Source organism: Saccopteryx leptura, chromosome 1 (genome assembly GCF_036850995.1).
Source record: "Saccopteryx leptura isolate mSacLep1 chromosome 1, mSacLep1_pri_phased_curated, whole genome shotgun sequence".
Classification (NCBI taxonomy): Eukaryota; Metazoa; Chordata; class Mammalia; order Chiroptera; family Emballonuridae; genus Saccopteryx; species Saccopteryx leptura.
In genome coordinates this window covers 31336521-31624878 of record NC_089503.1, presented here as the reverse complement: position 1 = coordinate 31624878, position 288358 = coordinate 31336521, and the positions used below count along the sequence as shown (strand labels likewise).

General features: G+C 42.7%; 2 protein-coding genes and 1 long non-coding RNA gene across 10 annotated transcripts; 2 read left to right on the top strand and 1 right to left on the bottom strand.

Moving 5' to 3' along the window:
• Window positions 1–30326: 30326 nt before the first annotated feature.
• Window positions 30327–45535, top strand: ARL14EP (ADP ribosylation factor like GTPase 14 effector protein). Of its 2 annotated transcripts, none has more exons than XM_066364028.1 (4): window positions 30327–30421; window positions 37185–37682; window positions 39542–39669; window positions 42563–45535. In XM_066364028.1, the coding sequence occupies exons 2-4, from the start codon at window positions 37257–37259 to the stop codon at window positions 42789–42791; spliced, it is 783 nt and encodes a 260-aa protein (XP_066220125.1). In that variant the 5' UTR covers window positions 30327–30421; window positions 37185–37256; the 3' UTR covers window positions 42792–45535. The 2 variants fall into 2 exon arrangements, with proteins under 2 accessions (XP_066220125.1, XP_066220129.1); XM_066364032.1 differs by having other exon boundaries at window positions 30371–30470.
• A 65992-nt stretch (window positions 45536–111527) lies between these two features.
• On the bottom strand, window positions 111528–280056 carry MPPED2 (metallophosphoesterase domain containing 2). 6 transcript variants are annotated; one of them, XM_066363988.1, is made up of 7 exons: window positions 279951–280056; window positions 273471–273719; window positions 231766–231947; window positions 189724–189949; window positions 118137–118252; window positions 114614–114727; window positions 111528–112002 (listed from the first exon to the last, which is right to left on the bottom strand). In XM_066363988.1, exons 2-7 carry the CDS (start codon window positions 273596–273598, stop codon window positions 111884–111886), a joined length of 885 nt encoding a protein of 294 aa, XP_066220085.1. In that variant the 5' UTR covers window positions 273599–273719; window positions 279951–280056; the 3' UTR covers window positions 111528–111883. The 6 variants fall into 6 exon arrangements, with proteins under 6 accessions (XP_066220085.1, XP_066220075.1, XP_066220095.1 ...); XM_066363978.1 differs by lacking the exon at window positions 279951–280056 and adding an exon at window positions 279243–279712; XM_066363998.1 differs by lacking the exon at window positions 279951–280056 and adding an exon at window positions 279128–279180.
• On the top strand, window positions 121064–132897 carry LOC136392001 (uncharacterized). 2 transcript variants are annotated; one of them, XR_010748911.1, is made up of 3 exons: window positions 121064–124662; window positions 127860–128001; window positions 129899–132897. It is a non-coding gene; the product is annotated as an uncharacterized lncRNA (long non-coding RNA). The 2 variants fall into 2 exon arrangements; XR_010748910.1 differs by having other exon boundaries at window positions 121064–124761.
• Window positions 280057–288358: the final 8302 nt, after the last annotated feature.

Genomic DNA, 288358 nt, shown 5'->3' with positions numbered 1-288358 from the left:
CAGACAACTCTCGGAACACCTGAGACATTCAACAGAAACCCCAGAAAGGCCACATGCTTCGGTCTATTTTCTTTAGCATCCTTTAATAGCCTTCCAACTTAATCACTGCAGGATATGTCTTGGTTTTTCCTACCAGAGAACTAAGCAGTATTCTTTAATATCAAAAATATTTTATTGCCTGACCAGGCGGTGGTGCAGTGGATAGAGCGTCGGACTGGGATGCTGAGGACCCAGGTTCGAGACCCCGAGGTCGCCAGCTTGCGCACAGGCTCATCTGGTTTGAGCAAAAAGCTCACCGGCTTGGACCCAAGGTCTCTGGCTCAAGCGAGGGGTTACTTGGTCTGCTGAAGGCCTGTGGTCAAGGCACATATGAGAAAGCAATCAATGAACAACTAAGATGTCGCAATGCACAACAAAAAACTAATGATTGATGCTTCTCATTTCTCTGCTCCTGTCTATCTGTCCCTGTCTATCCCTCTCTCTCTGTCTCTTTAAAAAAAATAAAAATAAAAAAATAAAAATAATTAAAAAAAATTTTTATCCACGTTTAGATTAAAAAAAATGAATAAATTCTTTGTCACAAATTCCAAAACCAACACAGAAAGAAAAAGCAATCTGCATAGACTGATATCTATTAAGGAAATTTAAGTTGTAATTAGAAACCTTCTTACAAAGAAAGTGGTGATCTCATTTCCTGTTTCACCCAGACGAAAAATTCTGTTAAACATTTAAGGATTATAAAACACCAATCTTATACAAACTGTCCGAGAAAACAGAAAACACTTCCCAAGTCATTTTATGGGGCTTATATAACCCTGACATCCAAACCTGCTTATACACATCACAAGAGGAGAAAAGTACAGGCCAATGACCCCAATGAATATGGATGCAAAGGTTAATGAAACATTAATAAATGTGGAAAAAGAATATCATAGCTAAACTGAGATTTATCCCAGGAATGCAAAAGTGGTTTAAGATTTTAAATCAATGAATACAATTCACCATGTTATCATAATAAAAGAGAAAAATCATATAATTATCTCAATTAATATGTTAAATATTGAACAGAAACTAACACCCATGCCTAGTAATGATTCCCAGAAAACTAGATCTAGAATGAAATAGAACCTGATATAGAACATTTACCCAAAATCCTTACTGCTGCTGAACACTCAATGGAGAATAAATAAGAATGCCGCCACTAAGAACAGGAAAAAACAAAGTCATTTTCTATGCAAGTTATAATAAATAATTGTCCTACAGTACAAGTGGGCAAGAAAACGACTGTAAAGAGAGAAGTATACCGTCCTTAGTTACAGATTACACTATCACATAAACAGGAAATTTCGTCTTTTTACTTATCCATTCTTCTAGTGACGACTACCAAGGTTGCCTCTGAATCCCAGCAGCAATAAATATGCCCGTAGATGCACATGCAGGAAAATGTCTGCATAATATACACACAGAAATGTGATTGCTGGCTCATACAGTAGAGTCATACTTATGCTATTTGTTTAATTTCCAGAAATATTGAACCAGTTTCCATTCCAACCAGTAGTGAATCGTGTATTTTGATCTTAAACGTATTTTACATGTATTCTGCTATTTAAAGTGCCAGAATAATCTACTGAAATAATAATTTTGTTTTGTTTTTGGATACTCTTACATCTCGTACGCATAAGGAAGAAAGGAAGGAAGTGTGGTCAGGCCTTGATTTCCAAGGCCTGGACTCTGCTAAGGACGATGGAAGAATAAACAACCATATTGGGTTTCAGAGCCAGAATGAGCAGTTGCCAAGCAGAAGTCCACAGCCACGAAGATGAGAGATCTTTTTGTTCCAAAGGTCTAGGTCCATTTAGAGAGTTAAAGAAGCTCTGAGAAGGGGAGAATAGACACTTTAAGGAGTGTGAGCAGGCAGGTTGATGGATGGTGATCCTCCAGGATTGCAAACGTGCCCTGGCCCTCAGGGCTGATCCTCCCTGCGGCGCCTGCAGCGGAAGGGCGACAGAGGGCTGTAATTAGCTAATCCTGGAGGTCTGAGTGAGAGTCTCTGGTTAAACTCCTTGTGCACTGGAAATGAACCACACGCTAGAGTGATTAACCTTGAATAGACTGTTGTGTTGGCCTTTAAGGGCCTTGTAAATCCCCAGGGTTCTTGGAAAAACTAAACAATGGGAAAGAGTCTGTAAACTAAAATGCATGGTAATGAACTTTCAAGCACTCTCAGCAGGTGGAAGCAGATTTAGAATGCCCCCCACCACACACACACACATACACACACACACACACTCACACACACACTCACACACACACACACACACACAATAAGTGAACCCCTCAGCGAGTAATCCAAAAAATCTCTTTTCTTATCTCAGCAAACTCTTTCCCTTGCTGACTTCTAGATATCAACAGCTGTAAATGCATCTCTATGCTGATGACTTCCATGTTTATATATTCTTATATTATCAGTGCAGGTACACAGTCACGCTGCACATATTCCCTGTAGCCAAATCCTATGATTTTTCTTCATTGGATTTATCACTGTTTGAACGTGTTTGCTCTCTGTCTTCCCAACTAGACTGTATATTAACCAAGGCAGAAACCATCTTTTATTTACCAAATACATACCTATTTGTCTTCAACCTAGGGCCTGATACAGGGTGCATGATTAATAAACACAAATGAACCAGTTGTACCTCTAGAGTTACAGAGCACTTCATATTTGTTACATAAAAGAAACACTTCTTCAAATCTCCCATTAGTCATGCCATCCTCCTCTCTTTATTAACAATCCTAGAGCATAAGGACCTCTTTCCCTTTTCCCCCATCACGTTCTACTCTTATCTCTAATGCAGACAACCTTCTCCCATAAAAATGCAACAAGCTGATGCCCTACTACTGACCTGAGTCTAAAAAAAAAATGCATTTGCCAAAGATTCCCCTTTGCCATCTAAGGATGGAGTGAAAGAGGTTTCCCGAGGGCAGCAGAATTTACAAGAACTCTGTAGGGTATAGGGGAGAAGAGGAAACAGAGGCAATAAAGGAACAGAGGGTGAGAGACTGAAAAAAAAAAGATATTTCTTGGTACCCATCTGTTCTGTTTGGACTGCAAGGCAACAGAAAAGATGTTTTACAACATTCTCTGAAGTATGAGCATGCTTGTAATAAGCCATTCATAACACTAGATCCTTTCTTTTAATATCTGGACTCAACTATTTCCAAACGTTTCTAGACAGAGTAACAGTCTAAAACAAACCTCTGGTTCTTAATGAATGAATTACAATCATTCCTCAACTGTCGCTGTGCTAGCATCTGACTTGGGAACTGCATGATATCCACAGTCATCATTTAATTGCCCACCCAGAGGCAGATTTAATGGCGGGCACACCGGGTGCGCTCCCTGGGCCCCGACTTCTGGAGGGTCCCACAAAACCCCAACTTTACACTTTTTTCTAATGACACGAAGTTTGATTTCATATGTGCACTCTTAACATTAATAGTACCTAATATTTTTTATTTACTTAAAAATAAGGTTAACATGTATATTTAGTTTCTCTGTCTCTCTCTCTTTTTTTAAGGGGCTCAATATTTTATTCTGTACCCGGGGCCCCAACCGACTTTATTCTGCCTCTCTTCCCACCTTTCTACTTCAGATTGAAATAAACACCACAAAGAATAGGACTAATATAGAGAGCGCTGCTGGAGTCTCGGGAGTCAGAAGACAAGCAATGGGTAGTTCAAAACCTGTACTTAGGCAGGAAGCTGGGGAAAGAGCTTTCAAGTCCTATCTGCTTTTCAGAGCTGGGGTCATGGAACCTTCTTCCCAGACAGCAGGTCAAACAATAGATAACACCCAGCATCTTCTACTTGGCTCTGCTACTATAGATAATGAATAAAAGGCTATGGCATTGCTAACTTATCTAAATGAAAGAATCCTTGCTGGTCAAATAAGTTTGTAAATATGATATATAGGTTTACTCGCTTATAGTTTGCATTGGGTGTGGGGGACAGGGTGTAAGCAGGCAGGGTCATTATACCCTAAGGCAGGGGTCAGGAACCTATGGCTTGCGAGCCAGATGTGGCTCATTTGATGGCTGCATCTGGCTCGCAGACAAATCTTTAATTAAAAAAATAATAACATTAAAAATATAAAACATTTTCATGTATTACAATCCATTTATTTCCTACCATTCATGTTCATGGTTGCAGATGGCTAGAGCCAATCACAGCTGTCCTCTGGGACAACACCAACTTTTTATTGGATAATGAGTAACATACACGGGTCGTTGTATGGCTCTCACAGAATTACATTTTAAAATATGTGGCATTCATGGCTCTATCAGCCAAAAAGGTTCCTGACCCCTGCCCTAAGGCTTAGTTTTAAGACTAAGCTTTTCCCCACACCTTTGACCACTGCATGATGTCAGATAGTGCACTCTCATGAGGAATCCCATTATGCCTCAGATAAGTGACTTTGTATCAGAAACTTCCTTGTTTGTATATTGGATTAAAGGTTTTTTATTGCTACACTATAAAATGGGGTGGAGGAGCCCATGCAGGAGGAGAGCAGAGAAAGGCCACATGGAGGAGAGGAGAAGCAGCCAAGATGGCGGAGTGCTGAAGGAGAAGCCAATTTGTGCAGAGTTTGTGCAGAGAGAAGGAGATGGGGAACAGAGGTGAATAAGGCTGGTGAGGTAGAAACCTTTGATTCTAGGAAACTCGGATAAGTCAGTGGCTTTGGGAGCCCTGAATGGAAAGGGAAGTGTTTTCCCATTTGTGTGTATTTCTTGCCCGCTGGGTACAAGCTAGGATTAAAGCTAATGATCCACCAGTTCTTGGCTCTGTTGTTTCATTACTGTCTATCAGTTTCAAATTCAAACCTGCACAGGCCAGGCAGCTGTGATAGTGGCCGCAGCTACTGGCTTTACAATCCTCATCTGTGATTTTCCTATGTATGCTCAGCCAGCTAACCTGCCTGAAGCAGAGAACATGCTGGTAGTTAGCTCATTAATAAGATTTTGGAGCCTGTTAGTACAGTAAATATGGCCTGCTTGTCACTATTTCCATTTTTCTTTTTTGGGGATCTCACCGAGAAGGGCTGAATTGGGTTATAGCAAATGACTGCAGCTAAGTGTGAAGAAATGGGAAGAACAGTCTTCCTAAACTTCTGCTACATTCTCAAGAATAGTGGGATATAACCCTGAGGATTTTGAACTTAGTCAGACCAGAATTGCCAAGGGAAGCAATGTTTACCATGCTGGGTCTCTTAGCAGTAACACTGGAACAAAAATATACCTGTTGCAGAATTATTGTTAATATCAGAAGCAATATATATCTAAAACACAAGGTATTTCATAGTTGGTTAATATACAGTACTTGTTAATAAAGTTCTGAGAAGTTTGCCAAAACAAAAAATTCTCGTTAAATTATATGAATTTTTCCAATATTTTATTAAATAAAGGTTTACAGATACAAGCACAGTAGCAATCATGGGAATATCAAGAAAGAGATATATAACTATACTGACATAATGCTTACACTAGTGACTCTCCTGTCAATATTGGTAAAAGTTTGCACCAGAATGAACCATGAATACAAGCAAAGTGGAAGAGATTCTGTTTTCATCATCATAGCATAACTTGTAGCAAACCAATGAACACTCGCACCAAGAAAAACTAGATAAAGATTGTAAAGCCAGTAACCACAGTCACCATCATAGCCGCTTGGCCAGTGCAGGTTCGCATTAGATTCAGACAGACAGTGATGAAACAACGGAGCCAAAAACTGTTGGACCATTACCTTTAATCCTAGCTTGCACCTGGCAGGCAAGTAAAAACACACACTGGGCTCCAAAACCCACTCATTCTGTGCTCACAAAGCTACTGACTTATCCAAGTTTCCTAGAATCAAAGGTTTCTAGCTGTTGGGCAGATAAAATATATTAAGCTCACTTTGTTAAAGATGACGTTGCCCACGTGAGGCCGTCACCCAGGTGATATTAATGTGTGTTGGGGATCGTTATAGCCTGGGGCTTGGTTTTGGGATTAAGCCTTTCCCACCCTTTTTGATGTGGGGTGGTACAATCCAATCATGCCTCAGAGAAGTGACTCTACTAGAGACATCCCTATTTTGTATATTGGATTAGAGGTTGTGAAGCTACAATATAAAATGGGGGCAGAACAGAGTTTGTGCTCTTGGTTCCTGAGATTATCATTAGAAGAGAGGGCAGAGGAGAGCAGAGAAAGGCCATGTGGAGGAGGCCAGGAGAAGCAGCCAAGATGGCGGAGTGCTGAGTGAGATGCCAGTTTGTGTAGAGTTTGTATCTGGGATAAGGAAGGAGATGGGGAACAGAGGTGAATAAGTCTGGTGAGCTAGAAACCTTTGATTCTAGGAAACTCGGATAAGTCAGTAGCTTTGTGAGCACTGAATGTGACTGGGTTTTGGAGCCCAGTGTGTATTTTTACTTGCCCGCCAGGTGCAAGCTAGAATTAAAGACTATGGCCCATCAGTTTTTGGCTCCGTTGTTTCTTTACCGACTGTCCGAATCCAATAGGAACCTGCATGTGAATGGCCACGATGGCGGCTCCTGGCCTTACACTAGCTCACTAGCCTTATTCACTTCTGTTCCCCAACTCCTTCTTTCTGCACAAACTGGCATCTCCTTCAACACTCCACCATCTTGACTGCTTCTCCTGGCCTCCTCCACATGGCCTCTCTCTGCTCTCCTATCTGCTCTCTCCTCTAATGCTAATCTCAGAAACTGAGAGAGAGCAAGCTCCCAGTCTGCCCCACTTTATAGTGTAGAAATCAAAACCTTTAATTCAATATACAATCAAGGAAGTCTCTGATACAAAGTCACTTATCTGAGGCATAATGGGATTCCTCATGAGAGTGCACCACCCTATATCCAAAAGGGTGGGAAAGGCTTAGTCCTAAAACCAAGCCTCAGGCTATAAGGATCCTGCCTGCCCACAGCCCACCCCCAACACACATTAATATAATCATGCCCATCCCAAGCAAGAAGGGCAACTAATATCATCACCTGGGTGACAGGCTTCCATGTGGGCAGCACCATCTTTAACAAAGTGAGCATAATATATTTTATCTGCCCAACACCGAGTTTCCTAGAATCAAAGTTTTCTACCTCACCAGCCTTATTCACCTCTGTTCCCCATCTCCTTCTCTCTGCACAAACTTTGCACAAATTGGCTTCTCCTTCAGCACTCCACCATCTTGGCTGCTTCTCCTGGCCTCCTCCACATGGCCGTTCTCTGCTCTCCTCTCTAATGCTGATCTCAGGAACCGAGAGAGCAAGCTCCTGGTCAGCCCCACTACAGTGTAGAAATTAAAACCTTTAATCCAATATACAAATAAGAAAGTCTCTGATACAAAGTCAGTTATCTGAGGCATAATGGGATTCCTCAGGAGAGTGCACCCCCCCCCCATCATGCAATCAGTCAAGTGTGTGGGGAAAAGCTTTGTCTTAAAACTAAGCCTTAGGCTATAACCACCCTGCCTGCTTATAGCCTATCCCCACACCCAATGCAAACTATAAGCGAGCAAACTTATATATCATATTTACAAACTTATTTGACCAACAAAGATTTTCTTTAAATCTCTGTTTGAAAGCGTTGAGAGCTATTGAGGCAACGAGGACATAAACGGGCCAAGATCCTAAAGAGAAGTAAAGCAGAGAGAGGTGAGTAGAGCAGTTTCCCCTTGGGGAATTGCCTACTTCTTAGTTCAGGCTAAAAGGCTAAGAACCTGTCTAGTTCCTAAGAGGCAAATAGCTGAAACAGTTCCTGGTAACCGTACAAGACAGAAAACACAAGTAGCATCCAGAGTCAGCAAGACGTGAAGGACAGGGGGAGAGCAGAGGCCGATTAAGGTCAGTTGAGGCCAGGGGTGCAGAAGAAAATATTGGACCCCTTAAAAAAAAGAGAGAGAGAGACAGGGAAACTAAAAATACATGTTAACCATATATTTAAATAAATAAAAAATATTATATAATATTAATTGTGGGAGATGGGCTGTAGGCTAGCGGGGTTGTTGTAGCCTAAGGCTTGGTTTGGGACTGAGCCTTTCCCACTCTCTTAATTATACTAGGATCTTTTTTTTTTTTTTTTTCCCTTCATTTTTCTGAAGCTGGAAACGGGGAGGCAGACAGACAGACTCCCGCATGCGCCCGACCGGGATCCACCTGGCATGCCCACCAGGGGGTGATGTTCTGCCCCTCTGGGGCGTCGCTCTGTTGCATCCAGAGCCACTCTAGCGCCTGAGGCAGAGGCCATAGAGCCATCCCCAGCGCTCGGTCCATCTTTGCTCCAATGGAGCCTCAGCTGCGGGAGGGGAAGGGAGAGACAGAGAGGAAGGAGAGGGGGAGGGATGGAGAAACAGATGGGCGCCTCTCTTGTGTGCCCTGGCCAGGAATCGAACCCAGGACTCCTGCACACCAGACCGATGCTCTACCACTGAGCCAACCGGCCAGGGCCTATACTAGGATCTTTTAATAGTAAGATATTTTCAACACTAAGCTTTTCTCCACTCCCTCGATTGTTGCATGATGTAGGGTGGTGCACTCTGATAAGGAATCCAATTTATGCCTCAGATGAGTGGCTTTGTATCAGAGGCTTCTCTATTTGTATATTGGATTAAAGGCTTTAATTGTCTATGCCAGTGGTAGTCAACCTGGTCCCTACTGCCCACTAGTGGGCATTCCAGTTTTCATGGTGGGCAGTAGCGGAGCAACCAAAGTATAAATAAAAAGATAGATTTAACTATAATAAGTTGTTTTATAAAGATTTATTCTGCCAAACAGCGAAAATCCAGCAGAAATTACTTGGTAAGTAATTATTATTATATGTTTAATTTGCTATAACTCTGCTTTATAAATTTTATAAAGTTACTTCCCTACTTTATAAATCAACATTACTGTGGAACCAGTGGGCAGTTAGAAAATTTTACTACTAACAGAGATACAAAAATGAGCGGTAGGTATAAAAAGGTTGACTACCCCTGGTCTATGCTATCTAATAAAGCAAAGACCGGGGACTCTCTCTCTCTCTCTCTGATATTGCCATCAGCATTGAAGAGGCCTCCCGATCCCATTCTCTCTTCTTGGTGAGTCTATTTTCTTAATTCCGCATCATTCTCCCTCAGGACCTGGAATTACTAGCTGCACAGGTCCGCAGCAATTAATGTTAAAATTGCACATATGAAACCAAACTTGGTGTCATTAGAAAAAAATGTAAAGTTGGGGTTTTGCCGGGCCCTTGAGAATTTGGGGCCCAGGGTGCGCGCCCGGTGTGCCTGCCATTAAATCCACTTCTGGTGGAGAGACAGTCAGATTTTTAAGCTACACAAAGCCAGAGGCTAAGAATTGAGGCAGATTGCCACTTTCCCATGTTCTGATAGTGCCAAAGAGATAAATATAGGAGCATAGAACCCAGCAAAAAGAAACGGTCCTAGTAGACACCCCGCCTCTCAGACCCTTGGAGAGTTAGAGAGGGGGCAAAGCCATTTTATATTTTTCTTACTAAAATTACAACAAAGATGATTTATGGCAACTTGGATGCTGATCAAATTAAGGTGATCTGACCCCCACCCCAGCTTCTGAACAGAGAACAGAACGAGCCTTTTCTCAAGGAAGATAAAAGCATTTGGAACCTAAGCAATTTTCTCATATACAATATCCATCATTGAATTAAAGATGACAATGTATACCAAGAAATAAGACAAAAGGAAAACCCGTCCTAGGTGATATAAACGGACTTTCAGATTATCAAACTTGGTGCTAGCCAAAAGAACTTTCTGCAGTGATGGAAATATTTTATTAATGTGCTATCCAATCAGGTAGGGACTATCTACATATAGCTACTACATACCTGACATGAAAGACTGAATTTTTTATTTTATTTCAAACAATATACAAATTTGTATTTGAATTTGAATAGCTACATGAACCTAATAATTAATGTTTTGAGTAGCACAGCTTTAACCACTAATAGAACTCATACTTCTCATGCTGACAAATGGAAAAGATAATTAATAAAAAGTATATAATTAATCCAACAAAGAAGGGAAAAAGGCAATAGGATGATTGAGACAAATAAATATGTCAATATATACTCAAATATATTACTTATCATGTTAATTACAAAAATAATATATACTCCAATAGAAAAACAAAGATTGTTGGACAGACAGAAGAAACAAAACTTAACCACATGCTGTTTGCAATCATCACACATTCAGTTACTGAAATTTCTTTAAATACTGCCCCTCCTCCACTTTCACTCTCTTCACTTCTAGAACTTTCATTATATGAGTGTTTACCACACTTGGTCTATCCTCTGTGCCTTAACCATTTTTCTTATTTTTCATTTCTTTATTTTTGCTGCATGTTAGTTAATTTTCTCACTCTTCCTTCCAGTTCAATAATTCTAGTTTTTGCTATGACCTGTCATTTCACCTTTCCACTGAATTCTTAATTTCAATGATTTCATTTCTATGAGTTCTTTCCAATCTCTTTTTCAAATTTACATATTCTAATATCATAATATCCTATTCCTTTCTTTTGGTTTTTATTTTATCACTTTAATAATGTTAAGGATAGTTACTCTGTAGTATCTTTCAGATTGTTGTATTTTCTCGAGTTATTAAAGAATATCTCTGATATTCTTTTAATCATGTCTCAGTATTATCTCCCATGGTGAATTTTCTTCTACAATTTATAAATTTTAATCACTAACTCTTCCGGGGAGTGCCTTATTGCTCTGGACTGTTGGAAGTACCCTAGAATTCCACTGGCGTGAAAGATTAGTATTCGTATAAAAAATCCTAGGACTAATGTCAGAGACTTCACATCTGCATATAGCAAAAGCTTGGAGCTTTGATTTCTCAGGGCAATTTTCTTTACTTTTTGGTTTTAATGTTTAGTTTTTCTTATCCCCTGTTCACTGAGAGACAGCAATTCCAAGGTTCTGCCTTTAATGGAGGGACCCCAGTTCGAACTTTCTGCCTTACACAACTCAAAGCCTTGTCTTCTGTCCCCAGCAGAGCTTTGAAACTACAGCCTCCAGCTTCCTGGGTTACAACAGATCCAGTCAATAGCATTCTTGACTCATGTCTACAACTATACGTCACTACAACTGACCCCATAAACTCCACAATTTTCATCAATGTGATGACATGATTTATATGACTTTATTCCTCAGTCAACTAGAAAGCAGAGCACTGAGAAGAAAACCTCAAACTCATACTAACTGTAACTCTTACCACATAGGATCTCTCGCCTTGGCTGAGTTCTCATTCGAAGCTTCAATCCTTTACTTGGTCTGCTCTCCCAGACCACATAATGACCATTCTACACTTTCTTCCAAAGCTCCTGCTCAAAACAGATAACGTGGCTGCCAGCTACACCAAGAGAATCAGGCCCATCAAGCATGCTGTCTTTCAAAAAACGTCTCTCAAATTCTGCTCCCGTTCGAACATTCACATACATCCCCACCTACTTTCCTTTAAGCTCTGAAGTTCTTTGTCCCAACTCCTATTGATGGGGAACTCCTCCATCTCAGAGCTTTCTCTTATTCCTTTACTTCTTCATGAGGTCTTTTCTCCTACATATTTTTAGATGTTTTTATTTATTTATTTTAAAGGTGGGAGGAGGAGCAGGAAGCATCAACTCCCATATGTGCCTTGACCAGGCAAGCCCAGGGATTCAAACCGGTGAACTCAGCGTTCCAGGTTGATGCTTTATCCACTGTGCCACCACAGGTCAGGCTTCCCATGTCTTTAATCTCTCAGTTGGCTTCTTTCTTACAGCTTGCAAACATACTCAATTGTTTCTCTCTTCCAAAACAAAACAAAAACATGACTATTTTCCCCCTTAAATCCTCATATAACTAATGTCTGACTTCTTTCTTCTCCTTCTCAACGAAAACATTTAAGAGTATTATTTAGTCTTCTTGGCTGTACTTCCCAATCATTTTTCAACCACCTATAGTCTAGCTTCTACCCAACCATTTTTCCAACATTCATCTGATTTAGGTCAAGAATAAACTCCTGGTTTTTAAATCCAATGGGCAATTGTTAGCACACACTTTATACAGGAGTGATCCTGCAGGTCATTCCCTCCTCCCTATTTCCCCCTTCTTAAACTCCCTATTTCCTTTTTCTCCCAGGGCACTACACTCTCTGGGTTCTCATCTCTATCAACCACTTCTGTGTCTCCTATGCACTATTTGCCAAGGTGCTCTCTTCCACTCAGCACGCATCTTATGAACAGCAAACTTTCCTTAATAGATCTCATTTAAAATATTTCACTGACAACTTAGTGACCAATGAAGCCAATTCTTTAGCAAAGGCTAGATATTCTTTTTTCAAACCCATGCCTATTAACTTGCAGCTGGCCATTATCCTGTGGTCATCTCCTAGGCCTCATTTTCTATATGTCCCAAATCAAATTCATTATCTCCATTGCAGATGTACTCCTGCTCTGTATCCTCTACTTCAGTTGAAGATGCTGTCATTCACCTGTGATTGAAAGATGAGAATCATTCTTGACTCCCTCCCCCTCCCTCACACTTCACTTCTATGTGCAATAGGATAGTATAGTGATACAGAGATTAGCACTAAACAGGTTCCTGCTCCTGATCCATTAACTATATTGGTCAAGTTATTGGATGTAAATTTCATACAGGTCCACCTAGTACTTAGTCTTTTTAAGCTTCTTTTTCTTCCCTCATCTATATAATGGGAAAAGGTATGCTACATATTATACAGAGAATTATTGTAAAGATTAAATATGGTAGTGTATACAAAGCACTCAGCATCCTGCTTGATATATAATATATGCTCAATAAATGTATATGGATTTTATCAAACTCATCAAGTCCTGACTATTTCCAAAATATATCTTGAATTTATTCACACTACCTCATCAATGTTTACTCCTTCACTCATTTATTTATTAAGCAAGTTTTTATTGAATAACCTATGTATTCCAGGTGCTATAAGAGGCCTTGGGAATTCACAGTGAACAAAGTAGGCATAACCCCTGCTCAGTGTACTTTTAGAATAGAAGGGAAGACAGACTGTGATACCAAAATTAAACAGAAGTCATAAATAGTGACCATTGGGGTTTCCTCTGGTTACTGAGGGAATATGTTTTCCACGTCCCATCCCCTTCCCCTAGGGCACTGCATGAGAAAACCACAGATCATAAGGCCAGAGATGACAGCAGTATAAAAGAAAGTCCTTCCAGAGTCATCTATCTAAACCACAAATCTGACTATGTCATCCACTGGGTAAACCATTCTATGACTCTTCATTGCCTTCAGGGTGAGTTAAACTTCTCAAAGTGACAGATCTCCCACCTCATCTTTTAACACTCTTTCTCTTATTTTATGTTTCAACAATACTGAACTATTTATATTTCTCTTCATCTGCCATTTTTAAAATTTTTAATTTATTCTATTGACACGGTTTCAAGTGTTCCACTCAATACAACATAACTCCTTCTGTTCAAAACATCATGTGCCCCATGCCCCATGCAAAGTCTCTTTCCATTCTCACTTCTGCTCTTTTACTCCCCTACCTCCACTCTTTGGCTATGGCTACCCTGGTGTGTGTGTGTGTGTATGTGTGTGTGTGTGCCTATATATAGATAGATATATATAGATATATCTATCTATATATATATATGCCATTTTTTTAATGTTTCTATGTCTTTGCTCCTCCTGACTCTGAAACACCCTTCATCCTCTCTCTGCCTCAGTAACTCTATATCTGCTGGGATTCTTGTGGTTACAAAGGAAAGAAAGCCAACTTAAACTAGCTTGAGAAAGAAGAGCAATTTATAAGGGGAACAGGCTGTCTCATGAAACAGAAGGGCAAGGAAGTTGCTGAACATCTATTATAGGTAACATTAGAACCAGAAACTTGAATGCTGGAGGCTGGGATGATGGGTTCTCTCCATAGCTTGTCTCTGCTCCTTCTTGTATTCAATGTAATTTAAGACTGTAATTATTACTGTTTTTCCCCCACTAAACAGAAGAAAACAAAGAAGTTGATAGTTCTAAAGCTTCCTTGTTGAAAAGGAAGTTTCACTGGGTTCCATGTTGAAAAAAACCTAGGGAGGACACAGCCAGATTGAAAAAGAAAAACAAAGTTGTAGGTATCATGATACTTGATATCAAACTATACTACAAGGCCATCATAATTCAAACAGCATGGTACTGGCATAAAAACAGACATAGGTCAATAGAACATAATAGAGAGTCCAGAAATAAACCCATACCTTTATGGTCAATTAACATTTGACAAAGGAGATAAGAACAGACAATAGTCTATTCAATAAATTGTGTTGGGAAAATCAAATAGATATGTGCAAAAAATTAAACTAGACCACCTTCTTACACCATACACAAGAATAAACTCAAAATGGGTTAAAGACTTAAATGCTTGAATCCATAAACACTAAAAAAAAAAAAACATAGGCAGTAAAATCTCAGACATTTCTTGCAGCACTATTTTATTCTGATACTTTGCCTCAGGAAATGGAAACAAAATAAACAATAAACAAATAAAACTGCATCAAACTAAAAAGGTTTTGCACAACAAAGAAAACAATCATTAAAACAAAAGACAATTTACCTGTTAGTAGAAAATATTGACCAATGAATGATCTATCCAATAAGAGGTTATATCCAAAATTCATAAAGAATTCATAATACCAAAAGAACAAACAATCCAATTTTTTAAAAGGTAGAACCTATGAATAGATACTTCTCAAAGGAAGACATACAGATGACTAATAGACACGTGAAAAAATATTCAACATCACTAATCATCAGAGAAATGCAAATTAAAACCACCATGAGTTATCACTTCACACTTGTCAGACAACAAGTGTTAGTGAGAATGTAGAAAAAAGGAACCTCCTGCATTGTTGCTGAGACTACAAATTGGTGTGACCACCACAGAAAACAGTATGGAGGTTTCTTAAAAAATTAAAAATAGAACTGCCATATGAACCAGCAATTTCCACTTCTGGGTGTTTATCTGAAGAAATCCAAAACACTTATTTAAAAATATATATATGTACCATTGTGTTGCTTGTAGCATTATTTACAATGGTCAAGATAGGCAAGCAACCTAAGTATCTATCAGTAAACAATTGGATAAAGACGACGTGATACATATATGGATATACACTGCTCACAAAAATTAGGGGATATCTCAAAATGAATATGAAGCTATAAAATATCCCCTAACTTTTGTGAGCAGTTTGTATGTATATATACAATAGAATATTACATGTCCATAAAAGAGCATAAAATCTGAGCACTTCTGACAGCATGGATGGACCTAGAGAATATTATGCTAAGTGAAATAAGTCAGACAAAGAAAAATAAATACCATACGATTTCACTTATATGTGGAATGTAAAGAATAAAACATACAAATAAAACAGAAAAAGACTCCGGAGAACAAACTGATGATTGCCAGATGGGAGTGGGTTTGGAGGACTGACTGAAAAAGGTGACAGGATTAAGAATTACGAATTGGTAATTATAAAATAGTCACAGAAATGTAAAGTACAGCACAGAGAATATAGTCAATAATGTTATAAATAGAATGTATGGCACCAGGTGGGTACTAGAATTATTGGGAAGATCATTTCATAAATTATATAAATGTCTAACCACTACACTGCATACCTGAAACTAAAATAAAATAATAATATTAAATGCCAACTGTAATTGGAAAAAAAAACAATTTAGACCCTAACAACAAAAACAAAAAAATAATAAACAAACAAACAAAAACAGCTAGGGAAGCACACTAATTGCCCCAGCATGTTTCAGTAATCTACTCATGGGCAAAAATTTGTGGCTTTTGCCATAATCACATGCATAGAAGCACCTAAAAAAGCTGAGGCAATAGATCAGGGCAGATTAAGAGATACATTGAGTAGACTACATTCCTATTTAGTCTTGATGATTTAGGTCAGGTGGCCCTTCTCCAGAAATCACTCCAAATTCCCCTTCTTGGGTTGAATGCCTGTGTTCTATGCATTACTGCCCCATGGGTATGTATGTCTAGTTGTCTAAGGCTGCCAATACAATTGTAAATGATGTTTCTGTGTCAGTCTCTTGTAAACTCTTTGAAGACAAAAGTGTAGTATATTTAGTTTTATACCCCAAACGCTGAAGGATACAAATACAAAGCCTTAATAAGAAATATGTAAATTTATCAAAGCTTTATAGACAAATGTGGAAATGATTACTTCAACTAACTCACATGGATTTTATTTCTAAATCTCTAGCTATATAAAGTTATCATTTCAAACTTTATTTAGATTCAGAATATACTGCTCACAAAAATTAGGGAATATTTCAATGGGAATATTTAATCACTTCATATTAATTTTTAAATATCCTTTAATTATTGTGAGCAGTATATTTATCCTCTTTCACAGCAAAAGCAAGTGACTGAAATAATTCCAAACCTTATTATTACTTCTCTGAAGTAATTATTAGAAGTTAAAGGACCTATCTAATTTGATTACATATTTAAAGTCACTGAATTAACCCAATATCATAGAGAAAAGCACGTGAAAGCCACATAAATTCCTACTATACTTCAGAACTTTCCAAATCCAGCTCATTTGATGGCCTATTGACCAATCATTGATAAAAGCATTCTCTGCCCTCCCCATAAGTGCAGGAAAGGGTAGCATTTTATTCACCGCTGTACTGCTGTCAAGGCAAGCATCAAATATTGGGGCGGGGTGGAAAGAAGATGAACAAAAGGTAAAACAGAGTTAAAGAGAAACTTGGTAAAAATGAGCAAAACAATGTTCTGCTCGCCCTCTGCTGGCTTCTTGGCAGTATTGCTCTTCAAAACTCTGCCTAATGGCCCAGCTTATTAGCTGGGTTCTCTCATGGAATCCAAATAATATTTAGAATAGTTCATAATGTCCTTATAAATAAGCCCCCTGCCCTCATCAAAGCATCCCCATCAAAGACATCAGTATTTTCTCTTCCTATCGTTAATAATGGCTGTGGGGTGGTCAGCAATGGGGGACAGTCGCGTGGGGAACCCAGACCCAGGAACTTTGGCTGGGGCTGCCCACATCCAGGCGTGCCAAAAGAAACTTCCCAGGAACCCTTTGAAAAAAAGCAACCATCTGTCAGCCAGTGAGATTTCACCACGTCATATTAGCTCAACCACCCTAGATGGGACCTTTTAAATATCTCTCATGTGGGTCACTCCATGAGACTTTCCTAGCCTCCATGTCCCCAGGACCAGGGAACATCGCTGGGTGGGATACATTCTGTACTCAATAAAGCCTTTTATTATTCCACACTTCATGACTCTGGTCCCTTCCTTCTTTCTCGCAGGGGAAAAATACCTTACATTTTGGTGCTAAAACCCAGGAGGAGTTGAAGTTGGCAAGGACCGCTCCTCTTCTCTTCCCCTCCGAGAAAGAACCAGGACCTCCACCTTCCACCCACTTCAGTGCACTGTGCGGTAAGTCCCCTGCCTCCAGCCTTGCCCTCAGTTCTTTCCGCCGAGGCTCCCTGTCCCGAAACTGTAGCTGCCTCAGGGACCTCTTTCCATTCCGAGTGCGTGTGTGCCCGTGGGGAGGTCCTGAGCACATCCACTTTACCATATCTGTCCATGGCCAGGGCTTGAGTTTTGGGACGCCAATGCTCATCTCTGACCACTCTGAGGACTGAGGGCAGCCATGGAGGCACAGCAATATCCAAAAATACTCCTGGAGTGCCTTATCCAAAATCTCTCCCTCCCTAAAGAAAAAGAAACTGTTCTTCTTCTCCGCTTTGGCCAGGCCACAGAACCCACTGGATAATCGAACCAGGAGACCTGAAGGGACTTTCGGTTTTAACACCCTCACCAATTTAACTATCTCCAAAAAAGCTGGGAACTGGTTGAAGATCCCTTACATTCAGGGCTTCTAGTTATTCGTGCTCCCGTCCTAATCTCTGTGCCACCCTTTTCCAGCCAGAGAAACCTCACCTAAACCCTCTGCTCTAAATCCTTCCTCCTTCGCCCAACTCCCAACTCTCTCCCCCTCCTGCCTGACCCCTGGGGTGCCCCTCTCTCAGAACTCCTCGCTGGTTCCTCTGTGGACCTCTTTTGCTTGGGTCTCTCCCCTCCAAGAGCCCCCTCCCTTCGCAGGATCCTGTTTCTCATTCACCTGCAAATACCAGTCTCTCTCCTCCCCTGCTGGCCAGGGGCCCCTCCCTTCTCCACTGTGTCCTTAAGCCTCTCCTCCATCAGGCCATTCTCCGCCTACTATTGGCTCTTACACAGGTTTGCAGGACCCCAAGGCCCAACCCCAATTTTCTTGCAGGAAGTTCTGTCCCTGTCCTGACTCTGGCTCTGGCGTTTCCTACTGGATCTGGGTGCCGGGCTTGCCACGAGCCCCCCTCCTCTTATTCTCAACCCCTAAACCCCTATCTGGGACCTGTGAACATGGCACTTAAAGTTTTTAATGATCCTAACTAGTAGAAACAGGCTGAGACTGTTCACCAGGCCCGCATGCAACAGAAGGTAACGCTCCAAACCCAGGCTCTTGTGGCAACCCTGAGGCCAGCAGAGCAACAGGGGCAAGGCACAGGAAGTGCCGACCCAAGTCCAAGCCACAAATAGGAATCCCACCAGCAGCTTGCTTTAAGTGTGGCAAGCAGGATCACTGGTCCCAGCAGTGGCCCTGCCTGAGGCCACCCACTAAACCCTGCCCTAATTGCAAGCAGCCTGGTCACTGGTGGAGCGATTGCCCCTTTGGGCATCAGGCTTTTCCTCAGCGCCTCTACATGGAGGACAAGCCGCCCGAATGGGAAGGCCAAGCTAGCCAGACAGGCCCATCATTTGAACTCCTAGACCTCATGGACGGGTGACATGGCCTGGACTCGGAGACCCCCCATCATCCTCACCAAACCCAGGGTAATGCTGCAAGACTGGGTAAGTCCATCTCATTTCTTGTGGACACGGGGGCTACCTTCTCTGTTTTGCCATCACACTCTGGACCTCTAGTTCCCTCACAGGTCTCGGTTATGGGAGTGAATGGGACCCTTTCTTTTCCCCTTCACACACCACCTCTGACATGCAGTTTTTCCTCTTCATACACCACTCCTAACATGCAGTTTTGCCTCAGGCTTACCCTATACAGGATGGCTAACAGTTTGGAACCACTGACTCCACCCATCTCCAGCTCACCAAAAGACTAGACCCTGCAAATCCCCCTATTACTCCTCTTTTTTTTTTAAATCCTTACAGGACCACATCCGCGAAGTTTCTCCAGTCACAGCCACACAGATGTTCCTCCTGACACCCCTCAAAGCCACCACCGTCCAGTCTCCCCCTTCCCACGATGCCCCTAATCAGCAGGAAGTAGCCAGACGAATACGCAGTGCCCCTAATTAACACAAAAAGATTGGAATGTGGGGTGTTCAGAAATGGGGGACAGTGATGTGGGGAACCCAGACCCGGGAACTTTGGCTAGGGCCACCCACATCCAGGCGCACCAAAAGAAACTTCCCAGGAACCCTTTGGAAAAAAGCGACCATCTGTCAGCCAGTGAGATTTCACCACGTCATATTAGCTCAACCACCCTAGACGGGACCCTTTAAATATCTGTCACGCGGGTCACTCCATGTGACTCCCCTTGCCTCCATGTCCCCAGGACCAGGGACATCACCAGGCAGGATGCGCTCTGTATTCAATAAAGCCTTTTATTATTCCACATTTCGTGACTCTGGCCCCTTCCTTCTTCCTCTGCGAAGAAAAATACCTTGCAGTGGCTACTATGGAAAAGACAAAAACTATAGATACTAATGGCTTGACACCTAATTTTCCAAAAGAGTGATTCAAAAGAAGAAAGATATGTAGTATTTTATTATTTTTGGTTTTCTAAGAATATGATCCTTACTTATAGATCGAGATGCAGCTGAATGGAGTGGAGAAACCACTGCATTTTGAATTAGAAGACTGGGTATGAATCTTGGCTTTCCTTCTTACTTACTGGTTGTGTAACCTTTACAGTTACTTTTATATTGGTTGTGTGACATTACCATTTCTGGAACTGGCTTTCACCAGCCTGTGAAGTTACGCAACAGAATTGTTGGATACTTTTCTAATTCTAATATTTTATTATTGCTGTTTTTTTTGTTTGTTTTTTGTTGTTTTTTTAATTTTTTTAATTCAGTTTTAGAGAGGAGAGAGAGAGGGAGAGAGAGAGAGAGGGAAAGAGAGGAGAGAGACAGAGAGAGAAGGGGGGAGGAGCTGGAAGCATCAACTCCCATATGTGCCTTGACCAGGCAAGCCCAGGGTTTCAAACCGGCGACCTCAGCATTTCCAGGTCGACGCTTTATCCACTGCGCCACCACAGGTCAGGCCTATTATTGCTGTTGAATCACAAAAATTTAATGATTTATTCTTCTTTTTCTTTATACCATTTGGGTCATTTTCAGACATGAGCAAAATGGTTAAAACCATTCTTATTATCATCACCTTCCTTCCTTGATATAGCACCAAATACACTGTGGACACCCAAATGAATCTTTTTTTTTTTTTTCCAGTGACAGAGAGAGTCAGAGAGAGGGATAGACAGGGACAGACAGGAATGGAGAGATGAGAAGCATCAATCATCAGTTTTTCGTTGCAACACCTTAGTTGTTCATTGATTGCTTTCTCATATGTGCCTTCACCATGGGGCTATAGCAGACCGAGTAACCCCTTGCTCGAGCCAGCAACCTTGGGTCTAAGCTGTTGAGCTTTGCTCAAACCAGATGAGCCTGCGCTCAAGCTGGCAATCTCAGGATCTGGGTCCTCCATGTCCCAGTCTGATTCTCTATCCACTGCACCACCACCCAGTCAGGCCTCAAATGAATCTTAATTGATACAGTACTGTTTATGATAGCAATTAAAAGCTCTGGGGTTTTCATTTGAGCCAAACTCTCTCCTGGTAATATGGCTAGTTCTTTGAGTAGCAGCTGTGACTAGATCTGCATTTCCTTCCCCACGCCACCCCCACAACAGTCTGAAATCTTTGTTTCAAATGAGAAAAATCAAAAGCTAAAAATGCAGTTTCAATCTGTCCTACCGTCCAGTCATTAGTTAAATTCTCTACATCACATTTCTTTAAATCATTTGACTCTTAAATGTTGTCGCAAGAAATGAGGATACAAAGTGGTGGGAGATACAGGTCAGAAGATACAGGTTCCAGTATCAACTCCACTTCTCAGTTTAATATCTACATCTTTCAAGATTAAAATATAGCATGTCATGAATGAGAGAGCATGTGAGCACTGAATACTCTTTGTTCCCAGATGTAACTGGAAGTCCATAAATAGTAGCGAGAATAATTATACATACATATGTGTGTATGTGTGTGTGTGTGTGTGTGTGTGTGTGTGTGCGCGTATTAAGGAGATATATACATATAGATGGAAGGGTATTGTGATCTACAATAAAAAATTTACCATTGGTTCTGGTTCCTTTTCCTTACAGGGAGCTCCTAAAACCTTAGAATTTCCTAAGAGATAACAGTGATAAAGATGTCATTGTTATTTATAATACAATCACCTTGACAACAATACTAGAGTTTATGCTAATAAGGAGACTATTAGAAAACCCCAAAGGAATGAGGACTGGTTGCCAGGGAAACCAATCACGTGATCAGAAGGTTGGAACTTGAGGACCCATCTGAGAGGGAAAAGGGGCTAGAGATTGAATTCAATCTTCAATGGCTTATGATTTAATCAACCATGCCTACTTAATGGAGCCTCCATAAAAACCCAAAGGAATAGGGGTGGGGTTCAGAGAGCCACCCAGGTAGTGAGCATGTGTAAGATTGGGGAGAGTGCTGTGCCCCAGAGAGGCATGGAAAGCCCCGCCCCTCTTCCCACATACCCTGTTCTACACATCCATTAGGCCAGCTGCTCCTGGGTTATGTCCTGTTCTTATAAACTAGTAATCTAGTAAATAAAACATTTTCTTGAGTTCTGTGAGCTGCTTTAGCAAATTAATAGGGGAGGGTTGGAGGAGAGATTCATGGAAACTGATGATTTATAGCTGTGGGTCAGGAGTATAAGTAACAACCTAGATTTATGATTGGAGTCTGAAGTGGGAAGGGGGCCTTCCTGTAGGACTAAAACTTTAGTCTTTGAAATCTGACACTATCTCCAGATAGTATCAGAATTGAGTTATAATAAATTGTAGGACACCCAGTTGGTGTCAAAGAACTGCTTGGTGTGTGGAAAACTCAACATATCTAGTGTCAAAAGTAAAGTATTATATAGTGTAAAGGAAAACACAGAAAGAGGTGTTTTCTTTCATATATTATATATAAATATCATAGAAATGTGTGTGTGTATATATATATACACATATACTATATATATATAAATTTTAGCATAGTGCCTGGCATATAGCTAAGCTCTCAGTAATTGGTAGCTAATATCTATAGATTGATATAGATATAGATGATATAGATATAGATCTAAATCTAGATGTAGATAGATATAGATATAGATGATAGCTATAGATATATATCTATACAGAACAAAATTCAACTGAATATATTTTAAAGCTCCTTTTGGCTTTATTCAGTAATTCCTGAATCACGCAGTGTCCCATCTAGGAGATAGATAGGAGAGCTGTTTAAAATGAAAGGCTTTTACCAACAGAAGAACAAGGAAAACATAGTAGACATTTACTGACTGGTTAAAGCAGGGATATTTTACTCTTAAGTGCTGGAATCCATGGGAATCCGAAAAGACCAGAGTTACAGGCTTTATTGAAAGGAAGAAAGGAACCCTGCCGGGCACTTCTCTGGGGAGAAGAGCACCAGTACAAGCTAGGGGGATGAATTTATAGGGTAAAAGGAGAGTCTCAAGCAAGTGGGTGTCGAATCAAAAGTCCTGGTATGTCCAGAATGCTCCTCCTTGGGGGGCTTGCCAGCTTCTTGGAATTCCTCTGCCTCAGGGGCGACAGTCCAGTAAGGGTGAGGTCTGACAGATAAGCGGAACATCAAGAGGGCAATTTGGAATTCACGTATCTATCAATAAGGAGTGAAAGAAAGTTTTGAAGCCTAGTTAGGTAACTTTTGCTGAGCAGGCAAACACTGATTGGTTCTGGGCCTTTTCTGGGAGAGCAGAACTTAGAACTTAGTTCCATTTTGGTTTCCTAACATGGGGCTTAGCACAAACAATTCTGTCTTGGGCCTAAGTTGGATACTATAACTTACTATGTATTGTACACACACACACACACACACACACACACACACACATATATTGTATATGAATATATATGTTTGTTATACACACAGAGACATGGTCATCTATTTCCTACAACAACACTATAAGGCAGATGATATTATCCCTATTTTATAGCAGAGATATGAAGTTTAGAGTATTAAAGTAACTGTTATATGTTATCCCACTAAGAAGTGGCCAAGCCAAGATTTGAACCAGGTATCTAATTCCAAAGCTCACTGAATCAGAGTTCTGTTTTGTGCCCAAGTAGAGGACATTGAAGCCACTTAGCTTTAGAAAACAATTGCTTATGTACCCTCCTGAATAACAAAAATTAAACCCTCAATAACAACTGATAACCCCAAGTCCTGGTGATCACATTCAGTGTAAGTTGGTGTTATAAGGAGTGTAAACTGAAGCAATTCCCTAGGAAAACTCTTTGGCAGTATCTACTCAAACTACTTACACACTACCTACGATTCCAACAATTCTACTCTCTGTCATAAACCCAAATAACAGTAAATATACGTGCACCAAATTATTCACAGCAGTATTATTTTTGAAAGCCATAAATGAAATCAACCCAATGTCCATCAACAGTGAAATCGATAAAATAAATATTGTCACCTCCATGTGACAGAAATACAATTCGACAATGATAACGACCTACTGCTATGCACAAAATGGGTGGATTTCACAGACACAATGTTGAGCACAAGAAGCCAAACACAACAGTATATATGAAACAATTCCAAATCTCAAAAATAGGCAAAGCTAATTTATGGCGAAAGAAGTTAGAATGGTGGTTACTTTCGGTGACAAGTGACAATAATTGAGGGGGAAAGTATAAATAAGGCTGCTGAGATGCTGGAAATTTCTTGACCTGGGTAGTGATTAGATACATATAAAAATTCAACAAGCTATAGACCTAAGATTTGTATACTTTTCCGTGATATGTTAGAATTCAAGATGAACGCTTACAAAAAAGAAGAAAAAACACCCCGACTCCTAAGCACCCATCCTTCTCCATTTCCCACATCCTTTTTCAGAGCACCGCACCTTCTCATCCCAAACTTGGGACCCATTCATGCTAATGTCCCATGCTTTTCCTAATTCTCAGTTTCTTTGGCCATCACCAAGTGCCTTTTATGTGAAGCCAAGATTCAGCCTCACAGGGGACTGAACCACCAGCTATCTTAAACCTCAGTTTGACTCTCTGCCCCTCTCTATTCTTCCAATTTGATCATTGCTTTCACCTTCCTATCTTTTTTTTTTTTTTTTTTTTTTTGTATTTTTCTGAAGCTGAAAACAGGGAGAGACAGTCAGACAGACTCCCACATGCGCCCGACCGGGATCCACCCGGCACGCCCACCAGGGGCGATGCTCTGCCCACCAGGGGGCGATGCTCTGCCCCTCCGGGGCGTCGCTCTGCTGAGACCAGAGCCACTCTAACGCCTGGGGCAGAGGCCAAGGAGCCATCCCCAGCGCCCGGGCCATCTTTGCTCCAATGGAGCCTTGGCTGCGGGAGGGGAAGAGAGAGACAGAGAGGAAGGGGGGGTGGAGAAGCAAATGGGCGCTTCTCCTATGTGCTCTGGCCGGGAATCGAAACCCGGGTCCCCCGCATGCCAGGCCGACGCTCTACCGCTGAGCCAACCGGCCAGGGCACCTTCCTACCTTCCATTTTGACTTTGGGAGCTCAGGTTCTCTTCACATTCTCATAGCCAATCAGCTTTCCCTGATTTGTTTCCAAAGATTTATAATGTTAACCATTCCATGTAGCCACTTAGCTTTAGAAAATGTTAACCATTCAACTAACAGCCATAGGCTGTGGGAATATTATAGTAAACCGAACCAATGTGTTGTCTTCTTTCATAACTCTTACCATTGCCAGAAACTTCCTTGACAAAATTCTAAACTCCGTTGTTTCTTGTCCTTCTGATGGACCTGTCAGACAATTCCTCTACCTTGAATTAATCCAGTTGTCTGACTTCACTGGTCCTGCACAAGGACACCTATGTACTAGAAGAGAAACTGAAATTCTCACTTCATAGATTTTTGTCTCTACATATTCATGCTCTCTAACTTCATATAGACCCTAACTGTTGCTCTTCTATGCCCCTATAGTTTTCTTTTGATTTCCCCTATCTCTAATTGACATCGAACATCTCATTCACATACAAATGCAGGCAACAAATTATTAGCAGTAGCTATTGGTACTGCTACAATATTAACAACTGTCTACAGTATCTATAACCTCACCACCAACAGAAATCACAGATATTTTGTATTAAATTACAGCTGTTACAGATATCTCAAAATATCATTTACATTCCTCACTATTTCAAAATTATGGAAGTTACTAAATTTAATACCAGACTGTGCCATTTTATGCATTTTTAAAACATCTTGGCATATTTTTTTAATACTTCTCCCCTCAAGAGGTAGAAGCGGCCTTGGCCAGTTGGCTCAGCGGTAGAGCGTCGGCCTGGCGTGTGGGGGACCCGGGTTCGATTCCCGGCCAGGGCACACAGGAGAAGCACCCATTTGCTTCTCCACCCCCCCCCTTCCTCTCTGTCTCTCTCTTCCCCTCCCGCAGCCAAGGCTCCATTGGAGCAAAGATGGCCCGGGCGCTGGGGATGGCTCCTTGGCCACTGCCCCAGGTGCTTGAGTGGTTCTGGTCGAGGCAGAGCTAGGCCCCGGAGGGGCAGAGCATCGCCCCCGATGGGCAGAGCGTGGCCCCTGGTGGACGTGCCGGGTGGATCCCGGTCAGGCGCATGCGGGAGTCTGTCTGACTGTCTCTCCCCGTTTCCAGCTTCAGAAAAATACAAAAAAAAAAGAGGTAGAAGCTACATTCCCTCTCCTCGAATCTGGGCCAGGCGCAGTGACTCACTAAGCAACAGCAGGTGGAAGCGGCCATACATGACTCCAGGGAAGAGGTCATAAAAGGCGAAGCAGCTTTCACCTTGCTTGCTGGAACACCAGCACTGGAAGCCCTGAAGCACCATGGAATAAATGTAGCTACCGTACAACTAGCATGGGGTCAGGATGACTAATTTAGTCTCAGCAGAGAAACCACATGGGAAGGCTTGAAGGACAGGAAGGAAGGAAGAATGAAAGAAAGAGGGGGTAGGGGGAGCATGTACTGGCCAGGCTCCAGTTGTCTTTTTTTTGATTGGTAGAGACAAGGGCTTATTACGAGTTCTCTCTGTCCTGGCTGATGGGAGCACAGACTATCAGCCAGAAATTGTTTGGCCTACTACGTTCTGGTGGGTCTTTCCCCAACTTCCTGGTGTTTCACCCTTCCACAGCACAGGTCAATACTCAGCCAAAGGTCCAAGGGGAAAGACTGACTCTCTGAAACCAGCAGGTCTGCTTTCCTGCACTTCCATCTCGCTCTCCTTCATTCAGTGAAAGCACCTGTCTCTGTTTAGGTTCCCCTGCCTGCTCCAAGCCCTGAACACTGGCTCCAGGCACTGAGCTGGGGTCCCTACAGGACTTACCCTGTTTCTGTTCTCTCAGGGATTACAATTCTGTATTGCCTGGTGTCCATTTGAAAACTGCTGTTTTCAGTAGAAGAGCAATCTGCAGAAGCAGAAGTCCAGATGTTATTGTTAAAACCTACAGAAAAAAAACCCTGAATTGTGTTGTCTGATCTTAAATTCATACTCAACAGTAGAGGGAAAAAAGCCTCTCATGCCATAGTAATAATAGTAAGCTTCTTGAAAATGTTCTCTATGGTAGCTACCTCTAATTTCTCACTCTTTAACTGGGTAAAATCCAGCTTCTACCCTCCACGCCACTAAAAGATCTCTTATCACACTATTTACACCCATCTTATTACTGTAGCTAAAGAATACATTGTAGTTCTTTTCCTACTTGACCTTATACAGTTATACTAACCAATACAGTAGCCACAGCCACATGTAGCTACTGAGTACCTGAAATGTGACTAGTCCAAATTGAGAGGTACTGGGGGTATAAAATACACACCAGACTTCTAAGACTTAGTATGAAAAAAGGGATACAACATACTTGATTAATAATTTTATATTAATTATATGATAAAATGATAATGTTTTAGAGATATTGGTTAAACAAAGTATATTTACAAAATCAATTTCACCTATTTCTTTTTTACCTTCTAAATTGCTACTAGAACATTTACAGTTAACAATGACATATGTGAGTCTCATTATATGTCTACTGGCCAGAACCTCTTGTACTCGTCCAGCAACCCTTTGTACTGACAGGGTCCCGCTCTCAACTCGCCCCTTCCTTGGCATGTGGGACTGTGCTCTTCCTTAGTTTGCTGACTACCTCACAGTCTGCTCCTTCTCAGACTTCTCCTCTGAGAACTGTATCTATTGTTCTCAGGTTTTAGAGTGCTGTAGAATCACCTAGTTACTTGCCAAAAATGCAGATTCTTGAAGCTCATCAGTAGAGATTCTGATCTTGTACTAACATTTACCCAAACCGATCTTCAGCTCAAATTCCTCTCATCGCCTGCCTCTTCTTTCCAACGGCATACTGTGCACCTGCACTTGGGTGTCTTAGGTTAAACATTTAACATTTAATTCCTTGTCTCTATTCCCCTTTTGGCCTCCCAATTAACCAAGCTAGAATCCTAAAATCTTTATCTCCTTCCTCACGTCTCTGTTAAATCAGTTACTAAATGTATTTGCTTAACTTCTATCCACCCTGTTTTCTTAAGTCCCTTAATTTGAGGTATTTCAATGTTGGTACTATTGAAATTTTGAAACAGACAGTTCTTTGATGAGGGGTTGTCTTGAACATTGTAGGATCGTTAGCAGTTCTCCTGTCCTCACCCCACTAGCTATCAGTAGGACCCCTTAGTTGAAAAAACAAAACCAAAAAAATGCCTCCATACATTACAACCTGTCCGCTCACCCCAGAGAGCCATTGAGTCGATGGAGGCCATCATTAATCACCTGCATCAAGGAAAGAGATCCCACCTGGCATTCCTGCCCAGTACTGCACCTCTTCCCTGTCCTCCACACTCCTTTCGGTTTTACAGTTAACTTCAGAATAAAATTTAGCACCTCTACCAGGGCATTAAAAGGGCATTATCTGTCTTCTACTCATCTCTCAGTTTTCCAGTCCAGCTACACTGAATTCCATGCAGTTTCCTTAAGGGTGAATGAAACTCATAAAAAAAGGTTAAGTACACTAGTAGCTTATGAGATAAATGCAAAATTCCTACAGACAACTTGAGTGAGCATGTGCTTTTGAAACATAGGCAGAATTGTGTTAAATATATATATATTAAGTAAACTATCAGGCATACCAAAGTTAAAATAAATTGAAAATATCATGGAACCCAGAGTTGTTTATAGTAAAAAAAAAAAAAGGGGGGGGTTGAAAAACTAAGCTATGAATAATTATGCTATCTCTGAGCTGACAGTATGTCACCACTAAATCAACCATCCAGTAGGTGACACATATTTTAGTCTCATAGTCTATCCAAAAAGAAAAATATATATATATACCAATAATCCATGTCTGTTCAGGCTAGTTAGTAAGCTCTGCTTTTGTCCAGGCAGGTTTCCCTGTACCTATCCAACAAAGTGTGTGCTTTTGGCCCAAAGCACTTTTTACCTATGCTCCTCCTTGTCGTGACCTAAACTCTAACATATCATCAATGAAAAAGGCTGATTTGGCAGATAGAACATATGAACATTGCTTAACTCTTGATTCAGGTGATGTCCTCCACTAAATGTGTCAACGTGCTCCAACTCTTTTCCCTTGCTTTTCTCTGCATATTAAAATCAATTCCGTAAACCATGTTATTCAAGCATCTTAATTTGGTCTGTGAGTCTTCTTTCATTAGCTCTGGGATAGTTGGTCTAGGAGTTTGCAATGGAGGCCAGCATTGCATCGGGTTAGTTTTCCATGTGACAGCTGAATTCAAGCAACAATCTCCTCTCAGAATGCCCCTCCACCTTAGTGACTCTCACTTTAAACTGTTGATAACCTGTGTTTCCATTATAGCATTTATCACATCACGCTGTGATGAACTCTTCATTCCTTTGTTTCTCTCTCTAGTCTATGAGCTCTTTGAAAGGAGGGATAAGTGTTATTCTTTTGTCAGTGGCAACCACGACATAACTACGGAAAGAATTACTGCATGGAACCTCCTGAATAAACAGTTGAGCAGATTATCCATTGTTTTTGTCTTTCATTCCCCAGTGCTAAGACTGGAGTAACTCGCTGAGCAGCAAAACCCTGCCTAGTTGCATGGCAGCATGGAGGTAGTAGGAAGAACCATAGGCTCATTGCAGAGAACAACGTACCTTAAGTGTGTGTAGCATTACTAGCAAGCATGGGCCATGGTGGCCCGTATTTTTCTGTCTTACATTTTCTCACTTGGCTGTTATAAAAAAAAAAGTTGGAGGTGGTGGTGTCAGGTTCCCTCTTAGTCCCACCTGAAAACTGAAAACAGTTGAAGCCAGAGACCCTTTACTCTAAGGGATCTTGAGCTCTCACAGATTCTAAATAAATAAAATCTATTTCAAGAACTAATGAGTGCCTAAACTGTGGCAAACAATAAGGATACAAGAAATATAGTTATTTCTTCACTCAACATTTACAAGCATCTTCCTGGACCCCAGATTTTACTCGAGGTAATAAAAATAGCTTTTTTTTTTTTTTTAGTTTAAAAGAGATACATTTGGGCTTGAATAAATAAAATGTGAGATCTTAAATAAAGGGTCTGTTCTTGAGGTCCTTTTAACTCATTCATTCACTTCTTCAGGGATAAGAAAGGCTGAGGTCCAAAAATTTGACTTCCGGATCAAGTCTAGAAATTTGCAAATAGACTCCAAGCTAGCCAAACCTGTATCTTGGAAGAGCTGGCCCCTGGGACCAAACAATTCCCTAAGCTTCGACAACAGACAAAAATCCAGTAGGCATCAGAAACCAAGGATGCCTCACCTTGATTCATTCACCAAGAATTCTCCCCGCCCTTTCCGCCCCGAGGCAGCCCAGCTCCGTGCCGCTCTAGGCTTCTCCCGGACGTCTCTTTATGGTAGTGCCGAGCCTCTCTAGCTCTCGCTCCCCTTCCTCTCAGTGGTTGTGCGAGGACGCGCGCGCAGGACCCGACCGCCGAGTTCGTGGTGCGTGGTTACGGGTTGTTTTCGAACCGGGTGGAGCAGCTCGCGCAAGGTGGAGAGAGCCGTGGGGGAGCCTGGGAGGGAAGGACAGGGGTCGTGGAGACGGGTCCCTGGCTGGGAGGAGGACCGGGCCGGGTCGCAGAGGCCAGGGACACGTGCGAGAGGAGGCCCGGAAGCGTGAGGGACAATTCCAACTGTCGGGTGGGCCTCCCGCCCCGCGGAGCCCCCACCCCCACCGCAGGTCGTCTGCGGCCCTTCGTGTCCGGGCCGGCGCGCTTTCTGCCACTTCTTTTCCCGAGACCTGGAGCCCTCAAAGCTGTGGTTTAGAAATGTACTAGTTCAGATGCGGGCTATTGTGGCCCTGAACCCCGTACATAATATCTCCCTCTTTTTTTTTTTTCTTTTTTAACCTGCACTTTCCCAACGCTAGATGTTTGGTTGCAGGCTGAAGCCTAGAAGTTTGGTTGAACACAGTAGGAGATGATTGTATGTATCTGGTATTTTGAGACATTTTGATGAAGCGTGTTGATGCATGGGACGGTGACAGGGCCGGGGTGGGGATAATTGCAGGCTCCTGGGGATTTACATTGTTTGGGGGAGATGCAGTCTTCTTGGTGTGAGATTCCGACAGTTCCTGATCGTGTATTTATTCATTTAAAAGACGTTGTGAAGTGTCTACTAAATGTCAGTTTGTGCTAGAGAAGCTTTGACTTAACCTCACAGGGCTGAACACGAAATGGAAAAAACAGGTAACCAGCCTGTGATGAGTGCTGTGTAAAAAAGGGAAGCCCCTGAAGTTACTACTCTTTTGCTTTGGGTGATACGGAAACTAACATTGTATCGCTCCTGTCTTCCAGCAGCTGAGAAATAGTAAGAGCTTTTCAATTCACAGTGAAAGTGTTGTACAAACAGAGGAAGGATACCCATAACAATAGTATTTGGGGAAGGCTGGGGGATAAGGGAAGACACTGGCTCAGTCTTGAAGGAGAAGTTAGCATTACCTGACAGTGTTGTATCAGAACAGCGAGAAACAGACCTTTTGCCACACAGTTAAGTAGCCAAACATAGGAGTGTTTATTTTAAAGCCGGTGACGGCTCGGAGACCTAAGTCAGTCAAATCATGCGGCCCCGAACACAGCTTTTAAAGACAGAATTACACACTGATTGGGGTATGGGGAGGAGGGGAGACCTAGCAGTTTAAACAAAGTAGTAAAACAATGCTTATCTATAGTAAGGTGACCAATCATCCTCCTTTAGGGGGGACAGTCCTTTTATAAGTTCTGTCCTCCCTCGAAAAGTGTCCTCCTACATGTCCTTTTTGATATTGGAAGATGAATCTGTAAATGTCCGCATTTGATCCATGCAGAGTCGATCCATTGCGTGTGATGTGACATATTTGTATCTAAATGAGTACTTTTTTGTTACAATTATTAAAAATTAATAGGCATGCAAGCATAATTACAATATAAAATATTACAAATGTTTTATTATGCATTTATCATTGTTGTTGCAATGAATAAAATGTTTCTTTTGTTTACAATACTGCTTTCTTCAATTTATTTTTGTCCTCCTTTTTATTGTAAAAAAGTTGGTCACCTTATCTATAGGATTAATTCAGGGAGAAACATTCTGGAGATACCCACAACCTTCAGAACTAGCCCAGGGCCACAGCCTGCATAACCAGCCTCAAAGCTAGGGTTAGGGACTCTTTTAGAAAAAGTAAGTTCTGCTGAAAGTCTCTTGTTTTAGAGAAAGTGAATTCTGCTGCTTCATTTTAAGAGGGCTTTCTAAGCAGAGAAAAAGAAAAAGGCATACAGTGTGAAAGCTGGCTAGCTGGTTGGTTAGAACATCGTGCGGAAGCACAGAGATTGTTGGTTCTTTCCCAGTCAGGGCACATACAGGAACTGATCTATGTTCCTGTCTGTCTCTTCCTTTTTCTCTGAAATCAGTTTTTTAAAAAGAGAACTTTGTAGGTAATTGTTGGTCAAATAAGTTTGTAAATATGATATATATGTTTGCTCGCTTGTGACTTATATTGGGTGTGGGGGACAGGCTATAAGCAGGCCAGGTCGTTGTAGCCTAAGGTTTGGTTTTAGGACTAAGCTTTTCCCCACACCCTTGACTGATTGTATGATCTGGTTGGTACACTCTCATGAGGAATCCAATTATGCCTTGGATAAGTGACTTTGTATCGGAGACTTCCTTGTTTGTATATTGGATTAAGGGATTTTGGTTTTCTACACTATAAAGTGGGACAGACCAGGAGCTGGCTCACTCAGTTCCTGCTATCACGATTGCAGGGGCTTCCCTGATCCCTTGCCCTTCATGGGAAAAGCTGGTTTTCTGCTTTTCCCTTGTCTTCTTTTGTGGTTTGCCTGTCTTGGTGAGACACCAATAAATAGGATGGCCCCCCATCCTCTGACTCCGCCATTTCTTTATCGTCTGCCCGAATCCAATGGGAACCTGCATGTGAATGGCCACAATGGCGGCTCCTGGCCATACAGTAATGTAGTTTGACCTGGGGTATTGCAGCATTTAGACCAAGTAATGGCATTATTCCACGCTTTATTTTATACAAAGAGGTCAAAGTGCTTTCAACAATGTTACAGTTCAATTTCACTATCACTTAACACCCATCTTGTGAAGGAGTTATCCTTTGACAATTTGGGCACGGGCAGGAAAAGATAGAAGTAGAATTTTGCTCATTCCTCTTGGTCTGGAAACAATTTTTCTCAGTTACTGAAAACCCTCTTGTTAGTTCTCTCTGGCCTTTAAGGACCAGAGGAATGGTGACAAACTGCAAATGTGGTTTGGAAGCTGGAAGAATTTGCTACATTGTTCCAAAAAATATCTAAAAAATACACTGGACAGAGCATTAGAAACTCTGAGGGGAGTACACTGAATGAGCCTAGAGTAAATCATTAGGACCTAAATAACAGGGATTCTTTGTATACAGTAAAACTAGGTTTAGGTGTTTTGTTTGTTTGTGTTTGAATTCATTAAGCAAATACTTAAATTAAATATTTGTCTCTGCTATATCAGCCATTGTGCTAGCCTTGGTAACTAGAGCTCTCTAAACTTTAGTTTCTTCATCTATAAATGTACCTCAAAGTTGTAAAGATTAATGAGATGATGTTTGTGCTATCACTGTACCTAATCCTTACTATAAATCTTTTAAATAATATGAACTTATATTTTTGTTTTAAATTCTTTTTACCTTTTTTATTGGGCCTAGGCCTTTTTGAGGATAGAAATGAGCTCATCTTGGTCTTTTAATCCTTCTGTTAGTACTCATTCATATGTATTATAGATAGTTAATAATTGAAGATAATAGGCACAAAAAATTGACAGTTGAAGGACACATGGCATTTGTATGTGTGCCCACAAGTAAAGCTGCTGATTTGCATAGTGGGGGGTACATGAAAATATTTTCCTTTCATTAAATAAGAGATAACTTAGAAAATGCTTTATAAATTATAAGACCCTGTACTTTACCCTTCTCCCCAAAGGACATTTTTCATCAAAGGGGAGAATTCTGGAAGTAACCTAAAAATTCTATAAATTTTTCATTTGGTTAAATTTTTTTTTAATTCTACTTTTTTCACTAATTAGGAGACTGGTAACAAAAAGCTGTATTAATGAGAAACCAATATATTGGAACACAGTGTTACCACATCTCCTAAAAATTTTGGGATAAAAAAAATTATTTCCCTTTTTGTCACTTCCGTCTGCTATTGTTTTAGGACAGTTTCATTGTTAACTGGGCAAGACCCATAATTTGTTCATAGCGAGTTCAGATTTAACAAGGTAAGAGGTGGAACATAATTTGAAGCTAGCACCAAAGAAAGATTTCTGCTTACTGGAAGATGAAAAAAAATTGCATAGTAAATGAGGTTGCCAGAATTAGCAAATAAAAATACAGGATACTTAGTTAAATTTGAATTTCAGACAAACAGCAGCTTACTTGTTAGCAATATTTGGGATGTAATTAAAGTGAAAATGTTTGTGTATTATCTAAAATTTAAATTTAACTGAGCACTCTGTATTGTATCTGGTGACTCCAGTAGTAAATAATATATTTTTTTTTCCAGTAGTAAATAATTCTAACACCACAATGACTTCTACGGGATAGATCCTTAGAAAACAGTATAATTGTGCAGACATTTTAATTCTGTCATGTGTTCTTCCAGAAATTATAGGACAGAACTCAGAAGTCTGATAAGAGCTCCAAATGTTTGTAAGCCACTCTTTACCAGAAGGGGACAATTTCAAGACTGATAGGGTTATGGCCAAATTGAAGAAAAAAAAAACAATTTTAACTCTACATTTTACAACTAAGAGTGCAGGTTCATTGTAATTCAAAAATAAAGAATTTATTTAATTGTGGAAGATGTCCAAGATCACTTAGAAATAAGTGTTCAACTTCACTGGCACATTTTACACAGTCTGCTAGTAAATTTTTGTGAACTGTGTAGTAATTTAACCAAGATTAAAGGGAAACAAAGGAACAGAAGCCCCCAGTAGCCAAGGAAAAGAATTTCCAAATGGGTAAAAAGTACTATGGACAGGTAGAATTTCTAAAATAAATTTTCTAAGTCACAAGTATATGGAATATTATATTTGATATTGTCTGTCAAATATGGTCAGAGTAGCCCAAGTCTTTGAATAGTGAGAACTAGTCTTGTGTCCCAAAAATTCTATTATAGATTAGTCGTTACAAGTTGATGATAGTTCCCTACAAACACTCCTTAATTTATCTTAACCCACTTTTCTCTTTAAAAAATCTGTTTGTATGGTGCGAGCCATTTTATCGGGATTCCTTGTATGTAATGTGCTAATATGGGGCACACTGCCCTGGCACAGATACTTGGAACTGAAGGTACAAGGTCCTGGAAAATGCACTTTTTCATTTTGCCAAAAAAATTGACAAAAACATTGTAAAGCACTTGTAGCAGTTTACATTCCTACCAAAGTATAAGAAGCATGTAAAAGTTGGGTACATTTTAGCCAGCATTAACTCAGTTATCAGATATTTAAATTTTGCCCAGCAATTGAGAAATGGTATTTGCATTTTCCTGATATTGAGGAGGTTGACTATCTTTGCATACTTTTATTGTCTCTTTTGTTCTCTTCCTCCCTGAATTGTACTTTCATATGTGTTTACTTTTCTAATGGATTCTTTGTTATTTTCTGATTGACTTGTGGAAGTCAGAATTTTTTTTTAGATATTTGGGATAATTTAATAACAGCTTGCAACTTTGTCCTTTTTTCTTTTTTAGAGTTATACAGAAATGTTTCATTTTGACTTAAGTCAAATAAATATATCCATCTTTTGGTTTGATAACTGCATTCTTGTTTGAGAAATTCTTCTCTGCCCCAGTGATACAAAGTCAGTCTTCTGTTTTTTTGTAAATATTTTTACAGTTTTTCTTTTTATGTTTAATTCTTGAATGCATCTGGAATTGATTTTTGTTTATGAGAAAGAACTCTTATTCTGCCTTTTTTCCACATGGTTAGGCAGTTTTCCAAGCATCTCTCCTTAAATCCTTTTCCCATTAATGTGTAATATCCATTGATTTAAAATGCCATATGTCATACACCTTTCTATGTTCATGGGTCTATTTGTCTATATTCTGCTGATACCAGAGTTTTAAGTATAATAGCTTTATAGTACATACATATCTTTGTTTGCCTTCAGGAGTCTCTTGGCTTACTTGGACCTTTACTCTTCCATATAAAACAGTTTGCTAAATTCCAAGAGGGAGCAGACAGAATACCTGATGGAAATTTTGATTGGAATAGTATTGAATTTATAGATACATTCCTGAGAAATTGACATATTTACTATAGACTTTCCAGAACATAAGTGTCCTTTTGTCTTTCTGTTTGATAATTTTTGCCTTAAAAGTCTTGCATATCCTTTGTAAGATTTATATATCTTTATTTATTTATTTGTTTATTTATTTATTTTTTGTATTTTTCTGAAGCTGGAAACGGGGAGAGACAGTCAGACAGACTCCCGCATGCGCCCGACTGGGATCCACCTGGCACGCCCACCAGGGGCAACGCTCTGCCCAGCAGGGGGCGATGCTCTGCCCCTCCGGGACGTCGCTCTGCCGCTACCAGAGCCACTCTAGCGCCTGGGGCAGAGGCCAAGGAGCCATCCCCAGCGCCTGGGCCATCTTTGCTCCAATGGAGCCCTGGCTGTGGGAGGGGAAGAGAGAGACAGAGAGGAAGGAGGGGGGGATGGAGAAGCAAATGGGCGCCTCTCCCATGTGCCCTGGCTGGGAATCGAACCCGGGTCCCCCGCATGCCAGGCCAACGCTCTACCGCCGAGCCAACCGGCCAGGGCCAGATTTATATATCTTGAAAGGTATCTTAAAGTGTTTTTGGTTTTCAGTATCCTTGTTGAATTATCTTGGTAATTCTAATAAATTGTCTGCTAAAATCTCATATTTTCCATGTAGTTATTTATATCATCTTTGAGTAATATTTCTTCTTTTTTTTTTTTCTTTTTTACTTATACCTTTTAATATGGTGTTAAATGGAAGCTGTGATGGCAGGTATTATGTAGTTCTAACTTTACAGGGAAATGCTTCTATTTTATGATTAAATATAATAATGTTTATTATACAGTTTTTTTTATTCATCATTTGCAAGAATTTTTTTTCTTTCAAATAGGTATTGAATTTTATCAAATGCCTTTTCAGTTTCTCAAATAAAAAGTCTGCAGCACAAATCTGACTCTCTTTAATGTTTTCTTTAGGGTGATTAGCTCATGACTTATTAGAAAAAGAGTGCTCCACAGAGTCAAACAGGAAATTTGCTAGAATCAAGAATGATGGACCCATGTTCAGTTGGAGTCCAGCTTCGTACCACAAATGAGTGCCATAAAACCTACTATACTCGCCACACAGGTTTCAAGACTTTACAAGAATTGTCGTCAAATGATATGCTTTTACTTCAACTTAGAACTGGAATGACACTTTCTGGGAACAATACAATTTGCTTTCATCATGCAAAAATTTACATTGACAGATTTGAGGATTTGCAAAAGTCATGTTGTGACCCATTTAACATACACAAAAAACTAGCCAAAAAAAATTTGCATGTAATTGACTTAGATGATGCCACTTTTCTGAGTGCAAAATTTGGCAGACAGCTTGTACCTGGATGGAAGCTTTGTCCAAAATGTACACAGATAATCAATGGAAGTGTGGATGTTGATTCGGAAGACCGGCAGAAAAGAAAACCTGACTCAGATGTATGTATAGTAGTTTTTTCTGCTATGTCATTTCTATAGCATGGGCTTTTGTTTAACTATAAGGAAATCATTTACGTTATTTATTATACTAATTAACATGCAATGAATATAAAGTTGGAGAAGTGAAAATAATGGTGCTTCTAACTATTTCCTTACACCTAGATTGAATGATAAAGAAAATCGGCTTGGGAAAGTCATTGCATAATAGGCGAGGACTCTCAAGCTGTAACTCCCCCGCGCCAAGCCAGTAGGAGTGAGTGGCTTTCAGAACTTCTGGCAAAGCCAGGGTTTAACTATCTTAGTTTCTTTTCTGATACCATAGTAACTTAGTGGGGCATGCCGGGTCCATGTATAGCAAGATGAATTCCCCTTTTTATTAAGGACTTGAAAATTAACTGCTGTAAAAGGCACATGGAGGAGTGAGTGGCCTGTTTCTGATGTCAGCTCTTCTTCCTCCTGTGGCGCTACCCCGTCCTCGTGTGGCGCTACCCCGTCCTCCTGTGGGTGGCGCTACCCCGTCCTCGTGTGGCGCTGCCCCGTCCTCCTGTGGCGCTGCCCCGTCCTCGTGGGGGTGTTTGAGGTGCTTGCGAGTTCGCTTTGTTCCTAGCTCTTACTGGTGTTGTTAAAGCTTATTTTAGGAATGCCTGTGTTCAGAAAGCACTCATTTGTACATTGTAACTAATAAATATAACTCTCTTCCTTATTCATAGAGCTCTATTCAGATTCGTTAAATACATCAGAACAACTTGAGAGTTCATAAACCTCTCTTTGGTGTAGAACAGGGGTCCCCAAACTACAGCCCGTGGGCCGCATGCGGCCCCTGAGGCCATTTATCTGCCCCCACCGCACTTCCGGAAGGGGCACCTCTTTCATTGGTGGTCAGTGAGAGGAGCCTAGTTCCCACTGAAATACTGGTCAGTTTGTTGATTTAAATTTACTTGTTCTTTATTTTAAATATTGCATTTGTTCCCGTTTTGTTTTTTTACTTTAAAATAAGATATGTGCAGTGTGCATAGGGATTTGTTCATCGTCTTTTTTATAGTCTGGCCCTCCAACAGTCTGAGGGACAGTGAACTGGCCCCCTGTGTAAAAAGTTAAGGGACTCCTGGTGTAGAACAAGGACAAGCATGTTAAAGGACCACTTCTCAAAATTTCTATTTATAACCAGTTTACCAGTGCTGCTGGAATATTTTTCTCAATTTTATCCTTCATTATATTAATAATCCAAATATAAAAATAATTAAAAATTTAAATCATATGCTGTGCTTTCCTTTTGTGCTCCCCTCAGGCATATCTCCCGGGCCCAGTGTTATCCTGCAGGTCCTTTCACTGCTTGTGCTGTCACTTAGGGTGTCCTCTCCACTGGACCCACTGCTCTTGTGTGGATAAAGCCCTGTGCCCCAAGTAACACACTTAAACTCTTAACCACCAACATTTTGTAATACATTTCAAGACTTGAACCCATATTCTTTGCCTTTGAAAACATGTAATAATAATGGAACCTTTCTTAAGGACAGGATCATTCCTAGGAACCTCGGTTACGTGCCACTGGGCCATAGAGCAGTCTCTGCTGGCAGCAGCGCTGCAGTTTCACCGTGCCTGCCCGCCTCTCCTCCTCATGTGCCAGAAGCTAAGATGAGAGAATGAAAATATTGTTTGTAAATTAGCCAATAAATTTTGAATATGGTCCAGGGTTGAATAAATTTAGTTGTATTGGGGCTCTAAAACCATTTCTCTTCTATGTGAGTTCCAGACTGTCTCTGGAACAGGTTAAGGAACAATCTGAATGAACATTAAGTGAAATAATATAGTGATCTAATGTCAGGATTTAAGTTGATAATCTGTTTACTGTTACTCAGGGAAGAACTGCTAAGGCTTTGAAGTCATTACAATTTGCAAACCCAGGAAAGCAAACTGAATTTGCTCCAGAGACTGGTAAAAGAGAAAAAAGAAGGCTTACAAAAAATGCATCCTCTGGTTCAGACAGGTAGGCTGTGTGTTACTTAAGTCACATGTTGACCTTCTGCTTCGCATCTGTACTCCCTACTATTGGTCAAATAAGTTTGTAAATATGATGTATATGTTTGCTCGCTTGTTTGCATTGGGGGCTGGGCAAGGCCAGATACAGTGGTCTGTGAGGTTGCAGGTCACCTTCCTGATTGGGAGGGGCCATTGTCTTGCTGCTGTTTACTGGAAGGGAGGTTCTGCCCCCACCACTGAGAGGAGCAGGAGGATTTCTTCTTCCTCCCCTCCCTGCTCCCTTGCCCTCCATGGCTTTTCTTGTGGCTTGCCTGTCTTGGTGAGACACCAATAAACAGAATGGCCCACCATCCTCCGACTCCGCCATTTCTTTACTGTCCGCCTGAATTTAATGAGAACCTGCATGTGAATGGCTACAATGGCAGTGGCTGCCCCTGGCCTTACACCTACCATTCTCTTAAGTTTTGAATTTTCTGGATAAATATTTTAAATTGGATAATCTGGAATTGGTAGGAACGTCTGAGGGTCTCAAAAAAAAAATTAAGATGGTTTTTTTCAACTGTAAATATTTGTTTCTAAGAAAGTATCAGTGAAAAAAAAGAGCCTGACCAGGCACTGGCTCAGTGGATGGAGTATCAGACTAGGACACAGAGGACCCGGGTTCAAGACCCCGAGGTCTCCAGCTTGAGCACGGGCTTATCTGATTTGAGCAAGGCTCACCAGCCTGAACCCAAGGTTGCTGGCTCAAGCAAGGGGTCACTCACTCTGCTGAAGCCCCAGGGTCAAGGCACATATGAGAGCAATCAATGAACAACTAAGGTGCTGCAACAAAGAATTGGTGCTTCTCATCTCTCTCCCTTCCTGTTCGTCTGTCCCTCTCTGTCCCTTTCTGACTCTCTCTGTGGAAAAAAAAAAAAAAGAGAAAGTATCAGTGAAGTGAACAAGATATTTTTTGGCATGAGAAATAAAATAATTTAAATAAATTATACTATGAATTAACATAACGGATTTTTTTGAAAAGCATTGATATTATGTTATTGGTATATCTGCTATATCAGTGACAGTTAAAAAGTATTTTTTTTTTCTTTAAGCAAGAGAGAGAGACAAGACAGGAAGGGAGAGAGATGAGACGCATTAATTCATAGTTGCAGCACATTAGTTGTTCATTGGTTGCTTTCTCATATATGCCTTGACCCGGGGACTCCAGCTGAGCCAGTGACCCCTTGCTCAAGCCAGTGACCTCGGGGTCATGTCTATGATTCCATGCTCAAGGCAATGACCCTGTGCTCAAGCCAGGTGAACCCACAGTGAAGCCGGTGACCTTGGGGTTTCAAACCTGGGTCCTCTGTCCCAGTTCCATGCTTTATCACTGTGCCACCACCTGGTCAGGAAAAAAAGTAAATTTTATGGCCTGACCAGGCAGTGGCACAGTGGATAAAGCGTTGGACTGAGATGCCGAGGACCCGGGTTCGAGACCCCGAGGTCGCCAGCTTGAGCGTGGGCTCATCTGGTTTGAGCGGAGCTCACCAGCTTGGACCTAAGGTCACTGGCACAAGCAAGGGGTTACTTGGTCTGCTGAAGGCCCACGGTCAGGGCACATGTGGGAAAGCAATCAATGAACAACTAAGGTGTCGCAATGCGCAACAAAAAACTAATGATTGATGCTTCTCATCTCTCCGTTCCTGTCTGTCTGTCCCTGTCTATCCCTCTCTCTGACTCTCTCTCTGTCTCTGTAAAAAGAAAATCAATAAATAAATAAAAAGTAAATTTTATGAGAAATTTTGTAGGTATAAAATGGAAATAGTTACAGTACAGTCAACAGAATGAATGAGGAAACTAAATTGTTTATGGCTTTTTAAACTGAGCATTTCTAACATACAAATTGACAAAAAATGTTAGTATAATTATTCAGAATTTTTTATAGATGCCATTTATTCCATCTGTTAAGGTTTTCTGTTGAGTCATTTAGGTATTTTTAAGCCAGATTTGAAAGAGTCCATTAAATAACAAGAAATAGAGTAGTTGCATTATAAAAATCAATAGGGTAGTAGAGTATAATAAAAATAAAACTGTTCACAAAGCAGTAAAGCAATCGGTAGCCAAAAACAAACAAAAAAAACACCATTAACTAGCCATTATTTTTCCTTTTTTAATTTTTTTTATTTTTAATTATTTTTTATTTTTGGGGGGGTATTTTTCTGAAGTTAGAAGTGGGGAGGCAGTCAGACACCTCCCGCATGCACCCGACCAGGCTCCGCCCGGCATACCCACCAGGGGGCGATGCTCTGCCCATCAGGGGTGTTGCTCCATTGTGGCCGGAGCCATTCTAGCGCCTGAAACAGGCCATGGAGCCATCCTCAGCACCTGGGCCAACTTTGCTCCAATGGAACCTTGGCTGCGGGAGAGGAAGAGAGAGATAGAGAAGAAGGATGGGTGGAAGGGTGGAGAAGCAGATGGGCGCTTCTCCTGTGTGCCCTGGTTGGGAATCAAACCTGGGACTTCCACATGCTGGGCCAATGCTCTACTATTGAGCCAACCAGCCAGGGCTCTTTTCCTTTTTTTAAAGGTAAGGGAAAGTTTTCACAGAAATAAACTTATTTTTTGGACAGAGTTCTTGCTCATTGCTTTGCTGAGTTGATTTTAAATGGACTATGAGAGTCATGTTCAAGTTTTTTGTACTTGTCTCAACACTTTAGAGTGAGGTCCCTTCTAACATGGAGTTTATACACTACTAGCTTAGAGTAGCCTTGAGTCTGGTACATTATATACGAGCTTGGTAGGACTTCATCCCTAATTCAGAATATGTTATGTCCTTAAATTTTTTAGTTGCCTTATTTTCAATTAAATATTCAAAAATCATATGTGTCTGAGGTGTAATTCACCATGTGTTTATTTTACAGACAAGTGATCCCGGCGAAGAGTAAGGTCTACGATAGCCAGGGCCTCCTGATCTTCAGCGGCATGGACCTCTGCGACTGCCTGGACGAGGACTGCTTGGGGTGTTTCTATGCTTGTCCTGCCTGCGGCTCTACCAAGTGTGGGGCCGAGTGCCGCTGTGACCGCAAGTGGCTCTATGAGCAAATCGAAATCGAAGGAGGAGAAATAATTCATAATAAACATGCTGGATAATTTGTGGTATCAGACTGGGATCTTTAAAGTACACTCTCTGTTCCTAAAATTCTGTCATTCTGAGATACATTTTAAAGTTGATGGCCAAATGACAAAAGTTTTAAAACCACCTCAACATGCACTCAGTGTGCGCTAGTTTTATAAATTTAAATGGGCTATTTCAGCAGTCAGTTTTAAGCCTATCTGGGTCAAGTAAACAGGTAAGGTTTAGGCAGTCCTGAATTTGCACAATTTGCATATGCGCAAACGACGACAGTGATTTAGTTTATTAACACCAATTCTCTAACAGCACAGTTCAAATTTCAGTTACCACGTGGATTAACTGTGAGTCATTACAATGAAGTACAAATTTTCCTGCCAGCTCTTCAATCTGTAAGTCACTGTGAGTAACACATATATTTCATCATCAATGACCAATCACATCACTTACATCAAATTCTGCTAGTGATTTGATCACTGCACAGCTGTTAATCATTTCACTCACGGACAGCAAAGCATACAGGTGTATTGTTTCCTTGTCCCGCATGTGACATATATAAAAGTAGATAATGAAAAGAATGGGCGAAGAAATGAAAACTAACGCTGGAAGTGAGATTTGAGTTGAGCATTCACGGAATTGTAGACGGATCGCTGGTCCTGGGCATGTGGACACTGCTGCCCCTCTAGAGCCTCTAGCTCCGCAGCCAGGGGAGCCTAGTGGAGGCAAACCCAGAACGGAAATGAGGCAAGTGCTTGTGATGAAAGGATGACTGTGTCCGAGAAAGTGATGCTAAAAATACCTCGCATTAAAGGAGATTGCCGAACTATTTTGCAACATTGAAAGTACAAATGATGCAATGGTGGAAACTAATCCAGAGATAGAGGAGAATGGCAGTTTGCACGGTATAAGTCAGTGGTTTTCAATCAGCGGATCACTGGTTGAAAAACATTGGTGCAGTTATTTGACAAAAAAAAGGCAAGCACTGTTCAAACTACTCGATTAGTTTTTTACGATAAAATAATATTCTTAATTCTCAATCTTTCTAGTCTTTTAAATTACAGTATACTAAGTACTTTTTAATTTAAATTTTAATTGAACAGAACAATGAATTTTTTCCATTATTTTAAAAGATTGCTTTGAATGGCCATTTAATATGGCCCTATTCTGTCATGCAAGGAAAGGGCTGTCTATAGATGATAGCAGTGTCTGCTTCAGGAAAAATTAATTTTATTATATACTAAGAGGTTGAGTGCTAAACATATTTTGATAATAATCTACCATATCTATACTATGCTATTTCTTCTCCCCACTTAAACTTTTCAAAAAATATCTTTTAATACTATAAACCTTTCATTGTTTATACTGTATTCTTGGTGAAAATATTACTCTCTGTAAACCATGAATATGCATAAATATATATACAGATTTTGATTAGGATTAAAAAGACTAAAAAAGACTCCTTAAAGAAGTAATAATTTTGGAGGGCAGGAGTAATAATAACTTTTAAAAAGGTGTGGAAACACTGGTTGACAGTATAAATTAATTTGGAAACTGAAACTTGATGCTGGAATTGGGATGTTTGGAGTGGGGGGTGAAAATGTCTGCTCTTCTTAAAACAGCTACCTGTTATTCTGTCTAAAATCTTTCCTCACCTAGGACACTTGCCACTAAACTAGGTTTTTATTTTGTTTTCTCCGCTCTATAGTACTTTAGCTTAATCAAATTAGCTTTAAACAATTTGAAATATTTTATTAGCCATCAATACTATAAATTTATACTGCCACTTTTATTGACCATTAGAGGTTTATTTTTATTTCTGTATACTTTTAGTATCTCTTTAAAAGACTGATTTACTTTGGTAAGATGCTGTTTTCATCCTTGAAATTAAATGTTCACTGACCTAGTTCTCAGAAGTATAGCCAATCAAAACTCCTTGATTTGTATGTTCCAGGAGAGCACGGGTGAGAAGAGTATTTTAGCTTTACATACTTACCTCACATGCTGGATTTATTTCTGAATTAAGGAAATATTTTCTTATAAAGGACTTAAACATATACTCCTGTTTTATCGGAAATTCCAAGATCATTAAGGTCTAATTGCATTATTACCATCATTTTTGTTACTTCTAAGTATGATTTAGGATATTACTTAGACTCTTCATAGGGACAAATTAAAGTCTTAGAGATATTTTTGTTTAAAATAGGAATATCTTTCCAATGGAATTAATGACTTTAAAATTCAAATTATATTTCAGCATTACATGGTAGAACATTTTTGCATCATTTCTCAGTGATGGTAATTAAATCTTTTAAGGGAAAATTTCTTGGAGAACAACTATGCTGTATTATTTGTTTTATTATGCCTATTTAGGAGGCCAAATTTTTAATGAGCATGCAAAATGTTTACAGAGAAAGATATCTGATTTAGAGTAGCCTGTAATAAAAGCTGTGTTTTGGAAAACACAAGTTCACTTACTGTTTTTTAATACAAAATTTTAGAGATACAGGAAGTATGTAATTAAAATGTCAAGACCCTTTACATTTTGTATATAATTCAAGGTGGCTAAATTATTTTAGAATGCTCTTACTGTAAAAAGCAAAATAAAAGTTATATAAACATATAACTTCTGCTTTACGTGGCTCCCGGTGGAGAAGTTCATGTAAGGCCAAAAACAATGATCTTATGTAATGTTGGTTCCAAACATTAAAGTAAAAATGCATGTATTTGAATAAAAGAAATGGCGTCCCGTGTGATCTTTTCCCTATTTGTAAGATTCTTCTGTGTTTAAAATATTACATCTAGTTCTATATAACAGCCTATTTCAAAACTGCTTGCCTGGCATGGGTTCAACTAAGTAATTTTTAGCAGATGGATTTTGAAACATACATATGTAGAGTGATTTATTAATACAGAGAATATAATTTTAGTAAGTTCTAGCATGGTTCTTAACTTTTTGGAGGTCAGAGACCCCTTTGAGAACCTGATGAAAGCTATGAACTATCTCCATTATTTTAAAAGAATACTTTTATGAATATAAAAATATATTCATGTACTCACTAATACTGCATGTTCAGAATCCCTGAACATGTTTTAGAGTTGCTGAGTAATATGAAATATTCTCTAAAACAGTTGATTTTTTTAAACTAAAGATGGCTGTCTGAATTCTGAAGTGTAGTTTGATTTGTAATAAAATGTTGAAGATGGTTTTTGTTAAACAGAATCGGAGCAGTTCAGACCTTTGAGAGAGCTGTTATGAAGAATCAGGCTACTGTGGCCTCTCATTCTCACCCTGCCACTTCCAAATAGTGTAGAAAACAGGTGTCTAGAATGGAAAAGGTTTAGGTAATTAGAGATGTTCTATTTCACTATGGTTACTCTGCTAGAAATAGCTTAACATCCTTGTACTGATTCGTAGGACACTGCCTTAGTTTTTGCTGACATCTGCTGGTATCTTCGTGAAAATAGACTCTGCGGCTACTCCTGTACACTTAATCCCATCTAGATTAAACTATAAACACTGGTAATTACATTGAAGTGGGAAGTTTTTTTTACAAATTTCTCAAAGTAGAAAGACTTCTGAGGGCTTGCCCAGCGGAAAGCAACCATGTTCGGTTTTATTTTTCAAGAATATGAGTGGGGATACGAAAGTAAGCATAGGCACTTTGGGGTTTCTGGTCATTTATTTTTATAAAGTGGAGAGACTTGGGAAAATAATGTTTTACCTATGCATTTAAAAAAATTGTCAAACACTTCATTTTGAACACTCAGTTTGAAAGGTGTAATCCACTTCTGCAGAATATGGATCCCAACTTGGAGATTTTTTTTGTGATGGCACAGTTCAGAGATAGTTTACCAAGATAACTTCTAGAAGATGAAGGAAATTTACCAGATAAAGCAGTTGGGTTAGTAATGTTATATCTTTAAATGCAATTTGAAAGTATTTAACTACAGCCCTATGAATTGGCACAACTGAACTGTATTGTTTTCCCCCTTGATTGAAACTGTGTGGTAATTTCTTTTGTTAGGTACTTAATAATTAGAAACTCCAATATTCTCATTTGCTATCACTGCAAGCAAACAAATGTGTTCATTAAAAAGTTGCCATAGTCTTTCCAGGTTATGCTTTTTAGATAGATGGACTTACTAAAAATAAAATATTTGCAAATGTTGCTAAAACTGCCAAAACTTAAAACTCCCAACTTCAACAGCGAATACCTGAAAACGAAAGTTTTAGGCTCATGATTTTCACTGTAAACATGCTAGATGATACTGTGTGTGTATGTGTATTTATTGTTTGTTTTTTTAGATGAGAGAGGGAGGGAAGGAAGAAGGAGGGAGGGAGGGAGGGAAAGAGGGAGGGAGGGAGGAAGCATCCATCTCATAGTTAATGCCAGTGACCCCTTGTTCAAGCCAGAGACATGTGGGCTCAAGCCCCTGACCCCACGCTCAAATTGGATGAGCCTGCACTCATGCCACTGTCCTCCGGGTTTGGAACCTGGCACCTCAGAACCCCAGCTCAGTGTGCCACCCAGTGTGCCACCACTGGTCAGGCTGGATGATCATTTTTATACCGTTTTTTATACCCAATTCTTTTCAGAGTCACATTTTGAGGTGAGGGCATATTGTACTTTAATGAAGTAAAATAAAAGCCAGACCTTGTCTCAGGTTTCAGGATCTTTGTCTTATCAAGAGAAAATATCAAAAATTAAGTTTGAAAACAAATTAGGCTTTAATTGAAGACCTAAAACAATTCAAGATATAAATACTAGCTCTGTAAATATCTCTGTTATCAACAAACAGAACAATTTGATAAATCTAAATTAAATTAGTTTAAATTTTTTAACTAGTTTCAATTGTCTTCTATTCTGGTAGCTGAAATTTATGATTTGGACTGCAAGGTAGTCTTTACTTGTATATATTAATAGTTATTGGTGGCATAAGATAAAGTGATAGCAATACTAGTGCCCTGTAGAAGGATTATACAAGATTCTGGGTAAAGTACAAAATCAATTTTGGCACAAAATAGGTAAAATGGTTCAGGGTGGTCAGTGAATTGTGGCATGGTTAAGGTTTTTAATCTCATGCAATCCCCCAAACGTTAGTTCGCCTCTTGATTTGGATTGGATTTTACTGTTTTCAGTTTAGTGTAATAAGTGAAGTCAGATCACTTACAAACAGCTTAGACTGCCAATCTGAAAAGACTGGAGAGAGTGTGATTGTTTGTTTCTTTGTTTGTTTGTTTTCTGTTTGGTAAAATGAGACTTTAAAAAATGCCAACAAGCTTCTAGTCACTATGGTTTAGTGAATGAGATTATGCAAAGAGAATTTCTGCATGAAATACAAACCCTACTATTTGGGCATGCAAATCAGATTATTTTCACTCCAAAATTGGCCCATCGCATTCCGAAATTGGGCCACGAGAGGACTTCTTTATTGGAAATGTTGAAATGAAAAAGAAATATTTCTAAAATTTTTCTATAAAAGTTTACAACTCATCCCAGAAGGTATAGTTGAACAAATGCATATTTTTTCCTTGATGTCTTTTTGTATCAGAGAACTAGACATGGATTTAAGGGTCAGAGAGCAGCTCAAGATCCGTGCGACCAAGCCTCGCACTGTGTGGCCCCCACCGCTCTCGTTGGGAGGCTCCCAGACCTTTTAAAGAATCGGACATAGGAGGTCCTTAACACTCTGAATTTCATGTTCCCCTGGTCCCAGCTGACTGGGTTTGGTGGGGGAGCTGACCAAGGACAGCTAATCTTTATCAGGGCCAGAAGCTTCTAGGTTGGGCAAATGTTAAAGGAAAAACTGTCCAAGTGACGAAGGCGATTAACTATGTCAATCTAGTTCAGGAATTTAAACAAGGTAAGGGAGAAAGAACGTGATTTGTATAAAGAAAGAGGAGATGACAGAATAGCTGAGGCACTCTAATGAAACCCTAGGGTTCTAAAACACTTTGGAAGCAACTGCTGGAGCTGCCACTGAGTCACCAGAACTGCTATGCGATTTGTCCATCTGTTGTGTCTTAGTCTCAATGAAGCCTGACCATGCTCTTATTTTTGTATGTGTGCTTCCAACAAACACTTTGTTACTAAAGAAAATCTTAACAAGGAGTTAGTTTGTTCACCTAAAGAGCTTTACTAAGAATACCCTGCCCGTCTTAGTTCAAAGAGACTGGAGGCATAATGTTATGCTGCTGCATTTTCGTAGGTCTGGGTTAGGGGCAGATAATTGGCATTTTTATCAAGTTTGCAGGTGAGGTTCAAGTGACCCATCTGGAAGCCACACTTGAAAAACCACTGCTCCACAAGGGTGGCTCTCAACATTGTATGCACATTGGAATAACCCATGGAACATCCAAAAACAACTTTACTTGGGTCTCACCTCCAGATATTTTATTTGATCCGCCTGGGGTTGGGCTGAGAATTGAGAGGCCACCTCTGGCTCAGTGTAGGGACTATTCAGAATTCAAGTAGATAACAGTGGTGGTTCATTTTGTGTGTCAACCTGGCTGGGCCATGGTATCGAGTGTTTGGTTATATGTGACTCTCGATGTTTCCGTGAAGGTATTTCTTAGATGTGATGACCATTTAAATCAGCAGACTTTGAATTAAGCAGCTCGCCTGCCATCATGTGAAATGGCCTCATCCAATTAGTTGAAGGCTTCAAAAATACACCAATGACCCCAAGGAAGGAGGCATTCGCCTCCAGACTGCCTTCAGACTCGTGCTGCCTGCCACAGCTGCTCTTCCCTTGGAGCTCAGACTGCAGATTTGGGGCTCACCAGCCCCCACAATTTTGTGAGCCAACTCCTTACAATAAAACTTTCTGTCCATATCTACATCTTCTGACGTTCATTCCCCCTGGAGAACCCTGGCTTATACAAAAACCTGATTAGTCTCCATTCCAAATTGGCTCTCAGAAAGACCCTGGCTCTCAATCAGAGTATAAACACTTCACTAGATTTTTTTTTTTTTTTTTTTTTTTACTATTTGTATCCTTAGGTGAGTCAATGGATATATACCGGTAGCTTAGTCATTTTTGACTTCTGTATCCTGTTGGTATTACTTGCTTTTAAAGCTCATAGTGTTTGGAAACTGACTACTTGAAGGAGTCTCTCTGTGAGTCTATGGTTCACAGCTAGAATTCAGTTGTAGGTGAAATGATCAGAGATTTTTAACAGCTCAGTCTGAATTAATTAACTTGTCGGGCTAAAGGTATATAATTGCCTCAAAGTTGTGATTTATGATACATTGCCAGGAAAGTTACATTTCAGCAGTAAGAGCTGTGTGGTTCTTGTTCCCTGTGCCCTTCTTACGAGATGTAATTCCGTGTGACTGAAGGGGGAGTGTGACGCCGGGGTTCCCACCAGACGGAGGGGACCTGGCACCGTTCAAGTGCCCTGTGTGCCACTTTCCAGGGGCAGGAGGGCCAAGAAAGAAGTCAACTGACTTCCTGAGACTTGATAGTATTTTACAGAGCTAGAATTCTTACTTATGATAAAGGTATTTAAATGCTTTCAATTTTTTGACCTATTATATTGGTGGATTTTTAAGCCCTTTTTCCATTTTAAAATTAGAAAAAGTATAGGTTATTCATGCCATGAGTTTCACATATTTTTGAGATTTCTGCTGAAAAACATTGAATGTGGATAGCATTGGTTTCCTTGAAAAAGTAGACACTCTAAAATGTAGATAATTTAAAGAACTATTTGCTTTGCTAAACCTTTGCCGTTAGTCAGAACTCCTGTAAAAATAAGGACACTTCAGAGGAAGAAATTATTTTTATATTTCTACATTGTTGACTTTTGTGCTTCCCTACTGGCTGGCTCTATAAAATTAATAATTGGCAAAGACCTAATAATGAAATATCAGTCTACACGTATTGAGTTTAATAGCAATGCGTTACCATCGTTAGGTATTCTCTCATTTCACTTTCACTGGTGGGAAAATCTATTAGATCTTCCCACCTAATTGCTACTTAGCTGGGACTTTTCTTCCGGTTTTACAATACAGTGCTATCAAGTATAACCATCATGTTTTACATTAGCTCTTCAGAACTTACTCATCTTACAGCTGAAAGTTTATACCCCTTTACCAACCTCTATTTCCCCTACCCCCTGGCCTCTGAAAAAAACAGTTTTCCACTCATTATTTCTAAGAGTTTGACTTTTTTTTTTTTTTAAGTTCCACATCTAAGTGATGCTGTGCAGTACTTGTCTTTCCCAGTCTGGCTTATTTCACTTAAGCTGCTACTTTTATAGTTATGATTTAACAGATATAGAAACAGGCTCAAAGAGTCTAATAAGTTGCCTAGGGTCACACAGCTTATAAATGGAAGAAAAGGAAATCAAATGAGGTCTATTGACTCCAAAGTGCAAATGCTGACCTATTGTATAATGTATTCACTATATTCTTTCTCCATTTATCTTATACACAGGATGTTATTCCTATTCAGGATTCACTGGAGCTATTTGATTCTGATGGTTTAGGTATGATTATAGTTTATTACTAGAGTATTATTATAGTTATGTATTGTTATAGATCAGTTAAAGCATGTCCTGTAGTTAAAGCTTTTATCTACCTCCTTCCCCAACTCTGCCACCTCCATAAAAATGGGTGGAAAATTATTGCTCTGCCAGTTCTGAAATGTTTTGGCTCTTTTTTTTTTTTTTTTTTGCTTCCATTATGAGGAGTCACTATGAAGAGTAAATTATATCCCTGATAAATGACAACAGCTTTCGGTGCCATTGGGCACATAATTGAATTTTACTTGAGTTCTAACTTGAAAAAATTCTTTGTATCCATCTCCATTAGATGATGCTTATATGTCCAGAAGAGGGCGATGTTTCACTATAAACTTTCAGTAAAACTTTCTCTAGCCTGCTTTAGAACCAATAACCATTTAGAAACCAAATTACTTGAGGTAGAGTTAAAGTGCTATTTGCTTAAGTGCTTTAGAAGAAAAATGTTTCTTCTAAATGTTCTGTGGAGAAGAGAAGAATTTTCTTTCTCAACCATCTCATTTTTATATAAGTTGTTCTTTCAGCAGGAAATCAAATATTCTATCAAAGAACAAGCTTGTAGTGGAAGAGTCCAGAATTAGTCCATACTTCAGTTGTAAGTATTCATAACCCAGACAAAACAACGTGGGCTCTGGTGTCAGATACACCTCAGTTTGAATGCTGTCTCTCTTACTTCCTACACTGTGTGATTCAGACCAACGACTTGGTTTCTAGAGGCCTCAATTTCCTTGCATGCAAAATGGGAATAATGGTAGCTCTATAGTGGAGATACTGTGAGGATTAAATTTGCCAGGTTAAGAGCCTAAAACAGACAGATGCTCACTAAATGGCAATATTCTAAATTTCCAAATAAGCAGCCAATCTGAGCAAAGTTATATGAAATTTGCCTTTAAGATAAGCCTTGGTCAGTTCTATTGTGTTGCATCACAGTACTTGGCACATATCACGTATTCACTAAGTTTTGTTTGATAAAATATAAAAAGAAATTGTAAAGCCAGAGATAAAATCGGTATTGGAGTCTAGTAGGTATGTTTCTACTTTCTTTCCTTTCTTTTCTCTGCTAAAAAAAAAAAAAAGTCAGTTTCTTCCTTTCTTATTTGAGAGGAGAAAGTGAGTCTGACCCAGAAAGAATAAGGTTTTGGGGAGGAAGGCTGGGAAAAGGGATTAAAAGGCAGTGATTTGTTCACGGTCCTCTTTTTTCTCGCTGATGGGTAGGAAGTCAGCTGCAAAAGGAAGGCGAAGGCCTGGGGCGGCCGGAAATGCCGTGTCCAGAGTGGGGGCCCCACCAGGCCACAGCCGGGGATGTCAGGGCAGATGCCAAGGAGAGTCGCACAGTTGTCCGCGGCAGCCAGCACCGAGCGCTCAGAGGTGCAGGACGGAAGCCCCCCCCCGCCCCCTCGCCGCCAATCCTCATGGCTCTCTCCACTGTGCTCATCCCCGTGTCCTTCGGGAAACCCTCCAGGCTGAGCCCAGAGCAGCATCGCACACAGGAGGCAGTAACTGCTCATCACTCTGCCTATCGGTGGCCTTTGGTCTGGGCACTCACACCCCAGGTCCTGCTGTGTCAGCTCCCACCTGGGATGTAATGGCTCCATCAACCCATGGAGGTCGTGGTGACTAAGCAACCGGAACATGTAAATGATGACTCTGCTCTTCAGAGGGAGATCACCCCCAGATGACAACACCACAGCCAGTGACATTTACAAATAGAAATTTTGTGTAAGGATGTTGTCACATAAAAGCAAAATTTGTGAGCTAATTTTCCAACAAGAGGAAAACAGCTAAACAACTAAATGGTATAAAATTTAACTATCAATGTAATGTAACCAAATAAGGTTTTTGGAGAATTTTTAATGACCTGGGGAAGTACACTAACATAATGTTAAAATTAAAAAAAAAAAAATTCTTTTAAGGAAAATACAAAACAAGATAAATAGGATAATTTCAAATTTGTGAATAAAGCAAAGTAAAACAGAGAAACAGAGTGAGAGAGGTACCCCATGTTAAGAAAACTAATCTTTGATATAATGTCATTTTTCATTTCTTCTATCATTTTCTCTACAATTTTCAAATTTCCTATATTGAACAGTATTGTTTCTATAACCATGACAATAGCATGACAAAAGGTTGCACGAGTTGTTATGTAATGATTGGTAACCCTTCCTTGTCACATAGAACATATAACATACAGCTCAATGGATTGTGGCCCACCGTTGGAGGACTTTGGGCAGGTCTGTTGACAACTCTTACCTTCAGTTTTTGCTTCCTTAACATGAGAATAATTTAATGGGGGAGAGGGGACTTCATGCAATTGCTGTAATGATTGAGATGATGTTTACAAAACTTTGCTCAGCCCAGTGTTTGGTATAGAAGAAGCCCTCAATCAACTCTAACAGTTATTATTAAAGAGCAGAATAAATGACTAGTTACCTAATTCCAGCCTGACTTTGCTTACTGTTTCAACTCAGAAATTTGGAGTGAGGAAATAGACATCAGATCCTACTGTGAAATGGATTCCCAGTGAAAAAAAAAAGACACAGGAAGGAAAGCGTGATTCTTTGGGAGTGGGAGAAAAGGACAGCCTCCCCCCCACCCCGGCTATCAGTGACTGTGTGCCTGTGTCTGTGTTCCAAGGAGGAATGGACCAGCACAGGCTGGGGTTCTTGTACATCTCAGAGGCCCAGGGAGAGCCCAGGTACCCACATCTGGGCAGGGGTGAGGTTCTCTTGGCTGGGCCATCCAACTCTACCCCCACCCCTCAGACCTGGAGGTCAAGAGGATCCAAAATGAATCTGAAACTCCACATCGGAGTGTTAGTTAAATGCTTCCCTTCAAAGGTTTTCACAGTGTTCCAGGTAGACAGAAACTTCAGAGGGAAAATAGTATCAGCAGAATCCCCTCTGAACAAAACTGGAAATGAAGAGCCCCTGTGAGCAGCTACGCAAAGGCCGCCGGAGCAGACGCTGACCACGGTTGGATTAACCAGGTCTCCTTCGCCTTCCTGGCGCCCTACCTCATGCGCAGTTCCTGTCTGCATGGCCCGGAGCACCGGGAACTATGTTTCAGACCCGTGGGCCCCATCAGGGCATGGCCCTCCAGAACTTTCTGGATAATAGAACTTAAAGAGGGTCTAAATATAAACCAACAAACTTCAGGGGTCTTTGTTTGTTTGTTTTGTTTTTTTAATCTAGCACCAAGGAAAAAAATTGCTTCACTATTTTTTCATAGTAGAAGTCAGAGCCAGGTCCCAGGCTCAGCGGTTTTCCTCAAACAGCCTTATGAGCCGAGTGCTTCAACTATTTCCATTTCGCAGACAATTAGAATTTCCACGTGACAGCTTTGTTTTGTTCACTCCTTCGTCTCAGGACCTACAACACTGGCTGGCTCAGGAAATATAAGTTGAGCCAATGAATGGAGAAGTTAAGCAATATGCCTAAGCCACACGACCGGTTAGTGGTGGAGCTGGGGTCGCTCCTAGGCTGGCCTGGCTCCAGAGGCTGAAATCTCAACCAGTGCCTCTGTTTCCCTCTTTCCCCTGACTGCTCAAGTCTGGGAAAGAAGACAGGACCTGTTGGCAGAGGCACCTCCCTGCACGACACTTGGAGTTGGCATGTCCTTGCAAATGACTGCCCGTCCAGAGATTTCTCTAGGGTCACTGTTTAGACATTACTAAGGATCCAGGGCTCCTCTGCTCTTGGGATGTATTTACATAACAGCTGTGAAAGCTGAACGCTTCTGTATAATACAATTCTCTAGGCTTTTACTTTGTAGGCTACTAGCCCTGAATCTCTAGTACAGGAAAATATATTTCTAGGATCATTTAGCAATTGCTTGAGGGTTTTGACAGACTTTTGAAGAGAGGCAGTTGAAGAAGTTGTCCCCTAAAAAATTATCAAGATTAGGCTTTGGAAGTTAAATGCAATTCCTGTATAGTTACTATACCTTTTAGGCTCTATCTATTCAAAGTTGAACAGATCAACTTTGCATTTCTCTTTGTGATTAACATCGAGCACCCTGTGTTGGTTGAAAAGATGCATTATCTGGAGAAGAACTCAAAAAGCAGGATGATAACTTCAATGCAGATAATTGTTGTATGTAATGGAGGGCTCTTCAAATAGGTCAGCAGGGGGCAGGGGAGGGGCAAGGAGAAGCACCACCCACTAGACCCTTGAGAGGCTCTTTGAACCCACCAGCAGCCAATACCTAAGTGGAGGAAGCCTAACATATGCAATCAGAAAGCCCGAGCTTTAGCTCAGGCTCCATTATTAGATGAGTATCCTTAGGCTAAATCACTCAGGGTCTTTGAGGTCAGTTTTGTCATCTGTGAAAGTGGCAATGACCATGACTAAATTTCAGGTTGTAAGCATGCAGTGAGGTGGCTAAGGATGCCTTGTAAGTGCTCTGTACACAAGGTTTGGAATCACCACCACCACCATCATCATCATTATCATCATCATCGTTACTACACAAGGTTACTAAGAGGATTCAAAGATGAACAAGACATTGATTTCCACCCAGTCTTATAGAACCTGAAGTTAGTCCAATATTGAGGGCCTCTGAAAGAAAAAGAATACAAAATTATAAATTACAAGTGCACAACATTTGAAAGGGCTTTGTTGGGATCATAGCAAATGCATGTCTGCCTCTGTGAAAAATGATATAATAGTTATCAGGAACATAGACTCAGGGAGGCATGCTACCTGAGTTCAAATCCTTGCTTAGCTGTGTGACCTTCGGCAAGTTACTAAACCTCTCCGTGCCTCAGTTTTTCATCTGTAAAAAAACGTTGTTAAGGCCTTGGGAAGATGGTTCAGTGAATAGAGAAATAAAGCATCAACACAGCACACCAAAGGTCACAGGTTTGACTCCAGTCAGGGTACATATGAGAAGTAATCAATGAGTATACAACTTAAATGAAACAAGTTTAGAGCATTGCCCGGAAGCCCAGAGGTTGCCAGTTCAATCCTCTGTTAGGGCACATACAGGAACAGATCTATGTTTCTGTCTCTCTCTTTCTCCCTCTTTCTCTCTCTCTAAAATCTATCAATTGATAACAAAGAATAATATATTTAAAAAATCTCACTCAAAAAATAAAGAAATGGAATAACTAAGTGAAATGAGTCAATGCTTCTCTCTCTCCCCCCTCTCTCTTTTTCTCCTTTCCTCTCTCCCTCTCTTGAATCAACAAAAACATTTTTTAAGGGTTGTTATGAGGATTAAATAACATTTGGCAGTGTTGGCACATAGTATGAAATGTACATGCTTACGACCACCATTTGTTCTTAATCCTTCAAGGCTCTCTCACCTGGAATAATGCAAAGTAACAAGTGCAAATGTTATGTAAGGTGATGAAGACAGTGCGGTGAGTGTCCCGAGGGACATGAGTTCTGGGGCAGGGGAGGAAACGTTACATCCACTTGGACAAACCAAGAGAGGCTTCATAAAAGACAAACAGGGAAGGTTTCTAGAGGCAGCTCAATCCAGACAGAAGGAAGAGCCCATGCACAGGCTGGGAGGTGAGACGCGGTTGACATATTTGGGAACAAAGGTCTACACGTACAGACTAGAGAGAAAGTGAGAGATGACTGAGGCCGTTGTGTGGGGCCCTTGGGTGCCCAGCTGAGGAGCTGCAGGCAGTGGAGAGAGGATTAGGGCATGCAGGCTCGAGGACAATGAACCCAGCAGCACGAGGCATGACATGGGGTCGGCGCCACTTAATCATCCTGGCAGCAGACAACAAAGGGGACTGGAGTCCTTTGACATTAGCAACCCAGACAGTTTCAAATATGCCACCCACAACATTGGGAAGGATGATCATTCCTTTAAACCCTGTTGAGGTAACTTCCAGTTTGCAGTTTTCCCATTTTTCGCCATTCATATTAGTGCCTTTTCCCATTCAAAATTAGAATTGAGGTTCTCGTTCCACTTTCATTCATTTGAAAGGTGGAAGGCTTTTTGCCTGTGAGGGAATGGAATTGTCACTCACCCCAGCCTAGGTTCTTCACACGTAGGCTCTGCCCAAAGCGCTGAGGAGGACTTCTCTGGCAGAGGCCTGGTCCTCCTCCTCGTGGAAACCTGTCCCATCCCCTCATTAGGACGAACATTTGCAGGATTTCTTTTGCTGCCACCATGTAGGGTGCATTTTCTTGAGGAATGAAGCTGCCTGGTATTTGGTTTTCTCCCAGGTAGGTGAGGCAATTGTATACAGCACACTGCCCAGCCTACACAGCAGCCGGTGACAGCCCAGCCGCTGGTCGGGGACTTACTACGGAGGGCATCTGGGGGCTGCTCCTTGGTGTTTCCGCCCCTCTGAAAAAGGCAGTTGCTAGGCATGCATCTGGGATTCTGCCTCCCTGGTCTCGGTGGGTCTAGAAGTAGACATCTGACCTCAGCCAAGCCAATCAGCATCCTCCCCTGGAATGTTTAGAATGGAAATTAAGGAGAGGATCAGCCTCCTCTGGGTGGTGGGAGCGATAGAATTTGAATATTGGACACACCCACCAGCCAGCTCCCCGGTATAAAGAAGAAGCTGGCTACATAGCAGAGGACACTCGCTCCGGAGAAGAGCGAACCACTGGTGAGTTTGAGTGCTTTCCCCCAGTTTCCCTGCAGACTAACTTCACGCTTGTTCTACTCCAGGTTCAGTGTGATGCCCTTTCATAAAGATTCTTCATTTTTTCCCTAAACTATTTTGAGTTGAATATTTTTCACTTTCAATCATAGAAAAATGCCCTCCCCTGTGCTCATCCATTAGAGCATACTCAACCTGTCTCCCTTCCTGTCAGTGTACTAAATGTTAAACAGACAACCTCCTCACTGCTAACACAGAGAGGAAAATGTGTTAAACCTTAATCTTCACCATGAGGGCTTCCATACTGCTTTCCGAATTTTTTTCACCCACCTGCCACACTCATGTCCTTAAGAGTTGATGCTTAGCTGAAAGAAAATCACACCCTGCTGGAAACCTAGGTAAAAGCTAAACAAATACTAAAAATAAGTGTTTGTAAATCTAAAAAGTAGATCCCAGAGATCATCTATTTCAACTTAGACTTCTGTCACTTTTGGCCAAAGCGTCCCAAATACTGTAACCATACACTCTGGCTGCCCTCAGAGATCAAAACATATTTACTCTATCTCCCTCCCTTTCAGTATCCAAAAGGTTTCTCAGGTCAGCAGATTGAAACCAATAAGCTTATGTGGCTTTCTCAGGGTCATACAGCCAGTTAGTAAAAAAAGTCTGGATTGGAACCCGGGTCTACTGATGCATAGAGCTCATTCCACTCTAGCGTGAGTCCTGCCCTAAGTATTAGCCTGAGAGAGCTGTCCAAGCTACAAAAAAAATGTTAACTCTAGTCATTTCATATATGTGCGGTACTTTGTAGTTTTCTGAGTGCTTTTGCATTTCATTTGCAGCTCATGAACATTTTTAGAGCAAGGTATATCTAAGATTAAAAAAAAAATTGAGGCACAGAAAGATGATATGGCTTATCTGAGGAAATGCATCGAGGTAATGGCATAGATGCTGTTTTCCTCCATACTATTCATGTTTTTCCCAGCCAGACTACGTGCATGACAAGCCAAACATCATCCAAAATTATTTATTTCTTTAATAACCACTCTCTCCAGCCCTGTATCGATTGCCACATAACAAATTACTTTGAAACTTAGAAACTTAAAATAACAAACTTGCGTTAACTCACCGTTTCTGTGGGTCAGGAGTTCAGGTGCCATTCACCTGCGTGCCTCAGACTTAAGACTTAAGAGGTTGCAATCAGGTGTCAGCTGGGCTGCAGGCTCATCTGAAAGCTCAACTGAGGGTTGATTTGCCTCCAAACTGTTGCTAGGATTCGGTTCCTCACGGGCTGCTGGTTGAGAGTCCTGGTCGGTTGCTTTCTGGCTGTTGGCCAGAGACCTTCCTCCATTACCACATGGCCTCTCCACAGGGCAGGTCACAACACGGCAGCTGGCTCTCCTCAGAGTGAGCACATGAGAGAGCAAGACCAGGAAGCCCCCGATACTTTGCGTAACCTAATCTTGGAAGTGACATTCCATTACTTTTGCCATGTTCTCATCATTAGATGCAAGTCAAAAGGTCTAGTCCACACTCAAACTAAAGAGATTGCAAAAGGGTGTGACAATCAGGAGAGTCTCATTTCTGAGTCTGCTTAACACATACTGTGTGCCCCCAAATTAAACTTTCCCCTTCAAGACACCTAAGGTGAAATAACTCTGATGTTAAGCTCATGACCCTTCAGTTTTTTAAGGAAAAAATAGATGGTTGTTTTTTTAATTGGAAAGCAAAGAGGATTATTCATCCAAAAATTATAGCTGGCAGCTTGTTTAATATTTTGAACCCCTTGTGCAAAGTGGACACGTATCCCAGAGGGAGGGCTGTGATTCTGCCATCCATCTCTCCCTCTCTGCAGAGTGTGCTAATTTTATACTTGGATGTTTTTCTCTATCTGAACTGAGTCTTGCCTTCCAGACAGCGCGAGTGAATGACACAGCCTACATGTCAGAAATTGCTACTGACATTTCAATTTTGCTTAATTTTTTTTTCTTTCTTTGATAGTATTATGGAGAAAATTTACATTTGAATAAAAAGCAAATAGTGCATGTCAGAGTAAGCATCAGGGAATGTCAAATTGTTTTTTTCCAATTACAACTCTATTTCAAATAGGGTAATGCAATTAAAGGATAATTACTAGAAGCACAAAGCCAAGGTTACGATCAGAAATGGTTACCCTTTCACTTTAAGTCCTGTCTTGCTAAATAAAATATTCCTGAGGGGCAAGTTACCGTTTGAAAATAGAATACGCTCATCCAGGAACAACCAAGCACTTGGCAGTGTTGACCAACACACGTATTTGTGCATAAATACAAGTGTTTAAAAGAGATGAAAAGACAGACACTAAGGTGAGCCACATTTTTCCTTGGCTTTATCGCTCTGATTAATAATGTGATAAATAGCTATAGGACACAATATTAATTAACAGTATATTAGTTGCATTTTATTGCCAATAACATAACAAGCTCTGAAATAGTAGTTGGACTAAACTGCTGACATGGGCTTTTCTGCAAACTGAGCTGTAGTTTGATTTCTCATTTGTCCAAGCGAAGCATCAGCAACTGAGTAAAACCAATTACCTCAAAACCCACCAAGCCCTCGGCGGCAACTTAGTGCATCTGAGCTTTGCCCAAACATTATTACTTTCACATTACAGCCTGGTCTGAGATGGGGCACCAAAGAATTCCTACTGCTGAAAATAATTCAATATGGCAGTCTAGTTGTGCAACACGCTGCAGAGCCAAAGGGAAAGCAAAGCCTCCCTCCAACTTGGAGACACTTTGAATCCATGGCTGTCCACTTCAGGAAGGCAAGCCTGGAGGTATGAATGTCAATTGTGAAAACAGGGGCATTTTCCTAACTCCTTCAAGTAAAAAATGTTGTAGGAAAATTTCCAGGTTGTAGTGTTCACTTTTGAGGTGACGTCTTGGGTTTGGGTGGGCAACACTTTAAGAAAAAAGGATGCAAGGCTCAGGATGAAAAAGAATAAGGAGTCACAGATAATGCACATTATCTTACCTTAGTGCGCAGTGAGAAACTCTAGACCACAAAAATTCGTCACGTAAAGAGAGAAGTCATTGAGCCAACATGTGGGCTGAGGAATTAAAACAAGCATGGCAGGGCGCATCACACATTCCTAGAGAAATGTTGGTTTGTTTATTTTCTTGTCTCTGCAACATCCCTTCACTTCTTAGCCTCTCTCTGTCTCTGTCTCCCTCTCGCCCTCTCTCCCTCTCTCCCTCTCACACACATGTAGTCATTTTCTCTCCCCCCCATCTTGCTCAGTTTTTCTCATAGCACTTATCACTGTCATAAGTTACATTTCAGATAGTTTATTTATTCATTTAGTTGTTTATTGCTTGTATCCCCACCAAACTGTAAATCCCATGAGGTCAGAGGATGTATCTGTTCATACATTACTGAAGAATGGACTGAAGAAGGCCTGGCAGGTCGTAGGCACAGAAATAGTTTAATCAAATAATGAACCTGTTCACCGAACTTACATTTATCAAATATCCAGTGTCTATGTACAGAAGATTCAAAGGTGATGATGATCATAACTACCACTCCTTGGAGTTGACTAAGGGCCCTCAATGAGCTAAAAGCTTTAATACAGTCTCTTATTTGATCTCACAACAATTCTGCAAAGCACATGTTTCTATTATCCTTTATTTTTCCAGATAAGGGCATAGAGACTCAAAGAGCCTGGTTTACTTAATGCCACGTGGCTAGAAAGAGGTAAATCTATTCATTAAATGGCGTTTTCCACTCTGACTCCAGGCATTGTTGTCTTCAACAATGAATACAATTCAAGCATCCTCCCTGAGAGCCCCACAGTCTCATACTTGGGGTTTGAAGCCATGCATGGCCAGCGAAATTTCCCAGCCACAAATCCCAAAGCACTGGAGATGGACATTTGCCATTCTGGTATCTTCGGGAATGTTCTCTCTCCCAGCAGGGTCTGGGATTCCGTGCTGTTTTGCCTGGGTGAGGTTGGATGCTACTAGAGGTTTGAGAGAGCAGTATATAGTCTCACATCCCTGGTTCCAGGTCTGCATGTGAGCCCAGCAGCTGTCAGGGATCCTATTTACTTTTAATAAATCTAACAAGTGAATGATAAATAAGTGATGAGTCTTTGGCCTTCAAGAATCCAGCAGGAGCAGGACCCAGCCAGGTACCTGGGAAGCCGAACTCTTCTCCAGCATTGATAACCGCATTCGAAACAGCTGACACCAGGCTCCACAGTCCATTCAGAGCACAGAGTGTCCATGTATTTTATAGGTCACAACACCATTCCTCTCTCTGGTCCTCTGGAATGAAGAGAGTCCTTCAGCCTATTCATTCTATGAATTAAAAAAAAAAAAAGGCTTAAAAAGGTCTCCCTCGGTTACAATGTTGTTCATGTCCTTTGACCAGTAAGACTTAGAGAAAAACTTCGGGATTGATCTGAGGGACACAGAGCCCAGGTTCCATTAAAGTATATTAATGCCAAGGTCTGTGCAATTAGTGAAAAGTCAATTCCCATTACTAGTTAACACTATTGAATATCTGCTTTCTTTAATAAAAAGCCATGTCCAGTACAAAGAGAATAAATCAATAGGTTGGCTGCATTTAGATCTATCCTGCCTTCCTCTAAAATGCACAGAGAAACTCCATGTCAGAGCTCCGCTGTCTGTCTGCCAAGCTCGGCCGGGAGCTGGCAGCCGGCCCTGATGTCGTTGCCTGGAATCTTTCATGAGTACAATCTCACCTCAGCTCTCATTTCTCTGATCAGAAAGTTTGAGTTTTAACCTGTGCTTAAAAATCCTCTATTTGAGCTTCACCACCATCTATCTCCGATTTGGTCCCATTCAGAAAACAAGCTATCAGCAGCTAAGGATACACTTCTAGACCTCAGTACTGGCCCCAACTGCGGCGAGGGGGCTGGGGGGTGAATACAACCTCTTCCCAGAGGCCAAAGAATTCTTAGGGTCTGAAAGAGTTGGTCCCTTCAGGGACACCCTGTCCGTTCTTTTACAGCTGGTTCACCCTATCTGCTGCCATATTGGGAGGCCACTGGGATGTTCTATATCTTTAACTGTGAAGAGCAAAAAAGATATACTTGAGCCTTGAAGTTTCTAAGTCCGCTGGTTTCCCAAGACCACGTGCAGAGGAAGGACATGTTCACCTGGTGCCGGGCAGGCTACCGGTCCTCTGGAGCTAAGTCTGGCTCTTCATCTTCTTCAGTGTGGCCCACTAGAAGGAGAAAGTGGGTTAGACACTACTGTCATTATCATACTTAGTTTATTACAGATGAGAAGGACCATTTGGCCCCCACTGTCTCTCATGTACCTGCTGATTCTATGTAAGTTACCCTTAAGTTGGACTACTGTGTTTCCATTAAAGTAAATTACATTTCCCCCAAATCATATTATTTTACCAGATTGCTCAGTCTTGGATTGAAAAAAGGATTGATATCATTTTCTTTAGGTCAAGTTTACTATGAAGAATTATATGATATTCTTGTTTTATCATTTGGTCCTTATTTTATTGGTTGGTCTGTATTCACTGGGTCAATACTTTTACGCCCTGGCTCCCTTTCCAGGGTGTGTGACTGGAGGGGTTCGTGGGCTTGGTGGTGATACTAGTTTGCATCATGGTTTCAGTGAAAGAAAATATTTGAATCCCATTCCTTTCAGGATTCAGCAAATCAGTATACAATGTTCTGGGTTTTCCAATTGCTTTGAGTCTATTGTTTCTCTATGCAAGAAGGTAGACATGTCTAAAGAAGTGAGAGCTGGCTGGACCTATAGCAGCTTATTCCTGCAGCAGGGATCCTTAATGCCTCTTCCTATGACCCCGATCCTCATCCTCAAGTCTGGTCCATGAGGTCAGGTGATCAGGCCCCACACCGTGGAAGCAAACAATGATGGCACTACAATTGTGAATGCTTCCAGAAGCCACTGATGTCATCCACTGTGGTTAGAGAATTAAGGGAGGAAATTTCTTTTGCCCTTTCATGGAACAGCTTGTGGGGTGAAAATAACTAAGCAAACAGTGGCAATTGATACCACCTTAATATAAGGCAGGGGGCGTGTTTGAATGTGAGGAGGTGATTATAGCTACACAAATAGCCAGTTTTTCTTCACATGCAAAGTTATAGATCTTGAAAAGGCAGGTTTATTACGTGACAAGAAAAGATTTAAAAGTCATCAGACAGGCTGGGAGAGTGCTCCCAATAGCTCAGATGCCACTGCTGAAGGGATACTGACCAAGGAACAGGTGACTAGATTAAGGGACCACTGAACTTTGTCATTCCAAGTAGATAAAGGCTGTCTACTTGGACAGAAACAGAGACTGAATTCCCACTTTGGGATGGAGTTCACAAAGCGAAAGCAGGCATTGTGAAGAAATTAATACAGGATGAAGTATGGTAATGAACGTTGGGAAATGAACAAACACAGTCCCGAGCAATCTGCCATGTGAGTTTATATAGGAAAACTGCCTTTTAAGGGTCTGGCAGTTGTCTTTGGTCCTTTAGCAAACCCTGCTGTGATAACCCTGAGAGGAATAGCAGGGAGCAGAATTGGATTAAACAGTTTCTGTTTTACAAAATACAAAAAGATGTTTTAAAAGTTCAAAATTCACAGAATTGCCTCAAATGCTGCAAACCTTATGAAACATCAAGGGGTCATTTTTTCTTGCCTTCAAGACGGGGTGGGGGTGGGGGTACAAACGCTGTCAGAGATGGTCCCTGCTCTATAGATGCTCTGGAGGACCATCTTTCTCAGGAAGCGAAGGTTACCAAGCCAAAGCTGGCAGAAGAGTGGCTCCATCAAATGAGCCCAGAACGGAATGCACTCTCACCTTTGAGTTCAAGGGCATGTTGAGATTTTTATCTGAAATGAATTCTGATTGATATCAACTTGGACTAAAGGAGAGAAGCATTCAAGCACGGGTTTCTACTTGTTGACATGCTAAAGGATACACCTTAACTCTGAGTCATAACACTGGAAGAAAAGACTATTGAGAAACGCATACCACTGATACAGTCTTAACCAAGAAAGTCAACATTTCAATGACTTGGCCAATCCCTCTGCAGCCCTAAGAGCAAGCTATGATTGGGGGTCCACAACCATCCTTGAAACACTTCAATCTTTTTAGTTGTTGACTCAATTTCTCACTCCAATACTGCACTTTCTGATTATTTTAGAAATGGACATCCTTCCATAGATGTTTCTAGCCTTGTTGCTAATATAGAAAGAGAAGAGAAGGTTGAATTCCATGTTTTGAAGAGTGTTGCATCTGTGACTGGTCCTCTGTTGATGATACCAGATTCTACAATCTGCTGTTTTTACTAAACGTGAGTCTTTGCCTTCAGCTACATTAGGACTCTCATTGAAGAGAAGATAGAATTCTTTAACTGGCAAGCTTTGGAGCTTGGATGGATAAGCCAAGAACAAATGGGTTTTTCTGCTTCTCGACTCTTAGCTTATGGTCCTCATCCCCTGGATAGACAATCTCACTGCATCTATTTCTCCTTTCATGATTTCTTACCAGCCATTATTTGAAAGGTTACAAAACAATGGCTTCCCACCTCACTCAGAGTAAAAGCAAAGTCTCTACATGGCCCTCATTATCAAGTCACCAGCCCTGGCTCACCACCATCTTCATTCCTTTTCTAACTTCCAGGCGCCCTAGCCTTCTTGTTAATCCTTGAACGCTGTAGGCATGTTTCTGCTTCAGGACCTTTGCATTTGCTCTTCCCTTTGTCTGGGTTGCTCTCACTGCAATGTGAAGTCAGATCTAATTGTCACTTTCTCAACAGAGACATCCTAAACTATCTTACCTAAAAATTTTACATCCCTCACCTCCAGAGCAATTCCTATACTTATTCCTAACACACCATATAATTCACTTTTATAATCTCATTTCAGTTGGCTTCCCAGTGAAATGGAAGCTCCATGAGGACAGTGTTTTATTCACTTCTATGTCCTCGGTGCCTAGAACAAAGCCTGGTGCATAGAACAGGCTCAAAAAATACTTATTAAATAGTGAATGAATGAATAAATGACTTTCAATAATTTACCATGGGAGACTTCCATCTCTCCTTCATTCACACATGAAGGCTAGGTCCTTTCACTGGGCACCAGAGGCATCAACACCGTGATCTTCACTGAAAATGGCTATTAGCTCTTCCCATGTGCCAAATCTGATGCGAAACATCACACACGTGTTACATTATCTGATCTTCACAGCCAGCCCTGATCTGAGTATGCTCCTCCCTGGTTTAAAACGAACAAATGATGAGCCAAGGAGACCAAGTAACCTGCCAATGTTGACGTGTTAGGATAAGGTGGAGCTCAAATACAAGTTGAAGTTTGTCTAACACAGTGGGTCTCAATCAGAGGGGGTAATTTTTCACCCCCTCTGGTAATTTGATAATGTCTGGATTCATTTTTTATTGTCACAACTGGGGAGTTGCTACTGGCATCTAGTGGGCAGATATTAGAGATGCTGCTGCTAAACATCCCACAATGCACCGGCCGTCCCTCTCACAACGAGGAATTACCCAGCCCCGAAGGTCAAGTGTGCTGAGGCTAGAAACCCTGGTCTAACTCCATAAACTGTCTTTAGTCACTCTGCAGTTTTGCTTGATTAGTTGCCAGGGGGTGGTGAAAACGGCATCAACCCTTTTGTAAAACAATATGACAGTGCTACTTCAGAGTGTCAAATGTTTTCATGTCTTTTGACCTGCAATCCTATTTCTTCTATAAATCTGGCCTCAGGAAATCATATGAAATGTGGAAAATGTCCACAAATATTTATCATGACATTATTTGTACTAGCAAAAAATCAGAAACCACCTAATGTCTGGTAATCAAGGAATCGTTAAGTAAACTCTAGAATATCTACTTGCTGGAACATTAAACAGCCATTAAAATGATATTTTTAAGAGTTTATAAAGAGATGGTAAATTTACACAGAAATGGTAAATTTTAAAAATTAGGTTTCAAAATTACATGTGCAAAAATTATACATACAAAAGAAGTGAAGCAGAAGAAATGCACTAAAATATTAATAGTGTGGTAGGACAACGGCCGATTAATTTCTTTCTTTCATCTTTCAGTACTTCCAAAATGTTCTAGAATAGTAATATAGTCATTTTATAATGGGGAAATATACCATTTAAAAAGCTTTTTTTTTTTCTTTTAGTAAGAGGAAAGAAAGGTAAAGAGAGCTGCTGTTTGTATAGTGAACTTCAGACCTGTCATGGTGTACTTGTCTCTTATATGGATTTATTAACTGTTCTATTACTGTTTATTATTATCTACTATTCCTTTTGGGTAATAAAACAGAGGTGTGTTAGTTATATAGTGGTAGCTGGAACCAGCTTCATCTTTGCCAATTTATAGCTACCAAACACATTTTTTTCACTCATCTTAAATTTGTTGTTTAATGTTTTAAAAAGATTTGATTCCACCCCGGTCAGGCAGCATGGTGGTTAGAGCACCATCCGGAAGCACAAAGGTTACTGTTCAGGGCACATACAGAAACAGATTAATGTTTCTCTCTCTCCCTCTCTCTTCAATAAATAAATTAAAAAAAAAATTTTAAAGAATGGTTTAAAAAAACACATTGATTCCATCCATTAAATCAAAAAATCCCCTGTTAGAATCAAGACTGCTCTCAGGGCAGTTGGTGCCCTGAGGGCCACACAGAAGGTAGGGTGTTTATGGTTAACCTCCTTTGTGTCGACATCCAAATCCAGAGCCATGAGTCAGTGACTCAGAGTGTGAGCCTGGGACTCTGACAGGCCTTGATTCAAATCCCAGCTCCGCACTCACTAGAGTGTTCCTGAGCGAGTTCTTATCCCTTCTGTGCTCTCTCTGGAACCTGAGTCAATGTTTTCCTCAACAAAATTCTGTTCACACCTGACAGACTCCATGGTCTTTGGGTACTAGGGCTATGGGGCCATTCACTCGAAAGATGTCCCACAACCAGCCTAGTTCTCCATCCTCATCCTTCACCCCACTTTCCAGAGATGTCTTTAATCTCCAGAAAATGTGAGGCTTAGCCTACAAGAGGTATGACACCACCTATGAAAGCTTCATCCAAGATGCTTTACCTTTGGACTTCGTTTTAAATTAAACCCGCCTTCCCCCTGCGGACCGATGGAGGTAAGGTTTGGCTTTCTGGTCAAGTTTAGGCTGCAGCCTAGAATGAGTAAGGAACACAGACAAAGCAGCCACACTCAGCATCCTCACTCAGACACTGTTTTGGACATGAAAAAAACAGAGACCTCAGTGATGTAACTAACGCTCAGCATCTCTGGAATGTAAACATGTTATTTGTAAAGCTCCAAGACCTCTCTTGTTTCCAAGCAGCAGGACTTGATTTCTGCCTCTCTATTCTTGCTGCTCTTGACCACCCCCCAGCACCTCCTCTGTCTTGCATTGTTAGATGGCTTGTTTGCACAAAGAGGGACAGAATCTTTTTGCCCCCCCCCCAGATTATTTAGGCATTAGAAATTTTTTCCCTTGTCAATTTCCCATTGACTGGCTCTCTCTTCCCTAATGGCCCTGGATTGGTGTATACCACAGATGCTAGCCCAGAAAAAAAAAAGAAAAAGAGAGAGAGAAAGATAGAGATACACACAGCCAACCTCCCTGGCTATTCCCAGTGTGTCCCCCTGACAGTGCTGTGTGGAAGGGAAATTGTTCTATCAGCAACTGGGTGAGATTCATGACCCCACCACAACCTTGAATTGGCCTTTAGTTGTCGCTGATGGGAACTGAAGAACAGCGCCTGTCGACATGATTGCTACTCTCCAATGAATCAGAACATCCAGGGTGAGGAGCAGCACATTAAACCAGCTACAGAAATATATCACTGTACTTTTATATAGATGTATTGCTTTTGCCCAGGCATATAAATGATTGGGCCAGCCACTTATTTTATTTTTTTCAAGGACTATAAATTTAAAATAAGCTAAGGGTTTTTAAATGATGTTCTTTTTAAAAAAAAAAAAAAATCAAGGTAGCTATTTTAAGGCAACTGTCAAATATTTAAAGATCATCTTATATGGATATTTCAGCCATTGTCATTGGGAGGAAAATCAAGCCTTGCCACTGGCCCTCCAGTTACTTAACACATGGTCACCGACTCATCAGGTGGTGTCATTTGCTAATTGATCCTTTTGAAAAGTAAAGGTTTCCCATATGTACTTCCCTGCAGGCTTCCTGGAGAAAGTATAGCTCGCAAATTTAAGCGGTGATTTATTTTTTATTTTTTTGAATTGGTATATTTTATTTTTAAATTAAATTTAATGGGACGATATCGATCAATAAGAGTACATAGCTTTTAGCATTTGAACTGTTGATTGCATTGTGTGCCCATCGCTCGAAGACAAATCATTTTCCATCACCGTGTATTTGTCCCTCTTTTCTCTCCTCCCCTTCGCCCTCCCTCAGGTAACCATTTCACTTTTATCTATGTCTGTGAGTCTCAGTTTTATAAGCAGTGATTTAAACTGACAGCAAGACTATTTGGCAGCCTAGAACAAGGTGCTGTAAGAGTCAAAGTGTTTGGAGAAAGCTAAGAACAAGGAACCAATGATTCTTAACCTTGGAGGGCAGAGGGTCCCACTGAGACTGAAGCCAATGGATCCTCTTCCCCAAGCACACGTATATGCCTTCACTTATAAGCAAAATTTGTTGTTTTACTTCAAGGACTCACAAACTTTCTGAAGCCCCTCCCTAGAGCCCAGGTTGAGATCCTCTCCCTTTGAGGTTATCTTAGAAAGCTATAACGTCGTGACGTACCATGACGAGGTGATCACCTATATATGTCTCAAGTGGTTGGTAAGTAATAACAGGGAAAGTATAGATGTTGCAAAATAAGTACTTTTTAGAAGTGTGTATGGTTGAGAACATTCAAAGGTTTCCTATAACAGAATTAGTGTCACTTGTCACCATAGGTAACAAGGTAACAAGACCTACATGCTCTAACTCCTGCCTACATCCCTTGCATCACCTCTTAACAGTTCTCATCACCCAAAAAGCTCCAGCCATATGACCTCCTTTCTGATTTCTAGCTCACTAAGTTCCTTCCTGCCTTGGATTATTTTTAATGCTGGGCAAGCCTTTTTTACTGTTTTAGATACAGTTTGAACAAGGCCACAATATCTGCTTCTTATGGCTCTTATATTCTGTGGAGGGAGAATGACAATAGAGGCAGGAATAAATCTATATGGTTAATCATTTCAAATGCAAGGAAGCAATTAAAATAGGATGAAGATGGAATAGAGAGTGACTGATGGATGGCTACTTAATGCCTTTTTGAAGAGATGTTAGCTGAGAGTTTAGCCAAAATGGGAGAAATGAGAAACAGCTGCAGGTTAAAGAAAGCACTTTGCAGTAGCAAGTGCAAATGCCCCAAGGCTGGAGAGAAAGAAGTTGGTGGTTTGGAAGGTCAGAAAGGAGGCCATGTGGCATCCGATGCTCTCCCAGGGAGAAATTTAAAGGGCCATCCTGTGGACCAACTCATTGATATGCCATAAACAGTTGTGGTCATTACAAATCAAGTACTTTATTTCCCTGCAATAATATTGTGTTTTTGTCAAAATCTGGAAAGACTAACTGAGGTAATTCAAGACAGATTTTGAGAGGGAGTAACAGGAGACCCAGAGCAGTTAAGTAATTTGCCCAAGGTCACACAGTCAGTGAGTTAGCTCAGTAGAGGAGATCAAAGGAAAGCCCCGGCTTCTGCATTTGCGGGGTAACGAGCTTGCACCACACCACCCTGCCTCACGATCATCTTTATATAATTTACCAAAGGTTGCTTTTTCTTGAACACTAGCCTGGAGCCCCGTTCCATCCTCAGCTATGGCCCAGAGACACACCGTCATTATACAATTTTTAGCTTTTGTGAACTTTTGTTAAAAATCTATCTCAGGGTTCCTGATTTTTTGGCTTCACCTGCAGCCCAAGGTAAGCTAAAAATCCCTCACCCCTAAAGGAAATCAACCAATGCTCTCCTTCGGGGCCAGGCCTTGAGATCAATGAGGCTATTACAGATCCTGAGTTCTCATCTGCTGCTGGTTGGTCTCCCAGGATTGGATGTCCATGTCAAGGTGGATAACCACGTCCTCACCCTCCTTTGTCCCTCTGACCTCCAAACAGCCACTGAATTGACCACGATCTTGATTCCTAATCAGTGAGGGAATTCTCTGATCCAAGGAATCAATTGATTTTAAACCATTAACAAATGGAGATGGGTGAGTGAAATATTTGGGGTAGCTATAAACTGGCAAAAACTGAGGGAATTCCAGCCACTACTATGTAACTGACCATTGTTGTGCCAGTACTGAGCTCTCATAAAAAAAAGCTAAGAATCTAGTTCAGTCCAATATTGAAATGCCTTTTTGAACAAAGATGTTCAGAAAAATAAACCCTTTTCTAGGACCTCTGGTAAGATTCAGGTTCACAGTCCTCTTCCCTCAGCATCTGAAATCTATTTTCTCCTCTTCCAGTTTCTTGCTCCTTTTAGACACTGCTGGTGGGGAATATATATGAGTCATTCTTTCATGAGCCCAATTTGGCTATTGGGTATCAGGAAAGTCTTAAAAAACTATGTAGAGTTTGACCCAATAATTGTACAGAAAAAAAATATTATTTCTCATCATTCTTTTACCAACTACTGTTAGTATCCATCCTTGCTGCTTGTCTGTAAAAGTTATCACTGTTGGGTTTTCTTAATGCTGATTTTTTCTATTTCTGTTATTTTAGTTCCATTAGTTCTATTATTATATATATAAATATATTTAGATTTCATTTATTCACATATATATATATATATATAAAGAGAGAGAGAGAGAGAGAAAGAGGGAAAGAGGGAGAGAGAGGGAAAGAGGGAGTAGCAGGAAGCATCAACTCCCATATGTGCCTTGAACAGGCAAGCCCAAGGTTTTGAACCACGATCTCAGCATTCCAGGTCAACACTTTATCCCCTGCGCCACCACAGGTCAGGCAGTTCTGTTATTCTATTATTTTCTATTTCTATCATTTGCATTATTCCATATTTATTCATTAAAAATCAACTGTAAAGAAGCGCTGTCCCTTCAACTCCATTTATTTATTCAATTATTTTTAGGTAAGTATGAATTAATGGTTGTTTCTTTTATCCATGGATTATTATTACTATGATTTTTTTCTCAAGCAATTCAGATTTAGATTAACCCCTTCAAGTTTTCACTCCAATGTTCTTTTCATGTGTCACCATCCTTTTTTGAGCCTGGTTACATCCATTTTACATCCTGGTTATAAGATATTCCAGAATTATTTTGTACTTTCCTTTTCTAGCCCTGGAATCAAACATCCCTCTAAGGAGAAACTGGGATCTGGACACACGGTGTGCCCGATGCTACCTGGGTATCATGGCTTCTAGGCCCTTTCAGTGGACAGAGCTTGGATATATACAAAGTGAACCCATACATGTATGCAAAAATATCTTTATGTTCAAGTCTTCTATCTATCTATCTATCTATCTATCTATCTATCTATCTATCTATCTATCTATCTATCTATCATCTATCTATCTATCTATCTACCTGGGTATCATTGCTTCTAGGCCCTTTCAGTGGACAGAGCTTAGATATATACAAAGTGAACCCACACATGTGTGCAAAAATATCTTTATGTTCAAGTCTTCTATCTATCTATCTATCTATCTATCTATCTATCTATCATCTATCTATCTATCATCTATCTATCTATATTTATCATCATGGCTTCAGGCTGATACCTAACTCCAATCAAACTCTAAAACATTCATTCTAGTCTTTCTCCTTTTCTTATTTATAGTCCTTTTTCTCCAACAGTGATAGACCTGGCTCTCATTAACCACAATGCATTTATTTATTTGTTCAATCCTAGAGCATACATTCAGAGTTTTAGAATTACCAGCCCTTGTGCAAAAGTTTAATTTACCAACTGGAGTACAATATTTGCATAGAATTCTTTCGGTCTTTGGTTGAATAACAACTAAGTACTGCTTATTCTCTTTTTCTCTCTTTTTCAGTGTAGTTCCATTATTAATTTGTCATACAGTGAGGTTCATTTTTATTATTTGTATTCCATTGGGGATCTACTCGCATCTTGGTTGATTATAACCTTTTACATTTATTTGGGGGATACGGTAAATATAGCAGAGCTGTTTATTTAAATATATACTCAGAGAGGTGTCACCCCCCTTTCCATCCCTCATTCTTTCCACTCTCATCTTACTCACCACCTTCCGGTAACTGATTCAATTAGTTTCTAATGTTTCCTTTCTGTATTCCCTTTATACAAACGAGCAGATCCTTATATACTTTTTCTTATATCCCCTTCTTTCTTACATGAAGGGTAATGTAGCTATATATATACCCTTTATAACTTGCTTTTTTAAAGTTAACAGCATATTCCAAAAGTTAATCCAATTTTTATTTTTTCCATGGTTCTATAGCACTCCCCTGAGTGAGTGTGCCTCTGTATTCAACCCCTCCCTATGTATGGGCATTTAAGTTCTTTCTAATATTTTGCAATTACAATTAATGTTGAAATGAAGGGCCTTATGCATATGCATTTACATATTACTGGACATATATATTCAGTATAGTACAATTGCTGGGTCAAAAAGTAAGTACATAGGTAGTTTTTTTAGGCATTGCCAAATTCTCCTCTAGGATGGTTGTATAAATTGTATGCCCATCAGCAATTTATATGAGTGCTTGCTTCTCCGTGTTCTTGACAGCAGAATGTGTTGTCTGCAGGTTTCACCAATCTAATAGCTGAAAAAGGTATGTAAGTTGAGTGTTGGCTTGATTTGCTTTTCTCTAATAATGGATAATAGGTATCCTTTTTATGTTTAAGGGCTACTCTCATCTTTCTTTTATTTATGGTTGCATGATGCTTTTGTTTCTTTTATCCCTTAATTTTTAAGAGTTCTTTATGTTTTTGTGGATTGGCATATTGTGGTATATGTTGCAAATACTTTTTCCCAGTGTGTGAGTTAATTTTAACTTTTTTAAAAGGTGTTTTTTTCCCCTGAGAATTTTAAATTTAATTTTACATAGTCAAATTTATCAAACTTTTTTTGTTTGCCTCTAAATTTTATTATATACTACTTTAGGAAAGTAAGAGCTTACCCTAAGCTATTTTGCACCAAATAGAGAATAGGGAAGTGGAATATTCAAGGGCTTTGTAATGAGGAGCATTCAATTCCTATCTAGTTTATTTTCATCTTTTCAGCTGCAAGACCATTGGCAATATATTTAATTTTTTTGTAGTCTAGTTTTTCTCATCTGAAAAATGGGATGGTAAAACACACCTTGTGCTGCTATAAGGATTTGAAATGCTTATTTTAATGCTTAGCAGTAAGGAGACTATTATTATTATTATTATCATTTTCATAATACATCTAATTCTGATAATTTGATGAAAATCTCAAGAGAGGTATCCAAGCTTTTGTTCTCAACATTATCTCATCAAGACTTCCCCCCTGCAGAACCTGAGAGCTTTTCACCCATTCACTTGCATGTTCATCAAAATTGTTCTTTGCTTCCTGAAATACTTTATCTTTTGAAATGCTCTCATGTCTTACTCTATAATGAATTTAGAGAAAGTTATGAGGATGAAGGAGTTAACATCCATAAGACACACTGAGCTTGGAGATAATAGCATCAAATAAATTCCATAAAGGATTCTAATTAACCCAATTTATTATCACCTTATCTCTCCAAAGCCATTTCTTGCCCCTCAGCACCAAGTTCAAAGTTTTGTGGTCATTCCAAAAAGGACATATATTCCATAAAGCCTGGCATCGCTAGCTGACCCTGGTTATTGTCAGACCCACAAAGGTACTCGTCAGGATTCCAATGGCCAAATGTACTCTTCCTTAACAGGCAATTCCTTTTCGATTCCCCCAGTGACACAAAACAGATACCCATTGGGAAGTCTGATGACACCTTTGTTTTCAATACCACTCAAAGCAAACACAACCAAGACTATCCCGCTAATCCTTTGGCAGCTGCTTTTAAATTATTTGAACATGATGAAGTTCCCCTCTACCAATAAGTTAATTAGGTAGAGGTGCTTCCTTATGGAGTACAGATGTCTTGCAAGGGGAATAAAAAAAGCCTAAGGGCCCCATGGTCGGGAATGGATTTCCTTCTAGTCAACTGATGTTTGTTTTTCTCGTTGTCTTATTCCCAATGGGGTAATTGGACATAGTTGTCCTACTCTTTTGAAAATCCTCAGTGCATGCAACTGATGGAGGAACAAAAGAGTGGAAGTGATAAACGAACAACAACTAACTTTGTATGTCTGCTGTAATCTGGGCATTGCCCTTACAGATATATTATTTCAGTGGTTCTTATTCAAGGGGATACCACACTAAGTGGCATCTAGAAAATTTGCGGAACCACTTTTTGTCGTCATAATGTAATTGAAGAGTACTACTGACTGTTATGGGATGGTATAATAAAAAGTAAATATTTGTTTTTGTCCCAGTTTTCTGGCACAGAGATCCTAAAATCCTTGGAATCTCCTGTATAAGGAGTGTCCTTTGTATTCTAATGAGATGAATTTTAGGGAAGAGAGTGGGGAATAAGATGGAGGTATGGGGTCCCTAGATAACTTTAGGATGGAAGGTAGTCACTAGAAAGACAATCCCTGATTAGCGGGTTGGAACTTTTAGGTTCACGCTACACCTCAGCCCTACCCCCACCTCTGGGGAAAGGAGAGGAGCTTGAGATTAAGGTCAATCATTCATGGCCAATGGTTAAATTATTCATGCCTACTTAATGAAACCCCTAAACAATGGGGTTTGGAGAACATCTGAGTTGGTGAACACATTTCCATCCAAAAGGTGGCATGTCCAGAAAGGGCGTGGAAGCTCTGCACCTCCTGTCCCCATACTTAGCCACATTCATCTCTTCTATTTGGCTGTTCCTACATTGCAGGCTTTGTAATAAATCTGTAACTGTAAATGTAGCACTTTCCTGAGTTCTGTGAATCATTCTATCAAATTATTGAACTTGGAGTGAGGCGATGGTAGTGACTCCCAAACTTTGACAATACAGGAAGAATGAGTTAGCTTTCATTCTTTCTTTAGAAAATAATACAAAATCATTTTTAAGAGTTATTCAGAATATTGATTCAAAAAACTGTAAGAATAAAACATATTAGAGAGGTAAAGGTTGTAAGCACCCAATTCCAATGTGTGGCAGTGGGCTTTCTGCCACAAAGCAGTTCTCACTCACCAGCTGGGTGTCCTAGCAACTCTGTTCTGACACCAGGTGCCTGGAGATAGCATCAGATCCCAGACTAAGGCCCACAAGACTGTCCCCTCTCCCGTTCAGAGGCTGCAAGTTCAGATTATCCACTAGGCTTCTCACAGTCCAGCTACAGATTGGAGAGTCCCAGGACCCCTTCCATGGGTTCTAATAACTTGCTAGAGAGAATCACAGAACTCAAACATTTTAATGAAAAGCTATGACTCGGGAAGAGCCAGATGGAAGAGATGCATAGGGCAAGGTATGTGGAACGGACAAGGAGCTTCCATGACCTCTCCCCAAAATTTGCACGTTTGCCAACCCAATGTTTTGTTTGTTACAGAGACATCATTACATAGGCATGATTGATTAAATCACTGGCAATTGGCATTGATTCAACTTCAAGTCACTGTCCCCGCCCCAAAGGTGTGTGTTAGGGGGTGGCAGGGGGGTTGAGGACTATGGGCTGAGAGTTCCAAACCTCTAGTAACGTGGTTGGATCTCCTGGCAACCAGCCCCCATCCTTAGGTGCAGCCCAAGTCACCTCATTAACATTAAAGAAGCCATCTTTATTATTATCATCACTTAGGAAATTTCGAGAGATTTGGGAGCCTTATGCCAGAAAGGGGAGGGAGATCAAATGTATATTTAACATCCCTCACAATTTCCCAGAGGTACGTTGGACAATTAATTAATAAAACTATTATGTTCTTTTTTTCTAGATTTTGTGATGTTTTGGATTAGTGTCAGCTTTTTATAATGTGTGATTTGCTGTGATTTCTTTCCTTATTAAAAATAAATATTAATTTCTGTACCTGACTTCGTATTAGTAATTTTAGATCTTTTTTCTTACAGAGAGCCTCTCAAACTATATATGCTTCAGGTCCCACAAACTTCGGATTCCTCCCTGCCCGTGAGGCCTGCGTTAGCTATTTCCTAAGTGCTATTAGGCAAAGATGGTTCATTTCATAGGGTACCGGAGGGCTCAACTTCAAAGAATGGTGAAAGCTACAGGAGGACAGATTTCAGGTCAATTTAAGAAAAAAATACTTTAATATTCAAAGCCTTCCAAAGATGAAGAGGGAAGCTATCAGCGGGTAGTGAGTTCCATGACAGTGGAGCTATTTAAATACAAGTCTCATAATCATGTGATGTGGCCATTGTCATGTGGGCACGAAGTTGGAAGCCTGGTCCGATGTCATGAGCTTTCAGATATACTGTGATGCAGTCTGTGCTCCCTCCTGTGTGTGTCCCCTCGGACCCCTCCTCATGTACCCCGCGTCACCCTCCCAGTGGACTCTCAGGGAGTGGTGAGACGGGCCGGAGTAATGAGGGAACACAACAAGGAGCACAGCAAACACAACAATCCTTTTATGAAGAGGAGCTGAAGGCTCAGAAGTGAGATTAATGGCAGGGCAGATTCAGCCACTGAGAGCAAACCCGCAGCTGACAGTTTCTAGAAACACCTTCTACAAGCTACCCAAAGACCTAATGACATCCTAAGGGAAAGGGCCAGTTTCTCACTAACGGTGGAGGCGGTTGCTTTGCCATTAACCTTTTCCAAGGGGTCACTTCCATGCCATGAGCTCCACACGCCACCCAGAAAATGTAAGTGAACATCAGTTTTGTTTTCCCTCTTGCTTAACTGTTTTAAATGTCCTTGAACTGCATTTCTCCACCAGGCTTAATTTTATGGATTGTGGATTACATTTACAGCTCAGCACTTCTTGCTCAACCCTGGACAATTGCAGACCTACTGAGTTGTTAACTCACATGGTCAGCATTAATGTCCGAGACTAGTTATACCAAACGACTGTAGCGTAGCACAATTAACACCTGGCCTGAGAACGTCCCAATGAAATCAGCACTTTGGTCCTTCTTTTTCACCCAGCAACACCCTAAGAGGAATGTACGAGTAACGACGGGAGTTAATTGTGCTTATCTTATCCAGAGAGTTCAAATTTCTACCCCAGTCTTACTAGTTGTCTTATCTTGGAAAAAATTGTGCTTGAAAGCTGTAGGGTGGCCACTTTCCCCATCTTATGAGCTAGTTATAGAATTCCAGAGAACAATGTGACTTCTTCCATAGCCCACAGAAATTCAGTAGGTTATCCTGCTTCGTATTTTCCCCCACTAGCTCACGTGCCTTGGTTAGGAGAATTTGAAAGTTGTGATGGAAGCTACAAAAAGCTTTCGAATGATGGAAATGAAGTTGAAAGGAACTTTAAAAGTCATTTATTATTTGCATCACTAGGTCTGAAACATCTTCCAAAATAAAAGTGACTAGGACCTGCTGCATGGATGACCTACAGCCTAAGCTATCATATCCACCAATCAGAATGAATGCTCTACTCCTGTCAGATGAATACGCCCAGGCGAGTGGAGTGCAGTGAGTATAACTCATCTCTGAAGGCACTTGAAATGGTTACTACAGGGTTCCCGGTTCAAGGCTAATAACTTCGTCAACTTTTCCAGGTCGTTTTCTCATATTGTCAGCCCCACGCAGTGTAGACCGTTGTGTAGACTGTGAAAGTCTCACGTGTCGGGATGCTCAGGTTAAGAATGTCTGGGGTTCTGTTTAGGAGGATGAGAATCTGCAGCTGCTGAGAGTGGGGGGCACTCTGAAATGACCCTTGAGGTTCACTCAAGCATCCCTGCCACTGCTTTCGTGAAGGGGAGGCTGACAAATTTCCAATATCAAAACCAGCTGTCAGAACAACATAGGGTGATCGCTGTCCTTGTCAAATGCACCAATTAATTTACCTGACTGTCAATGCTAGGGTAATTGATAGACTCCACAAACTGGCTGAGTAATGAAAGTTGAAGGCATTCCTAAGTCCATTTTACCTCTTAACAGGTCTTGTAGTGGAACTGGGCTGTCAGAACTGGAGCAATAAACCTCTGCAAAAATTAAAGCTTGACATTTAAAAGTTTGTGTGCAGGCAAAGGGAGGAAGCCCCGCGAGCCACTGTATCTGTCACTATGTGACCAGTTTCCAAAAGCGTTACCAGAAAATGCTCAAAGGAAAACATGGCAAATAACACTGGGGAACAAAATTTTTGTTGCATCCACAAAAACACTTGTTCTTACCTAATTTGAGTGTGTTGATCGCAAATCTGACATTACTTTTTCTCTGTAAGCTACAGCTTTTTTGCAATTCAAGATTTTAGGTTTTCATCTTATGGTAAAATTTTCAACATTTAGTTTAACATAATGAAGTAGAATGTCTTGTTGGGCATCATCTTTGTGAAAATATAATAATTTATATAAAGCAGTAAATATACTAATACACTAAAAGATATGATTGCATCAGAATTTGTCTACAATTTTGAAATAGAACATACTAAAACACTTATTTTAATCATAAAATTTGCACAAAACTTATTTAAATTCTATTCAGGCAAAAATTTGAATTTTAGCTCATGCGTTTGTGTACTTGTTGAGGACAATCTCGTTTGATGCTCCAGCAGTAGTCTGCTCATCACTAACAGCTCCAAGATTTTCAGGAAACTTATCAAGGTGACTGTTCAGGAAGTGAATCTTAATGCTCATGTTACATTCAATGTTGCGGAAAGCCAACAGCATCCTTTGAATCAGAAGTTCATAGTTTTCTGCATTTTTGTTGCCAAGGAAGTTCTTTGTAACTGCCACAAAAGACTGCCATACTGCTTTCTCCTCCTTATTCATCTTCCTGGCAAATTTTTTGTCACGTATGAGGGTTCGAATTTGAGGTCCATCGAATATACCAGCTTTTATCTTCTCAAAAGACAAGGCAGGAAAAGCAGAAATAATATGTTGAAAGCATTCACTTTCTCTATTCAAAGCCTGAACAAACTGCTTCATTAAGCCAAGTTTGATGTGAAGTGGGGGGAAAATGATTCTATCTCGATTAACTACAGGTTCATTCACAATATTTTGCATCCCTACCCAGAACTTCACATTTCGGCCACTTCTTCTGTGTCCAGTGTTTCTCCTGAACTTGGCTGTCCCACAAACACGGAAAGCAAGGATACTTTGTGAAACCTCTCTGTTGTTCCAGCAGGAAATTTACCATTTTAAGATCCACACAAATGATCCAGTTATGCTCCTCATACTTCAGAAAGTCGAGGACAATTTTTATGTCATTATAATCTTCTCACAGATGAGTTGAATAAGCAATTGGAACCACTGCATAAACATTACCGTTGTGTAGGAGAACACATTTCAGACTCCATTTAGAGCTAATAGCCAACATTCTGTTGGACTGTAAGCGGTAACACCTAGCTGACTGAGAAGACTACTGATATCATGACAATGAACAAAGTGTTTGTCTTCGGGAAAAAAGTCCACAAAAATTTGTTCACGCTTCCTGAAATGGGATACTTTAGCTGACCGGTAGTACATTTTTTTCCTGAAGGCTGGAGGCTAATAACTCAGCTGCTTTCTTTGATAGGCCCAAACCTCTTACTAAGTCATTCAATTTGGGTTGGCTAAACTGCTGAGGGGTTAATGACTGCTTGGCATCAGAAGAAGACCCTTCAGATTCTACAACCATTTCCTCATGCATCTTATCAAAATACACTTGATCACCATGTTCACTTTCTTCATCCTTAGAAGAAATAAAACCATTGAAAACTGGAACCGGGAGTGTCTCAGAGTGTGGGATAGGTCGTATTGCTGAAGGAATATTTATTAGATATGCGATCATATGCCATTTTTTCAGATATATTTTTTATCAGATAATTTTTTACATTTAAAAACAACCACAATTATGTAAAAGTGATGTTTGTAAAACATTAATTGCCTTGTGGTTATGTTCAATCCAAGAGTCGTTGCCCTTTAACTCCAATTTAAAAACCAATGCATGCCATTAACTGTAACAAAAAGAAATTTAAATTGCATAAAAACTAGAACATGCACCAAAAAACAGATTTCAGATTGGAATCAGTGATGCAGAAATATATAGAAACAGTTCTAAAACCTCATGCAACAGAAAATGAAAAAAAAAATTTTCCCCAGTGTAAGTTAACATTCTCCTGGTTTATTCTAAAGTTTGTGCATATAGACACATCAATGACTACCATGCAGCGAGGACACTCACATGGCTATAGATTTTTGCTGAACATATGATGATATAATATAAAAGATTGTGGAATTCCAAGGTGAGAGTCTCAATTAGAGAGTCTGGCAGAGAGGATAAAAGCTATCTAATCTGGTAGATTCCCTAGTTCTGATAGAGGACCTAAGAAAGCTAAGGGTCACTTCCAAGGTGGTTGACTAAGAAACGGCAAGTAGGTACAATAGGTCTAAGCAGGCCAGATGTTGAATGTAAGGTTCTTAAGATCTATACCTGTGAACAAGTTTGAACTCTGGTCTATGCATTCTAACTCTGCTACATGTTTCTGTTATTAATTTATACTGTTTCCTGACTATGGACCATGCTCAACCCAAAGTCAGCAGTAATAACAATAACGTAATTTATTGAGCACTTAATATGTTCAGGTGCTTTGCTTAGATTTTGTACACATTATCTCATTTAATTCTCACAATAACCTTGCTTAGATTTTGTACACATTATCTCATTTAATTCTCACAAAAATGATGTAAGTAAACAAACATTTTTAATGTGCACAGCCCTCTAGCTTAACAAAAAGATACCTATAATCTCCTTTGCAATTTTCTCCCTATTCCTCCCTCCTAAAGAGGAAGTATTTTTTCTTGTCAGCAGATGGGCTAAACACTAATCTAATACATAAAATACTTATAGGGAGAGGAAGAGAAAGATGAAAAATGCCTTGTTGATGGTTATAGATTTGGGGGGGGGGTTAATTTTTTTTCTTCTTTTCCAAGAGAGAGGAGGGGAGACAGAGAGATAGGCTCCTGCATACACCTTGACCGGGATCCACCCACCAACCCACAGCAACCCCTGGCTGGGGCCAATGCTCTGCCCACCTGGTGCCATGCTCACAACCAAGCTAATTTTAGCACCTGAGGTGGAGGCTCCACAGAGCCAGCATCAGCACCCAGGGCTGATGTGCTCATACCAATCGAGCCATGGCTGCAGGAGTGGAAGGGGGTGGTGAAGAAGCATATGGTCGCTTTTCCTGTGTGCCCTGACCAGCAATTGAACCTGGATATCCACACACCAGGCCGACACTCTACCACTAAGCGAACTGGCAAGGGACATAGGGGCTTAATTTTTTAGGATTATCTGGATAGAGAGGCTTGGAGCAGCTTAGGGAGTAAATTAAGATGGAAGGAGAGTGTAAGGATTAAATAGATATTGCCATACACCAAGTATTTAAATCCTCTATACTGTGCTTTGAAGGATGTCAGCAAAAACTATCTTGGGGCTGGTGAAATCAGGCCTTATTATGTTTGACATTACTTGGAGATAGAACTACATGATCTCTAAGTTCATTAAAATTAGGGCATAAATATTACCTAATGAAAGACAAGGATATTGGCACTCAAGGAAATAACATAACTCACCCGAAGCTTTCAGTACGTTTGTAAGACTGTGATTTAGCAGCACAGATGAAACCACGCTCTGTCCCATTCCTTCGCCTGCTCCTCTGGAACAGTCAGTCCCACAGCCACGGATTTTACTTGGCCGGTTACATCTATTTCCCTCAGAGCCTCAATGTGGAATTTTACTGCTTTTCTCTCAGTAATAAGGATACTTTTACACTTTGGGTATTTACTATGTGACAGGCTATGCCAAATGCTTGACTTGCATTTTCTCTTATAGCCCTCTGCAGTGTGTATCGTCTCCAAAAGACAGAAGAGGAAACTGAGACTTCAGGAGATTAAGTCGCTTGCTCAAGGCTGAACAGCTCACATACAGCCCAGATCTGCCTACTTGCAAGCGTCTGTTTCCTCTTCTGTGTTAGGGTCCTTGTGATGCGCCAGGTAAACGCAGGCTGTTCCTCTTGGGCATGGGAGGATCTTTTTTTTTTTTTTTAATTATTTTTATTTATTTATTCATTTTAGAGAAGAGATAAAGAGAGAGAGAGAGAGAGAGAGAGAGAGAAGAGGGGAGGAGCAGGAAGCATCAACTCCCATATGTGCCTTGACCGGGCAAGCTCAGGGTTTTGAACCGGCGACCTAAGTGTTCCAGGTCGACACTTGATCCACTGGGCCACCACAGGTCAGGTGGGAGGATCTTGACTCTTGCCCAGAAATGCTCCAGGCATCCTTCTTCCTTCTCATCTTGGCCTGTTTTCTTAATGATTGTTTGATTTGCCTGTTGGCTTAAACAGGTCTGAATGGCCACATCATCTGAGTAACCTGTGTACACAGAGGAGGGCCATGTCCGGCAGGGGCTCTGGCACTTGGGATCAGTGTCTGTGGAGGGCCCTGATTGATAAGTAGGGATTTATGTAGGCAGGTGGTCTTCAATTTGGATTTGCCAGGATCAGAAAGACTTGCTTTTTGTTTTGGGTTTTTTTTTTTTCCTGCAGTAATGTGAGGCTTAGAGTGAATTCAATGTAATATTCATTCACCTTGACTATGATCTTTAAAGTCATGATCGTGTTTCTCAAGCCATCCACCTAAGATAACAAGGCATAGATTTGTGTAGTGTTCCAATGGAAATACTCTCTTGAAAAGTAAAACATTTTTCTTCCTTTCTACACTTCATGTTGAATGAAATGATCTGATGAGTGAGAGAGAAAAAAAGATGCAAAGAAAGAAAGAAAAAGGTAGGAAGAAAAAAAAAAAAGGTCCTGTCTTGATTTCTGTCCAAAGGACCATGACTCTGAGTTCTCCTAATCGGACCAAGGTCCTCATACCCGTGAAAAGGAGATATTTGGTGTCCAATAAAGTTGTCCTTCCTCTTCTCACTCACTACTCCAATTCAGGAGGCTTTCATTTCATTTTATTTCATTTTTACATTGGCCAACTGAAGCTGTCATGTTTGGGAGCTAAATGTGTTGTCCTGCGTGGGCATCTCATCCATCAATTAATGTTTCTGCCTTCTGTGCTACAGGAATTATCTCCAAGTTCATCTTGATGAATTTTTCTCTCTACCTCATTACCCAAGCTAGATACAGCAGAGACTTGTCATGTTTAATGGCGACTGTTCTACACACATTCTGATTCTTTTGAATGCACACATGCCTGTTTATAAAGGCCCATGAACATCTTATTGACGGTTCTTGCGTTAAAATGCTTAAATTACAACTGCCATATGAGTCCCTTGTAAAATCAAATCGAACATGATAGAAGTGTTTTTTTAAAAAGTGAAAGCCCTTGAATAAAATTTCTTTGTCATGCATAATCGAGAATCAAATCTCACTGTATTTATACTATTGTGCTTTGATTCTTTAACTTCCTTTTTTTCAAATCTGAATACACAGTAGTAAGATGGATATTAATAACTGTTAGGCTCTTAACACTTTTAGAGTGCATTCACACTCAATTCTTAATTGCCCCTGAGAGGGACCTATGAGATTTTATTAGAGGAGACCCTCAGACACTAAGATGCCTAAGGTAAATCCCTTATATACTTCTCTGTGCTTATTTGCTTATTTTCTGGTTCTCTCCTAGATTGCCAACTCCATGAAGGCAAGGGGCCCTGTCTGTTTCACTGTTTCACCTGCTCTATAGTAAGGAGTCCATAAATATTTCTGTATAAGAAAACAATAAGTAATTTATTCTAGATGACTTAATTTTTCTGGGTAATTAAGTTTGAATCTTAAACATCTAAATGACTTTATTGCTGAGATGGATAAAAGGCTTTCTTGCCTTTTAAAATAGAGCATATTGTTCATAATTGAGCTGTTTCTTGGAGTACAAATCACTGTTGAATCATTACCAATGGCTCTGTGTTATATTTTACCACCATGATTTTAGGGTTTAAGACAAATCAAGCTCTTTGCCTCTACCCTAACTGACCCAGACATTTATTTAATTTTTTTGAATCCTTGAGTTTTCTGACTTTAAAAAATCAGTGCCGTTTGATTGCATCTATTTTATTTCAGTAACATATAGAGTGAGTGCTTGTTATTTGCTGGATGGCATAATGATTACAAAACAAACAAACAAACAAAAGCAAAGATACAGTCCCAATGCCCAGGGCCACAGAACTGTGTATCCTTGATGTCAGTGTACAGGAATTCTTCTCATTTGAATCTGCTTCAACTTAGTAATGAATGTTATGCTGTGAGTTTGCGAATCAATAACCAAGTATGCTCACGTTGTGCGTAAAGTATGAGAAAGCAGGTATAGGAATAAGGTGCCTCCTATTTGAACTGTTAAGAGAGTTTGTGTGTGGATTGCATATATATAATATCTAGCCTGGTGTTTATGGAGGACGCTATTTGCTCAATTGCATCTGATTCTCAACCATGTTTAAGAGACCCATGTTCTCTTTAGAGGAGGCCTATGATAGAAATGAAACCAAGATCTGGAAGAATAAATATCTTGTCTAAATTTTCACTGCTACTTAGAGCCATAACTGACCTTTACTTTTCTTGATTGCTAATTCTATATATTTCCTACCAGATCACAGAAATCACAAGAATTTGTTCATACAAGTAAGCCTTGTCTGCATCTCTGTGTAATACTCCCAGTAGCTTTCCAAAATAGGAGAGCTATCTAATGTGAATCTGTTAATATCATTGCATGAAGACAAAGAGTCGAGGCAGAGTTTTGCAATGTTTACGTAAGGGACAGACGCTTAGAAAAAACAGCAACAGACATGGTAGCATTTCAAAGAATAATCAGGTATAATCTCATGCTAGTCTCAGATCTTAAGCTTTAACAGTTGCCCTAGGTATTAGTTTAGGTGGAGCAAAAGCCTCAAGCCCAGAGAGAATGTGATGTTAAGATAGCTTCATTTCGTGTGAACTTGTCCTCAACACAGGCTTTTCCTGGGCTCCTTGCTTATTTCTGTTTCTAGAGGTGGGACTCTTGTGACTGAGGTGTCTTCTTGTCCCGGCTTTCTGAATTTCCATGATGAGTGTTGGCATTTGTGTTGCCTGATGTTGTGCTGCCTCTTCAGGCAAGGGCACTGTTACTGGATCCAGTAGCCAGAAGGACCTTCCTAACATGTCAATCAAATCATGCCATTGGGCTACTTAAAACCTTCCACTGTCTTCCTATGGGAATTAGAATGAAATCCTAAACTGAAATTTGCTAAGAGAATAGAACTTACATGTTCTCACCAAAATATAAAGATATGAGGTGATGGATGTGTTCATGAATCAGCTGGGAGGAGTTATTTTTATCCTATAAACATATCAAATCATCATGATGTAAACTTTAAATATCTTACAATTTTATGTGTCAATTATACCTCAATAAAGGTTAAAAAAAGAAGAACAAAACCCTACATCTTACCCATGCCGATTGGATTGGCTCTTGTTTCCTTCCCCTCCCTCTCTACCACCCTCCTCACTGTGGCCACACTGACCTCATTTTCTGCCTTTCCATTCCAGGAAGCTCTGTGCTCGTTGACCCCTCCGCCTGAGCACGTTCCTCCTAGACCTTCACGTGGCCGCCTTATTCTCATCGCTCGTTTCCTCATCAGAGCGTTTTCTTTGGCTCCTCTCCATAATATCACTCCTCCCTCCCACCCACCCAGTCCTGCCATCTACTTCCAGCTCATTACTTGGGTATTTTCTTCCCAGAATTTATCACAAGTTTAAATTTACATTTTCTGGCCCTGGCAGGTTGGCTCAGTTGTACAGTGTTGGCCCTGTGTGTGGAGGTCCCAGGTTCGATTCCAGGCCAGGGCAAACAGGAGAAGTACCATCTGCTTCTCCACTCCTCCCTCTTCCCTTTCTCTCTCTCTCTCTCTCTCTCTCTCTCTCTTCCACTCCTGCAGCCAAGGCTCCATTGGAGAAAAGTTGGCCTGGGTGCTAAGGATGGGTCCATGGCCTCCACCTCAGAATGGCTCTAGTTGCAATACATCAATGTCCCAGATGGGCAGAGCATCGCCCCCTAGTGAGCTTGCTGATTGGATCATGATGGGGCACATGCTGGAGTCTGTCTCTATTCCCTGCTTCTCACTTCAGAAAAATACAAAAAACAAAAATAATGAATAAATAAATAAATTTTCATCTTCTTTTCTTTCTTCTCTCAAGGAATATGAGTTCCACAGGGGCAAGGGATGTTTAAATTCTTGCTTGCTGCTGTTTTCCAAAAGCCTAGAAGAGTGCCTAGCCCATGGGTGGGGCTCAACATCTGGCTGTTGAATACATGAACCGAACACACTTTAGATGGACTTCACGGGCTTCAGTAACTCTCACCACTGCCCGTGCCTCGTCCTGCACTCACACTCAGTCCCAGCAGTCCAGCCCTTCTCATGTACTGTTTCAAATCTGCAGTCGCTAGTTCCTGCTCACACTCACACCCACAGGATCAGTATAAAAGACATACTAACCAATGTGTTTACAGGTCACATGTAACACAGGAAAAACAATCATCACCATCATCATCGAAACTTACTGAGCACGTGCTAAGTGCTGGACTGCGCCTGTCTCCCATTTATTTCTAACTGTCTCCACAGTCCTGCAAAGTCAGTGATGGAGTCCACGTCCTGTGGCCACGTACACATTGCATCTCAAATATATTTGCAGGCTCCCATATCCCTCCCAGCACGCTCATCATTGCTTATCAATCAACTCCTCCTCGGAGCTGGTATTCCGCCAGGGACTGAGGACAAACGAGGTGCTCCCTGGAGGGGTCGGGAATGAGGGCCGCCTCAGGGCTGCTGACCACAGGGAACGAGAGAGGCACTGTCCCCATGCTCTGCTCCAACCGGAAAAAGGGGCGGAGCAATGGGCTGGGGGAGGGGGAGGGGCTGACCTCCATTGCAACCATAATTAATTTCCTGTTTGGGGAGCTTGCTAAGCATGCTAGTTTCTTCAGGATTCTGTGGCTCGTCATCTTGTCCCTTCCTTGTTTCAGCAGAGGCACGTCCACAACAGAAAGCTCTATGGTGCCCCCACTCCTATACAGCCCTCCTCCACTCCACTGCACTCCACCCTGTGACAGCAAATGCCCAGACCTGGACCTTTCAGAGTTCAGAGGTGGGGCCCGCTGGGGAGGGGTGGCCATGTCATGTCCTTGGCAGGTGCCCGACACTGATGTGGGGGAGGGCTTTGTGGGAGGTAGGCGGGAGCTGGGGTGTGCCCAGCTGGAAGCCGGCTGTAATTTAACACTCGCAGATGGAGACTGAGGGTGATGCGATACCCCCAGCTGTCTGCCACTGCCGCCTTCAAGGCCCCCCTCGGCTGCCTGGGACTTGGGATGCTTTGGGAAGGCCCTGGTGAGGGTGGGGGCGGTCTCATAAAGCAGCTGGTCTATTAGAAGATAAGCTTTGTGGAGAATCACACAATCATTCCGAATCCCCCTAATCCCAAACTTTATTGCCCTAGATAATAAGCTTTGGTGGCGACGCTCCATTGAAATATGGAATTGTCTGCAGGCTGGAGGCACCTGCTGTGTCACTCAGCTTTGGGCCGGCAACTGCCATGCACAATTCAGGGGCAGGTGCACCTCGCCTGCCTCAGCTCCCAGAGGGACGGGGAACAGTCAAGGGGGCTGGCCATGCTCCCACGGAGGGCTCCAAATACTTTGTGCCGAGGAGGCCCAACTAGGGCCTGAGAATGCTCTTTACGACTTGTGTATTAATTTGTTTTGAGAACTTGGGAGAGAACGAGCAAAAGGGAGCATTTGCCATTGGGGACACTGAAGCTTAGGGACCAGTCCGGTTTGCAGACCTCCGTGGTCAGAGACTGATGGGTTTCTCTCTTGCTCTAACTCCTTCTTGCCTAAGGCCACCTTGGCACTGCTGTGTTCTCTTCCTGCAGGGTCCTCCCTGTCCCTTTCCTTGCCTGTCTACCTGGGGAGCTTCCCTGTCTCCTTGTCGGTGAGGCCCGTGTGTCCCCACCAAGCAGATCGATGTGTCTGCTTCTATGTGCCTCTCTGGTTCTTGACTCACATCAGGATTGTAGCCCACATGACATTAATTAATCAAATCATCAATCAGTTTTTTATGTGCCTGTCTCTTCCACTATACTAGGAAGTCTTTGAGAGCAAAGACCATATCTGATACATTATTTTGTCCACAATATCTTGAGATGCTCAAGATTAAAAAAAAAAAAAGACTACAAGCAACCTAAATGTTAAAAAAAAAAGGGAATCCTATGTGGCCATCGAAAATAATGAGGCAAATCCACACACAGTCACAAGGAATGAGGTCCAAAGCATATTGTTAAGTAAAAATAATGCAAAGTGCCAAACACTGTAAGAATGTTATCGTGTGTTAAAACAATAATGGTAGCCCTGGCCAGACAGCTCAGTTGGTTAGAGCAGTGGTCCCCAACCTTTTTTGGGCCACGGACCGGTTTAATATCACAAAATATTTCCACAAACCGGCCTTTAGGATGAGACAGATAAATGTATCACGTGACCGAGACAAGCATCAAGAGTGAGTCTTAGATGGATGTAACGGAATTTGGTCATTTTTAAAAAATAAAACATCATTCAGACTTAAATATAAATAAAATAGAAATAATGTAAGTTATTTATTCTTTCTCTGCGGACTGGTACCAAATAGCCCACGGACCGGTACCAGTCCGCGGCCTGGGGGTTGGGGACTACTGGGTTAGAGCATTGTCCTGAAGCACAGAGGTTGCTGGTTCGACCCTTGGTCAGCCCACATACAGGAGCAGATAGATGTTCTTGTCTCTCTCTCGCTCTCTCCTTTCCACTCTCTAAAATCAACAAAGGAAACATAAAAACAAACAAAAAATAATGGTAGTAACTGTTGCCTCTGGGAAGGGTACTTGGAAAAGGGTTATGATGGGTGGAAGGGAAAATTTCTTTTATACTTTTATTCCTATTTGTAAAAACTGAAATTTTTAGCATGTGTGAGGATTACCTTCTAAAAAGGTGGAAAGAAATGCACCTGCACATCTAGAAAAGTATTTGATGAATGGAGGCGTAAACACAGGTTACGGTCAGGTTGGTTGGTCTTACTGCTCTTGAGCATTGTCCAAACATGATCTAGAACAATGACACATGTCTGCCCAAGGACATTTGCAACAGATAAAGGGAATGTATGACGTGAGTTCTTTCAATGCAGAGGAATATTTTGGGCTGGAACAGGAAATTGTCAGCTACCATCCATCATCCGAGAAGCAATGGGTGAGAAGTTTGAAAGGCACGATGCAAGCTGCCTGCGATGCTATGGGAAGTCCCCGGCGCTCCCTGCCCCTGAATGGACAGCGCTGAGGTGGAAGAGACCGAAGGGGCACTTAATGAAACTCAGTTTGGAGAATAATAAATCTGGCAAGAAACATCTGTAAACTGTCAGCTTTTCCTAATTGTTCTGATTAGGATAAAAATGTTTAAATCCCCCCAAATAACATATTCTTTCTCACTCTCTTCCCTCTCCCTCCCTCAACTACAGTTAGAGATGCCTTTTCTAGAAGGTCTGTCCTCCCTCACATGAGCAGGACCTAAATTATTTGGCTCCCTCTCTGATGGAGTATTGATTACTTCCCCATCCCCATAAACAACCCCTCAGCACCTCTCCAGGGGACCGACTGCACTAGGTTAAATTAAGAGCAATCTTGGCTTTTAACAGAACTCCTCCACCAAGCAGTTGCTTAGCGGGAGCAATTCATGAGTTTAATTTATGATCATAACAGCCTCTAGTAAGGCTGACCCCGTTCCTCTAACATCGCACTTCAGTCACATGGACTACGTTTGGGAACCCTTGATTAAGGTGAGGTGTATTTCCTAATTCAAGAGATAGAATCTGAGAACAAGCATAGTGTGTGCGGTCCCCTGCAGAACCACATTGAGAACCCCATTCAGGCAGAAGTGGCTAGTCCTCAGCCCAGCAAACGGCATCCTGGGCACTGCCTGTCCTCTGGGGGTTAACGTGCCAGTGAGTTCTTTCTGGCCTCCCTGCTAACCTGCTGTGTGAATGTTTGCTTCTATTTTTTAAAATTTATTTATTGATTTTAGAAATAGAAACACTGATTTTTTTTTTTGTTCTACCCATTTCTGCATTCATTGGTTGATTATTGTAAGTGCCCTGACTGGGGATTGAACCTGCAAACTTGGCATATCGGGATAATGCTCTTGAGCTACCCGGCCAGGGCTATGTTTTCATACAATGTGTGGTTGTGGCCGTGATTCTGATGGGCAGAAATTCAGAAACCGCCTGCTTCCTTTCCTTAGGTGCTATTTTGGTTTAAAATAATTCTCAATTAGCTAATGAAGAATTTAATATTGTTTAATGGCTTCACTTATGTATCCCGTCAGGCACTGTGACTCCACAATCCTCTATTTCTCTAGAAAGTTCCCTACTGCACTGTGATGAAAGAAATTCACAGTCACTGAACAGCATACCACATCCATACCGCAGATGGGCTGCAGGTCAAGGAGTGAGATAGAAGGAAGTGTCCAGAGCTCTCTAAGAAGTTGGAGCATTGGGTCTGGGCTTCCCCCACACACACACACACCTTCTCCTTTATAAAGCAGCTTGTCTACTGAGGGTAGCTTAGCATTTTGGCCGAGCAGCTTGAGAGATAAAGACCAAAGAGGCACTGGTCCCCCATATGGTTATTTTGTCCTTGCTCTTGTATTTCTCATCCACTCTGTAGGGAGGCTTTCCATCACCAAAGAAATGTGGGACAGGTTCTTGCTTTATCAGTCATGGAGGAAAAGAAAACTATGGTCCCTAGATGATCTGGTAGGTAAAATTAGGCTCTCAAATCTGGGCTTGAAACTTCCATGTTGGCTGTAATATATGAACAGAAGATGTAAAATATTTTAATCCTCAGCTTCCTCCTCTGTAAAATGGGATGATTGTTGTATCTTTAAAAATTGTTTTAATCATGCATTTGTTTCCTGTGGATTCAATGAGAAAATGTCATTTTGCTTCAATACCATTTTGTTAGGCATTTGTTAAGTCTTAAATATTATTAATTCTTGTTATTTTCCAAAGACACAGAAGCCAAACCAAAAAGGCTTGCATGAAGTGCATATCTTAACACATATTTATAGAATACCAGTACAAAAAGAACGAAGAAAAATTCAAGTTACTCTGATATTTAAAGCCCTGGTGATATGCTTTTGTGTGTGTGTGTGTGTGTGTGTGTGTGTGTGTGTGTGTGTGAGAGAGAGAGAGAGAGAGATATGCTTTAACGGGGGTTGGGGAAGAGTGTGAAAACGATCTGCATTTTGTGGTTAAACCAATCTGGGTTCTAATCCTGGCTGTGCCACTTATGAACTGTGTAATTTTAAGCAAAATACCTAAGTCTCAGTTTTCTCATCTGCAAAATACACATAATGATATCACATACAATTACAACAAGGGATGGATGTGAAAATTAAGGTAACTTATGTGAAGCACCTGGCACACAGTAGGTATACAAAATATACTAGTATTTTTTCCCCCTCACTTTTTGAATTTCTAATTTCACACCTGAGTTCAAATGACAAATTCAACAATATTTTTGAGCACTGGCCTGCAGAAGATGGTGGTTGACCGGACTCTCACAGTTTTCTTTGTCTGTTTGACTTGGGGTCTTTGCCAGGAACCACAAAAATAAGCCTCCCCTCTCTTAAAACATCAAATATGTTTTTGTCCTTATTGCCATTCTCACCGTTCTGTCTCTTTAAGGAAAAGACCCTGAACAGGCTGCCTACCTCATTAATACTAAAGGCTGTGAGTTTTTCAGTTCTACTGAACTCTGCATGACCCTCCCAGACAATAATTGCTTTAACATAGGGTTAGGCAACAGCAACAAACTTGTCTAAATATAAGCCAGGGCTAAAATACAACTTAACCTGGGAGATTTAAGTAGGGAAAGAAGATGGCTTCTCTCCGGAATTGCTTCTTGATTAATCACCCCATCTGAGGCTGTTGGAAATATGACAGTTTTCAAACGGCTTTAAATGTCTCCCGTTCTCCCTTCCCACACTGGCAGAAAGCCAGTCCCTAAACCATTGGTTCTTAAAGGGGACAGGTTCCCTTGGATCTTCTGAGTTGCACGGCTCAGGAGGAGAGCGGCACAGTAAGGGGCTGAGTGATAGGAGGGAGTTCTCATGCTTCTCACTTAAGGTTTGTCCGTCTTCAAGATAAACTCAAGGAGCAGCCATGGAGTCTAGAGAAGAAGCAGTATCTGGGGAAGAGGTGCGTCTTTCCAGCTGCACTCAGGGCTTAAGGAAAGCAGGCTTCACTGTGCTCACTAGTTAACTTCCAGTCACATCATCCAACATCTTACCATATACACGTGAGTCCAGGCATTTCACTGACTTAGCCTTAGTCTGCCCTCTGTCCTTCCTACTGGCCTCTGTCAATCCTAGGGTTTTTCCCAGCCACCACTTCTCTGAACATCCATGCCTTGAGTTTGGAAACCTTCAATTTGCAGTCAATCTGGAGATCATCTCCCATCTATAGTTGTTTCTTTCTCAAAGCTGGGCCAGAGCCTTACCTCTCCTCCATACCTGCTGGGCACACACAGCATCACTGAACGATACCAGTGGCCCATCTCCTCCCCTCGGTCCTTGCTAAAAGACAAACGATTCCTCCTCTTACAAAACCCTGGATATCGTCTCTGTGGTCCTTCGGTGACTTTGGCTTCATCATCTAAGACTAAAGCACGCCTCCAACTGATGGGAATTTTAGACAAGAGTTCCATTTTGTTCTTGGGTAAGAGATTTTTCTTAGCCAGGAAAGATTTCCTCTTGACCTTAAACCAAGTAAGCTTTGCACAGGGACAGGTTAGCTAAGAGGTTGGCACATTGTGTTCCTCATCCACACCCTAGGGTTCTGCAAAAGCTTCTCCAGTGATCTCCCAATTGGTTTCAACAAGAGTGGCTCTTCTCTGACCAGGCTTGTGTACAATCTGGAGTTCCATCTAAGATTGCCATTTTTGTTCACAACATTCATCCCAAGATATTTGCATAACTTGCTCCTTCTCTTCTTTTGTGTCTACGGTTCAGCTCTTTTATACAACCACCTTATATAAAATGGCAACACAGCTTCCCCCCATCTCCTATTCCTCTTACCACAGTATCTGTACCATCTGACGTACCATATAGTCATTATTTATGGTGATTCAAGCCCTCGCGAGTATTTTTTTATGTTTACTACTTCATCCCCTGCACCTAAAACAATGTGGAAACATAGGTAGTACTCGAGAATAAACATTTGTCCAATAAATTAAAAAATTATACTTACAGAGAGAGTCCTAGAATTCTAAAGTATTATGTCTTGTTTATCATAAATCAGAATAACTTCTTGATGGGATCATTTTTTCTTTCTTTTTAATTTATTCTATTTAAAAATTAACATAGAGTCAATTTGAGGGTTTTTTTGTTTGTTCTGACATGTGGCTCTATGAGTTTTAATACGTGTATAGATTTGTATAATCGCCACCACCACAGTCAGGGTACAATGCAGTTCCATCATACCAAAAAAATTCCCCCATGCTGCCCCTTTGGAGTCAAATACCCTCCCTAATCCCTTGCAACCACTGATCACTATAGGTTTATCTTTTTGAGAGTATCATATAAATGGAATCATGCAGAATGAAATCTTCTGAGTCTTCTTTCACTGTCTTTCTTGCCTTTAAGTTCCGTCTATGTTGTTGTGTATATGAATGGTTTGTTCCTTTTTATTGCCAAGTAGTATTCCATTGTATGGACATACCATAGTTTGTTTATTTGTTTACCCGCTGAAGAACATGTGAGTTGTTTGCAGGTTTTGGTGGGTATTAGAAATGATGCTATAAATATTTGTGCACAAGTTGTTGTGAAAATTTAAGTTATCAGTGTCTAGGATAAATACCCAGGTCTGGGATTGCTCTACCATATGGTAAATGTATGATTTAATGTATGTTTGATTTAATAAAAAAAAAACAACTACTAAAATGCTTTCCAGGTAGCTTTACAATTTTGCATTCCTTTCAGTAATGCATGACAGTTCTAGTTGCTCTAAATCCTCATCAACACTTGCCATTATCAGATTATCATTTGTTGTACATTTTTAGCCATTCTCATAAGCATAGAGTGGTATCTGCGTTTTAATTTTCAAATAGTGGTATCTCATTTCCCTAGTGGCTAATTATGTTAAACATTTTTCTCTTGTGCTTATTTGCTATCCATAGATCCGCTTTGATAAAGTATATATTCAAGTCTTTTACCCACTTTTAATTTGACTGGACTTGAGTTTTTATTTATTTTATTTATTTTTATTTGTTTATTTATTTATTTTTTTTGTATTTTTCTGAAGCTGGAAACGGGGAGGCAGTCAGACAGACTCCCGCATGCACTCGACCGGGATCCACCCAGCACGCCCACCAGGGGCGATGCTCTGCCCATCCGGGGCATCGCTCTGTAGCGACCAGAGCCACTCTAGCGCCTGGGGCAGAGGCGAAGGAGCTATCCCCAGCACCCGGGCCATCTTTTGCTCCAATGGAGCCTCGGCTGCGGGAGGGGAAGAGAGAGACAGAGAGGAAGGAGAGGGGGAGGGTTGGAAAAGCAGATGGGCGCTTCTCCTGTGTGCCCTGGCTGGGAATCGAACCTGGGACTTCCGCACGCCAGGCCGACGCTCTACTGCTGAGCCAACCGGCCAGGGCCGACTTAAGAGTTTTAAAAAATACATTCTAGCTATAAGACATAATGTGCTGTGCAAATATTTTTCCCAAAATGACAAAATAAAAAGTTTGTCTCTTCATTTTTAAAGTAATGTGTTTGACAGAGCAATAGTTTTTAATTTTAATAAAGTTCAACTTACCAATTTTTTATGGATTGTGCTTCTGGTGTCACACCTAAGATCTCTCTGCCTAATTCCAGGTTATATATATTTTCTCCTATGTTTTATTCTGAAAGTTTAATACATTTATTGTTTTATAATTAAATCAATGCTCCATTTTGAGTTAATTTTTCTATAGGGTATGAGGTTTCAGTCTAAGTTTACTTATTTTTGCATAAGAAGCCCAATTGTTCTAACACCATTTGTTGCAAAGACTTGCCTCTCTTCATTGAACTGTTTTTGCACCTTTTTAAAACTTTGACTTGGTCCTACTTGTGTGGGTCTGTTTTGAACTTATTTTATTTCATTGAAGTATGTTTCTAACCATATACCAAAACCACACTGTCCTGGTTAACGTATCTTGATAAAATCAGATAGAGTCAACTTTGTTATTAATTTCCTAAGCACTATCATCCTGGGATATAAGAGGAGAAAGTAAAGAATAAAAACTTTTATTGAGTACTGTGTATGTGATAGGCAGTGGGCCACGGGAACTTGTAGTATTTAATTTTTGAAACAGAGCATTGCAGGTTGGTGTTATAGCCCCAGTTTTGAAAATAAGAGAATTGAACCTCAGAGAATTTTAACAACACTCCCAAAGCCATATATTTACTGTAAGGCAGAGCCAGTTCTAAGTCACAGGGCAGAGTGACCCTTAAGCTCACGCCCTTTCTGCTGCACACTAGTTCAGGCCAACCCTTCTGAGTCTGGAGGTATGAAATATGCCTGAGAATACCTTGGATGCTCTGCTGAATTTCAATTTTTAAAAATAATTTATATTAGAAAAAAACCTCTGCGGTTTCCCAAAGTTATGTTGTTCCCATGGTTGAGATTCAAACATATTCTTATTTACACAGTCTGAACAGAAGGTTTAATTTGGTCTCTTGGAAAGACTGTGCTGGCTTAATCATCTAAGAGTAGATTGTCACACTGGCTACAGGAAGATAAATAATCAAGGATTATAAGTCTTTAATTTAATATAACTTATTCTCATTAATTAAATGCCAATTACCTGCTTGTCTTTCCTGGGAACTGGCCTTTGCAATCAATCTTTTCAGAAACGTTGTATATACACGCTCACAGAGGTATTAATATCACTCAAGATTTACTGGCACTGGACTCTTTGGCTTAAACCATCCTCAAACACTCTGCACTGTAACCGCAGATAATCGTCATAAATTTCCTGATCTTTGACCTAACTGGTTCTTAAATTTCCATTCCCTAACGGGCTTGAGGGGTTCGTATTTATCATACTGAGGCACTTACTTCTAAGGCTCAATGTGTACCAGCGAGGCTCTGGATTTCAGATCTCTGACCCATCCTCCTAGTTGGGGTTTTTGCTAGTTGCAACAGATGGGAATCCTTGGCTCTCAGAGAGTACTGTATCCTGATTCCGCTGTGGAAATCACTCATTCACAGACAACATAACCTTGCCAAGTACCCGGAGCAACTTGACCCCTCTGAAGCCTTTCAAATGCCCCATCTACATGGATTTAAGCTTTTAATGGCAGCACACATCCACTGCTGAAAATGTTTCTATGCCAGCCTTTAGCAGTTGGCTGTGTATATCTACAATTTTTAATAAATTTCTTATCCTCTAGATTGCTTATTCCTTATGCCTGTATAGGACTATACATTTTATGGGTGCTATAAATTTAAGTCTTACAAGTGGCTGGTGGTTTGCTTTGCAGAGCTGGTCTGGACTACGTGTCTTCTAATTCTGTAGTAAAGTCAAAACAAGGAGACAAAGGAGAAAACCAAATTTATTGAAGGCAATCCCAGGTTTGCTTGCACGCTCAGAGTCACAGCTTCCTACGTCTGATCAGCTTCCACTCTTTCTTTGGTTAACATTTCAACTTGAGTGCCCAGAAGAGAATGACCTCCATTATCAACCATGTTTTCAATGTTCTTTTGGTGTGGGTTTATTTTTAAAATTAAAATAATTATGTGTGCACATGCAAAGTAGAATGTAGAGTGTAGAAAAGCACAGGGGAGGTATGTCATAAAGCCACCATGATGTGCACGCGTAAATTACTTGAAAATGTGAGCCCACGTGTACAGGTACCATGCTCTTTGCCTTCACTTTCTCATTGACTTCTTTCAATCCTACTGTTATCACTTGTATTTTAATGATGGGGGAACTGAAGTTCAAAGAGTTTAAATAATTTGATCAAAACCTTCCAGCTAGCGAGTGGTAGAATATTATCCTGAACCAAATCTGCCTGACTCCAAATCCCATGTTCCTAATGTGATACTAAAAACATGAGTTATTCACCACCATTATTACCCCAGATTCATCTTTTCAACCACATACCCTGTGACCTAGCTTATCCGTATAACTAAAAATCAGTCAATGATGGGGCTTTAATGTGGACAAGTTAAATATCTCCTAAGAAACACTTCATAGCTTAGCTTGACTGATTCATTCCTGAGTTTGACCAATTCATTTCTCCAATTTTTTAGGAAACAAAGGAAATGGGCTGAATTTCTTTTTTTTTTTTTTTGTATTTCTTCTGAAGCTGGAAACTGGGAGAGACAGTCAGACAGACTCCCGCATGCGCCCGACCGGGATCCACCCGGCACACCCACCAGGGGCGATGCTCTGCCCACCAGGGGTGATGCTCTGCCCACCAGGGGGCGATGCTCTGCCCCTCCGGGGCATCACTCTGCCGCGACCAGAGCCACTCCAGCGCCTGGGGCAGAGGCCAAGGAGCCATCCCCAGCGCCCGGGCCATCTTTGTTCCAATGGAGCCTCGGCTGCGGGAGGGGAAGAGAGAGACAGAGAGGAAGGAGGGGGGGTGGAGAAGCAAATGGGCACTTCTCCTATGTGCCCTGGCCGGGAATCGAACCCGGATCCCCCGCACGCCAGGCCGACGCTCTACCGCTGAGCCAACCGGCCAGGGCCACGGGCTGGATTTCTTAATAAGTCAATATTCTTGCAAATAAGCACGATACTATTGATACCTATCAGTACTTCAAAAGCTATGAATTACTGCAACTTTCCCCCCCTTCAGCAAAAGAGATAGATTTGTATCAATTTACTTATATTCTTTCAACCAATCTCCACTCTCCATGATCATGCTGATGGGCTCTCAGTAAGGTGATAGGACTGAAATTGTTGTCCTCATTAACACACTGCTCTGACCTAAACTCAGCCTCCACTCATTCTCAAAAGGAGGTAGCTGTATATGTTACACGAACCTGGTTTTATTGATTAGATTAGGGTGAACACATGACCTGGTTACCCATTCATTGACTTGGAAGAAGCCGATCAGATGATTTTTTTACTGAGCACCAGAGACAGAACAGTATTTTTCAACTGCTGGTCTGCCAGAAATTTCATACTGGTCCTCGAAAAAGTTAACCACCCTGATGTTGTCTGACAATTAATGACCCCATTGGACCAGCACCAGTCCGTGGACTGGTGGTTGAAAACCACTGAGATGGAAGATCCATGAACAACTGCTACTGAGGTACATGGAGATTCCTGGGTTCTTAGATCCTAGACTTGCCTGCTCTTCCTCTTTATTTTTTCTGTATCCTATGTAAAAACCTTATCATTTTGAGTCAATTCTGATTCCTTGCAATCAACTATCACCCAGAAAAGAGAGATGTTTTAAACTTTCTTTAATATCAGAAAGAACTCTTAAAAAAATTATTTATTAATTTGAGAAAGAGAGAAGAAAGGGGGGTGGAGAGAGAGAAGTGGAAACATCACTCTGTTTCTGATCTGCCCTGACTGGGACTGAACCCCTAACCTCTGCATATAGGGATGATGCTCTAACCAACTAAGCTATCCGGTCAGGACAGAAAGAACACTTTGAAAGTACAAATGGGTCAAGGTTCAATTGCTATAGAATATAAAATGGTACCTATCATACATGAAAGAGTTAATGTCACCACACACAAAAAAAACCAAAGGTTGACTTTCTTCTCTTCAGTTGGACCCAGATTAATTTTGGTTGGTTGTAAACGGTGTTTTTATTCAGTAGGCATGGAATATGGGACTATCATATGTCTTATAAAGAGCTAATTGTTTGTGAAAGACACTCTCCCAGTGATGCACACAAGTCTGATGTACACTGGCTGCTGTTTTTTCTATAACAATTTCATTAGACCATCAACCCTCCCACCAGAAGGTAATGTGACAAAGCAGAGATTGTCTTCTTTGACCTTGGCAGGATCTGGAGACATTAAAGAAAGATCAACTACTCTTTTTTTTTTTTTTAAATAAACAACTTTATGAAGACCTAATCACCCTGCATACTAAATTCAAGCACAGGACTTAGAAGGCGACCATTTTCTCATTAACACTGTTGTTAATTTTTCATGCTGTATCCAATTTTCTCCATGTCTCAGACTAACCACTTACTCTAATTTATTAGCCCAGGAATTGCCGAATTACAAAGGTGAGAAAAAATTACGTTTCCTCCAGAATTAAGACTCCCACCCCAGAAAACTGGAATTTTTCACTCAAGAAATCATTTTTTTCCATTCTTTAAATTGGGATTTTATCAAATCTCTGGCCTCTGGAATGTTGGAAGGCACTACTCAACGTCGACTGGAAGGTACTGTTTTGTGTCTTTTGTTAAAGTCATTTTGCATTTATCTTCAGAATTATTTTACCATTTTATGAACAATGTAACACATTTACTTATGTGTAAATGGATGGTAGGTGAAGACTGGGAGGCTTCATTTGCAGGAAAGACCTCACTAGAGTTTCAAACAAAAGTTTACCAGCTAAAGATTTTAAATTGTGGCCTGCCCAGGCAATGGCACAGTGGATAGAGTGTTGGACTGGGATGCAAAAGACCCAGGCTCAAAACCCCAGTGTTGCCGGCTTGAGTGCGGGGTCACCATCTTGAGCATGGGGTCACAGGCTTGAGCATGAAACCATAGGCATGGCCCTACGGTCACTGGCTTGAACCCAAAGGTCACTGGCTTGAACCCAAGGTCGCTGGCTTGAGCAAGGGGTCACTTGCTCTGCTTTAGTGCCCCCCTCCCCATCAAGGCACATATGAAAAAGCAATCAATGAACAACTAAGGTGCCTCAACGAAGAACTGATGTTTCTCATCTCTCTTCTTTTCTGTCTGTCCCTCTCTTTGTCTCTGTCACAGATAAAAAAAAAAAAATTAAATTATGGATATCAAATTATGGACATAAATCTGTAACCTTTAAGATACTGCTTTTAAAAAGGACAGAAAAATCTCTTTAAAAATAAATATATATTTATATACACACACACAAACAAGTTTATCTATGTATTAAACAGATACAATGATATTTGTTCTATGTTTATATATATTAATATATATTCCTGATCTATCTATCTACATATATATATCACCCTAACAAAGAGTCCTGAAAGTCAGCACTGTACTAGAGAAATATAAAAGACTTGAATTTGTAGCTAATTCTTTAACTGTAATTAGAGAGACATATTTGTATCAAGAAGTTTTTGATTGACTCGGAATAGAAGGGAGATATCCTTAAACTGTAGGAAAGTTCAGGAATTTCCCTGAAGCTTTAACATAGTCAAGGCCCTGGCCCATGGGAGATAAATTCCATTCTTTATTATTGAAGTGGCCATTTCAACATTACTTTGCAGATGTGAACATTAATATCAGGCAGAGAAGTTCTAAAGAATAGATCTTAAAGAATAGATTGTGCACTCATTAGCTTGTTTTCAGATGTATCATCCAAACAATGAAATTTTAAAAGGCCTAAAACATTAATTCCTGAGATTTAACATTAGCCAGACCGCTCTGGTTTACAGATGTGCACTCCTAACTACATGGTCCAAAAATCAATGACTTCATATTTATAATATTTCTTTTTCCAATAAAAGATATTTATTATCAAACATTCTGAAATGAATCTTCTGATACCTTTTTCTGTTTATACACATCATAGCCAAAAAATAAGAATTATGAAATATAAACCATGGTCTGCAAAAATCCCCACAGAGGATTGAGACTGTGTTTCACAGGACAGCAGGTGGAGCAAACAGTGGAGCAGTGCCTTTGGAGGAAAACAGGCTCATTGCTCAGATCCAATTAGACTGCTGTGATTGAGGCTTTGGCTGGAGCCCTCTCTCTGGCCCAACTCTGGACTGAATTTTATGCCAGGTAGAGTGCTTGACACAGAGTGACTACATGATAAATATTAGTTACCTAGTGCATGGTTGCAGAGTTACAGATTTGCATCCCTGACCTCAGCCTAATATTCCCCAGGTGCATGATACTGGCCACGAAAAGCCCCTAAAATGATACTCTACCAGGTGGGCCATTCCACTTCCAGACCTCATTCCCAAAATGAATATTAAAAGAGAATCTCTTTGACTTTAAGTTAGTAGAAACATTTCCCAAGAAACTAAGAGAGCTGCACATAGATTCAACTAAAGAATGACAATGATAATTTTATAAAACTTTCATGTGAAAAAGAACTACAGAAGGGAAGAAAAAATGGCCAACATACATCTCCGTCTAAAATGCCTCTAGGTCAGCAATCAGCAGTAATTATTTGGGGGTTTGTGAAAGGAAAATGCCTGTATTGAATTGCTTTTAACATTGGTCCAAAGTGGTGGTGATGAAGGGGTTCTTTAAATAGCTTTGAGAATGCTGAGCTTTAAAAACAATAGGTGATGTCCTCAGCATCCTATCTAAGCTACTCACTGCAAATCCTACCAACAACCACAGAACTCCTGGCATGGATATAAATATTCATATCAATAACTAGGATATTGCTGACTCCACAAGTATAGCTGAAATAGCTTGCATATTGTCACTTCACTGGAGATACATAATTTATTTCTTGGGAGAAGTCTTCTTTGAGAGGAACATCCTCATAAAACAGTCCCCTATGTGCCACTGTGTTGATTTTGCTGGAAAAAACCCATCACATATAGGTTGTGATGAGGGGTCTAGCTCTTCTAGTCTCTTACAAAAGTCAACAGTCCTCATATTAGTGAAACAATCAGGCTATTCACTTGCCCTCTTTGTTCAAGGTTGTCCTGACATGTGAGAAGGGAAATAACATCAATTCTTAGTTTAGAGAAAGTAAGTGATCAAAAGACATACAGAAGTCACACCTATTGACCTGGGAAATCATTCAGTTTAAGACCTAGATCTTCTGCTTTCTCTCCTTCTCCCCATTCCTGGACCCCACCTCATCTTTATATTGAGTAAATTTCTCTTCATAATTTCTGAATTCAAATATATTTTATGGCTACTCCTGGATACTGTACTCACAGGCCTCATAGACCTCACCCTTCTTGGGAAGGGGATCTATAAAATATAAAGGCAAGAGAAATGCAGTGTCCATCTACCATAGCTTTTGAATCTTCTCAGAACACAGATTCCATTCATAAGGTATGAAACATAAAGCATCGACCTGGAAAAGCTGAAGTCGCCAGTTCAAAACCCTGGGCTTGCCTGGTCAAGGCACATATGGGAGTTGATGCTTCCAGCTCCTCCCCCCTTTTCTCTCTCTGTCTCTCCTCTCTCTCTCTCTCTCTCTCTCTCTCTCTCTCTCTCTGTCTCTCCCTCTCCTCTCTAAAATGAATAAATAAAAAAAAAGACTAAAAAAAAAAGGTATGAAACCAACATATTGCTCTCAAAGCAACCACTGGTGTTATGACTAGCTCCACATTTCTTATTGTGGCTATTCAACCCTTTAGGAAACAATGTAAAGAAAATTCTTATGCTTCTGTTCACATTATTTTAATCCCATTGCTACCCAGAAATATAGCTAGTCAAGGAAAAGGTTAATTTGTTGTATGTTGGACATGGTATTATTGAAGTAGATACTCATTCATTCATTCATGCATTGTTTCTCTCTCACCAGAAGTACTTTAATGCCAAAGCAAAGTTAAGAGGTGTGATGAGCAGTATTAATTTTTTTATTTCTATAAAATTGATTTTAACAAATTTTCTCAGGTAAAACCCTGTAAGTTATATATAAACATTTCAACTTTTAAATATAAGAATTAAGAAGGTAAACGTAGTATTTCAAATCTTGCAATAATTTTTTAATGTTATAGATAGGAGAACTGTACTATGTTTAACCTTTTAGGGTCTTTGTACTCTTTATGCTTCAAACCTTTTTATCTCCTTTATTGCCATCCAACTTTGTGGAGTGGCTCCTTCTGGGGTTTGAATCAGTACAAGATCTTATTTAGGGAATGCCATACTCTCTCAAGGAACCTCTGAAGATAAGAATTATCTTGATGTTCCTATTTATCTTCCATTTCTGATCTACTGATTTATGTAAAACTGGGAGGGGGGGTAGATATCTCTAGCATGAGAGATGAAGTTCAAGGAAGTGCACAAATGGAAAGAAAGAAGGGAACTGCACTATGCATGCAATACCCTTGTGTTCCTGTTGGGTGTGAGTTCAAGAGAGCTCATGCGGAATCTCATTGCTTCTTCAAATGCCCACACACAGCATCAAAAGCTAAAACCCTGGTTTCTATACCTCATAATCCAGTCTTAATGGTCACATCCACAGTGATACAAGCTCTGGTATCTGAGAGTTACAGACCACAACGGACAATGGGACCAGCTCGCCAGGAAACACTGGTCAGGAGGATATCAGTGCAGCCCAGGCCAAAGTCACCCTTCAATCCAAGTTCAGAACAGCATAAAAAAAACACATGCTCAGGGCAGTAGTTCTCCAGGGAACTATTTTAGATTCCACATAAGAGTAACTAGTGGCCTTGGATAAATCATTCCTCTCATTTATGTGCTGAATGGGAGAAAACAAGTCAACAACTGATGCATGCAAAAGCATTTGGAGGTGATGGATGGAGACATTACGGTGCATTTCGTCAATGGCATGCCATTAGAGAAAACCATTTCATAGAGTAAATTAAGAAAACAAACCAGCTACGTGACACACTTGAAATTGCCACTGGCCAGACCGGTTTTCCTCCTGCAGGAACGAAGCTGCACGGATTGACATTATCATTATCACTCACACTCCCTTCCCTAGGTTAGCTGCCTGTGCTTGTCTGCGACATACACCCAGCCCGCACTTCCCCATAATGACAGCTACTCACATAACCGGAGCAACCTGTGCACCACAGACCCTGACTTTCTTTTAGTGCTGTCTTGAACTATTATTTAAATTTCTGATTGCTACTTAACTTCATGTGTCAGTATCTTATGTTCTTCACCAAGTTATACAAAACCTTTCTTGGCAAAAATGCAGCTTGCTAGTACAGCACCAGGTTCATATTGTTCAGCAAATATTTGTTGATTTCATCTGTGATTAACTTCTGCTCTTTTTTTTTTTTCACATACCTGGCTATTGTCCGCCAAACACTGATTAACCCATTATGAAATCATTTCTTCAGTTCTAGATGCTGGGAATGTAGAGGCCCAAGACTTGGTTGCTGACCTCAGGGAGTTCAGGCACCTGGTAAAGGCAGAAGTATAGGGAGCACCAGAGGGTGCAGTTCTGGGTATGGGCAGGGGACTTCAGGGAAAGTTCCTGGGAAATGGGAGTCCCTTGAAGGTTAAGTCGTTGTTAACTAAGCATTATTGCTGATGTGTGAAAGGGCATGTTACTGAGCCCAAGCATGGAGCACCGGGTTCCGAGCCATTTGCTATTTCAGGAGCTTCTACTACAAGGCTCAACCCATTCCCAAGGTCATCCACTCAGGGCAGGGCAGAAAGGGGCTATGAAATCGCACGCCCTTTCCCTTGGTAAGCGGGCTCTGAGAGCCTTCGGATGCACCTCATGGTAACTGTGGCTTCATAAAAATCACAGCTGATTGATGGGAGCAGGCTCTCTGCCTCCGTGTGTTTAGTCTACCCGTGCTTTTAGTACCACTGTGGCTGTGCTTCCTAATGGAAATGCATTTCTCACTCTCACCATTACCCAGATATAGATGCTCTCGGATATAAAAGGCCATTTACCTCAAGATCTTTGTCTTGTAAGGCATCCCTAATTCAGGAAGGAAACGAGAAGGAGTCGAGAAGAACCCACCACAAATGTTTTGTCAGGTAGTTTGGGGAAAGAGAGAGAGAGAGGAATTTAAAGAGCTCAATTTATGTTTGGCTTGACTTCGCAGCTCTATTACCTTGTCGGTCCAGTTCACAGAATTCACTTTTGCTTGTAAAGCACTCTAACATAGAAAAAGAAGCTAAACATTTCTTTCTGCCATTTTTTTTTTCTTTTAAGAAATGATGATTGACAACATAATAAAATCTTCCATTTACTTAATAGCTCACTGGGCCCAGGACTGGGCCCATATGACTGATCTTGTCATATGAACTCTGACAAATCCATTGCGAGGTGGGAATTATTCCCATTAGACAAGTGTGGAGTCAGAGCCGTGAACATGTCCGAGGTACCCGGATGGCATAACCGGGATTTGAAATAAAGCACGTCTGATTCCAACACTGGGGGATCTTATAACACACAACGTCTTCCAGACAGGACATGCGTGTGAAAATGCCTGACAAAGAGCCATCCCAAGTTCAGAGGTAGACAAGGCAGAAACCGTGCCTCTACCTCTCCTTCAGGAGAAGGAGCTGGGCGCCCATCAGAGCTGCTGTAGACTGACTGGTGGAAGGGAAGGAAAGCAAACCCTCACGAAACACTCAGAGGTCAGACTGAGGTTTCTTTAAATAATTTGGTTTAATAATAACAATAATAAGAAGTTACAGATAAGTGACTCAACCTTTGCTGTAAAATCACGTGTCTGGCCAAACGGATCTTTCCTTCGATGATTCCCGAGTAACAAGCCGAAAAAGCAGTTCTTCACGCTCAAAGCTGCCAATGTGGGACTATCTCTTTGATTTGCTGTGTGGCTGTGGTGGTGCCGCTGACTCTCTCTGAGCTTCTCCTGAGCTGCAGAGACTGACATCATACGGGCACCAGGAAAGAGAGAGGCTTCTCAGAGAGGCTTGTGAGTCAGTGTGGTTTTCTCTTCCGTAGGATAGAAGCACAGAGGTAAAGGTGACATCTTCAAAAGAGAAAGGAGCTTTAAACTTCTGGAAGAGCCATGCTAGATAGCAGACACGCTAATCCTGCTGCTTCATTAAAGGAGGAAATGCATTTTTGCATCCAGACTTGGACATGCAGAAACGGGCCCGAAGCCTCGGTGAAACCACCCATTAAGACTCAGGGAAGTAAAGATGGTCCAGTCTCAAAACCCTCAACACATAGGTCTCCTGCCTCATGCTAAGCAGAGTTCACAAATACCTCAGTTCATAGTTAGATTTTCAAAACAAAGTACACCTTAATATACTTTGGTTTAATAATTAAACAGAAAGCACCTAAAACTTTGAGGAAAGCAAGAAAGACGAGGGCATAAAAAGATGGTTGGGAAACCAAAATACTTTACACATACTGTTAACTCCGTCGAAGCAGCACTTCCTTGCTGGATAAGGGTTGGGGGGAGGGGGATTATTCAGGGCACAGCAAGAGTTTTATCTGCAACTGCCAAATCCCAAATCCCCCAAGCTTCTGTTTCTCCCTGCTTAAGACCTGGGTCACAGTATTTATTTACTTAAGTGATGGAGATGAAGCAGGCTGCAGGCTGGCCACCTGTCAGAGTAGCAGGAGCCTGCCTCTGAAAGGGATTTTGGCGACCCCCAGCACCCCACAGCTTTATAAAACTCACTAACCGAGCTGGTAGGAGATGGTGAGATGGAAAGTAAGGACTCCACGGGGAGAGAGAGAGGCTGAGATCCAGGTGCCGTTTAAAGCAACATGGAAGAGGGCAGGGCCCTTCCTATTCTGAGATTAGAAGGGATTTTGCAAAATGTGATACCCAGACTGAGAAGTCAGGTTCTTATCTGCCTCTTGCACATGCCCTTGGGGCTCTTCATATTCTTATGAAGAGAGGTTTGTCACAGTTTCCAAGGAACGCAAACAAACACAGTTTTTCAGAAATAAGGACATCTGTGCTCTTGAAGGTGAGTGAACAGACAGGCCCTGCCCGGAGAACCTCGAGGCAGCACAGCGACCTCATTTAACAGACACACATGCACCACCTACTGAATGCCAGGCAGGGATCTCCAAACACCAACTCATGCAACAACATACAACAACGTCATCATCCATCTTCATCTGCATTTTGCAGAGACGGTTCTTACCGGTCAGCGGCGGCGCAGTGCGCATCGGAGGGGGAGCCAGTACCAGCAAGCACGCTGGCCCTGGGCTCTGTGCTCCCGCCCGCTGTGCCCTGCTGCAAGCACAGAGGAGGTGACCCGCTGTGGCATCAGAAAGCTGTGTTGCTCCTACATGAGAGATAGGAAATGCCCCAGGCCCACATCTGTTGCATATCAGCTCTAATTTTGCTCCGCAGGCAGGGTGGATGAAAAGGGCATGAGTTGGGAGTCAGACACACCTGGTTTTGAACCTTCCATTTTCCTAGGGAAAGTGATTCAACTTTTGGAGCCTTTGTTTCCCATCAGTTAAGTGAGGCTTAAATAAACTCTCTCGTGGTTTTGTGAGGATTAGAAACAAAATATGAGACCTAAGCTTTGGCCAGGTAGGTCAATTGGTTAAAGCAGGGGTCTCCAAACTTTTTACATAGGGGGCCAGTTCACTGTCCCTCAGACTGTTGGAGGGCCGCCACATACAGTGCTCCTCTCATTGACCACCAATGAAAGAGGTGCCCCTTCCGGAAGTGCGGCGGGGGTCAGATAAATGGCCTCAGGGGGCCGCATGCGGCCAGCAGGCCCTAGTTTGGGGACGCCTGGAGAGCATCATCCCTGATAAACTGAAGTTGCAGGTTCCATCCCTGGTCAGGGCACATACAATAATCAACCAATGAATGTGTAGGGAAAACAGCTGTGGTTAGGCTTACCTGCTTGTGCATGATTAGTGCGTGAGCACATGGCAGAAAGCCACGTGTGTGCATGTGAGTGTGTGTGTGTGTGTGTGTGTGTGTGTGTAGCCTATATAAGGCTATGGGTACTTTCCCTCAGCGCAGATAGCTTGCCCGCCACGGTGAGGGGCGGCTTGCCTGTTTGCTTGCCTGCTGCGGTGAGAAGTGGTTTTCCCTGCCTGTTTGCTCATACGCTGTTGCAAGACTTTACTAAACTGAATGGCCCAAAGCATTCTGGCTTCACAGTTCCTTTACCATCAGCCCGAATCCGATGTGAACCTGCCCGGCCTTGGCCACCAGTGTTACCAGAATGCATGAATAGGTGGAACAACAAATTGATGTTTCTTTCTCTGTCGCTCTCTCCCTTTCTCTTGATAATCAATCAATCAATTAAAAAAATTTTTTTAAACCCACAAAATATGAGACCTGCCCAGCAGAGTGCCTGGTAATGAAAAGAGAGTGCCCAGTCTGTAAAAGCTATTCCAGATGTTTCCTTGTGATCAGGCCCGCTGTGAAGAGTGGCAGGCTTTTGGACAGTCATTCTGGCCCCTCTGGAGACAGTCCGTGCACATGAAGCCGTGAACCCAGAGCTGCTGAAGGAAACTGTCCATGAGCCAGCCTACCCTGTGGATTCTGCAGACTGGGCTGCTTCCTGCTCCCACACAATGAAAAGCAATTTTCGTAAATGCAGAGCTTAATGAGTTTGTGTCCAGATGTGCTTTCAAGGGCTGTGCACACACACTTGTCGTCATGATTAGCCACCTGTCTCTGGAAAAGCCTGCTTTTCCAGAAGGTCAGCCTAGCTCCTTGGGACAGTAACTAGATGAAATTCTCATTCAGTCCACCTCTGTCTCCGGCTCCCTAGAAATGGCCTGCAGTCAACACCCTCTTCCACTGATGCAGCTGGTCAGAGGAGGGTTAACTGCTCACAGTACATCTCAGCTACTTAAGATGGTTATGGACCACCTCTGGTTGGGAAGTTGGAGCACCTGCTCTCTGAGCTCAGATGAAGCGTCCTCTGTGGCAGACTTTGGGTGGCATCTGACACAACTACAATGTCTCGAGATGACTGCGTGTGAGTCTGAGTTGGAATTCTGGCCTACAACATCCTTTCTGTTCTGCTGGTATTGGAATCAAGAATTTTTTTTTCTGGAATTCCCTCAAAGGAAGGAAGGAAAGAAGATGTGGATGAATACAGTCCTACGGGCAGCACAGGGGAGAAGTTGGGGATATAGCACAGATTAAAGATCTGCTTTTCTTCAAAGGCTCTTCCAGAGAAAATAAAAGACGTAACATAGTTTTCCATACCCCACCGTCTGCTGCCTCCCGGTTGCCACAGCATGTGAGTGGCACATATCATTAAAAAGACTGCTCCTGGGGACAAATGAGAATGTGTAGTGGTTACTCTATTACCCAGTGGTTCGCTGTCTCACGACCCCACACATGCCCAATAGAGCCTCCAGCCTCCACTGCACAGTCACTCTGTTCTGATAGCAATGGCAATGGCCACACAGAAATCTTCAGCCTCTGAAATCTATGGCAAGATAGATGATGGTGTGATGGAAGGAAAGAGGACCCTGAGTGCCTTATCGATCCACCTGCCAGCCCGTGAATGGTGGGTAATAAAAATTTATTGAAAATTAGGGGGGAAAAAGTCACTTATTCTAATTCTTTTGAAAGGGAGTACTGATATTGCATATGAATAAATCTGTGCCCCCCCCCTGGCCCCGCCCTTCCCCAGGGCTCAGTCACCATCCTCCCACCAGTCAACCCTCCAAACAACCGGGATTTAAAAATCTTGCAATTTTATTTGCATATAAAGGCCGCTAGATATAGAATATCACAATAAATTTAAAGAAACAGCTGCTTTCCTAAATGTCAATAACAAGGTAACATAAAATAGAATAAAGCTCAACAGCATTTACAGTGGGAAAAACAGGAATGACTATTAGCGACAATAATTTGTGCTAGCGAAGATTGCATCGACACACAGTGCAAAACGGGGGTGGGGGGTGGGGAGGGACAGGAAGTAAGAAGACAATTCAGGGTATTTAAATATAAAGGACAACTAAGCTTCATTTTCTTTAGCTTCCATTGCATCCCCTTAAGTCTATACAGGCCTGTAACTGTACCTAGATTTAGCTCAAGCTCTTTAAGACCTTGAGTGCTGAGAGAATGTGTGAGCTCCTTCGGACTTCTGATGCCCTGCTATACAGCGCCCCTTTGCAGCTCTACCATCCTTGGCAATATTAAACTCCTAACTTAATCATCATACACACAAAAAAAATACTTATATATATAAACCCATATTAAACAGGAGTCAGCACACTCATTTTTTTTTCTTTACTGCATGAAACACCTCCTCTTAACAGATTCCATTTCCATATTTTTAAAGCTAAAATAATTTAAAAGAAACAAACAAACAATGAGAACTTGTCTAACCACAGCGTGGATCTCACTAGCTAAGCCATCCTTTAAACGAGGGCTGTCTTCTCCCCTCGACACAACTTTCTTTCTAGCGAGAGAGTGGAGGGAAGTCGTTTTCCACGCCGACTCTTGTTGAAAATATGACTATAAATCCAGGCCCCCATCTGCAAAAAAAGAAGCACTACCAAGAAAACAACAACAACAAAACATCAAAAAAAAAAAATAACATCGTTCAAACAATACTCTTCAACAGTTGTGCAAATCCGGTTGGTTTTTAAAACACTGCCTGCCTGTTTCTCTCTCTCTTTTTTTTTTTTCCTTTTTCTTCCAGCTTAAAGCATATTAAAATAAGACTTTTATCACCTTTTAAAAAGAAAGCTTGGCTGTCCTTTGGCGAACACTAACAATTTACAACGGCGTGGCCTTTGAGGAAACAGAAGTCATTTTACAAATTCACAATGCTCCTCTGATTTCAAATGGATAACCCCATTTAAAAAATAATAATAATACTAAAGAAGCACAACCTCTAGCATCATTTTCTTTTTTTTTTTTTTTCTGTTGTCCCAGCAATTTACAAAAAGAACTCACAGGATTTGGAAAGAAGTAAGAGAGTGTAAATTGATAATTAGAAAAAAGATGGCAGTTTATAAACCTTCCCTCACATTCCAGGTGGGCCTTCGCAGCTTCAGGAACCCTGTGGGTTTGGAAGGTCAAATATGATTGGAGGGTTGGTCGGTTGAAAGCTGACAGTACACGTTGAGGCATTGATGTACGTTGTGTAACCGTCGGTCATAATGCCGTAACCTGTGGGGAGAGAGTGTCACACTCACCAAAACATATACAAATAAAGAGTGACTCCATGCAGGGCCCTCAGGTGAGGAAAACCAAACCGAACAAAAATCTTGGCCAGCGGGTAAGTGAGATGAAATTCAGGAAAGCTTCCCCAGATATAACAGCGTTCAGAATCAGCCTCTTGGTTTTATTCTACTTTCTTTAAAGTGAGAAGCCTCTACTTCAAAGAAAAAAGTGATTCTTTTTTTCCTTATTTAAATACTAGATCTGTCAGGGAAATGTAAAATGTCTTTTACTAGTGAGAATATAAAAAAAAAATTTTTTTTCCTGTCTCTTTAAAATATGATTTTCATTTCAAAGCCTGGTGTTCAGTATTGAGTTCTAGGGGGGACAGAATGAGTAACATAAAGTCAGGGACATACACATTCAGACCCCAAATAGACTTCCAGATGAATGAAGAAGAAAGGAGTGTTGCATCGAGAGGTGGAAGAGGAGGATGCTTGACTTCCTTCTGAATAAAATAATATCTAACCTGCCTCAATGAAAGATAATAAGTGACCTTATTGTACTTGAATTGTGTGGTCTTGATGATGAATTCCATTTCATTCAAAAGTGTCAAGTAATCAAATGTCCAAGTGATCTGGAGAAACATCGACATCGGACACTGCTTCCTAAGCTTACCGGGACCCTGGATCAAGTAAAACCACTTCCATACTCGGAATAAATCCCTTGTGACCTATTGAAGGAAAGCTAAGGGTGTATGATGTGGGTCTCTGGTGTGTATGATCCTTTTATAATTTCTAATATGTTGAAATCTTCACCACATTTGCAAACGTACACATTTCCTTATTTGCCTTTTAGCCTCTGCAATTAAGTTTGTAATTCTATGTGGGTATCCAGGCCCACTGGCACAGAAAAATATGCTCGTGTAAAAATAAAATTATCAGGACTTACAGAAATAACAGATAAGGTCCTCCCACCCCCTTCCAAATTGCTAAAATTTCTCCAAGTAAGCCTGTGGAGAACTTAATGAGGGTCAATGGAAAAATCTCTTAAGAAAAGAAAAGAAGCATTTAAAATGTGCACTGTTTGGTTCTGGGGTCATGAAGTCTTGTTATCTCTCTCCATCAGGAGGCTGGTATTTGCCCTCTCTCTGCCCTCTTCAGCTGTCTTAAGCGAATAAAATCGAGACAAGTTTATTTGAATATGATCTCTTCCCTTTTAAGCAAGTTTATTATTTTGGGACTTCAGTGGAATTCCCCAATTGTCTGGCTAGTTTAAAGCTAATTAATGATTTAAAAAAAAAAAAAAGATGAAATGCAAACCCATAGGCATGCTGCAGGAATGCAAACCAGATAGCTGCCCCGGAAAGGCTGTTTAGATGTGAGCGCCAACCCTTCCTGCCCACGTCACGCAGCATGCCTTAGGGAAGCGCCCTCCTTCTCAGGGCAGGGCGACATCCACGCTCCGGCGGGCACCCGCCTTCCATCCACTCGGCGGGTGCCTGCATTTGGCGCTCACTTATTTTTTCTGGACTCAGCAGGATGACTTTCAATATACTCTTTATTACCTGCATACACGAGGAAGCCACTGGATTTGTGGGATCTGAAAAGCAAGCTTGTTTGTTTGTTTGTTTTTTCTTCTTCATCGGGTACATAGACCTAAATACCTCAAATGCAGATTCAAAAATAACTTTAGAGAATCACCATAAACAGGGGGTGGAGAGAATATGGACGCTGCCTACATACGCACATCCACTGCACACACGTGTGCAATGGGAGAGCCCGGCAGGGCCAGAAAACGGAAGACCCGCCGAGAGAGGGCTCTGGGTCTGTCCGGAGGCCCGGCTCCCCCTGGTTTGCCAAAGGGAGGACAGACAAAACCTAGAACCCCAAAGTTTCCTTTTAGGTTCTGTGAAGGGAGGCTTTTAGGTTCTGTGAACTTGATTCCAGCTTGCTCTGAAAGGCAGAAAACGGCAACTGGACCAGTTCCCACTTACGGGAGGATTTAATTATTCTGTTTAACCTCAGCCGGAGCTAAGAGCCCCGATGATTTCTGAGAAGTCTGAAACGGTTTTCTGACGTTTAGTAAGAACAGGTCGACCCGCAAACGGGCAGGCTCCTGGCACCTCTGCTCTACAGCTTTGACTGCGTGCCCAGGGCTAGTTTCTGAAGCTCGTCTTGTCTTCCTGGGTCTCTGTGTCCATTCTCTATGAAACACAATGCTTAGAGGCTACAGGAGTTATTTAGTCTAATACCCAGGCCATTTCTTCTAACACTCTTGAAGAGAAAATTTGTCCTTTATTAATTCATGCCTGTTCTACAGCAGAAATGATCAAACATTCCTCACCAGAGCCCTGAAATTCCAGAAGTTGCCAGGGGGTGGGCCAAGTTTTCTATAAGGTCTGCCAGACCTAGTTCCTACTCTCTACTCTATTTAAAATAGAGCAGCTCCAAATAAAATATTTATCGGCTTTATGTGCAGGTGTTTCTCCTAACATTTCATCTGATGAAAGGTTTGCACCGGTAGGATGAGTGTGAAAACTACTGCTCCAGTTACTCACAGTGTAACTTAGGTGCCCAATGAGACCAACATGGCATGAGCTCTTTTCTTCTGGTCTTACCTTCATGAATTCCACCAAACACGTGGAGCTTGGGTCGGACTCGTCTCTGGACCGTGTTTAAAAGCTCCACGCAGCCCACTCTTTGAAGCTCCTTTGGAACCCAGTCTCGAAACCCTACGGGGCAAAACGCAATCAATACTCTTAATTTTCTTTCTTCAGGTAAGGTTTCATTTAGACTTTCAGGAAGCCATAACTCACAGAAGGTTTATTACGTTATCTGTAATCCTAGCCTCTCCATTAATGCTCACAATGGCTTTTAAAGAACTTTTCACTCATCACTTTGTCTTCTTTAGGTTCTTGAAAATAATTTTTTTTTTGGTTTCCTTTTTTTTTCTTCCTGTTAATTAACTTTTTTTTTTTCCTTTCTGTAGGGGGTTTGATTTATTCAGCCACAGGTTTCAAATCTTCTTCATGGGCCCAATGACATTTATTCCCGGCAGTCGCCTAATATCTCTTTCTCTCCCAACTCAGTTACTTTCCATTTTTATTACATGGACAGGGTTGACTACCAAGATAATTCGGAGAAGACAAGCTGAGAGGAGCTGCCTGCAAACTGGCCGCAAGCACCCTGCTCTCTAAATACGTCAACTTTTAACCCTTGGAAGTTCCTGAAGACCGAAGCTTGGGGACGCCAGGTTCCTCCTCCAGTCTCTTCCCTAGCGATAGGCAACAACGGTGACCTCGTGGTGGCAGGCAGAAAGCTGGGGCTAATTGACTACCTTTGTGTAAAAGCCACTTAGTTCTACACTTAATGCAGAAAATCCATAAAAACTGACATCAATTATAGCAAAAGTCAGTTATCTGAATGATTACGGTCCAAGTGCCTCTGCGGGATGGGGTGTAAAGAAGGCAGGTGGGACGAAAGGCTAAGCCATCATCATTGGGAATCCATTCCACAGTTCCATTAGGGGATTGCTACTATTTAGAAACGATCAGACTGAAAGGGACAGACAAGTTTATTCTATGTGTTGGAGAGACCGGAGGAAGGAAGATTGGACATCTCTGTGAAGGCGTGTTAGCTGGAGAGTGGGGAATGGCCGGAGAGTCTGGCAAGAACATCAGATGAAAGTGGGCAACCTGTAAAAATCCAACCAGGGATTTCAAAACTTTGTAAATTAGAGGGAAAAATCCTTAGTCCCCAGTAATTGGCATATTCCCTATTCCCTCTGGATGTGTTTTTCTTGAAGGGGGGAAATATCTCATTTCACAGGCAATGCCTAGAGAAAGCATCCTGCTCACAGCACAATAGCGAAGTGGGATGGCTCCCCCTCTCGGCAGGAGAAACTTCAAAGTCAATCCCCACCCTGACTCCCACCCTCCAATCCAATATTTGCGTAAGAATCTCATTCAATCACTGTCCCGAGGTTTAGCTTTACCTTATGCAAACTCTGCCTGAGCTTTTACTTTGGAACCCCAGATCTTACACTGCTCTATGCCCACCACTCTCTGGACACATCATCTTTACCACATGGAGAGAGGGTAGCCTCCCTCGTGAGGATGTCTGAATTCTTCCAAGGCTAGAATTCAGACTTATCATCATGACCACTTACTTTTCTACCAAAAAATAATAATGACTTGATGAAGTCTGTGGATCAATCGATCTGCTCAAAGTTATATTCCAAATAATACTTCAGGCATGTAGATGCTTTATGCCGAGGCTGTCCAAGTCCCTTACAGTACACACCCTGTAAGGAATCATGCCTGCACCCACCAGACTGGGCAGAAAAGCACCCCGTTGGCTGGGATGCTCTCTCCCCGAGGCTCTCACTGGCTAGCTGTGCTGATCAGAGCATTCCACTAGCAACTTAATGACTTAGTTCGTCTCTAATGATTGCAAAATAAGGAAATGAATTGTGACTTCATAAAGACTGTGGATAAGTACAGTCTTTTAAAGTACGGGATGGGGTGTTATGGGGCAGGGGGGAAAGCACGGGGGTGGTGATTCCGAAGCACTGAACACACCAGGAGTGCTGATCTTGTGCAAACCCACAGTCTCTCTGTCTACAACAGACCTGGCTCCCCTTCCCTTGGTCGCCCCGAGCTTTAAAATGTGCCACCAGAGCTCATGCTCATGCTCTGGTCATCTGTTGTTTCTTTGTGACCCAGAGAGCATCTATCTCCCTGTGAGGGCAGGAAGGCAGCACCGAATGGCACGGAGGGGAAGCAGCTGCAAGGATGAAATTCACACGAGGACATGCACCTTAGGTTTTTTTATTTTTCAGGCTCAAGGAGAAAGAAAGTGTCACGATCAACCCTAATCACAGGGGGAAAAAAAAGTATAAAAATCATCTATTTTTGTATTGTTTTGTCCCTTTCTCAAAATCAAGGTGATCGAGAAAACTTTTCTAGTCCACTTAAAAATTTGTTAAGAGGGTAGATTTCAAGGTATGTGTTTTTTACCACAACTTATAGAGGGGGTGGGGTGGGGTGGGGCAGAATGACATCTCCTACTAGAAGGGAGACATCTGAATGTCCTGAGCACACCTTAGTCTGACAAGGGGGACGGGGGGGTCCTGGCAGAGCTATCATGGGGGATCACGATGGTCGTGATGTTTGGAAAGTGCTTTGTGGCTAAGCCAAACAGCTAACAGATTCGTGAATAATCAGGAGATTATTATGTAAGTCAAATAATCGTTTTACCCATATTCTGGGTAACTACAGGTAGCCTGGAAGCATACTGGCAATCCACACCTGGATGCAGGCTCAGCATCTCTACAGGATGAGTCTGGTTAAGTAACATTCAACCTACCGTATTTCCCCATGAATAAGATGCATCTTCTTTCGAAAAATTTGGGGGTTAAAAACTGCATCTGATACAGTGGTTGTGGCATTTCAAATGCCATAGGTGGAACTGAGGACGAGGCCATATCTGAAGACAGGGATTCGTCATCAGACACAGATGAGGACAAGCTAATGAATGGGAGTTTTGACAGTGATGAGGAATTGTATGAATTTTATGATGAATAAAACTTGACTTCATTAACTTTATGTATCTTATACATGGGAAAATACAGGTAAGTCCTTATTTAACACCTTAGCTAAAACAAAACAAAAAAGGATTCTTTTCTCATATAATCAGCACAACTACTAAACTTTAAAGATCTCCTGGGTTAGACTGTGATATGGAAAATAATGAACAACTCTGAACAAAAGTTTCCGTTTTCGCTGCCATGCAAAAGCCCTGTGATTCGGAGGTCCTTGTCTTCGCTCCACTCCTCACCCCCTTACTTCTAAGTGAACGCAGTTCTTAAAATAAATGACCAAACTCAAAAGACAGCGGTATTCCACACGCATTTGATTTTCCCTGACTTAACGAAATCAAAAAATTTAATTTCAAGAACACCTGTAAGCCCAGCAGAACTGCTGAGTTTAATTATCATACTGGGTTTCTTTTAAAGACATTGACAAAAAAAAATTTTTTTTTTAAAGGAAAATGATTATGTCTCCAAAACATTTCTTCATTACGCTTGGGGAAAAAAAAAGGTGTCTCATATCACAGACAGACAACCTTTGCTTCACTTACCTAGAGGAGGTCCGTGCGTCATGAGAATGTCGATGCCCTCGGGGATGAGGTTCCATTTGTCCAGCAGAGACTGACCTCTGGGGAGGTTAAAGCCCCATCCGTTAAACCACGGGGTCCTTTGGGGAGATAATGCACAGGGTATCAGGCCAGCGGAGCCTCGTTTCTGCCCTGCAATACTTCTCTCTCGTACATTCCCCCGCGGTTTGCATTGCTCTCTTTTCTCTTTTTGATGGTTGGCCCTGTCAGCGGGGTGCTTTTCTGTTGACTGCTTCAAAACCAATCCATCTGAAAGCAAGTGTGGAGCCTGCGAATTGTCGGACTAGAAAGGGGCACAAGAGCCTTTGCAGGGGAGACTTTCCCAGCAGACTTCTAACAAAAGCTGAACAATGCTTTGTCTTCCACCAAATCTCAGTGCTTCCTAAGATGCCCAGCCCAGCTCCGAAGCATTCCCACCCTTCCTGTCGTGCCTCGGGGCACTCAGAAATTCCATCAGTACCCCTCCCGCCTCCCCACTGCTGTGGAACTACATCCCCAGAAAGATTCTCACTAAAACCCTTGGAGAAAAGGACACGTGCTCTGAAGGCAGAACCTCTGTCCACAGAGAACACCTCGGGCTGAGAATGCAGAAAAGAATGGTCTGGGCTCTGAAAGGTGAGAGGGGACACAACAAACAAAAGGCCAATGTGGGATTTTCCTCCCGTCGCCAAGGGGAAGATTTCTGGGGACATCCCTGATCACTAAGGAATGCACTCTCCTGCTATTGAGTGGGAGCATCCCACCCTCTCAGGAATTTCTGCTTTAGAAATGAGGTTTTGAGATCAATGCTATAGGGGCTTTTTCCAAACAGAGTGCATTTTTAACTGGACCTGAAAATGTCTGTACCATTTATAATAACAGGAAAATGAACAATTTTTTTTTTCTCTACAAATACCACAGGCTAAATCACATCAGAACAAAGCAGTTCCTAATGCTGGCTTATTCCCAAAGATCTAGCCATAACCATTATTTCTTGAAACTGATTCTCCTGTTCTGTAGGAAGATTCCAATCTGCTACAGCGTACATGTAAAAGACAAGCTGGTCAGTTTTCCTGTTTAGTCCTTTCTCCTTCAACTGCTGCTCCCTCCATGCCTACCGAAAGAGGTAACCCTGTTTACAAGGTCATGGGGTCAGTCACAGCTAATTAAACAGGTGCATTCTTAATTAAAGCCAATCATGCCTGGGCTAATCAGATTCTCTTAAGACTCTGGACTCAGAAACACTGACCAGCATTCATTTGGTGGTGGACATGTGGAGTCAAGGCCAGAGGTCAAAGAATGGCAACTGAAAGCCATTTGCGAACCTCAGCTCCCCAATGAGGTGACAGAAAGCTCCGGAGAGAAGAGACTATGTAACCCCAGTTAGAGAAAAGAAACTGAGTAAGTACCTGACTTGGTTCCTAACTGCTTTCCAAGTCCTGAAACCATCCTCAGGAAGTTTACTTGTGGTAACAATAGTAATATAACAACAATGATAAGAATAATTATTAAAACTATTACTCACTGGATATTTATGTCAAGGTACTGTTCTAAGTACTTTATTTATAGTAACACACTTAAACCTCACAATATTAATGTCATTTTACAGATGAGAAAACTGAGGCGCAGAGAGGTCAAGTAAACGGAACCAATAAACTGGATATAAACCCAAGCAGGCTGGTTCCAAAACCCACACTCTTAACCACTATGCAAGTCCCCTTCTTATATACTACCTGAATTAACTTACAACTTTCTTGCCTTGGGTGAGTCCCTTCTGTACTCTTTCAAGTCTGAGTGTTTTGTTGCTTGAAGCCAATGAGCTCTTAAATGAAATAATATACCTATGGCATGGTTCCGAAATCCAGCAATAAAACAGTGGAACGGACAGAAATAACACGGTGAAACGGACATCAGTGGTTTTTGCCTGCTCAGCTCTTTTCCCTTTCTTTTGGTAACAGCAATCGAATTTCCCCCAGGGAACCTTTGCCTCTCCAATTCAGTACCTGTGTTCTGGAAGGCTGACCCAACCCTGCTCTAGAATGAAGCATAGATTGCTTTTCCCTGGACAGTGATTGGTTCAGGGATGTATGTAGGTATGACCCCAGAGGGGCTAATGAGAGTCATCCTCAGGATTTCGCTGGTGCCAGCCACCTAATAAGAAGTCACGGTTTCCTCTCTGGGATCCTGAGTTTTGAGAACTACATAAGCCTGGAATTGCCTGGGAGCTATGTTAGCCACTGTGGCTGGCCTTGAAGATCAAACCAGCACGAAGAAAGCAAAGAAACAGTGTATCTTGATAACCCTGTTGGATGTGGGGATCCAGCTGTGCCTGAAGCCAATCACATTTTTCCTTCAAAGGACAAACGCCCATAAAACCCTTTTCTTTTTATTAGCTTGAATGAGATCCTGCCTCTCGCAACTGAAAGAGTCCTAATGCTGTATACACAATTACAGGCAGCCTCCAGGTTTCCAACGATAGGTTCTATAGGTTTGTTCTTAAGTTGAATTTGTAGGTAAGTTGGAACCGGCACATTTACTTCTTAAAAGCAACTTAGATGTCTTACTTTGTCTTAACTAACACAGTATTTATTTTTATTTCCCCCTTCTGTGCCTATAAATACATAGACATTTTCAAATCTTCAGAATGTATCTCATTTGTGACCTGGGAACTAACTGCGTGTATTGCATTTAGGGTAGAAGTGACCTACATACCTACAGTAGGCAAAATCTCTCCCTCCACCCCCAAGATGTTTATGTTCTAATTCTTGGAATCTGTAAACATGTTACCTTACATGGTAAAGGAGGATTAAGGTTGCCATGGGGTTCAAGAGCTAATCAGATGACCCTAAATTAGGGAGATTACCCTGGATTACGTAGGTAAAACCCAATGTAATCGCTGGGTCCACGGAGAGTGAGGGAGGGAGACAGAGAGGAGACCGGAGTGATGCAGGGTAAGGAGGACTCAGCTTGCTGTTGTTGCTGACTTTGAAGCCGGAGGAAGAGAAACGCAAGCTAAGGCACGTGGGCAGCCCCCAGGAGCTGGGAAAGCGAAGGGAAGAGAGGGAATTCTCCTGCTGAGTCTCCCGGAAGGAACGTCACCCTGCTGGCGCTCAGACTCGCGCCGAGTGAGACGCCCCGCAGACTTCTGACCAACAGACTGTAAGGGAATGACTATGTGTCATCTGAAGCCACTAAGTTTGTGATTTGTTACAGAAACAACAGAAAACTGATGCAGTAACGGACATATCTGAACTGGCTACAGAATCCAGGGACCGCGATGGCCCTGGCCCCACAGGGTAGATGGCTTATGTGTAAGGGACACAGCCCTTTATAGCCACCTGGCCTTGCTGAGTCAGACACAAGGCTTCGGTTTCCCGAGGAAAGGGCAGTGCCCGCTCTCTTATCCCAGTCTGCTGGGGAGGCCCTGGGCATCGCGGGCATGGGGGTAGTGCCCGGGGGACCTCTCCGGAGCGTGGTGAGTCCGTGTCCCTCGCTTTTGGCCTCTCAGCCTTCCTGCCTTCTGACGCGGAAACGTTTTCACTAGAGCTCCCCAGGGTGAGATGCCCATCCATCCTTCCTCCTCATTGTACAATGATCCTTTTCCAGGATTTATTTTAAAAGTAAAAAAGAAAAAAAAAAAATGGCAAGCTCAAAACCCAAAGAAAACTCAGTGAGCATCTCTTGGCAGGCAAGAGAGAAAAAATAAGCAAAAACATCTGTTTTCGTCGATTTTGCAAACAAGCTTCTGGGCCTAAGGTTCCTGTCTGACTGGCACATAAAGAAGAGTCTGAAAGAGTCCCAGGCACACCCATGTGGTCGGCACAATGAGCGGCTCTGATTCCGCTGCCGGAGTCCGAGGGCGCTCGGCCTCAGGGCCCCCGGGAAACCCCAGGGGCTTCCAGAACGGAAGAAACAGGACTCAACTTTTTTCAGTCTTAAATTTTCCCCTCAAAGAATTTTCTCTTAGAAGCTCACTGCCTTATTCCAGCGGACTGAGGAAATGTTTAGTTTTATAACTGCACTGGGAAAAAATTAAGATAGGCTCGTCTGTAGACACCCCAAACTTCCTCTGGTGAATGCTCAGCGTGTGGCAAAATTCAGAAGCTTCCAAGTTAAGGATAAACTTTTAAAATGCCTGGCTTTTTTTTGTTTGTTTATATTTTTTTTATTTTTAGGGAGAGGAGGGTAGGCAGAGACAGACTCCCACATGTGCCCCGACTGAGACCGACCCGGCAAGCCCACTAGGGGGCAGTGCTCTGCCCATCTGGGGCCCTTGATCCATTGCAACCCTCAGATTGCTAAAAGGGTTCACCATTTTAGTGTCTGAGGTGGAGGCCAAGGAGCCATCCTCAGCACCTGGGGCCAACTTGCTCTAATTGAGCCTTGGCTGCAGGAGGGGAGAAGGAGGATGAGGATGATGATGATGACAATGATGATGATAATGATGATGAGGAGAGAGAGAGAGAGAGAGAGGTGGAGAAGCAGATGGGCACTTCTCCTGTGTGCCCTGACTGGGAATGGAACCCGGGGCATTCACACTTCAGGCCAGTGCTCTACTACAAAGCCAACCAGACAGGGAAAAAATGCCTGGTTTTTACCTGGACTCAAGCCTGTATGTGTAAGAGAGCAACAGAGAGGTTAGGTTAGAGGAAAGGGAACATTTCTTGAGTTCCTGATATGCTTTAGACAGGGGTTTTGCATAGGCTATTAAGTAATTTCTCACAACTCTTGAGCTAGGTATATCAGTTTAGATTAAAAAAAAACAAAACACCTGACAATAGGTAATATCAATAACTTGTTACTCTCAGATTTGAACCCAGATCTGCTTGCCCCAAAGCCTGTGTTTTTTCCTTACACAATGTTGAACTAAAACCTTCTATGCCCAGTTTCAGTTTTGCTCTCAGTTGCATAAAGTAAAAGCAGGGCTGCTCCCTACAGCGTCTTAGGCTGTGCACTGCACAACCCCAGAAGGGGCCACGGTTTCGTGTGAGCGGCGCGGCCCTTAGTAGAAGCGAAGTGTGACTTCAACAATGCTGCTATGGGTGTCCTGGCATGTTTTCTGTTCCTCTGGATCCTCTAGATAAGGCCATTTCCACAAGACAGGGGCCAGGCAATGAGAAGCAGCCCAGCAAGGGGCTCCAGGATTGCCCCAGCCTGGCATCATCAACAGGACATACAGAAGTTGGGGGACCCATGTGCTGATTCTCAGTCTGGCATCAACTCACTAACTCATGTGGACCTCACATAAAGAGAGAGACCTTCGATGGGCCAGTTTCCTCTTCTGAGAGATGAATGAGTGGGTGGACTTGAGTACTGGATTTCAGGATTGTTTTTACGTTGCAGAGATCATATGCAGAAGCCTGCACCCAAAGTGGGGACTCTGGACCGCTGGCTGGCTCACCTAGCCCCATCTTCCTTTCTGACCTACCCATCTGAGCACAACTGGCAAAACCTGACCCTTGATCATCTTTCTATGATCCAGAAACCCTAACATTCTAGAATTCTGTGCAGACTCTCAATGTTCTGAGTAAATGCTGTGAGTTGCTTTCAATGAATGACCCAAATTGCCTAGAAGAGACTTGAGTCCAGTGTGGGAGAAATAACTACAGAGTAGAGACGGACTGTGTCAGCATCAATGAAGGATGTTTTTCCAGTTGAGTTTCAACGTGAAACACAAAACCCCAGCAGTGAGCCCATCAGGGAATCCCTGGACAATAGTGCCCCAGTCAACCTCCAAAGCCCCACAAGAGGGGAACTAGGAAGAGAGAGAATTCTAAGGGAACAATGTCTCTTGCCTCAGCCAAGGATTTAGTAATTAGCTGTGACTAACAAATACCACATGGGAACTAACTTATAAGACAGTGTTCCACAAAGCACCCTATTGCCAGTGGGCCAGGCGTAGCCTGTAACCCATCCCTTCCCAGGGAGGGATTAGAAAATCCTGGAAGGAAGGGAAACACTTCAGCTGCCTGAAGCAACCGGACGGAGGAGTCCGACGGGTGGAAGCCGGGAGGCCTTCGAGGTGCCCTCCCTCTTGCTCTCGGAATAAGAGGCACTTGGCCTCTGCGGGCCGGAAGTCCAGGAGCAGGCACTAAGGGAGTTCACGCGGGCAGAACTTGTTCCCAACAATGTCAATACAAAACAGGTTTTCTGTGTGGAAGCAGGTGGAGATGAAATCACACAAAGGTCATCCGTGTTTGCAGTACACAGTGCTGTGGGCAGCAGGGAGGTGCCGGACCATAAATCCTGGGCTTGGACAGGTGAATGGCTGTTGACTCCCCCACCAGCTTCAGTGGGGCTGGGCACGCCCCAAGAAAGCAGGATTTGTGAGCAGCAGGTTGGAACTCGTTCAGCTCAGAGGTGCTGTTCAGATTCACAGCCCTGCGGTTGGTCAGTGCCAACAAATTCTCCACGGACAGAGGGGTCCTGGGCATGCTAGATTGCAACGACTGGGGACTCTAAGACAGTCTCCTAGGTGCCTCCTGCAGAGACGAGGGCTTGGAAGCCCCAGGTAGGGTCCCATGGAAACCTGCCTGGAAGCCGGGAAGGGGGGATGCACAGGCTCCCACACCGGACCTAAGAGCTGGCGTTTTGGGCACGCCACTTTGAGGTATGAGAACCCGGGGTTTCTGTCAAGTTAGCCATTCTCGTTTGGGAGACAGTGGCTATGAGCATGGTCATCATGGAGTGAAAAGACCTAGATTCAAGTCCCAGGTCTGCTGCTACTTACTGGCTTCTCTGAGCCTCACTGGCCTCCTCTTTCAAATAGAAACAGAATATCTGCTTATGTGGATCAAGTGAGAGAATTTATGTAAAACTTTTAGCAGAATACTGCCACAAAGTGTTAATGTGCAGCTTTTATTTTGGTATCTATTAGCAATATAAGTGTAAGTACACACACACACACACACACACACACACACACACAGCTACTCATGTTACTTTATCTCTCTAGAATTTCCCAAGCTATGGCTCATCAAATCATGGACATTCCAGCTCCAGACTTTTGAAAAGTCCCCAATGAATAGGCACGCATTACTAGATGGCTAGATAGAGCCTGGTTTCCTCCGGCTGATTACTTATTAAAAGGCACTTCCTCAGCTCCCTTCGAGTGGAAGGTTTTCAGAAAGGCACTCACTCACGGGCTGCCTGGCCCGGTCTCGCCCAGACAGTCCCGTGGAACGTGAGAGCACAGGGCAAAGCGGTTAGTCAAGGCTGCTTAGCTGGCTAGTACAGTTGGTTAGGTTTTGACAGGATCCTAAATTGGGGAAGTTCAAGGAAGAAGGTTACTTCCGATCCTTGGAATATTTATAATTGTGGGGTCGGAGACGTTCACTGGAGGAACTGACAGTCCACTGACCACTGCCACCTGGCATCTCCATTAAGCAAAACTCAGCATCTGGGAGCCGGTTGGTTCCCACGTACGCTTTTCTTTTCCAAATGATGGTGTTTCAGAATCGCAACCTTCTCCAGGCCCGGCACGCCCGGCCGCATCGGCCCATCTCTGCCTGCACATCACACCAGGTCCACGAGAAGCTAATTTAACCACCGCTGGTTAAAATCACACCGCACTTTCACAGCGCCTTTCACATGCCATGAAGCTGTCATGATAATTCTTGATCTCCAGCTCACCTGACAGCTCAGCCCTCCCTAGACTGCAAAGCTTCCCATCAGTTAGAAATAGCGGCTTCCCTGGCACCAGATGTCATCCTGCACATCCAGATGAAAGGCAGACACCTGGCCCGCTCCCTCCTCTGCCTCCTCTTCCCCTCCTAGCTCCGCAGTTTGTGTAAGGAGCCAGCCTTCTCTCCCCCAAGTCCCCCCGCCCCAGCTTGGCGGCCCACAAGTTACTTCCCCATGCAATTAAAAAGACGTCTTCCATTAGCCGAGGGAGGGACTTCGCACCTTGTGCGGCAGCAGAGAGACACACACGCACCGACTGGCTGGGAGAGGGAAGGACAACTGAACGTCAGGGCAGGATTCACACCCCTGTGCCACTGCCTGTGAAGGCTGCCTAGCCCGGACCATGGGGGGCTCAGCGGCCACCAATGGGCAGCGCCGGCTTCTCTTGCACCAGCTGTCTGGTCCCGTCCCTTCACTGGGACTTTGTAACTTGGTCTTCCGTTAGGAGGGCCTTGGGATGACAAGAGATACTGTTTTGATAAAAGGCAAGCCTAGATGAATAATGTGGTCTGTACACCATGCACAGGACAGGAGCAGATCATCCATGAGACAGTCACCTGAGGCCCAGGGGCTGTGAACAGGGGCTCCAGACACCAAGGCTGCACACCCTCCGGTCTTGACAAACACACCCACAGCGCAGCGTCCCCTGCTTTGTAACTATTAAGAAAAGCGTGTCAGAATGAAGCCTCTGCTGCCCATTCTCCGTTCCTCTGCTGGAAAGGAGATGATGTCAGCAGAGTTTGCTTTAGGAACCGAGGGGGAAAGAAATCACTCACTATGACCTGTTTTTGAACTTGGTGTGCTCTGAATTATTAAAAATAACAGTGTTTGCCTAGCCTTCTCAAGCATACCTGTCTTTAATCTTACACACAAGTTCAGAGCAGGAAGAGGAAGGTTTTCAATCCATTTCCTTCCCACAGGGATGTGAGGGAGAGCTTGCCCATCCGTTATGCACAGAGCCAGGCAGGGCAGAGCTGGATGCCCACATCTGGGCAGGCGGGTGAAACAGAGCTGGGACGTGCCTTGGTGCTTCCAGAAGTGCCTCTCTGTCTTGCCGCTGAGGAAATCAGAGGCGCAATACCAGGGCAGCTGCTCAGAGGGTGCCCCTGACTCAGCAGCTCCCAATGGGATTGGCACTCCCCACCAGGACAGGCCAGAAGTCCTCAAACAGGGACATCTCAGCACCCACCACGCAGGCTCGACAGAAAAAGGCAGGCTCAATAGACGGCGAGAAGTAGAAAGAGAAAAGCAGCATTCAACTTTTCCCCTTTGTTTTTGCAATCACTTTTTCTTAAGGTAAAAAATATATATAACAGAAAATTTAATATTCTAACCATTTGTAAATGTGTAATTCAGTGGCATTAAGTATACTCACAATGATGTGCAACCATCACCACTATCCCTCTCCATCCCATTTTCATCTTCCCAAACAGAAACTCTGTAACCATTACACAACAGCTTCTCAGCACCTCTGTCCACAGCCCCAGTAACCACCATTCTACTTGCTGTCTCTATCACTATGACTGTGCTAGGTACCTCCCTCATGGAGGCGGCATCACACGCTGTCTGTTCTTTCGTGTCTGGCTCATTTTGCCTAGCATAGTGAGTTCAAGGTTCATCTATGCTGTAGTATGGGCATATCAGATATTCATTCCTTTTCGGGAATGAATAATATTTCACTGCACGGGCACACAGCATCTTTTTTTCATCTAAGGTTTCTGGAAGTCCAGGGTGTGCCAGGCTTGGCTTTTCATCTAAGGTTTCTGGAAGTCCAGGGTGTGCCAGGCTTGGCCAGAGGGAGCCATGGATGGTAAGTCTGAGTCCCTTTCTCCATGCAGTGTGCGGTTACTGGGTTGAGAGCCCAATGAGGATGCGCTCAGTATGGAATTTCTGGGGCACTGACTCATTCAACAGACATAACCATAACCTGGATGCCTGTTGTGAGCCAGGTTCTGTCCAGTAGATACCACAAATATAAAATGGAACTCAGGTTCCAGGATAAACTCACGGCACACCATTTCATAGGTAAAGTTGCCCTGGACAGAAGTCTTTCAACTTTGGCCTTTATTTCTAAGTCACCTAATTTCAGAGGAACTTGGGAAACATCGGAATGATCTGAGAATTAAGCCAGCGATGCTGAGCACAGCTTGTCCTCCAGCTCAGGGGGGTAAGTGACCAACGGCACATTTGGCAGGACTTTTGGGGGAGATCTCCTCTCATTTCCTCATGCATACCCCTTAATAAGGCTCTTCAGCTGAAACCAGGACCACAAAACACAAAGCCATCATCTTAGTAAGAGACCGAGCCTGAGAGGGCAGCGTGTATCACAGACCCGGCTGGTTCCAAAGCACAGGACAAACAGGACAGGTGGGAAGACTTCCAAGTACTCAGGCAGCTCGGCAGAGAGGACGGGCACCTCCCTCGCCTCCCTTCCCCACCCTGAAGACACGTCACAGAAACCTAGCAGGTAGACAGTGTTCCTCTAACTCAGACTTCCCAAAAGAGTACAAAAAGAGAAAAAGCGGTTCAGGATTAGGTAGATGTCTCGTTACACAGCGAACTCTTAGAAACTGACGAATGATGAAGTCTCTGCCCACCCCCCACCCAGGGAGGATAATGCAACATGTTATTACGTTTAATTCAGTGCAGAATGTTGAGTGCGCGCGCTGTCACACATGTGCGTAGTTAATGCTGGTTTCTTTTTTTACTATTTCACATTCTAGGGCCCCAGACAGATATAGCTGGGGAGGGTTATGCTGTTAAGAAAGCCTGCCACCCCAAAAATATATCCAAAGAAAACTAAGTGCTAAGTGGACGATTAAATACTAGGTAGCCATTCATTAAACATAACAAGGGAGTTTGGAGGCTCAGTGACTTCTGTCTGGCTCACCACAGGGTCCCTGGCACCTGGCACGGAGCAGGCACCTAAGTATTTGTCGGCTGAATTAAGAATGAGTGTTCCTGAAGAGTTTGTAACTTCATGAGGAAATGTGTGTTCCTTGACGGTCAATGGCAAAGCGCAGTGTTAATGTGCATTTCAGTATAAATTCAAGTATGCAAAAATGCTTAGAAAAAAGACACAGACCACCATGCTGAGTGAATGTTCATCCTGGGAGTGGGAGAAGGTTTAAGAATGATTTTTATCCCTTCTGTCTGCTTGTCTACTATTTTCTACCTTTTCTGCACTGACTTTATGTCATTTAGAAAAAAAAAAAATTAGTCAGTGTAAAATCAGCCAAATGCAAGTTGGGCATGGAGGGAGATAAATGGAGAATTCATTATCTACCCAGACTCTCCTCTTTGATTGCAAAGTAGCTTCCTCCAGGGGGTGAAGAAATTGGTGGATTTGGGGCACTTCTGCTCAGAAAAATGATGTAAGGATTGCCTTTTCTCTCTCCCCTCCTCATAGCCGTTTGTGGAAACAGAAAGGCTTCCCCAGTAGCAGAGGTCTTATATTCATTCAAGTAATTCAATACACACTCACTGAGCAGCTGTGTGCATCTCTCATTTTACTGAGGGATGTCAGTTTAAACGTAGATAACATGACACAACTGCATAGCACTTAGCACAAATCATTCTCACATTTATTAGTTCACAATAACTGCGAGTGGTGGGCAAGGTATTAACGGTAGAGAAAGTGGTACACAAAAACAGGAATTTTAGTAACTTGCCCAAGATCAATCGCACTTGAGATGGAAGGAACATAAATTTTGTCATCCAGTGATTCTATATGCAAGGTTAAAAGTTAGGTCTGGGTTCAAATTCCGACCGTTTTCTGCTTAGTGGTGTGACCTTGGGCAAGTGTTTCCATCTGACCTTAAACTCCTCATCTATAAAGTAGAGGTAATAATACCAGTCACCAAGATTTGTCAGGAGAATTGAATGTGATCATATATGTAATGAATTTAGCAGAGTGTTTGCCCTACATTGAGTCAGATATCTGCTTATTGTCACCATTATGAACACTAATATTATAAATATTAACATTGCCAACTCTTTCATTTTTGTTTCCTAATTTATCTTCTTTGTGTTCCCCCAAAATGTACCTTCTGTTCATTCCTCAGATTTAGAATGCAGATACCAAAGAACTGGGTGAATCTGTCTCAAAGCAACAAGCAGTGGTGTTCAGATACAGGCGGACCAGCTTTGGTCATGGGACAGCACAACTTCCGTCAGAAGACATGGGCTCTAGCCGTGGCTCTTTCAACGGACTTGCTACATAACCTTGAGCAAGTAACTTCTCTAATCTCCTATTTCCTTACTGCAATGGGGCAACAATTCCCATGAAGCTTGCAAGGTCATCAAATAAATGCCCGCATGTCAGCGCGTGGCAACCAAAGGCAAAGTGCCTTCTGACAAAGTGTCTTCTAATTCCCCTATCATTGGCTGTCCATGTTGTCCGTTTGTGCCATTTGAAAAGCTCAGAAGAACTGGAATAAGTGACAAGTAGGTCAGATGTGAGTGAAACTGCTGGCCCCATTTATCTACCATTTTGGCTGTAAACGACTCGTTGCAGTCCAGACCGATTTAGTAAAGTGAGAAAACTGAGAGGGCGAACCGGCACGCAATCAGGAATGAGTGAAAGGCCGGAGCTGCCCCTTCGACGCAGAGGTTAAAGCGAGCAGACAGACCCTGGTGTCTCCCGCACTGTGTGCCAGCCAACCATATATTATTAATTGGGCTCAGCAAACATTACGGAGCACCTTCCACTGCAAGACTCTGGCCAGGCCTCCAGGGAGATCTAAATGCAACGAGAGACCATCCCAACCTGCCATCTGGTTTGGATAACGAGATAGTCACAGGCAAAACTGTTCTCCCCTCTCTCTCTCTCTCTGCCCATTAAAATTCTACTGAGCCCTCAAGGCTCAACTCATATTGTCCCCAAGAAGCTTCCCTGATGCCCTCAGCACTTTGTTTAATTGTCATTTATGAAATTTATCACGCTCTGCATTATTACTGGCCTGTGTGTGCAGGTGCGCGTGTGTATTTTGACTTATTTCCCACCTCATGCCAACAAACATTTGCGGTGGGAGTTGTGTTATGAATACGTCTGTCTTCCCCAACAGATTGTGAGCCATGTCCTATTTCATACTGGGCTCTCCAAGGTCTAACACAGTGCCTGATACGTAACAGATGTCAAGGAAATATTGATAATCATGAAAAGAGCAAGAAAGTTTAGTCAGTGCCCAAGGGAGTGATCCAGATAATATATGGGATTGGAGGTTGGGATGGGCAAGACAAACTAAAGTTTGGTTTGGGAACAGTAGAAACCATTTAAAAAATACTTCATTATCATGCAGGCCTTTACTGCCGAATATGGTCGCCATGGGGCGGCTTCTGAGCACTCAGAATGTGGTCAGTATGAATTGGAATATACTGTACATGTGAAACACACACATTATTTTGTATACTTCAGGAAAAAAAAGAATGTAAAAATACCTTAATTTTTACATTTATTACACATTCCAATGATAATATTTGGAGACAGTGGGTTAAATAAAATACATTAGTAAAATGAATTTTACTTTTTCTTCCTTCACTTTTTAATGAGACTACCGGAAAAATTTAAATTCCATATGTGGTTCCTGTTATATTTATATTGGACAATGCTATCACCGACTGCACAAATGTCTGTAGGATGACTCAGTAATCCCTGTGTAGAGATTATATCCTAATAAAGTAATCCAAATGCAAGGGGAAATGCTATGCATAAAGTTATTTACCACAGTGTTATTTTTTAAAGAGCAAGTTAGAAACAAGTAGATCCTAAATTCTGTATAAAAATAAGAGTGGTTAAGAAATACTATGATTGGAATATCCAAAAATATGTATCTTATGCAAGCACTAATTTATAAAGACAAGGTAGTAACACAGACATTCTTAAACCATAATATTGCTTGGAAAAGTCAGCCCACTGTACAGTGTTTGAACCTACATGTAATCTGCCTGCAGTCATAGTCATTCCATCACTGATTATATGACTACTCCACACCAGCTTCTGTATTAAGGGAAGGTCAGAAATGAAAGGTGGATGCAAAGACAGCCAGGTGTACAAATGGAAACACATGCCAGGTGAGACGGCCATCTGAAGGAGGTCACACCTGGGGAAAAGGTGAGGAAGAACAAGGTAGCTATTCTTTCTGTCAGGCGTGGTATGGTGTTTTCCTCCAAAGCCCAAGCTGTCTTGGATTTTTATCAAGAGAAGGAGAGAGTGGAAACCAGAGTCTGAGCCAGGTGAGCGTCTGGCATGGAGCAGGTATGCGCTGCGGGCTCCGAGGAACTGAATGGTTCCTCACAGTGAGGCTCTGGACTCAGACCTGTGTCTGCACTGGTGCTCACATCTGTTGTACCTCTCCAGGTCTCAGTCTGCCCATCTGTAAAGGGGAAATAATTCTAGTACCTACTTCATCCATGCACTGTTGAGAAAATTAAATGAAATCATCCATGTGAAGGTCTTAGCAAGGTGCTTGACACATAATCAGCACTAAATAAATGTTTTTATTATTATTATTACTGCAAAGATTCGAGGACTAGCAACATACACCTGACCAGGATGACCGAGTAGAAGGGTGGAACCTGCCTGCTCCTGACACCTCTTTTTACCCAATCACTTCTTTTCACTCTAGAATCTTTTATAGCCACGGAACTTAAGTCAAAGTTTCTTCTTTATTTCTTTTTTTTTTTTATGCCTTGAAGGATGATGAAATGATACATATTCTATATGACGTGATAGTGAAATAATTGAAGCGGAGAATTATTTAGGTCTGCTGTCTCTCACTCGGCAGCATGACTCTTACAAAAGCCAGAGTGTACTCTCATTTCAAATTCCACTCCCTCCCCCACCAGCATGTTACGCATTCGGCTCCAATCCACGCAGAATATTAAGCACAAGTTATCAACCTCCAGGTGACCTCCCCATTCGTCGAAAACAAAACCAGGTCAATCGTTTTGTTGTGTGTGTGTGTGGTTTTTTTAAAGAGCTGTTGATGAATTCAAGAAATCTGGAAAAAGAAACATTTCATTTTTCTGATACCCAGTCCTGCTCTTTCTCCAATAAAAGACTAAACACATTTACAGGAAAACAGACTCTTCATTTTATAAATAGAACATTGTTCAAGGTTTTCTAGAGGTGTCTGCTAAAAATAAAGAGGGTTACAGTTTACGTCTTTATAGCTTTCAAAACAAAACCGAAAAGCTGGAGCTTGGCTGGACGTGTTATATTTCTATCTTGAAAGGTATCTTTATGTGAGCCAGGCCTGATTTCTTGAAATGAAATTCCCCAGAAATTAGATTTCCTATGTTTATACAAGGTGTGCCTAAGTAAAGTAGTGACACTTCATGACTTTTATTTTTTGACACCATGGGGTTCTGTTCTGTTTTTTTTTCTTTTTTAAAACATACGCCCCAGAACAAATACAACTGCATATTAATAGTTCTAGTCTATGAAGTACTCACAGAATTCCTCTTTGACAACTGGTTTGTTTGAGGAGTATGATATCCATTTCACTGACTAAGTTCTAGGTTATCTGCTCACAAATTAACATTACTGTGAAGCCAAAACCCACTGGTCCCCGAATTGTGAACTGCATGACCCACGCTGTTTCTGGGTTGCCCGCTTAGAACTTAAGCATCATGTTGTGGAAACAATGCCGCGTTCCTAGGCAAGTCCCCAGAGGCCAAGCTCACTCACGTGACTCACCTACAACAACAACAACAACAGCGCTAAGAACTCTACCACTGCCTAGACTGTGAGAGCAAAGAAAGGACTGATTTTCAGCTCTAAATGCTAAGGACACGTCTCCCCTCACCTTGAGGAGTGGGGTTGCTAATCCCCAGTTCTGTCATGGCTCTGGGGCCAGGAACACAGAGGACAAGTTAGGCAAAAGTGAACTAAGGTCTCTTGGTGTAACTGTCCAGGGCAGTAGCTCCCCTACCAGGTCTAACAGATTTGGTCTGCTGAGATTTTTCTGGGTCACAAAGGGTTTTCTGGTTAAAGAAGTTTGAGAAATCTTGCTGCATTGCCTCCCTCTCCACTTTGGGGATATAAAGTGAGCATTGCCCCCAGTGGAGACCCTGAGAATCCCTGCTGTAGGGAAGTATGTCCACCTTGATATAAATGAACACGTTCCAAACCTATCAGACTCCCATGCATCCTGTCCCGATTTCTTCTCTAATCCCTGGTAACAACAGCTAACATTTATGAAGGCTTATGATGAGACAACAACTGTTCTAAGTACTTTACATACATGAAATCATTCACTGCCAAGTAAAGGGTAGGCTGAACCTTATTATGAATGTGGACACTGAGGCAAAGAGGGGTGAGAGAGTCCCAAAGTCACACAGAGACCCCTGTTTAATCACCCTGCCAAAATATACCTGTGAAAGCAATCGCTTTGAAAGTCACTCTAGGAAACAGTGTCCAGTAGGTAGGTCCCAGCTTGCTGCCGATGGCCCTGCCAGCCCCTTCTCTTCCTTCACGTCCACGTCCTAGCCGGTGAATCTTTAGAAGCTGGATTTGGAAACCGTCTAAGGGTTACAAGTTTCCCTTTTTTGCAACAGAGAAGACAAAGTCTCTAACAATGAGTCTTTATTCATAAAAGACTGAAGAAAGATTCATACACCCTTCAGAGGATTTCCGGTTTATTTCTGTCCTGGTGCATTAGTGTTCTTGTGTTGCTGTAACAGGTAACTGTATAAACCATGGCTTAAAACACAAATTTATTATCTTACAAGTCTGGGAGTTCAGAAGTCCCAAACAGTCTCATTGGGCTAAAATCAAGGTATCAGCAAGGCCGGTTTCTTCCAGAAGCTCTAGCGGAAAGCCATTTCTCTGCCTTCTCCACCTTCTAGAGGCCACCTGCATGCCCCATGCCGCCAGGCCCGGCAGACCTCCACTTCTGTGGTCACATGGTCCCTCATTCTGACCTTCCTGCCTCCCTCTTTGAGGGACCCCTTGTGATGACATTGGGCCTACCCAGATGATCCAGGATAATCTCCCTGTTGCAAAATCCTAAGTATAATCATATTTGCAAAATCAATTTGCTATGTCAGGTTTACAGATTTGGGGGATTATTATATATAGTCATCTTTGCGGGGGGCATCTTTTCTGCCTACCGCATTGGCATTGCACTGCTGCTGAGTTGAAGGGGAAAACAGACAGGGACCTGAAATTGGCAGGCGTGGGAGGCAGGAGGGGAGGAGACAAAGATGCCTCTGGGGTCCCCAGCTCCCACTGCATGGGACGGGGAATGAGACAAGGTCATGGGCCCTCTCCTGCCCCCACGCGGCCCTCCCCCATCAGCAGTGCAGGCATGAGGATGGTCCCTGAACAGCAGAGGTGAGGTAAGGAAGGCACTTCTCCAACAGGTGTGCATTTACCCGGGAGGCATGGTTCTCCACCGGGAACATTCGAACACTTATACCATCCTGACTTAGCACTCTAGAGCAAGACCTTCCCTTAAAGATCCTGAAATTTTAAAAATTGAAATCACAATTTCCCTCATATTACAAGCACAGGTATATTTCTGGTTCTGCTTACAACCTTTTTTTTTTTTTTTTAATCTTCCTGGTTTGCAGCATAGGAAGTAACACAATGTTTCTCCAATGGTAAGAGAGATGTTTAAATAATGTAATAACTGCCAAGTGCTTAGATCTGTGCTGGGCACAGAGGACACTCTCAGTAAGCGTTACAATTCAATTTGATTGTTGTTGCTACACCACTACCAAAACAGTCAAACAGTCAAGTGCTTTCAAAACATTCACTTTTTTTAGCCTCACAACCCGAAGGGGCCAGACTGTCATTTTCTCCGTTTTATAGATGATCAAATCAGGCCGGTCTACGGTGTTTAAATCACTTGATTAGGGTTACACAACCGACTGGCAAAGCTGGCATCCCAACGCTGCCTCCGGCGCCCACAGTTTCATCATGTTCATTTCTCCTTCAAATCTGCAGCCCGGGTCCCCCCCGGGGGGGCCAGCAGAGCTCGTCACAACCACCACCAGTTAGAGCAGAGTCAGCTCAGCTTTTGAGTGTGAAGTCCTAAGGGGCTTTTGTGGGCAGACTTTTTGAGTTATTTATTCTTCAAAGAACACGTTTCTGCTGACTTCCTTGTTGGTGCTGGTCATTTGGAAGGTGAGGGAGCCACAATTTATGCCCCTCATTCGTCCCTAGTCCCTTTTGCTCTCTGATGACCCACCATCTCCTGTGTGAAACAGCCACAGCCTCTCGCTAGTCAAATGCCTTCTTCCCAGAACCTTTTAACGAACAGTATCAACAACTGGAAAATTCTAAGAGTCACAAGTTTTGCTGGCTGTCCCTATAACATAAAACTCTGAACAAAGGGTGGCAGTGACAGCCGATCATGGTGCCTCTGCATTGGGAAGGATACCGAACCACAAACGTCACCTGGCTTCTGAGGATGCCGGCTCAGCACATCGCAGGGAGAAAACCCCATTTCCCCAAACCTTGGCAAAGGTGAAGACCAGGAAGCTTTGCGAGTCCTTCTTGGTTTTCTGAGCCGGAAGTAGCCGGGGGTTTGAATTTCCAGCTCCGCCTCTACCAACAACTGTCAGACTCCCCACGTTAATCCACATGGGATCAATCCATAAGGGCAGAGAAGGGATTTGGTCTCAGGTCAGCCTGTCTATATATTTCACGTGGGTATTTTTTTTTTCCCCCTGGCTGACAAGATACAGGATGAAGGAGCTCAGGAGAGCCATGTTCAGCAGACCACAGTAGAAAGACACCTGGGTTTTAAACCAGCTTCTGAATTAAAAGCAACTGTGTCACCTGCAGTAATTTACTGAACTCCTTCCTGCAGCTGCCCGTCAGTAGGTAGAATGCCGATGGTCAGTACGTATTTTTTACTAACTGTCGACATAACCTACCAGCCTGAGAGGACAGAGTCTGGGATACAAATTGTATATTTCCCTTTTGTTTCTCTCTCTAAACCAGGCGTCCCCAAACTACAGCCCGAGCGCCGCATGTGGCCCCCTGAGGCCATTTATCCGGCTCCCACCGCACTTCCAGAAGGGGCACCTCTTTCATTGGTGGTCAGTGAGAGGAGCACTGTATGTGGCGGCCCTCCAACGGTCTGAGGGACAGTGAACTGGTCCCCCGTGTAAAAAGTTTGGGGACCCCTGCAAACGGTAAGCTCCATGAGGGTTTCTCTGCTGTTTCTCCAGCACTGCCTGCCCCTTATTCGATCCCCGATAAATAGGTTAGGAAATGCAAGAACAAACTCCAAAGAGGCGGCATGGTGCAGTGCAGGGCTCGTGAAACTTTAGAGTGCATCGGTGTACCTGAAAGGCCCCCTCCAAGGTTCAAGGAGGTCCAGGGTAGGGTGTGGCAACGTGCATTTTCCACAGGGGCCCAGGAACTGCTGGTGACGCGGCCCTGGGCCCAGAGTTTGAGAAGCACTGCTCCGTGGCAGACTCCCTTAGTTCACATCCCAGTCGGCAGCTGAAGTCACCTCGGCACATCAGCCACCGCCCCTGTGAAAATGCAGAGGGCAACAAAACCAACCTCACAAATTGCCTGTCTGTGAAACACTTCCAGCAGGACCTGGCATTTCCTAAACATTGCATCTGCTGTTATTATTGGGAGACTTTTCTTTCCTGCTTTGATGATTTAGTCTCTGTTTATATGAGTTCTTCCCACAAAAATATATGAGTTTGTGTATTTGGAAATCCTGGACTCCACCCCCAGAGTGACCCTGGGACTCACGTTTTACCCATTCAGATCTATGTGGATTTGGGCCTTTGCTGATTTCTCACTCAGTCAGTCCATGATTAAAGTGAGCACCTTTATCTTCTAAATCAGGCAACTTCTAGGTTCCAGCAATAAAGACATCCCCTCCTGCCTAGGGTCCGGCCGTGATGGTCATCTCCGGATGGTCAAAGCCATGATCAGTATCATCTCTCCCAGACAGCCTGGGATGCCTGGGGAGGTGCAGAGAGCTGCCTCTATTTAAGATGAAGGAAATTAGCAGTGGAACAAATTAAAACAACAATCAGATTTAAGTGGCCTCTATCAGGAAATTAACTTTAATGGATATTGTCATCACCAGACCTACCTCGGAGTTGCTCTGCTCACAGCGCTGGGATGCAATAAAAATGGGGCCTAAATGCCGCGTTAGCTACCCTCCGCTCTGACTGAATTTTCTTTTTACTACCTTATGTTTGCTTTAATATGTTCCTTCGCTTGTTCATTCAAGCTTTTCTATGATTCTATTAAACTGATTGCACACCTCTGCAAATGACTGCACATCCTTACCTGAGTTGAACGCTCAAATGGGGACTAGGAAATGGAGCCCTTGCTTTGTCACTTTCTCTTAACGGGGATCTGGAAGCTTCTCTTTTCTCCATCACATTGCAACCCTAGTATGGTGAGGGTGCTCTGAAGGGACTGCTTTCTATTTCTACACTACGGACTGTTCTTGCAGAAGGATAAGCATCTGTCTTGTTACCTAGGCATCGCTAGGGGATCTGGGGCTCCTCTGGAAAACACTTATTTATTTATTTTTTCAGGTGAGAGGAGAGGAGACAGTAAGACAGACTCCCACATGCACCCCAACCAGGATCCACCCAGCAACTCCGTCTGTGGCTGACGCTCACAACCAAACTATTTTTAATGCCTAAGGTAGATGCGCTCAGACCAAACGAGCTATCCTCAGTACTGGAGCCAATTCTGGAACCAATTGAACCACTGGCTGCAGGAGGGGAAGAGAAAGAGTAGGGGGAGAGGAAAGGAGAGAAAAGCAGATGGTCACTTCTCCTGTGTGCCCTGACCAGGAATCAAACCTGGGACATCTGAATCTAACCCTCTATCCACTGAGTCTCCCACTAGAGTCAAAACACTTATTTCAATTCTAGACTGAGTCTAGTCACCAGCCTTACTCTACCCACTGGGCCTATGAGCAACCGTCTTTCCTCATTCAAAATCCCTCTAGATTCTGCTTTGCAATCTAGGTTGGGGGTTCAGCTGTCTTCTTTGATAGCCACTTAGGAATCATCAGATCAAGAGTGAAAGATCAAGAGCACTGCAAGGATGGCAGGCAGAGGGGGTCTGACCTCATGGGAGAGTCTCTGACTTATTAACCAAATGAGCCTCCAGGCCCAAGGAGCAGGCACCTTGGGGGAAGCAGAGCTGGTGGGCTGCCCCCCCCCCTTAGTCCATCGGACAGCACCACATGCTGGGGAAGAGCATGGATTCTGGGGCTGGGCCGCTGGGTCCGAATTCTTGTTCCACACTTTCTTGGCCGGACACACTCTGGCAAAACTCATTGTGCCTCAGTTTTCTCATCTGTGTGACTGGAATAAGAGTAGTTTTTCTACCTCAAGGGCTTACCATGGAACTTGGTTAAGATATGTAAAAAAATTGGAATGTTCTTGACACTTAGTAAGTACTAGGGTGTTTGTTCAATGAATAGAATGTGTGAGAGATGGCAAAGAAATGGCTGTTACTGTCAAGGAGTTCATGTCTGGTAAAGGAAACACACTTGAGAAGAAAGTGGTTTTGTGTGTGTGTGTGTGTGTGTGTGTGTGTGTGTACTCTTAACTAGAGGATAATTACAACAGCTTCCATTTATGAAACTGTTATTAGGTGCTTTCCACGTTTGTCCTCTATTTAATCCCTACAAGAGTTCTTCAAGTATTATAGTCTCAAGTATTATAGTCTCAAGTAACCGAGGAAGAATGAGACTAAGAAAGCTTGAGCTCCTGAACCGAGGAGTCACAGCCAAGTGGCAGAGCTCGGACTCAGACGCAGAGCTGCCTCCCTTCAAGTTCATGCTCTTTTTCTTGACAAGACACTTAAGAAAACATGTGCTGCTCATCCCAGTAGAAACCGGTGGGGATAGAGGGCAAAAAGACTTGTTTTTCTTTCTTTTTTTTTTTAACCCACTGTTAACTAGGTGACCTTGGAGGAACTACCAATCCCCCGCGAGCTCCAGCTTGTGCAGGTGTGAGGCGGTTCACTCTGCGTCCTCCCTGCCCTGCCCTGCAGAGTTCCGGTGAGAACTGTGGTGACAACCCGGGCAGCCCCGGAAACACGGAGAGCGCCAGAGAAAACTAAGCTTCTCTAAGCTGCTCCGACTCTAGACCTCCACATACAATAGCCTTGGCTGCCTGCTCTGCCTCCCCGCCTTCCCTGAGCTTGTCATAGGCAGTCTCATCTCCTCACCCAAACGGAAGCCCTCGGGGCACGGATGGCATCTTCCCCCTCTTCCCATAATCCTGCAGCAGTTTGCCTGGTGTCAGACACACAGAAAGAACACACTTAACAGGTGTTACAGGACAGGACTCCAACAAGGGAGAAAGACTGAAGTAGAAAATGACAAAGTGTATCCGAGAAGTCACAGAAAGGTATGGGGTTGGACAGAACACGTCAAGTGGGACTGAAATGAATGGGGAAAGGAATGCGGTCCGGTTCCGAAACAGCCCGGGTTCCGATAAACTCAGGTTAGACTGTTGTACTTCCAGATGCAGAAAAGAAAGAGCCCTTCTGAATCTCTAAAGGTTTGCCAATCACTAATTATATGGCAATTATTCTATTTTGGGCTTTTGCTAATGAGATCTGGGAAGTGTCTTAATTACCCAAAATTATGAAAATAATTTCAAACTTGACTCTAGGGCTTGTTTTACTCCACTTAGGAAGAAAAATATAAATGGATGTGCACAGGGTTATTTTTTATTAAAAAACAGTGTGAATTTGCTGGAACTCGAGGCCCCTATTGTCAACCCAAGTCTTTAGCATCCTGGCCCTTTAAGGTCTGAAGTTTCAGACCCAGGTAGTGTCACTATTGTGTTCAATAAAGCGCTAGAGGATTCTGGCAATTTCCAGAAAAAGGTCCGAGAAATTCCAGTCGTTACCGAAAGAAGGGAAGGTGACTGATGCTCTGTGCTCAGGGGAGGCCTGCAGGATAGCGTGGAGGTGGAAGCAGAGGGGAGGGGAGGGAACAGTAAGCTTACTGGACAACATACGCTTCTCCTCACGAACTGCTTCCTACAGCCCAGGATCCGCGCATTTCCTCAGGTGACACCACAGCCGATTTGTATACACCTTTGTAATGTATGACCCCTTTTTGTGATGACATTAGGGAAGAGAGTTTAATCTGGAAGGCTAACAGCACAATTCTTGGTCCTCTCATCAAGGATATGGCCTTCAGCACATTACTAAACATCTCTATGCCGCAGCTGCCTTGGTTATAAACTAAGGTATTAATTGTATCATCTCCCCCCAGGGTTAATTAGAGGTGAAACAGGTAAAGCACTCCACACACCCTAGACCAGGGGTCAGCAAGCTATGGTTTATGGGCCAAATCTGGCCCAGTGACTATTTTTGCCAATAAAGTTTTGTTGGGACACAGCATACCTATTTCTTTGTGTACTGTCCGTGGCTGTTCCCACACGGCAATGACAGATGTCGGGGTCACAGGAGAGACAACAGGGTCTGCAAAGTTTAAGATATTTACTCTGTGGCCCTGTGCAGAGGCCATTCCCCAGCTCCCATTCTAGACACTAGAGCACTGAGTGAGCAAGAGCACTGAGGGCAGAGGCAGACTGGGTAGGCATTTATGGCATTTTACAGATAAAAGAAGAAAGCCCAATAGGGGTTATGTTACTAACTTAAAGGTAGCAAAGGTAGTAAGTGCCCAGCCATGGCCAGGCTGGACGGTCTGACTCCAAGCCCAATGTCTTTTCCACAGCACTCTACTGTCACGCTCATTTCACCCAATAAACAACCAGGGCCGAGGCTGCCAGCCAATCGGTGGCTGAGGCCACGCCTTTGACTTCTGCAAGAGGTCTGCCTGCTCCTAAATCCCCATCGCAGGGTGTCACCCCAAACATGCTTCCAAAGGACGCGAAGCCGGTCCACCACAGCCAGGTTTACAAAGTGTGTTCTGTGGAATGATAATCGGTCTTGAGTTGCGAAACACAGGGTGCCAGAGTCCAACACATTTGTGAAAAGCAGAGTTCAAGTGCAGAGGTTTCCTTACTCCAGGACTTCCCAGGGCCGTTAGTGTATCAACACATATTGCGAATCTCTAAGAGGACACGGTGAGCCGTGGTGTTTCCCAAATCCGTCTGTCCCCTCCCTCCTCGCCCCGAGAGTTACTCAGAACTGCTAGTCTTCAGAACACTCCTCTTTGGTCTGAGAAACACTGCTTCTCCACTTGTAGGAAGGGACTCTACCTCCCCATACCCAGATGACATATTTTTTAATTAATTAAAAGAAATTAAAACCAAGGAAATGCCCTTTTAATTACAACTGAAGCATTTACTGACCAAATAGTTCCCAGGAGTGATTACTAGAAACACATGCTTTCCAGTGCCGCTGAGAAAAGACCAAAGTAGCAGCTTCTGCTCCTTCTCATCTTACCAGACCTTCAGAATTCTGGCTGACCAAGGGACAATCAAGATCATCTGTTCCACGTGGAAAAGCAGAAACGGAACAAGCGAGAGATCATGTTTTTATTCAACAGTGGCCACAATCCCCTTCTATAAAACCAATCACTTTTAGAAACATCTGTAACATATGAACTACTGACAACTGACTATAATCTTGCGGTCATAGTTTAATTATGCCTCCCCCCCAAAATGCCCCCTCATTCCAGAAGCCTGGCAACAGATCTGGGGTTCTGTGGCTCAGTCTCGTATTTCTCTCTCTCTTCATCCTTTAATTCAATCCCAACGATAAAAGTGGGAACCGTATCTAAAGCTCTGGTCCCTCGAATGCCGTTCCAGAGCCATGGCCGGCACCTTCTTGGTCCCCTTTCTTTTTGACATCTGTTTCTTCTCCATTCGTGAGATTTAATAGAAGCAGTGTGGGGTGGGGGCTCCTCCAGAGACTCCGAGCCCCGCCCTCGGGCTAGGTCGGGCTGCCCTCTTGTTCAGTGCATATCGCTTTGCAACACTCATCTCCCTTGAATTGCTCCTGGACCGGAGTCTAAGCCCCATGAGGCAGGTGCTGTTTCCCACTGAATTCCTACAGCCTGGTCCCAGCAGAGGTAAAGAAATATTTCTGTTCGCGGATCTCTGGCTCACCAGAATAACTGCCCCGAAGGTGATGTTCCAGACACCCGGAATAAGCAGCGGTGTAAGAATTGTTGGAGCGTTTGTGGAAGGAGGTGGGATGAATCTGAGGAACAGAAAAGCCCCCTCGCGCATGTCAAAGAAGAAAGTCTCGAGACCTTGGAAGAGGAGAATGACAGAAGACTAATGCCCAGACAGAAATACCTTTGGCAATGTTTTAGGGGGAAAAAAAAAGAAATGAAACTCCCCCCCCCCAGTGAAGATCTGTGATGGGGATACTCCGTCAAAGGAAATCCTTGAGACTTGTCTCGGATGGGAAGCATCCATGGAAGCCACAGAGAACATGTGCAGATCACCTCCGACGTGAGAAGGGCGTCAGAGAGGCAGGGATAAGGGGCCAGGAGCGTGACACTGCGCCCGAGCCGACCAGTTGCACGGTCTGATGAGGGAACCAGAAAGAAAAGGTACTGTATATTAAAACACTGCATCACGTGTCAGCATTTATTCTTACTTCATCCATTCAGCCACACAACAGAGGTTACCGAGCATACACTCCATGTGGAGGCTGCAGTGTCCACCTCTGCTCGGGAGACTTTCAGAAAAATCACACGTAAGGTGACATTTTGGCGGACTCTCCACTGGGGCTCTTTAAAGGGAAAAAAAGTTCTCGCTGCTGGTAAGCTCTGATTTTAATCTGTTTGGATCAATCGTTTGATCAGATGCCACATTAGTATATCCCTTTGCTCAAAACAGATTCCTGAAACCAATTCTTCACACCTGCTTCCCCATCCGCCTTGCCGGTGACCTAGTAGGAAATGATAGCTACTAAAACATCATAAAATAGAAACAGCAGTTATGACATGAAGATAGTAAAAATAATAGCGGTGGATCATTAATGAGGGCTTCCTTCGTGTCAAACATTAGGCAGAGGATTTCACAGGCTGAAGCTTATGATTGAAGTATCCATACTGGCTGTTTCCAGGGGAGGCGTCTGAGACTTAGCCAAATTAAGTAACTTGTCCAAGGTCACCCAGCACGGGTGGGAGTCAAGCTTTGGTCTGCCTGCCTTCAGGGTCAGTGTCTCGTCTCACTGAGCTCCTTTTACAGTGTAGGAGGGGAGGGAGAGAGAAGGCAGAGAAGGGACAGAACAAGGGAGGGAAGTTCACCATTCCCAGAAGGTGGCACAGTAAGGTGGAAGGTGCCCAGACTTTGCAGCCAGGGGGAGCTGGGTTCAGATCTTGGCTCTGCAGAATGAACTCAGGGAACAGGCAACACTTTGTTTGCAGTTGGGGGGAAATAAATAGGAGATCCCTCCTCTGGCACCTTCTGTATCAAGAGAAGTACCAGTAACTAGTTTGATGGGAGTTCTGTCTACTTGAAAACTGTACAAATCAGTGACACTTGTCATAAGAGAGAAGACTGCGTGAGTAAACCCTAGTACTCTTATTTAAAGCAGGGATGAGTTCACCTTACGCCGCTTCCGCTCCCGGCATCCAGGTGCTAAGAGCGGTGCGTTGCTCTCAGTCCTCCTTTGAGATGTGGATGAATGCAAACCGCTAAGGGACGCCAGACTTTCTGGGGAAAGCACCACTTCCGCAGCAGGATCTACATCTTTTTGTGTTCTTGTCATCTCCGTGAGAGTTAATAGCATGATTTGAAAGGAAACTGATTAAAGCTTTTTGTAACGAGTTCAAAAACAAGCAAAGAAACAAATGGCTATTCACCGGAAAAATCTAAAAAAAGAAACCACACCGGGATGGCATCTTAGCGTGAGGTGAAAAGTCTGCCCTTAAAGCAGGGAAGGGTAGAAAATATGAAACTGAGAGAAGGAACTGACAGGAGGCCTGATTTGCATTCCGCCGGCTTTGTCAAGTAATGAAAGTAAAGCCCTGTGTCCGGAGCAGACCTGTCACTTTCAATTGCTCCATATTGTTTGGCTTGTTTCACAATGTGCTCCAAACAGATCAACTGCACTTGCCTTTCTGAAGACATAGTCTATAACAAGACTGGAAATTAATAGTGGTTTCTGAATTACTCTCAAACACACAAAACGTCACCCTCCTCCCACCCCCTCCACCGGGACACTTTTCCAAGATGACTTAACTCCAGGATGGCTAAATCCATTTAAAATAAACATTCAAAACAAGCTCACCTCAGGGCAGACACAAGAAATAAAATATACATTTACTGCGATCCCAAATAATGTTACAAGTTAAGGCTTAAAAAGAATTAAATCAATTAACTTGAAAAAAAAAAGAGAGAAAAAGAAGCTTTTATTGTAATCTTACTCCAATTTACTTTTCCTTTTTATATCTATACTTTTTTGGTGCTGTGCTGTTTTGTTGGAGTTTTTCCCACTTCTTTAATTTATTCTAATTAATTTTTTTCATTTATTCCATAATGCACCAAAACATTAAAAAATCTTAGATGCACTCATAACAGCATTAATTTCTTAAATCCCTATAACTGTGTGTGACAAGGAACCAGCCCCTGTTCTACCTTAATTAAATAAATTTCAGGATGTCCTGTGACTGCGTTTGTCAAGACCTCCGGGAGTCAGTGATCACTCACTTCGGGATGAAAGACCAGGACAGGACACACAGCAATTTCTTAACAGCAACGGCATTAATTTTTTCCCCTCTTTGGGAATTGTGAAATTAAGTTTGGGGGTGATGAACGGTCCCCATAAAGCTTCCATCTTCTCTCCTACTCTTTTCCCCTGACAACACCTCTTCTAAGTGTTCAGCCGTTGCCTGAATGACCTGTGACAAAGGGCCAAGGCAGACCGCAGAAGCCAGGCTGGCCTCATGAACCTGCCCAGTGGGAGAACTCCGAAGACGAGGAAGGGCTGCGTGGGTCAGGCTGGCGGGACGGGGTGAGGCTTCCACCCCCGCTCATCATAGGTAGGAGATAAGGCTCAGAGGGTACACTTGATCTGTTGGGACACCCGTCACTCATGCCGGGACCTAGATTTCACACTTTCTGACTCCTAGGGAAAGCTCTTGCCATTCCTGAGGTCTAGTCCAAATGACTACTAATTAATATAACCGTTTGTTTTTTTTTTATTGTGGTACAATATACATAACATACACTTTACCATTTTAACCACCTTCAAGTGTGCGGTGTGGCGGCATTAAGGACATCCACGTTACTGTGCAGCCATCACCACCGTCCAGCTCCTTGGCTTTCTTATCTTCCCCAACGGAAAGCCTGTGCCCATGAGACAGAAACTCTCCGCCCCTCCCCCCTCAGCTCCGCCCACCACCCTTCTACTTCCTGTCCCTATGAACCTGACTACTCTCGGGGCTTCACAGAAATAGAATCATACAATGACTCTCTTTTTCTGTCTGGTTTACTTCACTTAGCATCTTTCTGAGGCTGATCGATCTGTGTTGTTGCATGCATCAGAATTTCCTTCCCTTTACGGCTGGATAATATTCCACTGCATGTATTTACATTTTGCTTATCGCTTCATCTGTTCACGGACACCTGGGTGGCTTCCACCCCTTGGTTATCGTGAACAACGCCGCTGTGAACACAGATGTATAAATATGTGCTTGAGCTAACATAAAATTTAATAAAGCAATTTCTCCCTTCCCTAGAGTCACTGCTATCATCTCTAAAATGATGGTAAGAGGATAGGCACCTTCCTGAGTACACCACTTTCTACCAGTACAAGCATTTTTCCATGGGCCACACAGTCTTCCACTAAGCTGTTAACCCAGCCCAAATTTAGGGTAACGCAAAATGAACAGTTTAGAAGTTAATGTCAAAGTTTTCATGTTTCTTCCTGGCCCTGAGAATTCCAACCACGTATAGAAAATGGGATATGATAGAGGCTAGAGGCTCCCTCTCCTACTCTATCCTCTTCGTGTTTCCTCCCTCGGGAATTCATCCTGAGCAAAGACTGTTAATTGAGCTCAACCTGACCACCATTTATTAGACACCTAGCCAGTACCAAGATCGATGCTAGGTAGCTATTCACTGGCTTGATCGCGGCATCCCTAAAACTATTTTTCTTTGGAAGATACTATGAAAATGGCACATTTAAAAAAGAGCTGTTACACAGCATGACTTAGGAAGAATAAATTAAGTCACTGCAAAAGAAAAAGAAAAAGTATAAGGAAGCAGAAGAAACATCTGATACATTTGCCCGTGTGTCCATGTTTGCTCGCCTGCTGAAGCCTCCAGACTCTGCCAGGCTGTTCCACTCTTCCTTTCAGACAGGATTTAAAATATCTACAGAGCCTCCTTGGCAAAGCCATTAGAGACATGCCTGTGTATTTCAATCCGGCTCGTGGCTTCCCCAGCCATCCCTTTCCTAAGGAAGTGCTAACAGCAAGGGCAGACCATGCCTCTGACTCCACTGTCTCCTAGTGGAAAACAAGCAGCCCTATTAGTTTGCCAAGACTGTTGAACCCTTCTATGCGGACTTAGTCTAAGAGGACTTTTTTTTTTGTCCAAGTTACAGATGTCCCTGAAAACAGCGATTTGTCATGGAAATGTGAACATTTAACTCAAGTTTTCTTCAGTCACCATTTTTGCCTTAGCGTCTGAGAAGCAAAAAAAGCAGCTACAACAGGGGTCTCAAACTCGCGACCTGCGGGCCGCATGCGGCCTGCCCACCAATTTTGTGCGGCCGCAGACTGGCCCGCAGACTAATCCACGAAGTTTGATTAGTCTGCGGGCCGCACAAAATTGGTGGGTGGGCCGCATGCGGCCCGTGGGCCACGAGTTTGAGACCCCTGAGCTACAACATTAACATATCGTGTTTTCAAGCAGGGAAGGAGGGAAAGAGGGAAAGAAAAGCTGTTGAAAGCAAAAAGGTCATTTGATTTGATATTAAAAGAACATCTGATTTGCACTCTGTGAACCGGACTGCGTAAGCACAGGCTCCTTCTAGGCGAACAGGCCAACGCTTTCAAGGTGGGCTTCCCCTGCCCTGGGGCACTGGCCATTAAGTCCTATCAGTATGTGACAGAGCCCAGTGGACCAAAAGCCATCCTCCTGGGCTGCTGCACACCACAGGTTTTCACACAAGTTCAAAACTCCCGACAGGGTGAGTTGATAAAAATCCTAAACCACGGTAGCCCGTGACGTGGGCAACTATTCATTTTATATTCACCTCCTTGTCGTGTTAGTGCAGAGGTCATCTAAAGAGGAGGCCTAATTAATCAAACTGTCAGAGGCAATGAGGAGGAGCATGTTAATAGGACTTTTATTTCACCCAGGAAAGCGGCGGCCTGACAGGAACCAGGAAATATGGCCTGGGTGTTGCTGTTTATTAGCAATGCTGAGATCTGTGGTAATAGGAGCCAAGCAGTGTGTGGCTGATAAAGTGCAGGGTGTCAAGAAGCAGCAGCGACTCGAAATTAGACTGACAAGAGCCAGCACGCGGAGGATATTGATAGCTGGTAAATAGGAAGCCAGGTGCAGAGGGGCACTTCGGAGAGGGCGTCCCAGCTTAGAGGGGGCTGTGCATGTAGGTAGGGGCAGGGAGAACAGGCTGTTTGGATTCTGTCCTCTGCTGGGCGCTGAAATGGCTTGCTTCCCAATGAATCACGACTTTACTCCACCGGCATTTTGTCAGAAGCTTCTTGCACCAGCCCCCCTGCCATGGGCTGGGATGCAAAGATGCCCAAGATGCCACCCCTGTCCGCTAATGCCATGCTCGTGTTGGGGAGAAGACCTCTTTAAAATATCAAGAAAGTTACAGCTCTCCAAAAGAGAAAATTCTTATTTCCATCAAAGATACAGAATTAACGGTGTCAAGGGGTTCACAAATTGACACCCACTCCGGAACATTGTCAGAGGGGAACCCCGGCTAAGAGTCCCTCGTCTGCTGTCACCATCTCCTATGGAGGGAGTATATCCTTCAGAGGTGAATGGGCATCGTTTGGCGGGAGAATGAGACGCACCGCAAGGGTGCCATTTTTATCACAGGGACTTCCAGCGGAGGACTGGAGAACATCGTCATGTCATCCATACTGAATTCCAAAATCTTATGTTTCTGCAGCCACATCCCAGCTGCTAGGGAAGGAGCCGTGAAGTTCAGAGCAGTCAGCCAGCAAAGGCATCAGCAGCTCCTGGGTTGGGCGGGGCTCTCAGACTGGAGTCCCTTCCATCAGCCTGGCGCTGATGCCAGGTGTCCACTGGGCAGTCCCATTCTCTACTTCTGGGCAGAGGCCCAGGTTTCTGATGGTTTTGTGGGTTCTGCTGACGACCATGACATGCACTAAAATTTTAGAGCTTTGTACACTGACACCACAGCCATTAGGGAGGCTACTGCTGTGCATCCAATTTTATCGACAAAAAAGTGGACAAGCCATTTTAGACAATTTTCTTCCACAAGGATGAGATACAAACGGCTCACTTCTAGAACCTGGTAGAAGGCGTTCCCGAACAGCTCAGGGGAACATTCCCCTGTCATTTCAGTAATTCCCTTTCCAGGTTTCCTTCACAGCACTTGTTCTAATTCATACCTGGTTTTGCTTTACTCATCTCTTTACCTGTTTGTTCTTTAGTCTTCCCTACTGGACTTTAAGGTGACCACCGCAGGAACTGTGTCTATTTTATGCCACGTATATATTAGGACTAAAATACATTCATTGTCAAGCACAGAGCCTGGCACGCAGCAGGTACTCCACAAATTTTTGTGGAATGAATGAATGAATAAATGAGTGTACCTAAGTACTACTGAAAATGAAATTAACCAGACTATCATGAATCTTAAAGTTCTGCTGTGTTTGAATATGATTTCATTACTTCATTCCAAAAAATACATTAAGCACAGCCTGACCTGTGGTGGTGCAGTGGATAAAACGTCAACCTGGAATGCTGAGGTTGCCGGTTCGAAACCCTGGGCTTGCCTGGTCAAGGCACATATGGGAGTTGATGCTTCCAGCTCCTCTCCCTGTTTTCTCTATCTCTTTCCTCTCTCTCTCTCTCCAATAAAAATGAATAAAATATAAAAAAAAAAAATACACTAAGCACCCATCACTGCCGGCCTTGTCAGACCCGAGGCTGTGTTAAGTAGACTTGACCCTGATCTCACAGGGTTTTCCGGTGTCACTCCTTGTCTAGATCACATAAATAACAAACATAATGACTGAAAACGAGCAGCAATAATAGGTGTGTTAAATTGGTCCTATATTTCAGGCTGCACAGAGTAATTTGTACATATTATCTCAATGATGCTCACAACTATCTTATAAATGAAATGTTTTGGGTCCCATTTTACAGATAAAGGTATGAGCTCTGGAGAAGTGAAGTAACCTGCCCACAACCAGCCGTGGGCCAATGGGGGCACTGGAGTTTGACTCTAAAACCTATTTTGTAGAATTAACACACACTGGTGTTTCTAAAACACCCAAACAAGAAACACAGAAAAATGACAGCCACATATGTGAATGCCCTTGGACCCTGCTCTGCCCCCACCTAGGTTCCGCAGCCACCACTGTAATGGCATCTGTCTTAATGGGGGGTTTTATCTGTAAAGAATTTCCACATAAAATGACACATTTCACCCCCAGAGATACTCTCTAAAAGGAAAGAAAGAACATATTAGCCCCTTTTCCCAGAAGAGGTAACAGGCTCAGAGAAGGTCTGGCTCAGTGCCATATTAAAGTCCTGGTTTCGTGTTCTCTGCAGTCCCAGGATTATTTTAATTTTTGCATTTAAATGATTCATAGAATATCTCAATGGGTCCTTGGAAAATAATCTGTGGGCAGCCAAGTATCCTGAGACGGGACGTGGCAGCTTGACACGGTGGCAACAGTCACCTGGGGTCTTTGCCCAGCCTCCCCACTAACAAGCTGTGGGCATCCGAGCAACCCCTTCCCCTCTTTGGGCCTTGCTTCTTCCCCTGTAATGATGGGGATGGGGACCCTGATGACATGAACTGTGAGGTGCTTTCCAACTCTGACCCCTCCACATAGTGAAGCTCCATCGCATTCCTTGTTTCTTTCTCCTTTTCGGCTTTGGGACTTAGATGTGACAAAGCTTGGCCTGCCCATGACTAAGGACTTTGGCTGTCCGGTCTTAGAAACGCAGAGCCCACTGCTGACCTGGCCCACGTACAGTAGGAAAAGGGGCCTCAGAGGGAGGGAGGTGGCCTTGGCCAGCTGGTAACATTTGCAATGCTCAGTAATGAGGAGTCCGGATGCTCAATGTCCTCTTATTTATCACTGAAACCAGGCTGATTCAGAAACGTCGCTACTGAGGGATTTATATCTCAGGACCAGAAATTGAGTCTATTCAGAATCTTATCAGGAACCACCCTATTTCCACCCCATCACATCACTCCACCGAGATGCTATTTTAAGGTTAAAAGAAACCTGTTTCCACAGATGTTCCACTTAACTTTTTACCATTTTCATGTATGTCCTAATAATGTTAGAGGAACTTTCAAAAGGATATAACACGCAGTGGGCCTCATTATCACAGAGTTGAAAGGGGTGGGGGTGGGACCTGATACAATCTTCCCTGACTGACAGGCTACAGCGGGGAAGGTGGGGTCAGTCAGAGCTCTGGAGGCAGGAGACCCGTGCCCTGGTTCCCACTCTCCATGTAACTCGCTGCTGTCATGGGCAGGTCGTTTAACCTTGATTTCTTAAGTTGAGAATGGAATTGCACCAATTAAGCCCGCCTCAAAGGCCCTGGGGAGTGGAGGGAGCCACACGTTCCCATGTCCGGCCTCTTCTCACTTTGCCCTTTCTGCTCACTTAACGCTTCCTGAAACCTCCTCGATCGGCTACGACAGAATAAAAGGGGAAATCAGAGATGGCTCACGTCTCTGCTTTAAAAGCTCCAAGGGCTTTTCACTGCCTCGGAATAACCCCCAAATTCTGAACTCCTCACACAGCCTGGCCTGCTCTGGCCGCCGGGACCACGGGATGCCTTTACCCCTTCACCCCTCTTTAATTCACCCGCCTCTTTAATTTACTCTTGCTCTGAAGGCCTCCTCTCTCCAGCGCTGCCAAGTGGCCAGGGCTGCGTCATCCTCCCAGCCCTGGCTCCGACATGCCCCTGTCCAGGGGCGCGTGGACCAGTCCTGGTCCCTCCTGGTCTTCTCCTCTGTCCACTCCCCCTGAGGACCTGTACTCAGGCGGTTTCTGCAGATGGTAATTAATGATGTTCTATGTCCTCTCTGTCCCCTAGCTCTATCAGTATTTCTTTGGGGTCACCTGAGGTGCTTGCTAGAAATGAAGGCTCCTGGCTCTCTCTCGCTCTCTCTCAAACTCCCCAGATTACAACCTCTGGAGGTGGGGAATGGCTTGTGCACACAAGAGGTGAGACTCACTTCCCTACAGCATGAGCTCTCGAGGGGTGAGAATCACGCCAGACTCACCATGTGTCTCCAGGGCCGAGCCCCGTCCCTGGTACTCGGGGGGGCATGTGATGAACACTGTGAAAGAATGAATAACATATGTCTTTCACGAGACCAGGGACGTTCTTGTTTTGGGGGTTTGACCTTAAGGCGAGGTGCCTTTGGACATCATTTTGCCTGGCAGGGTGGGGCCGTACCTAGAGCAGAGCGAGCAGGGCCACACTCCGTTGCCAACATGATACCACGTGGCTCTGCCCGGAGGACGGTGGGAACCTGCAGCGGCAGTGGCTCTGAGAAAGAAGGGCCTTGTGGGGCGGTGGCCGCAGACCCCCCGGCTCAGGATCTCCAGCAGACACGGACCCCTGCGGAAACGTGAAATCCTGGTGGAGTCCGAAGGCATCCCTCAATAGGGTACACACGCAGTGCAGCGGCCTGCGGTGGGCTAGGAAGGGAAGGAAACACAGCCCTTCTTTTTTTTTTTTTTCCTTTCCTTCTCAGACCATTCAATATAAAAGGCTAAAATACCAGCAGCTAAAATTAAGCCTCTGGTAACAAGCAAATACAATGTGTCCGTAAAGTCATGGTGTACGTTTGACCGGTCACAGGAAAGCAAAAGACGATAGAAATGTGAAATCTGCACCAAATAAAAGGAAAACTCTCCCAGTTTCATACCTATTCAGTGCAGTTCAATGTGGGCTCAAGCACAGATATTTTAGGGCTCCTAAGGTAGTTGAACCGTATAGCCTCTACAGACTCGTCACTGACTGATGGCCTACCAGAACAGGGATTCTCCACCAAACTGCCGGTTTCCTTCAACTGCTTATCCCACCGAGTAATGTTATTCCTATGTGGTGGCGCTTCGTTATAAACGCGCCGATATTCACATTGCACTTTGGTCACGGATTCGAATTTAGCGAGCCACAGAACACACTGAACTTTCCTCTGTACCGTCCACATCTTGACTGGCATGGCCGTGGGCTGCTCCGCTGTATACACGGTGTTACGTCATCATCTGTGCAAGTGCACATGCTGTCACATCATCCTACAGAAACTGGGAGGGTTTTCTTTTTATTTGGTGCCGATTTCACATTTCTATCGTCTTTTGTTGCTTTCCTGTGACCGGTCAAAAGTGCACCATGACTTGACGGACACACTGTAGAATCAACAGCTTCCCTAGGACCTTCGCACTGAAAAGGGAATTTGGGGTCCAGGCCTAAAGGGGAACGCTGCCCATCAGTCTGGGAAGGCTCTGCACCTCGCAGGTGTCCCGGCTCCAGAAAGACACGGGGAGCCGGCGGAAGTGGATGAGCTGCCTCCGTTATCTGTCAGCCCTTGGGCATCCTTTCGTTTAGTCTTCTTCAAAACAAACCCTCTGAACGGAGGCTTGGCAGGGGCCCTGACAAAATGAAGATGAAGACCATGTTGTTTCATTCTGGGGGAAAATCAAATTTTCTCTCCAACAGGTCAATTTTCAAAGCTGGCTAATTTTGTCGTGTCCTGCGGCCCCAACAGTAACACCATGCTCTGCACACCGGCTTCCGGCTGCCCATGGTGACATTCTCATTGAATCCGTTTCCTTAGACATTAGGAAAATAACTATTTTCCCTTCCTAGGGGGAAAATTGAGTGCACCGAAATGTCTGGTCATTTTCTACAGTTTGCCCTGTGATTTCAAAATGGCAGATTTCATCGGATACTGGTGAGACCAAGCAAAGAAAACCGTCTTCTACTACTCCGAGCTTCCCTTGTTAGTTCCTAACGATGGGTGCCTGCCCTTTCTGTTGACCTCGATCCTGGCTGGCTGGCCAGGAATCTCAGACTTGGTCTCCTTGGGCTGGCTGTGTCTTCCCTGAGGTCCCTGGGACAGGATGTTAATGATATTTGCAAGCAGCAGGAGCAAAGGAGGGAACTTCCGGTGCTCTCCAGGTGCCCTCCCAGGTCCATGCAGTACACAAAAGGGGTCAGGGGAGTGTCATTGCTTTCCCACAGAGGTCATCCCCACCTGGTCTTCCTGCCACGCACCTTTGTTTCAGGAGTTTCTTCGAGGAAGCTACTAATCTCTTCACAAGATTCCTTTAAAAGGGAGAAGGGCGCTTCTTTTTCACCTTGACAAACAAAAGGGACCTGCACCTTAATCCCCATGACATTGCTCTAGGAACCTTATTTACAGTATGATGAAAACCCGTCCTATTCTTACATCCTCATTAAAGCTAAGCCTCATTTAGCTAGTAGGACATTTTTACAATGGGTTTACCGGCGCACTGTGATAAATGGCTGTCTAACATCCTTCAACAATAGCCGGGCTACAGTCACAACCACGATGTGCATAAACACAGCGTCAGTTTAACAATGCACAGGACTGAATAGCAGGAAGTGAAGGCAAGCATTTTCCCTGAGTGTGTGTGTGGGGTGGGGGGTGGGGGGGAATTCACTGGAGGGGAAATTTATAAAATTTTTAACAAGTTTAATATTTCTGCAGAGGAGAGTAAAGATGACCTTTGAAACTCATGACCTAATTAAGAAAAAGTTTCCTGAAATTTGATAGTTTGATCTCTAAAAGATAAAAAGGACTGAGAATAGAATGAATATGACCCTGTTCTCTCCTTAAAAATAAAAAATCTTATACCTGAAAAACAAATAGAATGGCACCCTTCTAGAAGCTGAAGGCCAGTTTGCTTATTCAAGAAAAAGGACTGGTTACTTGGCAAATCAAAACAACCAGTGCCAGGCCAGACCCTGAAGATCAAAGCACTTTTTATTTTATCTTTTTAACCCGAGGGTCTATAAACTCTGCATTTTTTTTTCCCTCTGTGATAGAGAATCTAACCATCACCTTTATATTAAACATTGTTAGGGCCTCTACCATGTTACCTGGATGACAAAGGGTGAAGCGTAAGGTTTCCTAAATTAGGGAAGAAACTTAAATGTACTAATACAGTTAGATCCTACCTGGATTTCCACTGGCCTCTGATAGAATTTCATACCAAACGCTATTGCATAACTGGACACAGCAAAGCCTCTAGTATTTACACTGGAGACTAAGGTCTGACATTCTGTCTAAATGAAATTTCCCAGTTGTCCCAAGCAGTTTTTACCTTGATTCTATGCTAGCAGTTTGAAATGTCACTACATATTGCTTCAATGACAGGTGAGCCAAAGCCAAAGCCAGCTTGGCTGGTGCTCAGAGCACACAGGCCCGGGAACCAGATTAGTGTCCTCTGCCCCACTGTCCTTAGAGCGCTGGCCCATGCTCTGTCCCACTGAGCAGCACTCCAAAGGGGACCCAAAAACTCTGCCAGTGACCCTCTCAAAAGGGGGGACTATGGACCATTATCACTGAAAAAAAAAAACACTAACACCCAATCTCTGTGTGTCTTTTTCCCTATCTGTGCTTGAAAGAATAAAAGGTTGCCTTTTGGAGTGAGTTTCAGCAACAGCCAGCCCTATTTTTATTATCTGAATATACATTTAAAACAAAAAGTAGAGTTTCATAAAACTGCCATCATGTTAAAAAATTGGAGTCACATATCCTTAGGTGACTCCAAGGTCTTGGTTTTTTTTTTTCCTTCTTTTTAATACTGGAAGGCAGCTTCTACCACCCCCGCCTTCCTTCCCATATGGGAGGGGAGGTAATCAGAAGGCATGTCTTCGGGCTTCATCAACAGTGTAAATCAATTAAGAGCATCGCTATTCCCCCCAGGAAGCCATCCCTTTGCACATCATCCTGGCTTAACATGATGAGATATGGGAGTCCCCACTCACAAAGGTAAAGATTCCTCACCTGGACAGTCCCGCCAAGATTAGAGCAGCCTTTGGGCACATCCAGAATCTGTCACCTTGCCAGGCACTCCATCCAGCCCTTGGGGACTGACATACTGCTTGCTTTGACCAAGAGGCTCTGTGACTCGGTTTCCCCTCTCTGACACAAACAGGACCCTGGCTTGGGTAATGTTTTATCACGTCCTGATTTCAAAGCTTACTCTTTAGGTAGAGCATAATTTCTAAGCATTTAAAACTCTCTCCAGACATGACTTGAGCTCTTCTTTACAAATACCTTTTCTTTCTAGAAACCCTGCACCAGTATGAATAATGGAGGGAACCGCACAGTCATGCCTTTCATTTTGAGCAAATCAAAAATCTGGGGAAAACTCACCTGGAGTTGAGACAATGTAAGGAAAACACCAAATTCCCTTCAAAAATCTGAGGGGCTGTCTGACCTGTGGATTGAGGTTTAGATGGATATGGGCTCAAACTGTATCTACTCAAGAAGTTTGAGTAGAACAAAATGCCAAGCCTGGTGAACGGTCTTCAGCTGAGAGGAATGGAGGTGTAGCAGGCGTAGCGGGAGAGGGATTAGCACCCGCAAAATCAATCTTGACCATGCAGGAGGTAACAAGTGCCCTGGCCACACTCCAGAGATTACCTGGGCCGATAAAGAGAGTGGATGAATCCACTCAACCTCATGTTCTTGTGGTCTCTCTCTCTGCCTCTCTCTTGTGTGCACATGTGCAGTAAAGGCATGTTGCAGAAGCACTGGATGACCAGGTACACTTTAAGAAATGGCGCAATCCTGAGATTCTCTAAGTCTATATATATCAGATGGAAATAAGAATGAAAAGAAATGGCCCAGTCTCTATTTCTCACTTTTTCAGCCCACTTTTTCATTTTTAGGCAAAATATACCCATTTTAGACCTTCCTGATTTTTCTGAACAGTGCCATAGAAAACCCTTACATCAGTATTGTCTTTCCAGGAATGTTGGGCTCTTAAAGCAGGAAGCGAGCATTAATTACTCATTTACTCCACAGCAGTTACGCGAACAAAACCCGGTTAGACTGACAAATACACAGCAACAGGCACCAATTTGCAACTGGAAAAAAGTGACCTGTTCACCTGTTAAAAATTAATACCTCATATAGAGGCATAAGCTGGAGAAATAAAATCCAGTGCCTGGCAGGGGTCAACCTCCTTCTTAAGGCTTCCTTTCATAGATTTTATTTTCTGTTTCTTAAAGGGATCAGGCAATTCACTCATACGGTTTCAGTCATTCTATGAAAAGACTCATCAGCGTACTAGCTCTGAGAATGCGCGCCCAGCACTGCTCCCTGGACACGCTCTAAAGGAAGACTAGAAAAGGTGGGGACAGAACCCTGTTCTGGGGCCAGGGTTCTCTCCAGGACAGGATCCTCAGTGATGGCGTGCACCCATGAGAAGAAAGCTCACAAGGACTTTCTCATGCCTTATGCCTGACATTTTGGCTTTCTAATTTTTCAAATATCTTTTCTAATTGCTGAAGGCTGATGTCCTCCTTAAGTCATGTAAGTGGCTTAAAATGACCCCTTGGCACTTTCAAATTGTTACGTGCACCAAATTTGTCACGTTTCAGATCCCGATCATATCAAAAAAAGTACAAATGGTCCAGGGAACCTGACTAGGCAGTGGTGCAGTGGATAGAACATCAGACTGGGATGTGAAGGACCCAGGTTTGAAAAACCCGAGGTCTCTGGCTTGAGCGCGGGGCCGCTGGCTTGAGCAAGGGGTCACTCGCTCTGCTGGAGCCCTCCGGTCAAGGCACATATGGAGAAAGCAATCAATAAACAGCTAAGGTGCTGCAACGAAGAGCTGATGCTTCTCATCTCTCTCCCTTCCTGCCTGTCTGTCCTTATCTATCCCTCTCTCTGATTCTCTGTCTCTGTCAAAAATAAAATAAAATGAAGTCCAGGGAAGAAAGCTAGCATTTATTCGGTGATAATTAAATTCCAGGAATTGTTACATACACGATCACATTTGACCTGTAAACTAGATATTTCACAACCTTTATGGTGATGAGGCTCAGAGAGGTAAAGTAACTCGCTTAGTGCCCCACAGTTAGTAAATACCTTCACCAGGCTTTGAACACACTTCTAAGCCCAAAGTACCACTCTTTCCCAAACACCAGCGGACTGCAATAAAGTCTGCAGTAGATGCTGTCCTGCCATTCTCAGGTTAGTAAGAATCACCACCACATTCTTATTTGGGACTCAATTCAGAATCTATGTTCCCGGAATGAAGATACAGTTTGATGACACAAATGGACCAATATGTATTAAGTTCCCAGTTTCCAAGTGTCCAGTGCAACCCCTGAGGCTGCAGTGCCTCGTGGACAGAAGCTACTCCTGGGGTGTAAGAGACGGCCCTTCCCACGGCACGCGTTCACGGCACAGGGGAAGGGGCCCGCGCCTGGGCGCTCAAGTCCCGCGGGGGCTCTCACTTCTCAGTCTGCTTTCTCTCGTGTGAAATGAGAGATGAAGAGGAGATGACCTCAAAGGTCCTTTTCAGTTCCATGTATGAGAAAATATTCCGAGGTTTGGGAAGAAAACGTTAAAACATGAAATAAGGAACCACGAGATGTCAGAGAGGGAAAGAAAGTCAGAGATCAGTGAGGATACTATTTTCATTTTATACAGGAAGAAGAAAAGAGGCCAAAAGTGACATCCAGAATACACCCCTAGGAAGTGAACCATGTATATAAATAACTGGGGTTCCCTGAGTTTCCATCAACCCTCCTTCTACAACGCAGAGCAGGATGAGCTGAAAACGAAACATAATTAAGGGGAGAATGTAGAGAAATCAGTAAAAATCACAATGATCATATCTCCCCCCCACACACAGATTATGAATTAACTACATTTTCATTTATTTTGTTCTCCACTTTAACGAGAAAGATGTCCCCATGAGGAGTCAATTTATAAGAAGTGCTCCTAGGAGTAGATACACAGCCAACTATTAACACTTATAGCTTCAAAGTCAGTTGTTCTCACTTTTTCTTTTTCTTTTTTAAATTTCATTTTAGAGAGGAGAGAGAAAGGGAGAGAGAGAGACAGAGAGGAGAGAGAGACAGAGAGAGAAGGGAAGGTGGGGAAGAGCTGGAAGCATCAACTCCCATATGTACCTTGGCCAGGCAAGCCCAGGCTTTCGAACCGGCGACCTCAGCATTTCCAGGTCAACACTTTATCCACTGCGCCACCACAGGTCAGGCTATTCTCACTTTTTCATGAGCGGAAAATCAACCTGAGTGCTGAAGTGTAAATTCCCTGCCCCCCACCCCCAAAGGTTCTGATTCACGGCGAGGCAAGGGCCCAGGCACTGAATTAACAAGAGAAGAGGTCAAGGCTGAGATCTGTAGTTAGGAACCTCATGTTCTAAAGCTAAGTAAGTGAAGTGAATAAAATTTTGTTAATCACGGTCACCCGGAGACAACAGATGACCCTGGGGCAATTCTGAACAGTTATTAAAATGGCAGAGTTTTTTGTTTAATCTTCAGAAATGTAAACTGACCCAAGCACCCCATTCTACCAGAGATGCCTGTTTGTCAGCCGTGTGTTCTTTTCTGCGCACAATGTTAGCACATTCGTAAATAAACCCCTTAAAGTGGGACTTTTATGGGACCATGGAATATCTGGTTTAAAATAGACGAAATCACTATGACAACTCTAATTTTATAATAAGAAAACCCATAAGTGTCCTAGCAAAGAAGAGGAAAAGCTAAACTACGGTTTCGAAACACTGTGTCTCGTGAGGTTTTTCTGCAATTGGAAATGTTCCGTCTTCATAAGAAAGAAGTCTTTGCAGCCCCTTTAGGTCATGTTATAAGGAGAGGCCCAGACAAGGTCATAAAATATTCAGTATAGCAGTTTTCAAAACCCACAAAGTTTCACACAGGAGCTCATATTATTCCAACATGCACCGCAAATGAACAGGGTTACATGAAATTGGAAATGATATCCTCTGGCCCCTGCTCCATCACCCTCGCCCGGCCGTACGTGTGGTGGGCTTGGATTACATACCCCAGCATCAAACATTTTTCTCTTTGGAAATCCTGAGGACATGTGTATTGTGACAATCAGTTTTGTTCAAGGGTGGCCACCATTTTCTGAAAGCCAAACTGACACTCTTTCTTTCCAGGAATGAAAAGGCAACAAAAAGTGATTTGAGATCTCTGGAGACCAACAGCAGCAAGGAGCCCCTATTTGAGAGTCAGCCTGGTGTCAGTTCCATTTTGTAGCACACATGACACTTGGCAGGAAGAAGAAAACGGTGGAAGCTCAAGCGGCACGGAGGCGCACTGGGCATTTCGTCCTCGGCACAGCCAAGACCTCAGGTGCCCTCGGATGAAGCAGTGATGGACAGATAAGCGTTCCGGACCCTGCTTCCAGCATCTTCTATTTACACACAGAGGGTCCTGTGATCTTTGTGAAAACTGGCTTTGCATTTCTCTAACTGTTATGCCATAGTCTTTGCTTTTTCTTAAATTTTTTATGCATTTCTGCTTTCGTTGGCCACAATAATAACACGGAGTCCAATCCCCCAGCCATTTCAAATGGAAGAAAGCCTTACTTGACAAAAATGAGAACTCTACAATCCCGGATTTCTGGAGGGTGATGTGGGGCAGGAGTTACATCTGCTAAACAGAACCTGATGGATAGTGAGTGGAAATGTAAAATGGTGCAGCTGCTGTGGAAATGGTGTAAGTTCTCAAAAAACTAAACATAGCATTACCATGCAGTGCAGCAATTCCACTCTCGGCTCCCCACCCGGAAGAAGTAGAAACAGGGACTCACACAGATCTCTGCATACTCATGTTCACAGCAGCATGTCTCACAGTCATCAAAAGGTGGAAGCCATCCCAGTGTCCACCAACAGATGAACTGATAAACAACATATAGCATATACATAGAGCAGAGGGGAGTCTGACACACACTAGAGCATGGTTGAACCGTGAAGATGGTATGTTGATAAGCCAAATCTGAAAGGACATATATTATATGATTCCCCTTATATGAGAACCTTAGAGTAGTCAAATTCATACAGATAGAAAGCGGAATGGTGGCTGCTAGGGCTTGGGGGACGATGAGAGTTACTGTTCAAAGGGTACAGAGTTTCAGTTTGAGATGTCAGTGATGTTCTGGAGATGGTGGTGGTGGTGACGGTTGCACAACAATACAAATATACTTAACACCACTCCACTGAATTGTACACTGAAAAATGGTTAAAATGGCAAATTTTATGTTATATACTTTTATCACACACATAGAAGAACCTTGATAAGGAAATGGTGATGCTAAAACTGAGATCCCATGAATGGGACTCCGGTAGCATTTCACCTGTGCCACAGCACAGCTGAGTGGCAGCGAGTCTGTCTCTGCAGGAGCGCGAGGCTGCCCCGCCTTCTCACACTCCAACATCAGGACCATGAGCGACATCCCTGAACACTGTCAGCATCGCTGCAGGATAAAGAGAGGGCCACGAATGGCCCCGCCGTCCAAGTGCATCACCTGGAGCAGGAATATCATGAGAAAGACCTTACAGAAGAGAGAATCTTCCCTGGAAGTTCACTACAATAGCTAAATCTTCTCTTGGAAGAGTAAATGCTCTTTTAACTTTCTCATATTTAAACAAAAACATCTTGACACTTTAAGCACTAGAATTGTTTCCAAGTCTTATTTCGGATTCTGAAGGCAAGCATCGTATATTTCCTATCACAAATAGAAACTCAGCCCAGTTTCGGGAGATTAGCCTCTGTAAACAATTCAGGCAGTGAGGCTGGGTGCTCCCCGTCTCCCGTTAAATGGTCCGATCAACTTACCAACTGTAATTCAGTAAGTCTGTGTGCCTCTTTCAAGTGTTGCCAGATTCAGAAGTCTGGGAAGTGGGTATTTGGGGAGACGAGGGAAAAGACTGCAGTTCGCCAGGCAGGGATCTGCACTAAAGAACTTGGAAAGCTTTGCCCTGGTTCTGGGCACATTTTGAGAACACAGAACAGAAAGTTCACGTTCAACACCTGTTCTTCATTACCCTCCGCTTTCCAGGGTAAAGATATCCCCATTACCCGGGAGTATTCAAAGATATAAACATTACTTGAACTTAACAACAATCTGAAAGTAGCAATAGGCAGATTGCAAACCAAAGCAACTCGGCCAGCACCAGCCCCCAGCATGGACTCTCTTCTGTTCCTCTAGGGCCCGTCCGGAAAGAGGAGAAAACCACCCGCAACCTAGATCCAACCTGGGCACGAAGGAACAGGCTGCAGTGTCTGTTCTGCATAAAAACCACTGCATCAATAATGCAAATAATTTTAAACTATGTAAAGGTACCAAGAGTCTTTCGAAAGTATATTCAGAAATAGTCTTAAAAAGGAAAGGGGAAATAAGTCACTTTTAAGTATTATTTTAAACAATGACTTCTTTCATTTAGGGGGAAAAAAATCCTGTTTCTATTTCTGGTCCTCGGTCTATTTCCCTGGAGTGGATCTCTGAGAGGAGTTTACTAACGTCCAAGTACTTGCAAACAAGGAGTCCAATAAGACCCTATTCCCATCCACTCTGACTTCCACAGAACTGATTAAATAAAAAGCCACTGTAGTAGGTTTAGTTGATGGAAACTGAAATAAATAGATGTATTTGTTACCCACACGGCAAAAAGTATGGAAAAGGGCACAGTCTCTATCATCTGGTATTTATTTGATGGATGGAAAGTTTAGTAAGAATCAGAAGCGACGCATGTGGGGAGATTTTAAATCTGGGGAGAAAAAAGGGGTCGCACGGTAGGGAGCAGGGTGGGGAAAGAGGTACTGTCTGCTGGAGGAAAGATGGCCGTTCCGAAAGATCCTGTGGTTTAGAAAGAGACAAATGCAATAGTTAAGAATAGCTGAGTGACTTCAGCATTTAATCCGTCACTGCGCACTCCAGGTCCCCACCCAGGCACTCCAGAGGCCGCTCTCTCTGCACAGGGTGGGCATCTTCAGTTCTTACAAATTCCCCAAGAAAGTCTTCCGTGCCTTCTAACTGGGAGACCCTGGCCAGGGAACCAAAGTTTACCAAGATTCAAACTTATGGAAGAGCGAGAGGAAAAAAAAAATCCTAACACACTTTCTTTGTACAGATTTATGTCACTCAGAAAGGTTTCTCTGCCATCTATTCAGGCCAATTGTGAAATGTCACTTACAATATAACTCTGAGAACCACTGAAGAAAATAAACACCAGCTAGGGTGCAGTTCTGTAGAGGTACCTAGCTTCAAAGCGGAGCTGTCCCTTTTCCTGCCCCTCCCCATTGACCGCTCAGAGTGCACCCTCATTAGCTGCTTCTCCATGTCATGCCTCCACTGCCCCACAGCCCTGGCTTCCATTAGGGATCAACGGTAAGCTGATGGCATGTCACGCCCAGCAAGGTAGAGCTTGCGACCCAGGCTGAGGCCACTAGTGCATTCCATTGCTCTGTCCCTGGTTATTGGTACGAGGATGGAGACAGGGCCCAGGTCAGCCCCAGGTTCAGCGTCAGGATTTGGCCGACTCTGCTATCCCCTACATAGTCCCCTTTCCCCTCTTAGCCCTCTAAAGCCACTGGCAGCTGTTTGGAAAGCACGAGAAGATAGCATAGCTCAGAATTGAGCCACCTCTACAAAATGGAAAGGGAGAAACAGTCTCTGTTTATGGCCATCTCCAAACTGCCTCTCAAGCCGTATCTACCTTTGAATTTTCCAAATATGCAAGCCAATACATTCCATTTGTTCAGGCCAGCTTGGGTTGTCTCCAGTCACTTCTAACAAAATAATTCTCGCTGATATGGAGTTTTGCTTAAACTGTTATACTTTTTAATAAAGTAAAGTATTTATTTGGACCTCAGACTAGTGAAATTTTAGAAAATATAGGGCTAGGTTGTATTTCTCCATACAATATCTAAAGAAACAAGATTCATAGAGAACATTCCAACTCTTTGACTATAAGTATATAGTAAGCATTCAATAAAAATGTGATCAATTATATTGATATATATTTAAGATAACTATACAAGCACCCATTACAAATAAGTGGAATGATAAATAAATATCAGCCTGTTTGACTAGGTCTTTTATCAGAGCCAGAGGTTACCAGACTTGACAATTTTGCGGATGAGTAAAATGTGAAGAAATGCTTTAGGTACTCTTAAGTTGTTAATTTTTATTCTACCATGAAAAGATGCTAAAACACAGACATACACACACACACAACACAACACACTAGATCATCCAGTACACTTCATTCAAAAAATAAAGCTCAAAATACAGGATGACCATAATTTCAGAATGAAAATTCTTCTCAAGAAGCTGATAACAATGAAAACACAACACACGTACACATTATCTTTTTTTTCTCACTTCAGCATGATAATACAATGGAAGTTTACTTTTTGCTTCTTGATATACCTGACATAATAATAAACTTAGGCTCCTCCCTAGTACAGACGGGCTATTTCTTCATCATCTGGATTAACTAACATAGCCTTCCATGTATCTGTTTTGTATTGGGGCAGAAAACCTGTAAATCTGAGCCTACTTTGTGTATGAGAAGAGTCTCCGATCAAGTCTAGAGAAAAGCCTGGGAATGCTCAAAGCTGTGGCATATTTGCTCATCTTCAATCAATTCACTTCTATGATTTATTATGTTATAAAATTATACTTTTTATATTATTTCATGTGTTAGCTTCTTTTGTGAGGGTGCAAAGATGTAGGTGAGAAAGTTCTTAAGGAATTTACTGGGATGCGAAGCCAATGTGAACACCCATGAGACACCTGGATACCTCACAGGCTTTCGGCATGATCCAAATCAGGTCAGAGCTCAGGTTCGGTATCAAGCAAACTGAGCCTGATTCTTTTTTCTGCTACTCACGAGCTATATGATTCTAGACAAGTCACCTGCAGGTAATGGCCACAGGTTCTACATAATGGGGATTAGTATACCTTCCTCACAGGGTTGCAAAGGTGAAATAAGACGTTCGGCAATTTCTGGCACATGGTATACTTTGCAAATTAACAGTATCTCAAGTGGCTCAAGCTGCAATTGCATTTAGAGTTCATGCAGTATGTTAATTAAATAGGTAAAGCAGGAATATTAAAGCAATTGGAAAAACTGATGGGGTCTAGGGCACATTGGGGCATACGTGTGCGACGGAAAACCTCCGAACTCATTTGGTCATTTATCTGCCTAAACAAAATAGTGTACTTGGAAAACACATCTAGAGTCCAAATGTAGCCCTTATTCCTAATTCAGGAAATAGGCAAGTAGACTCTGAAAAGATAGGAAAAAGAGTGGAGGGTTTCAGTGAATGAAGTGTATTTTAAAGCTACATCCAAGCTTTAGTAATTATAATGTCTCCCCTAAAAGGTCCACTCACTAACACATGCTTTATTCCTGTGCACAGCACTTATGGGTCTGAGATATTTCACATTACTTTTATTTTTGGTCTACCTATTTCTTGCTAGAATAGAAGCTCCATGTGAGCACAAACTTTGTTCCTAAGCCTGACAAAAGAAAGTGACCCATTAACATTTCCTGAACGTCAAAATCAGAGTTATTATTTGTTCCTGTGGATTTCTACACAGAATCACTACTTTCCAATTTGGAATTTTAGTTTCTGAAATTTAACAGGTTTATCTTCCCCCTTTCAATGAGTACCCAGGAAGGAGGGCAATAGCCAGGTAATTCAGAAAAGGGATTCAGAAATGGAGAATTTGTTTCAAAGATGTTAGAAGAGGAACTTGGACTTAGTAACTAATTGTAGGATGTCCCTGTCGTCTCTGGGGCCAAAGTGACAAAGAGAGGAGGTGTCCTTGCTGGAGGCCAGGGTGACCTGACAGTGGACCCATAATGATCATCCAGCAAAAGCTGGGTCCACTGAGGAAAGGGTCCTCCAGGGGAAGCCAGACTCCAGAGCCCCGCTGGAGGTCAGTGTGCAAAGGAGCCAGGAAACTGAGTTGGCAGCTGTCAATCTGCCCTATGATAGAGAGGGGAGCAGGACAGGGACAGGGACAGAGCTGAATGCAAAGAGCAAAGGGTCTGCGCAGACTCAGTTTGAAAACATTAACACGGAAGGGGCAATGACATGTGGGTCCAGGGGCCAGGGACTGAGCGGCTCTCTGTCATCTTCCCCTGCTTTCCATACTTTTGTGAATTCAACTAAAACAGGACTCTTCAGCCCGAATACCTATTGAACATTTGGATAAATGCATTTGAAAGAGATAATTATTAAGACCTGCACCACCAACCATGCCATTCTGATTCTTTACTTCTGAGCAAATTCAATTTGGTAAAAATGGGAAATGATGGCTAACACTATACCTATTTGAGCACACTGGTGAGCCTCTGAATCAGAAGTGTGTGTGTGTGTGTGTAAGAATATAACAAATACTTGAAGCATATACACATAGTTCGAATTCTTACCATCATACATAAGAGAATAGTTAACAGAAATACTAATCTCTGTTTTGTTTTCCTCTCCCTTATCCCAAGAAGGCCTTTGTGTTCCTTTGCCTCAGGGGTGTTTATATCAAGGGTTAAGTAGAAGTTGCCAGAATACCACCTGGCCCCACCCTTCCTGACTTGTTTTCACTGAGGGCATGCAGCTAGGTCCACACTGGGGAGGAGGGCCTGGTGAGTGCCCTTGGGGACAAGGGTGAAGGCGAAGAATTATGAGAAACAGGCGAGATAAACTAGAGAGGGACCCCCTCTACAGCTGAAACAGAAGACTGTCGGGACTAGTAAGGACTCCGCTGGAATTCCTGGCAAGGGTGCGGGATGGCGGGGGAGTGACAAGCCCTCCATGGGAACAGCTGTGAGGTGGCCCTCACCAGGACAAATCATGCCCTCACTTTCAGCTAGCCAGAGACCCCTCAGGTCAAGGAAGGTAAAACAGAACCATCATTTGCTTTCGAGGGACCATGCCACACCAAAAAAGGGCCCATCAAGCAGTGGACCAAAGTCCAGAGGGGCCCCTCCCAATGTCCTGGGTCTTTCCAAGGCCATGGGCTGGGAGCCAGGGCGGAGGGAGCATCATTCATGGGTGAAACCCGATTTCTCCCTAGGCTAAGGGGTAAGGGCTCAGATTGAGATTTATTTCAACCATGAAAGCAAACAAACAAGTCGATGTGAAACATCTTGCATCCACCTATCCTAGTGGAACAATAGTCACACCTGCTACACATGTTTAAATGCTTAAAAACTCAAGTTGCTGGTGCAGAGTTATAGCTCACGCCTTGGGCTTTCATCAGTAGATGCAGCTGTGGAACTGCTGGGTGTGGGCAGGGGCTGGTGACATTCGGAATCCTTACCTTGGGGATGGGCTTGCTGATGGTGTAACAGAACCTCAGGAAGGTGACACGAATGTCTCTTAGGGATCACTTGGGAGGACCAATCCCACATACTTCAGAGAAGACAACAGACTGGCCCAGAAGCCCCAAATTCAAGTGGAAGATGCCACACATTACAAGTGTTTCCCAAGCTTCAGCCCTCATGTACTAGAGTCACGATTCATTTGCCACATCTGCACACCACCTGCACTAATATTTACTGAACATTTCTCTACATATGGACTCATTTTTATTACTTAAATTTATTCTCACCCTAACCAACAGTATTCATGAAATCACAAGGTTGGTGTCCTACATTAACTCATCACACACCCACACGCATACACACACACACACACACACACACACACACACACACTTTCCAATATGCACAATAAATACGAAACTGCTAAAGAACAAACGTTCATCTGTGTGCTGCCTAAGATTACGTCATGCTTCATTAAGTGGCATAACTTAGCGCAGTTTGGGGAACCGCATCACATGCGTTTCTGTAAGAGCAACGCTTGTTCTGCGTGTTCTGATGACATTCTCCCTTCCCTTTGATCCCAGTTTCCAGACTTTGATATCCTTCTCATGATGATTGGTCTGAATATAAAATGACACTGAGAGAGAGAGCAAGGTAGGGAACAGAAAGGAGGGGCAGAAAGAGGAGGAAGAGATGAAATCATCAGGAGAGACAGGGGCAAGAAGAAGGAGAAAGAAAGATGCCCGGGCAAGAGATCTAAACAAAAATATCAAGGGCACAGGAACCTCTATATTTGTGTTATGTGTGTATGAGCAATGTAATCAAGCCAGGAAGTGTGCTTATCACGAATATGGTTACCTCATGAAGAGGCAGTATGATCGCTAAACAATGGTACCACGCTGGTCCCAAGCCTAAACCTGAAAATAGGAGAGAAACATGGACGCTCTCAACCTCCAGATCCTTCCAGAGCCCTTGGAGTTCACCCTGTCACTTGATCTTTGTCTTTTCACTCTACGGAGACTTACAGCTCGCCACACAGCCGGTCCTCCCTCGACACCTTCCCCACTTACCGTCCTTATCAGCTCAGGAAGAAATTTCTGCAAAACTCTTCCTCTGGTCACTGATATCTGGGAACCAAACCTATTAAGATATTTTTGATCCTTACTCATGCTATTTTGAATGTCTGGTGCACAGGAAGGAACCGATAAAAATAGAATTACAATGCCCTTACTGCCAAAGCAGCAAAGGGGCCGATTAAGATTGATGTCTGAATAAATACACAATAGCAGGCCCTACATTCTAATAGCCTTTGATGGCAGTAGAAAAAGCATGGAGTTTCCCCTGACTGTAACTGTGTACATTTCTATTCCCTTACCATGTTCTTTTTTTCCGAAAATCTGGCCCCTCTTGTTTCAAATATTAAAAGTCATGTAGAAAAAAAAATAAATCAAAGTCATGTAGAATAATAATGATAATAATATACATAATGGCTAATATTCATTGAGTGCTGACTAAATGACAGGTCTGGTTTGGGGAAGTTTGCATGTGCTAACTCACCCAATCCCCACAACAAATAACCCCAAAGGGATGCCTGGATACTGTTATTTCTATTTGTAGATGAGAAATGCAGAATCAGAGAGGGAGCAATAGCATAACAGAGAGATCCAAGCTCAGTCCTGCTCCTCCAAATTAGTAGCATGGGAGTCACTTAAACTCTCTTCATCCCAAGCCACCTCCATAGTGAGAGTAGCTAAGGTACAGGTTGCTATGAGGGCTAAATAAAAGATATGTCAAGTCCTTAAGAGTGCCTGCCACCACATAAGCCCCAAACACACTGCTATCACCATCACCATCACCACCGCCATCATCATCACCGTAATCATCATCTTTCCTTCTTCTATATTCTCCACTGATTAAGAGGAATATTCTCTCTTCTCTCTTTCACTATAAAATTGGTTATAATATATTAATCTTTCTATATGTTGTTGGATTTGTTAAATTTTGTCAAGTATTTTTGTGTCTATTGATAAGGCATATTATCCTGTAACTCTTTTTTTTTTTTTTTTTTTTTTTGGTGGGGAGTAATGTCTTTGTTAAAGTTTGGTATTGATATGCTGATCATAAAATGAGTTGAGAAGTATTCCCTCCCTCTTCTTCTAATTTCTGACTATGTGCAAGATTTTGATATTTCTTTTTTGAATGTTTGATGACCTTCACAAGCAGAGCCACCACCTGGAGTTTTTTTGTTGAGGTTTTTTTTGGAAATGAATTTTATTTCATTGTTATATATAGGACTATTCAAATTTTACATTTTATCTTGTGTCTTCTTCTAGTAAATTATACACTGGTTTTGTGTGTGTGTGTGGTTTTTTCTTTTTTTTTTTTTTTTTGTATTTTCCCAAAATTAGAAGCAGAGAGGCAGTCAGACTCCTGCATGCGCCCAACCGGGACCCACCCGGCATGCCCACGAGGGGTGATGCTCTGCCCATCTGGGCGTTGCTCCATTGCGGCCGGAGCCATTCTAGTACCTGAGGTGGAGGCCATAGAGTTGTTCTCAGCACCTGGGCCAACTTTGCTCCAATGGAGCCTTGGCTGCAGGAGGGAAAGAGAGAGACAAAGAAGAAGAAGGGGAAGGGTGGAGAAGCAGATAAGCACTTCTCCTGTGTGCCCTCACCGGAAATCGAACCCAGGACTTCCACATGCCTGGCTGACTCTTTACTGCTGAGCCAACTGGCCAAGGCATAAATTATACATTTTAAATTTGTTCATTTCATCTAAGTTTATTGGCATAAAGTTGTTTGTAATAATCTCATATTTTTTATGTTCTTAAGATCTGTAGTGATAACTCTTCTTTCATTCTTGATATTGGTGATTTATAATCTCTTTTTCCTTGATCATTCTAAGCTTATCATTTTTGCTGATCTTTTTAAGATCGAGTTTTAGCTGGCTATTTTCTGTTTTCTAGTTCACTGATTTCTGCTCCTTAATATTAGTAATTCCTTCATTCTACTTACTTTTGGAGCTGGTTTCGCTTTTCTTCTTCCAGGCGCCTGAGATAATTGGCTTCAGGTCTTTATTCATTTCTAATTATAAACACTGGAGCTAGAAATTCCCCTCTAAGCAGTGCTTTATCTGTACTCTGCAAATTGTACAGTATGGTATTTTCATGACTATTCCTTCGATTTGAAATGATTCCTACATTTAGGCATCTCTGACTCATGTAGAAGCATGTTGATTAATTTCCAAATATTTGGAGTTAATATAGCTTGTTGTTGTTGACTTCTTACTAAATTTCATTGTTTTGAGGGAATGATTTCCTGAAGTTAGATTTTAAAGCTTATAGAGTTACTGAAACTTGTTTTATGGTCTAGCACGTGGTCTACCTTGGTGACAGTACCCTATACGCTTGAAAAGAATGCAGTGGTTGGGTAAAGTGTTCTATAAATATCAGTTAGGTAAAGGTGGTTAGTAATGCTGTTCAGATTCTTTTACGTTTTACTGATTTTTATTTTTGTTCTAGTCAAAATCAATGGATGCGAGAGTTGTGTTAAAATCTATTGTGATTATGGAATTGTCCCTTTCTCCCTTTAACACTGTCAATATTTGCTTCATGTATTTCAAAGGCCCAGTGTTAAGCACATACACATTTATGACTGTTATGTCTTTCTAATGGGCTGACCCTTTTATCATTATGAATGTCTCTCTTTATCAATGATAATACTCTTCGTCTTAAAGCATATTTTACCTTATATTGATATAGCTATTCCAGAAGTCTTATGTTTACCATTTGTCTGGTACATCTTTTCCCATCTATTTACATCAACCTATTTGTATCATATATTTAAAGTGCATCTTTATATTTAAAGTGCATCTTTATATTTAAAATGATGCCTTTTTTAGATAAAATACAGTTTTCTAATTTATTCAAAAAATCTCTGCCTTTTAAGTTCATTTCATGTTACTATTCATGTGAGCAGATATAAGTCATCTCTTATTTATTTATTTTTGTCCTCTGTGTTTTGGTCTTTTGTTCATCCTTCCTAGCATCTTTTGTATTAAACTTATTTGTGTGTGTGTGAATTCTGCCTTACCAATTGGCTTCTAAGCTTTATATTATATTATACTTTAAGGGGTTGTTCTAGGGTTACTTTATACACCCTTACCATTTTACAGTAAAGTTAGAGATAATATTGTGCCATTTCACAGAAAACGTAAAAGTCTTGCAACCATGTTAAGTCTCCTCACATTACTATAGGACACAGTTGTCATATCACATCTACAGCTGTTATAAACATGAGAATGATAATATTTGTTTTAAACAGTCATGTATTTTTGAAAATAATCAGTGGGCAAGTAGGATTTATATCCACCCAGATATTAACCATTTCTGATGTTTTTCATTCATTCCTGAAGATCTGAGTTCCCTCCTCTCATTTCCCTACAGACTAAAGAGCTCAGTTAGCACTGCTGGTGGTGTGGGTTTGGCAGCAATAACTTTTCTTTGTTTCTTTTATCTGAAAATGTTATTTTGTTTTTATTCTTCCAGGATATTTTCTTTGGCTGAAGAATTCTGGGTTCACAGGTTTTCTTTGCCTTCAGCTTTTAAAGATATTCCACTGTTTTCTGCCCTCCATGGTTTCTGATGAGAAGTTTACTGACACTTAAATCATTGTTCCCTTAGAAGTAGTATGCTGTTTTTCACCTGGCTATCTTAACTATTTTCTCATTTTCTTTAGTTTTCAGCTATTTGACTATGATATTCTCATGCATAGTTTGCTTGACATTTTTCCCTATTTGGAGTCCACTGAGCTTTTAAATCTGTACATTTATGTATTTCAGCAAATTTGGGGACATTAGGGCATGATTTTCTCAAATAATTTTTGGTTCTATTCTCTTTTCTCCTCTGGGTCTTAAATAATCTTTGATATTGTTCTATAGATACTTGACAGAGCTAATAATTTTTTCTTCTCTTCTTTGCATTATATACTTTTTATTAATCTACTGTGAAACTTATCGACTCATTTTTCTTTTGTCCCATCTGCTATTAAACTTACATAATAAATGATACATTTAGGTATTATACTTTTACAGTTTTAATATTTCTATTTGGTTCATTATTTTTTTATATCACTTCTGATATCTCCTGGCTTTCCATTTATTACAAATATATTTTCAATCTTCACTTAACATAATTATAACTGCTTTAAAATCCTTTTCTACAAATTCAAAGATCTGATTCATCTTAAGGTTGGCCTCTGCTGATTATCTTTTCCCTTGACAATGGCTCTTCACATGTTAAATAATACTGTCTATTTTGAAGGCTATGCTGTAGAGACTCTGGATTGTATTATATTTCTCAGAAGAACTTTTATGATTTGTTTCAGCAGGCAATTCATTTGGTTAGACTCCAACTCTAAACTCTAGCCTGTCTGAGGTGGGTAGCCGTCCAGTTCTCAGTTCAGACTGCTTTCAATCCGCCCGTGCATGTGTGGCTCAGGAACCAGCCAGAGACTTGGATAGAGTTCCTACACAGAATTTGAGGCTCCTCTTGGCTCTCTTTTTTCTGGTATTTCCCCTTACTCACTAATAGCACTGGTTACTCTGAACTCTTTCAAATGGTTCCTCTTGCCAGAAAAAAAAAACAGAAAGGAAAAAAGAAAGAAAGAAAGAGTTCAAGCTCTCTGTTGGAATTGTAGCCACCCCATGCCACAACTCATATCTAATTGTGGGTGCCCTAGGGGGCAAAACCACAGAAATGGAAAACTCACTCTATGCCTGTTGCTGCCTCTAACTATCAACTCCCCTCCAAAAGCCTCCCTGCTTGTGTTTATTCTCCAAAGCCCTCAGGTAGTTATTTTTTCCCCCAAATTTTGTAGTTATTTGTGGAAGTTTCAATCTGTTAGGAGTTTATTCTTCCATTACCAAAGCAGAAGCCCATATTACCTTGTTCATAAAGTTCAAATCCAACAGCCATATATTATTTAGATATGTGTTTGTTTCGATAAATTTAAAGAAGCAAAACAAAATGATAAAGATAAAATTCAAATTAATGTACTCCTGAGAAGGAAGACAGAGGGATAAGCAAAGGGAAAACACATAGATCAATACAAATTATTGTCTGTGTTCCAGTGCTCTGGTTGTGTGTCGGCCAGTGGCTGTTCACTACATTACTCAGAAAAACATAAATAACATGATAATAATAAGGGTTTTGCATAGACCGGTGATGGCAGTGTGTCATGAGCCAAGGACTTAGATGAATTTAATTCTGTCCATCTAAAAACAAATGTTCACAGAGTCCCCATCAGAGAATCTTGCAAAGTCTCAATACCAACATGATTCTGAGACGCTCCAGTCACAGGGTCTAGGAAATAGCTAAGGATTTATGAGATTCATTGCTAGGTGAAATTTATGGACCATTCACATTTAGGTGCATCTTAGACACAAGGTTAAGAATGAGAATCCCCCCTAAATAATGTTGCCGTTTGAATGAGAAGGATAAAAAGACAAAACCAGGCGTGTGTGTATTGTTTCTTTGTTTGCAATACATACAGCCTGTTTGACCGAGACAGAAAAAGTTCCTAAGGGTTTAGCAGCAAAGAATAAGAAGGGAGATTGAATGTAAGAATGCTGAAGCATTCTCAAAGCAGGACAGAACTTCAGCTTGCATGCTTAAAAGCATGCGCACATGTCGAGGACCGTGGGACATTTTCCCAGAGAGGACTTGACAAGGAGTCTGCCTCTCTGGGCTTAAACTCTGCTGAATGGAACATCAAGAAGTATGCTAGGGGAGGAGGATCCCACTGGCCAAATGGGTGGAAAAAGTGATGCAATCAGAGAGTTCTTTCCCATCTCTAATGTTATGACTCTGTAAAAAGTAAGAGTCCAAACCACTTCAAAATAAGATCACTGGAGACCTGGCTTTGAAGACCAGGCCTGATGAGAAAGAAGTTGATCAAGATTGATTTTCCTGTTTGATATTCACATACCATGCCAAAATATACCTCCACCTGACTCCTGCTTCATAGCAAACACAGGGTAAAATTTTAAACGCATGCAGAACGTGTCTCCGGGAACTGGGAACGGCAGAGGGATAATCGACAAACAATATCACTGAGAAATAAAGGATTTGTTTCCTACAACCAAACCCTTGACAAATCATGCCCAATATAGTGTTTCTCAGGATATTTGAAAGAGCACCACAGAAAGCCCTTTTTCACCTGCTTGCTCTCTGGTTTGATTTTAAGAACTCCCAATGACTACCCTCGAAGAAAAAAAAAATACTGTTAGATTTTTTTTCTTTTATGTCATTACCAGTAAATTGCCCATACTATCTCAAGTCAGAAGTATAGAAACCTCTTTTTGTTGCTTTCACCAAAACATCCATAAAAACACATTTTAAAAGCTATGCTTTATAAAAAAAGACACTAAAAAAGAGGGGACAGAGAAATTTGCTAATTGCTGTAACATTCACATCTGCAGTCTGCTGAATACCTCTGAGGGTGTGGGAAATAGAGCCTCTGTGGGGAAAGGTAACCCTAATTATGCGACATGCTAGAGGCGCCCAAGTGTATGTCAGGAGCAGATGCTGATAAGATATGCTCCAAAGGAATTGTGTCTGGACTGTTTCAACGGGGAGCGTTGTTGGGGTAATGTTGGTATTTAGTTGTGATCTAGAGGCCAGCAAAGGTTAGGTTGGACAAAGCAGAGCTTAATGAAGATGCTAGTATCTGGGGTGAAGGAGCCACAAAGCCTTGCAAATTAGCAGCTGAATCCTGACACTCATTAGCGATTATATATGCAAGGGCTGCAACGTCAGCCCCAACCAGTAAAACAGCTTGGACGCTCAGCACACACACAAAGGAAATACAGTCAGTACAAAAATAAAGAACTGAGACCTTTGCAGTATCTTCCCTTTCACATTTTGACATTTTTGTTTTTCTTTTCTGCTTTTTTAAAGTATTAATGACAGGACCGCAGTTACTTACCTTCCAATTTAGTCCTAAAATAATTACAACTGCGACTAAAATGAGACTTCATTTATTTTAAAATCAAGGAAAGTCTAGTCAGAAATTGCTTCTGCTAAGTTCTATACAAGACATAATATATTCTTGTTAACTAACAAAACCAATAAATCAAGCTGAAGCACTTATTAAAGTATCTTAGAGCACCAAATTTATCACTGATGACAAATTTAATTTGGGACCCTGACAGTTTGCTTCTTGCACATACAGGATGCCAACAGATTTCTTTTTTGGGAGGAGAGGTTATTTCACAAGTAACAAATGCAGAAACTTACTAGAAATTTTTAAGGCAGTAAAAGATGAATCCTGACAGAAAATTGTGTTTTCCCCACAGTACCACAGTCCCTGGGAAAAGTTGTGCTTTAGAATTCTTTTCCAGAAAATTCTATCATCCACACGTTCAAGTTAGCAGAATTTTTAAAGTGGTGATAATGAGCATTTTACAAAGCAATTTATAATCATCACTCAGTTAATGTTCTATATCCACGGTGAGGACATTGCAAGTCCCTTGATAATGAAGATTAAAAAAAAAAAATTGAGGTCCAGTTTCCCTCTACGTCACAGGTAGACTAACTTCAACATGTAGCCGGGTCATTTGGCACAATAGATGGTGGAAAGAGAAAAAAAAAAGGAACTTCACAAAACTGTGTTGGGTCTTATGATTATTCAGTACTGTAGCTTGAAAGAACAATATCTTCACTTTAAGTGTCACACACGAATTGTACTCCAAATACACGTAAAATTATTACTAATAGGCAACCTTTGCGCAACCCGTAACGTCTAGACTACATAAAATGAATAATGCCTTATTTTCTGTCTCAGTCAACTGCATGATGCAGCTTATTGTACAACACAGCCAGGCTGCACAAGTTATATTTTCTACAAACTTCTCCTCCTCCTAAATCATAGCGCTATAATCCTACATTTGCATGTTCTTGCTGTCTTTTCAAACGGTATTTTCTTTCTTGACAATGCAATCAGCATATAAAAACCAAATTTCACCGCCTGGTCCCGTTTAGCACAAACTGAACACCCTAACCCACTGCCTGACAAGGGGAACGCATTAAGCTCTGGGACAAAAGCATCCAAGTCGACCTGTTTTGCAGACTGATTAATAGAAACAAGCTCTGAGGACTAATCACAAGTCTAGCAAGCCCTGTTTTGCAGATTAATAGAACAAAGACACAGGAGAGGAAGGGAGGTTACAGTACTGGAATACAAATAAGCAAAGGTAGGCACCAGGCTTCCCACCACGGAAGTCACATCCTGTAAAGTCAGACCCACATACCTTAAGTCCCAGGGAGCTACACTCAGGGATAAGTCAAAATGTGGCACCAAAGCGGTCTGGGGTCCATCAGTCATCCCAGCACAAAATGAGCCATCTAGGTGTACTTTCCTTAGAGATTCTGACTTCAAAGAGGAAACATTTTTCAGCAGAATGAGGCTGGCTCTGGGGGCTATGGGGGAACCCTTCCATTTCAGCCAGGTGAACCACCGCACCTGTTGATTTGGACGGATGCTTCTATCTCCCCACCTTTTGCAATGGCCCGACGCACAGGTACTCACTCTCTGGAGTGTGTGCATATGTTCAGGACCACAGATATCCAAGAACTACATACACAACGTCAGCAAAAAGAGCGTCACTTGCCAAATTACGCCTAGACACAACTTTTACAAGAGAATGTAGCCTTCTTTCCCTGACTATAAAAATAAAGACTCGCCCACTGTAAGAGTATACAATATCCCAGGGAAGTAGAATGAAAGAAAGGGGTGGAAAAAAAAGAACATTCACAAGAGAAAAATTGTTGTTACCCTTGTGGTGTATTCACCTCTCAGTTTGCATTTTCTCTATATTTTTATATGTTTTTGTAATGCTATGACCCTCTCTGTATATTTTTAATGGAGGCATGGCTTTTGAAATGCTCCCTGCTAAATGTAAAAAGAAAAACATACCAATGCTCTCTGATGACTGATGCTAATTCTTGAATGACTAAAACCTGGTGACTGTATGGATTTTTACTGGAATTGTAAAATCTTCATCCCTGTGAGTATCTGGTTCACTGAAGAGTGTTTACACAGCTTGGGAAACAGTCTTTAGGAATTCAGATGTCTTATTTTTTGCATGATTTCTTTCCTTGACGATTTTCTGCAGTAACTATTTTATTTCACCTTTTCTTTTTAATATTCTTACTTGTAGAACCTCAGAAAGACAATTATTTTGTCTCGTTCACAAGAAGAATGTAAGACTCCGCAGACAAAGGGAATGCATTTTCTCTGGCATCCCCGTAATTCTGCTTTATCAGTAATTCAATTATGCTGTGTCTTGCAATAATCAACCAAGGAAAAACACATTTGTCACGAAAATCATACATATCCACAGTCACCAAATCTCAAAACTGACTTCAGAGCTCAGTTGAGCCCGTGGTTGAGAGGCTAGACAAACTTCCAGATATACAAAGGCACGATCCTGTTTCTCCCAGGCTTTTCAGATCCGAGTTCAAACTCTACAGAGGGTAATTCCTATAGCAAATAACCTTAAACACCAATACCCTCCTTGGCATCAGGTTTTCTCTTTAACAGAAACAATGTGCAGCACATAGCTGGGTTTTGGCATGGAGGAAGGCACTCAGTGCCCTGAGATCTCCCTCGCCTCTATGGGACGCTGCTATGCCAGCCACCACCACACAGACTTCACCTCCGGCAGGAGCTGCGCAAAGCTCTATGGGACGCTGCTATGCCAGCAACCACCACACAGACTTCACCTCCGGCAGGAGCTGCGCAAAGCTCTATGGGACGCTGCTATGCCAGCCACCACCACACAGACTTCACCTCCGGCAGGAGCTGCGCAAAGGCACCGAGGTCGGGGCCAGCCCGAGACACACGCACTTAGGTTTCCCATATCCCCTACTCATTCTGCTGGATCAACAGGTAAGTTGTTCTCCTTGGAGAAACATGTCTCTTTAAGGGAGAGGCTGAATTTGGATAGAAAACTAGTCTTCGCTGTTTCATCTGAAACAAACAGAGAACAAACAAACAAAAAACCCAGGAAGCATGAGGAATGCTTAGTAACAGAGGCATTATAAGCATCACCCTAAAAATCCTCATTCACAAATGCTCCCTTCCCTATGAATTTATGTAAATATGTAATATATAAAAAGCCAACCTCACAAATGGCTTTTTCTTAAATTTCCTTCCCACATCTCCTGCCCCTTCGGTCAGACGCCAAGTGACAAGAAGTAGAAAAGAAAGCGGGGAGTGGTGGCTAACAATGTCCCAATGGCATATTTCCAACAAGTGTTGCCATCTACAATTTCAGAGTCGGTCTGAGTCTAGCATCTTTTGTTTGTTCTGAAAGGATCAAAATAAGAAGGTGTTTTCTACTGAGTCTTCATTCAGAATAAAAACAGAGGTCAGATGATGGCCAGTGAATTGAGCACGGGACTTTTAAGTCATGAAGACAATAAAAACATTTCTTTTTCCTGTTGCTGTCTTCAATCATCCTCTTTCTGGAACCAGGGTCCTCCAAGCTACTTCCCATTGCTCACGAAGCCTTTTGTGTGGCCTGAGATTTCAGTATATCTTATTGCATTCGGTGTTCAGATTGATATGGCCCATAATTTCAATACATATAGTAGCTCAAAACGTAGTAAGAAAAACAGTAACCTCCAGTTTTAAGCCCAGCAAGCATCAAAGCCACTTTAGTTTTAAGTACAGTTATTTTGTATGTAATAAGTTAAAAAAAAAAAAAAAGTAATGATCAATTTTAGGAAAGAATGGAAAAATGGAAAATCAGTGAGCCTACTCTGACTGGTTTTTATCCTTTACAAACACTGTATCAGTTTTACTTAGTCTTCAATGTTGATTTGCCAGAATTTCATCGGAAATTTTAGCACCACTTTTTAAAAAACAGAATCTATCCTAAACTACCATGCCAGATATTAGGTCTGAAAGCATCTCAATTACCGTCTAAGTATCACCAGCACCTTCAGATGCTGTCTTAGGAAATTCTATTCTGGGAAGAATCTTATTTAGGCTAGTTAGTTCTTAACAGTTTTTTCTAATGCGCCTTTCAGATACTAAGTGCTCCTCTTTGTTGACTTTTCATTTTTCACTGTAATTTTCATACTTGGATATTACTAGTCATAGTAACTCTATTTATACCTTAACTAAGCTGATCTTTTCTAATATTTGAGCAGAATTGTCTTCCTATATCCTCTCCTGAATTAATGCCGATTTGTAATTCATCTTTTTTGCTGTTTCTGAATGCAGACACGTTCTGCTCACCCGGAGGCTTTCAAATTTGTCACCAATTTCCTGTGTAAGCAGCCCTCATGGACCATTCCACATTCAATTTGTAGTCCCTATCCAAGATTACCTTTATTTTTCTTGGGTGAAAACACAGTGCCAAGCATTACTCATACATTCAAAATGATACTCGTGTAAGTGACCTTAAAAATGCCCATATGTCTTCATTTAACAGACATCCATTCACTCTTCCATGTCTTTTGACCAAATGCAGCTGATATATGGGGTTCCTTCCTTAAATGGTTTCCACTTATCCAGATCAGAAGCAACTTGCTGTGCAAAGAAACTGTACAATTGCTTTTAAAAATTCTCTCTCTCTCTCTCTCTCTCTCTCTCTCTCTCTCTCACACACACACACACACACACACACACAAACAAGGTAACCATTTTCTTACACTGTTCCCTATTCATCTCATTTCTGTCCCTTTTTGCTTCTCCCTTTCTCTCCTGGTCTACCATCATAAAGAAAGAAAAACAAAAAGCAAGCAAACAAAACAAGAACAAACAAAAAGATAATAGCCATTACAAAACTACACAACTGTTACTTTCCAGGGAAGAAAATCTTACTGAGCATTTACGGGGTGCCAGGAACTTAACAGCATTGTCACATTTTAATTCCATGAAAAAATATACTGAATGGCAAAAAAATAAATAAAGGCTTAGGGCTTGGACTTCCAGTTCGCTACTCAGGAAATGAGCTTCCTAGAGGGACTTATTTCACTCCTGTAAACTTTCAATTTTATCAAATGGGATTTGTAAAATTACCTTCTCTATAGGGTTGCTGTGAGGCTTAAAAACAGTGTCAAATAAGGCACCTGTATGTGGGTGATGCTCAACAAATATGTAGTAATTAATATTTGCATACCCATTTGACAGATACACCTGTAGTTCAGATTTAATCAGATTTAACTTGCTTAATGAGGTAAATGAGTTCTAAATGATAAAACTAAGACTCCAGCTTGCTGGGTTAGCTGTTTGTAAAGACCAAAGCCTACAGCCCTATCCTGCACACTGCCTTCCCACACCTTCAGCAGGTAAAACAAGGTTGCAGCTGTTTAAACTACGTTCAGCCTGGGGATCAGACCATTCAGGGTAAGTCTTTCTGTGGGGGAGGTCCTGCCAAGAGTCTGTTAATCTGAGGAAACTGGTGGTTTAAAGGAAGAGGGAATCAGCAGGAAGAGCTCCACCCAGTTTCAACAAAGCCTTCACTGTCAAGAGGGATGTCCCCCGAGCACAACGTGGTATGGCTTGTCCCCCAACAAGCCTCGCATGCTCTTCTAGGTGAATCCTTAGGAGGGTGAGTGATGCCATGCTTTGATGGCCCTCCCAAGAGCAGCTGAGAAGGGCTGAGGGACTCCCCCATGTCCAGTACAGAACACAGCCTGGCTTTGGTGATCATGACTACTGGGAAACCCCTGTGGCAGCATGCAGACTAACGAGAAGAGGCAGAAGGCTCGTCCTGAGGCTGCTCAGAGGTGGCGCCTGGCAGAATGGGAGCACTTGGTAGAAGGCAACTGCTAACTGATGTGCTCCACAGCCCACCTCACCGGCATCGCAGATCATCAGGAGGCTTAGAGGAACCCCTGGAGTGAGCTGGCCTTCCTTGTGAGCACATCTGACTACAGGGAGAAGTGCACCCCGGGAGGGCAGAGCGGCAGCAGAGACGGCAGCCAGGCAAGGATGGGTCAAGACTGCCAAGGGGACCCCAAAGGACTCACTATCTGGGAAGACCCGGAGAGATTCGCTTTACACTTAAGAGTTCACAGTAGAAAAGGAGAAATCGAGGTTTGCCGAAGAGTTTGAAAATAAGTGGTACACACTCTGCGTGACTTTAATTCAACTCTAAGAAGTCAACCCTTGAGATTTCCCCCATTGCAAACAGAGAATACTAAATATTTGATCACTGGTTTCTAAGGTGCAGAGGGCTTGCTGAGGGCCCACCTGGTCCAGCTTCCTCTCAAACACACACCTTACAGTGACTCCTTTCACCCCAACCTGAAGCAGCAGTCTCCACCTCTAACAGACACACAAACACTGCCACACCTGCTCACAACACGGAGATAAGGCATCGGAGGTAAAGAAATGACAAGAAGGAGCTTGAAAATACTGTTGGAGCCTTTCTGTGGAAACCTCTTCACTGCCTTCACGTTAAATTTGTCCAGCCACTCCCATTCTTCACCGTCACTAAACCGTAGGCACCCGCAGAGATGCTACTATGCTTTCTCTATTGCTGAATTAAGTTCAGGGAGGCTCTAGAGATGCATGGACATAGTTTAGTGCTTTGTTTGGTTCCATTATGCTCTGCCACCTCTGGTCCCCCTGCAGATTCAGGGCTGCGCTAGATCTTGTATTGGAAGTATTTTCTTTCCTTTTGTGACTGGGTGTCTCATCTGTGTAGGCCTTTAGTCCACCAGCCACAGACACATCTCCACCACCACCACCACCCTTATTCATTCATTTACTCAACAGATACGGACTAAGCATCCACTGCTCACTAGCACTGGGCTAGCCTAGGGTCTGTCAGAGAACAAAGCCAATAGGATTCCTGTCCTCATGGAGCTTAAAGCCATTGTATAATCAATCTCCTTCCATCCACCAACAACAAATCTGGGTTAAAAAGAAACCTGTCAGTATAACATGAGAAAGTGAAAGAACACCCAGCAGCCAGCCAGTTGGGTCTCAACACGAAGGTCTAGGTCTTCTTCACAGCAGAGTGCCTGGACACAGGCCAGGCCTGACTTCAGCGGGGGCGCCCGGCCAGCACTTCCTCCTCGGTGCGTGTGCCTGGGCGGCTGCCTCCCTCACCTGCCACTTGGCGCTTTGGAGGGGAAAAGCCACATGCACCTGATACTGGCCCCCGGTGGGTGTGCGAAAGAAAAGGAAGCTGTCTCCACGGAACAGAAAGACCCGCAGGAGCCGATCCTCATCTTAGGAGACGCAGATTTTTCATGTTTAAAACCCTAGGTTCTGGGGCACGCCACGTAAGACATACTGCATCATTCCTTTGTTGTGTCCCCTCCATGCTTACTTCCCCCCTGCAAGCGCCCGATCACCGCGTCCTGAATTTCTGTCTGAGCTTTTTGTAAGGGGATGGGAACAGACAAGGGTTCCGAGCGGCCACTTCCTCAGTAGCCCCAGGTAGAGCAGCAGAAGGACATCTGTGGTTCCTAAGATATCCTGGTTTAGTCTAAAGAACTCGGCAAAGGAACTCTGCATTCTAGCCCCATCCCCCCCCCCCCAAACTTCACAACGTGATTTTGGGCAAGTTACTTTTTCTATCAAAATCTCTATCTTGGTCTCCTCTGTCAAAAGGCAGCAATACAGAGGAGGCGTCCAAACACTTGGAAATGCTGTCTCTTACTATTATGAATACATGCTCTGCTTATTTTAATTGTTTAGAATTGTTTTTCAATTTAAAATTTAATTATTTAGAGTTGTTGTGAAGCCCAAATGAAAATGCCCTGAGTGAAAAATGCCAGCCCGGTACAAGTTTCTTATCGATGGTTGCCAATTCTGTTTGTCTCTCAAAAATGTGCAGGCAAAAATTTCAGTCGCGTCAATGGCTGATAGGCACATAAACACTTCAGTGCCACATCTGCCTCCACAGCCACCATCAAACCTGTCAGATAAAGGCACCGGGACGGGCCTTCGAGGTTCGGGCAGAGCGGGCAGGAAAGGACGCTCTGGATCCAACATCACCAGTTCTGCCCAACCAGGCTTTGGAAAGAGTGTTTACTGACACGGCTCTCAATGGGAGGTAGGAAGAGAAGTGATGGGTTTTGCTTTCTCCTTTTTCAAATAAACAGGGCAGTTGTTAAACCAGAAGTGAATCCGATCCCGTGTGGCTTTAAGAGCAGTCAGCTGCATTCTGAAACAGGCAAAAATGTAAACAGAGCCTGAAACTCTAGAGCAGGGCCGAACAGCCATAGGTTTCATAATGGGAGCGTCCACGGGCCATGAGCCAAGGAAAATGAAATGTTAGCCTGGGCCTTTAAACAGAATCATGTAAAAGCAGAGTGCATATTTGTTTAACACACACACAGACACACACACACACACACAGATCTTTTTCTGTGCCAATACCTTCCTGAACCCCCCTGAATAAAAGCTGGAATCCTGAGAACATGGTACACGACCAATATTGTTTGTACACTTCTGGTTTTTCAGCCATGAAAAGACTTTCCTGCTGAATGTGGAGATGTTTCTTTTTGTTTCTTCTTCTTCTTTTTATTTTATTTTGCACAAGTTAATTACAAAGTATGACTGTGAAAATAAAATAAATGAGCCCATTCCACTCATTCCCATATCTGAATTCTGTCATAAGAGTTGCCAGTTGGTTTTCTAATCCTCTCACTCAATATCTGCTGTTAATTTGTTCGCTGTTTCAAGAACTCGAAGACTGTCATCAAAGTACATGATGCATTACAAAACTTATAATTGGAAATAAAAACATCTGAAGCTTTCCTGACAGGGTAAACATAAAGTACTACTGCACGGAACAGAAAAAGGGACCCTGAGCAACCCTGTAACTATTGGTATGCAAGCCCAATTAGAAATGCTGCGGAGAGTAGAATCAACACTTTGCTCCCACTTTTTAAAATGCTGAGAAAATTACATCGAAATGAATGAATGAACTCAACATGTTTATGATCCTAAATGAAGGGGAGAGAAGCGGCAGGGGGTGGGGGGCGGGAGGGACCCTGCTCACACTTCCTTTGAAAATGCAACTCAATGGGCTTTCTCCTGCTATTTCAGCCATTTTAGAATTATACTGCCTAGGCCCCAGATCTAATTTTCCTGCAGCAGAAGTTAAGGCACTTCCTCCAGTTCCTAAATCTGACAAATTACACCTAGGTCTACTCTAACATGAAAGAGTGTGCTCTTTGTTGCTGACCCCTTGGTCAGCGTGGAGACCAGATTCCTGCACATCGGAAAGCCCCACTCATATTCATTAAAAGCCACGGGAGCCCAGCTCTGCATTTCTGGTGAAGAGGGGAAGGAGGGAGGTGCAGACTCCCGCTGAACCACAGTCTGCTCTGTTCAGTTCGGGGCAACAGAGACTTTTTACCTTTTGCAGCTTGGCTGCTGATCAATTAGTACCTGGATTCCCCCCCCCCCTCCAGCCCCCCATAGCATCTTAGTAACAGAAGAGCATTTGAAATCAGAAAAACAAAGAAAGGGGCTGGCTGATGTTTAAATGCCCATGAGTGAGTTTACCGAAACCTGTTTGCACTAAAACGTTGGCTACACGGATCAGGAACGAAAAATACAAAACTGATTCTAAAATTGCACTGCCCCTCTACCCTGGCCAGACAAGCAGTCAGTGACCACAGTGGCTAATACTGGACAGATTCGAGTGTCGTCTCCCCTTTCTAATCATCCTGACTTTTGGGAAAGACATTAGAGCTGAGCAGGATTGTAAAGAGGAAATCAGGAACCATACTGGCGGCAGAGCATCAACACGAGGGACTCAAGAAACCCACGTGCTTTCCTGATCTGACAGCAAAGCCTGAGGCGGACCTAATGGCCTGGCAACACAAGACCCTCTTCTAAAGGCTGGCCTGTGGCGGCACAGTAGATAAAGTGTCGACCTGGAACGCTGAGGTCGTTGGTTCGAAACCCTGGGCTTGCCCGGTCAAGGCACATACAAGAAGCAATTACGAGTTGATGCTTTCTGCTCCTTCTCCCCCACCTTTCTCTCTCTCTCTCGAAAATCAATAAATAAGATCTTTAAAAAAGGGGGAGAGAAAAACATATCAGGAGACCTTAAGAAAAGGTATGACTGAACTGTGAATCCCAAAGAGGACAGCCCATCATGCCTGATTCCTTTCCTTAAGATGCTTGGAATGATGAGATGGTGAAGAAAATATTCAGAAGCCACAGAAGCTGTCAGAAGGCCTCTTGAGGCAAGGGTATCCCCAGGAACATGTCAACTCTGTTCTGCCACAGGGGAGTACCTTTCTTCCAGGACAAGGCATCCCACTGGCAATGTCTTCAGTGAAGGCCACCGAAATTTCCCAGACCCATGAAACAGCATCCAACGGGTCTTCCTCGGGGATCTAAGAAGCACCACAGCGCACTCCAACAGTAAACACACGCGGACGGGATAGAGTGTTGTAAGTTATTTTCCACATACAAATTCCTGCTAAATTGTAAATCAGGAGATACTGTCTTCATGCTCCATGATCTTTAGGAAATTTTCAGCTATGCTACAAAGTGTAAACATGTGCTGAATGTGGACTAATATTCCTTTCCTCCAGGAGACCAGGCCATAATCCACACGTTCTAGATACCCGAGCCACAGCTGTCTTCCTAGGCAGGTGGCAATTACTCTGTAGAAACCTATGACAGGATGAAAACCCTTAGGCTCCAGGCTCCCATTTTGATTTCTGCTTTTAGGTTAAAATCGCTAGCAATATCAGCAAATCAGAACTTAAAATTCCCCCCCCAAAAAAGTCATTGGCAAAGCAGGTAAATAAAACTTAAATCAGTTTACATTCTTTGATATTGCAGTATCTAATGAGTTTACCGAGAGGCAGATATCAGGTATGGAAAAACTTAACATCTGAAGAGAGAAAAGTGATAACTTGGCTTCTAGTCAAATTCTTCATGGTGAATGAGGTTAAACATTGTTTAGGATATTAAAATAATCAAGCATGCCCACAAGATCCTGACTTTGAAGATTCTGGTTTTGGTGACCTGAAAGTGAGTGGCACAGGAGAGACCAGTGCAGACCTCACTGCCCCCGTTTTTACCAGAACAGAAGGTAAATGATTCACCTATTATCACCCAATCAGCAGAGGCTGACCTAGGGCTAGAACCCACCTCATCCTATTCTTCGTGGAATAGTCTTCGTATGAAGTGGACAACGGTATAAAGGAGATTGGAGACACCAACCCCACTATATCAGTAACAACTGCTGCTTATCCAGTGCTTTCTTGATACCAGGAAGTCCTCTGTGTGCTGCAGATGCATTAACTCATTTATCCTCCTAACAACCGTCTGAGGGATGTAACGTTGCCACCCCCCATTTTAGAGATGAGAAAACAGACCCATGGAGAAGTTCAGAAACTCGTCCCGGTCCCAGGACTGAAAAATTGGGTATCTGGGAACATCTGCCCTCCCTACACAGAAATACTCAGGTAGATGTTCCTAAGTCAATGTTTGGACTATCAACAGCCCTGGCCATATTAATTTTAACCAAATATCTTCACAGTAAGACCCAAATGACTGATGCTTCAAAATATAAGACTAAAGTGGCCTTTTCTTTAACCCCTGCATTTTTTCATCAAAAGACAAAGTAATAACAATTCCTAATGGGTGAGACAAATCCCATGTCAAGATCTCTCTCGTAAAGCGATGCTACGCAGGAAGTAGTTCAAACTTCCTGAAATCCCAACAGATTGTGTATAAACCTCAGGCTCCCATTCCAGACAGCTAATGGTCCCCATTCCCTTGACTTGACCACCTTTTCCAATATTAAAACGTTTGAATGACATGGACCCAGTTCAGACATAAACTTGTCCAGTGTTTGTACCACCATCCACAACAAATCATCCCTCATCACATCACATATTTGAATTTCTTTTCTTTTTGTTTTTAAGTTCTTGAGATGCTGCAAGATCTGCCCCAGGATCCAAGAAGCACTCCCTCATTCACCATAGCCATGATCGGATTTAGCTATCCCAGATCCTAAGCAGGGTTGGATCTGCTTGGAGCATGAGGAGGTTTGTTGCTGCCACGGTTTCGACAACTATCCGTCCAGGGATCTCAGAAAGCCCTGCGTGAGCAGGAACAGCCTTCAATCTTCTGTGTATCTTGGAAGATTTTTTTCAAAAATCATTCTGAAGTTATATAAAAAAATGACCGTAACTCCACATAGAGCTTCTCCATCCGTCAGAGGTCATTCCTCAACCACTGGAGACTCATTAAGAGGCGGGCTGGGAAGCAAGGCATGCTCTCCCTCCTGCTCTGTGCCCAGACGTACTAACAGCGACTTTCTACACTATTACCCTGAGGTCCGTTTCCGGATTCCTGTTTGATAAGACTAATGTCTGCTGTTTATTGTCTTATCCCTTTACGACCTTCTCACATATTAAAAAAAAAATTAATTGATATACATCAACCAAGCTGGGTCTAGCCACTGCAGATAAAACCCACCAGTTACCACATGGCCACTGCCACCTCCGCCACCGTGTGCCCCGTTCTCAGACTCCAGTTAGGATGCTACCATTTAGTATCTGTGTGATTCTCAATCACTTACTTCACCTTTCCGTGCCTGAATTTTCTCATCTGCCAAATAAGAATCATAATAGTGCCCATCTCTTAAAGGTATTTTGAATAAACGAGAGAATAGATAGAAAGGATTTAGACTAGTGCTTGCCATATAGAATAAGGACTCTATTAAGAGTTCACAATCATTGTCAGGTTGATTGTAACACGAATATACTATATATCCTGTAGACACTCATCAGTCTCTTCGAATGCCAGAGAAAGCAGAAAATATCTCAACTTTCTAGTATTACAGAGGACAAACCAATCTATTGAGTAGGGCAGCCGATCTGAATTTACTCTATGTGTCCTCTTCTAGCCTTAATCTACAACTCCTAGGGCAGGACTGGAAGGCTTCTCTGGGTGGGTGGGGGGGGGGAGGGGGAGAAGTTCATTCTGCTCTGTAAACACACAGAGCTCTCACAAAGTAAATAAATAATAATAAAAAAATCTAAGACTTCTTTGTTATCAATCTCCTGGTCATACATTCCCGTCTTAAAAGTGAGAAACTGGCTCGCAAGGCTCACATCCACATACTTAGGGGCAGAGTCCAGGGCAGAAGAGGTAGTAATTATGATCCTAAGCAAGCCACCAAGGACTCTTCTAAATCCACTGTAGGCGTCGCCTAGTTTAATCCTAAGAACCCTCTAAAGTAGGTGTTCTTTTTCACCCCCTGGAAGAGGCAGAGATTGGGGTTCAAACCTTGTGAATGAGCTTCTTCAAAACCAGACAACTAGGCCCTGGCCGGTTGGCTCAGTGGTAGAGCGTCGGCCTGGCATGCAGGAGTCTCGGGTTCGATTCCCGGCCAGGGCACACAGGAGAAGCACCCATCTGCTTCTCCACCCCTCCCCCTCTCTTTCCTCTCTGTCTCTTTCTTCACCTCCCTCAGCCCAGGCTCCATTGGAGCAAAGATGGCCCAGGCACTGAGGATGGCTCTGTGGCCTCTGCCTCAGGCGCTAGAATGGCTCTGGATGCAACAGAGCGATGTCCCAGATGTGCGGAGCATCGCCCCCTAGTGGGCATGCCGGGTGGATCCCAGTCGGGCGCATGTGGGAGTCTGTCTGACTGCCTCCCCGTTTCCAGCTTCGGAAAAATGCAAAAAAAAACCCCCAAAAAAACCCAGACAACTGCCAACTGATAGAGCTGAGATCAAAATACATCCTGTCTGGCCCCAAAGAATAGGCACCTGCTTCAAGTTTTCTAGATCTCAGCACGGAGAACTGGAGTACCGAGCTCTCGAACTGTAACTTCCAAACGGGCTGTGCATCAGCCTCATCTGGGAGCTTTGAAAAATACAGGTGCCTGGGCTCTACTTCAGGAAGGTGGACCAGAGTCTCACTGGGTGGGGCTTCAAAATCCATATTTCTTCAGAGTTAGTGATTCAGATGTGTAGGAAGATTCCAGAAACCCTTACCTAAGCAACATATTATATGAGTGCTTCCTGTATAAAATGAGAGGGAAAAGAGTGACCTAAGTCTGCAGGAAGGCTCAGTGTAGAGGAATCTGAATAAAGAGGAACAGGGGTGACCTTCCCCCACATCCTTCTGTGTCCCCCAGACCCTCACGAAGCCCCACCCATATCTGCCAAAGCCCTACTCCCATTGATCTTGCCAAAGACATCTGCATCACAATGAAAACAATAAACAGGGCCCTTTGCAGCCCTGCCAGACTGAGTGTTCTGTCGGAAATACAGCACTAGCTTCTTTCCAGCCTCATCCTCTTAATTCACAGCACCTAAGTCTGCACCAGGCTTTCTGATTGCGGAGCGCAAAAACGGAGGGCGAAGCTGTTTGAATGAACACTTACCAAGGTGCACCGTATATCCTGAATCCCTTCACTGTAACCTCCGAGTCTTGTAAGTAAATACTGTTTGTCAGGAGAGACTGGACGTTGTCAAAGTCCTCTGGTTTCAATTTGGACACAGAGGGGAAACGGTAGTAGTCCTGTTTAACAAGGTCTGCCATGAATTCCTTATCAAATGTCAGTTCATGATTCCCAGCAATCACTATTTTATATTCATATGGCAGGTTTCCTGAAATAAGAAAAAAAAAGAGCACCAATTAGCACGTTCATTTCCCATCACGAAGTACAACAGCTGAGACTGCGTGATTAGCAGACGGTTTACCCGAATGAAATAGCTCACGCGTTCCTTTATATTTCCATGGGAACCAAAATTTATGACTACTCCTTTATGCTAACAAAAATGACAATAAACGGGAGATGGGAAGCTGCTAAGAATCTGAAAAGCCACTAAGAAGACATTAAGTTTTCTGGTTCCATTTCTCTCTTCTGTATGCTACAGAGTCACTGTGATGAATCCAGCAAAAAGCACTTTAATCACGATCCTTTATAAAAAGGTCTGGACTTGGTTTGATCCTCAGAAAATAAGCAGATCACATCCTAAGGTATAGAAACATAGAATCAATATGTTGTACACCTGAAACTAATATAACACTGTATGCCAACTATACTTTAATAAAAAAAAAAAAAAGCAAGCCAACCAACTCTTCTTTAACAACTCTGATAATTGCTAGATGATATAAAAGATGCGGCTTAGCTGAGCATTCCACATTACAGAAATTGTGAATTACATAAACGAAAGGAAGTAGTACAATTTCATACAGTAAGTTCAAGTTTACCATTTGGCTTGGGAATAAAAAGAACATTAAGGATGCCTCCTCCCCCCCCCCCCCCGGATTAGAAGGCTAACTTTCCACCCATTGGGGATGGGAGAAGAAACTGTAAAGCTTTAACCCCCCTTTTAATATTTATGGTATGGAAATGTGAGCTCTCCGTGTGTGCTTTTTATGCAAAAGTTTCCCGATCGAAATGAGATAATTCTGGGAAGAAGAATGAAAGCTATAAAGGAAAACCCAAACACCAGACTTCTGCATAGATTTATAATGTTTGAATAAAGTACAGATCATACATATTAATAACTCACCGTGAGGCTATAAGAACCAAAATCCAAAGGGAGATAGTGCCGGGCAGCTGTCCCCATCCTGAAATTAATGCCCTTTTTACTTATTTTCATTACCCATCCCTCAAACCTCACCGCTGGGCTACTGCTCATTTCATTTTATTTTATTTCATTTTATTTTGAAAGGAAGAAGGGCGGGACAATGCAGTCTATCATTCCAGCTTCTTCAGACTCCTGGGTCCAACGCAAAATTAATGTTTCCTGCTATTCCAGGAAGAATGAAAGTTACCACTGTCAGGAAATTGGATACACTTGTTGTAAAGAACTGGTCCTTACCAGCAAGCCAGTGTGGATGATTTAATTAATGAAGCTTAGTGGGGAAGAGAATTATACTTTTTTTGAGGGAGAGGAGAGCACATTTCGTCGTGGATCCACTTGGATTCCAGCAATGCACACTGTAGAGCTCACACTGTGAAGTCCACAGTCCCAGCAGCACACTTGCAAACGTATCTGCTAATATTTAAGCGATTTTTAAGACTGCCAGACTACGCTTTGTAATGCGGCTGGTTTTTCTTTAGCTTTCACTTTTTAGGTTTCTAAACGTAAGAAAATCGCATCTATAGTATGTGGGTTAATGGGAAGGCTAAAGAGAGAGATGAAAGCAGTCAGAAAATGCCTCTGTAGGAAGATGAAACTGAAAACACGGTGGCCAAGTGTCAATGGGTATCCTTGACGATAGCCCACGCTGCTGCGACATGCCTTTGGCCTCAGTTATTTGCTAGGTGGACTGCTCACGGAAAACAGGGAGCTTCTCGCAAGTGCATGTTTATATGAGTTTATAATGTGCACTAGCATAAGGCAATAAGGAGTGCAATGCATACCGCAAGCTACTTGGGGAGCCTGATGATATTTTGCACAATTCCTTGCACTTAAAATACAGATGACAGATGTATAAACAGGTTGCAAATTCCCAGCACTGCCCACACTAGAAATCTGTGAGATGCCCTACAACTCTCCTATCACAATTCTGTGGCCCTACAGACCTAAACACCACACTGCCAAATTCACCTGTGTTCCTGAGGCTGGAACGTTTTCCTGGACAGTAACCTGTTCCAAGGCAGGTCCCACCGGCGCGAATCTTTGAGCGGTTCTATTTGTACAAGTTGCACTGCAGCTGCCCGGTTCCCCTTGAATCATTCATGATGATGGACTCACTGTAAACCCTTTCTTTATGCACCACTGCTCTTGCAAGAGGGCTTGGCCTCTCGCTTTTTCCACGTAGAGCTGCGGTGCAGAGATGGCGTGGGCGAGGCTGGCGGACACGGCAGACAGGAAGTAAGTACACGTTTCCCCTTCACACCAGTTGGGGGAAAAATAAAAAACACAAAACTACTGCAAAATAAATCTTCCGCAGGAAGACAGGACTCCTCGGTGTCTTTTTAATCAAATTGGGAGACTCGACATAAAGAAGTAGCCACCAGAATGAACGGCCGCAGGAACAGTGATGAAATTTACACATTTCCAACCAACTCATCTTTTTCTGAGAATCCAATAGTAGTTTCCGAGCGCCAATCTCTGTTACCTATGTTATGAGATTGTCTGACATATTTTCCTTTTTTTGCTGAACTGACCTTTCATCTATAATCTGCCAACCTTTATGTTTTATATGAAAAGTATAAGCAGGGCAGCTGTCAAATCTCCTGTTACTTGACAGCGTTTAAATTTTTTTTTCCAGACTAGATTAATTTGGAAGGTTCTGCAGTCGAGCTACCAACTTCTTGGTATTCGAATAGCATCAAACAAAAAGGTGCCTGCTCTTATCCTTTTTATTCAGACCAACCCATAAAAGCTGACCTGTCCGAATAAAAAAAATAAAATAAAAAACATCACAGCCACGTACAGTTTTTCTAACATGGAAAAATTCTTGCTTTGAATGACCTAAAGAACTCTACCAAGAAAAGCAGTTTCATCTTTCCCAAGATAGGATATGTGTTCTACTTGTGATATATTCAATTATTTTAGATGGGATGGAGATGAACTTTTGGCAAAATGTCAAACAGTTTTTGTAAGTTTTAAAAATACTGGTACATATTTTAAAAATACAGTATAACAGTGCAAATAACGTCAGTTTGTTTTCCTATTTTTCATTTCTCCATTTTTATATAGGGTGGGCAAAAGTCCATTTACAGTTGTTTGTATGGAAAATACTACAATAATTAATAAATAATACTGTAAGAATGAACTGTGTTTCATGTACAACCGTAAACCGACTTTTGCCCACCCTATCTATATTTAAAATAACAGATGACGTAAAAAAAAAAACTATTGGACAAAAACCTGTACAGATAATTCACAAATATGACAAATAATCTTTATACAGGTGATTCACAGAGATGATGATGGCAGCACGTGATGAATGACATGTGGAAAACTAGTCCATCAGTTCAGCTTGGAGCTGTGGAACATTGGGAGACCAACTCTTACAAGAAGCAATAAAGTCTTTTTTTTTTTTTTTTTTTTGCAACAGAGACAGAGAGACAGAGAGAAGGACAGACAGACAGAAAGGGAGAGATGAGAAGCATCAGTTCTTTGTTATAGCACCTTAGTTGTTCATTGACTGCTTTCTCACACGTGCCTTGACTGGGGGGCTACAGCAGACCGAGTGACCCCTTGCTCAAGCCAGTGACCTGGGGCTCAAGGTGGTGAGCCTTGATCAAACCAGATGAGCCCGTGCTCAAGCTGGTGACCTCAGGGTTCGAACCTGGGTCCTCTGCGTCCCAGTCTAACACTCTATCCACTGTGCTACCGCTTGGTCGGGCTAAGGCTTATTCTCATCTGAATCTTCACCTGTATCTGTCGCGCCTAGTGGTATCACATAACAAGTTGTTCAGTTAAACACGAGAGGAGAGTGAGCGGCAGCTGGGTCCTCACTCCACCCCTCAGTTCCACTTGTCCCACAGCCTGGCTGTTTCCTGTTCCTTTAACAGTCAGCTGTTTAGGTAACTAAGAGTTTACATCAACACTTGTCCAGGTTCCTCTCAAGCTGCTAAGCTCCTTTCCACTGCCCACTTGGCATACAATGTATCCTCGAAGCTCCAGGAAGGCTCTCTTCACTTCCTCCTCTTGCCCTTCCTACCACTCTACTGGCATCTCCTCATCTTTCTAACAACGGGCCTTTTAGTCCCATCCCACTCCCACTGGGCCCCTTCTTTTTCCAGACAGCTCTCTCTGATTATTTTGGATCTCTCTCTATTTAATCCTCCTCCTTAGTGATCACACAAACACACACACACACCCTCTCACAATCCTACACCATCCTTAACTTTGCTTTTTTTTTTTTTTTTTTTGAGATGCTTCCTCATTTCACTTCTATGCTTCTGGAAAGAGAATTCCAGGAGCTAACAACCGGGAGGCCAAATTCAACCGGCGGAGGTATTGTAGTTGGCCCTCAACTATTTTATTTTCTAAAAATTGAACTAATATTTGGAAATCTGAAGTTCTGGGTTTCTAGCTTAGTCTGAAAACTTAAAAGCTTGGGCAACACTGACCTTTGGGTGGCTGCAGACCTCCCCACTTTCTATTACTCCTCACACCTGGCCCATTTATCACGCCTGTGCTGCCCAACGGGCCACTTCGTTGTTAGAATTAGCAACTTAGAGACTCATGATTGCTCAGAACTGACCCAACAAAATCTGGCTTGTTTCTATTCTCTTCCAAAAGCTTACCCTGCAATGTTGATAGTAACCTCCTAATACCTGAAGCCGAGACTTTTTTTTCTCAATTCTCGTCTCCATTGATCACACTGTGGTGGCATCCCTGCCCCTCAAAGTATCAATTCCCTCAATTCCTGAGGTTGACTCTTGCCTTCCTCCGCCTCTCCCTGATGTTTTTTTCCCCCACTCCTTCCCTCATCTCCCTGTGCTTCCCTACTGACTCCCTACACCAGGGGTAGGGAACCTTTTTGGCTGAGAGAGCCATGAACGCCACATATTTTAAAATGTAATTCCGTGAGAGCCATACAACGACCCGTGTACATTATGCATTATCCAATAAAAATTTGGTGTTGTCTCGGAGGACAGCTGTGATTGGCTCCAGCCACCTGCAACCATGAACATGAGTGGTAGGAAATGAATGGATTGTAATATATGAGAATGTTTTATATTTTTAATGTTACTATTTTTTTTATTAAAGATTTGTCTGTGAGCCAGATGCAGTCATCAAAACAGCCATATATGGCTCGCGAGCCATAGGTTCCCGACCCCTGCCCTACACTCTCCCCCTGCATTTTTACCTTGGGGTATTATTACCTTACCGGGTATTATTCAGTATTTTTTTACTATATGTCTCACATTTCTATTATTTGTGATTCAATTTGTAAATGCCTACAGTTTAAGCCACGGAGGCAGCCGGGCTTGAGAGCGAAGACTCCGGGCTCCGCCGTGTGTCCGCTGCAGAACCCTGGTGCAGGCCTTGAGATCTCTCAAGTGCACTAGATAGTGTGGGGAATGACGGGATCCCCCTACAGGTTGTGTTCAAGAGAAAATGAGGAAAAGCTGCTAAAGCACAGGCATGATGTGGAGTAAAAACAATCAGTGCATGTGAATTATTTTTTACCTTTTTTCTTTTTTGAAAGAGAGAGAGAGACAGGAAGGGAGAGAGATGAAAGCATCAACTCATAGTTGTGGCACCTTAGTTGTTCATTGATTGCTTCTCATCCATGCCTTGACCCGGGGGCTACAGCTGAGCTAGTGACCCCTTGCTCAAGCCAGGAATCTTGGGCTGAAGCCAGCGACCTTGGGCTTCAAGCCAGTGATCTTTGACCTCAAGTCAGCCATGGGGTCATGTCTATGATCCCATGCTCAAGCTAGCAACCCTGCACTCAAGCTGGTGTGCCAGTGCTCAAGCCGGTGGCATCGGGGTTTCGAACTTGTGTCCTCAGCATCACAGGCCAACGCTCTGTGCTACCACCTGGACTGGCTTTTTTACTCCATTTTGTAAGTTTTGTTGTTTGCTTAGGAGTTGTCCTCTGGACTGCGAGGTCTTTGAAGGCATGGAGCATGGCTTGTGGTTCTTTGTTTGACACAAAGTACTCAGTTCAATACTGCTCAATGGCAGGCACAAAACCAGTATTTGATGAATGAAGTAAAGGAATGAATGAACCTCTCTAAGATTTGCCAAGAGCTCCTTAGAATTCCAGGAGCTGAGCCTCTCATCATGGGCTATGATAAGACTTAAACCAGTGTCATGTTGTCCCCCCAAAGTGTTCTATTCTCTGCCCCCAAATCCAGTCTAGCCACATAATCTCCAACAACTGCTTTTAAACTGCTGTTTCCTGAAATATAAACAGGAGGAAAATATATAATAACACCATCCCCAAGGTTTGGTGTGCATTAAGCAAGATACTGCAGGTAAAGAACCAACAATTTCTAATGCTTCATAATCATTCAGCTGCATTATAATAATTATGGTAATGATGAACTTTCCCAGTTGTTATCCAAGAAAATATTCGTTAGTCCACAAATTGGATCACCCTCTGGTCACAATGGCACAATGCTTCTATTCTCAAAGAAAAGCATCTGAAGGTGGAAACAAAACCTCATTTTCCAAAGGCAGAAACCGGTATGGTCCAAGGTGTCCATCAGGTTAAAGGGAGTATTGGTAAGGTCATTAATGCATCTGGTTCTAGAGCGGATGGCAGGTGAAGTGGGAGGTCTTCAGGCTGTACACAGTACAAACCCGGCCACCATTGTCGAGTGATTCTACTCTTGTGACAGGTCTACCCTGAATACATCACTTCTTTCCTCCTTCTGTTGTTCAGTCAGCCATCCCTACTATTATTTACTGAATTCCAAAAAAATGTGCCGAGATTGGCCTCTCATTCACAATGATTAGTACAACCTGTGACAGATAACATCCAGACTCTATTTCCCTTGAGTGACTCCTCATTCAGGATGTCCTTAGTATATTCACAGAACCAGAAGGGGCCCTCTCCTGTGAGTGTGTCCAGAGGACTAGAGCATTGAGCAAAGTTTCAGATCATCAGATATGCACATGTCTGAGAACTCCGTAACAACTTTAAAGCAGACATACAGCGAACTGTGTCAAGGTCAGCCTCCCTTCCTTATCAAATTCTGGACATTTAATCTGTCACTTAAAGTGGCTGCCATAAATCACAGCGCAGGAGCCCCACGGACCCTCAGGGACGGCCTGATCTGCTGATTGGAAAGCTGTGCCCGTGAGGCTCCCGGGGCAGGGGCGGGGCAACACGAGGACGGAGACAAGGGCGGGCGGGAGGGCCATGCCCTCGTGGCCACTAGAGCAGCGCTGTTTTCCTTGATGTCACAATTTGGGGAAGACTTCATTTGAAGAAAGTTATCTCTGGCTTAAAAATATTACAAAGAAAGACCACTGATTTAGCCAATTTCATTTCAGTGATGAAGAAACTGAGGGCGAGGGAGGTGGTAGCCTCTCTCTAAGCAGAGTTACAGACCTAGTTGGTGGCACCAGGGGAACAAGAAGAGCTCTTTTGCCTCACCTGCGAGTTATTCTTTCAGGCGATTCCAAATGTTTAACAGCCTTATGAAGTCCTGTTTGAGAACTGTCGCCCCCGCCCCATCTACAGCCGTCTCTTCTCCGGTTCTAGGCAGCCTGGCCCTTTCTGTCTTTGCCGTGAAACAGAGCTCCCCGTTCTAGATGTCTGGCTGCCGATGTCAAGGATTTCCCCGCCAGCAACATCGAGCAGTGTCAGCCTCGCACTATGACCACACACATGCTGGCTCATGGGAGGCATTCCCCAAATACTGCCGCAGCTCTGGGTGTAATTTCTTTCTTACTAGCTCCGAGAACTTGGAAGCCTACCCAAGAAGAAAAGGTCACAGGCTTGAAAAGAAGATGGGAAAAATGCTCTTCGGCTCAAGTTTATGCAGGGTCCCAGGATTTAAAAACTTGCTGGCGCCATTATCAGAACTAAGAGGAGGCTATGCCAGGAGACTAGAAGTTCAAGGTCATAAACCCAAATGTCTACGGGAGCCAGAGAGGTAAAACAAAAATGTGAACTGGACGAGGTAGAAGGAATAGAGAACAGTGAGGATCAGGGCACATGTACCCCACCATTTTAAAATAAACACTTATAAGCCTTGCTCTGGCAAAACGAGATCCTTGCTAACCCTGCCTCTACCCCAACACACCACCAATAAAAATCAAGGCCCCTCAATGAAGTATCATACAGCTGCAACCTATTGTTCTGCGGCAAGTCATTATAGAATGTATCCCTCTCAAAAAGTCAAGTCCAGGTCAAATCAAAATCCAAAGTCAATTCCAGAATAGTCACTTCTGTTGGGAATCTTCCCGCCACCTGCTAGGAGACGACGGCCCCGGCACCACACTCTTCCTTCCTCGTGAGTACGGAACATGGGAAAGAGGGACAACCGCACGGCCGTCAGGCTGTGACTAATGACAGATACCCCCACGTCCCATGTTTATCAGGGATCTAATGAGCAGAGCTTGTCTCCTAGTTATTCTGCTAAATCTAAGAGGAAAACAAAAAGAATCAGAGCACAACTGTTGTTCTTCATGAAGGAGAGCATCCCAAAGCAAATGTCACATGCCGGGTTTCCTGGGTAAAAGAAAACCTAGCCGTATAAGGGCGACAGATGTCAAGATCTCCTATCCTTATACCCATTCCCCTCCATACTCCTAAATTATAGACTGTGCAAATAAAAGAGGGTCCTTGCTGGTTGGCTCAGTTGTAGAGCATCAGCCCGGAGTGTGGATGTTCTGGGTTCGATTCCCAATCAGGGCACACAGGAGAAGAGCCCATATGCTTCTCCATCTCTCTCCCTCTCTCTCTTCTCTCTCTCTCTCCTCCTCCTGCAGCCATGGCTCAACTGGATTATGTTAGCCCCAGGTGCTGAGGATGGCCCCATGGCCTCTGTCTCAGGCACTAAGAAGAGCTCAGTTGCTGAGCAATGGAACAACACCCCAGATGGGCAAACATCGCCCCCTAGTGGGCTTGCAAGGTGGATCCCAGTCAGAGCACATGTTGGAGTCTGTCTCTGCCTCCCCTCCTCTCACTGAATAAAAACAAAGAGAGAAAAAATAAAGAAAATAAATGAGAAAACTGAAAAATGTCTGTGGCATGACACTCACGTTAAATAAAACTCATTATACAGCCAGAGGAAAGCAATGCAGAGATGATGAGACTGACAGAGAACCTGTGCTATGGCTCTCAGATGCCCAAGAAAATCAAACTGCAAAGGCTCAGCCTTTGAGCTCACTATCCCTTGCCCATGTGCTAGAAAGAAATTGGCTGTCTGAGATTAAAAAGCATAAAGCATATACATAGATCTATTATCATGGAACTGATTCTCACCAAAACAGATAGGCTACAATCAATCCCATTTTTGAAACCTTCAGCCTGCATAGGGCAGAGCCGGGGGGGGGGGCATTTTAAAACACTGTTCCCTTATGTCAGTGTTATAGAGGGACCCTGAAATACCTCCAAGGTGGAGGAAAAGAGACAATGTTTTCTGTTTAAAGTTATTATGCTTTTAATACTGTTACTCCAGTAGAAAGGAAGAATATTTACACTCTTAGAGTCTCTCTCTATTCCACGGAAGACTGAGTAAGAATAACTTTGGCTTGAAAACTGACCAAGCAGAAAATTTTGCATGAGGTCAAAAGGGAAAAAAAAAGTAATACTAATGGCTACAAGGGGAAGAACTCTTGAGTCTGTAGGATAGACTGGGAGATGTCATCTAAATCCTTTTGCTGACGATGACTGGGGTTGATATCAGAGAAGGGCTAAGTCCAGCCTAGAGACAGGGAGGGGGCTCTCTCAGCGACCACCGGGCAGAGTCCACCTTTCCCTGCTGCATGAACTTCCAGCACCTAGAAAAATGCTTGGCTCTTAGTTCCTACCTGTTAAGTGAGGGAATGAACCTCCAACAATCTCTCTTGGCTCCATGGTTTGCACTCACTTGCCTGGGATGCAAAGCCACCAGAAACGTTCAATCAGGGCAAGCTCTCTCTGTGACCTCAGTCTGTCCCCTGTCAGGCTCCATTAATTTTCACAAGTCCTGATGGCTCTAATGTGAATACTCACACTTGCTGATAGAGCCACACAGCAGGTTTCAGACTGCTGCCTTCTCCTCTGAGCTCACACACTAGGGTTTCTTCCATGGGTGCAATGGGAAACCAAGTCTAAGAAATACTAAACACAGAAAGATATTACAACGATGTTAGGACTGAGCCAGAAACCCGGGAGAACGGAAGGAATGCCGAGTGGAAGCCCAGTGACTAGGGCTACAATAAACAGCCACAGCTGAAACACTCCCTCCTCTTCTTAGACCTCTTCCATAAGAAGAATCCCAAGGCAGGAGATGTGATGAGCCTGACTCTACACAAAGGAGACAGAAGTCCATCCTCCACCAAGGAAGGCAGACCCCCTCTGGACCTGAGAAGTCGCCAGTATACAGCACTGATGACAGCTAACATCACTAAGCAGTGTAAACCACATTAGTACCCGCAGTTATTAGGGACAAGAAAACAGCTCAGAGATATGTTTCCTGCTCAGCAGCAAGTTGCCTGCATACATTCCTTTCTCAACCATAACCTTATTACAACACAACTTTTCACAATTTACATACACACACACAGTCGATGGTGCTCATACTTTTTAAAAAGACAACCACAGGCTCTGGCCGGTTTGCTCAGTGGTAGATCGTTGACCCGGCGTATGGAAGTCCTGGGTTTGATTCCCAGCCAGGGCAACAGAAGCGCCCATCTGCTTCTCCACCCTTCCCCCGCTCCTTCTCTCTATCTCTCTCTTCCTCTCCCACATCCAAGGCTCCATGGGAGCAAAGTCGGCCCCAGGCGGGCGCTGAGGATGGCTCCATGGCCTCCACCTCAGGTGCTAGACTGGCTCGGATTGCAGTGGAGCAACGACCCAGATGGGCAGAGCATCGCCCCCTGGTGGGCATGTCAGGTGGATCGTGGTTGGGTGCATGCTGGAGTCTGTCTGCTGCGCTCCCCCCCTCCCCGCCCCCGCTTCTCACTTCAGAAAAATAAAAATAAAAATAAATAAAAAGACAACCACAAAGTAGTGAAAATGAATGACGATTTCCTCTTCATTTCCCAAATGAGCATCCCCAAGTTGCTACCCAGACCAACATGACATGTTCCACCTGGGAAGCTGTGGTAGTAACTGCGCACACTGCAGTGTGGTTCCAATTACATGTGAGTTTTGGGATCTGGTGGGACAAGTGGAACCACAGGTGGTCTCCTCACTTTCTGGTCCAACCTCCTCGTTACAAATGCGAACTTTGCAACAAATTCAAGCTGAACAAACTATCTTCTGAACTGGATCCAACGCAGGCTTCCACTGGGTAGTTACAAGAACTGGTAAAGATACCGCCCCCTCTCAGTGCGACCAGCCCTGTGCATGTTTATGTCATTCAAACATCAGAATGTAGGGATCGATGGCATGATGAATAGATCAGGGGCTTCAGGGTCAGATTGGGGAGCAAATTTCTGGTTCTGTAACTTGTTACCTATGAAACTCAAACTCAAAACATGTTCTTTAACTTTCCTTTTACCAGAAAAAAAATGAGGATAATTGTACAGCTTCCATTACAGAGTGGATATGCAAATAGAGAAATATTAATCAAGGACCTAATACAAACCTGACACGTAAAGGCTGACTGTTACTATTTTTATCTAGTGCTCTGCTTTGCATCGTAACTTCATTCAGGATCAGGGGTTCATCTTCTGCTTCCTACCACCTTCAGAGTATTCAATGAATATCTTTAGTAAACCAGTACTGTAGTGTTAACTGACAATCTATGGTGAGCTGAAAAATAGTATATTGTTGCTTTTCCGCCAAAAAAAGCCTTTAAAAAGCAACTGAGAAAAGGTGTTCCTTCCAGCAATAATTACAAAACAAGTGGCAATTATTCTAGTGAATAATTAGAGGAACAAATGCAAATCCTCGGAGTTTGCATTTTAAACCGTTCAGTATGGTGAAAAACAAATTAAATAAAAACAACACGGGTTTAAAGGCCATATTCTTTAAAGGAAATTAACAATTTCGAGGCTTTTGAAGTTCCCTCCCACCTTAACCCTGCAAGCAGTAATAAAAAATCTTTTTGTAGTAACTGCGATTATTTTTGCATGCGGAAACAATGTCTGGGTAGATGAAGAATGCAGGGTATGAGCGTGCAGTGATTCCAAGGGGTTGGCCACGGAAGCCAGAACAGAGGATTGACGACGGAAATAAAATCTTTGCCTTAACAGTGCCACTGGGGCTAGATGAAAATGGTCTTCTAGAACTTGATTAAAACTAAATTGAAAAAGAACATATTTGGCTAATATTGCATTAGGCTAAAATATAGAAATGAACCCTAATACTCTTGAAATCTAATAAGAAAAAGCCATCTCAATTTCCAAACTTTCAAAAGCATATTCTTTAAACGCATCACAGATCAATTTACATGGTCCTTTTGCCAATAAGCAAAACCAAATCTCAGGTTCCAATTGGCTTATATTGGAAAGTGTGAGCGCAAATGCTAGAAAATGCAATTACTGCAAACAAACTCCATTTTCTCTCCTCTGAAGGGAATTTCGAGGAATATTTTATTGCCATCAAATAATATTTCTGAAGGCATCAATACACAATTCTATTTTCTCTTCAGAGCCCCTACTCACTGTATAATCTAATCCACTCTACAGAATATCTTGAAATTGAGAGAAGAGGCTTACGAAAGGGGATATTACCTTGCACACACATCCTATGTCAATTTTAATAATTTGCACCCTGCACAGGAAGCCACATGGAGAAAAATTTAGGATCCAATAAAATTGATTTTTCCTATTTTATAACTCAAAATTTTAATGAAGCATTTCAAGAATAACATTTTAAAAGAAATCTCTCAGGGAAGGTTATTGTGATCAATAGTGACAGGAACGAGATGGAGGGGGTAGAGACCACATCCATTTCCTCCTCCATTTTGGCTTCTTCCCCTGCCCATCGACAGGTGAAATTTTCTATAATAAAAATTCCAGATAATCCAAAGCTACAAAGACGACTTTCTGGGGGATGGGGGGGCATGAAATCATGAAATCTCTTACTGGTGAGGTTTGTTTCACTGAAACACCAGTTCCAACAGTCTCGGATCTCTTTCCTTCAGAATATCTTGTGGCCTATCTGCCCCCAGCCTCCCCACTGGGATGGAGCAGCAGAAAGTCTGCACGGTATAACTCCTCAGGAAGAAAGGGTTTTGGCAGAGTCCATCATGGCCCAAGGTCTATTTCACCTTCCACATTTTTATTCCTTACCCATATGTTATGGTCTGAATGTCTGTGTCTATGACTCATATGTTGAAATCCTAATCTCCAATGGATGGTACTTGGAGTTGGGCTTTTTGGGAAATGATTAGGTTATCAGGGTGGCGCCCACATAAATGGGCCCAATGCCCATTTACATACCTTCCTATAAGGCAGACTTTGCTTAATCTATCCTGCACACAAAAGCTGAGGTGATCTGACAGTACAGATCTCATCATATAATTATACATTCCCTCCACACACTGACACACACAGCCATTTTACAATCTTCCCAGAGCCCTTCCCTATTATTGCCCACAGACAGAAGGCCAAACTCCCTGTGTGGTGTGTGCGGCGTCTGGGACCGGGCCCCACCAGCCACTCTGCCACTCCTACCCTGGGTGGCGCTGAGCTTGCCAAGTGCTTACAGTTCACAGAACGAGAACTGGTCTAAAGGGCTCTTTCTCCTCCTTGGCTACAGACCTCAGGAGGGTCAGACTATATTCTATTCATCTTTGCATTCCCAGCAGGCTTGCATAATTATTCATCGAATGAATAAATAACTAAGAAATAATTTTATCCTGGCTAAGAATCATGCGGGTATAAAGTAGCTAGTACCTCGATTTTCAATTCCAGATGGCTTTAAAGTGTTACATATCCTATTTTTATTTTATCCTAAGATGGCACCAATTATAGCCATCACAAGGTAGACTCTTCATTTGCAATTGAGAAATTAAATCTGATTTTTTAAAAATTTGTTATAAGGGAACAAACAGTTTTGGAGGGGAAGGCAGATGGAGGCAGAGATACTGGCTCGCAATAGTAGAAACTCAATTTTGTTGGAGTGAACAAACGAGTAAGTGAATGAATGAATGAACCAGACACAGCACACAAATAATGTGTTTCAATTTCAAAAGAGGAGGCAAAGACTGCTGTGGCATGGTTAACATTTCTCACAGAAAGGTTTTTTTTTTTTTGTAGCCTTTGTTTCCAGTATTGGGTAGTTCAAAGGAGATAATCAATAGTAGAGTTAATGGAATAGCCATTCATTATTTGAGAAAGTCGCTTGTATTTCTTCTTTGTCATCGTCATATCCCTTCATCCCTGAAAATTTTCATCCCTAGGCCTCTCTGGGAGATCACTGCTGTTTTGACAGCTGGCTCAGCAGAGGCCGCTCTTTACAAACGAGCCCATGGCCCCGGCCAACCAGGACTTGTGTGTGCGTCTTCTCAGGCCCCTGGTCACTGGGTCAGAACAAAGAATCCACGCAAACATACTTGCAGGGCCAGCTTTTTCCTTGTGCTTCCAAAAGAAAGAAAATCAAGAGGCAGCAAGATGCCCTTAGCATGCATCCTCTCATTCCGGGCTCCCTGACACTCCCACCAAGGAGAGTCCTCGGGGAGCAGTCTTTCCTCCTGTGAAATGGAAACCTAAGGTCCAGTCAGGATTATGATTTCTCCAAGGTCACCCAATGGGTTTGCTGCAGCATGGAACTCCTGCTTTGGCAGCGCGATCCTCTGCCCTATTACCATGTCACACAGTTACACAGAGTTTTTGAGTCAGAGTGTTTAAATGATACTCGACAGATCAGGAAATTGAGGTGTAGACAGAAATGGAGAGGCTTTTCTAAAGACTGTCTCCCACCGTGAGTCCTGACTCCGAAAATCAATCTGTCACTACCTGCAAAGTCCCGTCCAAGAACCCCCAGGACCTAGGGTCACTCTTTTCTTCCTATCTCACCACACTCAGGACTGTTCAAGTTCACGGTTGGAGTGTGCATTCTGTTCTTTTTTAAACCTCTACTATCAGAGTTTAGGACCATTTTCTTTCACTTGACCCACGGACGGCATCTGTTTAGCAATCTTAACTGTGAGCTTAGATCAGAGAGTAACTTAGGAAAAGAGAAATGACCTCTCTGGATCCAGCCACTCTCCTTCCAAACCTTCCTCTGTTTCTGACACTATTCTTAAGAAACCTTTTGAATTTGATGAAATTCAACAGTACAGCTCTTTCATGGAGCGGGCCTCCCAATTTTACTGATTTTTGTCCATCAGTAACTAAGGGTCTATGTTTGCTTCCTCAAATCCAAAGTGACACCCTCTCCATATCAACTATGGTTTCTCAAGTGTCTGAAAAATAGTTTTTTTTTTTCTAGACTGGTATCTTTTTATAATATGTGCATAGGCTCACCGCAACCACACTATTTCATTTCTGCCTGTCTCTAAAATATCAGCATGTTTTTCTAAGATAATTCTCCTCAGAGTGGGAGGTTAAACCACTATCATTGATTCTTAAGTCTGGAAAGTGTAGGTCAAACCTTCTGAAAAAGACTACTTTTATAAAAAAAAATTCCTTTGGGGTGTTTTGGCTAGAAACCAGAGATTAGATGCATTAGTAGAAAAAGAAGGTATTTTTGCAGGGTCTCACATAATAATCCACAGCTGAGAATTCTGAACACTTCTATTCACACTCAGCCAAAGCTTGAGAAGGTGACGCGGTGCTAGGAAGGTCTGATGGATTTCAGTCTCCGGGCTAAACTGTCCTCTCTGTTTAACTCTGTCACATGGCATTTCACTTGCAATGCCACCTTCTCGGATTCACCCATTTTGTGGTTTCCTTTTTCCTTTTAGCTCGTTTCCAAGTCCTAGCAAAGTCAGGTCATAACCTAATTTTCTAATCCAGTAGCCTTGGGGAAAAGAAATCTTATTAGATCCCATTAAATCTCATTAGATCCCTGACCCTCTCAAAAGCCAGGATGAGATTTGATAATGAAATGGGGGCCCAGAATACTCACAGAATGATCACAGTCATTCTACAACATTCAACAACTACTCCCTGACGTCTGAAGTTAAGACAGTCAGTGAGTGTGCTGGCTGCTGGCTGGGAACAGAATGAATGCACAACACCAAAAAGGGTCTCTGCCCTTAGGGACCTTATGCTCATCTGGGAGCAACGAATAATAAAGAGTTAAATATTACTAACAAAACTCAGATGATGACAACTTCCAGTAAGGGAATCAGCGTGTGCTATAAAGGAGAGTAAGAGAAGAAATCTACCGAGATACCGAGGTCAAGGAGGGCATCTTTGAAGGGGATCAGTCAACATTCGCCACCTGTCCAGCCCTTTACTGAAATCAGTTAAGATAATGCAAAAAACAGACTTTCCTGAGCGTGTATAAAATAATGTAAGGAGGCAGGAAGTGCACACGCGTGCACACATGCACACAAGCACCCCCGCCCCAGAGATGTTTAGCACAGTATTCAAGAAAAAAAAAGAATACTGTAGGGTAATGACAATGGCTGACACAGGAAGAGCCATCTGGTGTGAATGAAGCAAGAGTATACTTATTTTTTTTGTCAGATTGGCAAAAAAAAAATTCTTGGTGTGCCACATAATCTTAGGAATTAGTTTGTGTGCCATAAGATGAAAAAGATTGAAAATTGCCACTGCAGAAGAAAAGGAAAAGGGAAAAGTGAACATTTTTAAGATGAAGATAGGAAATAGGCAGTTAAGTATGGTATCTTACAGCACTAACCCAGGGCTGCCTCAGTCCCCAGCCAAACCATGCTATGAGGTTGCCCCATGTGGCTGCAGAAAGTCCTACCACATGGACCCATTCTAGGGAAACAGTGGGGTACTCTCTCCACAGTACCGTGAGAAGATACTTCATTACCAGACTCATAAAGCAGTCACTGTTGGTGGTCTCCTCCAATCCTCACCCCAGCTTTCCCTGATAGCACAGTCCCCCATTTCCTTCATGTATTCCTCCCTGGAAAGCCACATGCCCAAGAAAGGTGTGCCTATTCTTAGACCCAGGGGAGTGGAGCTTGGTCAATTCTATTTTCCTTGCCGGTGACTGGTTGAAAGAGGTGTGTGGCACCCAGTCCTAGCCAATGAGACATAAGGGGCAGTTTGCTGGATGGCTTCCGGGAAATGGTCACCGCTTATAAAATCAGACGATACAAGGAGGGAATGAACTTCTCTTTCCACTGAATCCTGTCATGTCTTCCTACTGAGCCTGGAACTTCAACAGTCACTCTCAACCTCAGGGGCAAGGTTAACATGTGAGAATGGGAGGAAGAAATACTGAAGGAACCCGGGCTCCTGAATCATCACTAGGTCCCAGAATTACCAGATCCAAAAAAAAATGCTTTACTCTTCCCAGTCTTCTTGTTATATGAGATAATAAACCCCTTATTTATTTAAGCTATTTGTTTCTTCTAGCCAAAAACTTCCTTACTGATTTAATGCACTATGTTTACACTGCTGCATGCTCAATGAATAACATAACGTCTCTCCCACACAATGCTATCTGTATACCTTCTACTCCTCCTTACCAGGGCCTAGTAAGAGATCCTGCGGCATGATGCTGCCTTTAGCAAGGATACTCAGAGACCCTGTAAACAAAATTAAACGATGATGACAAATATGAGGCTTAGAACCGACACAAATAACACTTATCCTCTGTTGGGCACTGCCCTAAAGTAACTCTATACATTTATTTTCTTAATTCCTTACAGCAACGTTCTGAACTAAGAACTACTATCTCTTTTTATAGGTGAGACAACTAAAGTACACACAGGCCATGAAGGGAAAGAACAGCCTCACTAGGAGTGATAAAGAGCATGCAGAATATATCCCTGGACTTGCCCATCGACACTGTCCTAAGCAAACACAGGGCAGTGAATTGGCAGGAAGGCCACAGAAGAGTCCACTAAAACTCCAATTATTCGCACCCACCAGCAGAGAACCTGATTCAGCAGGTCTGAGCTAGATTCCAGGAATCTGAATTTTTAACCACCTGCCCGGTTCGCAGTCAGATTTAGGTGATAGGAACTTGAAACGAGAGAACACTGAGATGCCCAAGATTTGGAGGGGATACAATCGGGTAAACTGAGCTGATCTATTAACTCTGTTTCAAGTTAGAATGCACAATGCTTCAAAAGTTAACTCCTATCACAGTGGCTAGATAATCTTAATTCTTTATAGCTTAGGATGTAGTTCATTTGTTTCCTAGATCTTACAAGACACTGAGTTGTATGTGATTTCTTGTCTTCTTGACTAATTCATATACTAGACCCAACTTGCCTTAAAGATATGCCAAGAACTTCCCGCAACAGGTATGGAACAGCTTACCGTGAAGGAAGCTTTAAAAGCCCACCAAGCCTGACCTGTGGTGGCACAGTGGATAAAGCGTCAACCTGGAAATGCTGAGGTTGCCGGTTCGAAACCCTGGGCTTGCCTGGTCAAGGCACATATGGAGTTGATGCTTCCTGCTCCTCCCCCTTTCTCTCTCTCTCTCTCTCTCTCTCTCTCTCTCTCTCTCTCTCTCCTTTCTAAAATTAATAAATAAAATAAAATAAAAGTTTTTTAACTCAAAAAAAAAAAAAAAAAGGCCCTCCAAGCTTAGGTCATAGTCATTTCACGAACCTTCTAATACAGACACCTGAAAGTCTGAATTGGCGCTGAAGAGTTAAAATACAGCAGGCACACATTTTTACTATGGCAATTTTCTGTCAACAGAAGTCAGAGAGCATGAACATGACCAAAGACGAATGACACTAACCTGAAATGCAAATGCAACCACCTCCGTCCTACAACACGGCAGCCATTGCTAATCAACCGTAACCTCTTTCCCACCAAGTCTGGATGCGCCATGAAGATCCTTCTTCACAAAATGCTTCAGGGCCGAAATGCCCTCAGAACATAAGTGAAAATTAAGATCTCTCGCAAATAGAAGGAAAATATGCAAAAGGGAAATATTGGATATTCACTTCCCAGACTCTCTTCCAAGTATTATTGTTTCTATAGCTCCTTCTGTTCACAAAGAGCACTTGGATAAATGTTGGCTAAATTTAATTTGTTTTTTGTTCTCCTATTACCTTGGCCAAAGGATTCAGCATTTCCTCAACATGAATATTAAACTCAGCAGAACCTACGAAGGACTGGAACCAAAACAGTTCATTAGCTAGTCACCAAGATCTAGCAAGAAGCGGGAGGCATGGCTTAGGAAGCTGCCCATTTTTCTTGTAATAAAGAAAATAAAGACAGTAATTCTACAAACACTGATTGACCCCCCAGAATGGATAATCGCCATCTGACATGGGTCTGTTAGTCTTGCATTAACATAAGCTACTGCATCTTGGTTTTCAATGGCACAGTAATGCCCAGGATAGTGCAAATAAGTGCTAACACTGGAGTTTTGAGAACCAAGCCCTGTGTCCAGAAAATGTGTTTAGAAGAACTTCACTCTCAATGTTTGCCTGCCCAGAAGAAATTCATTTTATGTTAAAGAAAAAAAAAAAGGAGGCATTCAATTGAGCAAGCATTTTCTTAACTCATTTTAAGATAATCTCTTGCATTCACCAACAATTTCTCCAAATGGCAAAACCACAAAAAGAGACTTTGTATGGTTTGGCTGTATGCTCTGTTCTATATTGGTGGACAATCTAAAATAATAAAATGATGATAAAACAAAAAAAAATTAAAAAAAGAAAGAAAGGCACTGTGATAGGACATGCAGACCAATTTTAAATTGAATTACACAGCCCGCTAATCTTTATGATGGGATAAGATTTCTCTCAGCATTATGCATTACACTAAAGTCTGCACCATTCGCCTCCCCACTTCTTGAGCTGAGAGCAACCCGCACACATTGATAAAGCTTCTCCTCAACCCCGAAAGCACTGTTCCTGCTGACAGGGACAGCAGGGCCGGTCTTGGGCAAGATTCCATTTTTACAGCTATTGTTAGTGTGCATCTATAGTTCACACCAGGGTGCACAAGCAGTATTACGAACACGATGCATATTTTCCTAATATACATTTCTAAAAAAAAAAAAAAAGAAGAAGATTTAAATGTATACCTATGGTAAGAGATTTTTTAAAACCAACAATGTTGAGATGTTTGTTAAATTTTTAAAAAGGCTGTGCAGAACACCGCACACTGCATATGCGGTGAAGCAGATGCACTTCAGAAACTGAACTGCCCAGGTCGACAGCGGAAGGAACCCCACTGATGCGGGAGCCCATCTGCCAGGGCTGCGTCCTTGCCCCTTTGGTGGATTTCCCTCCCTCTTCAGGTGATGGGTCAGGGCGCTAATGCAGAGCTTGTTCTGTAAGCGTAAATGAGCTCAGACTCCAACCTTGCCAACCCTAATGAAGAGAACGGCAAAAACTTCCTTGACAAGTTACCCGATCCTATTCCTCCTGTCAGGGGAAAGGGAGTTTCCAAATTTGCCCTACTAAAACCATTGCTATAATGTGTCTAAGCGACATGACCCCTCTTAAAACTTCAACTCCTTCCCGATACTTCAAATCATGGAATCTTCCTGTCTGATGCCTTTGGCTTACTTATAATAAAAATAAAAGACACACTTGTTCCCTATCATGGAGCTAGATTTATGACTTTTTTTTTTAAATAGGTGCAAAGCAGGCAAAGAGACCACATATAAGAATAAAGCTTAGATCTTATTATCAGAGTGTATAGCAAATTATGAGCTACAGGACAGCTACCAGAAACCACACATAGTTTCTGTTTTAGATCTTCCTAGAACTTCTAGACGCTCTATAAAATGACACTCTCTGGTTCATCTGAGACACAAACCGTCTGCTGCCCACAGTGCACTGACTAATGACAGTCACAACTGTCCCCGGCGACACCCATGCACGTCTGCTCCCACGTACAGCAACCCCAAGCCATCTGCATTTGCCACCAACCTGGTTTATGTCAGCTATTCTTCTTACCAGAATGATCTAATGCCATTACATGTTACTTAACATGACTAAATACGAACGTTTAAAAGAGCATATGCATTTGCTATTGCCTAAGGATTGTAAACGACACCACTTTAACCAGTAAAGGGGAAAGAATCATAAAAATCTAAAAACACCCTGCATTCAGGTTGTTTCGCAAGCATATTTCCATTCTGACTCGCCAATACAGAAATCTAAATGAGAGTGTGATAAATATGGTCAGTTTTAGATAAAGATGGTAAGTTATATGTGTCATGTACCTAAGAAAGACAGTGCCGAGCTCTAGTCACTGGGAACACAGGAAAGGTTTCGGCACGGGCCAGAGAGCTGCCCAAAATGCGTCCATCAACGTCCTTCAAGTTGTAATAAAAATATCTAGGCCCTGGCTGGTTGACTCAGTGGTAGAGTGTGGATGTCCAGCTCAGCATGTGGAAGTCCCAGGTTCAATTCCCAGTCAGGGAACACAGAAGAAGTGACCATCTGCTTCTCCAGCCTTCCTTCTCTCTCTCTCTCTCTCTCTCTTTCCCCTCCCACAGCCATGGCTCATTTGGCTTGAACAAGTTGGCCTTGGGCACTGAGGATGGCTCCATGGCCTCTGCCCAAAGCACTAAAAAATGGTTCTGGTTGCAACAGAGCAGCAGCCCCAGACGGGCAGAGCATCGCTTAGTAGGTTTGCCAGGTGAATCCCAGTCCAGGTGCATGCAGGAGTCTGTCTCTCTGCCTCCCCGCCTCTCACAAGGAAGGAAGGAAGGAAGGAAGGAAGGAAGGAAGGAAGGAAGGAAGGAAGGAAAAAAAAAAAAGAAAAAAACATCTAGCTCCATGTTCATCACATTACGGTGTCCCACTTTGCCTGGCTTCTTGACTAACTGTACACTTTCCAGTCCCCATAACCTAGGACAAGGGAGCTTCAGCGGGCTGATGGGCGCCAATGCACGTGTGCAGCTGTGCTGGTGGAAGTCATGCTGTTCACCACCTCTGACTCCAGGACCTCATCAAGAACAAAACGTCTGGAAGCAGAAACCCCACCTGAACTATGGGAGACACATGTATGCTCGGTTTCTTATACATAGGACAATCCTACGTTTCCTCACGTTCACAGCGCTAAACATACAAGTTTAAAATTTTATTTTTTGACTCCTATGTAAGTTATTTGTAGGCATTGTGGTTACATTGTTTTTTGAATCCAGATTTTAATTTTTTTAAGAAAATCAAGAAAATAAGAATATGAAAATATCAGTTTGTTTCCCTAAATCCCCCCAAAACTCGTAAGTTGCAGCTAACTAAACTAGCACTCCAGCTTGTCGCACTAGTCCTACCATAACCACTGTGACCACCATCACCATCACTAAGACTGTGACTGTGCGCTCTTGCGTGACTCTCAGCTCCAGATTCAGGTGATAATTGAGTAAGGCTTTGCTATACCATAGATACTGACTCACAAACGACTATGTAATAGGAAACAATTTAGAGTCAGTGGGTATAGAACTATACAACCTTGTCCTCAACATTTCATAGAGAAATCAAAGCTCAGAGGTTATTTGATGGATATCAGTTCTCTCAGGCAAGTTGAGTCTTTCCGAAATGAAGAGAAAGTTTACCTCCCAACCTTATTTTCCAACAAAGCAGAAAATAACAAACTAGAGGATAAGTGAGGTTCACCTAAAAACAGGGACAAGGGTGACAACCCAGCTTAATTGTACAACTTTATCCTGAAATTAGATGGCGGAAAGAAAAAAGTGCTGTTTCTTTTCTGCGCCTGAAATTTCAACTGAATTTAAGAAACACGGTATGGCGTGGAGGGAGGCCGTTTATTTTAGTTTCATAATGCTCATAAAACCTGCTGCCATCACATCTAAATCTAGTAGATCAATAATGCATGGTATAGTTAGCCGCTTAATTATTCATTTTGAATGTACCAAATAGGGTTTTAAAACAAATTCCAGATGTGGAAATAGGAAATACAATGAAATCAAAGCTAAAAGTCATTTCCCCCAACCTAATCTTTTTTCTGGAACATCATAAGCATCCTTAATTTTCAAATTAGAAAGGGACATTTTGATTAAAACATATATATATATATTTACAATTATATGTTCCATGGACTGTTAAATGCTAAAATCAAATGCCCTGAATAACCCATTTCAAAATACTACACATAAAAATAACATATATCACAATATCAAACGTCACAAGGTGACAAATAGAAATGTTAATATAAGGACAGTAACTAAGAATATACAATAAAATGTGGGGGGAAAAGCAAAATAAAAAGTTAATTTGGGAACAAATCAAAATAGAAGACTAATTAATTGCAAGCCACTGGATAGGTTGCAAAGGTTGCTGACCACCCAAGACGGAGAGGGGGAGCTATCTGCCACTCAGCAGTTCCACCAGGTCCAGGGGACAGCTCTGCACGCTCTGTACAAAACTACCTGGTGGGTGAGCACAGCCCTGCTTGGGAATAACACACTGGGAAAAGTAAAAAAAAATTTAACGAAAATGCACAACTACCCCAATATCCTCCAAGAAGGAAAGGAAATAAAAAACAAGAATAAATAAAAACCAAACCAAACCAAGAACAAGGGTCTGACTGTGAGTTCTGAAATGAACCCCCTTTGAGGCTAAATTCTGAATGCCTAAGAACCAACTGCCTGTTGGGAACCAGCGCTGCAGCCCACAGCTCTGGCCTGTGCCTTCACACTCCCACACGGACTAACTCAGCCAGGCCAGAAACACGCCGAGAATCTGGGGGTGCGAGTTCCCTGTACCAGCAAGCAGGTTACACCGAGCCTCTTTTCATCTCTTTACTTAGCACTGTCTGGCCAGCGGTCTAGCAGCTTTCCCTAAACAAACACAGTTTATTGGACATTCATGGATAAGTTCACTAATTTTTAAAATTAGTTCATATACCAGGCAGTATCTCTTAGAAAAAAAAAATGAGTTAGGTAACTCTCTAAGGTGAATATATTTTCTGATCCTTACCAGGACAGTGTAAAAATCAGAAACAAAAGAAATGTGGCATCAATGCATTCCCCATTGCCACCAGTCCCGGGATCCCGGAATCTCTCCCTGTATTCCGAGGGCAATCAGAACTCTGAGCATAGCGACTGCCTTAGGGCTTAGTGACCTGGGGTGCAGTCAGGCCGCGTCTGCAGCTTCAGTTCAAGAACAACTTCTCTGCATGTTTGCTTGAGGACTGAATGAGATAACAAATATGTCCGCGGAAGACCCACGGCATCTTGTCATTTAACAGACCGATGCACTAATTTTACAGGATCAAGCTTCCATTGTAACCCCTCCTTCCTTAAGGATAAAGAAATGAGAAACAGTATTTTGTTTTAGTTTGATTTGGTTTCATTTTTAAAACTGATTGCAGTGCACGGGGAATCCCGAACAGAAAAAATAAAGTGCTATAAAGGACATTATTAGGAAAACTGGCAAAATCTGAAAAAAAAAAAAAAAGTCTGTAGATTAGTAGAATTATACCAATTTATATTTGATTTTGAAAATTGTTGTGGGTTCATGTAAATGAACATCCATGGTCTTAGAAAAGACACAGAGTGAAACACTGACATGAAGGGGGCAGATTGTCTATAGCTTACTCTCAAATGCTTCAGAAAAAAAATATATAAATAGACAGAGAGAGAGAGAAGAGGATAGCCCTGGCTAGGTGTTTCAGTGGATAAAACGTCCACAGGTGACAGGTTCGATCCCAGGTCAGGGCACCTATGAGAAGCAATCAACGAGTGCACAATTAAATGGAACAATTAAGTGGAACAATGAGTTAATGCTTCTCTCTCTCTCTCTCTATCTCTCCCTCCCTCAAATCAATAAAAAAAATTTTAAAGGAGAGAGAGGAAGATAAAATAAAAGTAGCAAAATGTTAACAACTGGGGAAACAGCTCATTGTATTTATTATTCTTGCAACTTTTCTTAAACTTGACATTAGATTCATAATAAGCATAAGAATGTTAATTGGGAAATGATTAATCAACTGGGACCACCTATTGGTGTGGGAAGTGCTGTCTACATGTTAGTGGCCCTCCTGGGACCCCCAGTCAGCCTCCACTCTCCCCCTTCCACTCCCGCACTGGCCTGCCGGGCGCGCAGCAATGGCTGCGCTGAGTTACGTGGACAGCGCTGTAATTGCGGCCTCTTCTCATTCATCTTCCTTGCACTACTCCGAGGGAGCGTGTGTGGAGGGCGAGCTAATGATTTGCTGAGTATCTCTGATGAGTACTATTTTATTTGCATCGCAGTATTTTCATTTCTTCCCCCTGCACACAATGCCACGTTGACAGCAAGGTCAGTTAAGTTACTATAAGGGATTTTTAATGAAAACAATTATAAATTAAAAATAAATGTGTTTAAAGCATTTAACAGTCACTAGGGTCAAGTGATTACAGCAGTTACAAGACCCGTGGGACATGTTCACACCAAAACAAAGTGAATAAATTACCTCAGCTGGCGCATGTAATCACTAAGTGACCACAGGGGTCAGGAAGAGTGGAACCCTGAAGACTTTCACACAAAACCAATAATGAAAATTTATCAGTCAAAAGGTGGGGTGGGGGAGGGAGGAACATCAAGAGTTAGTTGAGTCGAGCCATGGACTGGAAGCAGAGCTGACTCCATGCAGCTTGAAGAGCCAGGAATATGACACTGAAAACCCCAGGGGACAGCTGGGAAAAAAATTCCAGGAAGCAATACGCAGGCAGGCTAGAGGATGTGGGCGGGCTGAAGTGGAAGTGATCTATGCAGGACCAGCAAGTGAAAAGCCAAACCGAGGGCTACTTTGGTATAAGAATGGCTGTCCTAATCCAGAAACCCATGTCGGGGTCTGGAAATGCTCTGGGAAGTCTACAATAGAAGACAAGGAAGGGCGTGATGTCAACAATAAAAGGATCACCTCTCACATGTGGATGACACTTGCCATCTTCTGAGGATGTTCCTCAAACTTCGCCCTCACAGCTAGGCTAGCTCTGTGACCATTTCTCCTTGTTTTAGAGAAGAAGTGACTTGAAGACCAGGGAAGGAAACACATATTGTTGATGATGGAAATAGAACTGGGAAGTGAAGAAAACCAAGTATTTATGGAAGCGTCCCTATTTGCTACAGACTCCGCTGGGAGTGTCATCATCTCAGGGAACTCATAATCAAAAGGGGTGACCGGAAGCCCTAAAACTGATGTGTGTTAATGGTCTGAACTTAGTGTGGAGGGGAGAAGGGAAAATGTGGGAAGTGGGGCCAGTTTCCTAACAGAGGCAATCTTTGAATCAGGCCTTAACGAACAAACAAGAGTTCTCAGGAGAAAGGGAACAAGATTGGCAGGCAGGTGGTGAGACCAACAGGAGCGAATGCTCAGTTATTCAGAGAAATATACTGAGTGCTTGCTATACACGCAGCATTGTGCTTGTGACCTCTTCAGCAATGGGGGGGTCCACCCCTTGGTCTTACAGAGCTTTTTATTCATTCATCTATCTATTCACTCAATGCACATTTTGAGCAGCTCCTATGAGTCAGGCACTGTTGTATGGAGGATACAGTGCTAAACAGCACAAGTCCCAACCCTTATGGACCTTTTATTCAGTGGAGGAAGGAGACAATAAGTAAGAAGACACAGAAGTACATAGAAAACATAAGACCTCACCAAGGAGGTGGCATGTGAGCGGAGACCAAGAGATGAAATGGGTAAGTTCACAGGTTCAAGGTGGGGACAACTTAGAACCAGAATGTTGTTCTAGTTGGGGGAAAAGAGCACGGGCAAGGATAATAAAGCATAAGTCCCGAGAGACAAGGAGAGGGCGGAGAGAGGTACGACGGAGAGTGAAGCTGGGCGGTTTGGACCAGCTCAGAGAGAACACTGAATGCCGCAACAGACTTGACTCCATATGTGAAGGGTTCCTAAGTGGCATTCCACAACATCTCAGTCTGATGGGATGGCCCATGGGAAAATGGTCCTGTGCCTCCATTTCTGCATCTGTAAAAATAATGGTATCGATGGAGCCGAATGCTGTGATGGTTACATGCGTTAATTCTTGTAGAGGGTCAGGCAATAGTGAGTGCTCACTAAGTGTTTGTTTCTATTATTAAATGGTTCCAGGAAAGGTGAAGGGCAGGCTGGGCCTTGACAGTTTCTTTAGGCACAACAGAAGTCCAAAAGACAGGCGAGAAGTAGAGCTAGCAAAGCAGTCATAGACAGCGGAGGGTTGAGGAGGACGCGTGGTATTTGAAGGAGGTGGTAATTCAGTTTGAGATATACTGGTTTTGAGGTATTGTTACCTTCTACCATCTATGGTAAATACCTATTCTCCATTTAGATGCAAATAGGTAACTGTGTGTGTGAGTGTGTGTGTGTGTGTGTGTGTAGAGAGAGAGAGAGAGAGAGAGAGAGAGATTAAGATTAAATCAGTACTCCATTCCATAAATCAAGACTCAAAGAATGAGAATACTGTCCCAGGATTTGATATGCAGACTTAACATAGAAATGGCAGCACACCCAGGGCCCCGAACCCTGGGCCCTCCACTAACAAATCTGTGCAAAACTGGCTGAGATGCTGAAACTCTGAATTCTAGCTGCGTAATTTATAAACTGGGGGAGATCACACTGGCAATCCAAGGCTGGCTGCTAAGCATGGTGATAGCGCTCACTCGTTCCATCCACATTCTCAGGGCTTCCCTCAAGGCAGGACCTGGCCCTGAGCAAACAGAGATCATATACAGAACCTTCTGAGGACGAGGTCCCTTCACGCTCTGGTATACAAGGACCCTGCTCCAGGACGTAGGACGACATATTTCAGGGGCTTCAATTTTCCCTCTAGGGCCAGCGTGTTTAGAAAACTTGAGGACTTTTTTGTTTCCAAAAAGCTCCTTTTATTTTTTTATTTTTTTATAGTGACGAAGTTGTCATACAGTAAAATTCAAAAAGACTCACCCTGTTTTGGGGAAGTGCTTAACCAGCTTTCTCTGGTAAGCTGATGAAGTAACGGTTACTATGTATCTTGCCCATGCCTGTTTCTCTTTAGGAGATGGGGCTATTTTGGCCAAAAAGAAAACAAGAAGCTTTAGAGTTGGATTTTAGAAGGGTAGAGGCCACATCCAGTGACTTTAGCTCTTGTCCACAGGATGACCCCAGTCTGTCCCTCCACCTTCTGGTTCCTCATCCATCCATCAGCAAGATAGGGATAATACTGTCCGCCCATATCAACCTCCCTGTGCCATTAGGAGCATTAATGATCTAATATACTCAAAGTACTTGGCGTCCTTTGGAGGAAAGATGTCATATTAAATTAGAGGCATTATAATTAATGTAATTTAAGAAAATGGCTGGCCCTAACAAAGAGGACTAGGTTCACCTGGACCACAAATGACCTAGTCGTCATGTCCTCGGGTCACTAACAATCCTTTCTAATGAAACCAAATCCGGTGTTTAGGCTCTTTTTTTCCCCAAGTACTTTACTTAATTTTACACCAAAATTGAACTATACTTTAAAGTGACTTTTGTCCTTATTGGGAAAAAGTATTTCTATATGAATCAGACCATGAAGTGATTCACTTTAGGATAAAAGAGTCTTCAACGTAAAGAAAGACAAGTCTGTGAAAAAAAGCATGACTGTTATTTGGAGTAAGCAAATACTCATACTATGACAGACAAGAAAACAGGATGTCTGTATCCAAATGACGGACTATAGAGGCAAATCACAGATACCTTTAGAAATTTTAGAATCTCATACGAAGGGGGAAAAAAAGCCACCCTAAGTAAATGTTTGAAATGGAAAGAGAAACTTGTAAATAAATTATCTCTCAAGGATGGTAATTGGGAAAATCAAATTATGAATTGAAAGTGAAAAGTACAGCATGTCAGGTACTGTCTTGGTAACCAAGCTGAAGATGAAGAAACTCCTTGGATCTTAAATTTCAGACAGTGAGCATCGGGTTATAGGCTGTAAGGAGCTCTCTGGTACGTTCCCCTCCGCAAGTCTTGGAAAGTTATCTTGCCTCTGTATTAGATACAGCTATTAAGTAGTCATAAAGGTATGTCACTATAAACCTTCCAGCGAGGCTCCCCGGCTCAAATCATTTCTGAGACTGTTTTTTTTCTGGGAACTGTTTGACATCTTACAAGACAGCCGAGGCCATCAGGTGACGTCGTGTCTTTTTATTCAGGATAATTAACTGATCTCCACTTGCCCACTTGACAAGGTCCAGTTCCTAATAATTTTGTGCTGTTTCAAAACTCTATAACCTTCTACGTGCCAGCCGTGCCCGGGAAGCATTCCATGTCCGAGTTTAAAGAATAAGCTGCAGTCCAGCGGAAGCCTGGCGCGCTCGGGTTTGTCAGACAGGAGCTGGCGTGCAGAGATGAATTCCAGAGGAGGGACGGCGACACCGCAGGGAGGAGTGACAGAGTCTGCTCAAAGATGACAGGAGACTGAAACAGGGAGAGGGAAAGCAGAGGCCCGGGCCCCGGTGTGGTTCGGAAGTTAATTCGAATCTAAAAACACGTCTTTGTGCGTCGGGTCTGGGATGCCTGGAAAGGAGATGGCGCCTCGTTCCTGGTGGTCAGGCAGGGCCACTGTGCTCAGCCTTTTCTCTGCTCCCAGGCGGACTGGGCCACGGGGCACCGGGGCACCAAGGACGGCAAGGCCACTTTCCACGCACGCTCACCCGTGACACAACAGGAAACACACCAGTTGTTAATAGTTATCTGTGACTTGCAGAACACACTGGTGATCTTAATGTTTTCTTCCTGGCCTTGGCTGGCTGCTTCAGTGGATAGAGCGTTGGTCCGGCGTGTGTACGTCCTGGGTTCAATCCCCGGGCAGGGCATGCAGGAGAAGCGACCGCCTACTCTTCTCCTCCTCACTCTCCCTCTTCTCTCCCTCTTCTCCTCCCGCAGCCAGTGGCTCAGTTGGTTTGAGCGTCAGCCTCAGGCCCCAGATGGGCTTTCCAGGTAGATCCCGGTCAGGATGCAGGTGGGAGTCTGTCTCTCTATCTCCCCTCCTCTCACGTAAGAACAATTTTTTTCTTGTACGATTATCTACATTTTTTTCACAAAGACTATGTAAGCTTTCGCAATTAGAAGAAGAATCGTGAATAGTGGAAGATTTTCTGCCACTGAGGATATATAACACACATTCTTAAATACTGTTGAGACTATTATAGAGAATCTTTATAGAGAGAAATCTGGCAATATGTCATATAACATTTCTGAAGAAGTTATGTATCATTTGGAGTATCAAATCTAACTTGAAGAAGCTATCCTAATGGCTATAACTAACGATGTTTGCAAAGAGAGAACGAGAAGGCTGCTCATCACATCAGTGAAGGTATAATGAAAGAATGAAAACACCTTAAGTCTCTCACTCGTAGTAGAGACAGCTACATAAATTAGAGTACGCCCATATGACAGAGTGCTACGCTGACACAGAGCATGATGTGTTAAATTTTATAAAGTGGTAGGACAATATGCATGCCTCTACTAATTAAAAAAAATAGTGGCTGTCATAGAGGAGGAGGTCTGAGGGATGAGGTGAAAAAAGTGAAGGATTAAAAACTAAAATTGGCAGTTACAAAATAGTCATGGGGATGTAAAGCGCAGTATAGGGAATATAGTCAATATTATTGTAATGACTATGTGTGGTGTCAGGTGGGTATTGGAAATACCAGGTAAACAGTTTGTAAAGTATATGATTAATCACTATGTTGTATACCTGAAACTAATAGAAAATAATATTCAGTGTAAACTGTAATTAAAAAACAAAATTTAAAGTTTTTTTTTTTTTTTAAAAAAAAAGATGTTTGGAAAAATAAAATTATAAAAATTTTAAAAATAAAAAATAAATTTTAAAAAGTCATTAAGCCTGACCAGGTGGTGGCGCAGTGGATAGAGCGTTGGACTAAGATGCGGAGGACCCAGGTTCGAAACCACAAGGTTGCTAGCTTGAGCCCGGGGTCACTGGTTTGAGCGTAGGATCACAGATATGACCCCATGATCTCTGGCTTGAGCCCAAAGGTCACAGGCTTAAAGCCCAAGGTCACTGACTTGAGCAAGGGGTCATTCACTCTGCTGTATCCCCCCACCCCAGTCAAGGCACATATGAGAAAGCAATCAATAAACAACTAAGGTGCCACAACAAAGAATTGATGCTTCTCATCTCTCCCTTCCTGTCTGTCTGAACCTATCTGTCCCTCTCTCTATCAAAAAAAAAAGTAAGCAAAAATCCCTTAAAGCGTGAAGATTGCTGCTATTAAGGATATTCAAAATAGAAACAGGAAATAGAAAATTTTCTTAAATGCTATACACCAAATAGTAATCCCTCTGAAAAGAGGATTACACGTGACTGCATATTTTCTTCTTTGCACATGTCAAATACTGAATTTTTTATAATATATGTATCTTATATACATTGGAAATATTCTTTGTGGGGGAAAAAGTTGTTTAGCTCTATTTATTGATGTAGAAAGTTGTTTGTGATCTCTTGTTAAAAGGATGAAACGACCGTGAAATGGTATTTCTATAAGATCTCTCTTTTGTGAAATGTGTGTTGTGTGTATACATATGTATCAACAGAAAACATTCTATAAAGAATCGCACTAAATGTTAACAGTGGTTATCTCTGGCTGGGTGTAACTTTGTTTTCCTCTTTCATTTATCTCTATTTTCTAAGTTATCAGGACTGAACATTATATGTATTAAAAGAGTAAAATAAATAGCTCAGGCTATGAAAGCTGCAAAATTCTGGGCCAACAGCACAATCCCTAGAAAGGAAAAGAGTCTCCCAATATGATTATTGTGAAAGAGACAAAATTGATTTGTATGTGTAGGATCTGGGACGTTTATTCCAGTCACACTCTGTTACACCCATGTCTAATATACAATGCTCCTACAAATATGATTAATCCCTTTCTTGAGATTCTCCTTGGAAGTGTTTTCTTCCTTCCTTTTAGGCTTGGAGAAACTGAAGCTCAGAGCTATTAAATGACAACCGAGACCAAAGACTAGCCATAATTAAAAGTTCGTGACACTGGTGCTATGTTAAAAGGAATTCTGACTAGATTGTTATATAAATTTCTGGCTGAAAGAACAAGCCAACTAAAAACCCTGTCTTTCTAATTATAATACTGGAAACAAAACAGTAGCAATAAACCCTTTTTAATTATTCCTGCACAATATATACAATAGAAATTACTAACAGTAGCCCACTGGCTGTTATAAATACTTTGAGAAGAAAGGGAAAAGGAAGCGAGGGGAAGGGAGACGTAGAGAAGGGAAAGGGAAGGATAAGACATTGACAGACAGTAAGTGCTGCATCATGCTCATGGCTGAGACAAAAAGCGAGGCAGAAAAAAAGTCATGTGCCTTGGTATTCATTCATTCACTCAGAGATTCATCAACCACTTGTGTGCACCTCGATGTTCCAGGCCCTTTACCCAGAAGTGGGGGTACTCGTTAGGCACATGCTACTAACCAGTGGGAGACAAATAAACAGTGCCTTACCAGCCAGGAGAAGGGCTAGCTGCACACAGGCCTGACCAACAAGTTAAGAAAAGCAACCAGCTCTGCCAGAGCTTAAGGCATGTAGGATGAACAAGTTCTCCGGGAAGGGAGAGTCAGTCACTCCAGGAAGCAGAAACAGGGTCTGCAAAGGGAAAGAGTGTAGGAACAATTCTGAGCAAACGGAAGTTGGAAATAAGAAGGTGGGTGTGAAATCAAATAATAAGATTTCCTAAGGCTCGTCTGGGCAGCATGCATGGGCAGATGAGCAACACCGAAGACGACGACCTAAAATACTTATACTCTGCAGAGGGCAGCAGCGAAGAAGAGGGAACACATCTCAGGAAGGCCACAGGCCCGGGGAAGGAAGGCCACAGAGGCCCGGGGAAGAAAGGCCGCAGAGGCCCGGGGAAGGAAGGACACAGAGGCCCGGGGAAGGAAGGACACAGAGGCCCAGGGAAGGAAGGCCATAGAGGCCCAGGGCAGGAAGGCCACAGAGGCCCGGGGAAGGAAGGCCACAGAGGCCCGGGGAAGGAAGGCAACAGAGGCCCAGGGAAAGAAGGCCACAGAGGCCCAGGGAAGGAAGGACACAGAGGCCCAGGGAAGGAAGGCCGCAGAGGCCCGGGGAAGGAAGGCCACAGAGGCCCGGGGAAGGAAGGCAACAGAGGCCCAGGGAAAGAAGGCCACAGAGGCCCAGGGAAGGAAGGACACAGAGGCCCAGGGAAGGAAGGCCGCAGAGGCCCGGGGAAGGAAGGCCACAGAGGCCCAGGGAAGGAAGGACACAGAGGCCCAGGGAAGGAAGGCAACAGAGGCCCAGGGAAGGAAGGCCACAGAGCCCCAGGGAAGGAAGGCCACAGAGGCCCGGGGAAGGAAGGCCACAGAGGCCTGGGGAAGGAAGGCAACAGAGGCCCAGGGAAAGAAGGCCACAGAGGCCCGGGGAAGGAAGACCACAGGCCCAGGGGAGGAAGGCCACAGGCCCGGGGAAGGAAGGCCACAGAGGCCCAGGGAAGGAAGGCCACAGAGGCCCAGGGAAAGAAGGCCACAGAGGCCCAGGGAAGGAAGGACACAGAGGCCCAGGGAAGGAAGGCCGCAGAGGCCCGGGGAAGGAAGGCCACAGAGGCCCGGGGAAGGAAGGCAACAGAGGCCCAGGGAAAGAAGGCCACAGAGGCCCAGGGAAGGAAGGACACAGAGGCCCAGGGAAGGAAGGCCGCAGAGGCCCGGGGAAGGAAGGCCACAGAGGCCCGGGGAAGGAAGGACACAGAGGCCCGGGGAAGGAAGGCCACAGAGGCCCAGGGCAGGAAGGCCACAGAGGCCCAGGGAAAGAAGGCCACAGAGGCCCGGGGAAGGAAGGCCACAGAGGCCCAGGGAAAGAAGGCCACAGAGGCCCAGGGAAGGAAGGCCGCAGAGGCCCAGGGAAGGAAGGCCACAGAGGCCCAGGGAAAGAAGGCCACAGAGGCCCGGGGAAGGAAGGCCACAGAGGCCCAGGGAAAGAAGGCCACAGAGGCCCAGGGAAGGAAGGCCGCAGAGGCCCAGGGAAGGAAGGCCACAGAGGCCCAGGGAAAGAAGGCCACAGAGGCCCGGGGAAGGAAGGCCAGAGAGGCCCAGGGCAGGAAGGCCACAGAGGCCCGGGGAAAGAAGGCCGCAGAGGCCCGGGGAAGGAAGGCAACAGAGGCCCAGGGAAGGAAGGCCACAGAGGCCCAGGGAAGGAAGGCCACAGAGGCCCAGGGAAGGAAGGCCACAGAGGCCCGGGGCAGGAAGGCCACAGAGGCCCAGGGCAGGAAGGCCACAGAGGCCCGGGGAAGGAAGGACACAGAGGCCCGGGGAAGGAAGGCCACAGAGGCCCAGGGAAGGAAGGCCGCAGAGGCCCAGGGAAGGAAGGCCGCAGAGGCCCAGGGAAGGAAGGCCGCAGAGGCCCAGGGAAGGAAGGCCGCAGAGGCCCAGGGAAGGAAGGACACAGAGGCCCGGGGAAGGAAGGCCACAGAGGCCCGGGGAAGGAAGGCCGCAGAGGCCCGGGGAAGGAAGGCCAGAGAGGCCCAGGGAAGGAAGGCAACAGAGGCCTGGGGAAGGAAGGCCACAGGCCCAGGGAAGGAAGATCCACAGGCCCAGGGGAGGAAGGCCACAGAGGCCCAGGGCAGGAAGGCCACAGAGGCCCAGGGAAGGAAGGCCACAGAGGCCCGGGGAAGGAAGGACACAGAGGCCTGGGGCAGGAAGGCCGCAGAGGCCCAGGGAAGGAAGGCCACAGAGGCCCGGGGAAGGAAGGCCACAGAGGCCCGGGGAAGGAAGGCCGCAGAGGCCCGGGGAAGGAAGGACACAGAGGCCCGGGGAAGGAAGGCCACAGAGGCCCAGGGAAGGAAGGCCACAGAGGCCCGGGGAAGGAAGGCCACAGAGGCCCGGGGAAGGAAGGCCGCAGAGGCCCGGGGAAGGAAGGACACAGAGGCCCAGGGAAGGAAGACCACAGGCCCAGGGAAGGAAGGCCACAGAGGCCCGGGGAAGGAAGGCCACAGAGGCCCGGGGAAGGAAGGACACAGAGGCCCAGGGAAGGAAGGCCGCAGAGGCCCAGGGAAGGAAGGCCGCAGAGGCCCAGGGAAGGAAGGCCACAGAGGCCCGGGGAAGGAAGGCCGCAGAGGCCCGGGGAAGGAAGGACACAGAGGCCCAGGGAAGGAAGACCACAGGCCCAGGGAAGGAAGGCCACAGAGGCCCGGGGAAGGAAGGCCACAGAGGCCCGGGGAAGGAAGGACACAGAGGCCCAGGGAAGGAAGGCCGCAGAGGCCCAGGGAAGGAAGGACACAGAGGCCCGGGGAAGGAAGGCCACCAGGCCCCATGCCGCACAAAGCGCATCTTCAGGCGCATCAGTAGAATCAGAAAGCCCTGATGTTCAGAATTTACTAAAAAGCAATAAAAATCATCCCATTTTAACTGGCAAGTCATCTGGAGCTGACAAACTTAGGTTGAAGCCCAGGCGGTAACTGTGCTGTGTTTTTGCCAAGATAAAAAAGAAAATACTCCAATGGCTGAGTGGCCAGGATCCCAGTTCAACTCACCAAAGGCTGTCGTCCGTGACCTTCCTCTAGCATGTCTGAACTCACATGTGGATGAAACTATCGAATTTAACCATCACTTTAACAGGTATTTCTTTGGGAAAGAGTTATATGTGCCTCTTCGTCACAACTTTGCTGTCCCTGGCAAAAAGAAGCCAGGTATCTCTCAGACCCTGGACTGGTTCCCCTGAAAACAGCCCCCCCCCCAGCTCTTGCTTGTGAGACGAAGGACTGAGATATCTGATCAGCTGGACTGGGGAGAGGTGAAAATAGGGATCGTGGTGGCTCCCAGAGGGTGACAGAGACAGAGAGTGAAAGTCTCATTCCCCTACCCACGGTGGAGCTTGTAGGGGGAAGGTAACCACTGAGGCAACAGCAGCAGCTGCTAGAATACACTGGTTATTAGCGGTTCACCTGTTCACAAGGGGGTGGGACCTGCCCAGACGACAAGATTTTCAGGCTCCGCCAGTGGCTATTCACGTCAAGGACAGAAATGAGTGGCATGTTATGCTAATGTTACAATGCAATTTAGACTTTCCCTGGGAGCTGATGTGAGTGGCTGTGCTTTCACTGCTCTTTACGGTACTCTGCTATCATTCACTGCCACTGGAATGGATCACACCCAATGGCAGGAAAGTTCTGTGACCTCACAAGGCTCTCCCAATGGCCAACCCGATGGAGTAACACAGAGGCTGTGTCGCCAAACAGCTCCAGCAGGACATTAACCTACCTGAGACCCTGAGCGCACGGCTGGCCGTGGGAGTGTATGTGTTAAAAGAGGCAGTCCATCAAAGAAGCACCATTATACCCAGGATGTGGTCCCTTTAGTAGGGATCCTAAGTCCCAGACTGAGAAGACAGAAAGATAGAACACACTTGGGAAGTGGGGTCTGATGAACCCAAGTTCAAATCCAAAGGTCACCTAGTCGCTTAACCTGAATTTGCCAAGGCTCAGTTTCCTTATAAGTAAACATTAGAAGCTAATACTTACTTGACAAGTTATCGCAAGGACTCCATGAAATGATACGTGTGATTGAGGGGTGGGGGAGGGGGTACTGTGTTTAGTCCCCATCACCCACAGACAAAACACATTAGTTCAACACCCCTCCCTCATCCATGCTGGACTGGAGTCCAACCTGGCCATTTATTATCTGAGTAACCCTGAACAATTTATTTAATCTCTCCTGCCTCAGTTTCCCTTTCTATTATATTTGGAAGTAGGACCTCCAGGCTGCTTACAGTCCTAACATTCTGTCTAGTTAGTGTAACTGCTCAGAGACAGGCTTCTTCAGTCTCTATTCTCATATCTTCTGGTGCTCCCTGTTACACTCTAAATCTCTTTTTAAATCCATGCTTCCAGAACCTTCTAGTTTCTGCCTTTTGGATTCTATGACCCTGGCTCTGTTGTCTTCTTCTACAGTATTTGCTAGAAGTGCAGGTCAAGGGCTGTGTTAAGAATGATATGAGCTTTATCACAAAGTATATCCGCACAACAACCACAGGGTATATTAGTATTAGTATTATTATTCCTAATTTACAAATGAGGAAATCAAGGCTCAGAATATTAAGCAATTTATCAAAGGTATGAAATTTAAAGCTGGCTCTTCCCAGCTGCTCCTAATCATTTCATACCACCCTACCTTTCCATCCTCTGACTGTGTCTAGTTTGAGTTCCATCTTCTCATGACCCTGTGCTGTGCTAGCTTACCTCATAAATTACTTTGTATTAATAACTTCATGGGCTACACCTGCTAGGTGACATATGTCCATATTAACCAGAACTCATCATCTCTGAACCAACAGGAAACTCATGATGGGATTCTCAGGCCCAGCAGCTGGTAGGTCTGGGTGAGATTCAACACAGGCAGGGTTTTAACACATCTTTCAAATAACAGCACACGGTCAGTCAAACAGCTACTCAACTTCCATATGAAGCTGCCGGATGCTACCACATTGTAGTTAAAGCCTAAAATCGGCCCTGGCCGGTTGGCTCAGTGATAGAGCGTTGGCCTGGCGTGCAGGAGTCCCAGGTTCGATTCCCGGCCAGGGCACACAGGAGAGGCACCCATCTGCTTCTCCACCCCTCCCCCTCTCCTTCCTCTCTGTCTCTCTCTTCCGCTCCCGCAGCGAGGCTCCACTGGAGCAAAGTTTGCCCGGGCGCTGAGGATGGCTCTGTGGCCTCTGCCTCAGGCGCTAGAATGGCTCTGATTGCGGCAGAGCAACGCCCCCTGGTGGGCATGCCGGGTGGATCCCGGTCGGGTGCATGTGGGAGTCTGTCTGACTGCCTCCCTGTTTCCAGCTTCGGAAAAATACAAAAAAAAAAAAAAAAAAGCCTAAAATCTACAAGCTTCCCAGCTGCCATAAGCCCACTCCCAATATCACAAATAGGTAGGAAAGGGGCTCATGCTTTGGGGAAGACAAGCCCAGGTTTATAAGCTGAGTGCACTCTGGTGGGTTTCTTAGGCTCTCTGAGCTTCCTATCCACTAAATCAGTGGTAGTCAACCTGGTCCCTACTGCCCACTAGGGGGCGTTGCAGCTTTCATGGTGGGCGGTAGTGGAGCAACCAAAGTATAAATAAAAAGATACTAGCGTGCGGAGGACCCGGGTTCGATTCCCGGCCAGGGCACACAGGAGAAGCGCCCATTTGCTTCTCCACCCCTCCGCCGCGCTTTCCCTCTCTGTCTCTCTCTTCCCCTCCCGCAGCCGAAGCTCCATTGGAGCAAAGATGGCCCGGGCGCTGGGGATGGCTCTGTGGCCTCTGCCCCAGGCGCTAGAGTGGCTCTGGTCGCAACATGGCGACGCCCAGGATGGGCAGAGCATCGCCCCCTGGTGGGCAGAGCGTCGCCCCTGGTGGGCGTGCCGGGTGGATCCCGGTCGGGCGCATGCGGGAGTCTGTCTGACTGTCTCTCCCTGTTTCCAGCTTCAGAAAAATGAAAAAAATAAAATAAAAAAAAAAAAAAAAAAAAAAAAAATAAAAAGATAGATTTAACTATAGTAAGTTGTTTTAGAAAGATTTATTCTGCCAAACTTAGCGAAAATCCGACATAAAGTACTTGGTAAGTCATTATTATTATATGCTTTTACTTGCTATAACTCTGCTTTATAAATTTTATAAAGTAAAGTTACTTCCCTACTTTATAAATCACCATTACTGTGGAACCGGTGGGCAGTTAGAAAACTTTACTACTAACAGAGATACAAAAGTGGGCGGTAGGTATAAAAAGGGTGACTACCCCTGCGCTAAATGATCTACGGAAAGGTGGCCCAGCCGAGCTTCAGGCTCCCCAACTCTAAAACTGGGACAACAGCCCCCTTAGAGGGATGCTGCTGGACAGAGGAGTACGTGGCCCAGAGCAGAAACAGATTAGCCTGTTGGGAGAGTAAAGGAGCTCAGGGGACGGTCAGACCGTTTCCAATAACCAGAGCTGTCTAGACTAGAGTAGGAAGACGGCAGTCGGTTAGAGGTCGGTGGACTCGAAGTCCCTGCCAAACCTGAGGACTGTGCTGGTTGAGCGCTGGATGCCTACTGTAGCCGTAGACTGCTCTGACCCTTAATTCCACACTGCCAGGCCACCTGGCCACTGTTGCTGGAAGTACATTTTTCAGGTGAGAGGTTCCCAACTGAGCCAATGGGTAGAATGTAATCACACACTCTCTCTCACCTCAGAGTAGCACGAGGTTGCCGGGGTAACCGAACTATTCTGGGCCTTCCCTATGGGATCCCGACTTCTCTTTCCGCATCCCAGTGGGTTTTCTTCCTTTGGCCTTGCATTCTACACCTCCATCTGAGACCGCTTCCTCTGGCCTCAGCAGATCAGGGGAAATGGGGAGAGGAGGAACTGACCAGGCATCTGGACCTCCGCATTTTATTTCCTTATCCTTTGATTTCCTTAGTTACGGCACATTTCCATTTATGAAGTACTTTCCCTTATACAATCTCTCGGTGTTTACTTCTAACCTACCAAATAATTCCTCTGACCTCTTCTTGTTTTTACCCTTTAAATATCTGTTGATGGTTCATTCACCACATTCCCCATTCAGTTATTAATGGTCCACAAAAACTTACTAGCAGCAATCATTTACTGATTAATCGGCACAGCAATCCAGAAAGACAGGTAGTATTAATCCTTAGTTCTGCACAGGGAAGCCAAGGGGAAAAGAGAGGTTAACTTAGTTGCCCAAGGTCAGTGGCTAAGCAAGATTATAACCAGGATCTATCTCGTCTTCTATTTGCGCGAACACTTCCCAGTGTGTCATTCCTGTTCTTTACAAATCAAGATTGTCAGTGCAGCTAGGTCACTGCAGTGTTGAGATTCAGCTGTCACCGAACAGTTTGAAACTGTCAAAATTCAACCCCAAAGAATATTTGCCTGCTAATAGTTCACAAAGAAAAGTTGCTGAAGTGAAGAGATAATAGGACTTGAAGGCAAATTTTACAGGAGCAAAAGGGAAGGGAAAAGACGAGAAGTACGGTCCCAGCTTCTGCCACAAGGAGACTCTGAGAAAGTCACGTAAGTTCTCTGCATCTGGGCCATCTATAAAAATGAGTTTACACTGAGTGATATGCAAGATATCACGCTGTTTTAAATGAGATGCCCGAATACCTATGAAACCAGCACAAAAATACAAAGCTCCATTATCCAATGCTGCCAGGATCACGGTAAAATTGTTATATTCATTCACTGCTAATGAAGCACACAGCTACCCCCCCCCCCGAAAGCAACATGCCAGCAGACGGTAAGAACCAGAAAGAATTTCATATCCTTGACTGAGTAATTTAACTCATGCTGTGTTTTGCCCTAAGAAATAAGTCAATAGAAGCAAAAAGACATATACAAACAAAATGTACATTTCAGTGCTAGCTGTCAGAGGAAAAATTGTTATCAATTTCCACGTTCATTTCGGAGGGATGTCTTATTAAGTAAAAGCATAGAACAATACGCATGTCATGTTGCTATTAAAAAAGATAAATATGAAAATTAGGCAAAATCATCTAAATCTTACAGATACTATCAAATTAAGATAACCAAAAGGAAAATAAAAAACAAATACGTACTCTGGTGTCAAATATATAAAATGTGGACTAATGTGCAAGATCACAGGAAAACTCAAAATATGTTATGTTATTAGTTATCCTACTTAGCATTTTTATATTTTACTGTCTTTAATGAATGTTATTTTTCATTAACATATACATTTGATCAATTATTTAAAAATTTCTGAAACCCTGCTTTAAAGTTTTTGCCTTGCTGGCTGGGTAGTTCAGTTGGTTAGGGCATCGTCCCGATATACCAAGGTTGAGGGTTTGATCTCTGGTCAGGGCACATACAAGCATCAACCAATGAATGCATAAATAAGTGGAACAATAAATCGATCTTTCTTTCTTTCTCTCTCTCTCTCTACTCTCTCCCTCTAAGAATCAATAGATAAACTTTAACAATTAAAGTTTTGGCCTAACGCTGCATGTTGGTTGGCTGACATATTCGTTATTTCTCCACAGTGATTTCTGCTCTCTACAATTCTTTAGTGTCTTTGGAGATTCTAAAATCTCAGAACCCTTGTACTTCGTTCCCTCACCTAAAAGGATTCTTAAAACGATCTGTCAGCCAGTATAGCTATGCATCACGCCATGATTGCCTTAGAATGTTAATATTTGGCAATGCCTGATCCAGAAAGTCAAGATACTGCCGATATCCCTGACCTGGGGGTGTCTGTACAGCAACCACAAGGTGGCCATTACAATTTTCAGAGGGCATAGGTAGGGTAGTTTCATATTCCAAGATTTGGGATTTTTACAGCAGGGCATTTTATATTTTCAGGGGTCTCAGGACAGACTTCCGGTTGACTTGGGACAGCTGCTGTCCAGCAACACTGTGCTAGGACCTTCCCTTCACGGGACTATTACACTCTTCTTCATTCTTCAGACATGTTCTCTGACTAGTAGGTCATTTGTACATCTTTGCTCATAATATCTGGGAAAGACGGCAGAGCCGATGAATTAAAAATATGATTCTAGGTCTCCCGTGTGCCAGTGAGTGCCCTCATTAAAGCAGCGTGAATAGATGAGATCGGTTTCAAAGCTTTCCGTCCCTTTGCCCCAGAGCCAACGAGGCCAGGCTCTGAAAGGATGCACAGTAAAATTAAATATCTAAAAATTCATCTTTAATTAACAGAATTGGATTAAAGCTAGACACCACGACATATCATACGAGAAATGGCTGAGCTGGCTTCCAAGTGCTCTAATTCAATTAGGACGCAGTGAGTGACACTTGGACGGGAAAGGTTAATTGGGGGCGCCAGAACGCAATCATTCCTTACCTAACCAGTCATTAAACTTCTTAACCTCTGAGGGCAGTCCCAGCTCGGTGAAATCGCCTGTGTGGAGAAGGATGTCCCCATAAGGCATCTGGATACCATCTGTTCTGGAGTGTGTGTCTGAGATGCAGACAAACCGCGTGTGGCCCGCTGGTTTTGGAGTGTCATATGGGATGGGGTCGACCCTAAAGTAGACATAACAGATCCCATAACAGTTAAACATATTGAACCCTTGTAATTGTCATCGTACATACATATCTATTGTTATCTGTGAACACATCCCGACAAACTGATGCCAAGGCAGAGGGACCATTGTAACAGGGGACACTCTGGGGTGCAAAGGAGACAGCGTCACCCGCCTAACAACCTCAACAGACAAATTCAAAAAGTCTTACTTACCTGGTACAAAATATTTTTTAAAATACCTTACATGCGGAGTTGGAAATAACCCAAGAAACTGTTAAGAGTGATTATTGGTGAAGTTTAGGGACACTGAACCCCAACTGGGGAGGCAAAATTATGTTATTTCGTCTCTCATCATGCTCCAACTGATCCCACTACTCATTAGGAAATGAATAACTAATTTATTCCTTCTTAAACATGCATAAGTTAAGCAGTGAACTAATTTATGAAGAACACGGCACATGCTTTGCCAACTGAGATGTGAAGAGACATACGAGATAGTACTAATATCTAATATCCTTTCCAGAACTACTATACAGCGGTATCTTCTTGTTTTTTGCTAAGAGATTCTCCAATCAAATTATGGGGAGGAAAAGCAATGCCCATATAACAGCTTTTTTTTTTTTTAAAAAATGGATGTTAAAAAAAAAATTTAGTCCAGCTCCTTCTTTCCCACAGTGCATTATCTACGTCCCCATTACCTTCGCTCACTTGGAATGCTCAAATGCCTAGGGCAAAGATTCTGTTCAGTACAAAAGTAAGCCTTTTAATGAGTGTCTATAGATCCACATACGCATTAATATATGTATAGTTTCAGAGACCTAAGCACTGTGAAATTACACTGGGGCAAAAGAATCAAAAGGCAAAATGATCAACCCAGGAAAAAAAAAAAAGAAAATGAAACAGAACATTCTCTTTTAATTGAGTGTAACAAAGTGTGCTAACTAAACTTGGTAAAGAAATGCAAATCTAACTCTTCAAGCATACAGTTTTAATTATTTAAGGGGTTGGTAGCAGTGTTAAGGATACTTTAACTGTATTAACTCTACACTGACAGCTTCCTTTAATTTCTCGGTTGGAATGTGCACTTATTTTGGATTATGGGTGAAGGGAAGCATTTGTAAATGCAAAGAAAAGGTCACAAGAGAAGCAAACATGCAATGCAGAGATTACAGTGCGAAACGTTAAATAAGGAACCATATTTCATATCGAAGCCCCACCCTTGACAGTGAGCGTGCAGCAGAGACACACGGGAGGCTCGAGAAGACTGCCTGCACATCTCGCCTCTGCAGGCTGGGTTTAATGTTTCTTTTCTTGTTCCACTTTTTAAAAAGAAACAATCAGTTTTAACAATGCCATTGTAGGGAGGGAAATAAAGACGTCAGTATATAACCTGGTTGGTCTTGCATTTCTTCCACAGTTTATCTTTTCATTTTATTTTACCTTTGACAGAGAAAAATGAAAGAAAGAAAGAGAAAAGAACTCGAATAAGACAGAAAGGAGGAAGGAGAGAGGGAGGGACTGTGAACTGCTTAACACCGTGAAACTAACCAGAGCCCCATGGAGAAGGTTTACTTTCTGCAAAAAATCTATTAGATTTTGCCCAGAAAATTTAGAAATTAATAATATTGTTAACATGGAGAAAATTCACGAATCCACTGAGATCTCATGAGTAAATGGAGACCCTCCTGATTATATCCAATGTGTGTATATATATATATATATATATATATATATATATATATATATAGCTATATATATATGTGCAAAAATTTGGTATCATCTTTTCCATTATTGAGACTCTAATATATTCAATTTCAGTGGTTTTAACGTTATCAGTATCTTCTAAAGGTCATTTACCCAGAGACTGGATGACTGCCTCCTGCTGCAGCAGACTGTCACCCCTGAAAGTGACAGGTAATATTCTATTCCTCGACCTAAAGTTAACATGCTCACTAGAATGAAAGTATGCATATTTATACTTAACATACCTACATTTGAATGAAAATTAAAGAAATTAACCACTGGACTTTAATATATGAATAAATTCAGTATCATATATGTATATTTACATGTCTTTATTTCCTAGTTCCCACACTAATAATTTTAACAACCCCTATTTCTTCCTTTCAGTAACTCAGCTAAGTATGGGCTCAAATACTGCATCAAAATCTCTTAAGAGCCCATCCGAATTCATCATTTTGATTTTATCAAACAGAAAGCAGCACAGATATAAACCTTTTGCTGTGAATAGGCCCCGATTCTATGAATCTACTCAATTTAAAGAAGCAAATCATCACACGGGTACATAATTTGTTTCCCATCTTAGCTCTATATTGGGCAGTAACTTTTCAACACTATTGAAATACCAGTCCAGTTTTGAATGGCTGCAGCTTCCTTCCTCACCCTACCACCTCCTCCAGAGAAACATTTAAATGTCCAACAGAATCAACATGAAATAAAAGACCGACGAATAGAAAACCAGGAGACAGAAAACAGGCAGAAGATGTGTCTTCTCAGCTCTGAGCTGAAATGAAAGAGTCAGAAGCACCCAGCAACAGTCATGAAGGAGGCTCACCCATCACTGCCACCAACCCCATGTCATCAAAGGGAAACCATCTGTAGGCAGTTGGGAGCGATATGGAGGATTGATTTACGGTAGTGGCTTGGGAAAGGGGAAAGGATAAAGACGCAAATACAGAATTTCTGGGTCAGAATATCCTGACCCAGAAACACTGATGTCCGTTGTTACCCACAGGACCAAGTACAAGGATACAAGATAGTGCAGTATGTCAGAGCCATGCTGCAGGATAACATGACAAATATCGCCAGGGGGTCACAGGAAGAAAGACATTTCCACCCAATGGCATTCCGAGTTGAAATTGAAAATAAGATGGCTAGCAGAGTGGGCACATTGCAGCGGATGTAATTAAAGTTGAGACAATCCTAGGAAAACTATTATTTCCGAATTGGGTATTCGGTAAACACTTAGAAAAGATAAGACAGGTGAGGTGAATATTTCACTGGAAAAGCATGTGTCAGGGAAAACCCGCCTGCTCTTGGAGCATCTACCTATTCACACCGTGTGAAGACCCTCACACAGCATTCTCCCTCTCAGTTAACAACTTTACTGCCTGCTGTTTATGCTGCAGACTTCTCAAATGACCTAACATTTCCCTCAAGGCATCATGTCAAATATCCTAGCAAGTGAGTCTCTTACCAAGGCAATCGAACCCCTAGAGCCAGATTCAAATATCAGAATGAGATTTACACGTACATCTGAGTACACCCAGGGGAAAACAGGATGACATGGGAAGATGAGAAGAAAACACGGCATCGTAAAATCCCAGAGCTGGACAAAACTTAGGGGGCAGTGGGTTCAGTGCTTTGTATAAAGCTTGCATCCCCTCCCCCTTCCCTGATCAGCTGACATAAATTTTCTTTCCAAGGTTTCCAGAGAAGGGAAGTCCCCTTTCCCTCCCCCAGGGCAGCCCATTCTGGTTTCTGATAGCTCTTCTTTGCTAGAAACTTTTGGATCCAGAATCTGCACCTCTGAGAAAGCTGAGCGTGGTCCAAAGAGACTTGGCCTGAAGCCTGAAGACTGAGGAACAATTTTTGGCTGAGTTACTCACTTTGGACAAGTTATTTCGTTCTTCTGGTCTTTATTTTTTTCTCATTTGTAGGATGGGAATAATAAAGCCTTATCTGCTGAGTTGCTCTGAGGATATAATGGCCAAGCACTGGGTCTGGCACACAGCACATGCTCAGAAAGTAGACATGTAAAATGATGTTCCAGCAAAGCCCATTTAGCTGCAGCGCCAGACTGCGGCTCTGAATCCCTCTCCAAACTTATTAAGTGTGATACCAGCAAGGCACTTAACTCCTGTGCCTGGGTTTCCTCCTCAGTAAAACAAATATAAAAATAGTATCTATCTTATAAGATGACTGAGTATGACAAGGGATAAAGTATTTAAAGCATATAGAACAGTGTCCGACGCACAGCAGACACTCAATCAATGTTATTTTTCTCTAATTAGTAGTATTTGTACAACTATCACTAGTAGCAGCCATCAGTTTCTCTGCCCTCCACCTCTCCTTCTGGTACAAGGAGGTAACAGCAGCGCCCACACGAGGATTTCGTGGGAATTAAAGAACACCTACAACCCAGCTTGCCTGGGACTGGCACCGTCAATAAATACATTTGTTTCCTTCCTGTCACTTCCTTCTTAATCCTAGTTCTGAACTAACAGACTTAGTATTTACTCCCCTTTCCATTTGATAGCCCTTCAACTATGTGAGGACATGTATTACAATCTCCTGAAAGCTTCTGTAACTCAAGTTGAGGAGCCAGCTTTTCATCGTGTGATAGGACTTCACATGCCCCCAGAATCCTGGTGATCTCCTAGGTACAATCCGATTGGTCGAATCCCCTCCCACTATAGTCTCAGAATTCATGGACCATGTGCATCTGTGGACCACTGAGCAGCCAATCAAAGACAAATGTTAGTACAGACGACAGAGAGCCAACAGTGCTGGACACACGGGTGGACTTTCCCGGAAGCTGGAGCTATCATCTTAAACCATTTTCTAATTAAATCTCCAGGTTTTGTGCCAAGCCTCAAATCTTGCTCTTGAAACTTGGTTTTCAAACATGTTTACCTATCTTACCACAAATTCAAACAAATAAACCCACATTCTCATTTATTCAGTTTGGCATATTAGAGTTTTTTTACCTGTAAAAAATAATATGATAATATTATTGCTCCTACCATAGAAACCTCTCCTGGCCATAAGCGTTATTATTTTTGCAATCACAAATTCATACCACGTTGCATGTTCCATTGCTAGATCTTCAGAAAAGCTGTTACCACGTCGTTTGTTATGACATGCGTTTCTTTTTTTAGACCATGTGTGCAGTAAAAGACTTGTGTACACAATTAGCCTAATAATTCAATGTCAGAATAGCATATAACCCTTATAAAAGCATTTTAAAGGGATCCGAATGTATTTACCATTCCCCTTCCACTTGAAAACCTTGGTGTTGTCCTTCTGCATTCCCTTGACTTTATCTCTAAAAAGTTTTGCAGTGTGACATTTTTTTTTTTACCTGGAGAACTTAGATGGCATGAAAGCTAAAATGTTTCTGATGTTACAACATCTACCCTAGACGTACTGTTTGACAAAGATATGCAAAACTCACCAGCAAAACAATGAATAAATAAATACTAGGCTTAAATTAGTAGTAGACTCACAGAATTTTTGGACTGGAAGGGACCTTAGAGATTATCTAATCCTTTGTTTCATGTCTTTGAAAATCCTCTTCACAGTTTTTGCCTAACTCATGTGTATTATTATTTAATTTTTGTTGAGTCTTACAGTCTTTGCACAATTTTTTTTTAAGTTTTACATTACATAATAGCATCATGAAGTCATGAATCAGATATATGATGGTTGTACTTTTCAACTGCATGTTAAAATACATACATACTAAAATTCTGTTTAAGGTCTGTCCACTCTAAAGAACAAGAACTCAGGTTTTCTAACTTCCACTCCACTTCACTTTCCACTCACTTAATTTTGGAATCTAAAAATATGCCTGCCCTTGGAGAATAAGAATGATAAAAGTTTTAAAATGCTAGCAAATCAATCGCCTGAACTCTTCTAGCCATTAATATCTAGAGAGACTGCTCAAAATTACTGGAATTCACTGTCAAAAAAAAAAAATCTAAGTGTTAGTGCTCTGTGAATTGACCCCTCGATGTCAAATGTCGTCTATTTATACCTCAAAAAATGCACATTACAGTTTGTTGAGGGAGTTAGCAACAAAAAATTTGATTTCTAGAATATTGGTCAAGATAAAAGAGTGCTGCTCATGCTCAAGCATGTCAAGACACATGCTTAGACAGGCTGTGTTTCCAAATACAGGTGTCTTCAGAGGACGTACCTGAGTGAACAGAAAAGCCTCATTAAAAGACCCCTGCTTGCGGATGCACGGGGCTTCCTGTGCTCTTATTATACTGGTCAGCAATTAGCTACGTGACCCTGGGCAAGTCACTTCCCCTTTTCTAGTCTGCTCCTCGAGTATGAAAAGAGGGACAGAGCCAAATGATCCCCTAATGACCAGCTGCCTGGTTTCCATGACACTATTAATTTGTACAAGACTTTAGAAACAATTCAGTCTCCTCCGTAGCTTAAAACACATTCTTTCTCTTGCCTCTTGCAACTGTGTTTTCTGTTTCCCAGACAATGCAAAGAGAAAGGTAGTCCAGGTCTATCCAGCTGTAATCCAAATTAGCGCTACTATGTATACATAGAAAAAGATGTGGAACTGTAATTGAGGACTACAGATACAGCTTCCAGGTACATCTAGTGTAAAAGAGAACAAAGAAACCAGAATGCCAGTGAGTGAGCACAATAAAACAGGAATTTGAAAAATGTGTCATGGAACCAGTTGCTTCAGAAATGCGGCTGTTGTCTTTTCTTTCTTTTTTTTTCTTAAAACTAAGAGCTGGTGAAATTCTCCTAGCTTAGCACTCACGCCCCAGAACAGAAACGGTGCTGAAACACAGTAAGTAAGCATAACAGAACCAGATGTATAAATACAGTCACATTTGTACGAAGGGCACTGCTTTCCTCTAACTGCTGAACTGCTGTATCAACACTGTTCTATCACCAACTAATTACAGCTAACAAAACCCACTGCACGGAGTGTGTCTTGTCTATTTTTTCCTGGTACAAAAGTACAGTGATGACATTCAATGAATATTAAGTGGTAACAGTTTAATTCTTTGAGCGCTGCATACGCTGTGAATTCATGGTCCTTGCACTGGTTCCATTTGAGGCGATTTGATGTCGTCCGTCAAGCTAGCTACTGTGTGAGCCCCAGAAATCTTTCATCCTGGCATACTGTTGGGGTATAAATAGCCCATTGGAGATGTACTGTCCGAGGTTAAACGTTTGCCACTCTTTTAACCTAGCAATCAAGTTAATCGGCTTACATATCAGTACTGGTCTTTTACTTGAGGAAAGAAGCCATGTGACGCTGTATTACATTTGTTAGTCTACACAGGCAGTCAGTCAGTTAGTCAGTCAGTCAACAACCATTTCTTAAGTAGCTACCTGTGTGTCAGGTACCACAGCAGTTTCTGGGAGGACAAAGAAGCAACAAGGGTGGTTCCTTCAAGGATTCTACAGTTCACTTGTCAATTCATTATTTAACAAATGCTTATTAGCATGCCTAATTTCTGCTCCTTTAGTCACTTCACATTTATTAAGCACCATAGATTGTGCTAGGTGTTAAGGAGACAGCTATAACTAAGTCACAGAGACGGTCCTTGTGATATGTAAGTGGGTGACTTAGGACACAGCATAAAAAGTTTTATAATAAGCGGTGTGCAAGGTGCTGTTGGGTAAAGGAGAAGATGTCTGGCATGACTTTGAGGGCTGGGAGGAGCAGGGGACATTACAGTGGGCACAGAATACAAGGCAGTGTGTCAGTTTCCAATGCCTGGGACAAAGGATCTCAGGCTCGGAAAGAGGAGGCCTCAGAGTGACCTAAAGCTGGAATTAGAAGTGGAATTTAAACAAGCAGAAGTGGAAAATCAAGCAGAAAAGAAGTGCTGTTCAGGCAGCAGCAGGAAGGTATGGAAGCACTGGGTGTATTTAGGGACTTGTGAGTGAAGAGGCGTGGCCAGAGCAGTCACTGAGACAGTGAGCAGTGGAAGGTTTGAAAAGCTGGTGGGACTAGGGCCAGACCACAGAGAGCCAGACTGTGCGCTTGAACCAGCCCTGGAGGCCGTGAAAAACATCCTCCTTCTTCACCCACTGAAAGGTACAGGGGCCCACAGGGAAAACTGGCTTTGAGGAAAACCACGGAGGCTCCACGCAGGATGTGAGGGTGACTGAGGTGGGGTGGGAGGGCACGAAAGGAAAGGAGGCTGGCTCAATTTAAAAAAAAAAATTTTTTTTTTTTTGAAAGAGACGGGGAAAGGGTCAGATAGGGACAGACAGGAAGGGAGAGAGATGAGAAGCATCAATTCTTTGTTGTGGTATCTTAGTCATCTTAGTTGTTCATTGATTGCTTTCTCATATGTGCCTTGACTGAGGGGTTATAGCAGAGTGAGTGACCCCTTGCTCAAGATAGAAATCTTGAGCTCAAGCCAGCGACCTTGGGCTTCAAGCCAGCGACCTTTGGGCTCAAGTCAGCAATCATGGGGTCATATCTATGATCCCACACTCAAGCCAGTGACCCTGCATTGAAGCTAGTGAGCCCGTGCTCAAGCCAGCAACTTCGGGGTTTTGAACCTATGTCCTCTGTGTCCCAGTCCAAGGCTCTTTCCACTGCACCACCACCTGGTCAGGCTAATATTTTAAATGTTAGGGGGGGGGGGAATTCATATGGAAGTGTTTTGTCTAATTAAACAAGATTATTTTTGTATTCAAATTTGATCAAAGGAGAACAAATTCTTTCTTTCTCCACCTTTCCAACTCATCAAAGCCAAGTTTTCCAGGGCTTAATGTCTCACAAGTAGATGTTAATGGCATTCACTGTTTAGTTAATTGTGCTTATCAGAAGTGCAGGTAACTTCATATTTGCATGGCTAATGGGCCTTCTTTAAAGTCTGCGGCCATTTCAGTTGGGTTTTAATGGTCTGTAAAGGTTTTTTTCCCTCCAGTTTCGGGTTGAATTGATTGACTTCCTTTCAAAAAATCAGTCATGCCTAAGGCTAAGACCATTCTTAGCTACCTATGGGACATCGTGTAAGTACATTTCAAGACAAATGCTTATTTGTAAGGCCACTTAACATGATGCCAACAACTAATGACCTTGCAGAATTAACCCAGTACAATAATTTTCAGGCTCAATATATGTTCCTCTGGAGGCTGTTCCATGACAATAAAGAGAACCGTTTTACCCTCTGTCTTTATCTCTTGCTGAAATAGCTAGCCCACTATTCAACCATAAAAATTACATAGTTCTCACACAATGGAAGAACACATGGAGAACTATTTTCTTGCCCCTCTGGGAATGAATGAATGCTATCCTGGTCAAGTATTTCATAGTTTACATTTATTCGTGATTCTTACAGGGTCCGTGTGTCCAAGGTACAGACCTGGCAGGTGACCTGTTGGACATCACCAGCTAGTATGTGGTTGAAAAGAGAATTGCGTCTAACTCTGACTGCAATCAAAATAGGAAATACTCTATACGGAGCTACAACTTCTGATTGGCACTGGCCAAGCTCTGCCAGGTTTCCCAGTAGAACGACACTGGAAAGGTCCGCCTGTAGGCAGGTACACCTGTAAGTTAGAGCTACAACCGCAGTTTCAGAGCTGCAATGGTCTCCAGTCACACCGCCTGCAGAGCCTGAAGTCTTGACTATCGGCACCTTTACAGGAAAACCTTTGTCCATTCCTGATGTTGTCACTCAACAAGCATTTATTAAGCAACCATATATATATATATATATATAGACATTTTATTACTAATAATCATGCCTGATAATTAGCAGTATCCACTCTGTGTCAGGAGCTTTTTCCTGTATTTTTACATTTAATCCTCTCAAGATCTCTGTATGGTGTATGGGTGTGTGGGTGCACTTTTTTTTTTTTTGTATTCCCCAAATTTTAATGAATGTTACCTGATAAGCTTGGGACTTTGGATTTGGAATCTGTCTAAACCATGACTTTCTGCCTTTTGCTGTGCAATAGTGTTTCTCAGAGGTTTGGGGAAATTTTTAAGACTTTAGAATGAGCATCCTTTTAATAGAAGGCTGAAATCTCTGGGTGTTACCTGTTACAGGAACACAGAGCTTATCTTTTGGGCTAGTTTACAACCTCACAACTTGTACCGAAGTGAAAGCAGTGCAAATAAGTCTCATCTGTAGATGAAGGAATTCTGTCCATTGGAGATTCAACTGACTCCGCTCCTGCTTTGCGTCCTTTTGTCAATTCATTTCAACAGTCTTTTATTCCGTGTAAATCTGAGGTTTTCCTATGAACCTGTTATAACAGATGTCTTGGTTCCCTCATTTATTAATAAGTTAAATAACATTTTTGAACAGTCTGCATTTTATATCTGTACGAGTCAGGATTTTCTTTTACAGAGGTTACCAAGAAGACGTTTCTACCATCCAGAACCTCCCATTTTTGCTTGAGAAACTATCTTAGCAAACTGTAATCAACATGACCATAAATTATGTATCCCTACATAGGTATGGGAGGCAGGAGAGTAAGAGAGAACAAAGTGATCAGGAAGTCACTTTAGGGGTTCGTTTATGTCACTTACAGCATCAACGACACCAGGGTTTGGACCACGGCTCTGTCCCTGCCTAGCTTTGAGACTCTGGACAAGTTACTAAATTTCTGTAAGCCTCAATTATCTCATCTGTAAATTAGGGATGATAATAGAAGTTGCCTCATAAAGTTGATATAAAGCCTTAATGACTACTACTTATACTTATTTAAATAACTGGTGCCCATTAAGTGCTCAATACAGGTTAGCCATCATTACTGAGATGGTTCTATGAAAATATTGATGAAGAGAATTAGTTCTATTCTGAGAAGGGTAGTCTTCACAAAGTGTGTATATTTCATCTGGGTCTTGAAGGGTAGTAGGAGTTCACCAAGAAAACAGCTAAGATAATGCCATTTGTCATAAAAAGAACAGCATTTAAAAAAATAATAAAGGGTAGTATGAAGGTGAGGAAGGTGAGTCAGAGTGCCAAATTATAGGAAGGTAGTTCCCTGGTGATTACTGCATGTATTAGGTGACCTGGATTTTCCTAAAGTTGTTGAAGCCTGTACCTCTTCACATTTGTATAAGATTGCTAAAATCAGTAGGAATGCATCATATAGATAAGAACTGTCACAAAAGCAGGACACCAAATCATCATGACTATAGTTGTAACTGACTACTCACCCAGTTTAGGCACTCATCAGGAATAAATGGTTATTTTATTCCAAATTTTATAAAACAAAAAGTATTAGCCAAGAATCGCTGAGTCCAAGGTACAGAACATGTTTTAGAGAAGCCAAACTTCATTTAACACACTTTTAACAGCTGACATAATCTTTCCATCTCTATCTCTGTCTCTGACCCCCCCCCCTTCTCTCTTTCTCCTATACACCCAGGATAATAACACACAAATCAAATTATACCCTGGTTCTTATCCTGGCTGGATCCAGTTTCTTTTAGTGCCTAGTTATATGTCTTTTCTACAGTCCTTTATTGTCTCACGATAATTCACATATATAATTACCCCGCTCTATTTCAAAGCAGTGACTTTCCCGGATACTTTGGATAAGGGGAATAAACCTCAGGTAATTCTCAGTTCAGTGTCAACATTTGCTGAAACTTTACTAGAAAGCACCATGTGTGCATAATTCTGTCTGGTCCTTTCCACCACTACATACACACCCATTTGAACGCTAAGCTGTGGAGGCCTATTATATGGTGTGTGCATTCTGCAAAATTGCCTATTGTAGTGTCCTGTAGGTCTGTTATAGGCCAGACACTCCAGTGATCGCTTTCTGCTGGAGCAATGATGGATAAGATGAAAAGGAGGTTAGCTCACTTTAGTTTTTTGGCTGGCAGCTAACTTCCTCAAAAAGCCTTCTTCTCCTTTAAAAAAAAAAAAGAAGAAGAAGGAAAAAAAAACCTCTTACAGGTACTCCCTGTGCCCTACTATCTGATACCATCCCACCCCCAGTCTCAGGAGGTTCTGCTGTGATTGTTTCAAGCTCTCTTCCGCATGAAGAGGTGACCACGTGACCACTGCCATCCATAAAGGCTGAAGTGAGTGTACTTAGCTAAAGGGCATTGCAATAATTTTTCTCTTCCACGTGAGAAAGTTAGCCTTGAAAATTCTCTGGCTCACTGCCTGTTTTTAAATAATCTTTTAGGGAGAGGTGATCAAATGGGGCATATAAAGTTGGAACTGATCCCCCTCTCATTTCCATATTAATTGCTTTTGCAAACAACAACAATAGTAATAATAATGGAAAGATGGTAGCCCCTATCAAGCCTTTGGGTTTGCTTTCTAGGCAGTGGAAGAGACTGGATATTTTAATAGGCAGTGCCTCCAAACGCCCATTGTAGGAAAGCCGTCCTGGCTGACAGATTAAACTTGATCACATCAGGGCTGGCGCAGTTTTGTACAGATAATGTGATTCCTTGGAAATCTAGGGTGCATGGTGGCCTGAGAAAGTCACTGGAAAGATTCATAACCCCCAACAACAAATCAGCTTCTGGTTCCAAAGAGCTTACTGTCTTTCCCACCCGTGCTGCAGTATGCACAGTACTGGGAAAAGTGGTGAGACTCACGAACTCTTTCCAGGAAGCGCGGCAGAACGAGAACACAATTTCTCCCTCTTTGACCTGACCCTCAGACGTTGGCTACAGGACCCACAGCAGGTGGGTCGTCCCCCTGCAGCCCAGCAGAGGGGACGTGAGGATAGACAGCCAGGAATTTGGATGGGAGTTTGCCAGAACAAAAGTTCGCCACGATCTCGTGGCAATTTAGCACACAGCTAATTTTTATAAGCAGTTGGCCTAAGAGGTATGGACAAGCTCACACACATCCCCACGTGATGCGTCCACAGCTTGCGAGGCTAAGTCACGGGCTCTACTGTGCCTTCTCTCCCTCCTCAGTGAAAGGGGAAACCTCAGTCAGACCTGGCGGGGAGCTCCCTAGTAACCACAGGTGCAGCCCTCACCTGGGGAAAGACGCAGGAAGACCTCCTACAGGGTGCGGTTCTGGGCTGGTCCTTTCTTAATGAGAGGGCATCAGTCAGGTGAATCTGTACATAGTGTGGCCGGGTTTCTGGGTTAAAGCTTTTTTTCTTTCCACAGGAGATTGAGTATAACTCACTCAACTTGTTCCCTGCACACTGGATTCCTGTGGGAAAGTTCCAGTTACCACTTAAACTCGAGTCAACTACTTTGCCCTTTCTGATCTGCCTCCCGTTCTCTTCATCTTTAACTTGGACACTGGAACAACCCTGCCTACTTTCCCAAACAGCTGCTTCAGAAATAATCAGACTTTGTTCTCACCTCTGTGTAAAAAGGATAGCGTTATTATTCCCATTGGAATCTAAGGCCGGATGGGTTGAGGGACTTGCTCAGGGCCACTGTTAGCAACAAAACCGGATACAGGCTCTGTGCTTCCCAACTCCCGCTAATAAAAATAATGGCTGCCATTAATTCATGCTATTTATCGTGCACCAGGCACCTTGCCAAGCACTTTCTGAACATTACCTCATCTATTCCTTGCATGAAGCTTGTAAGGAGGTATTATTAATCCCATTTTACAGATGAGAAGTACTGGGTTTATGAGGTTAAACAATTTCCCCCAAGGTCAGCGATGCCGAAAAGGATGAAGCCTCAGTTGCAAAGGGAGACTGTCCGAGTCCTGGCTCAGTCACTAATTACACCGACTCCCAGTCCAATACTGTTTCGACACAAATCTGACGTAAAGAAATGTTAACTTTTCTCCAGATCTGAAGATTTTAAATATTAGGTATTCCTTGGAAATACCTAATAAACTTTTGAAATTCCAGCTTTACCCACTTTGATACCGTCCAACAGAAAACACTCTACAAACTATAAAGCGCTATTTTGACAGGTGTTCTTACTGGTCCAAATATCATTTGCTTCCATCTCTTAGTTCACGTCAAAGAAAAACAGATGTTCAATATAAATTCCTGCATGAAATTTACTGGAATCCCTAGAGGACTTTATGAACATAGTAAGTTCTCAAGACAAACAGCATGGATTCAAATCCCAAATATTATGAACTGACAACCTCTGGAACATGAGTTACTGGACTTTGGGCTTTGGTTTTCTCGTGCTGACATTAGGGATAAAAATACGTACCTCCTAGAGACATTGTGAGAAAGTAATGAGAACGCACAGGGCACAGTGTGAGGACCAATCATTGTCATAAATATTATTGTTTTACCGTTATTTCTGCCTCTTCAAAATTTGCAGGATCACCCTAATTTCACTAAATTGACAAAACATGACCACTCTCTTTAATGAGGTGCCCCAACACTCTCTCTAATATCCTGATAATAAAGCACCCTGTACCTTAACTGGGAAAGAACATACCATTTCGTAACTTATAATTCAACTCCGTCTCTCAAAATTATTATTCACTGGGTACTATTAAAACTGTCAAGGCTTCTAGGTCACCTAAGCACTTGTGTCAAATAGCTGTTATTTTACACAAAGTAATGTGTTAATTCAGTCAATTAAGAGTCACCTGAGAAACTGGAATCACAAAGGACAAGCCAATTGCCCTGACCCACAAAGGTGAGTTTGCCCAAAATATGAGAATTATTTTACGGAGAAAAAAAAAATCTTTCTCCCCTCCTAATTATAAAGTTTATGCTTACTTAAGTTAGTAAAATTAAGAACGTGCATAAAAAGCAAAGATGAATTCCAGAAATAGATACTAGAAACATTCTGGTATCTTTCCATTTTGTCTTTTCGCTATGCATTTTAAAAGCATAATTGGAATCATTCTGCACTCGGAATGTTATATTCAGGGAATTTTTTTTTCCTCCACTTAAACCATTATAACGTCAGCATTTTCCATGTTACTGCAGACTCTTTATAAACGTCTTCACTGGGTACAGGACATTTCACGAGTTAGTGTTGTCATAATTTTCCTAACCGTTTCCCTTCGCGGAACTCCCCCAAAAGGCTTTTAAGCTGTCAAGCCCAGACAAGATTTCTAGACATACAGCCTTAACAATGGGGCCTGCCTGTGGTCATGAATCGGGCCATTTTGGGAACTAGCTACATAACTTCTCACCATTAAGTGAGAAACACCGTGGGTCCTACTCTCCAAATGCCAACAGACCAGAAATTCAGCGATGTGAGAACCTCAAATGCCAGTAGTTCTGGGCGCAGTTACAACAACTCCTCTAAGATAAATAAAGCAATGTTCTCCACCGTCCTGGCCACCCACGGCGAGCAGAGGGAAGAGCGCAGGCACCTTCCCCCTTCGTGGCCCGTGCTCCAACGCGGACACGGGGCACAGAGGCGTCTGCTTCTTCCACTGCTCATCACTGCTTGACACCATTTGCCACTGACTGCACCACAAAACCTACTTTTTAAAATCATGTATCATGTTTGTTCTATTTTTTTTCCAGAGGAAAAAAAAATATCTTAAAAGCTCTCATCACCAGGAAAAAAATGTGTTAACTGTGAAGTGATGAATGTTAACTAAACTTAATGTAGCAATTATTCTGCAGCATAGACCCGATATCAAATCATTAGGTTTGACACCCAAAGAAATACAATATTATATGCCACGTCTATCGCAACTTAATAACTATAAAAACGAGTAACCTCACTTTCACTTACAAACTAAAACAAAAAAAAAAATTGACAAACAAAAACAAAGAGTAAAATATTTCCCAAGAGAAAAGAATGTGGGTCTTACTCACGGTCCCGGAATAGAACACTGGCGGCAGGAGACTCAACCGCCAGGGCTCACGCATCACCATCATGCTCACGCACGGCCGTCACTTCCACATCCCAAACGCAGCGCCAGGCCGTTCAGGTTAGGAACAGAGGTGCGGCTCGAGAAACAACCTGCGATTTACACTCGCATTTTCCACAGTTAAAAACCAACAATCACGGACTTTTGTGTCAAGTAGCGAAAGTTTCCTCACAGAGAAGACAACACTTGTGAAATTCTAGTCACAGTAGCTGGCCTCATAAACACCTTCGCTGCTCCTGATGAAAACAAGATTGAGAAACGGGAAAAGAGATCACTGCTTCACGCTGAAAGTCAGGAAAAGCAGGGCGTGAACTCGGCTTCGAGCCTCACGAAGGAGGGCTATCAAGGGCCCATTCAGAGGTTTCTGTGTGTATTAAATATGGCGCTTATAGCTCCAAGCACCATGCCTGGCACAGAGCAGGTATGTCTCACCTTGTAAGGATTTCAGTGTTATTAACGAGAAATGTCTGGACGGCAAGCAGGAAGCTGTCGGGAGGTCAGATAGCACTGACGGTGATTCACGAGGGCAAATCATCGTCAACAAAGTCAAGGACCCAGAGATTAAAAAACTGAGGACTACTGCTTCCAGGTGTTTTTTTTTTTTAAACAGTATAAAGCAAACTAAGAACCAAGGAGGAAAAACACATCCTTCCCAGACTTCTTGGCTGTGTCTTGGGGCAATCTACCCAGAAGTGTGAATCCTCAGACCCAGCCCTGAGCAGCAGCAGCTTCGTGCCTCCCATTCAGCTCAGTCCCGGGGCAGGCTTCTGAACTGATCACACTCTGACCACAGAGAGCATCCAGAAAGTCCTAATCCACACGTCACAGCGCTCAGGGACGAGCCATTCTGACACCTCCCTCTGCCTTCTTTGCCTTGTCACTTCAGTCTTAGTAAATGGCCTCCTGCCCCCTTTCTGTTGTAAGCCTTTATAGCCTACAACAGTTCCAAGCACTGCTGTCAACTGGCCTCTGCCCTGTTCCTTTAAGGCTAGGCTCTGATTATTAAAATTCTGCCCACAAACTCAAGAATGTCCACTGGAAGCCTGCCACCCGTTGCCACACCTTCCTTGGGTGAGAGGAGCCCCCACACTCGCCTGCGCTTAGGCCTGACACCACACGCTGGCCTCCCTGACACTGGTTCACTGGTGCACAGCTCCACACAGCCACGTGACCTATCATCCTTTGAAGACCTGCCGCTCACACCAACCCCAAACGCAGACAGTCTCCGGGACTCCACAGAAACGGAGCTGGAAGACTGGTCTCCTCCACCATCTCCAGATGCCAATGTGCATCATAGCAGAAAGTCTCACTGACCTCACTCATCCCAGAGGACAAACCAGTCTCACTCAACTGTACATTATATATATATTTTTTAAGATTAGACTTTATTTCTTCCCCCTCATAGGAAACACACACCTCAGTCCAGGTCCTTTGAATGGGTCACTCATCCATGACTTACGAGCCCTGTCACTCCAAAGATTACCTCATTATTGTCACTCTCTTGCTTTTGTGACATCAACCGACATACTGATTCACGGATTTTTAGCACCAGCAGTTTTGGGGACCTAGTTTACATCCTCCAGATAAGAAAACAAGGCTCGGATATGAGAGACTTGGTCCATGTCAAAGTGCAAGCCAGTGGCAATCTGAAACTAGAGGCTCCCGAGCCCTGGTCTCTCAGGCCACGGACACATTCTTAGATGACTGTCTGTGAGGCAGTGAGGAAGAAGTCCTTTCCTGCTTCTCCAGAACCCAGTTTCTCCTTTCCAGTCTCCACTTCCATAGTGCATTCTTTGAGGAAATCTTTTTCTTCCACAAGCCTCCAAATGTACCTCAAAGTTAGAGAACATCTTTTCTTTCTTAAATTTTCCTACTCAGTGTTGGGTGTTTAGCTGAACGGGTTGAGTGCTGAGTGTTCCCTCTGGATTTCCACCTGTGACTGTGATGTTTCCAAGTCTAACTCTCCCGTCAATAATCACCAATCCCTTTGACCACGAAGAGGAAAGTTCGGGAACTAATAAAAGGAATTCTGAGTAAGTTTGACCTAAAATCTTACAATGTTAGAAATGTAAGAATCCTTGGAGACCATCTGCTTTAACAAATATTAGTTCCATTTTATAGATGGGGGAACTGAGGCTGGTTATCATTTGATTATCCCTGTCCTCCTAATACTGCATTCCTCCATATTCTGAAGTGAAAAAGTCATCCTAGGTCATGCTTCTCTACAGAACCTCAATCCGTGGAACTACTCCAAAAGCATATTTGTGGATCTGGAATATATTTACTGCATGATTCTTCATGACTTCAATTCCACATGGTTTTATCATGAGCACTGTTTTGGAAAAGAAAAAAGAACAAAGTCTAAATCTTTAGTCCATGGGTCTGTCACTGTCTCCCTGACAGACCAGCATGACCCATAGTCTCAGATAAACTTGTGTTTCACTAACCAGCTGTGAAACCCAAGTCACACTAGGAGGCCTCTTCTAGCCTTGGTATTCTTATCTGCAAAATGGAAATAATACCATCTACTTCCGAGGGTATATATTATAACAAGCACTAAATAGATAGTAAGCACTATCAACATCATCGTTGTCATCTCTTGTGGATTTTGTCTTTTTCTCTCTGGCTTGTCTCTTTCTGGCTGGTTTCCTAGGTCGAACTTAGCCTGTACGCCCTGCATTCATGAGGATGGAAGATGCCCTAAGGTAGAAAGAAAAGGGGCTCCCCAAAAGAAGTGTTTAATCAAGGCTAAGACAATAAATCAGGGGGAAAATCAGCATGGAAAAATAGTCACAATCATAAAGATTATGTTTATACTCTAAGCTATGACAAAGTTTGAATGAAGGCTTAAATAGGTCATGAGTGTGCATTACGTTGAAACTTTTCCCCCATAATAAATTTGTAAGATTATCATTTTTAATTTTTTAAATAATCCCAGACTCAGGCAGTTTGCTTGTCTGAAATACAGCAGGAATGCAACAAATATTTGAATTAGTGAATTAATTAAAAAATAAACACCATGCCAAATAAGCAAATACATATCATAATTCTGAAACGGTTGTATGTGCCATTTTATTTATAAAGCTAAGTTCTACTTTCAGGTTTTTTATTTTTATCTTTTAAATTCTTTATTGAATTTATCTTAACTAGAGGTATCAATCCAAATTTTTTTGTTGGAGACAATGTACAATTTTATGTAATCAAAATATAAGATTCTAAATAGTTTTGGAAATTTATGTTTATTTTTACTTACTTGAGACTCCTGATAGCTTAAAAGCAGCTATTTTTTCAAGACAAAGTATTAATTTTTATAATAGTATATAACAAACAGAGCTATTTCACTTTCACTTAGAAATATTTTCCCCTAGTTGCCATGAGATTTAACAGATATACATAGCCAGGTAATCTACTAAGATTGCTAGTTTCCTATAAAAAAGGGGGGAGCTACTTGTTAGGTAACCAGCAGGTAAATATCTCTATCAGTCATTTTGGTCACCTAAAACACAGAATGTGCAATTATTTCCATTTCTATGCTGACGGACAGTATTTCCCATTTATATAGGATAATTTGGATCAATTGTGGTATCAATTTTCTATAAGTCCAATACTTTTGTGGACAAATAGAAAGCTGAGGTACTCCTAGGTTTATAAGAATTCTCAATAGCAATGACCTGGGTTGGGGTCCAAACAATTAAGACACAGCCTGGTGAGTCTAAAGAGCCCTGTGGCCAAACTAAGAAAGTCAAAGGTGAGAGCTCACTAATGACTTTTATTCTTTGGGCGTGTTGAGCGGGTACCATAAGGGCTTCCCCAGATAAAATATGAATGAGTATGAGTAAAAATGATCACTGTAGCTGGGAAATACACAGAACTCTTTCCTTATGTTCCCATAAACTGGCTCCAAAGACAACGCCTAAAGAAATGGTTTCAGAACTATTCTCAGCAGTGTAGGTATTTCAAGAATAGGTGATAACAACAGCAAACAGAACACACACACACACACACACACACACACACACACACACACACTACTTTACTTATTTTGGTGAATTTATTAAAAATAAACAAAAATTCTGAGTCATTAGTTGACACACTTCAGGCCCGATAGTGTTTCTTGGGCTGAACTTTCTTTCCTCCAAAGTCAGAGCCAATTTATTCCCAGGTAAGAGGTGTCTTTCTTACAGGTACACTGTCAACTCTTCCCCCTTCTTCCTCTTCCTTTTGTTTCCTTCCCTCTTCCCTCCCTTCCTCCATCCTTGTTTTCTGCCTCCTTCTTTTTTCCCTAGCTGGGAATACCAAAATGTGAAGAGAAAAAAACTGAAAGCATAAAAATGCTTTACAGTCACAACCAATTCTTTTCAACTACTTAACCAACCTGGTCCTCCTCATTTGGACAATTACAGCCAAAAGAAGGATCTCGTTTCAAAGTGCAGCTGCTCATTTGAAGTGGGATAGGCATGGTTAATTTTTCCAGTGAGAAAATGGTGATGAATTGAATAGAAAATAAAGATATCTTTAAATCTAGACTTAAAACAAAACATTTTAACTCAAGAAGGTCATCAATTTGGAAATATTATCCAGAGAATTTTCAAATCACAGAGAGAAGTTTTCAGAAAATCTTAAAGTGACTACAAATGGAAAGTATGCCTTGGAGACCATTTTAAATAAAAGTCACAGTAGCCACATAGGCAACTCTAAACCCTGCCACATCCAGCTGCAGAGGACTCTTAGGGAGGCCACTGGGATCCCAACGCACACAGTCATCTTCTTTGTAAACCACATGGCAGTAGCAACAAAGATCTCTACAATTTTTAATAAAAGTTTATTGCAGATTGCAGTAATATGTAAATTCTTATGACTTCAGAATATTATTTCTCAGACTAAAACAAATGATCTTTAAATCTACATCCCATATGGGTCACACAAGTATATTCCTTTTGTGAATATTCATTCAGTTAAATACAGATCATCTGTACACTTGTTTGTATGTACGCCATGTTTCAATTAAAAGTTTACTCATTTAAAAGAAGTTACACTCAATTCTCTCCTTCCATATAAAATGTTCCTCCTGGATGTATAAATATTTTAAATAATATAACACAAAACTGCACATATCCTTCAAAGTTTTATTTTTTTAAAAAATAGAACTGTAAGGTATTTAGGAATATTAGGTTTTGAGTTTCATATCATTAAGTCTTGTCTTTTGATAGAAACCAAATAAAAAATCCTACTCCCTCATATTCTAATTTCCCATTTATCACATTTAATTCTTCCTATTTTGGTTTACAACCACCTTTCCAAATAACCAAAGATCACCACTGGTTATGAAGCTCCTTCTCTTTGTCACTGTATCACTATAACTGGCACGCTTTTGCGTTTTGAAAGCAGTTTTCACATTTACCAAAGGGCATAATCAGCACTACAGCTGCCGGCTGCCTTGTGGGATTTTATCAATAATGTAGTTAATAAACAGAGGCTTTGTGGATAACCGCACCGTTATAGGTTATCTAAGAACTCATACCTTTCCTTCGACTTCCATCTTAAAAATTCATGAATTAAGAAAACCTCAGTGGAGGGGGGAGTGATCTGTGAAATAGGGCACTCTCATTTGTCAAGGAAATTACTGACTTTGGAAGTCTGCGACTACTATTGTTGTGTTAAATTATTTATTTTCAAGGAAATAAACGGGGAATCTCAAAACAACTTTTAAGGCATCAGCCTTAAGGATACCTTCTAAAGAGCCAATTAAAACAGGTATTTTTATACTGGTTGCTAAAAAAAATATGGTAACTAACTAAAGTTTTTGGTTTTGTTTTATGTAAACCATTTTCTGTAGCCAACTGCTTGAAAAACGTCAGCCTTATACTTCCAACCAACAGTGACTGGCATTTACCCTTAGTAAGCAGAAATTGTCACAAACAACAGGAAGTGATTAGCAATCATTTGCTACAGGACATGAGACAGTCTTAAAACTCCCATTTACCCCCTACTGAACCAATATCTTAGCTTATTCTAGAGAATGTGAATGAGGATTTCTCCAGCAACTAACTTAAGTGAAAATATGAGCCCTCGCACTGTCAAATGCAACAAATTTGGTCACAAAGGAAAATGAAAGCAAGCCCCCTAATACTAACTCAAGACACTTTATTTGGAGAAAAACAGCCGGCATCCCATAACATTTTATGATAGCAAATGAGATGCCGGCAATGCAATTTCACTTATGTGATTCACTTACAAGCGATGCAAATGTAATCTTGCTGATTACATTTAAAACAAAAGACTGAATCTGCTTATTTATAGAGCAGACCCACAGTCATGCAGACATCATGCCACCCCCACCCGGTGTGGAACAAAAAGAAAACAATCTGGCTGAAGACCTTTTCATCACTACAGAAAGAAAAATGATGTTAGCGTGAACCCCAGGTTGACCCAATATGTTTAATAATGTGGCTTCTTCGTGCCCTCGACAGATAACAAGGTCAACTGTGTGAGTAATGTTAGCTGGGGTGTTCAGTCAGCATGTAAACAATGTCCAATGTTTTATTTGTTGTTTCAACAGTCATAAGAAGGCTTCAGTAAGCACTTGCATCTATGTTGAATTTTAAACCTTTCTACATCTGTGGGCATGTGTGCATGTGTACACACACGTTTCTGTGTGCATATAATTGAGATCTGTGATTTCCACAGTGAAATGTAGATTGCTACAACCAATATATTCATTAGCTGGACTCACCACAATGCATATTTTATGAACTCTGCCCAGTAAGTTGGCATCTTGAGCATTCCAGAACTACTAATTTTAATCATCACCAAAAGTAGAGCTTTTATTAGATCATTTTTCTATTAATGCAGTTCAACAGTCAGAACTCATTGTGAATGTTGCTGCCCAATGCTATCTCTGAACTTCCCAGAAAAGCAGAGCTGGGAAAATTTTCCTACTTTCTGTGATGCTCAGATTTTAGAGACCTAGCCGTTATTTCTGGCTCATGACCAGCAATGGAACCCATGGCCAGCTGCCAGCCACTGCACCAGCATCCTAGGCATTTGGCTAGAATCTTACTGATAGCTAAAGCTGCAGCACCGTAGGCAAAGGAGCATGGCCAAAGCCAACCTGAGCCCAGCTGCAGTTTGAACAATCAAGAAGTTTAATGTGATAGCTCAAATCTTTCACAGAGCATTTTCCAAGAGGGAAATTGCACGTGGCTGGAAATGCTCCTTGTGGACTGACTTGTGGCCCTAGGGTTCCTCAATCTTAATGAAGATGACACACTTCAATGGTCTACCAACTGATGCCAACATGAATGATGGATAACAGAAGCAGTTTTCTGAGCAATAATACCATTTCCTTTTAGTCAGAGACACCACTTCCAAATAGAGACCTCCAAGAACGTCTCAAAAAATGGAGATGCCTCTGAAGTTACTCTGGATGCTTGATATTCAACTGGAGTCACGTCTCAGAACTGCATGCAAATTGAACTTTGTCGAATTTATGTTGAAGACATCCAACCTGCCATCTTCATATCTCCAAATGGAAAAGACCTAGCAGCACAGGACAGGTCTGCTCATTCCCACCCGGGGCAAGCACTGGGCCAGAAACCATTTCACTGGATTGGAATGTGAGCCATCATCCAAGCCCACGGCATATGGTTGCACGCTTCCCGATTCCCACATCCCAGCAAAAATGCAACTGCTGTCCAAGTGCGCAGTCTCTGAGTAGAAAATGGCAGCGGTTTCTAGAGCCCTGGAGTCCAAGAGTTACTGCCAGACTTGAGAGGAACCAAGAGACACAAGAGCGGTAAGAACAGAAGGAACTATCGTGAAACGAAAGCAAAGTGTGAACCTCCAGGGCAGAAATTGGCTGCTCCTATTTAATTGATACTGCTTTCCATCACAGGGTGCCTCCTCCAGACGGCCTACTTCCTTTCATGTCTGGGACAGGAATCAGACCCGAAGACACTTTGTCTACCCTCAGGTATATCAGCAAAGAAAAGTCAGGAATAAAACTGGAAAACAATTTAATAGAATTAAGTCAGATACCCAAACCAAGTTTTACTTTGGACTTGTGCTTGATGAAATTCTCCCTCGTTTCTTCTACTCAGTTAGGTCTTATAATCTGTCCCAAACTTTAAATTCCTTAAAGCACCTTCTGCTCAGTAAGGCTCAGAAAGAGAGACACACTGTACTGCTACCCAGCTGTCCTGTGTGACCTTCATCAGGTGACTCAACCCAGAGGGGTAGCCAACTGGCCATGTGCAAAATTCTCTACACGTGTTTCCTTCAGAGTAAACACCAGCACACACATATACAAAAATACACCTTAATCTTCTATTAATAATAATGCACACATGACTACTTTATCATATATTCTGTAATTCAGGCTCAAATGATTATCTCTCTAAATAAGCAAAACACCCCTAGACAGACAAGGACTGGATGGTTCACACTTCCACATTATTCTGACGGTTAACCCAAGAAGACATTCATTTATTCATTTCTTCATCAATAACTATTTATTTATTTTAACAGATAGGGTGCTATGTCCTGGAGATAAAACAATAAGCTAAACAGCCACAATCCCTGCCTCTCATGCCAATTCCAGTAAAGACTTATTGATTTATATAACTGAAACATTTTCAATGACACCCAACTTCCCCAGACTTCCCACTCATCCTGCTCATTTCCTGTGTCCTGTAGATGGTTTCCAAGGCACCTACCAAGTCAAACAACTCTTTTCCTTTAGTCAAATATTCTAGAGGTTCTCATCTCCCTGTTCATAGAATCACAAAGGAGGCCTTAATCACTTAGTGCCAGAACACAAGAGCTGGTATCAAACCATCCTTCAGCTATTGAGGAGTGAGTGACAGGTGGGGCCAGGTATTTTCAGCAGACCGCAAGGAGGAACACTGAAGCAAACGAGGCTGGGAATAACTAGTGCTTGGGTGACTCTCTACAGAAGATGGAACTATTTTTTTTTCTTTCTGAAGCTGAAAACGGGGCGAGACAGTCAGACAGACTCCCGCATGCGCCCCACCGGGAGCCACCCGGCACGCCCACCAGGGGCGACGCTCTGCCCACCAGGGGGCATCGCTCTGCCACGACCAGAGCCACTCTAGCACCTGGGGCAGAGGCCAAGGAGCCATCCCCAGCGCCCGGGCCATCTTTGCTCCAATGGAGCCTTGGCTGCGGGAGGGGAAGAGAGACAGAGAGGAAGGAGGGGGTGGGGGTGGAGAAGCAAATGGGCGCCTCTCCTATGTGCCCTGGCCGGGAATCGAACCCAGGTCCCCTGCACGCCAGGCTGATGCTCTACCGCTGAGCCAACCGGCCAGGGCCGGGACGATTTTAAGTTCAGAGATCATTTACTGTGAGGACCAAATGACAGAAAATACATATGAGAAACTGCTGTTGAAGATGTAGTTAATTACTGAGCCCGTGGACATTGCAGAGGATTCAAGATCAACCAGCATGGGCCCTGCCTTGACAGAGCTTCCAGTCTAGGAAGGGAAATACTAACATCTCGGCTACCCCCCTTATATTAAATTACCCCCCAGTGTAAATTTCAGAATGGAGGTAGCTGGTGCTGGACCATTTGTGAATGTAAATCACATGCTACAGCATACGGCTGCTGTATCAATCCTTCTCCCATAGAAAGCATTGTTCTGGGGCTCAGCTCTGAGAAATAACTGGGGAAAGGAGTTGTCACACATACTTTCTTCTGCTTTGTCCAGAGACTGCTGTCTCTGTCTTGATATTTTTTACCCTTGCCCCAAGATCTCATGGTTATTTCACTGGGTTATGTGGACCAGAAAGGTACACCATCTACTAAATGGCTTTTCCCAGTTCACCTCAGAAGTGATCACTATTGACTGTGCCTGCCCTCAGCCTCATGGAAGTGTGCACTCATACACCTGTGAACGCGGTCTCTGGGCGTGCCATACCTCGCCCTCCCCAGCTGTCCCGGAAGGTGTTAGGAGCAAACACTCTGATAAAACTTACCGTGGGCCCAGGAAATGTTCTAAGTACAATACACACATCATCTGATTTAACACTCACAACAGCTATATGAGATAGGTACTAATTTTTCCCCTCATTTACAGAGGAGAACACAGAGAGGTTCAGTAACTTATCCAAAGTCAAACAGCTAGTAAGAGGCAGACTAAGACTTAAACCTTAGCAACCTGGTTCTACAGTCCATGTTCTCAAACACTACTCTCTCCTGCTTCTTTACCTCCTCACAGAGTACACCTCAGGAACATATTCCGGACCCTTAGGCATTTATTTCAAAACTATTTATTAAAGCCTTGTATGGGAAAGTCGGCCACATTTTTTAAATTTGCTATTGCTCCGCATTTACACGTACTTCTAAGATCTAACCAAGAGACCCAAAAGACGGAGAGAATGGTGGAAACAAATGCACCCAATTCTGTGAGCATCCAATGCACTCAGGACCCCTCATCTGACTCCATTTGTGAGCAAACAAGATACATAAATCTGAGCAGATTGGTTGTTCATATAAGCAATTCCGAGCTTTATCATGCCTTTCTGATCTGACTCCAATTCATCAAAAATGTAGGAACAGATTATATATGGCACCCTCCATTAACTGAAACACGCCAATAAATTTCCAAAATGTAGAACTCAGCATCCCCAAAATTTATATATATATAAATGTAGATATAAATAATGAAGAAATCCCTACTCCGCTGCAGAACTCCATACAGCTTGTGTCTCTTCTGTGCAGTCTGGAATCATGCATAATGCAACACTGCAACTGCTAACAGCAGGCGCGCACCAGATAATTTACACTTGTTTTTATGGACACGAGGAACTGATCTTTGAAGCTGTCCCTAATGAAATTCCGTTTGGCCCTAACAGCATCCTGAGAGAGTGTTCCGGTTTTCTACTTGGCATCCGGTGCATATTTATAATGCAGAATACAAGCTCATTTAAATTGCACATGTGGATTTTGGTGTCTTCGCTATTTTACAGAAAGATTTTTGTATACTAAGGAGCAATGACTCCTCAATTACTAAACCCCACTTCACCTGAACAATGTCACTTCCAGTCGCTACAGGTATCTATCAAAGAGGCAGGTCCATCAAAGGGTTTCTACCTACAGGGCAAAAAGCTCCCCCACTTCTAGTCCACACTCAAGTCCAGAAACTCAATTAGGTCCTCAACCAAAGGGCATTCCCAGAAAGATTAATTATGCAACTCCTTCTTTAGAAGTAGACACAGTCACAGGGAGAGTTAGGGAGCAAACCTGAAGTCAGCCACCTAAATTGAAAACATCCTGCCTCAAAGTGCTTGTAATGCAAACCTCTCTTTCTTACTATCTCCCCTCCTTTAAATTCTGCTTCATGTAAAATTGTATCTTAAGCTTGGCACTTTACACAGGGTTTTTTTTTTTAATCATTTAGTTTTCAGGAGGATTATAGTTGAGTTATCCATAAATACATACTTCCCTTAAATTTCACTTGTTTTCCCTTTAACACAACTTTTAAAAGGTTTTGAATCATTGTATTACACCAATGTAGTTATGATGGCATTACCCACACTTCACACAAATCATAGATTTCTGTCAAAATAGTTACTCTGTAAATTTGAAGAGTTTACTATTTCAGAAAAATAAGAAAAACATGTAAAGTTGTTAAGAAAATATCCGAGCACAGAATAAAATTGTGTGATTCTCATAGTAACAGATGACCCATTTTCATGGTCATTTCCAGTAAATTCTACGTATTAAAGGAAGGTGTTAGTCAGACTCCCAGAAATCAGGCTGGAATATATCCTAATTAATTTCACACTTCTGACCAGTAATTGTTGACTCCCAGTAGGATCAATAAATACGCATTTTACAAGGACTTTGAACAATATAGGTCTTAATGCCTCAGTCTTGAAGTTGAAGAACAATACAGGAAGTTCAAATATTTAGGGTCCAATTCAAAGTGAAACTTTGATGTTTTTGTTATGTTAGAAATGTCAGTGTAAAAGTCAAACTGAAGGCAGAATACACAGTGAGTGCAGGAGATTCAGGAACTCTACCTCTTCATCCAGCTCCATTCTGAAGAAAACACGGGAGACTTTTAAGTTGCCCCTTTGAAAGTCAAGTCTGAATACAAGCTCTCAGAATGAATGAATGATTATAAGGGAGCCACAGTAAGAGAACATTGAATCCTTGCACACTCAAATTGCATTCATTCATTTAACAGGTACTTGGAGCACAAGTAGTGTACCTACCACTGTGTGACAGGTGCTGTGGATGGAGGTGGATAAAACAATAAAATAAAGAAAAAGCGAGAGCTGCTGCCTTTGTAGAGCTTAGAGCCTGGTGGAAGGCAGTCTACTCACAAACGTTTAGAAAATCCATTTCCAGAAAGTGTGACTAAGGAAATGCATTACTGGAAGGTACTTTGGTTTCACCTAATCCAGAGAATAGGGTCGGAGGTCCCCTAAAGGAGTGACAAAGGGGGAGGGGAGGAAATGGTATTTAGGAAGAAGGGCTGTGTCTATCATTCTGAGCCTGAATTTTAGGACCAGCCTGCTTTCTTCCTGCACCTCTCAGTACCTCTCCACTTAGAAAAATTAAAAACACACAATGCAGGAAGCATGCCTAGAAAGTTGGATTTACAACACATCTTCCCTTCGATGTCAGCACCAAATGCAGACGGGATGGAAGACCTTGGGAAAAATCGGCGGACGGATCACCAAAGTTGGCACTGACTGCTGCCAAATGTCTGGCTGGCACCAGTGTACAGGCTCAATTGGCCATAAAAAACCCTCACTGTAGTCCTGCTCCTCTCAAAGGAAATCATTTTGCAATCCACAATGAGGCTTACCCAGAGGCCAGTCTTAGGGGGAGGCCTTGAATTTGGAGCTTAACTCAATTGCATGGTTTAGGGCAAGAGTTTCAGGTTTCAGATGGGCAGTCAGGTAATCTGATCTCACCCGAGTTTTAATGGCTTCTAAGAAATCCAAAGTGTTAAATCCTTTTCCCAGCCTCCCCCAGAGCAGTCTGAGAGTGCTTTCTGCCAGCCTCCATTCTCCGCCTCCCCGTCTCTTATCCTCATACTCAAGCTTAAGCGGACTCTGAGACACTCATTTAATACTCATTTCTTAATCTGAAAGTTTGATCAAAATCTGTGTCCTAAAATGGTGCACACACCTACCGTATTTCCTTAAAAAAAACACAAAAAAACACTGAAAGAAAGAAAACAAGAGAATAACGGCAGTAGAATATGTAGAAATGGTGTTTTATTTCAAGGATAATACTGTTATGAGTCCTTATGTGCCTGGAAAGAACATTTTCTGATTCTGTGGAAACCAAAGGGAGCAAACCCAAACAAAACCCGCAACTCCTGTAAAAAGCACGTGTCTGAGAGTTCCACTGTCCCAGGCCTAAGGCAAGGGGCTAGGATAAATATTAAGTCTGCCCTTGGTGGTCAGTGGGTTAGCACAGGCACAACCCTCCCCTCCCAGTGTGGGAATCGCTTTGGAAGAACCCTAAAAACTCTACAAGTGGGAGGAAAACAAAAGTAAAAACTTCTCATCAAAAATAAAACCGACACACTAAACTAAATGGCAAGTATTATTAATTATTGCACTTCATAATAACATCCACCGTGCATCGTGCATTGAAATACTGGGCTCAGTTCTTTCCTAAGCACTAAGCATCATCTAATACAGGGGTCCCCAAACTTTTTACACAGGGGGCCAGTTCACTGTCCCTCAGACTGTTGGAGGGCCGGACTATAAAAAAAACTATGAACAAATCCCTATGCACACTGCACATATCTCATTTTAAAGTAAAAAAACAAAACAGGAACAAATCCAATATTTAAAATAAAGAACAAGTAAATTTAAATCAACAAACTGACCAGTATTTCAATGAGAACTATGCTCCTCTCACTGACCACCAATGAAAGAGGTGCCCCTTCTGAAAGTGCGGCGGGGGCCAGATAAATGGCCTCAGGGGGCCGTAGTTTGGGGACCCCTGATCTAATACAACCTTCACCATTACCTAGTAAAGCACATACATAATACTCACAAAAATTAGGGGTATTTTATTGCTTCACATTTATTTTTAAATACCCCCTAATTTTTGTTAGCAGTATATATATTATTGTGATCCCCTGAGTCAGGATGAGACATTCCCAGCAGAGAATGTAAATGAACGTGGGGGACAGAGAGGCAAACAGACTGGATTCTGGATATACTTAGCGTTTTATTTATTTAATTTTTTTTTGGAACTCTTCAAGTGATTTTTTAAAAATATTTTTAAATGTGCCTACATTTCTGCTTAGCAACAACCACTCCACTCCCGAAACTCTCTCCCCTCCAAAAATACACACGTTCATTCTTCCTCTCTCTCCTGTTCTGCTGACGGCATTATTAAGACACGAAGGCCAGCCTGGGGCCCTTGCAGCCCAGTGGCCCAGCACCTCGCAAAACAGCACTGTTTGTTTATAAGGTGACACAACCTTCCCCCGCGGAGTGTGGGGGCATGATTAAAATCTACTAATGGCCAGAAAGCTCATTTTCATTCTTCACTTGACAAAATAAACACCTCGTAAAGGCAGGTAAGCAGAAGCTACTTTTCACTCTGGCCTGCTTTGTCTTAATAACCTCTCAAAGGAAGGGGCCAACTGCAGGGAACTGCCGGGCTGGGCTGGGGCACACACAGCACACAATTATGGCACAAAAGATGGCAAAACCCCTTATGTCATGTTAAATTACGTTTTTTTCCCTGCAAAGGGGGTCCCTCTCCTAAATACAGACCAAGGCTGATTCAGAGGCTCTTCCAGTGCAAATACTGGCGGCAGCATCGGGATCTGAATGAGCCGGTCCTTAACACCAGGACACTGGATTTCCCTGAAACCAATTCCCTAAAGGACTGATTTTCCCCCCTCTTTTGTCCTCAGCAAATGAAACTCCACTTCCATGTTGGAGGAAATATTACAAAACATCCCCCCCTTTTTTTTCTCAAAGTGCAGAATTTATGGTAACAGATAATTAACAACAAATGACAAACAATCTGAGTAGTAAAGGTCCCAGTTTGGTTGCCAAGATGATGGTATCAAATTCCAAGATAAACAGTGGAGCGTGCCGGCTGCCATTAGCGTGGTGGAGGGGTCGAGAGGGAGAGATACTAAACAGACTAGCCCTCTGCCACCGAGGGGCACAGTGAGAGGCAAGCAACCTCCCACGGGGTCATTATTCCCCTTCTGAATTCTCCAGAGTGCCACTGGGCCAGGCTCTCACCACTGTGCTGAACAGGACACCCAAGCCTTTATATTCACATGGAGAAAACCTTGGATTCCTCTCTGAACTGCATTATGGCAGAATCAGGAATTAATAGCCTTTAGGAGTTAATGCCGCCTTGCTACGCCCTTGGTTCTTCCCAAAGATTTGCCCCTCCCCGTTCCTCTTCTCTCTAAGTTTGAGACAAAATAGGTTCCAGTGCTACCAGCTGTGCCCAAAATGTGAGGGTTAAGAGCAAAGTGAAAACAAGTTAACCTGTAAAAGTCAGAAGCTGAGCACAACATATGGTATGGCTCCTCGATACTAACAGATGGTGAACCTTGGGAAATTGCAATTTCAGATATTCTTACATTTCTCAAAAGCAAGTTCATGGTTCACTATTTGTCAAATGGGGTTTTTTTTTTTTAATATTGAAACATAAACCTAAAGTTTTGAGTTACCTAACAAATTGTTCCTTCTCAGAGATCAAAACGGGTCAATGTATCAAAAATGGTGATGTCAGTCCTTTCAAATGCTGGATTCATTGGTCTGTAGAATTAGCATGCATCTCCCAGAAAGCTAAGGTGCGCTTTGTCTTAGCTCCCTGTTGACTCACATTTAAGGATGCTGACACTCTCCTGGTGTTCAAGTCAAGCCCAAGACCAGGGACATCATAATTGCAAGACAGAGTTATAAGTTAGTGAATATATCTGCTACACCCTCCCTCCCCCTCTCCCTCTCACATATCCTCAATTTTCTCTTCTCCAGAAAACATGTATCTCCTCATTACATACCTTGCCTACCTAAGCAGAATCATTATGTAATAGCAATATTTTTTTATAAAAAGAATACATTAGAAAAAATTTTTTAAATTAAAAATAGAATACATTAAGTATAAGGCAGAACCAAGAGCAATGGGTATGATATTTGTGATCCTAAAAAAAATATCTAATACAGTCTAGCGGAGTCTGTGGTTATCTCTGAAGTCTTAAGGCAAAGCAAAATGAAACAAAAGGGAGAAAAATTTTCCAAAACTCAGGACCAAAATAGACCTGGTAAAATGTCTATGTCATAGCAAAAAGCTAAATCTTTCAGGAAATTAGAGAAACATGCTGAGGTTGCTGAGCTGGTGGGAGACTTAATTTTTTTTTTCTTGATTTCAGTTTTAAGTCTTTGTGCAAAACACATTTTTAACTGAGTGTCCAATATGTAAATGCTCTGATACTTGGTCTGTGGCCTAAATACCTAAACCTGAATACCAAAAGTGAGCCACTTTCCTTAGCCAATCAGCATAAATGCCAAAAGAGTCCACTGCATGATGGGAAAAGATACTTTTTTCCATCTCGGGACCTATCGAATCTCTGAGCTGGAAGGTTTCAGAGACTGCATGAAGAAATATATGGGTCTGAGAGAAGTCTATGTATAGTACAGGGCCCTGCAGTCTTTGAAGGAAGCCATTACCAAAGAAGGCCTTCCAGAATGGCTTCATTCGCACTGGGAATTTTAAAGCTCAGTAACATCAAGTACCAAAAATTAACCTCTGTTTGCTTGATTAAATGGTGCTGGGTTTTTCTTTCTTTTTTTCCAACTAGTTTCAAGAGTTTCACTACTTAATAAAAAACTGCACAATTGAAACCAACTACAGGAGCTTAGAGTCTTGATTTGTGTTAAAGAAAAAAAACCAAAAAGCCTCCAAAAATGCATTTTCTTATTTGCATACATTTTACCTTTCTACGTGGAACAGAAATTGAAAGAAAAAAAGTCTTCAAAGCAGAATAGAAGAAAAATATGCAGACCCAAATACTGCAAAGGCCAATAAATGCAAGAGTTTCCTCTTTGCAGAGTTAGTGTTTCTACACAGACAAAGCCTCCAAGTGTACTTTTTACATTAAAAAAAAAAAAAGCAGACTTACATGGTGGTCTGCAAAAGTACGGTAGTTTTATCTATACTAGTATTGAAATAATAGCCTAATCATGCCAGGGCGGCTACTGAAACATCTAGTTTTGAGTATGCTATGAAATTCTAAAAGGGAAAAAGACACGGGAAAGAGAGACCTAGGGAAATACTGCAGAGGAATAACAACAAGCTGATGGATAGCTCTTCTAAGACTCCAGTGAGCTTCTCCTTTCTGAAAACACTTGAGAACCAGCTAGGGGGGTTGTTATTCAAGATGTGGTCCTTTCAGTGGCATTAGCTTTGTTTTGAGGTCTTAGAATCTATATCTGCATAAGCTCTAAAGTCTCAGAATGAAAATTAAAATGTCTTAAACACAGACTCTCTATTACATGACTTCCTGTTAAGCTTGCCTTGCCATTTTGTATGTATTTATCAAAACATTTCCATGAAAGAGATTTTTTAAAACCCTGCACTTAGAATAAGCAATAGAGTCCATCCTTAAGGAGAGGTGATCTGATGGGTTTTGCAGTTTCCTATGTTTATCCATTGACTGTGGCCACATTTTCCCTATGAATCCTTCTTTACTTCTATAAATGTAGGTTAAGTATTTCAGAAGCTGAAATCCAAGAATACCATACTACAGAAGATCTGCTTTATTTATCAAAATTCATTACCCTCCTAGAGAGTTAAGTAACCAAAACACACAAACAAACAGAAAAACACTAGCCGGTTGTGCAACACACAGCTAGGGTTCTAAGAACAAATCAATATAGACACACAAAAAAATCTAATTTTAGGTGGGCTTCTTAATGCTCGAATGAAACAAAGAAATCTACAGAGTAGGAAAAAACTCAGCTCTACAACGAAGTTGAACTGTCACGGACCGCAAGACCAGTACCCTCAGGGAATGTAAAGAAAAAAGAACTTATTTTAAAAAAGAAATGAGAGAGGAAAAGAAAAATACTCTGTGTTTATATATGAGTGCAAACTAAAAGGGCCATTCAGCATCTCCACGATGAATTTCAGATTGAAAACATTAACAAAAATTATGACCATGCTAATGTGCAAGCCAGTGATAAATTTGTAATGAGAATGAGAAAGTGGCTTACCAAGAGAAAAATGTTTAGCTTTTTTTTTTTTTTTTGCAAACAACTAATGCAGCCCAGGTCTGGAGGAAAGGATAAATTTCTACCTTGTTTATCAAGTGCAATTTTACAGAGCCCCAGATATTCATTCATTCTTGATATTACTCTTCCTCTGTCTGAGAGTTAGGGCTCATTTTTCTTCTCTCTCCACCATATCCCCATGATGCCTCCCTATTATACTCTTTCCCTACAGAGTATCACTAAGGATGAAGGATCTGTGGTCTTAATTTCAAAGAGACTAAAAGAGACAAGACATGGGAGAAATCCTAAACTGCCTGAGTGAGAAGGAAAAATGCTAACCAGTGTCTAGTCCAATAGCTAGGGAGGAACCAGAGATTCAGAGAAGCCCAACTTGCTAAGGATCATGGACCTAATTAGTGACTAAGCCAGGACGAGAATCCAAGTTCCTTGAAACACTCACAAGGAGTGGCTACAGCAAGGCACTTATTTACTGATACTGTAGACTCTGCTGCCTTCCAAAAATGAATCTGAAGATACTTCTTTTAAAAAAATTCTCCTTCAGGTCTAGGACAAAGAAGCAGGCAGCACCCTTGACACTGCTGCCATCTTCCTACCTGAGCAAGTTGGATGATATTGAACCGACGAACAGCATTTGGTCTCATCCTTGATGATAACATAAAACAGAAAGTACCATCTATGGAAGCTAGGCCCAGAGTATGCAGATTTGCAGCTGAGTGAGCCATTTTTGTACATCTTATAGACAAAACAGGACTTGGAGACAAATTACATGTTTATCATTCTTTAAAAAATATTTTCAAAGAGTCCCGAATTCGATTCCTGGCCAGGGCACACAGAAGAAGCGCCCATCTGCTTCTCCACCCCTCCCCCTCTCCTTCCTCTCTTTCTCTCTCTTCCCCTCTTGCAACCAAGTCTCCACTGGAGCAAAGTTGGCCTGGGCGCTGAGGATGGCTCCATGGCCTCTGCCTCAGGTGCTAGAATGGCCCTGGTTGCAACAGAGCAACGCCCCAGATGGGCAGAGCATCGATTGCCCCCTGGTGGGCATGCCGGGTGGATCCCGGTCGGGCACATGCGGGAGTCTGTCTCACTGCCTCCCCGTTTCCAGTTTCAGAAAAATACAAAAAAAAAAAATTTCATTACAAAAGTATAGCATAGTTGTTAAGCATATGAAATTTAAAAAAATGAAAAGTCTTTACCCAACCCTCCCCCCATAAATTCACTCCCAAATCTATTCCCTAAATAATCACCAGTAATGTTGGTATTTAGCTTTCCAGGTATTCTTTCTTTTTTTTAAACAGAATGATGCCATTCTATTTTTGTACCTAAGGATACCTAATACAGCCCTGAAATAAACATTTACTTCCTACTACCTAAGAAGGAAACTTCAAATCTGACAAACAAAATCCTATAAGAATTTTGGCATGAAATGATCACCCAGAGACCCTAAACACTTCAGATCATTTCTGATTTGCAATGCCCAAGCAAACACTGGCATGCTATACAATGCAACAAAGCAATTAAGAACGTAAGCTGGACTTGTCAGGTTTTATACCATCAAGCAGTTCAGAAATAAAGAAGTTAACAAACATATGTCTCATACTCACCAAGTAGTGGAAAAGAGCATAAATATTATCCCAACATCTGTTTATCATGTGCTATCTTCCAGGCATTGTACCATATGTATCATCTCATTTAATGCTCACAACCATTTAAAAAGGTCATTAATCCCATTTTACAGATGAGAAGACTGAGGTTCAGTAATTTGTCCATCATTACCCAGCCAAGCCTATAAGCAGTGGGATAAGCAGACCACTTTCTCGGGCACTATGTGAATATTGTCCACATTCCCAAGCCCAAGCTGTGCTCTTTGCACTAACCCCTGGTTAATTATGGTTAACTACTGGTGCTTCTGTTTTAACCACGGTCAGGTGGAGAGCATAAGACATTGATGGGGGTACAAGGACCTGAGACCAGCCCAACTGGAGAAAGGCTACTGTAATTTCCCAGAGATCAACCAGCTCACTGGATTCCTTCTCCCCTGAAATTGTCACTCCCATGGAGTAATTAGAGGTAGGTGAGACACTCCTAAACTGTGATCTTGACAGACACTAAAAAGTCAGGATACCTGGAACAGTGAAAAATCCCATCCAGAAGTTTGTTGGACAAAACTTACCAGTGAGTTATTTTCTTACTTATTCATTTATTAATACTCTACTGATTTTCAAAATAAATTGAGACAGCTTAGAACAAAAAACTTAATCAATAAAACAATCATTAATGATAACATCTAACATTTTTTTAGTTTTGACCACATACTAAGCAATCCTCTAAGAAATTAGTAAGTAATATTGTTTTAAGCTTCAAAGCAACCTTTTGAGATAGGCACTACTTTTATTGTCCGACATTTTACAAATAGATAAAAACACCCACAGAAAAGTTCATTCATTCCTCCACATTGGTTACAGAGCTAGTAAGTGGTGTAACCAGGTTTTAAATCCAATAATCTGATTCCATGGAGATGTTCACCACTATGCTACAGTGACTCCCCAAAACAAGTGGGAGAAAGCCAGAGCAAAGTAAGATCCCAGGATCACATTGCAAAGCAGTATATGATTACCTAACCACTGTGTTGTACATCTGAAACTACTATAAAATAATATTGAATGTAAACCTTAATTGAAAAATAGTTTTTTTAAAAGAAGACTCCAGCCTGACCAGACAGTGGCGCAGTGGATACAGTATTGACCTAGAATGCTGAGGACCCAGGTACAAAACCCCAATGTCACTGGTTTGAGCCCAGGCTCACCAGCTTGAGTGTAGGGTCACTGGCTTGAGCATAGGTTCATAGACATGACCCCATGGTCACTGGCTTGAAGCACCAGGATGCTGGCTTGAGCAAGGGGTCACTGGCTTAGCTGGAGGCCAAGGGTCAAGGCACATATGAGAATGCAATCAATGAACAGCTAAGGTGCCACAACTATGAATTGATGTTTTTCATCTCTCTCTGTCCCTGTCCATCTATCTGTATCTGTCTCTTTCTTTCTCTCTCTCTATCTCTCATAAATATATATATATGTGTGTGTGTGTGTGTATATATATAAATGGTCTCATAATATTTTATTAGGCCTCAGACGATTAAAAACATACCAAATCATTATAGTGTTTTCAAACCCACATTGGCTCTCTTAGCACCTCTTTCCACCATCATTAAATAAAAATAATTTTCTCAATGATCTTCTTGGGAATGATGAAAAGGCTGGAGAAAAATGAAGCCCTGCTAATTGTTGGTGTTCAGTGTATTAGCGTGTTCAAGAGTCTGGGTTAGAGGGGCACACAAGCTCTAGGTTATATTCTGTCCTGCCAACTTCGTATTTTAATTTTCCTTCCCAAGGTCATATCGAATTGCTTTCTTAAAAAAAAGAAAAAAAAATCTTCCCTACACTACAAGCAGAGATGCAGGCCAGTGTATTTTAGAAAGTTTGGTGGCAGCCTCATCAGAAGTCACAGGTAACAGCAAACCAAGACCAAGCAGTAAACTTCCTAAAGCCAGTTGAATGACAGCTCTGAAATCAGTGATGAGCTTCATGAAGATGGAGACCAAAACTTATATATCTGGGTGCCCCCCCATAACAACACCCTGGGGAGAAATACTGTCTTAGTTGCAATCTTCACGTTTGTATGTCAGAACGACAAGTCCCAAAAACATTGGTGCCAATGTTTACAGATAAGTAGAGTGAGGCCTGGAGAAAGGAAGTAAATTGCCCAAGGTGGGTCACAAAGCTGAGCTGAGACTAACTAACCTAAACGGGAAGTGAGCTATTCTTTAAGTAAGGTAAGAAAACTCCAGCTGGGCTGTGCGCAAAAAACAGCAGATCGTTTAAGGGAGCAAGATTGTAACTCCAATCCAGATGACCTGCCAAGGGTTTTCACGGACCTCCTTTGTAAGTAGAAAAGGGAAACAAATGTTTTAAGAACCCCATGCAAAATAAATGAGCAACTATTCAAGTGGAAAAGACAAAATATCTCAGGGAGAGCAACAAAGCCCTGCATGACATGTTGAAAACTTCAGAAAAGCTGGAAGAAATGTTAGACTAAATATTTTATGGGTATTTTCCAGCCGATTTAAATTTCTATTTAGACTAAAGACAATCTTTTTTCTTTTTAATATAACAGAAATATAACATTCTAGCATTTCCCCAAGATACCTGGATGCCTAGTGTGGACCAGTCACTGTGCTAGGGCACAAGCTCAGAAAAGTAAAGGCAAAGAAAAGGTGAGTCAACCTCCTGATGATACACACACACCTTCATTCAAACCCTCGTAATGTTAAATAGCTCAGAGCATTCCAGTGAAAATGTCCAAATCGCAAATGTTATTTCTCATCTCAATGCACAATCAAATCAATGGATGAACTGGTCAGTGTATTAGTACATCTGAGCACCTGTTACCTGACCAATCCCTGCCTTTGAGAAATGAATGACGCAGTAGAGAGGTAGCGAGAGAACAACAATAATAAAGGTGGTACGGTTTGAGTAAATGCCAAGTGATTAGGGGCATCGAGTGTGGGAGGAGGCACAGTCGGTTTGGACTGGGAGAAACAGAAGAGGTTTCCTAGATGCAGAGAAGCTTGAACTGGCTCTGAGGCATTTGCTGAGCAGAGCATGTGGGTGTCCCTGCTCTGAGAAACCGTGACAGTTGTGGCACCCAGCTGGAATGGCTCTAAAGGTGCTCAGGTGACAGTGAGCCAACTTGCGTGCCTGCAGCAAAGGTTTCAGGTAGGAAGCCCATGTGGGCATTCAAGGTTCAGGAGTGGAATCTTCTGGTTACAAATGGAGACTAAGCTAAAATTCCTTGTCAGTCATTTTCCAAGAAATCTGAGCCAAAATATACTTCCATCTGCATGACAGGAAACAGAATCCACAGAGTTAGTTCTCTGCAGATTGTTTAATACAACACGTCACACCAGCAAAACAGAGCCAAAGGTACAACACGTTTGAAGAAAAATAAATTACAAGAAGAAGAGTAAAAGGAATATTTGAAATGAATACATAGTTATAACTCAGAAAAAAAATTTTAACAAAGAAAAACCTGTTCACCTTAAAACTTTTCCTTAAAATCATGTTAGCGGCCCTGGCCAGTTGGCTCAGTGGTAAAGCATCAGCCTGGCGTGCAGGAGTCCCAGGTTCGATTCCCGGCCAGGGCACACAGGAGAAGCGCTCATCTGCTTCTCCACCCCTCCCCCTCTCCTTCCTCTCTGTCTCTCTCTTCCCCTCCCACAGCCAAGGCTCCATTGGAGCAAAACTGGCCCGGGTGCTGAGGATGGCTCTGTGGCCTCTGCCTCAGGCGCTGGAATGGCTCTGGTTGCAACAGAGAGATGCCCCAGAATGGCAGAGCATCGCCCCCTGGTGGGCATGCCGGATGGGTCCCGGTCGGGCGCATGCGGGAGTCTGTCTGACTGTCTCACCCCGTTTCCAGCTTCAGAAAAATACAAAAAAAAAAAAAAAAATCATGTTAGCAATGTCTCACAATCAAGCATATGTTCTGACTTAAAGAAAGTATAAAAGTCTTAAAAATAGTTTAGCGTGAACCATTTACAAGAATTTCTTTCTCTTTTTCTTCTTTATTTTTTTTTTAGAAATCTTATCATAGGTAATTGAGTGACACTACTGGATATACTCGCAAAGTGGTGTCCTACTTTTTTTTTTTTCTTTGTATTTTTCTGAAGCTGGAAACGGGGAGAGACAGCCCAATCGGGATCCACCCGGTACTCCCACCAGGGGCGACGCTCTGCCCACCAGGGGGCGATGCTCTGCCCCTCCGAGGTGTCACTCTGCCACGACCAGAGCCACTCTAGTGCCTGGGGCAGAGGCCAAGGAGCCATCCCCAGCGCCCAGGCCATCTTTGCTCCAATGGAGCCTTGGCTGTGGGTGGGGAAGAGAGAGACAGAGAGGAAGGGGGGAGTGGAGAAGCAAATGGGTGCTTCTCCTATGTGCCCTGGCCGGGAATCGAACCCGGGTACCCTGCACGCCAGGCCGACGCTCTACCGCTGAGCCAACCAGCCAGGGTGGTGTCCTACTTTTATACTACAACCCAAGTAGTCTAAAGAGATCTTGTCATCTTGTTAGTGTTTCTAAATTTGAGAGAGAGAGAGAGAGAGAGAGAGAGAGAGAGAGAGAGAGAGAGTATGTGTGTGTGTGTGTGTGTGTGTGTGTGTGTGTTGGGGGAAGGCGGTCCTACTATTTTTTAAAAACACCTAAATAGGCCCTGGCCGGCTGGCTCAGCAGCAGAGAGTCGGACCGTCGTGTGGAAGTCCTGGGTTCGATTCCCGGCCAGGGCACACAGGAGAAGCGCCCATCTGCTTCTCCACCCTTCCTCCTCTTCTTCCTCTCTGTCTCTCTCTTCCCCTCCCACAGCCAAGGCTCCACTGGAGCAAAGTTGCCCGGGCGCTGAGGATGGCTCCATGGCCTCTGCCTCAGGCACTAGAATGGTTCTGGTTGCAACAGAGCAACGCCCCAGATGGGCAGAGCATCGCCCCCTGGTGGGCATGCCGGGTGGATCCTGGTCGGGCGCATGCGGGAGTCTATCTGCCACCCCCCCTCACCCTTCTCACTTCAGAAAAATACAAAAAATAAAAATATAAACACCTAAATAAAACAATTCCAAAAAAAATTAATTTTGTGACTTGGACATGTCTTGTGTTCAATTTTGCTAGGATTGACAGAAACGGTCTAACCTCCTTTCTCTCTTGACTACACAATTGTAGTCCAAGAGGTTTAGTCTTACTCTGAAAGACTCATGTTAGACACTGGAAGGGTCTCAAAGAGAATGAGCACCAGGCCTTGAATAGACAAGAAAGACGGTGACCTTTTGCCCCATCTGCTGGAAGCACATCCCCCACAGCGGAACGGGAGAAAGTCGGTGTGCATTCAGGTGCTGCAGAGTACCTGCCTCTTGATTTCTCCCACATGCTGTTCCCGACACAGCTTAAACCGCACATGATTTGAATAGTATTAGGGAGTGAGAGTTAAATACAGTTCCTGGAACCAAGTGCTCCACTGTCCTTAAGTCCTTTGTTCCCTGTATTGTTGGGGTCGCGCACATGCAGCCCCCTTTCCACCAGCAACAGGAGAGACCACGGAGTTTGCAGGAGCGGAACAGTCCCGAGTAAGCCTATTTCCCAGCTGAATGTAAAGGGGCAGTGGAGTGAGGAGAGGGGAGGAAGCTAGAAATGTTCAAGAAGTATTTCCGCATGGAGACAAACCATATAGTATAAAGCAAACTGAACTAAGGAGGTCAGGAGACTCTGCCAAGATTCACTGTGTGACATTTGGCAAATACCTTAACGTCTCTGTTGTTACCCATAAAATGTGGGCGAGGCGACCTGCCACGACCCATGAGAGGCCCTGAAAATCGAAGTTCAAATTGAGGTTGAAATAACTCTGCAAATCTGACGTGCTCCACAGACGCAGGGTATTCCTTCAAACTGTGTTTGGAACCGCAGCCATGCATCTGTTTTGTGAAACATGCACATTTTTTTGGTGTTTGCAGTGGCTTTTTTATTGAATTTGTCGGGGTGACGCTGGTTAACATAACGATAACAGGTTTCAGGTACCCAATTTTACAACACACCTCTCTACACCCTATTGTGTGTTCACACCCCCTTTTACTCTCCCTGGCAGAAGTCATTAGCGACTTTCTTATTTTCTGTCTATTTTCTTGACTGCTAGTTTTTTCGAGTCCACGAGCGATACTCACATGTGTACGTGTGGCGGCTGGAAGCGGCTCTGGTTGATGTTGTAGTGCGTGAACGCCTGGGTCGGGTTAGAGCTGTACTCATCCACTGTTATGGTGACTTTGCCTTGAGAAGGAATCCCATGTGCCATCCTTCCTCCCTATAGGCAGGAGCACTTCACAGCTTTCCAGAGCCAAGGATGGGAGCAGGCATGGTGCGTTTCAGCCAACCGCTGAACCCAAGGGTCTACTCATCAACACTGCTGTGCGTTTCTGAGGGGGTAAAATATAAAATGAGAAGAAAAAAAAAGAGGGTGTGCAAAGAGATGTCAAATGTGACACCTGGACATGAAATTGGATCGGGGAAAAAAAAAATCACATTGTGTTGCTGCCTCCTGGATACAACCTTTCCCAACTCTCTATCCTGCAAGCACCTCAGAGTGGACGTTACACTCCACATGACACTGCTGGCTGCTAGCAAATCATTTCAACGGCATTCAAACTAAGATTTCCTCTTTAATTATAATTATGGCACTTAATGTGAATTACAGAAGGGCCATATCCACAGTTGCCATGGCATCTAACTATAAATGGTCTGTGCTCGAAGTGGGAGACTCTTCCAAACCTTCCCTGCTAATTGGAATATTTGGTCTATACAAAGTTGGTATCATATCATAATTTGAAATCTCGATGCTTAACGCAGCCATAAAATGCAATGACAAATGTAAGTTTAAAATGCTGTACTCACAACAGTACCTGTGTGGACCTGTATTACACATACCACATATGCACACGTTACACACAATTTTTTTTCTTTCACAAGCAGCTCCCAAAATACATAGGTGCTCGGTGCCTAGTATACATATGCATTCCATTGCAGCAAAGAACTTCAGGGAGGCAAATCCTTCATATTTAACGTAAAATAATTTCTCTAAACACTGCAGTCACTTGAGGGAAATCTTGGACCACCACCCTGGATGCATTCATTACTGCCCCTTTCCCAGCCGGGAGCGAGCAGTAAACAAGGGCAGCCATTACGTAGATGGCCTGCCTCGTTCTTGCTGGATGCTGCATGATTCTCAGTAGTTGGTTTCATACTTTTCTAAGTTGCCACTAGTTTTGAATCTTCTCTTAAATGTCAATATAGGATTTGCTGCCCTGGGTTCGGAAAGGAGGATGTTTACTTTTACAGCAGGTGTGCAAAGACTGAAGAAAGCACATGCTTGCGTGGAAGCATTCGCAATTGATCAGTGCAGTAGGAAGCAGCAGCGGCCAGCACAGTCCTCGGGTAACCCTTGGGTAACCCACGCTCGTACTTTAAGTGCTTTACATCAGAATACGTTTGCCATGCGCACCATTAAGCACCGGAGTCTTAGCTGCTATCTCAAATAAGAATATTTAGAAGAGTCAGATTAAATTTAAATTTGGCATGAAACACCTTCAATATCAAGCAAAAGGCAGATGGCCTGCTATAGGCCATTTGTTTTATTATTTTACAACCCGGGGCTTGTGTAGCCCTCCATATGCTAGCTGGGCTAAGAAATTCCACAGCGTTCTAGTCAAATCATTGCCCTGCTCATCTTCGCCATGCAAGCTGAACAACACCCACCTTGCCTTCGCTCCTAACGTGCAAAGGCACTGCCAAGCGATGAATCCCTGGTACGCTGGCATTTTAAGCGGTGCCACTTTGGGTTCTCTTTCTTCTTCCTGACTCCATGGGAGGTATCAGTCCTTTAAGCGCCAGTTGAGAGACAACCAGGCCAGCAGGATTAACAAAATTAAAATCTGTCCCTGTTCTTCTGATGTAAGATATCTATAAGAACTGCTTACAAATCATAATGTGGCAGTTTTCATACCAAGTTTGCAGCTGTTTCCTTCATTTCCCCCACAATTATATTTTACTGTTATTTTGCATCACAGTAAAACACAACACCTGCTTCAAATTGCAGTCCTGTTCTAAGTACTGTAATTCTCTTTTGAGACACAAAGTACCGAGACACTACTGAAGCGCAACACTGCCTAATTGCGCCATGCTGAAAAGTAAATACAAATGAAAACATCTTCCTGTTATAGAAATGACTGTCATTAAAAAGAATGTTAGCCATCAAAGCACAGAGAAAACACACACACACATTTTCAGACTGTAAGAACTTAAAAGTGTTCGCACAAATTAGAGAGTGATGTAAAAATTGCATGGCAATTCTTATGTTCCTGCCATCAATGTCTATTGTGTGAAAAAGAGCACGTTAAGAAGCAAAGGAAACAAATATTCATGTCTAGACCATTGTGACCTCTCAATAACAATCTCTGCACCCGGTGCCAGAAGTAGTTAAATGTTTCTGGAGCAAACTCACTAATTAAACCAAAAATGGCCTAGAAATAAAATATACATAACCATTATGTAAATATCTAGGCAATGACTTATAGGGAGTTAGCATTAGAACCTGCCACTGGAAGCCTAGAAGAAACCGGAACTTAGAAGGTGATCAAGTCACACTTGTAAACGGTCCACTCTACCCGAAAGTCAACGTGGGATTGCCTTTTCTATCAAGTGAACATCTGTGCCTCTCAGCACCTTTGCCCCAGCAGGACAAACAGAACATCTTTTCATCAGCAAGCACAGGTCCCTGTAACTCGGAAGGGCTAACTGGGGGGCTGGCACCTCATATGAATTCATCTTAACCATGTTCTCTTTTAAGTGTTTTATCAAAACAGTGCACCTGCAGCGTCTATCTTCTTTAATCTGGAGTCCTTTGAAGGAAATGTCAGACTGAGGCAGAGAGCTTCAAAACTTTCATAGGAACCTTTATAGACAAATCAAGAAAAGGCTTATATATATTTTAAATGCTATGTTTACCCCCACTCACATCACTAAATGAACATATCTTAAGACTTTAAACATCAACACATGGGATTTTTTTTTTTTTTGTAAACTCCGGGATGGCACAATGGTCTCCTCCCTTTACCTGAGAAATATGTTAAAAGCTTGAAACGACAGAACAATACACTGCCTGGGACTACAAGGAAGACGCATCACCTTGCTTCACATATTTAGTCAGGAAAACTTTCCAAATGTTCAGATTTTGGAGCATCTCATCCTCATCACACATTACTTTTTACATAACAGTATTTAAAGAGAACGGTATTCTTTTGAATTTTTTTTTTTTTCATTTTGTACTTCAACACATTTGCTCCACAAAACAAAGAAACACAGTAGTAAATGCCAGGAATTCTCAAGAAAAATAAAAAAGGGACTGACACTGGCAAACATTCCTGCTGGTGCTAATTTGACTTTCTCTTTTGGAAACAAAATCATGTGAGCACATTTTTGCATTTCCTAGACAGCAATCATATCTCCTGTCCCTGAAGCTGTGCAACTTGCAATCCACCCCCTCCCCCCCAGGAATCTAGTTGGAAAACATTTTAAAGTCTGCCGGCAATGAAAGGATTAAAAGCTGAAGAATTAAATAACTGTCTCCACCTCCTAGACATCAGAAGTCCAATTTACCAAAAGTTTCAAAGCAACAATTCATGACCTCTCTCTCGGGCACCGCACGGCAGAGCCTATGAGAAAGGAGCCCGTGATTTCAACGTTTAAACAAGGATGCTCATTTTATTCACTTGCCCTAAGAGCATAGCCCGACCGACCGCCTTGGCCAGATGTTGGAATCCGCCCGCTCCAACTCCGCCAAATTCTCTCCTCCCTCTGCTACACAGATCGAGTTATCTATCACTCAACTCACGCCCTGCTCTTTTATGCCCACCTCAAGTTCCTCATCCCTGCATCCCAGAGGGATGCTCACAAGCCTTCCCGGCGGCTACTCCGCCAGGATTTTGGGAGGGATGTTCAAAGTTCCACGTGCCTATGTCCACAGAGCGCCCTCCCTTCCGCTGCACTTACACCTGAACTTGTCTCCAGCACTGCGGACAGCCGGCTGGCACATTCTTTCGGAGAGGAAGGGCAGGACTTTTCTCCTGCGCCTCTGGCTACGCGTGCAGTCTATATATGGTGGGGCGGGGGGCGCAGAATTCTCTACTTTGGATTGGTGTGTTTGTTTTAAATCGGGGGAATGGTAGGGGGAGGCTTCACCAACTACACATACACACATACATACACACACGCGCGCGCGCGCGCGCTCGCCCTGCCCTCCCGGCTCCCGGCCGGCTCTTCTGGGTTACAGCTCCCCCTTCCTTCCTGGAGCACCAGCTCGCCTTACTCGCTGAGTCCCCGGTTGCCACTGCCTTCGCCTCTGCTGCCGCCGCCGCCGCCGCTGCTGCCACTGCTGACGCTGGCGTTCGCGGCCCCGGGCTCCGCTGGGCGCCTTTCTTTCTCTTCCTCTCCCCTAGCCCCAGATTGATTGATGACCATCGGCGGCCAATGGCTCTGACACCGCGCCATCCTCGCTGAGGCATCAGAGCCCCACACCCCCGACGTCAGTCTCCCGGGCGCGTTGGCATCCCCGAACCCTCAGAACGGAGCCCGCGCCCGGAGCCGCTGCCGTCGCCTCCCCGCTCTCCGCCCCGGAGCAGCCGGGCTGCTCCCTCCGAGCGGCTGAGAAAGGAAGGGAGGGAGCCAGCGAGCGTTGGAAGGGGGTGTGGAGGCCACGGATCCCACCCCCGCCCCTTTGGAAATCTTTTCTTTCACTTAAAGTTTTGTTTGTTTTTTCCATCCTGACCTGTTTGTGTTTGTTTGCAGCATCTCAAACCAATTAAACCTTTTCCATGACCCGAATTTGCACATAATTTGGGGTGTGTTGGGGAGGGGGAGGTAAATATGTATAAATTACCCCACTGGGGCATCCTTAATTTCTTTTCTTGCTGGTGGTTTATAAACCCCTCCCCAATCTCCAAGGGAAAAAAATGCCCCCTTCACCTCCTAGGCCGCAAAACCCCGGAATTCAAAAGCTTTACAAAGATAACCCTGTTCCGTGTAAATAGCAAAGAAACTCCTGCCTCTCTCCAAAAGAAATCGGGCGGCAACGGTTACTTTTTCTCACCACTCGCCCCCTAGCCACCCAGCCCGAGTCACTGGCTCGCTCCGCTGGCTGCGATCGCGAAGACCCGAGGCAGCAGGGGAGAGCGAGATCGGGGCTCGGGCACAAGGTGAGAGAATGCCCCGCGCGAGAGCGACGCGCGCGCGGGCGGCCCCGGGGGCGGCAGTGGAGCGCAGCCCAAGCACAAAGCTGCGCGGCGCCTTCCCGGCCACCGCACCTCGCTCGGGCCGCCGCCGGCGCCCCGGGCTCAGGCCAACACAATGCACCCGGGCCTAGGCCGGGGCGGCTCGAACACACAACCCCAAGACTTTCTAGTAAACAGCTCGCCGTGCCCTCGTCCCCACCCCCATCGCAAACGCCTGGCTTTTGCCGCGGCCCCTCACCGACAACCTCTCCTCCCCTCCTAAGAAATCCCGGTGCAGGAGGGGGCGGGGGCGTGGGGACCCCGAGAGGTCGGGGGCCGAGGACTGGGGGGAGGGGAGAAGAGCAGAGGGGCAAGATGGGGAGTGGGAAGGAAGACAGCTCCTAAAAAAGAATTCGCTTTCTCCCCGGGGTAGAAAATAAGCCCTCCTCGGGTTCCGAATTGTCCGGGAAGCGCCGGCTCCTGCGAATGTCAGGGGCACCGGGGCAGCCGCGGTCCGCAGCCTCCGAGCCCCCCGCACGCGCCTCTGACAAGGCACCTCTCACCCGGGCTCTGCTTTGTGTGTGCATTTTTTTCCCCTTCCTCTCGCGCTCGGCACCGGGCGCCCGGCTGCCTCCTCCCCCTCCCCCGCCCTCCGCCTCCCTTCCCGGGGCGGATTACCTTTCCCGGGCTGCGCTCCGGGTCCGGTAGATGCCTTCAGCGCCCGGCGAGCAGGCGATCCATCCCAGAGCTGCAGGAGCCGGCGGGAGGCGCGCGGGGGGCGCGCTAGGGGCGCGCGGGGGCGGCGAGGGGCGCGGGCGGGCCAGAACCTTCGACCTCCCGGGTCCCGCCGCGGGCTGGGGCCGGGGGCCGGGGGGCGCGGCGCGAAAGGGAGGCGGGGGGAGAAAGGACGGGAGCAGCCTCGATCTGGGGAGAGAGCGAGCGAGGGGGCGAGAAGAGAGAGCGAGGGCGCGGCGAGCCGGAGGGAGCGGTGCAGTGACAGGGACTGCCACTGGGGTCAAAGGAGCACAGCTCCAGGAAGCAGGGCGGCCGAGGCGCCGCTCCGTGCGCGCTCCCCTTCGGGACCCCGCGGCCCCGCGAGCCCCTCCTTCAGCCCCGGCCCACTCGAACCCCCGCCAGCACCCCGAGGACCCGGGGTTGCAGGAGGAGGAGGGAACTGAGGGCGAGGCCGGTAGCCTGCTGGTACTCCCGGGTCAAGCAAGCGGCAGGAAGCTGAGCTGCAAGTTCATCATCATGAGTGTGATCAGCGTAAAAAAATTATAGGGGATCGGGGAGGGGGTGCTACGGAACCCCAGGACAAAAAAAGGAGTTTTCCCTCCAAATGGGAGTCTTTTGCTAAGAGAACACCCAGGCCTCCCACCAACCGACCTGCCAGGCGCTGTCTGGAGTCCTGGCACAGCTCCAGGACGCAGAGCTCACCGCTGGGGCAAGACGAGAGGCTTGGACACTGCGCTCAGTCCAAAGAAGACGACCTTGGGTCCCCTCCCATCTGCTGAGCTTAGGCTTTCCTGGGGGAGAGATATGCTCTCGGATTTTTTTCTCAAGCCTTTCAACTCGCCGAACCACACGTACATGCACACACCCCTTTCTGTGCAATGTTGTTCCTGAGAGAGAAAAGGCCAATCCAACTGATAATTTTTTTTTTCACCTCCGTGAATTAAGGCAGGTTCAGGATAGGGAGTTGAGGAGAGGCAGACTCGAAATGTTTTCATTTTTGTCTTTGGGGTACATATTCCCCAAAAGATAAGCCCTTCAAAAACATTTTATAAATCAAAGTTCGTCCCCTTTTTTTTCTACTACTTTGCATAATGGGGGGAAATTAGTTTTCAGAATTGTATACAAACAACATAAGGAAAGGGAAAGCCGCCGACGCTAGAAGCAGGAGACTAGGAAGAGAAGGCTTTTAGAAAACTTGGTTGGCAAGGCTGTCTGTGAGAGATGAGGTGGCCCTGTGATGTTATGCCATTGTCAGAGCTGGAGGATTTGGACTGCGACCAGATCTAATTCCTTTCCAGGAGTCAGACTCCAAGATCTAGCCCTTCTCCAAAGGAAAAAAAAATCCAATGGGTGTGTATGTGTGAGAGAGAAGTGTGCTAAGGATACTATGTGATAACTGAAGAGACATCCTGGCTGAAATTATATCCCCTAAAAATAAAAAGGAGCCATTTCAACCTGGTCTGTGGCCTCTGTGCTGAGACTAATTGGTTTCCAGGATCTGGGAAGGAAGGGAGAGAGGCTGGTAGGAACCCCTATAAAAAAAAGATCAAACGGAATTCACTTGAAAATATTTCCCTTTTACAATAGGCTTTCCTGGCACTTGAATTTTAAGTAACCTATCTCTTATGCCCTGGCTGAAATGAAGGGGGAAATGGTCTTGCTAATGTATTTATTTTGTTCTACACTATGCCCAGAGTGTCAGTACTTGTCAAATGTGCTGGGATCAAGGGAGAGTGACTACCCTTGCCGGGCACAAATCACAGCAAGCAGCACTGACATTAAAGAATGCCAAAGATGGGGTGCTGGTGCCTTTCTTGTTGTTTTTGTTTTCTAACCCAGCAGCAAACACTGACTAGAATCATGTTTTTGAAGAAATGCTTAGTTTTGTTTTCCTTATTCCGTGAGTTAGCAGTATACACCTCTTATCTAAATGTTTTGAATCTTTCGACTGATTTGGGATGATTTAATCAGTCAAAAAACAATTTAGTGCCAGTCAAATAACTTCTGTGGTTTTTCTATTTTTTTCTTTCATTTTTTTTTTTAAATAACTGGTAGTCACTCAAAACAGCCTAAATAGTTTGTACATGATTCTAACTCTATGTGCACACAGACAGGAAATAATAATGCCTTTTACTTTTAGTGGCACATTTTATAAGATATGTAATAATATAAAAAAATCAAGTGAGTGATTCTTTACAAAGTTAATAAAAATTTGTATATTATTTTACTGACAGAAGAAAATTTGAGCAGAAAAAGAAGAAAAAGCTTAAAATTGTAACTTGTACTATAGGAAGAAGTCAGTCTCTATTGTGTCCATGCTGATCAATTATCCACTGAGAAAGGTAGTGACCAAGCTGTATTAGAGTTCTGAAATTTTATTTCCATTAGGCTATCAAAAGAAAGAAGCTGGAGAAATGTAAGTGAATTTCAATAGTAAATCAGTAACAAAAGGAATTCACCTTTCAAATAATTCTCATTACATAGATTTGAACATATTGCATTTTCTTAAATTGTATTCTCCACCAATATAGCGACCTACACTAAAAGCTTGTTTTAAAATGATTGGATGTGAACCATGTCTGTCCCCTGACATCAGCTTTGAAACACTGAGCCTCATTATACCAAATTTTAAATGCTAAAGGCTGGCACTTTTCTTTTTTTAAGATAAGTGAGCTTATAAGCTACATTTTTTGGTTATTGTTGGTAAATTAAATTTTTATTGTATATAATGGAAAAGAAAAGGATAAAAATCAAATGCCAAGTTTATGATTGCCTCTATACAAACACTACAATTTTTTTTCCTTAATGGAATGTAAATCTGGACCCTCCTCCATTGATTTCATAGAAGGAACTGGCAAATATGTTTCTTGATAGGCTGCTGCAATATCTTTTAAAATACCTTTTCAGAATGTATTTTGGGAAGAAAATGAGAGAAAGGGACATGGGAGAACTTTAGGTGGAAGCTTGGAAAGTGACAGCTGCTTTCCTTGGAAGCTCAGTTCTTCACTGGAGTAGGCTTTTATTCTTCCTTTAACAGGCTTTTCAGTATTTCAGGGCTACTTGTGTGTAACTTAAAAACTTGGTTCAATAGTGTGGTTGTTCTTCAGAAAAAAAAATTCATTGAAACTATTACCATTTCATTGAAATTGTATACACTAATTCTGGGAACAAACAGCAACTATTTTATGCCTCTTTTTTCTTTAAATTGTCTGTATTTCTAACACTCTCCAGCAAAGGCTAAGATATATATTATGATAATTCAGAGTCTGTTAATAGAACTATTATTATGATGCAATCAGAAAATAATCTGAGCCACCAAACACCTTTATTTTATTCTAAATTCCTGCAGGTTTTGCTTTATTTTTTATTTGTTTCAGATATTTTCATTGTAACCTCAAGTTGAAGAGCTATACTCTATTTTCCTTTGTGTCTTTTATTCTTATGTACAAGAGAAATTGTACATATTTAATGTTAAACAGTTGTATGGGAGTGCACGAGTGAATGAGACAACTACACAATGAAGGAAGACCCGTATGGGATAGGCAGGCGTGGAAGTGATGTCCTGAGACCAGTGTTGGGGAATAGGAGTTAAGGACTTGCCATGGAGTTGTTCAAATAGCACATTTAAAGGAGCTTGCTACTATCTTTAGAGAGATGAAATAATACATAAGACTGTTTCAGAAGTTGGTTTTCTCATCGAGAAACTGAAGATTGTTATGTTTAAAGGCAGCCTTAAAAATTACAGTAGAATGCAAAAAAAAAAAAAAATCCTGAGTAAAATTTCTATTTTAAAATTTACTGGAAAATTGTAACAAGATATTGTTGCAGAAGAAACTTACGTGATTAACCTGATTTTTTTTTATCTTTGTTTGAAATTGTCAATATAAATATACAAATGTTTTTTGTCCTTTGTATTTAAAATGTCCTGTTGATTAATCAATAATGTTTCTGGCTGAGATAGATTGAGGAAGCACTAGAACTGATGAAGTTTCATTTCATTAAATAAATTGCATAGGCACTGTCTTAAAAAAAATAAATTTGTTCCAACTTTGCCAGTGGCTTAAATAATACACATGGAGGTACTGAAAAATCTGAAAATTTTACAAAACACTCACTAATTCTTACCATACTTATTTACCAATATCTTCTACATATCAAAAAATTCAGTATTGCCTGACCTGTGGTGGCGCAGTGGGATAAAGAGTCGACCTGGAACACTGAGGTCGCCGGTTCGAAACCTTGGGCTTGTCTGGTCAAGGCACATATGGGAGTTGATGCTTCCTGCTCCTCCCCCTTCTCTCTCTCTCTCTCTCTCTCTCTCGCTCTCGCTCTCGCTCTCACTGCTCTCTCTCTAAAAATCAATCAATTAAATATTTTTTAAAAAATTCAGTATTATTTATGCAATAATAATTTTAATAATTAATGTAAAAAATCTGAACAAGGTGCTAAGCATGTGTTGGTGTGTTTTTGTCCTAAGAAAAGTGTGTTCATCGAAGTAAAAATCAAAGTAAATCTCTTTTGAAAGATGGGTAGTGTGGAAGACCCATGATCGCTTGATTAAAGAAAATATATGTGGGAGTTTTTAAGTTTCATAATTCAATTTGACAAGGTATATCAATATTTTGAGTAAGCAATATATAATGTAATCTGTCTTCTCAGCAAAAATAAATACATGAATGAATACACTAAAAAAAAAGTTGAATTTGAGAGACCAGTAAGATCTAAAACCCATTTCTCTTTGTATTATTGCTGTAATGATTGATATTCAGCAAATATTTTTTAAACTCTGCTCTGTGTCAGGTGGAGTACTTAAACCATGCTGATGGTCTACTGATGCAAAAAGCAGAGTTTCCCCACATTAAGAAGTTTGTAGTCTCATGGCCCAGAGAGAGTAACTTTAAATAATCACACAGATAAATAAAAATTATTTCTATGGAAAGAAGCAGCTGGTGCACAAACAAGCAAGCAAACACACACACACACACACACACACACACACACACACACACAGGGGTGGGGCGGATTTTTCTCCTCTGAGGTTAAGGAAAGACTTCCCTGATGGAGGAAAGGAATACAAGGATGTCATAGGACAGGGAGAAGCCATGGGGTGGCGTGCTGCGTAAGGAACTGCGTGGCACTTGTGAAAGAGGTCTAGATCTGGATCTGTAGGCTGAGGCCAGATTGAAGTTAGAGACGTTTGAAGGTCACAGCTAAGGCTCTGTTTAAGATATTTGACTTTATCCTGAGGGCAATTGGAAGCTGTTTAAGGATCTTAAGTAGAAAAGCTAACATGATTAGATTTGTGTTTTGAAAAGGTCACTCTTCTCTCAGCGTGAAGAATGCATTTTAGAAGGCTAGAGTGAACCTTGGGAGGTCATTTGGGTGGTGTTGCAGTCACTGGGTTGGAGGGGATGGTAGCCTTCAACAGAACAGTTTGGAGGCCATGAGACATGGAAAGACATGAATGCATTTGAGATATGATTAATTTTATATAATAAAAAGTAAGACTTAAAAACAATCAGAATCTTGAAATACTGGCTGAAAGTATAGTAGTACCCAGACAGAGAGGCTAGGAGCCATAGTTACCTGATGACTTCCTTTCTTAAGCCCCTCCCTCCACTCTAGCTTTCCTATGTCTTCAAGCCATCTTCATTCCATCTTATACACACCTTTTGGAATCCCATCTGGTCATGAAGAACTGCAGCATTAAATACAACACTGGCATAAAACATCGCTAACCTTTTTCAAATCGATAGATCCTCAGACTTTATCCTCTTATTTTTGGCCCACATTTAGACTTGTTTTTATTTTGCATGAACTATAAATCCAGTGAGTTCATGTGTTCCTGTTTTCCTTTTAAGTTTTTAGATGTTATATCAATTTCATGTCCCTTCTCATCAGAACTAGTTCACCTATATTTAATATTCCAAACCATATTCAAAAGGATCCTTAATAAGAAGTTGTTTTTATAAGTGAAATCTTCAAAGAAACAGATACACTCTTAGAGAAAATACACAGACGCTGACTGAAAGGAAACATATTGCTCTTTTGCTTCAGTTATTCTGATGCGGACCCAACCAGTCTTCACAAACCCATTGGAAGGAGGATATTCTAGTGGCTGGGTTCCTTATTGGTAGAAGTTAAGTCTCTTCTTAGTGACTCAGACTTCCAAGAAAAGATGCAATGGAAATATATACAAGCATTTTTATGACTTCTCTAAAAGCAACTTTGTTTTTCTAACTTTATCCCTTTCTTGGCATTTCTACATTTTCAAGGCACCATCAAGTTCTTCCGTTGTTCTCAGAATTCTCTATAGTGACCATCTATGAACAAAGTACAATCCGTACACAAGAGAACAGTTGAATAGTCAAGCATTAGGGCACATGCTTTTACTGGATGCTAAAATAAAAAGAAAGTTTACCAGAGGGAAGTTTAAAAGAAAAAATTCACAGCACTCTATCAAAATTTTTACTTCACACTTAACACAGGGGAACTTCCAAAAGATTATTTTTTTCTCTTCAATTTTTTTCCTTGTATTATTCATTGTTTTGTGAAAATTGGAAAATACAGATGAGCAAAAAATTTTAAAAATTAGCTATAATTTCATCCATCAGAAATATACACTCTTAACATTTTGTTATAGTTGTTCTAGTCAGATGTATTTTACAAAAATGGAATACAACTTAGCATGCAGTTAAGGGTATAGTGTAGTAACCGAGAGGAGAGCGGGGCTGGAATTCCCATCTTTTCTTCCTGTTACCTGTGTGACTTTGGGTAAACTGCTTAAACTTTAAATGTACCTACTTTATAGAGTCATTACAACATTAAATGAGTTAATATTTTTAAAGAGCTTAAAATATTGCCTGCATTAACCAAATAAAAAGACAACCCACACAATGGGAGGATATATTCACCAATACGTCTGATAAGGGGTTAATAACCAAAATTTATAAAGAACTTCTAAAACTCAACACCAGGAAGTTAAACAACCCAATTAAAAAATGGGCAAAAGGCCCTGGCTGGTTGGTTCAGCATTAGAGCATTGGCCTGGCGTGTGGAAGTCCTGGGTTGATTCTCATCCAGGGCACACAGGAGAGGCACCCATCTGCTTCTCCACCTTTCCCTCCTCTCCTTTCTCTGTATCTCTCTCTTCCCCTCCCGCAGCCAAGGCTCCATTGGAGCAAGGTTGACCTCAGCGCTGAGGACTTCTCCATGGCCTCTGCCTCAGGTGCTAGAATGGCTCCAGTCACAACGAAGCAGCTGCCCAGATGGGCAGAGCATTGCTCCCTAGTGGGCTTGCTGGGTGGATCCTGGTCGGGCTCATGTGGAGTCTGTCTGCCTCCCTGTTTCTCATTTTGGAAAAATACAAAAAATAAAAATAAAAAATGGACAAAAGAACTGAACAGACCCTTCTCCAAAGAGGACATACAGATGGCCAATAGGCATATGAAAAAATGTTCAACATCACCAATCATCAGAAAAATGCAAATTAAAACTACAATGAGATACCACCTCACATCAGTCAGAATGGTGCTCATTAACAAATCAACACACAGTAAGTGTGGACAAGGGTGTGGAGAAAAGGGAACCCTCCTGCACTGCTAGTGGGAATGCAGACTTGTGCAGCCACTGTGAAAAACAGTATGGCGTTTCCTCAAAAAATTAAAAATGGAGCGACCTAGCTATTCTACTATTAGGAATATATCCTAAGAACACCAAATAACTGATTCAAAAGAAGATATGCACCCCCATGTTTATGGCAGCATTGTTTACAATAGCCAAGATCTGGAAACAGCCTAAGTGTCTGTCAGTGGACAAGTGGATTAAAAAGCTGTGGTACATATATACAATGGAATACTACATGGCGATGAAAACAAAAGAAATCTTACCTTTTCTGATGGCATGAATGGACTTGGAGACTATTATGCTAAGTGAAATAAGCCAGACAGAGAAAGACAAATATCATATGATCTCACTTATATGTGGAATCTAAGGAACAAAGTGAACTGAGGAATGGAATAGCGGGAGAGGCAGGGTCACAGGGACCAGAGGGACAGCTGTCAGAGGGCAGGGGGATGAAGGGATGGGATCAGAGAAGGTGAAGGGATTAGTGAAATTATATATACATAACACAGAGATACAGATAGCAGGACAAGCCCTGGCCGGTTGGCTCAGCGGTAGAGCGTCGGCCTAGCGTGTGGAGGACCTGGGTTCGATTCCCGGCCAGGGCACATAGGAGAAGTGCCCATTTGCTTCTCCACCCCTCCGCCGCGCCTTCCTCTCTGTCTCTCTCTTCCCCTCCCGCAGCCAAGGCTCCATTGGAGCAAAGATGGCCCGGGCGCTGGGGATGGCTCTGTGGCCTCTGGTCCAGGCGCTAAAGTGGCTCTGGTCGCAACATGACGATGCCCAGGATGGGCAGAGCATCGCCCCCCTGGTGGGCAGAGCGTCGCCCCATGGTGGGTGTGCCAGGTGGATCCCAGTCGGGCGCATGTGGGAGTCTGTCTGACTGTCTCTCCCTGTTTCCAGCTTCAGAAAAATGCAAAAAAAAAAAAAACCCAAAAAAAACAGATAGCAGGACAGCAGGTCCCAGAGGGAAGGGGGGTGGGAGTTGGGGGGAGAGGGGCAAAAGGGATGTAAATAGGGACACGGCGGGAGGGGGGGTGTCAGGGTGTTATATTGAGTGGGACACTTGAATCCATGTTAACACAATAAATTAAAATTAATTAAAAAAAGAAAAAATGTATTGCCTGTTATATATCAAGCAATTATTATACAATATTATAATCCACCTCTAAGTTTTTAATACAAAATTAATACACATTCATTGTAAATAAATATAGAAATACCTTAAAAAGTGAAAGCTCCCCTTCTTCTCCCTCATACCACCCACCTACATTACCTATTCCGCCAAATGAATAGAAGACTACGAACATCTTTCTATGTCATTAAACATCTTTCTTGGCTCTATAGGCTAAAACTTTCATGAATAGAAGTTAAATGTTTAGACTATCCATCAGTTCAAATTCCATTTCAGATTGCACACATAGTACACTCATACA

Coding starts and splice junctions, on each gene's coding strand:
- MPPED2 (XM_066363988.1), bottom strand. CDS start 273,598: ATGGCACATGGGATTCCTTCTCAAGGCAAAGTCACCATAACAGTGGAT. Junction 231,948..273,470: donor CAGCCGCCACACGTACACAT/GTGAGTATCGCT, acceptor TGTCTACTTTAG/GGTCGACCCCATCCCATATG. Junction 114,728..118,136: donor GACGCACGGACCTCCTCTAG/GTAAGTGAAGCA, acceptor TTTGCCCCGTAG/GGTTTCGAGACTGGGTTCCA.
- ARL14EP (XM_066364028.1), top strand. CDS start 37,257: ATGATGGACCCATGTTCAGTTGGAGTCCAGCTTCGTACCACAAATGAG. Junction 37,683..39,541: donor AAAGAAAACCTGACTCAGAT/GTATGTATAGTA, acceptor ACTGTTACTCAG/GGAAGAACTGCTAAGGCTTT. Junction 39,670..42,562: donor GCATCCTCTGGTTCAGACAG/GTAGGCTGTGTG, acceptor TTTATTTTACAG/ACAAGTGATCCCGGCGAAGA.